The sequence below is a fragment of the Polyodon spathula genome, chromosome 14 (genome assembly GCF_017654505.1).
Source record: "Polyodon spathula isolate WHYD16114869_AA chromosome 14, ASM1765450v1, whole genome shotgun sequence".
Taxonomy (NCBI): Eukaryota; Metazoa; Chordata; class Actinopteri; order Acipenseriformes; family Polyodontidae; genus Polyodon; species Polyodon spathula.
In genome coordinates this window covers 18,785,560-18,997,154 of record NC_054547.1, presented here as the reverse complement: position 1 = coordinate 18,997,154, position 211,595 = coordinate 18,785,560, and the positions used below count along the sequence as shown (strand labels likewise).

The window sequence follows — 211,595 nt, the reverse complement described above, 5'->3', positions numbered from 1 at the left end:
TATAGAAAGATAGATAATGCAGAACTTTAGGAAGTAAGTCATTACAGCAAATAACTATATGGAAGGCATGTTAACCATAAAGTTAAGACAATTAATTGCACAGAAATATCATTCAGGAGGTTTAATCCCAAGGTGCAAGATTTAAAAAAAACACTTTTTAAAAAACTAAAAAACAAGAAACTAGGTGAGCTTTGGGCTTTTTTGCTGTATACAAACTGGATGAAATGGTAAGCATGTATTAATGCATTTGGTGTGCACTGAGCTATTTTCCCACACAAATTGATTTACGAAATGATTTAGGCCTAATACCACTGTTAAGCTTTGCTTGTGAATGCGTATTGACACTTTGACCTCCAAAACTTTGAAACGCAATAAAAAAAGGGCTCCAAAAACAAGTTTCTGTGGGCCTATGTTTTATCTTTTCTTGCACTACTTTTTCTACCTGTGACTTACTATAACAGCATGATGAATACATTCAACAGAAGCACATTGCAGGTGTGCAAAACCAAAAGCATGGCCTTCACCCAGATGTATTACAGAAATCAGTCCTACCTTGTATTAAGCAAGGTAGAGATAAATGACAGCTAAAATAAAATATTTTGTAAAGCTGTAATGTCAAGTTGCTCTGCTTAAAAAAATACAATAGATCGAACTAATTCACACCATGAACAGTGTCTACTGAGATCTAGTATAGTATTTCAGTAAGTTTCTTTGGTTTGTTTTATTTTTTTGGATCACAATATAGATTTTAAAAGCAAGCTATGCTACTGCTTCTACTATATAATTCTAAATAATAATCATGTATTTCCACATTCTACAGCATTATAGGAATACAAATAATAAATGCAAGTTGCAGTCATGAGCCACATATAGTCAGTGTACTCACCATAAAATACTTAAAAAAAAAAAAAAAAAAAAAAAAAAAAAATGTATTCACCGTTATTAACTTTCAATGCCAATGCTAGTATACGACAACATGTACATATCGTAACGTAATAATCGTCCACAGCAACACACTCGTTATACATAAATACATCTGATATAATGCCGGGTTATCAACCAATTACAGTAAACTGCGATACTTACATATTTCTGTAGGTCCGTCCATTTGACAAACTAAACAGAGTTTCACTATTCAGATACGATTTCACGTTGTAAGGCCAAGGTTTGCAGAGTCAAATGACAACGAGCCCTGCTGTTAACCGTTAAATTGAAAGACAAAACATATCAGAAACGCTCGCGGAAAAAATAATTATGATGTGCTAACTTCTAGTGGTATGTTATCATATTTAAAAAAACAATGTCGGTATAATGAACATATAAACATTCTGTTGTTGAAGTGTTATAAAAATAAATAAAGAATATTTGGTATAGATAACATGTAAACATTAAACACACTGCTTAAAAAACATTACAGGCTGACATTTCTAGTTTATGGACGAACCAAAGTCCGACAATTATAAGATCCTGATTTAAAATTGTAGTTTAGTTGCAAGTTGTTGTACTGCATAGAATTCCTGTATATTTCATCAACCACATATTTTCCCAAGATAACCACAAAGAGCTCTTTGAAGCATTCCTGTGTTGTAAAACCCTTTATCCACCTGTGGTTTATCCAGGCCAGGTACATGTTAAGGCCACTGCACACTAGACCGACCCTGTAAAATCCAACAGGTACTGTCACGTTTGGTGTCAGTTTCAACCGCAGACAAAACCGCCATGACACCGACATGTCAAAAACTATCTTCAAATACACTATTTACATTGTTTTTTAAAATGGTATTACCTGACGTATGGCACAAATATACTATTTTACAGGAGACATGTGTACAGTACAAATCCAAGGTCATGATATTGTTGCATAATGCAATGGTGAGACCGCAATTGGAATACCGTTTCCAATTCTGGTCACAACACCAAAGGGACATTGTGGCCCTGGATAGAGTCCAGTAGATCAACCAGACTAATCCCAGGACAAATAAAGACTGAATGAACTGAATATATTTAGCCTGGAACAAAGAAGAATCAGGGGGGACATGATTGAAGTCTTCCATTCCATTACTTTAAGCACAGTATAGTACAGAAACAAGACCAAAGGATACAGTTGGAAATGAGATAGATGTAGGGCTGAGGGAAGGATACACTTCTTCACACACAGAGTGTATGAAATGGAACACCTAGTCATGTTGTTGAGGCAGAAACACTTGGGTCTTTTAAGACCCAACTTGACAAAGCTCTGAGATTAATCAGCTACTAGGAACTGGGTGAGCTTTGATGGGCTGAACGACCTCCTCACATTCATACATATTCTTCAGTCAGGGATTTAATTAGTATAACAATGTACAGTAATCAGCCATGTGAAGGGAAGCCCATTTACACAATAGTAGGCACTGCATATCCCGGTTTCAATTGTATTCTACAACCCCTGTAGACATTACAACTTGTACTATATTAGCAATATACTACTAGTGTGTTTAGGTCAAGAATATTCAGTGCCACATAGCTATATCTTGTTGGATCCAGATCAATGTCTCATGATTTTTCTCAATGCCTCCAGTTTACCATCACCGTAGTGTGATATAAACCATGTACATTACATTCTGGATACCCTTTAACAACCATTTTAACAATTAACACTTAGTAAGTCCTTGGTTTTCCATTTTATTATCCATTCAAGTTATTTGTTTTTAATACTGTCAACATAATTAGGCGCCCTTCTCATTTCAGGTACAGTACCCACTTCCTAGTATGTTGTTTTGAAGTCACCAGGTAAGTAGCCTCTTCACACTATGGGATGCTTAAATTCATGCATCAGCTTTTGCAACTAAATGTATTTTCAGAATGTCCTATTTTCGTATCTTCATCAGAACTCTATTGATTTAGTCCTGCACAGTTTAAGGAATCTATTAATTTAATAATTAGCTTTTAATCTTGGTTCAGTAAGGCAATATAAACACATTCAACAAAGAGCCTTTGTACATGGGAGTTTGTATAATATAATAGGTAATGATACCATTGTATGCCCAACGCGTGAGCCATATATAATATATATATATATATATATTACAGTCTATCCAGATAGGTATTTTTCAGGCCATTCGCAAATAAAGTCCTGACAGTATCAGAGTTGTAATATTTATAGTATATAAAAATGTACAATCAACAGGTTGCAAGACTAAAAAATTCAGTGCACTGCATTGAATAGTTACATAAATAATATATTTTATTTTTAAAAAAATGAAAGCCTTGTTATATTGTAATTTAATAATATAAGAATATGGAAACATATTTAAACTACAAATAATCAAGCAAAAGGCACAAGTAGCTTATATTCACACCAGCGCTGCCCAGGCCTGATTTATCAGTTTTATTTTTATAATACTACTTTACACCATTAAAAGACCTTACTCTCAATCTTTATAATAATCCTAACAGCCACACATCAGTGTTAACAGATTCATTTTCATTTGTTTTTGTACACCTTTTTGTCAAGTCATTGCTGATGACAAGTTAAAGAACGCATATTTCACTGTTTTAACATTAAAAGTGGAATAAATAGCCACAATTGTAAAACCACAAATTTTTATCTTTAGTTTTTACAAGCCTCATTAAACATGTATGAAAATATTGGAAAGGTGACAAATTCTTACTAATCAACACCTGTTCACAAATTAAATAGCGGTTCGTGTTTTTTGTGGGAAGTCACATGCAGTTCATGAGTGAGCCTGACATAAGGCTAAATGAATTCCCAGGGGCTGCTAGCTCTTTTGAGGCTGAAGGGAGACTGTTTGAAGTAAGAACAGGCTGCATGTATGGATGTGTGTTCTGTGAACTATCCATTTTCTCAGTGCTATCATCCCAGTTGATGTGAAACCTTGTAACTCGTGGATTTGAAGCCAGGATGTTTCTCTGGAGCTGAAATAAAGAAAAAGCGATTAAAAACAAAAAACAAGTTTCATATGTTCAGCAAATTCTACAAATCAGATCTGCAGTTTATAACTGTATTGTTTATGGTAACCATTGATGAAACAAGCTATACTTATAACTTATGAACTTCTCAACTACCATTACTAATAGTCATAGGCAATGTCAGGCTCCTTTAGGTAAAACCAGATAGTGCCACAGCCTTGACACAATATTTTAATTCATCCAGTCATTACTATTTCAGACAACTAGTGCAGAGAGGTAGGCACAGTACCGTGATGACGAATGCTTTGTTCGATTTTTAATCCCAAATATGCTCAACTGGCTGGTGATCTGGGATTGTAACGGCCATGGAAGATGCCCGAAATCTCTGTCAACCATACACACCCAATTCTGGCATGGTGGATGGGTGCATTATCAACTTGAAAGTTGTCATCGCCATCAGGGTACCACTGCATCACTGTTGAGTGAAATTAATCCTCAAACTATTCATTAGGCCATGCTGAATGTTTTACTGCATATACTTTTTTTGAGTTTGCTTGTGTTCATCCATGAATTGTACAATCAAAACAGAACAAAAGCTGTGGAAATTAAAATAAACATATTCACACTATTCTTTTTAAATGCAAGGCACATAGAAGAAAATAATATACGGTGAATCAAACACACAACCCACCAACGACAATGGAATATTGTACAAGGAATATGTAAACACAAATACCCTCGCAAAATCTGGCTTCACAGTGGGGTTTTCCCTGAGTTCTGGGTCCGTGTATTCATTGTTAACGTAATACCCTACTCGAATGAATTCCTGACCGCGGTACGTGCAGGTAATTAACACAACGGTCACACCCACGGCATCTGCATCTGGAATGAGCCCTGGTTGTGCTGAATCTGCCTGGAAGGATTACAAAATTAATATTAACAGGGTAGTCAGATTAATGTGCCAGAAGAAAAAAATAGAATAAACAAAATACTTTATATATATATATATATATATATATATATATATATATATATATATATATATATATATATATATAGACACACACACACACACACACACACACATATATATATCATTGCTAGCCTTTGAAAACATTTTATTAATACCTATCATATTAAACCGTCATCCACCTTTTTTCTTTGGGTTAATCTGAATTGTAGGCTGACGCAAAAAAATAAAACAAAACAAAACAAAAAAAAATCTCATTATTTAACTGTGCCAAATAAACCTATCTACCCAGGTTTCATACCCCCCCCCCCCCCCCCCAAAAAAAAACAATTTAAAACATAACATATAAATATAGTACATGTAGTACTAAGAAGTAGCAATTTAGACAAGCATTTCGACCAGAGGTCTATTAGAAATGTAGATTAAGATGGTTGTTGAATTAATGCTGCAAAAACTGCACTCTAACTGACCACTAGGGGCGTGGAACTGTAATTTCATCCCAGTTACAGAGAAGACTAAAATTACGCCCCCTGGGGGGTATTTTTCAAGCACAATAATAATTACTTATAATAATTCATTATAGCAGAATCAACCAAAGAGAATGACAGAGATAAGCGTTTAAAGGTTCTGAACATTTAAATAACTACAAAGTTTTCTCTTAAGAAAGGCGGTTAAATAGATAAAAGATGAATGCGGGAAGCAGAGTCAGAGAAACAGGATGCAGACTGCTAGGTAGGTAATGAAATTACACGTGGAATACAATGGGAAAACACAAGTTTAACCTGTTCACTTCTAATCAAATTTATTGCATTTTCTATGCTGTAATCCAGGAGGTCATAGACAAAAACAAAACAAAAAGAAAACACCCAGACATTCTTATGAATTCTGTCATAGTTCTCTGCCTTTTACCACACTGGTTTGTTTTTAAAATTGCAGTATTAGGACAAAAACTACAACCGACCCTTTCAGTCCTGGCAGGACCCTCCTTATCTTAGTGCCGTATGTTATATGCCGTCGAAAATCACTTTGGAACCTCAAGGGTGAGGTAGTGTATAAATATATGTACATATATGTAATAAAAAATGTGTCCTGTTCTCATGTATGCTCAAGAAAGGAGTTTATTATTCCAACAAAAATAATTCAGGACTGAAATATATAGTTGTATTTAGGCAAGGGGATTGCACATGTATTTAAATGTGAGCACAGGGTTGCACCAGCTACGAAGAAATGGGGGGAGGTCAGGAGACCAGCTCCCCCAGCAGCACTTTTGTTGCTGGAACCCCAGAAGAGGGGGCTGTTGGCTATGAAGAAAGCAGCCGGTGCATGGTCAGTCTGGCCGTGGCTAGTGTTGGGTTGGGAGGAGGACCCACCATGGCCGCCACCCATGGACCAATTGCTGCCCCTTTTCCTGGTCCTGAACTGTGATCGGGACTTTGGGATTAAGGGGGGAGGTGGCCATTGAGGCCATGTGTGCTGCGCACAAAGGGGAAGTATGTGGCAGTGTGCCCCGCCCCTGTGTGTATTTTGTGTTATATGTTGCAAGTGGTGTGTTAATGTTGGTGTATAGTCATTGGTGCACGGGATACAAATGGGTCTGTGTAGCAACAGTGATTTAAAATATGTAGTTCTATTTAGGCACAGGGATTGCACTTCACTTCACGTGCATTTAAAGTATTTAATAGTATGTGAGCATGGGGTTGCACAAATTAGTTCACGTGCTGAGATTCAATTAGTAACTGAATCCCGGCACAACAGTATATATAGATGCACATTTTACTGGAGAACGGGCATGGAGTGGAGTGAAAACAAAGTAAGAGAAAAGAAATAATAAATAATTGCTACAACGTGCTGGAAGCACCAGCACTGGATTTGTTTGTCTGTTCGTCCACTGTTTGTTTACTTTATTTATTTTAGCGTCAAGTGCCATGTGCTGTTTTTGTTTAAATCTTTTATTTGTTTCATTAAAATACTAAGAGCAGCCATTGCATATCAGTTTCAAGCCCATTACTGCCTGCTTGTGTGACTCTTTTTGGCCTGACGTCACCCCTGCTGCCAGCCGGATCACATGACCAAAGTAAATAGACAAAAAAAAATAACAAGTATAACGAGTAGCAATTGTTATCTTTGCTTTTAATTCTCCTCTTTCTACTGAACACTCAACCCCGTTGCAACCAAAGCTGCAGGTCTTTATAGTGGTGACTGTAGGATTAACTAGCTATTAATTATCTTATTATCCATCTGTCACATTTTGCACAGGTTTATTAATTATACGTGACTGTCAGCTTAATAGTTAAATAATCAGTAGCTGAGTCATGCATTCTGACAAGGTATTTTAAAAACCAAAACAAATAATGGAGGATGCACCTCACTCCTACTGCCAAACAATAAGGGCTTTTCACCGTCATATATACAACACATAAATCATAATAATAATAATAATAATAATAATAAAATACAATATATGCACAGGGGCAGGGAGTACCCCATCACAGCATCTCATTATAAACGAATTCACAGCGGCGAAAGTCAAGATTAGAACTTCCTTCTGGCAAAGATAAATGACTAGTATTAGTGAACAGGAAGAAGTAGTAGGCAAATATAATAGAATTGAGCTATGGCTTCTGCAGACTCCAACGTTAATGCAACTATGGTAACGGACAAAAAGAAAAGGAAAATACATTTCCACGAAGACAACATGGAAAAAAAAAAATACCAAAATAAATTCACAGAGACCAGTGCCGGCGCTAGGATTTACTGTGAAGTAAATATGAAATAAATGTGTCGTGCTGCTGCGGCAAAACCTAAAGAAAACCTTTTGAAAATATACACATCAGCTGCAAAATCTGAACCTGTCAAAAACTTTTTTTTTCTTCAACAAAACATATTCTAACAAGATAGTAATCAATCAAATAACAGTATATTGAAACATTTTAATAAATCAATTATGTAGCATGATTAATTAATTTGATTAATAACTCGATTTTGTTAATATTGAAACATACTAAGATCTTCAAATTAGTTACAGAAACTTAATCATAGGTATCAACTGGATTTTTTAAAATAATGTTATCAAGTACAAAATTTGGTATGAAAAAAAAACCCACATGTGCATCTCAAAAACCTAGTCTGCAGTACATATGCATTCGTTACAACCCATAAACAAACATAAATCTATGAACACACTTAAATTAAAATTACAAAAGCATGTTAATTTAAGAATATTGCAGTAAACTTTTGCTTGAGTATGCATATTTTAGTTGTGTAAAGGAAAAAAGTACAGTACATACAGTAGGCTACGCCAGTGAGAGGCATGTGCAAATTAACAGGCACAACCGAAGTCGTAAATCAGGAAAAAATTGTAATACATCAAAGGTAAGCACGAAACTTCGATATTATAATGAGATTCGCACATTTACATACACAAGTAGTTTGAAATGAACAGTCATAACTAAACTACCGCAGCAGGGATGAAACTAAGTCACTGGGGCCAAAATGACTAATACATAGGTAGGTAGGTAGGGTAGGTATACGAGGTCACAAAAACCTACGAAAAGTCAAGATACGAAAGAACAATCAATGACACATTTTCCATTTATGCTTCAACCTCTTAAGCTGCATCTACACTGGACAGAGCGATGCGAGCGAACTTGCCGAATGTCAATCCACACCATGCATTCCTATTGGACACACTAGAGATGGACTGTCCCATTATAAAACAGGTCTTGTTTTGATAAAAGGAACTTGTAAAATCTTAGTAATAAACCTATTTTTATGCAACTTGCATTATCTGAAAGAAAATGTCTCGGAGCTGCTAAATGCACCCTACAAGCCACCCAGTGGCAGGCTGACTAATCTGCTGAACAGCAGCGACAAGAGCTATTTTTTTAACGTTTTGCCATTTCGGTTGTAAAAAAACTAGTAATTTTCTGAGGAGTCACAGATGTGTCATAATAAAGGGGTTAATAAAGCCAAAATCCTTTTTTGATGCCAACAATTTGTAGTTATAATTATAAACTCACTTCCAATCCAATGCTATTTTGTGTGCCTGTATTATTACCTCACCTGAAACACAAACATGTGCCTCCCTGCAGGCACAGGGCCAACTAAAACAGAGTCTAAAACCTGGTCGTACTCTTCACTTTCTGCAGAACCGACATAAATGATTTTCCACTCCAGATCTGTAAACACAATATGAAAACAGGCATTAGCAATGCAATCCCAATTCTACTGTGAATAAAACATGTTCAAACTATAATACAACAGTATTAATAACAGAAACAAAACATGAGACATTTAAAGAAGAGCCTATCCAGGTTAAACATGAAATAATCAATTACAAAAAAAAAAAAAAAAAAAAATCACATACACAATGAACTACTTGCAAGTCCAAGTTTTAAGACTCATTATTCTGAGGACTAAATGAGTAGCAGGCGTTGAACGACTATTTTGTAACAGATTTCACAGGCGCCCATTGAGCCTTACACTGGTAGCACTTATTTGGTTAAATCCCCGTATCCAAGTTATTATAAGTCTATCAACTTGGTCTTTGCAGCTTGTTGGCTAGAAGCTTTTTTCTGGTTGGTTAGAAGGTGGCTGCTCTAAATCACAACCATACATGTGGTGTGACAGTCTCTGGAGTTGTCACTTGTTCATTTTTTATATTGCAGATTCCCTTAGTCCTAAGGAGAAAAAACTCCTTTTCTTTTGAAGAATCTGGTGTTATTAAAATATCACTCAATCCCCACAGGAGGGAAAGTGTAGAATTATAGTATAACATGTACTGTTTTAACTAGCCTTGTATAGTCCATGACACTGTAATGTTTTTTATACATTCCTGTGTGTGTCTCAAGTAAAATTCTACCGAGACTAAATAATATAGTCACTGTAGGACACACTCACCATAACACTGTAAATTAAAAGGGATTCCAAGAGACTAAATCTTGACTGAGCTCCAACCTTAAGAGATGGTTTAATTCTTATAAAGCAGTATGATTCCTAGACACTGGTTTTGGTGAATTGTTTTGCCATTTCAGTTTGTTTAAAAAAGGTCCAGAGTTTCACAACTTGCCTCAAAAGATATAAAATCAATTTTATTACTCTCATTTGCTCAAGATCTTTTGGTTTTCTGCATATATTTTAACACAGTAGATGAAAAGACACACTTCTTCCTGGTATTTAATTCCTTCCTGTTTTGTAGTTCAAGCTTTCTCCAAACTCTTTCTAATCAGACCATGTGACCGACTGCAGGGACAGTACAGGGATGCAGCCATTTACTGTATCTACAGCGATCCATTTGAAGTATCTGGATATCCTAAATTTACCATGTTCATTTTAAAGCATGTGTTTGCACTCATTTGTACAAACAATTTACAAAGAAAAATAATGATTCTGCTGGCAACAAGAGTAACACTAAAATAGTTGACTAAAGCTTTGGTGTGTAACAATCATTTTAAATTGTGAACGAGTGGTTTGCAGTATGCAGGTGTACAGGTGATGCAAGTGCTCCAAACAACAACCGACACAAAGTTCACGGTTCAGTTCTTTTAATGCTGTTCACGGTTTAAAACCATTAAATAACAGTACTGGCTCTACACCACGATGTGTATCACCAGCATATAAACCACAGGGTTCAGTCCCGAAATAATACAACAACCACAACACACAACACAGACATGGTCACTTCTCCCGATAGTGAGTGCTTTTAGTGCAGGTGTGGTGCAAGGCAATAACAGTGAAACAGTGATGCAGTGCAGTCCGGGCTTGGTACTGGCTTGTAGCGACAGCTCCCAGTTCGTGACAGCCATCTAACGATGACAAACACAGACTGTTAGTATGATAACAAACAAAACACATACGTTTCAACACTCCATTTCCTTTACCAGTCCTTACGATAGCCATAACAAAGGAATAATAATACACTAAACAAAACACACAGAAACACAACACGGTCACAAGTCCAGAGTGAGTGCTCTTAGTGAAAGTGGTGATTTACAGGTTTATTTATGTACAATGGTGAAGTGTAGTCTGGGTTTAACTGCTGGCGGTTTAGCTACAGCTTCCGGAGGTTAGCCTTCTGTAATGACAAGCACAGACAATTAGCAACAAACAAAGCAATTAACACTCATGGTAATTAATTACTTTTATTTCCCAAACAGGTCCTTTCATAACCACATCAAAGGAATAAATTGCATCGTCACACCCCGTTTACCCCCTAGTCACACCCCCCCCAAATCATGTACCGCTTTAGGACGATGACTTCTGGCATTTTGACTCTGCTCCCTTCCTGGATGGCTGGCTTCCGACTGACCCCAGAATTAACTGCCAAACCATCCAGTACGGGGCACACTGTTCCTGTTATCACAGGTCGGGAGGGATATTGTTGATTAGAAAATTAATTCGCTCTCTGTCACAAACATGTACTGTACAATCACATCTTGGCAACGAAATGTGCAGGTGTTCTTCCAGATAAAATAGTCAAGTAGAAGCCAAGTCTGTTTTTCAATTGCTTCAAAACTAGGATCCCAAGTTTGGCAATCCACTAGTTTTTCATTAAACAAGGTGGTTTCATATTTGGGAAAGGTTTACACGATTTATATCTGTTGCCAGAATTCTGTTTGGCATAGATTATATTTTTTTGTAAAGAAGTTCAGGAAAAATAGGGCATATACTAATCACAATTTACAAGCTAGCAAATGACAACTACTTTAATTACTCCAGTTTCTAGACTTTTAAAGGTTTGGTTGATGTACTAAATCACTGCTTAGCTTGTAAACATTACAGGCACATGGACAAATTATTTAATACTGTTTTCACATCAAGGACATTCCTGCTCAAGTGGATAAAAGCATGGAAAAACTACAAAAATACCTTGCAAATTTACTCGAGTAAACTTTTATAAGGGATCATCAAAATGGGAATTTGCATCCCCTTCAGAGCCGTTCCCACCATGTGGGGAATTCTGCCACTTTTGCCTGCACTTGTCTCCTACCCTGGTACCCTTTTCTCCATCACATGCGATTTATGTACCATCAACCACAAGGGGCAGGAAATTCCTCCTCAGAATTTAATCCAAATGAGCTGGAATGACTGGAATAACCTTTTATTATTTAATAGTTCTAGTTTGCTAAAACAACTGACGGCGTAAAATTACTTAACCTTAACCTATAATTGGATATATATTGGATATATATTCTATATATAATATATATATATATATATAATATATATAAGTATTTCCAGGTAAGTCAATAAAATTTGAGTGCTGGGTTAATGGAGGTGGAAAAAACAGTCCACGACATATTGTGATCACAGTACGTCATGCTCATCAAACGTTGGGCAAGGAGTTTGGTAGCGTGCTTTCCCCTGGCAGGAAAGAAATGCTGCAACGTCCTTTCTTTACGACGTACAATACACCACTTCTTAGGTAATTCACCGCTAATTCCGTAACTGGAACGGAAGATTCCCTTACTCACGGTGGTACGGGAAAATTTACCTGAGCGTTGTAATGTCTTGGTGGGCCCTTCACTGTTGAAACCAAGCATTCAGGGCTGTAGAGTTCTTTAGGTTGGTGCCACACGTGCACTCGTCCATTTGTCGAGAACATGGTGAAAGATTATTCATCTGACCATATCACATTTCTCCACTGCCTGTGCTCTTTGCACCACTGGACTCGCAAAAACCAGGTGTGATTAGTGGTTTGTGCACTGCAACCCGACTATGGTATCCCACTCTGTGGAGTTATTGGCGGACCATTTTTGATGAAACTGGCTGCTCGCGCCCCAGGTTGAAATTTGCAGTCAATTTATCTGCAGTTGCTCGCCTATTTTGCCTTGCAATTCTAACTAATGCACGGACATCACGTTCCTGGAGTATGCGCTTCCGCCCACTGTTGCCCTTTGCTGATGGTGTCTTTCCCTCGGAGTTCCATGTTGACATCACCTTAGACACCGTTGCTTGTGATACATCAGCAAGTTGAGCTGTGTTGGTCACTGAAGCTCCTGCCAAACGCGCCCCAATAATCACCCCTCTTTCAAAGTCTCTGAGGTCTCCTCTTGCAGCCATGCTAGCCATAATTATAGGCAACCAGGCCTGTCCAGCATTTTTATACATGACCCTAATGCTAGGATGTTATTTGCTTAATTAACGCATGATCCACACCTACGTGGAAGCCCTTGCTTTCAATATACTTGGAGTCCCTCATTTACCCAGGTGTTTCTATTTTTTTGTCCATTACCTGTACATATACATGTACCTTGTGCTGACAGACAACTTTAAGATGGATCTTGGCTCGTAACACCTGCTTTCCATCAGTGCTATCTAGCACACAATTTAAGGTTTGCTTCATGGTTAGCACATTTTAGTAAATATCGTCTGCACTATGTAACACAATTTTTGTTCCTGGGTAGTAAGTGTTATTTCCTAATTGCTTATGCCTCAAAAGTATAGAAAATGGCTATTATTCCCCACAAACTTTGCTTTTGTGACCAGTACAGTGAAATTTTGAAATTTACCTATTTCCAATGAGAAAACGAGCAAATTTATGTCTTTTCGTTCACATAAAGTCAGAAAAAAACACATATGAATCCAAATTAACATGTATTTATACTAAAGTAATACAAAAATGACTACAAAAGATTTAGAAGTGAGTAGTTTTTCGAAATTTACGATTATACTGTAAATCACTTTCACGAATCAGCCCCCAAATGTAGTCTCCCATCATGTTCTCGTTATACTGTCCTTGGTAGCTGCGTCCAAAGTCCAGTATATCCTGGTGGAAGCGCTCGCCTTGCTCCTCCGAGTACGCTCCCATGTTCTCCTTGAATTTATCAAGATGAGCATCAAGGATATGGACTTTGAGGGACATCCTACAGCCCACTGTGCCGTAGTTCTTCAACATAGTTTTCGGCCTTGTGATTGCCCAGGAAGCCCCAAACCACTGCGACAAAGCTGTTCCAAGCCGCTTTCTCCTTACTAGTGAGCTTCTTGGGGAATTCATTGCACTCCAGGATCTTCTTTATCTGTGGTCCGACGAAGACACCGGCTTTGATCTTTGCCTCGGACAGCTTAGGGAAGAAGTCTTGAAGGTACTTGAAGGCTGCCGACTCCTTATCTAGAGCGCTGACAAATTGTTTCATAAGGCCCAATTTGATGTGCAGTGGTGGCATCAGCACCTTCCGGGGGTCGACCAGTGGCTCCCACTTGACGTTGTTCCTCCCCACAGAGAACTCGGTCTGCTGTGGCCAGTCCCGCCTGTGGTAGTGTGCCTTGGTGTCCCTGCTGTCCCAAAGTCAAAGATAGCAGGAAAACTTGGTAAAACCACCTTGGAGACCCATCAGGAATGCCACCATTGCAGCCTCTTGATGCCATCTCAGAAAAATGCAGATATGTATCCACTTAGGCAGCTGGAACTAAACTGAACTGGTGGGCTTAAGGCCCCTGTATTTATACTACTATTTATATTACTGGAAAGTTCTAGAAGTTACTCCAAGTTTACTCAGCACTGAATCTATCTGGAATGTTCTGGAAAATAGGTAAATTTCAAAATATCACTGTCCTGATCACAAAAGCAAAGTTTGTGGGGAATAGCAGCCAATTTCTATACTTTTGAGGCATAAGCAATTAGGAAATAACACTTACTACCCAGGAACCAAAAAAAAATAAAAAAATTTGTTACATGATATATATCATTAGCCTCATTAGTGCTTTCATGCCACTTCACTTGAATACATCACCATGCATTTTGTACATTCAGCAGATATTAATGTACCCATCCTGTTATTTATAAGGCATGCATGCTAACTCACTTCTTAAGCTTTAAGCCGCGCTTTATCATGGTTGATAAATAAGGGATTATCTATAACACACCTTATCCTTGGATAACATGCGTGTTATAATAGAAGAAACTTTAGTAAATGAGGCCCAAAGAAACTAAAGTCATTCACAGATGTATTCAAAAAATCTTTGAAGAAATCATTTCTTTGCAAAGTTTGTATTTTTTATTTTATTCGCTGTATAAAAATGTTACTGGGTTGAACTGTTAATTAAATTAATCTTTTTGGAAAGTTTACTTTTATTTTATTTTGCTGTACAACAATACTTACTAATTGAAACATCTAATTGCAAACATAAACTGCACCGTAGCCACCTGTAAATAAAACATGCAATATGCAACAATCACAGTACTGAGGAACAATGCTCTCAACGTAGTTTTCAATCCGTACTGGACTCTTGCATGTGTTTGAAATCACTGCCGCTAAAGCCATAGTGTTGGCTATTGATGCAAGAGCAGATTTTCTGCACAACCTTGCATAAATTCATCCAAAAACAACACTGGTGCTGTGATTTCCGCCATCTTGAAAGTTCACTCTTTGTAACACACTGTTCAATAAGAGCTAACTTATGTTACGTAGCGCCATGGCACAACGCTCTGCCTATTGAACTGAGCCCTGATGTTGAGGATGCCTTTCATGGCTTTAAAATGCCCTTGATCAGAATGGAACCTGCAGATTACAAGTGCAGTTCATTTGCAATGTATACTTTTTAAAAGTTCACTTCTAACAGTTTTGTTACTAAAATGCACAATACTTTTAAAATGTATAATACTTTGTTTTGTAACTGAAATTTGATTTCAGTGTTGCTGTAATGCCAATAAATAGGAATTTGGCTTAGAATTCTGATAATACGAATTACTGATAATTATAATTGTTTTGTGGTCCTTTGAAATTTGTATTAATGAGAATTTACTGTATATGTTTGAACTTTAAACTTTTCCAGTTTCATAAAGTAGCAAATATCCCACCCTAACATTTCAGTGGATCTACGGTGGACAAAACATGAAATTGAATTCTTACATGCACTGGTTAAACCTGATCAAGGATTGAAACCACAGTATGCTGGACTAGGGCAGCGTACTGTGGCTCGCCGTCTTGGCTGCTCACAGCCAGCAATTTCAAACCTGGCGAGACTGTATAACCAGACACACTCTGTCAATGACAGGCCATGAACTGGGAGAGCAAGAGTCACAACACCTGCCTGAGACCGACAGATCATTTTGCAGCACCTTCATGATGTCAGTTGTTATTCAGCACAAAAAAAAAAATCACTGCAACTGCTCTAAAACAGAGTTTGTCATTTTTTGATCACATCTAGTGAATTTTACCTAAATATAAGTGATTATAAGTGGTTAATTTTGCTGCTCAACTATAAGTGATACGTTTCTTTTGATGCTTAAATATAAGTGATACGTTTCTGTTGATTCTCAGTATATATAGGTAAAATAAGAAATACAATGTTAGTCACACACTTAAATAACATTACTATTTAACTGTAAAATAATGTTTTTACTGCAGATCACACAAAAATAGTTTGAAAACATATTGTTTAAATAGGGTTGCTACTGATAGATACAATGTACTTGCTTACCGGCAGGTATCCATCCCAGGCAGTTATTATAGCTTTGCCATAACACAGTACTGCAGCACTTCCTTCCTGTGCTAGTGGAAATCACGTCAGTATGAAGGATGACTACACACCACTTAATTATGCTAGTCACAGCACGACTGAATACGCTTACTGTATTAGGAACAGTAAGTTGCAAGGTTACCTATTTTTAAATATCTTACTATACGTGTATGTGCTTAGTTTAGAAAAAAAAAAAAAAAAAGCGTATTAGCTTGAGTGGGGTTTTTAGGCAAGCTTCACACCAGAGAGTGAGAGAGACCGCTGCTCCGTCACCCAAACTTGTGTCGTGTACTTGAACAAATACATTGTTGACAACATGGCTACCTACAGTGGGATATGTATTTATTACCTACTGTTTTCTAAAAATCTCATTCTTCCAAAATCAAACCACTGCTGTTAAAAAAAAAAAAAAAAAAGTTCCTTGTTTTCTCATCGTCTTGAGAAATATGATTTTACCATGTGTAACCTTATTAACTCGTTTAGAACTACTGACACTCTAAAGCCAAAGGTATAGGCAATTTTTAATTTAATTGTATTTGGCCTCGCAATTGTTACAGGACTATAATATCATCAACATGCATTTTCTACGTGAATTCAGTTTTAAACAATGTGCTCTTACCTTCTGGTAAATCTTCAATACACTCGAAAGTGATTTCAAACTGGAAAGGATTTAAAAAGGGAGATGGGTTATCCAACACTGTTACATTGTTCACCTGAACCTTTGCCATATTTTTGCTAACCAAGGCTAACAGTGTGGAGCCAGCGCAACAGAACACGGCGCTTCTGCCGCCTGGCAACTCGTTATTACGCACAATTATTTAAATTATAACCACTATTCTAATCTGGTTCTCTAACTACTTAATTTCAGTAACTGCGTGATGCTCATCTTCGCTGCCTACTCTCGGTTGCCATTGTCATGATTGGCTCCGACTGATGATTGATGCGAAGGCGGAGGAATCATACATAGGATTTGGATCTATTGTAAACTGGTAACCTTTGTAGGAGCGCCACCTCCTGTTTTTATTGTGTAGAGAAATACAAGAACTTGAATTGCAATGTAAATACAGTATAGATGTTTCTTTATTTCTTTTACTGTATTTATTGGTGGTACACCCAGATATTATTCCTCTCCCCATATGAGTTATATTTGATTGTATTTTAGAAATATAAGTAAATAAATACAATATATAAAACAATCTGCTGAAGTAGGCCCACTGAACTGTACATCTGTACAAATGTAAGCTAAATGCAGATACGATATTTTATGGATGTATCTAAGATATATTTGAATAATACTATTTGGTATGTATATGGCCACAAAAATACATTCCCATAAAATAGGACATTTCTGCAGTTTTTATACACTCTACTATTACATGAACATAATATGTGGGTAAACATCTTGTTTTTTTTGTATTTTTTTTTTATAAAAGAAGAATTAACAATAAACCACTTTAATGAAGTGGTAGTATCAACTGCTTTAACACAGATTTATCACCTTTATTACCCGACATTTACCCACAAAAAAAAAAAACATTTATTCTGCTCAGCAGTTAGTGAAAACTTCTTCGTGCGGCTGACACATCTGTGGATCACTAACTTACACAAAGGTAAAAACGCTTCATTATGTCCATTTTTTACTGTCATGATGGTTGTGCAGTGCGGCCGAAAAGCCATTATTTGTTATTGTTTTATTTTGTTGAAATTGGGTGACTGATCGGCGACATAATGGGTCAGTTGCAATGAACTGAAAGAATGAATGAATGACAACTATTACCGAATAGGAAGAGCCTGTCTGACCTGTCAATCACTGAGCATATATAAAAAAACCAAACTGCCCTATCAGGGCCCTGCTGTGAGGAGGAAGTCCCTCCCACATCCTGCTGAAGAGGGTCGTCCTCACAATAGCATATCGCCATTTTCGAAAACGAAGGTCAGCTGGGGACATGACCTTGAAAGGTAATGATTGTCATTCTTTTCAGGGAACCAGGGTAAGTAATAACCTAACGTTCCCTTTCAAGTGGAATGACAACCATTACTGAATGGGAAACTATACCAAAGCTGTCGTGGCTCCAGATTACTGACAGTAAAGCCTCACGGCGATAGCCTTAGAGCCCTCATGACGCTTAAGGGCATGCCGCCCTCAACACCTTAGAGCCCAGAGAGGGTCTCACTCGGTTTGCAACATCAAGGTGGTAAAAACATGCAAATGTCTGACAACCTGTCCATGTAGCAGAGAGCCCACAAAGTTGCTTGGCCCCTGGTAGATGGGCCGTAAAGTACACTGGCATGGGGTAGCCCGTCTGTTCATACGCCAAGCATATGTCAACTGACAGTCAGTGCGCTAGACGTTGCTTCGATAGGGCATGACCTCTAGAGTGACCCATAGCAGACAAACAGCTGGTTGGACTGTCTCCAGGACGCTGTCCTAGTCAGGTAACAGTGCAGAGCCCGGACCGGGCAAACCGTGTGCTGTCTATGGTCCTCCTCTGACTCGTGCGGGCAAGGTCTGAAAGCTTCCAAAACCACTGGTTGGTTAATATGGAATGATAAGACCACCTTTGGCAAAAAGGCTGGGTTTGTTCTTAATGTTACCCACAAGTCATTTCCAGTGAGACATAAATATGTCATCGATGGACAGCGCATGAAGCTCACTTACTCGTCTAGCAGACATAATGGCCAATAAAAACGCCACTTTGAGGGAAACAGGGCGCAGCTCTGCTGACGCCATGGGCTCACATGGGGGACCCGTAAGGACCCCCAGCTCCGGCTCCAAATCCCACTTAGTGACCATGATTTTCATCGTAAGACGGAGCCTCCGAGCCCCTTTAAGAAATTGCACTGCCAGGAAGTGTGCCCCAGGGGACACAGAGTCAATTTTATCGTGGCACACAGATATTGCTGCCAAGTAGACCTTCAGAGTGGCAAAATATTACAATTACTGTTGAAATGATTTATTACAAATATCATGAAATAATTAAGAATATATTTAAAGCAGTACAGTAATTGTGTATTACTCACATGGAACAGAATTGCAATATTTAACATATGAGTAATATATTTTATATATAGTTATATATTTTTTTTTTTTTTTTTTTTTTTTCTTTATATATATATTATATATATATATATTATATATATATATATATATATAATATATAGATACTATATATATATATATAGACTTGTGTCAAAGTATGCTTTTAGTAGTCATTGCGAGTATTAGTAGGCTGTAGCATGCATGGGGTAAGGGTCCGGACGGTAGGTGATGTTATACCGACAAGCTATGGCTACACTCGAAGGGTTAGTGGCTACTCTTGTATCGGATCGTGGCACGACCTGTAACACTGTGTTGGAGGTGCTGACACGTTTCAATCTCCTAGCCTGTGCAAAAGCATTTTCTTTTTTTTTAAAACTTTATTTTTTATATATATATATATATATATATTATCGATATATATATATATATTAGTATGCACACACACAGTGGCTTGCAAAAGTATTCAGACCCCTGACCAATTCACTCATATTACTGAATTACAAATGGTACATTGAAATTTCGTTCTGTTCGATATTTTAATTTAAAACACTGAAACTCAAAATCAATTATTGTAAGGTGACATTGGTTTTATGTTGGGAAATATTTTTAAGAAAAATAAAAAACTGAAATATCTTGCTTGCATAAGTATTCAACCCCCACACATTAATATTTGGTAGAGCCACCTTTCGCTGCAATAACAGCTTTAAGTCTTTTGGGGTAAGTATGTATCAGCTTTGCACACAGTGTCGGAGTGATTTTGGCCCATTCTTCTTGGCAGATTTGCTCTAGTTTGTTCAATTTGGTTGAATGATGCTTGTGGACCGCAATTTTCAAATAGTGCCCCAGATTCTCAATGGGGTTGAGATCAGGACTTTGACTGGGCCACTGTAGGGCATTTACCTTTTTGTTCTTGAGCCATTCCAATGTTGCTTTGGCCTTGTGCTTGGGATCATTGTCCTGCTGAAAGGTGAATTTACTCCCAAGCTTCAATTTTTAGCGGACTGAAGCAGATTCTCTTGCAGTATTTTCCTGTATTTTGCTCCATCCATTCTTCCTTCAATTGTAACAAGATGCCCAGTCCCTGCTGATGAGAAGCATCCACACAGCATGACGCTGCCACCACCATACTTCACTGTAGGGATGGTGTGTCTTGAGGCATGGGCAGTGTTAGGTTTGCACTGCACATAGCGCTTTGAGTTTTGGCCAAAAAGCTCTATCTTGGGCTCGTCTGACCACAAAACCTTTTCCCACATCGCAGCTGGGTCACTCTCATGCTTTCTGGCAAACTCCAGATGTGCTTTCAGATGGTACTTTTTGAGTAACGGCTTCTTTCTTGCCACCCTCCCATACAGGCCAGTGTTATGCAGAGCTCTTGATATGGTTGACTGGTGTACCATTACTCCACTCCCAGCCACTGAACTCTGTAGCTCCTTGTGGCAAAGTGGCTAGTGGAGGGGAACAGGTATAACGGTGATGCGATGCAGGAGTGACAGGCAGACAACAGTTTCCAGTGACAAGGTGCTTTTATTTATAATCCAGGTCTGGTGACCGTTAAATAATAGATCCCCGGCTATACACAACAATGTGTAAAGCACGGGGATAGCAATAACACAGGCACAGTCCCGAACAAAACGAACACACGGTCACCAGTCCTGGGTGAGTGCAGACGTGCTTGTGGTGGGTGAAGACACTGTATTTCGTGACGGTTCCGTGCAGTGGTGATCCGGATTGTGCTGACCCTGGTCGACAGCTCCGGACCGGTGAGTTAACTGTCTGGTGGTGCAAAACGCAGACAATTACAAACAAACACAACAAAACACAACACGTAATTCTCTTTACAACGAGAGCTCCTCTCTCGCTCCTTCTCTCTCCAAGCGTTAACCCAAACGAAGGAAAAGACCAGCGTTACCCTGGCCCCTATATGTAATCCCGCATGATATCAAGATAAACGGTTGCAGCTGCCTTATTACTTGCAGCTGCCTCTCGTTTATCTCTCAAATCAATACGGTCTTACAACAGAGTCGCGCTTCCCTCCAGGCTGACCCACTTCCCTGACCCGGAAACGAACTGTCAGGCCAGCCCTTCCAGATGCTTCTCCTCCCGTTCTTTAGCGCCCTCACAGGTTGGGAGGAAGATTTATCACCAGAACTCATCTTTCTGTCACATATCCCACCGCTCAGAGTGGAGCCGAAGGAACACTCGGCTAAATCTACCTTTCCCATTACTCCCCCCTCCCGGGAAAAATAATCCGCATTTTGGTGGTCTTTCCCCGCACGGTGTACCATGTGGTACATGAAGGGCTGCAATGCCAGATACCACCGAGTTATCCGGGCATTGCTGTCCTTCATTGTGCTTAACCACTTGAGTGGGGCGTGGTCTGTGACCAGATCGAATGAGTGTCCCAGCAGGTAGTATCGTAAAGAGTGAGTAGCCCATTTAATGGCCAAACACTCTTTTTCGACTACGGAGTAGTTGCGTTCCCGAGGTAACATTTTTTTACTGAGGTATAATATCGGGTGTTCTACTCCAGCTACTTTTTGGGACAAGACTGCACCCAAACCTACATCCGATGCGTCGGTGTGGAGGATGAATCTCTTGGTGAAATCTGGAGTAATAAGAGTGGGGGCCTGGCAAAGTGTACGCTTAATAGTATCAAACGCTCCCTGACACTCAGCTGACCATTTAATTAAATTTGGAGCACTCTTTTTGGTGAGGTCGACTAACGGGTTAACCACTGTGGCATACTCGGGGATGAAGCGGCGGTAATAACCGGCTAAGCCCAGTAGTGACCTCACCTGAGTCTTGGTTTTGGGGATCGCTGCATCAACCAAAGCCTGGATTTTGGTGACTACAGGTCTCACCCTTCCATTCCCCATTAAAAATCCCAAATATTGAGTCTCTGTTTTGGCAAACGCACATTTCCTCAAGTTAGCTGTCAGCCGGGCTGCCCTTAGAGACTGAAGAACGGCTGCAACCCTAGCCAAATGCTCTCGCCAGGTGGAGCTGTATATCACCACGTCATCAATATACGCTGCTGCATATTCATGATGTGGGCGTAAAACCTGATCCATCAGTCTCTGAAAGGCAGCGGGCGCACCATGTAGCCCAAACGGCATGGTTTTAAAGTGGAACAGCCCTTCTGGTGTTGAAAATGCGGTTTTCTCTCTGGAGCTGCGGGTTAAAGGGATTTGCCAATATCCCTTCGTCAGGTCCAGAGTGGAAATAAACCTCGCTTTTCCCAGTCTGTCTAAAAGTTCGTCGACCCGAGGCATGGGATATGCATCGAACTTAGCAATAGCGTTCACCTTTCTGAAATCCACACAGAAGCGGTTGGTGCCGTCTTTCTTAGCCACTATGACGATCGGACTGCACCACTCGCTCCTGGAAGGCTCAATCACCCCAAGCTCGAGCATATCCCATACCTCTTTGCGAACGCCACTTCGTCGACTTTCCGGGATCCGGTACGGTCTCTCTCGCACTGTGACACCTGGTGGAGAGATAATGTCATATTCAACTAAGTTTGTCCTGCCGGGCACGTCAGAAAAAACATCGCTGAACTCCTCAATAAGCTTACGCAGCTCTCTTTGCTGATCCGGAACCAATTGTTCCCCCATAGAAATCGCTCTTGTGCTCGGGGTCTCTGGACAGGGACCTAAATCATCCTCCATATTGCCTGGGGCTATAAATAAGACCTCCCTTGCCTGCCAGGGCTTTAACAAATTGACATGATAAATTTCACGTTCATTTCGGCGATCGGGCTGTCTAATTTCATAATTTACTTTCCCTATAGCCCGAATCACCTCATACGGCCCCTGCCATTTAGCACACAGTTTCGATTCAGATGAGGGAAGTAGCAGCATTACCTTGTCCCCTGGTCGAAAGGTTCGAATCCGTGCATTTTTGTTGTAATGCTGCTGTTGTCGGTGCTGAGCCGATCTGAGGTTGTCTTGGGCCAAACGACCGACCAAATCCAGCCGATCTCGTAGTAGGAGCACATACTTCACTACATTTTTAGACGAGCCTTTGTGCTCCTCCCACCCCTCTCTCAGCAGGTCGAGAATGCCGCGAGGCTGCCGGCCGTACAGGAGCTCAAAGGGGGAGAACCCCGTTGAACTCTGCGGCACTTCTCTCACCGCAAAAAGGAGGTAGGGAAGAAGCGATGCCCAATGTTTCTGCTCCTGTGTTACAAATCGCCTCAGCATCGACTTTAAGGTCTGATTAAAACGTTCAACCAAACCGTCCGATTGTGGATGATAAACGGACGTCCTGATGGGACGTATTTTTAATATTTTGTACACCTGCTGTAACGTATTGGACAAAAAATTGGTTCCGTGATCCGTCAAAATCTCCTTGGGGATCCCTACTCTAGCCATAATCTGCGCTAACTCGGTGGCTATTGCAGCTGCACTAGTGGACCTCAATGGAACTGCCTCTGGGTATCGCGTTGCATAATCCACCACTACTAATATATGCGTATACCCAGAGTCAGAAGGTAGCAACGGGCCCATTATGTCCATTGCAATGCGCTCGAACGGAGTGGAAATAATCGGCAGTGGGACCAAAGGAGCGGGGCGCACTCGACCTGGCGCTACTCGCTGGCAGTCTGGGCATGTGGCTACATATTTCGACACATCAGTATGAAGACCGAGCCAATAGAATCGAGCCAATATTCGCTCCCTCGTCTTCTCGGCTCCGAGGTGCCCCGCAAAAGGGATATCATGCGCCAGCCTCATGACCTCGGTCCGACAAGACGGGGGAACCAATAATTGTGTTACAGGCTGTCCTGTGCCCGCGGCTAGGTTTACCCTATATAGTAATTGCCCCTTTATACTGAAATGTGGATATACTAGCGGCCCAGCGCCATCAACATCCTTACCTTCAATGGACCGGACCTGCCCCCAAGCGTGCACCAGTGACGGGTCGTTCTTTTGGCCCCACACTAGGTCCGCGCTTGAGTACCACGGGTCCGGTATATTGAGAGGGGCTGGAATAACCTCTGCCCTAGTCGGCCCAGTAACCTCGCTCTCTCGGTCGCACTGCGTTCCCACTCCCTTCGACTGGCGTTTGTTACCATTACAGCACTCTCCCACCAGACCCCAGCCTTGTCTCAAAGACGCTCCCTCCCATTTCGCGGTCCGTCTCTCCTTATTTGTTTTTCTAGGACGGAACAGAGGGGAAAACATTTCAGGATGAAAAGGAAACACATCACCAATCCGTTCCTTTTTCCCTTTTTCTGCCACGTTTACGTGTGTGGCTGAGACTGCCATTATTTGCACCAATTCTTTGAATTTTGGCCAGTCTCGGCCCAGAATAACTGGGTGCGGCAACCTTTCCGCCACCCCGACTACAAGGTGACGTTTTATCGGTCCTACCGATAAATATACTTTTAGGGTGGGGTATGCCGCCGTGTCTCCATGGATACAGGAGATGGCCACCTGACCTTGTGGCCGCCACGACATACCGCCCAAGAGAGCTGTCCTGATCAAGGTCTGCTCACACCCTGTGTCCACTAACGCGTGGGTTTTCACATTCCCTAAAACCACGTCAATCAGACAGGGCCCCTCCCAACCGTTTTCCCCCTGCTTACCCGTTCCAGGTGTCCAGTTGCATGCAGCCACGTCACACTCCATAGCAGCGGGGCATGACCTGGCCCTATGTCCTGGCTGGTTACACCTAAAACAGAGTGGAGGGACAGAGGGGGCATAGGTTAAATATCTGTCCCGCTGCTGGTAGGGCAACGGGGCAGGGGCAACACCTCTACCCCAGCTGGGGGCCATCCTCGGTCTCCATGGGGGGGAGGCAAGGGGGCCCAACGGGGTCGGCGGTCTGGGAGGTCTGGGTGCCGGGACCGAGGGTGATGGTGGTGGTGTTGGAGGAGAGGGAGGGAGAGGTTGGTTCCTGAGCAGGGCAGGGGCTGACAGGATCCCGACCCGGGCTGACGTCAAAGAGTCCTCAAAATCTTCGGCCAATTTGACCGCCTCCTCCAGGGTGTCAGGGTTGTGGCGCCGTACCCACGCCTGAGTTTCGGCGCCGACCACATGGCAGAATTGTTCCACCACAATGGCTTCCCCCATTTGTTGAGCGGTCTTCTTCTCTGGGGTCAGCCAATGGACCATGTGGTCGCACAACCGCTGTGCCACCACCCTGGGGCGTGTCTCCGGGGCTCTCCGGTACTCGCGGAACCGCGTCCGGTGGGTCTCCGCGGTGATGTTGAGACGACGGAGGATAGCCTGCTTGACTAGGTCATAGTCAGTGGCGTACTGGTCGCTCAGGGCTTGGTAAGCTGCCTGCGCTTCCCCGATCAGGCAAGGTCCTAGCTGGCTTGCCCAGAACTCCCGAGGCCATCCCGCCGCGGTTGCCAGCCGCTCGAACGCCACCAAAAATGCCTCCGGATCATCCTCCGCCGTCATTTTCATGGCCCGTGCCTTCGGGGCCGACATCAATGATGTTCCGGTAGGGGTCGCTCCTGCAGCAACGATCAGCCCTACCCGTTCAATGAGCGCCGTATAGCGCTCCTCCCTCCGTCTCTCCTCTGCATCCCGTCTGGTCTCCAGTGCCTGCAGCAACTCCGCCAGCGCGTTGCGGTCCATAGTCCCGTGTTCTGACACCACGTGTGGCAAAGTGGCTAGTGGAGGGGAACAGGTATAACGGTGATGCGATGCAGGAGTGACAGGCAGACAACAGTTTCCAGTGACAAGGTGCTTTTATTTATAATCCAGGTCTGGTGACCGTTAAATAATAGATCCCCGGCTATACACAACAATGTGTAAAGCACGGGGATAGCAATAAACAGGGCACAGTCCCGAACAAAACGAACACACGGTCACCAGTCCTGGGTGAGTGCAGACGTGCTTGTGGTGGGTGAAGACACTGTATTTCGTGACGGTTCCGTGCAGTGGTGATCCGGATTGTGCTGACCCTGGTCGACAGCTCCGGACCGGTGAGTTAACTGTCTGGTGGTGCAAAACGCAGACAATTACAAACAAACACAACAAAACACAACACGTAATTCTCTTTACAACGAGAGCTCCTCTCTCGCTCCTTCTCTCTCCAAGCGTTAACCCAAACGAAGGAAAAGACCAGCGTTACCCTGGCCCCTATATGTAATCCCGCATGATATCAAGATAAACGGTTGCAGCTGCCTTATTACTTGCAGCTGCCTCTCGTTTATCTCTCAAATCAATACAGTCTTACAACAGAGTCGCGCTTCCCTCCAGGCTGACCCACTTCCCTGACCCGGAAACGAACTGTCAGGCCAGCCCTTCCAGATGCTTCTCCTCCCGTTCTTTAGCGCCCTCACAGGTTGGGAGGAAGATTCATCACCAGAACTCATCTTTCCGTCACACTCCTTCAAAGTGATTGTTGGCCTCTCTGTGGCTTCTCTCACAAGTCTCCTTCTTGTTTGAGTGCTGAGTTTTGAGGGACGGCCTTTTCTTGGCAGTGCCTGGGTGGTGTGATGCAGCTTCCACTTCTTGATTATTGATCCAACTGTGCTCACTGGGATATCCAAACACTTGGATATTATTTTGTACCCTTTCCCTAATCTATGCATTTGTATTACTGTATCTCTAACTTTTGTAGAATGCTCTTTGGTCTTTATTTTCCTTCAGATTCACAGCCTTACCAATAATCCTTCAACAGTGGGGTTTTTATCCAGAAAAGGTTCACAGGTGGAGGCCAATGGTAAGGTAATTGTGTCCTCGTTTGGGCAATTTCTTTCATCGGTGCAAACTGGGAGCTTCCACAGCACAGGGGTTAAATACTTATGCAAGCAAGATATTTCAGTTTTTTTATTTTTCTTAATATTTCCCAACATAAAACCAACGTCACCTTACAATAATTGATTCTGAGTTTCAGTGTTTAAAAATAAAATATCAAATAGAACGAAATTTCAATGTACCACTTATAATTCAGTAATATGAGAGAATTGGTCAGGGGTCTGAATACTTTTGCAAGCCGCTGTATGTATGTATATATATATATATAGTATTCAATATTTGGTCTACATACAACACCAAACAAGTGTGTGGGTGCTTGCGGGGGAGGGTGGGGGAGTGTCTCATTTTGATTAAAAAAAAAAAAATGCGCAAGGGGCAATTCAGTAGGCCTATTTGTTGTGCGTAAATATACCTGTGACAGGATTGAATGGAGTCCCTCTTGTAATTCGCCATCCCGACTGGGGGAAGGGGAAAGGCTGGTAGTGGCCATCTTAACTTGGGGCAGGACCTCACGGTCAAGCCCAATTATTGCAAACAGCTGTGCTGAGTTCGAGGATTGGCTGAGGTGGGGCAGTGCACTGATTGCAGGGGTGGAGCTCGGCACTATTTAAGCTGTAGGGTTCTGCCATTTGGTTTCCCTATCCTGGACTGAGATGGTCATGCTGCATGAGTTTGTTATTTGCTTGTTGTGCTTCTACCAAGACTAGGGATGCTCCGAATCTAGGATTCGGATTCGGCCCAGATACCTACTTTTTGAGCAGGGTTCGGATTCGCTGAATACTTGGGATTCGGTGAGCTGAATCTGAATCCTACATCCGTATATCCATTTGAATATATCACTTCAATGTGTGCGGTTCTTCTTTAAATAAATAAGACATCTGAATCCGGTGTTGGATGTAACTGTTGTGCAGTATTTAATAACAAGAACACGTTTTATGAACTATGTCACTGCTCTCAACTCCCTAAATTACTGGCAGCGCACGCACTAAACACACACAGCTGCTGAATGCAAACCCCTGTATGCAAAACCACCTTTTCATGGAGTGAAGTTATGCAGTAAACCTGTAATATATAGTAACAGCAAACTGTTGTAGACTTTTGTATTTTGTCGCTTTGTCTGTCAAACGTGTTCTATAGATTATACTGGGATAAAAAAAAAATATATATATTTTTTTAAATCGGTGCACAGAAACATTTTTTTTAAACTTTACAACTGTCAGGTGTGCAAGATGAAGTTGAACAATATGTTTTAGTAAATTAGACTTTAAGTTTTTGCAATGTGCCAATACAAGCTGAACCATTTGGGAACTTATGTGTTTTATTAAAATATTTTTAAACTATTTAATAGTTTATTTGAAATGTGTTACACACACTGTGCGCTTAAATCAACGTGGGTTTTATTCCGGTCGCTCATCACAGTAATGTTTTCCTCATAGCTCTGAGTCTCAGATCAGGTGACACAGGTTGAAATGTCATTAAAGAAAATAGTGGGTTATAGCCAGTGGTGTAGTCCTAAATCTTGAAGTACCGGAACGCCAATTAAAATATCGATGTTTTTAACAGAAATGATTGGAATTTTATTTTCTTTGTACATTCAATTTGAGGGAACATTTGTTTTGCGATGTTGAGGCTACTCCCCCGTGCTGAAAGTACTTTTATTGCGGCCTGTTTTGAAAGCATCAAGCGAGTTAATGTTGTCTTTGGTGGTTTGTTATTTTTTTTGGCTATTTTTCTCATGCATGTTTTGTTTTCTATTCTTTCCTGTTATGTCATCTCCAGCACAGAACTTCAATCAAGCTGTAGTATAGCCAGTCCTCCCCCCATTTTTTTTTCTTGAAAGCTGCATCCAATACAATTACAAATCATACTGACGCTCAGTATTTTTATTCGTCACCAATTTAAGAACTTTAAAGACTATTTGGCGACATTTTTGAACAATGTAACTGTACACTACATTCTGAATATTAGCTAATAAAAAATAAACATCAGTTCTGGTATTGTAAGTTGTGAGTAACTTTACCTGCCAGTGTTTTTTTTTTTTTATTTTAAATACATGTGCAGCACTTATTTATGGTTTTGTATATATATAATATATATATATATATATATATATATATATATATATATATATATATATATATAATATTGTAAACGATCCTCGCACTCACGGATTTCGTTGCCCCTTTTAAAGTAGACCCAGGACACAGAAATGGAATTGCTTTAGCGCTGACGTGCACTTTTAATAAACATAAAACAAAACAAACACCTAACTCCGTTTTGGAGCTCTCACTATACACCAGCCGATCCCTGACTCACACACAGGACGGCTAAGCCGTTTACCTGCCAAACACCAAAACACAAACGGGCTTCTCTCAACACTCTCTTCAATACGACTGGACACACACGCAGTCGGGCTCTTCACTCAGCACTTCACCTTCAATACGACTAGACACACACACAGTCGGGCTCTTCACTCAGCAGCCCCGATCAGTCTGGCTGCCTCCCCAATACCCTGCACCTGTCTCTAATTTATAATTACGACCAGGTGCCGAGGATTAACCAAATCATTAAAACAATTACACAATTAAACCCCATAACACCCAAATGTGCATTCTCACAAGGTTTTTAGCAGGGAAGGATTTTAACCCCCTCCCTGGTACCTTACACATCCTCCCCCTCAAGTGTGAAACACTGATCGGCCATACCAAGGCCACCCCCTCCCCTAAAACACAACCACCCACACTCAAGTCCCGAAATGTCCATTTCCGCCCTCTTCCACGGGCGGACTTGAGGGTGGGTCGAACCTTCCGGCACTTCCGAGAAGGGACCCTGAACCGGCGACAAGGGACCCCACCGGGATGACAGGGCCGACCGAAGTGACGACCGGGGAACTGGAGGATGCAGCAGTGGACGGAGATCTTCCACTGGGGACCGGCGCCGCGATGTCTGATCACCCAGGGGGAGCGAAGCAGCGAACAGGGGGAGCAACAGCGACGTCTGGCAGCAGCCCAGCGACGTCTGGGTGCTCGGGAAGAGCGGAGCAGGGAACCAGGGGAAAAGCTGTGGCCAATGTTGCAGACTCCTGGGCTCCAAGTCCAGCGCAGGAAGGTCTAGGAAGACCGGCAGGGTATCCAGGAGCAAGGGGCAAGGGACCACAACTGGCAGTGCCGGACTGGTTCGCTGGGGTGATGGAGGTGGGCACCTCACCACCTCCTCTTTGTTCATCGCTTCTCCCTCTCTGGGCTCTGGGAGCGGCGGCTTCCCCTTCTCTGGGCTCTGGGAGCGGCGGCTCCTCTTCTCTGGGCTCTGGGAGCGGCGGCTGGGCTTGTCTTGCCTGCTCCCATTTTTGGAGCAGCAGATCCAGCTCCGTCGGCTCTGGCTCTGGCAATCCAAGTTCCAATCTCCATCTCTTATTCTGCTCAATCTGAGCAGCCGTGTTTCTTTTGATCATAGCGATCAATTCCTTTAAGCTTTCCATTTTTACTGGGTCATAGGGCCGCCCACACACACTTCTGGTACCATATGTAAACGATCCTCGCACTCACGGAGTTCGTTGCCCCTTTTAAAGTAGACCCAGGACACAGAAACGGAATTGATCTTTTAGCGCTGACGCGCACTTTTAAAACATAAACAAAACACAAACAAACACCTAACTCCGTTTTGGAGCTCTCACTATACACCAGCCGATCCCTGACTCACACACAGGACGGCTAAGCCGTTTACCTGACAAACACCAAAACACAAACGGGCTTCTCTCAACACTCTCTTCAATACGACTGGACACACACGCAGTCGGGCTCTTCACTCAGCAGCCCCGATCAGTCTGGCTGCCTCCCCAATACCCTGCACCTGTCTCTAATTTATAATTACGACCAGGTGCCGAGGATTAACCAAATCATTAAAACAATTACACAATTAAACCCCATAACACCCAAATGTGCATTCTCACAAGGTTTTTAGCAGGGAAGGATTTTAACCCCCTCCCTGGTACCTTACATATTATATATATATATATATATATATATATATATATATATATATATATATATATATATATATATATATATATTATATCTTAAAATGCAAGGGCCCGTGTTCAACAATTGTGGAGTCAGGGACCGAGTCAAAATTCAGCTTTAAAACTACGTGTTTGTGGAAATTTGAGCACAATATTACGATGTCAGTATCGTACGTTAAGAAAAAACAGAACAGTCGGTCATAGCATTTTCTGCTGTCAGCGTTTTTTACAAAAAAAAAAAAAAAAGTGTTATCCTTCTTAAAGTAGTACTGTAGTTTGTAATAGAAGTACTAATGTTCCTTTCAGTGCATCACAAGGACGGCTGAATCATAATTGTGCGGGAGATTTGACTATACATATTTAAAATACGCGCTGTTCAGAGACAGAACGTACCATCAAAATAGGTATGTAGGGAATCGGACACTGATTTATTTGTTCCTAGTGCTTATTCAGTGGAAAGACAGAAAGTATATATCGTTTCATTGATGCCCAGCCACCGAAATTAGAGTGGTCTGGCTCTATATAAGCATTTTCATAAAACAAAATGGTAAATGTTCTTAGTTAATTCTTAATTCAAGATTCTGCCTATAGAAAAAAATTACCGGAACGTTTTTCTGGAGCGTTCCGGCTCGAGTACACCACTGGTTTTTGGCAATGGTGGTGCTCTCCTTTCCTGTAAAGGTAAAGTAAAAAGTTCTGTATTTTGACATTTCTATTGTGGGGGATTGTGTAAGTTTCAAACTGAAATCTTATTCGGGGATATATTTCCATTCGGTAATAAAAATACTATAAACCAAAAGGCTCAGAACTATAGATTGTGCACATCCCTTGTTAGTAGCCCGGACTGCCCCCTGTGATTCTTGGCATCTCCAGGACCTACTTATCCTGCTTGGGAGAGGGAGCCCAAGCCTCCTGCTGTGCGGATTATTAAGATACCACGTGGCAGTGTTTTCTGTTCTGTGTGGATTATTTGTTTTCATTTCAAGCCTCTGCTTACCATAGCTGGTAACAGAGGCAGTTTTCTTTGTTCGCTGCAATTATGTGGCAACCCACTGCTCGGGACTTTATACTTTTGGGTGTGCTGTAAATATAATCCAACCCCCAACTACGGGCTTCCTGTCTCCATCACTTCCAGGTCACATCACTTCCTCCCATAACCCACCACATGTGGTTTTTGAAGTGGGATCGAGAAATTGGACCCAAACATGGTGGCCGCCCTCCTGAAGGCCCAGGATCGGCGCAGGCATGGTGAGGAGTGGAGACGTGAGGAGCGGGACGCCCAGCGGGAGGCTGAGTGAAAATGCCCACATGGCTGCCATGATCCAGCAACTGAGAGCCATGTGTACCGTGGTCCGGGGGCTGGTCATGGCTCCGATGACGGTGGGAGTTGGGCCAACAGTACAGCCCACTCCGAAGATCAGGCTGCAGAAAGGAGCGAAGGACAAACAGCTTTCTCTCACAGCGTTGCCACCCTTGATCTGCTTCCGGTGCCACGAGGCTGGACATATTGCCAGGTACTGCCCAACTGCTATTGAGTGTGACGTTGTAGCACTAGCTCCATGAATGCAGCATAAGTAATTTGCTGCCTGCTGCTCTTAATTGAGTATCAGAATACCTGGCCAGGTTAATTTAATTCTCTGTTCAATTGCTAAATAAGTAATTTTGTTCTCATTTTTAAAGTGGGCCTTTCAGATTCCATAAGGTAAAATTAGGAGAAGCTATTTCAATTTACTGTTAAATTTTGGTAAGGGGTTTATCTCTGCACTGGACTTTCTCTCTGGTTTTAACTGAATGATCCTTTCCTTAATTTCCTCATGGACATTCTATTTAGATTCAGGTTTTTTTCCTTTATTGCCTTAGCAAAGGTCTTATTGGGCAATATTTATCATTAATTCTAAGTATCTTAATTGGTGGCTCTTTAAATAGGGCTATTACTTCCTGGTGGAGAGGTTGGTTCTTTTTTTGCTGGAGTGATTCTTTTTCGGTGTGGTTTTTTGTGGATGCAGAGTGTTTGAAGAGAGAGTTTGCTGGTCTGTAAAGGAGAAATCAAGAAGCAATAATCTTTTGGTTGTTAGAAACAGTATTTTCTCTAATCTGCCATTTTTCCAGTTTAAATTAACCAGTTATCTAATCTCCTGCCAAACTGAAACTAGCCACATCATTAAAATTGTTTATATGGATCTGAAGAACAACAACAGTAACTAATCCATTTATCATCATCACTTTTTGTCTTCTTACCTGGTTGGAAACTCCAAGCTCTACAGGACCAAGGAAGAACTGGGTGAGATCCCCTAATGGGGAGGAATCTTATTTTTTTTCTGCTGGATTATCTGGGCTGTTCCGACTATTTTGGAGTATTATAATTTTTGTTTGTTTATTAGGGATTAATTAGCACCCAGCACAGAAGTTTTATTTTTTGTTTTGTGTTTAAACTTTTCTGTTTCAGCTACATTCGCAATACGATTGGATAATATTTTGGGACTTTTAAAGTATTGGTGGTTGTTTCATGGACATTTTTTTTTTTCTTTTTATAAGGACTGCCTGATGGACTATGGTAAACATTTTGAAGTGTTCAAATGCTGTCTATTTAAAACTCATGTACACCAAATGTTTGATCCATCTGTCTCAAGTATAATATTCCACACATCCAATAACATATGCTATTTGAACTCTGTTGTTGTCTTCTGGTTTAATTGTCTTCCTATGTTCTATTTGTTGTAAACAATCCTGACTTATCCTGCAGTTTTTCTTGGTTCTGTCGTGCAATCCTACTGCTTTGGAGACTTATATTGTTCAGGGTAGTTTATTTGTATTTCCGTCAAAAAATACTAGTTATTGGACAAATACCAAACCACTGACCGGAAAAGGAGTGGTTGCGATGGGAGGCACAATTGGGCAGGTATTCCCGTGGCACACTACTTTGTTTCCCTCCAGATTCCGGCCCCTGAAAACGAAGCGAGAACATAGGGCCAAGAAGCTGGAGGGAACATTTAATGAGACATGTTTGGGACATGAGTCTGTGGTATCGGTCAAGCGCACACAGAAGGGGGTGGGTGTTCAGTGTGACCAGCCAGAGCGGGTTACTGAGGTACCTAGAGCTGAGGATTTGGAACCTCCACTCAGCATACCCAATTCTGGGACCGGGATGTGGAATTAGAGTGGGAGCAAGACAATGACCCTACTCTGGTGCATATCTGGAGGTGGGTTCGGTCTATCGAGGGGAAGGAAGTTGATGGCTGCAGGCCGCTCACATTTCCCCCACTTCATCATATCTGGGCACTTACTGTATAGGGTAACCCAAGCCCCAGGTACTGGACAGCTGGTAACACAATTATTAGTTCCAAAGACTCTCCTCCAGGAGGTCCTGCGGATAGCGGGTAACATCCCCTTTTCTGGCCACCTGGGGCGGGAAAAGACTTTGGAATGGATATTGGACCGGTTTTATTGGATGGGACTGCATGATGATTTGAAGAAATATGTAGCGGAGTGCCCTGACTGCGAACGAGTAGTGCCGGCACGAGTTCGCCTGGCCTCGCTGGTCCCACTGCCCCTGGTTTGTACCCCTTTCGAACATATGGCAATGGATATAGTGGGTCCAATGTTGCCTTGCGACTCCGGATATATGCAGATCCTAGTGATGGTGGACTATGCGACGCGATATCCGGAGGCGGTGCCTTTTGTGATCCACTAGTGCCGGCACCATAGCCAAAGAGTTAGTGCATGTTATTGTGAGAGTAGGGATTCCCAAGGAGATTCTGTCGGATTGGGGAACTAGTTTCATATCCGGCACTCCTGAAGGAGGTGTATAAAATCTTGAAAGTTTACTCTATTCGAACCTCTGTATACCTCCGCAGACAGACGGTTTGGTGGAGCGCTTCAATCAGAACCTGAAGCAGATGCTGAGACGCTTTGTCGATCAAGAGCAGAAACATTGGGCTAAACTCCTCCCTTTCCTCATGTTCGCAGTGAGAGAGGTGCCGCAGAGCTCGACGGGGTTTTCTCCGTTTGTACGGCAGACAATCCCGGGGCATTCTCGATCTGGTGCAAGAGGGTTGGGAGGGACAAAAGAATTCCAAAAATGTAGTCTAATATGTACTACTCCAGAGAGACCGCTTAGAATTAGTTGGTCGGTTGGCACAAGAGAACTTGCACAACGCCCAGCAGCTGCAACAGCAGCAGTACCATAAAAATGTACGAATTCGGTCTAGTGACGAAGTACTGTTGCTTCTTCCCTGCTCAGATTCTAAGTTGTTTGACAAGTGGCAGGGCCCCTACGAGGTGGTCTGGGTGGTAGGGAGGGTCAATTATGAAATCGGGCAGCCCAACCACTCCAAATTTATCATGTAAATTTGTTGAAGCCCTGGAGAGAAAGAGAGGCTCTGTTTGTCACTAGCGAGAGCCCCGAGGAGGATTTTGGTCCTGACGCAGGGTCATCTGAGCAAACAGAGATTTTGATGGGGGAACAGCTACTTCCCCGTCAGAAAAAGGAGCTGAGATGGCTAATTGAGGAGTGCGTGATGTTTTTTCGAAGGTGCCCGGTAGAACGAATATCATTGAACATGCTATTATTACTTCGCCAGATGTTCGATTGAAACAAAGGACCTACCCAATCCCAGAAAGTCGGCAGAGTGTGATGCGCTGGGAGCTAGAGGACATGCTCAAGAGTCGTTCAACCATCCCAGAGTAAGTGGAGCAGTCCAGTGGTAATGGTTCCTAAGAAGGATGGTACCACCCGCTTCTGTGTGGATTTCTGTCGGGTGAACGCCATCTCCAAGTTTGATGTGTATCTAATGCCCTGGGTGGACTGGCTCCTCAACAGTCTGGGTAAGGCGAGGTATTTGTCAACACCGTTCCTGACGAAGGGATATTGGCAGATCCTGTTGGAGTCCAGCTCTCATGAGAACTGCATTCACTACCCCGGATCATCTGTTTCATTTCCAGACCGTGCCTTTTGGTTTGCATGGAGCCCCAGCCACTTTCCAGAGATTGATGGACAGGGTATTATTCCCCCATCATCAGTATGCATCTGCATATATTGATGACGTGGTTATTTTCAGCTTCACCTGGGTGGAGCATCTTGTTAGACTAGCATCCGTCCTTCAATCTCAGAGAGGCGGGGCTAACAGGCAACCTGGGTAAGTGCATGTTTGGCCACCAAGAGACCCAATAACTTGGCTTTATTATGGGTAATGGACGTGTGACGCCGGTGGCACCAAGATCCAGGCCTTAGTGGATGCGCCGGTTCCACGAACCAAGGCTCAGGTGAGGTTACACTTGGGGATGGCAGGCTATTACCACCACTTTATCCCCGAGTTCGCCACCATTGTTGGCCCCTTGACTGACCTCACCAAGAAGAGTGCCCCAAATTTGGTAAAGTGAACAGGTCGGTGCAGGGGGCGTTTGACTTGATTAAACAGCTTCTTTCCCAGGTCCCGGCGTTGATATCACCGGATGTCAACAGGGAATTCATCCTTCAGACTGACTCTTCGGATGTTGGTCTGGGGGCTATCTTGTCTCAAGAGGTAGATGACGTGGAACACCCAGTGCTGTACCTTAGTAGGAAGTTGCTCCCTAGGGAGCGGAACTACGCCGTCATAGAGGAGTGCTTAGCCATTAAATGGGCTGTAGACTCTCTTCGTTATTACCTCCTGGGCCGGCCTTTCACTCTTGTCACGGACCATTCTCCTCTGAAGTGCTTGTACACGATGAGGAACACAAATGCGTGGATCATTCGGAGTCTGGTGCTGCAACCCTTCACCTTTGTTGTGAAACATCGTGCGGGTCATGAACATCTAAACTCTGATTTTTTTCAGTGAGGGAAGTTAAGGTTTGCCGAGTGTGCCTACGGCTCCACTCTTAGGGGGGGGATGTGTGACAGGAGTGAAAGGAGTCCCTCCTGTAATTAGCCCTCCCGACTACTGACAGCGCTGTGCAGGAAGGACTGAGACCGAGGAGAAAGACTGTGAGTCATGGTTGGGACAGAAGCCGCAGTGGTAGCGGCCATCTTAACTTAGGACAGGACCTCATGGTCGAGCCCCATTATTGCAATCGGCTGTGCTGTGCTTGACGATTGGCTGAGGTGGGACAGTGCACTGATTGCAGGGGTGGGGCTCGGCACTATTTAGGCTGTGGGGTTCTGTCATTCGGTCTCCCTATACTGGACTGAGACGGTTGTGCTGCGTGAGCGCTGAGTTTGTATATTTGTTTTTTGTGCTTATACCCAGACCTGAAGATTTCCAGGCCAGCTGTCTCCGAGCCCAGACTTCCCCCTGTGATACTTGGCATCTCCAGGACCTACTTATCCTGCTTGGGAGAGGGAGCCCAAGCCTCCTGCTATGCTGTGTGGATTATTGAGATACCACGTGGCAGTGTTTTCTGTTCTGTGTGGATTATTTGTTTTCATTTCAAGCCTCTGCTTACCATAGCTGGTAACAGAGGCAGTTTTCTTTGTTCGCTGCAATTGTGTGGAAACCCACTGCTCGGGACTTTGTACTTTTGGGTGTACTGTAAATAAAATCCAACCCCCAACTACATGCTTCCTGTCTCCATCACTTCCGGGTCACGTCACTTCCTCCCATAACCCACCTGAATACCCTTTCCAAAAAAACCACCTTTTCGAAAAATCACACTTTTAAAATATAATTTGTACCAATTGCTCAGATTTTGAGCCCCGGCCCTCTTCAGTTCCTGTTTGGAAGCACACCAAAACAAACCACAATCCTTAGTATCGTACTAAAGCTGGAGATCAGCTAGTCCCCAACTTTGTGCTGCTTCTTTTTTTGATGGTATTAAGTTAGTACACAGCTGGGGATGATCCTGAGAGAGTACAGTACTAGCTGGTGCGCAGCTCCATACTAACTCTGCAAGCTCGTTGCAATTGACCCAATATGATTAGCTGACAGTAACATGTCCTTAGTGAACCCATACAGAATGTGACTGAGGGGTTAACAAGATAATTAGCTAGTTAATCCCTTGGTTACCGCTATAAAAACCTGAAGCTTTGGCTGCAACAGGAGGAGAGAGAGACTTTTATCTTTTAAATGCTCTTTTATTGTTATTTTCACAATTTACAGTCTACAAAATAAGTAAATACAAAGAGTTATTTTGCTAGCTCCACAGATCAGCCTGAGCCTCCCCAGTGCATCAACACTAAAACTCAAAAACACACAATCATAGATTTAAAATACTTTTAAAAGAACAAAATCAGCTCATTTTCCTCATTCACTTCACACAGAGCACTGTCTACTCACCACAACACTTCAAACTTCTCCATATTGTTCATTATCTTATAAAAACTGTGTTCTAGTTTTATCCGAGTAACAAGCAACAAATTAAAAATACTGAGCAGATTTATATTCTCACTCCCTGCCACTCTCCTATTCGTACTCTTTAATATGGCCAATTTTGCCTGCCCAAGAATAAAATTTGCCACCTGACACCTAAAACTCCTATTCCTCCTATACCCCACCCCCATAATAAAAACCTCCTCATAAAACACAAAGAAAGTCTTTGGAATAAAAAGCTCGGTTGTCTAAAAAGAGGTTTCAAACAGTCACAATTTATGAAAGCATGGAACACAGTTGCCCTCTCACTGCAAAATGGACAACAGTCTGAAGTGTCGGGATTAATGAGAGAAATTAATGAGTTGACAGCAATGATGGTGTGTAAAATCCTCCAATGTAAATCTCCAGATCTCTTTGGGATTGAGGGTTTATACAGAGCTCTCCAGGCCAGTCACACCTTCTTCCCTATCCCCAAACACTCCCTCCAGGGTGTGTCTGGCACCCTCTGCAAGGCCGGGGTGAGCCTTACCCTCACACGCACTATAGAAACTTTTCTTCTCTACCATAGAGAAGGAAAAGTTGCTAAGCCTGGCAGGGTCCAGTGCTTATTTTCTGTGACATTGTTATCGAGAGGAACGGTTCCTCTATCTCACCCTCACTTGGCTCCTCCTCATCCAGCTTGTGCTCAGCCTGTGCTGGCAATGCTGACTGGAGCTGTTCCATGAACACCCCAGCCCATCTGACCAAATGCAGCCCCAGCCTCTCTAACACCACCCCCCCCTCCCCCTTCCCAGGGCAGATACAGTAACCCCCTGCCAGATCCAGTGCATCCCATCCCAAAAGAACGTCAGTAAATATCACTTTGAATTTCCTTTAACAGTGACTGTTAACGCCACCAGGTTGTTAATTATCAATACTCTCTCCTTGTAAGAAAGCTGATGGAGCAGCCAGCACCACTTTTGAAACCTTTTTTTAACTTTCTCCACCACCCCCCCCCCAGTTCTGCAAGCTAGCTACTCTGTCTATTCCTACCAAAACACCAAGGACCTTCACTGCACCTCACCTCCACTGCAACCCCCCCCCCGGCATGACAGGAGGCGTTACACATTTCCTAATTTATAAGAGCAGAAGATGCTCTCTGGAATGCCTTCAGACACTGGCACAACTCCTGCACATCACTCTGCCCTGTGACAAAGATGCTAATATCATCAGCATAAGCCGTTACTCTCACTGGTTCCATGGTGTGGTGAGGAACCACCACTCCAGTTAGTACGGTATGCAATCTGTGCACTAGAGGCTCTATGGCTAAAGAATATAGCATTCCTGATAGGGGACACCCCTGACGCACCCCTCTGCACACCTGAAATGGAGAGCTCAAAACCCCATTTACCTTCAGTATTCTAAAAATATTGCGCAATATAAGATTTAAAAACAAGACCAAATCCAAAAGCTTTTAGGGTTTCCAGGAGATGATATCTATGATCTGCTCAATCAAAGGCCTTCTCCTGATCCAGACATATCATCCCAGCATCAAACCCAAACAACTTGGAGGCCTTGGAGGAAAAAAACACTTTAACCAACATAATACTGTGGTCTGACAGTCCATTTGGTATTATTTTACAATTTTCAATAAAATTTATCTGATCTTTATATACATAGACCCGATCCAGCCTGGCACCCGATATTATGGTGTTGACCACTCTCACCCAGTAATCTGCCGATCTCAACCTATTCCTCCACACATCCACCAAATCAAAACTATTCAAGACAGCAGAAAGCTTCCGAGCAGACTGGGGGTGTGGCTCTGCATGATTCCGATCTAACACATCGTCTTCAGTACAATTAACCCCACCCCCTAGATATAGATAATCTTCAGGTTGACACTCAGATAAAGTATTTTTTAGAATCTTAGAAAACTTAATTATCTCTCATTGGGAGTGTTTGTTAATCCTTGCTTTAACTTTTACCATCCTCCCCACAATCACCTCCTGATACGAGAGAACTTCAACTGTACATTTCTCTGAGAACAGGACTGCCACACACCCTCTCCTTTCCACTCTTGTTTCCACTCACACTCTTATTTATGTCACTGTGCATTTCCTGGATAAACGACACATCTATTTTATTTTAAACTTTCAAACACACGCTCTTTTATGTGTACTCCTAGCCCCTTTAACATTAAAAGTATCTAATATTAATTTATCCAGAGATACAGCTCAACACGAGAAAAACAACCGTGTCAGAGATAAAAGCAATAAGTGTTCCATCCATTTTTTATTTCTTATTTATAAACTTTACATATTTTCGTTGCCATTTTTTTAAACAATAACGCTGTTGTCTATTCAGCTGACACACAGTCGTGTCATAAGCTATCTATTTCACTGTGCTTACAAATAGCTCCAAGTCTGGAAAGTAGTCCCCTACTCTCACTCCTCTTTGCCCCTTTCTGGCATCCAGGAGTTCCGCAATCTTAACTGGATCATATCCCTCCTGTCCTGACTGACTACCTCATCTTGAATATTGTGTTCAGTTCTGGTCACCTCGCTATAAAAAAGATATTGCTGCTCTAGAAAGACTGCAAAGAAGAGCGACCAGAATTATTCCAGGTTTAAAAGGCATGTCATGTGCAGACAGGCTAAAATAATTGAATCTGTTTAGTCTTGAACAAAGAAGACTACGTGGCGATCTAATTAAGATCTAAAGTTAGTTACTTATTCACACAGTTATATATTGAATATTAGTTCACATTCTAAGGGGGAATTCACATAGATAGTCAGGATGTGCCACCTCAAGCAGGGTATCATTTTAAAGATTGAGCATTTATCTTCAACATCAAGTAGATTGCAGAGTGGCACAAGTAGGCAATCACAGGATATGCTGTGAAATATACACACCCTTCTTTTCCTGCATATTAACTCACATTGTGAGGGCTTTGCCACCTGAAGCTGCATGTGATGTTAAAGGTTAAGCAGTTGTCTTGCGAATAGAGTATGGTGCGTAGTATCATATACAGCACTGTAAGTGTTACTTAGTATGAAAAAATTAGAGCATTTATTATGAATTAAAAGGCCTTGTTGATAACAGATATTTAATTAAAAAACCACATGTTGTTTTGGAATAAGCAACAAATACAGTATGTGAAATATACTCATTTATAATAAACATATAAAATCCAATTACTCTTTCTTCATATCATGGACTGTTGCTCCAAAAAGTGTGAAACCTAAAATAAACAAAACCTAAAATAAAACATATGGTTTGTGTGTGTGTGTGAAATACATTAAAAATATATTTTGTTGTAGACTTTAATCCACATTAATGGATAGTAGAAGAAATTAAACATTTGTGCAAAGATTAAAAAGAAAACTAGCAAAATACCAAAATCATAAAAAATAAAGTTCAGATAGCACAGTCTATTCATGAATCAATGTTTCAAGGATCTTAGATGTCAGTCTTTTTCTTAATATAATTTTGTTTCAAAGTATTACTGTTATTGTTCCTAGCACAGAAAAAATACATAAATAAAATTAAGGTTTACAAAACCATTTCTATGGATTTGGGGCTCCACCAATCCACTGTCAGACAGATAGTCTACAAATGGAGAAAGTTCAAGACCACGGTCACTCTACCTAGGAGCGGTCGTCCTACCAAAATCTCTCCAAGAAAAACCGAAAATCATCAAAGAAGTCACAAAGAACCCCAGAATAACATCCACGGATCTGCAGGCCACTCTCGACTTGGCTAATGTGAGTGTTCATGACTCAACTATCAGAAAAAGACTGAACAAGAATGGTGTTCATGGAAGGATAGCCAGGAGGAAACCACTGCTCTCTAAAAAGAACATTGCTGCCCACCTGAAGTTTGCCAAAGAGCACATAGATGATCCACAAGACTTCTGGAACAATGTTCTCTGGACAGATAAGTCAAATATAGAACTTTTTGGCCTCAATGAGAAACGTTATATTTGGCGAAAACCAAACACTGCATTCAAACAGAAGAACCGCATCCCAACCGTCAAGTATGGTGGTGGGAGTGTGATGGTTTTGGGCGCATTGCTGCCTCAAGACCTGGACGGCTTGCCATCATTGACACAACCATTAATTCTGCATTGTATCAGAAGATTCTAGAGGAGAATGTCAGGCCATCCATCCGTGAGCTGGAGCTGAACCGAAAGTGAGTCATGCAGCAAGACAATGATCCTAAACATACAAGAAGATCTACAAAAGAATGGCTGCAGAAGAAGAAAATCAGCATTTTAGCATGGCCTTGTCAAAGTCTGGACTTAAACCCCATCGAAATGTTGTGGCAGAATCTTTTATACCCCTCCCCTGACCTGTACCTTTCCACAACTTTATATCAGAGTTGTTTTGAAAGCTCTTTGGTCTTCATGGTAGTATCTTTGCTTTGAATTCACTACCCAACTTACAGAGACAGGTGTATTTAATCTGAAATCATGTGAACAACTTTTATTGCATACAGATGGACTCCATTTATGTTATTGTGTGAATTCTGAAGGTAATTGGTTGCACCTGAGCTTATTTAGGAGTGTCATAGCAAAGGGGTGAATACTTATCTAATGAAGACTTCAGGTTTTTATTTTTTCACACTTTGAAAGTTTTGAGTAGGTTGTAGAAATCAAGGGAAGAAAAATCCCATTTAAATGCATCAAGATTTCAGGTTGTAACACAACAAACTGTGAAAACGTACGGGGGGGGGGGGGGGGGGCGAATACTTCTTATAATCACTGTATATACAGTGGCTTGCATATACAAGTATTCACCCTCCTGCAAAGTTTTCACATTTTGTTGGCACCCAAGCATACTCCATGACACAAACTATTCCACATTTATCAAGTTAAAAAAGTATATAGAATATAAATAAGTAAGATTTACAGAGAAAAACAGACTCATCTGAGTTGCATAGGTATTCAGACCTTTTGCTGCTGCAGCCCTAAATCAGCTCAGGTGCAAATTATTTGTTTGCAAATTAATGAAAATTAATGAAATGGTTTCAGCCTGTGTTTACACAAAGTGGTTTAATTTGTAGATAATTTTCCTCATGTATATAAAGACTTTTAAGCTGCAACTCATATAGTGATCCAACAAAGCAACCCTGAAGACCAAGAAGCTTTTCGAAACAAGTCAGGGATAAAGTGGTAGAGAGGCACAGAGCAGGAGAAGGGTACAAGAAAATTTCAAAGGTGCTGATTATCCTTCTCAGCAAGCCGACCTTGACCTTAAGAGAGCTGCAAAGTTCTGTGTCTGAGATGTGGGTCAGTGTTCACACATTAACAATAAGCCGGTCCCTACACAAAACTGGTCTGTATGGTCGGGTGGCAAGAAAGAAGACTACTCAAAAAGCTTCATCTTAAAGCATGTATGGAGTTTGCAAAAAAAAACATGTAGGTGACACTGCAGACATGTGGACAAAGGTTTTGTGGTCAGATGAGACAAAAATGGAACTAAATTCCAAGCGTTACGTCTGACGCAGGCCCAACACTGCACATCACCCAGTCAACACCATCCCAGCTGTCAAACATGGTTACTGGGAAGCTAGTCAGGATATGGAGAATGGATGGTGCAAAGAACAGACGAATCCTTGAGTAAAACCTGTTTGAGTCAACCAAGACTCTGAAACTGGGGAGGAAATTGACATTTCAGCAGGACAGTGACCCGAAGCACAAAGCCAAAGCCACAGTGGTTGAACAAAAAGAGAATTCATATTCTTGAGTGGCTCAGTCAAGGTCCTGACTTGAATCCAACCTAAAATTTATGGCAAGACTTGAAGATTACAGTCCATCAACGATCCCCAACAAACTTAACAGAACTGGAGCAATTTTCCAGTGAAGAATGGGCAAAAACTTCACCAGCGTACTGTGCAAAGCTAGTAGAAACCCATCCAAAAAGACTCATAGCAGTAATTGCTGAAAAAGGTGCTTCTAGCAAGTACTGACTTAAGGGGCTGAATACTTATGCAACCAGTAACTTTAATTTTGTAGATTTATATGCAAGTTTTGCTGATATTTAACCTGCTCCTCATATAACAGTGTTCAGTTTAACCACTACAGCTTTGAATAAAATAAAAGTTTTTTTGAAAACCTGTGCACAAATTATTTGTAATTTAACAAAATGTGACATTATTGGTGGGGGGTGAATACTTCTGCAAACCACTGTGTGTGTGTGTGTGTGTGTGTGTGTGTGTATATATATATATATATATATATATATATATATATATATATATATATATATATATATATATATATAGTGTGTAGTGTGAACACTTAGAATCACCGACAAAAATAACCATTTCGTGATTTAAGCATTTACAAATGACCAAAGAATGAAATTAACAGTTATTTTGGTCTTTGAGTAAATTATATTGACGTTGGTGAGGAATGAAATGCTTTGGTGAAACAGAGAATGAAACAGAAAAGAGTCAGCTTCTTTGTTTTTGAGTAAAGCAATATAATCAAACTGCGAAATGCTTTGAGCAAATGCACTGTTCCCAAACAGATTTTGAAGATGCTGCTCAATCTGCGATTTTACATTTGTCTTTGTCTCTGCTGCCTCTTTACTGTTTTGTTGTTTGCTTGTTTGATATTTTCCATTTCGAAAATATGAGCAAAATAATTCATAATAAATACTCTAATTTTCATACTAAATAGCACTTCATAGTACTGTACATGCTACTACGCACCATACTCTATTCACAAGACAACTACTTAACCTTCAACATTACACCCAGCCTGAGGTGGCAAAGCCCTCACAATGTACACTAATATGCAGGAAAAGAAGGGTGTGTATATTTCACAGCATAGCCTATGAATGCCTACTTGTGCCACTCTGCAATCTGCTTTATGTTAAAGAGAAATGCTCAAGCTTTAAAATTGAGGTGGCATATCCAGACTATCTATGTGAATTCCCCCTTAGAATATGAACCAATATTTAATATGTAATTGTGCGAATAAGTAATTAACTTCAGCCTCAAAGCGGGAATAAGTAATTAATCAGCCTCGAAGCGGGAATAAGTAATTAACTTCAGACTGTTCCTTCTGTAAAGCTCAGAGCCCCACCCAGAACTTATCATCTGTTGAGTGTCAGTTTTGGGTTCCAACTAAAGTTAGCTGTGATTGGCTGAACATGTTGGCAGACAGCAAAAGCAAGCCCTGGTTTCCTCGATGGAAGTGGGCGAGGCTGAGGGGAATGATTGACACTTTGTGCTTGCACAGTTCAAATAAAATTTATTTAAATAAACTGTGGAGCAAAAGCACACAGCTCAAATAAAGATCTTGCGCCCCCTTGCGTAAATTGAATTTCCATTTAAGGTATGCTGTTTTTTGTCCTTGAGTAAATTGAATTTCGATTTAAAGTACGTTGTTTTGTTGTTAATAGATAAATGTTTGTTAATAGATGAGTTTGCATTAAATTATTTACTTTTTGTTACTTTCATTTCTCATAGACTTTAGCAGTGCAATGTGAAAATAGTGGTATGGAGTAATTATCATTGTTATGAAATAATAATTATTTTCTTTAGTGTGGTGGAGAAACTATCTCATATATTTAATACAAATATTGCTGCACATGATTTGAAAGGAAAAATCCATGTTGGTCTTCACCATAAATTACATAGTTGATAAATATTAGAAATAATTATCGTAACACATTTTGCCTTGCACCAATTTACCACATTGCCAGAATTTGCACAATTTTTTCTAAAATGGCAAGTGATCTGTGGGACAGTAGGGATTAACAATAACATAATAAAGTGCAGCTTCAGATTTAGTAAGCGAGTCAGAATCAGGATACTGATAGAGGTTTGCTTCAGGCTTTTCAAACACTGTGCCAATTTGTAAGGTATATGTTAAGTATAGTGATCAACGTTTTGTGTTGTTGTGATCCTAGTATTTTCTGCTATGTGGAATGTAATAAACCAAAATGGTGGTGTTTTTTCTTTGTACAAGGGCCCATTTTCTAAAATATTTTGAAGAGCTATTTAAGTTAAATGTGAGTTTTTTTTTTTTAAAAGGCAGAAGTAAACCACTATAATGATATTACTTTATGAAAATGTGTCTTTTGCCACTTTGTTTCTTGAGCAGAAACCACAATACCTGGAGTAAAATAAATTTACTGAGCACCTGCGAGGTCTAGAGAGTAAAGGGGGTGTGATGGACAGCGAGCTTGGGAGCATGTGAGCATTTATGTGAAAATGGTGTTAGACATAAAACAGACTGCACAGATCCCTGTACTCAAAGGATTGAGTCAGGTAACATCATCTGGTTGCTAAGTGATAAGGAGAATGAAAAAACAAGCATGAAGGACACTCTCAAGTCCAGGTCGGGTCAGCAGCATCCTCTGGCTGCTGGGCAACAAGGAGAATAAGAGATAAAAGACAAAAGGATAGATCCCGTCACTACTCAGGCAGCATCCTCAGGCAGCATCGGCTGGAAGCTGGGTGGCGTGGATAGTTAGGGAAAAGTGTTTTTTGTCCCTATAGACATGTGCGGGGCCTGACTTGGCGGGTGGGGACTCGACCTGCCTCAGAGGGGGCAAGAAACGTGCTCGGAGCTGGAAAAGAAACTAGGGAGAGTGATAGCAGGTTGTGGCCTTGTGACAGAAATATAATAATCTTTTCCTTCCTTTTGGTTACAAGATATAACCCTGAAGGACCCGTGCAGTAACCTGTAGAAATATTGTAAAAAGTGACTGTTTGTTTGTTTGTCTTGTCTTTAATTGTTGCTTGTGTTTTATAGACAGTTTACACGTTCCGGAGCTGTCGCTAATGGCCAGCATTAAACCCGGGACAGCACTACACCATTGTTACTCTATAAACTGTATCACCCACCACGAGCACTACAGTGCGCACCCAGGACTGGTGACCGTGCTTGTATATTGTGGGAGAGATACCCATGTTTATTGTTTAGGGCTGCAAACGGCTGTTACTGTCCTCTGTGTTTTACACATCGCTGCGTATAACCAGAGTTTATTATTTGGTCCCCAGAACTGGATTACAAAAATAAAATACCCTTGTCACTCAAGAATATATTTGACTTTCTGGGCAATAGATGGCTCCAGAGCAGGGCGGCAGCGATGATAGGGTACAATTCCAGGAGGAGAGAGGATTTCAGCTGGGGAGGAAGGGATCGAATTGCCTGGGGCCAGGTGCTGGAGAACCATTGGGATCCGAAGAAACTGCTGAAGCCTGCGTGGGAGGTGTCTGTAAACAGGCGCATGTCTGGGGCTTAAATGGCATTGTCGTATAACATTGAAAGACTGTTCCAGTGGATTAGTAGAGAGGACCATATTTCAGTGTCCATCCAGGCTTCGTCCAGGATGGTGATGGAGGTGTCGAGAGACTTGCTAATGTACATAGGGCGAAGCTGAGGGCTTCAGATAAAGCAGGCACATTGGCAGGAGAAGAGAGATCAGGGTAGATTGTTATTTAGTGCGTTTCAGCAGGCAGATGAATTTTGCGTGGGCGTCACTGCAGAAGGAACAAGAGTGAAGAAATCGGCACGTGGAGTTGTTGCAGACCGAGTCATTGAAATTGTTACAAATCTGGCGACCCCCAGAGATTTTGATATGGCGGTGTGACAAGATGGCTTTGGTGGTGACATCAGACCAGGAAGGAACACACAGACAGGCAGTACAAGCAGGTGAAACTGGCGCTCAGTGTTTTATTTAACAAACAAAAGATACAAAACAAAAGGGCACATTGGCCATACAAAACAAACAAACAAACAAACAAACAATTATACTAACAAATATTGTACTGGCGGTTCCAGCACAATAGCAGTTGTTTTAGTTTTTACCTTTTTATTTTTAACTGCTGTTCATTATGTGAAGGAAATTCATGGTTAAATTCATTTTAATATAAGCATTTTCCAGATATTTAATTCAGACTCTTGTCTGTATGTCATGCTGTGGGGATTGGGTTAACACCAATTTCAGAACATTCTTAACCAGATCTACTTCAAAGTTTGTTGATAAGGCACAGGCCACAAACTATGTTAACTCTTTGAAGCTCACCTTCCAAAATGCTATCTGATTGTCTGGCCGTCTAAGGTGTCATAAAACTTACCAAGGGAAGCTATAATGACTGTGCAGTTGTACCATTATTGTGTTAAAAGTTAGTTAAAATGCTTTAAGAATAATTTTTAATTACATAACTTGTAGACACAAGTTTAATAGACATTTTTTCCCAATAAACCTGAAGGGTTTATTGTGTTTTAAAAGAATATTATAAACTAATAACTATTTTTGAATATTATCCTTTAATTGTATTGTGATGTGTTTTGTATGCTTGTAATCATAATTTTGCATAGAGAATTAAATTCATATGCTTCTCTAATGAATGTAACTAAAGTTATATTGAATAGGAGGTTTAAATGATATATATACAATCCTTTGATAACAAAATGAGTAGATACATTGCATTTCTAACACACCCTTTTTGTGTGACACACAACTGTCCATCAAATACTGTGAACCAATAGAAGGACCGACAAGGATTTGTTTACAGTACAACGGAATGCCCATACATCATGTTATTTAAACTCAAAACAAGGATTTTCTTTCTCGGGGCTCTCTCTGGATTTGCTCTTTCTTGCTGGATTTGTTCTTTCCTGCTGGATTGCTCTTTCTTCAAAACATCTCATCGCTCTCAACTCATCAAACTCCGAAGTTCTTCAATGAAGACGCGATGATGTAATCTTCAAAGCTGTCCCAGAGTAGATAGGCTCCCTCCGGAATGAAGAAAGCTTTTGCCTACTGTCTTCATGGAGATACTGCGCTGTGCTGCTGCACAACTAACTTTCACAGAGAGGACGATCGTGTTAAGAATACTTTGTTTTAAACACCAACAGAATAAGTATCAAACTTATATTGTGTGTTTACAAGTAACTGAACTGAAGCCATGCTATCAAAATCGTCACAATACGTAATGTGCGTCTATTAAACAAGATGCTGAACATTGTACATGCGTACTTAGTCACTTGGAAGCTGGCGCATGTATATGTAATGCGTGTCTCAACCAAACAATGCATGATGAACTACTAAAAGACTGCTTCACTAATGCAAAACTCTATGACCAGAGAGTACATCAATGATTTATTATGAACATTTAACAATGCATTTCTTTTCCTTGAATATTTTATTTTTTTTCTTCTTTACACATATGCTTTTAACTATGAAGCCTAACTTTTATTCTTCTTTCTTTGAGAATATGAATAAATGTAATAATAATTTGGGTTGTTAGGTTTCTTTTTGTCTTATAACAAATAAACATTTATGATTGATTTGAAGCACCTAAACATACATAATATGAATTATTAATTTCGTTTCATCATGAATCTAGGGACAATGAAGCCAGACTCACTAGTTCTTATTGATGGATTGTGCTTATTATGGTTAATAATTACATTATGAGCTATAATGGGTATTTTCTTTAATGGTAATTGGCGAGGACAGAGTTGTGACATAAATCCTAGATATACAACGTAAATATCCACGACAATTACTCCCTGAACACTCTGTTCCCCGTGCAGCCAATCTGCAGGTCTTTTGTATTCTGGCTGAGGGGTTAACTAGCTAGTTATTATGTTATTACCCCTTGGCCAGATTCTGCACAAGTTTAATAATCATGTGCAACTGTCAGCTAATTGAATACTCAGTAGCTGATCGGTAACGCATCTTCACAAGGTTCTACAAACACACAAAACAATAACACATAAGAACATAAGAACATAAGAAAGTTTACAAACGAGAGGAAGCCATTCAGCCCATCTTGCTCGTTTTGTTGTTAGTAGCTTATTGATCCCAAAATCTCATCAAGCAGCTTCTTGAAGGATCCCAGGGTGTCAGCTTCAACAACATTACTGGGGAGTTGATTCCAGACCCTCACAATTCTCTGTGTAAAAAAGTGCCTCCTATTTTCTGTTCTGAATGCCTCCCTGTCTAATCTTCATTTATGACCCCTGGTCCTTGTTTCTTTTTTCAGGCTGAAAAAGTCCCTTGGGTTGACACTGTCAATACCGTTTAGAATTTTGAATGCTTGAATTAGGTCGCCACGTAGTCTTCTTTGTTCAAGACTGAACAGATTCAATTCTTTTAGCCTGTCTGCATATGACACGCCTTTTAAGCCCGGAATAATTCTGGTCGCTCTTCTTTGCACTCTTTCTAGAGCAGCAATATCTTTTTTATAGCGAGGTGACCAGAACTGCACACAATATTCAAGATGAGGTCTTACTAGTGCATTGTACAGTTTTAACATTACTTCCCTTGATTTAAATTCAACACTTTTCACAATGTATTCGAGCATCTTGTTAGCCTTTTTTATAGCTTCCCCACATTGTCTAGATGAAGACATTTGTGAGTCAACAAAATTTTTGTTATAGTCCACGGACAGAGATACAGCTCTTTAAAGAGAGCAATTGGAATAAAGAACTTAATCATTTGTTATTAGATAACTTTCACACTTCCAAGCAATGTGTATAAATACATCTGAGCTCCAGTGCAGAAGAAATTTTCAATTCAATCCATTTTTGATTAAGCTTTATATTACTCATCCATAACTTACAAAAAAAAGTATTCCCCCCCCCCCCCCCCCCCCCCAAAGCAAAAAGTCTATTGGAGGGTTCTCTGCCAAACTGTAATATGTATTTGTAATGGGGGCTTGGCTTTGGCAAAATGTGTTATGTTGTGATTGCCTCTGTGTATTTCAGTGACAAATATTATTTAAATCCATGAGATTCTCCACATTCCTCAACCATCTTTATTACAAATGTCACCCTGCCCTTGTTGTTTTGATTTTGCGTGTGCTAAACCCAGTTTAATTGTTGTCAGCTAAGGATTTTACCTGCAGGATTAGTTACTGAGTCTGTTTGTATACATACATACACACATATATACATATATATATACATATATATATATATATATATATATATATATATAGATATATATAGATATATATAGTAACGAATTTGCTGCAGTCTTCCTGGATAACCACCTTGTGTGGTGTAATATATAAGAATAATTCCAAGCAAAACAGTACTTGGAATGAAACATGCCAGGGCTATTATTTGAAAACAAAACAACGGCACTGATGGTGCAAACAAAACAAAAGCCTAAACCCTTTTTGGGTCTAACTAAACAGTAAAGGTGTCCCTCTCTAAACGGGGACAGGCTGCTCCTGTTTACCCCGAATTACACACACAGGTAACTTCTTTTTTTCTTACTTTCATTTCTTTGTAAACAACCAACTCCACTCAGGCTCTCAGCAAGTCCTCCTCACATTTCCCTTCCTTCTACCTTCTCAACCTTACCACTTTTAACAACCAGACAATTACACAATTAAACAATTAAGCTATATTGGAGATAATGCTCAAGTCCGTATCTTCCCCAGGTTTCATAATGCCTCCACATACCCTTTCTGATACAATACCTTTTTATCCAACCAAACTAAACATTGATTCTTTTAAACCCAAGTTTGTAGTGTAACCTCTTAAATCAATCTGTGATAACTACTTTACATTCTGAAAAAGGGAGGTTACTCTGTGTGCTTCCTGCAGGAAACCCACTCGACACCGCAGGCCGAGGCCAACTGGCTGCTAGAGTGGGGGGGGAGAGTGTCGTTTAGCCACCTCACCGAGTCATCTTATGGGGTGGCGACGCTCTTCTCCGGGTCCTTCGTTCCGACGGTACTCGATGTGGTCAACGTCGTGCCGGGCCGTCTCTTACACCAGCGGATCCGGGACGGGGACGCTACCGTTCACCTCTTGAACGTGTACGCTCCGTCCACGGGTCCGGCGAGGGTTCACTTCTTCCGCCAGATGTCCGCCCACCTGAACACCATCGGCGCCGACAAGCTCGTGGTCCTCGGGGGGGACTTCAACTGCACCCTCGAGGCCGCGGACCGGGTGGGGCGGGAACCCTACCCGCTCTCGTCGGCGGCCCTGAGAGAGCTGATCGCTCGGCTCTCTCTGGTGGACATCTGGCGGTGGCAACACCCGGACGCCTCGGCCTTCACCTACACCCAGGTGAGGGAGGGGCGGGTGTCCCAGTCCCGGATCGACAGGTTCTACGTCTCGCGGAACCACGCTCACTGCGTTCGCTCCTCCGACATCAGGCCGGCGCCGTTCACGGACCACAACCTGGTGGTCGTGACGGTGGCCGTGGCGCCAGCTAGGCACGCCGCTGCCTACTGGCACTTCAACAACAGCCTGTTGGAGGACGAGTGCTTTGAGCGGTCTTTCCAGGACTTTTGGACGGTCTGGCACGGCAGGCGATCTCGCTTCCCCACGTGGCGTCAGTGGTGGGACGTGGGGAAAGCGCAGATCAAGATCCTCTGTCAGGAGTACACGAGGGGCGCGAGCAGGCGGAGGGACTCGCGGATCGAGCGGCTGGAAAGGGAGCTGCTCGATCTGGAGAGCCGCCTGGCTCGCGGGGACCAACTCGAGCAGAGCGCGTACGAGGAGAAGAAGAGCACCCTGCGGGACCTGCAGCTCCAGCGGTCCCGGGGGGCGTTTGTGCGCTCGCGGGTCCAGTTCCTTCGGGAGATGGACCGCAGCACACACTTCTTCTACGCGTTGGAGAAAAAGAAGGGAGACCGTAAAAACATCACCTGCCTCCTGGCGGAGGACGGCTCCCTTCTGACGGATCCGGAGAGCGTGAACGAGAGGGCCAGGGCCTTCTACTCTGCCCTCTTCTCTCCGGATCCCGTCGACTCCGACGCGTGCAGGGTTCTGTGGGACGGGCTTCCCACGGTCAGCGGGGGCGTGCGGGACGAGTTCGAGGGCCACCTGACCCTGGCCGAGCTCACCGACGCCCTCAGTCAGATGCCCTACAACAAATCGCCGGGCATCGACGGGCTGACCGTGGAGTTCTACAAGAAGTTTTGGGACTTGCTGGGGCCCGCCTTTGCGCGGGTCCTGGCGGAAGCCTACGAGACCGGGGAGATGCCCCTTTCGATGAGGCGGGCTGTTATCACGCTCCTGCCCAAGAAAGGGGATCTGCGCAGCCTCAAGAACTGGCGCCCGGTCTCGCTGCTATGCACGGACTACAAAATCGTGGCCAAGGCCGCCTCCCTGAGGCTCAAGTCCGTGCTGGCAGACGTGATCCACCCCGACCAGTCCTACACGGTCCCGAACCGGACGATTTTCGACAACATCTTCCTGGTTCGGGACCTCCTGCACTACTGCAGGAGGACCGGTCGGTCGGTCGCCTTCCTCTCCCTGGATCAGGAGAAGGCGTTCGACCGGGTGGATCACGAATATCTCTTCGGAACCCTACGAGCATTCGGATTCGGGCCCCGCTTCGTGGGCCTGTTCCGGATGCTGTACACCTCTGCCGAGTGCTTGATCAAAGTCAACTGGTCCCTGACCGCGCCCCTCGCTTTCAGGAGAGGAGTACGTCAGGGCTGCCCTCTGTCCGGACAACTGTACGCGCTGTGCATCGAGCCCTTCCTCTGCCTCCTTCGCGGGAGGCTCACGGGGTTGGCGCTCGGCGCGCCGGACACGAGGGTGGTCCTGTCGGCTTACGCCGACGACGTGCTCCTGGTGGCCTCGGATCCGGCTGATCTGGAGAGGATGCGGAGCTGCCAGAGCGTCTACTCTGCCGCGTCCTCTGCCAGGATCAACTGGACCAAATGCTCCGGGTTACTGGTGGGTCCCTGGCGGGCGGACTCCCTCCCTGCCGCGCTCCAGCAGTTCCAGTGGAGCGCGGACAGCTTCAAATACCTGGGAGTCCACCTGAGCCCCGCGGAGGCCTCGGTCGCCGCCAACTGGACGGAGTTGGAGGACAAGGTGGCTGCGCGACTGAGGTCGTGGTCGGGTCTGCTCAAACTGCTTTCCTTCAGGGGAAGGGCTCTGGTCATTAACCAACTGGTGGCGTCGATGCTTTGGCATCGACTCACCATCCTGAGCCCGCCCCCTGAGTTTGTGGCCAGGGTCCAGAGGAAGCTGACGGACTTCTTCTGGGCCGGAAAGCACTGGGTCTCTGCGGCGGTTCTGAGCCTCCCTCTCGCCGAGGGGGGGCAAGGGTTGGTGTGCATCAGGAGCCAGGTGCACACCTTCCGCCTCCAGACCCTGCAGAGATACCTGTACGCAGACCCGGCCCCGCAGTGGTGCACGCTGGCGTCCCTCCTTTTGCGCCAGCTGCACGACCTGGGCTACGACCGGCAGCTCTTCTGGATCGACCTGCGGGGAATCCGTCTCCCCGAGCTGCCGGTCTTCTACCAGGACCTGCTCAGGACCCGGAGCATGTTTTCCGTCGGCCGAGACGCCGTGCCGACCGAGGGCCAAGGACTCCTGCTGGAGCCCCTGCTGCACAACCCCCACCTAGGTGCGCAGGCGTTGGAGTCCCCCTCGGTGCGGCGCGCGCTGATCTCGGCCAAGGTGACCAGAGTCTGGGATCTCCTGGATCGCGAACGCTCGGCGTGGCTGGCGCCCGAGGCGCTCGTCGCCAGGGCGGCTCGGGTGTCCGTCCGGACGGCCGGCCGAGCGATCCGGGAGTGCAAAGCAGCGTTGCACCCAGACTCTGTCAGGTATCTCGAGGGAGTTCTCAGGACCGGCGAGCCATCTACCCCCACCCCCCCGACCCCCGGCTCTCCGGTCCTGCTGATCGAACCCAAGGCCCGAGCCCCCCCTCGGCCCCCCCTCGAGAACAACCTGAGCAGGATCTCGCAGTTCTCCTCGACCCCCTTGCCATCGGCGTCGAGGAGGACCCTGTACGCGATGACGCTCCACACCCTCCATTTCCCCGCCCTCGTCTCCCGCCGAGACACCGCTTGGCGGGAGACCCTCCGACCGCCGGAGGGCGTCGGTCCCCAGTGGGAGGCCCTGTACTCCCCGCTGGTCTCCAGGGGAGCTGGGGACCTGGGCTGGAGGGTCCTGCACGGAGCGCTCGCGTCAGGAGAGATCCTGCGTCACTTTACCGACTCGGACGCCGCATGCCCTTTCTGCGGTCAGTCCGAGTCGGTGGCTCATATTTATTTTTTATGCGCCAGGCTGCAGCCGTTCTTCCTGCTGCTGAAGAACCTCTTGCTGCAGTTCTGGCTGCACTTTTCACCCACCCTCCTCATCTTCGGGCACCCTGTTCGTGGCTCCAGCAAAAAGAGAGACCTCCTCGTCAATCTGCTCCTGGCTCTTGCTAAACTGGCCATTTACAAGACCAGGAAGCGGAAGATGAGCGGGGAAGGTCTCTTTGACTGCGGGGCCATGTTCAGGGCCCTCCTCCGTTCCCGGATTAATTTAGAGCACGCCCACGCGGAGTCTGCTGGCGACATGGCATCATTTGTCGACCAGTGGACCCTAGGGGGCGTGCTCTGTACCACCTCCCCTTTTACAATTCTTATTTAATTTACAGTCCTTTTTCTGGTTTTTCTTTTAAAATTAGTTAAATGCCTATTTATTTAGCATCCTCTTTTACGAGGATGCTAATTGGAATTTTTTTCTCCAGCCGTCACAAATGACGGCTGGAGGTGACGTTTGCCTTTTAGGCATTTAAATAGACCTACTTTTGTGTCGTCTGCAAATTTAACAAGTTTGCTTACTATACCAGAATCTAAATCATTAATGTAGATTAGGAATAGCAGAGGACCTAATACTGATCCCTGTGGTACACCACTGGTTACCACACTTCATTCTGAGGTTTTTCCTCTAATCAGTACTTTCTGTTTTCTACATGTTAACCACTCCCTAATCCATGTACATGTGTTTCCTTGAATCCCAACTGTGTTCAGTTTGAGAATTAATCTTTTGTGCGGGACTTTGTCAAAAGCTTTCTGGAAATCTAAATAAACCATGTCATATGCTTTGCAATTATCCATTATCGATGTTGCATCCTCAAAAAAAATCAAGCAAGTTAGTTAGACACGATCTCCCTTTCCTAAAACCATGTTGACTGTCTCCCAGGACCCTGTTACCATATAGGTAATTTTCCATTTTGGATCTTATTATAGTTTCCATAAGTTTGCATATAATAGAAGTCAGGCTTACTGGTCTGTAGTTACCTGGTTCAGTTTTGTTTCCCTTTTTGTGGATCGGTATTACGTTTGCAATTTTCCAGTCTGTCGGTACCACCCCTGTGTCAAGAGACTGCTGCATGATCTTGGTTAGCGGTTTGTAAATTACTTCTTTCATTTCTTTGAGTACTACTGGGAGGATCTCATCCGGCCCAGGGGATTTGTTTATTTTAAGAGCTCCTAGTCCCTTTAACACTTCTGCCTCAGTTATGCTAAAGTTATTTAAAACTGGATAGGAACTGGATGACATGTGGGGCATGTTGTCAGTATCTTCCTTTGTAAAAACTTGTGAAAAGTAATCATTTAATATATTTGCTATTTTTTTTTCTTCATCTACGATTTTGCCATTTGTATCTCTTAAACATTTAATCTCCTCTTTGAATGTTCTCTTGCTGTTGTAATATTGGAAAAACATTTTGGAATTGGTTTTAGCTCCCTTAGCAATGTTCATTTCTATTTCTCTCTTGGCCTTTCTAACTTCCTTTTTGACTTGCGTTTGCAGTTCTGTGTACTCTTTCTGCGTACTTTCTTTTTGGTCCTTTTTTAATGCTCTGTAAAGTGCCTTTTTTCGCTGAATATTTTTTTTAATTGATCTATTAAACCATTTTGGCAATTTAGTTTTACATTTAGATTTGTCTACTTTAGGGATATAATTGTTTTGCGCCTCTAGTACTACATTTTTGAAGAACAACCATCCTTCTTCTGTGGGTGTTTTCTCTATTTTACTCCAATCTACTTCTGTTAGTCTCTGTTTCATACCTTCATAGTTTGCTTTTCTAAAATTGTAAACCTTAGCTTTAGTCATTACTTTTGGGGATTTAAAAAACACTTCAAATGAGACCATGTTGTGGTCTGAGTTTGCCAGTGGTTCTCTGACCTCTGTTTTAGTTATTCTATCTTCGTTATTTGAAAAGACTAAATCAAGGCATGCCTCCCCTCTAGTCGGTGCCTTGACAAATTGTGTTAGGAAGCAGTCATTTGTCATTTCCACCATTTCTATTTCATCCTTCGCGCTACCCACCGGGTTTTCCCATTTTATTTGGGGGAAGTTGAAATCCCCCATTAGTATGGCTTCTCCTTTGCTACACGCATTTCTAATGTCATTGTATAACAGATTATTGTGCTCACCATCTGAATCTGGCGGTCTATAGCATGCTCCTATTATTATGCCCTTTGAATTTTTGTCCGTTATTCTGACCCATATTGATTCGGTTTTATTTTCTTTGTCCAGGTTTAACACCTGGGCTTCAAGACTGTTTCTTATGTATAGCGCTACCCCTCCTCCTCTTCTGTCCTGCCTGTCTTTCCTATACAGTGTATACCCACAAATATTATATTCGTCCCCATCACTCTCAGACAACCAAGTTTCTGTAACACCTATCACATCATAGTTACTTGTTAGTGCAGTAGCTTCAAGTTCTAGAATTTTGTTTCTGATACTTCTAGCATTTAGATAAATACATTTAATGGTTGTCTTACCTGAGTTGTTGTTCTTGTTTTGATGCGGTCTCCCTTCTGTTTTTTTGTTGATTTCTCCCCCCTTCCTTTCTAGTTTAAATGCTTCTGAACCTGCTCGAGGATCTTTTCTCCAAGTAGACTGGTTGCCTTGTTATTTAAGTGCAGTCCATCCCGTCTATACAGATAGTCCTCGTTGTAGAATGTGGTCCAATGATCAAGATAGGTGAAGCCTTCCTGTGTGCACCACATTTTCAGGCATGCGTTTTGATTAATTATTTCCAGCTGTCCATATGGTCCTTTGCAAGGTGCCGGTAGTATACCAGAAAATACCACAGTTTTGTTTTTCTCTTTTAATTTCCTTCTTAGCTCTCTGAATTTGTTTTGCAGGGATTTTGGTCTGTTCCAATGTTGTTTGTACCGATGTGGACGACTACTACCGGGTCGTCTCCTGTTCGTTCTAGGAGCCTGTCCACGTTCTCAGTGATGTGCTTGACCAAGGCTCCGGAAGGCAGCACACTGTTGTAGTAAGGGGGTCCAAACTGCGAATTGAACTTGCTGTGTTTCTCAATATGGAGTCCCCAACAATCATGACCTCCCTTCTTTTTGCTGTCTGGTCACCACTGTCAATAGGGTCCTGGATGTTGTTCCTTTCATTCTCTTGTTGTTGGTTCTGTTCATCAAAATTCTGAAGTGACTCAAATTTGTTGGTTGTTTTGACATAATGGTGACGGCTTTCGTACAATGATAATACTATAAATCATAATAATAATAATAATACAAAGGGGCGGGACACTCTGCCGCAGGTGGCCAAATCTGTCTACAGCTGAAGAGGTGTCAGGCCGGGCTGATGAGTGGATTGGGCGAATAGGAGCTGTGGCTCGGTAGCTGAAATTAGGAGAGGACTGTGGAAACTGGAAGGAGCTGGATGGTCTGGCAGGAGTTGTTTTCGGGCAGAGGTGGGTGAAGTGACTAGAAGAGCTGCAGACCCCATAGGCGTATGCTCTCAGGCCGCCGAAAATCGATGTCGTGTCTTGCCCAGCTGATGACGATGTTATCTGTTCCAAGGACTGCTGCTGCTGTAGCTGAGAAGCTTTTGTGATAATCGTAAAACATGGTGTTACACTGCTGTGCAAAAGTCTTAGACATGTTGCATTTTTCTTCTCTGATGCATCATGAGTATCAACAATTTACTCAAAGCCTCCACTAGTGTTTTCTACTATCATAACAACCTTGACTTGCATAAGAAGGAAAAACATTGAGTGAAATAGCTCTCATCACTCGATTTTCAAGGTATGGTGTCTGAAGCATAATCAACAAGTACAGAGAAACATCATCTGTGATTGACAAACCCAGATGTGGAAGACCAAAAAAGCTGTCTAACATGGTTGAGCAATACTTGAAGAGAATGTCCTTAAGGAATAGAAAGAAGACAAGCGTTGAATTGACAACAGAACTGACAGAAGGCACAGGTGTCGTTGTCCATCAAATCAAAAGTACGAATGTCACTCTTAAAATCAGGACTTAAAGGATGTGTTGCAGTAAGAATACATCTGTTAAGAAAGGGGAAGAAGACTAAAAGGCAAAATTATACATAAGAACACAGAAATTGGACTATGTAACAATGGTCAAAGGTGCTTTGGACTGTTGATGTATTTTTTTTTTTTCGTTTGAAGCAAGATTTATATTTATGGAATTTGCATTTACAGCATGTGAACTTTTACAAAAAGTTTATTGATTATATTAGTTTTCTTTGTCATTTTATGGGTTATTTATGTCCTGAATATTAAAAAAAAATACTTTTATATATATTTATTCAATTGATCAATTTGGATCATGATGAAGAAGTAGCATGATTTTTCATGATCTCACCATTTCAGTTTAGCTTTTAATGTCTTTGATTATTACAAAAAGATGACAGAAATTAAATTGGTATTTATATATGATGTGCTTGTTCTTTTTATAATCTTTAACAAAAACAAACAATATATTTTCATTAATTGCTTTAAAATGTGTGAATCTAGCCATCGTAAGACGGGAGCACACCTCAATCGTAATCTGAACACCAGTTAAAGATACTTCAGAGAAGTTTGCTATGCGTGCTTCTGAAGGTTCACATTAAAATGCATTGCTCAAACTCTGCAAGGGTGTGGCGAGCATGTCACACCTATGAGCGACTTATACTATGTCATAATATACATCATAATACCCTTGGATTCCTTCGAGTGCATAGGTTTGCTGTTGTTCAGGATCAATGCAGGGAACCAAAGTATTAAAGGTATAGTAGTAGGTTAAAAAACAATCACAAATAAATAAATAAATAAAATACCTTTTCCTTGAAAAGCTTAAGGAGGTAATTAATAGAGAGCAACATTCTCCTCCACTGTATAGTGAACTGCAGCTATTGAAGTCCACTGTGCTTTGTTGGAAAGTAAGACCAGTCTATTTGCTGTCATAATACCACTTAACACAAGTAGGGTCATGATACTTTACTTAAAATGTGAGGTGAAAGGGACACTGTCCAGCATGAATGGTGTTTGAGGACTCTATGTTGTACTCTACATTGATTTTATTGTACTTTCATATCTGCTCTTACCTCGTTATGGTATTCTGTAATGTGATATTTTATAATGTGATAACCTGTAATGTGATAGTTTATAATGCAACACTTTATACTCTGATAACTTCTAACAATTGTAAGTTGCCTTGGATAAGAGCATCTGCTAAAAAATAATAATAATAACTAGAACTGCCAGGCAGTTTTATGGACTCCAGGCTCAGTACCAATTGGAAATTTTGTCAAGCTGTAGCATTACAGCACAAGTTTCAGCAACAGATCAGTTTTATGGAGCAGTTTCAATTCAAATACTGCACTAGTTCATTTTCTCACGATGCTTTGTAACTTTAAACACCATAGTCTACACTCTATCTACACACTGGAAGGAGTTATAAGCTAATTTTACATTTAACCTTAAGCAGAGGTCAAAGATGGCCATCTTGGTTTAATTACAAACACCAGTTTTTGAAAAAGCCAGTTGTATTGACACAGGGATGATGCTTGTCATTTTTGGCATTAATCAACTAAACCATGTTTAACTGAAGAGGTTTTAAATTTAACAATGAAACGTACATCTGGCGTCCATTTTTAGAGAATGCCAAGAACACCATTTTGCCATATTTGAATTCCATTGTCCCCAGGATGATGCCAACCAAGTTAAGAGTTAGTTGGTTAAATTGTTTGCAAACAGAAGAAGTTTGATGTTTGGGGTGTGTTTTGACGAATTTGGTGGCAGCCATTTTGATAGTAAAAAATTTTTGCAGAAACTTCTGCTTTGCAAACTTGAAGCAGGTTTGGTTGCTGATGCATATGCAAAGTTTCAGATTCAGGTTCACCGGTTCCCAAGAAGATTTTGAAAGTTTTTTTTCCAAAAAATGCATCAGGCCACCATCTTGGTTGATGCAGGAGTGCAATTTTTTTGCATTTGAACTGTGATCTACACGGCATGATACCTGCTAAGTTTCATGTGGGTTGGTTATACCACGTGCGAATAGGAGCAGTTTGAAGTTGATGGAAGAATAATAATTAGTGTTGGGAGCAATTTTACGGCTTCCTAGTTTTTATCATGAAATTTACGCATATCGATTGGTCACCATCCATGTGACCAATCATTTTCATTCAATTGTGGGCATTACTTCACATAGGTTATCACCGCACGCAAAGTTCCATAGGTTGTGTGCAATGGTGTTATCTAAACTTCCTAAGTAGTTATAAGGTAGCTTTTCAGTTGACCAGCCCAGTTGACCAACCCCGATGGTTACTCGTATATTACTCAGGCACCGTAAAAGCTAAATACCTGGTTCATGGCTTGTTGGACTTTCCAATGACGTATTCAGTGTGTGTATGCAGTACGCCGTACTTACAAAGGTACCTGTCAGGACATCTGTGGAAGTCAGTGGGAGAGGATTATTAATTGTTTCATTACAATAATATGATAACCAATCAGAGTACAGTGTCCTGACAGGAACATTTGGTGGTACCTTTGTAAGGACAATATGCGGTAAGTTAAGCCTCTCGTCATGTGACAGAGTTCTCACAGCTTAGGTTTCGGTTTGAGTCGATTGCTCAGTCATTGTAGCAGCTAGACTGAAAGGGGCAGTATCGTTGGAAAGCTTAGGATCTCAGTAGATCGTAATAGCTCATTAAGAGATAGGGCACTAGGGAACTGCAGGTTTGCAGATAGACAAAGTGAGAGCGAGACAGAGAGTTTTATCCATTGTGTTTGTGCCAGACAGGAACTGCTTTACAAAGTGATACAGAAAGTAATGGGACAGAGCCTGAGCATGTAAAATTATATGTAAAATCTCTTCGGTGTTCCATATTCTGTTTTGTTCAAAACAAAGTTGTGATTATGCTTGGTTGCTTCAATTTGCTTCATTTCTTCTCCCTCATGTTCATGTCTGTAACAAGGAGAACTGTACATTTAGTTGTTTATTTTTAGAACGGGGTTTCTCCCTCCTCCCGTGTTATTTTATATTTGTGTATAAATGACGGCAAGCGCCGTGTGTTTTGTTTACGTATTATTTACTGTATGATGGCGAACCGCCGTTTCTTTGCTTTACTGTTTTTGTATTGCTTTGCAGCGTGGATGGGAAGCCCTATCCATATTAAAAACTCGTGCAGGATGGGAAGCCCTATCCATATTAAAAACTCGTGCAGAAGGTGGCCTTCTCACGAATTAATTAAGTGATCAATTTGTTGCAAATCGGGAGATGGTCACCTGCATAAATACCGGTAACACTCTCAGTTCCGGGTGGGTGTTCGGAGGAGGAACTGGAGAGCGAGAGGAGAAAGAAATAGTTAAAAACAGCAGATAAAGGATCCGTGAAGGCTACTGCCCAGCCAGACCTTAACTTATTATTTGTGTTTGTGATTATTTTTGTTTAATTATTTATTTTCTGTGCTCTGTGAGCAAGTGTTTATTTTTGTTTAAACATTTTTTTTTTTATTTAAAATAAAAATGACGCACTCCACGTCTTTGTGAAACTGCAGAAACCTTTGTTGTTGTTTGTCCTTCTTCTGGTTTGACATCACCGCAACGCCATTTCCTGCCACAATATCATATTAAAGTTCAATGGCGTAGTCTTCTGAGCCATTTATGATTAGAATATATATAGCAGTGACCAAACACGATTTTTTTTTTTTTTTGGAAAAGTGTTTATTTTTTTACATATATTCTCATCTCTACCACATATAGTATGGCTTATGCAACTTACATAATATGAAAGGAAGTTGTGTGGCCTTTCAGTTGTAGTAAGTTACATGCATGCAGCGCACACTCTCCAGTAGTTAAACATACATAAATGAAAACAGTGAAAAACAGGCGGAAATAGGGCTGAATGTAAAGTTAAGGAGAGGTCAGAGGCAATGGCATTTTTTTTTATAGAGCATATATGGTATATCCGTGCTGTGACCAATGAGCACCATGTAGTGGACAATTTTTGTAAGTGCATATATGGGTTGCTATATGTGTTGCATAGTAACCATGACCCTATCTTCACTCTACAAGGAGTTATGAGCCAGTTTTGTAAGTTGATGATGTCATCCAACGTGGCCACTATGATTTTTTGTAGCAATTTCCCTTGAACAAAGTTTAAAGACAACCACACTAAGATCATGAGTGCCAGTTTTTGGTTCAATCAGACTAGTGGTTTCAGAGACAAAGATTTTTGTAAGCCAGTTTTGTATGTTGATGATATCATCAAACATGGCTGCCATGTTTTTTTTTACCACAGCAACTTCCACTGAACAAATGTAAAAGCCAACCATACTTAGATCATGTATCGCAATTTACGTTTCAATTGAATAAGCACTTTCCGAAAAGGAGATGTTTGTTTTTTAATTATTCTTATAAATAACAATTAATGCTGGACTATCACATGTATAGCAAATTTCAGAACTCTGCAAAAAGTTTTAGATACGTAGAAGTTTTGACAATCTCTGCAAAATCCAATATTGCTGCCGAAACATGTGACCTGCGACATTTATTTTTGTTTCTGGTACGCCGTCCCATGGGCATCTATCAATTTTTGTGAGTTTTTAGCAACTTTGTTTAGGAAAATAAATAAATACATAAATAAATAAATAATAATAACAAAAACAATAGGCTTCCCCATCCTTCGCTAGGAAGCCTAATTATAAGAGAAATCCTAGCAATAACAATAGACTTTCCAATCCATCTTGGAAGCCGAATAATCCCAGCAATAACAATAAGCTTGGACTGGAAGCCTAAAAATATAAAGACAGCAATAACAATAGGCTTCCCAGCCCTATAGGCCTGGAGACCTAATAATAATAATATTTACAATAACAATAGGCTTCCCAAGCCAGCTTGGAAGCCTAATAATAATAATAATAATAATAATAATAATAATAATAATAATAATAATAATAATAATACATGTATACAAACCTGGAGGTGAGGGCTACCCTATAGAGTGACATTAAAAGCATACCAGGAATCAAAATTCAAGTAAACTAAAAAGATTAATAAAGGCAATTTAAACCTTCATTAAATTAATTTAAACCTCAATAAATTACTGGAAGAAGAAATTCAGCACTTTTATTAAATTAGATCTGTGAAAAATGGCCACTGTGTGACTGTTCAAGAAAAGTGTAGGACATTTTAGTTTTTATTATACAGGGGCATGGCGTCCCCCCAGCTAGGTCGATTCCTACATTTTTGAAGGAAAAAAAAAAAAAAAAAAAAAAAAAAAAAAAAATATATATTAATATATATATATATATATATATATATATATATATATATATATATATATATATATATATATATATATATATATTATATAAAGTGGCTTGCAAAAGTATTCAGACCCCTGACCAATTCTCTCATATTACCGAATTACAAATGGTACATTGAAATTTTGTTCTGTTTGATATTTTTTTTTTAAACACTGAAACTCAGAATCAATTATTGTAAGGTGACATTGGTTTTATATTGGGAAATATTTTTAAGAAAAATAAAAAAATGAAATATCTTGCTTGCATAAGTATTCAACCGCTGTGCTGTGCAAGCTCCCAGTTTGCACCGATGAAAGAAATTGCCCTAACAAGGACACAATTACCTTACCATTGGCCTCCACCTGTGAACCATTAAAGTTGCTGTCACATTTTCTGTATAAAAACCCCACTGTTGAAGGATCATTGGTAAGGCTGTGAATCTGAAGGAAAATGAAGACCAAAGAGCATTCTACAGAAGTTAGAGATAAAGTAATACAAATTCATAGATTAGGGAAAGGGTACAAAATAATATTCAAGTGTTTGGATATCCCAGTGAGCACAGTTGGATCAATAATCAGGAAGTGGCAGTTGCATTACACCACCCAGGCACTTCTAAGAAAAGGCCGTCCCTCAAAACTCAGCGCTTGTCAAAAGTTTGTCAAAAAGGGAATAGCCCTTTGGGGTTGCTAAATGCAGTGAATGAGTGCATGTTATTTATACAGTGCCAGGTTTCAGTTAGACAGAGAAGATCAAGATTGGCATTGGTTATAAGTTCGCGAGAAGTAGAGATTTGTTAGTCAAACAGCGACAATTTTAAAAGGAGATTTTCAATGGAAAAAGGATTTTCAACTTTCACCGGATAACGATATGTAGTTGTAGTTCTTTTCATGTATTGTATTTGATGCCATAGGCTAGAAGAATTGGAGGTAATTCTAATTATAAATTCACTCTTTGGCAGCATCAGTTTGAAAAAAAAAAAGTTATTTTCCTAATGTTTTCGTTAGGGGAAAAAAATCCAAGGAAGTACTGGTGATATAAAGAAAAAAAAAAAAAGTTTTCAGCATCTACAGCTTGTTCAGTGGTAGCACCCACTGCTGGATACTGAAGAAACTGCAGCTATGTTCCAACATGAATGTGACAGCGCTCCACGTTCAACCATGACCTCTGTACACCAGAAGCAGTTTCAAGTATATTTACTACATTTAAAGCAACATTGTCTGTGAAGATGATTGTATATGTGTATTGGTCTGTTTAACAAACAAACAAACAAAAAAAAATCTATAATTCTATATATTTGATCCTTTGATTGATTATATACCCCAAGGAAAACTGTACAACAAATATATTTTCCACAAGGATACTGGGTAATAACAGGTAACTCATTTTTTTGGAAACGGAGAGATGTATAACTGTGTATACAAATGTTGTGATTTTAAATGAACTCAACTTTTAAATTCATTCATCGCTTTGTTTTTTATGCTCATTTCTGTAGGATATGTGGAAATGGACCAATCATCTTCAATTCACGTTTATTTAAACGTTATTAAAATATTTTTTGTGAACTCTAATCACTAACAAGAAAGCATATATTTCAATGCAGTGCCTTTCCTTGTGACCCAAAATATAACAATTTTTCAAAAGAGCTTTTTTTTAAATTTATAGTATATATCTATATATATATATTATATATATATATATATATATATATATATATATATATATATATATAATGTGCCATATACATAATGTGCGTTGTCCAGTTATCCAGTTATCATAAATACTACATAGTGCGCCGCCTCTTTACGTTCTCCAGTAAGTTAAGTTTTAATTTCATGGTTACACAAATTACTGCATTTTCCAGTTTAAATACTGTGTTATAGCAACCATTTACAATATTATTACGAGATTGTCATTAAACTTCAATACAATTTACCAAAACAAATTCAAATTTGTAAGCAAGGCTAACTGGCTCTACTGTGTATGTCTTCACGGGGTGCCCCCATTAATTATAGTATAGTTACAAAACGAGGACCACTTGGTAAACCAGTGCTCGACTGATGGACACTTGAACTGTGATACACCTATTCATTGACATAGAGCAAAAGTGACAGAGAAAAACGTGATGTGCTCTTTTTAAATGTATTTCATCTTCCGTGGGTGAAATTATGAACACAATGAAAAATATAATTATAATCATTGCAGTATTTACTGTACGCTTTCGTTAGGCTCTGTAGGCCCTACTTTATAGATTTGTGTAATTCCTTCGGAAACGGCAATACTGTTTTCATTATTACTCAATGGATTACAAACAGATAGGACTTACCGTGGGGGTGGGAGTGCAGATAACGAGGAATAGACAAGTCATATAATAAAGGTTCAGACATGCTGTGTTTTCAGACTGCTTCCTTACATCCATACGCGTGTGTGTGTGTATTCACACCATAGCAAACAGCTCAACTAGCCTACTGTATTCAGTTTATCTTTGGATTGCTGCCAAGGTAAATGAAGTACAATGAAAAGAGACTGTACTGTAGCTATAGAAATGTGATTTAAGTGAAGCATCCCTTTCTTGTTTATTTGCAAAGACTGCATTGTACTGTAATTGTTTCTCAAAACTGGTTGTCTACAGGAAGAAAAATGAACATCTCTCTAGCAGTGGTGCTGAGATCCTTTTTTTAGCTTTAGATGACTGTCAGAAACATGACTATCAGTAATATTACAGTAATAAATTATTGTTCCAACCCTAGTATGGAGTTTGTGTAAACTATTGTAGTGATGGTCTGGTTCCTATATACAGTAATACGATAATAAAACTGTGGGCTTTTACTGCGCTCTTTCTTGGTGGCCCTCTTTGCAATGTAGATTGATATAGGAATTACAACAGTATACAGAAAAGCATGCATAATATAGTATTTTCCACATTTAAACACATTTTAAAAATCCTTGGATACCATTAGGAATAAAAACAAAAAAAAAAAAAACACAGTCTATACCCACTCTTCAAACTTGCCATTGAAACCAATATCATATTTTATTTTCCCCAGAGCCTCTGCAGAATGTTTTGTGTTCCATAGTTTATTGGTTCTAGTATAAAAGTATAATGAGCTACAGTATGACATTTTTAAGAGTTTTACAGCATCTTCTGGTAACTTTTCCAGAGGAAGCAAGCCGTTTATTTTACTCCTGTAACTCGTTCTCAGCTCATTCGGGTTAGTAATGTCTGTAAATGACCTTGTTGTCACATTTGAATGTTTCTGTGAAATGCTGACCCTTGTAAAAGGTGTTTTATACTTCCCTTTACTGATTTAATCTTAATGTTTGAATTCCAGCGATAAATAGGTTGAGGAATCCATCTTAAAACCACAAGGCCCCTGACAGCTATACACTATACAAAGAGGACACACACCTCACTTGAGCATCCTAAGCCAAAGCAAATAAAACATGAAAGCTATCAACAACTTGAGTGAGCTAGGACTACAGACTGATACGCAACTCGCACTCTAAGACCAGCATGACCTCCTTTGTGAATGCCATCATTTCCAAAGTTGTCTGCTGTCTTCTGTTTCATCACAAACAACCAGGAACGCCTGCACAGTACTGTATTATATATAGGGCTTCTGTTTTTCGGGGTTTATTAATTGTATTTTTCAGTGCTTATTTTTAGCTATTTTCGAGTTTTAAGTAAATTGTTTTTTTTTCAGGGCTTTCGTTTTTGATATACTGTATGAAATTAGTGTTTTCAATTACTTTCCAAAATGCTTGAGTGTGTTTTTTTTCTGTCAAAGTATGTATAATAGTAACTCCACAGTATTTGCACACTTAAGTTGTACCTTCTTTCCTTTGCTGTCTTCCACAATGAAATCCCTATTGTCACGGGCACATTCTTCTGGGGTTTTTGTGTGTAGGCATTTTTGTACCTTTTGCCACAATTCTGTTTTAAATCCTCCATATCTTAACTGTAATACAGCTTTAAATCCTGCTAACAAGCCTCCATTCCTGATTGTAATCTCATTTTAAATTTCTCAAGCAGAGTCTCCAATAGAAATGTAGGAATGTGCTGTCACTCAGTAGTTGGGGCGGGTTGAAAGTATTCAGAATGAATCAATGACAGATACAAGTCAGGAAGCAGCATTGGGAAATGTATTTGTTATTATTTTTGTAGTAGGTGTTATTTTTTAATGGGAAAAGGGTAAAGTCAACATGAATTGATTAACTATTTCCACAGTTTTTCCGGTGTTTTCCGATGTTTATTGGCTATCCACTGATTTCATTTTTTTTTGTATCATGTTTTATCGGTTAAAACCGAAAATCAATAGCCCTACCTATAACAAAACAGCTGCTATCAATTCAGACAATACAGGGTTCTCACCAGGAATTTTTTCACAGCATAGTAAATTAAAATTAACTTTTACAAATATTTAAATCTCATAATCATTTACAAGCGTACTGTAATCTAGAGCAAAGAGTTAGAATTTAGAGTCGTTAATAACGGATATGAATGAAAATTTATAAGTAGATTAATAATTATTAATACTGAGTTCACACTTAGATAGTGCGAAATGACACTCACACATGCCTGTGTGTGTTTGTGCAATGTAAGTACACTATGCCAGTATTTTGTAGGTAACTGATATAAAATAGTTATAGCAATTAGGCTGCTAACTGTGCTTGCATTTTTCTATCAATATAAAACGTCACCAGGTTCATAATCCTTTATATAAATACCCCTCACATTATTGTCACCACTGAGATAGTATTGAGCGACACAAGTCCCCACTTGCATAATACAGAACGATGCTGACACACTGCTATGTGTGTTTCTACTAAATAAATACAACAGAAGCACAATAGTGCTACTGTAGGTAAGAAAAGAAGATATTATAGTTAATTAGTAATGGACACAGACCAATTGCATGTTTTATTGGTATTCTTGTTTTGCTATTTTTAATAATTGATAACAATAATAATAGATTAAATAATGCTGCATAAATATAAAAAGCAATCCACTTTAAATGAATATGACTAAGTGAAAGATTCAGCATTAATTAGTCTTAATTAACTAGTCTTAACAATTTTATTGCTGGCATGACTGTTACTGAAACAACGTGATTGATTTTGCTTTGCTTAATGTGAGGATTAAAAAAAAAAAATAATTAAACAAATACTTACATCCTAGAATTTTACATTATTAATATTATAAATAAACTACTTTTGCTATGAAAAGAGTCTTCCTTAGTTTGTTCGACACTAAGGCACTCATTCCCAAATTTGTAAAGGGGAAAAACCAACAGCAAAAAGCCACATAATGTGTGTGTTCAGTGTTACAAGCTCAAGATGTGTTACAAGCTCGAAATGCATCACCAGGACAAATGACTAAAATATGGAATGTGCGGTGGCATCTTAATAAACAAATGAACCACTTCAGAGTTTGTAGTAGGTTGCTTATACATTATCTTGCATCATTGCTTGCATCATCCAGTTACTGTGTGTCACATATTAGTTCAACTTCTTATTTCGTATAGAATAATTCCAGGCATATAGATTTTTCAAACTTCAGAAAGAATAAGTTTTATTTATTTACATCTATGGCAGTCAAACGGGTGGATAATCCTTCCATTGTTGTACAACTATATGCTAATATATTATATGTTAATAACTCCATACAGCTGCATACAGTCTTCAGTGTAACTACGACTTATATCTTCAAGTCTTATACAGTTACAACTCTATTTCTTATGTTTGTCTTTATTTCTTACTCTATGTATGGTTTTAAAGCACATCTATGGTATATATGGTCAAAAAACTGTACTTGCTCTAGCTGCAAACTAACTGCATCATCTGTCCCTCTGTCCTTTTTTTTTTACTGTTTTATTTCCAACTCGAATTTAACAATACTGCCTGAACCAGTATTGTTAAATACCAGAATGTCATATTACAAAACATAAATTCTGTAGGCATTACTAAAGTAACGGTGGAGGATGAGCCCTCATTATATATGAGACTTTTTCTTTCATGCGCCTCGGAATATCGTTCCATCTTTTCTTAACCTCCTCCACCATTTTTTTAATAATGCCTACACTCCAAGAAGTAAAGGCTCTCGTTAGACCCTTGCTTTGTCACTGTGGGGAGACCTTTTTAGGTGCTTTTAACAACCTTCTTTTACATGGATTCTATATGCAAACTTTCTGTTTTGTCATGTAAGCTGTGAAACATGTATTGAAAACTGGAGTTTGCAAAACAATATGATACCCATATTATAAATTGTAATTTACAAATTGACTTGATCAGAAGTGTTAAAAAATTCGCTCTTTGCAAAATGTTATTAAATGTTTTTTTGTCCTTGAAAACTTGTCTCCTTGCTGCAGACAAGTCTTCCACATCACCTTGCCTTTTATATAGCCTACTGTGTGACTGCGGCAAATTAATGCCTGCTTCAGGGTTCCCACACGTCTTGGAAAACCTGGAACACCTTAAAATTAAGAGTCATTTTTAAGGCATGGAAAATGAGAAATATTAAATGTCCTGGAAAACATCTGGAAAATCAAATTGTGATATTGCACATACAGAATATAATGAGTTGTGTTTGTGATAGACTACATTTTTGATGACACACGTTGGTTGACAAAAACAACTAAAATGCAGTTAATTGTCGTGCGATCTCTGTAACTAACCACGGCACTGTAGCTGGCTATCCCAGTGCTTGAGCGACTGATGGCAGAAACCAGTGCATGCACGATTGAGTTCAAGGACTGTGTGAGCTGAGCACGCACAAACTCAGTTGCTTTGGTCTGATAACTACATCAAGGATATGAACTAGTAAAATTAATTTACTAACATAGATAATTGTCATTTTAATGTGGTCGATTGAACTTGACGTCTAGCTAGCTAGCTAGAGCTAACTAATTCAAGTGTTACTGTTACTGTATGTTAATGCTAGCTAGCTAACTCACTGTTAATCTTACCGTGATTTTAATAAAATAAGAATGCTCTATTATTTATAAGGCTACAGTATTTTATTATCCAAACCTCCTAAAGTAGCAAGCTACAACTTGCACCCCTCGTTCTCAGTCTCAAAATTAGCCAATGTTACCTGATGTTACCTGTTAACTGTAAGGTAGCAACGTTACACTTGTCCTACTTTTTTCAGTGCATACTCTTTTGTTTTTTCCTACATCTATTGCTACCAGACACATCAGGCAAACCTAAAAATGTTATTGTATACAGTCTAATATTATGACTAGTACTATGTTGTTGATGTCCAATGTAATGGGGATTCTGTTGTGTTTTGATAATTGATTGTGATTATACATCAGCTCACCTCACTACCAACTCTTCAGTTCATGCAGCTACTCACCTACCTATCAGGCCACACACCTCTCACATTGTAGGATGGTTGATAAGTGAGGGGATGGGTAATCCCAGCCATTTATCAAAACACTTCCATTACATTACATTGGACATCAACAACATAATACCAGGCATATATATAGTTTTGCCTGATGTGTCTGGTAGCAATAGAAGTAGGATTATCTATATCACTAAGATGGAGTATTTTGGTTTCAGAATTACCAGTAATTGAGGAGCAGAATGTCATGAAGGCAGTACAAGGTTAAGGCAGAGTGGAAGGAAGATCCTCAGTTCAAGGATTGGATAGGAGAAGTGAAAGGAAATGTGCACAGGGCATATTTATTGCAAGTTTTGTAGGAAGTCTTTTGATGTCAACACAACAACACAAACAACTTGACATTGGCTTTGCCACAAAGCAAGTACTGGTCAAAGCATCACTAAGTTTTCAGACAGGTGAACTCAGAGCAACATAGTTCAAGAAGGAATGCCTCACCTTTCTTGCTGCAACAAGCAAAAAGCTTCTTGACAGAAGCTCTCTCCTGTACCCTGCTGTAAGACACATGGTTGCCCTTAATCCAGTACTGATGGTGAACGAGGAAAGAACTGCAACATTCAAATTTGAAAATCTATTGCAGCAGCTTCTCAATGCAAAATTAGTCACTGCTGCACATTGTGACAAGCTGCTTGCAGAGTACAAACATTTCCTTGCACAGATGAGCCAAAACAGCAAAACTGAATTTGCAAATTTTAATCACAAAGCTGATGCTGTCAGAGTGGGTGAATTCCTTTGGATTCATGCAAATGGAAGACCTGAGAATGAGAACCTTTGGAATCTGTTCAAGTGCCTTTTCAAACCCTCACATACAGAAAAGGACAGAAAAGGAAAGAGATTGCCACCAAAATTGAAAATGTGAAGCGGAAGAAGCAAAAGGTCTATATATCTAAATAATGCAGAATGAAGCAGATGAGGTGGCAGAAAGAGCTGAAAAGCAGGACTTCACTCTCCTCAGCAAGTCCAATGCCTAAAAAGCATGACTGAAAGAAATACTGAGGTAATTGACCTTGACAAGACCCCTGCGAGTTGAATGAGAGAGTCAAAGGTTTCAAATAGAAAGATGGTGAGGTTTCAGATTTGAAACAGAACAGTTGTCTTATTTTTTTATTTTATTTATTTTTTGCAAGAGTTGGCATACAGTACATCAGAAAACAGGGACATTTTTAGGCACATTTCTGTTGACAAAATCAAAAATCAGCCTAAAAGATACCAGGATTGGAAAAATAAATAAAAAACAGAGAAGTAGTCTTGAGTGAAGTAGTCAGTGACTGTGAGAAAGACGTTGAACTGTATGTTGTCAATCTGTTCAATAAATAGTTAAAAGGAACTATTTTCATCTGTGTTGTCTTTACACTGTAACTTGCTTTCCAATGTGGTCAGAAAAATTTGCTACTAGCTATTCCATGTCTGATTTTTATAAATATACCGTATATACAGAAGGCTACATGAACAGAAAGTCAGGGCTTTGAGAAAACCTCTGTGTGTGTGCGGCGGGGTTCGGTTGGATGTATACTGTGATGACACTAAGATTATTATGAGTGTTGCAACCAGAGGTATGTAATTATATCAAATTAAGTAGTCTAATCGTTAAATAATTTGTGTTTGTACCCGCAAAACATCCTTTGAAAAGTCATGGAAAATTATTTCTTGAAAAGAGTTGGAACCCTGAATACCCTATGGTAGTTCCATTAAAGGTGAAACATATTTGTGTATACCTCCTAAAGACCCTTGTCCATTTACCAAACAGAAACAGGGTAAGACCAGTGATGGATAGATACTGGGAACTGTAGTGAAGGGAGTGGAAGTTTAGCTTGTTTGAATATGTTCTGGGAGGCAGCACACAAAGTACTAATCCTGTGTACCAAACAGTCTAAGAGTTTTGTGATTAAACCGATGATGCTTTTAAGGTCACCGCACACTTCAGCATAGGATGCTGTTTACTGAACTGGATCGACATTCTCCAGAACACAAGTGAATATTTAACAACAGTTACATCAAAGGTGAACTTTCCATTACATACTTTAGCATTGCACTTTTGTTTATTGGAGTTAACACCAGACTGCATACAACCACCACACCATTTTAAAACGGCTTTGATATGAAAATGAAAAACAAACAATCAGATACAACTTAGTATTTTTAATTATGAACGTCATTCATAACATTTTCAGAGTAGAAACTACGTATTTACATAAAAAAAAAATTCTTATTTTTTTTAAAAATGTGCATATATACATAAACATGAAAAACTGTAAGACTATGCAATGAACTTCTGTGTAAACAAGTGTAGAAAGCTGCATGCACATATAAAATTATAAAACATAAATAACAAGTTATAAAAATAGCATAAAACAAAAATATAACATAACTTACGCAACGTGAAAGGGCTTTGAGTGAAACAGTTCAAAGGCTCTGTCTGTCTGTTCAGAGTTCTATTACAGCTTTCTCAATTTACACAGAAAACACACTTTTCAACTGTACCAGTGCATTTGCCACAGACTGCCTTTTCACAACGGGCACAGACATCAAAAGTTCTGTTTTTATTGCATTTAGCAACCTGGCATTGTCTTTTATTCTGTGTGCCAGTGGGCGAGGCGCTGGCTGAAGGTTGAGGGGCATTTTGCCCGCCGGCATTCGTGTCTCTTATCAAAATGTTTCTGCTATAACTCCAGGGCTATCTGCAAAATGAAGTCCCTCCTAGTGATTGTGTTCCTGGTGCACTCCTTGTACAGAACAAAAGCCAGGTCCAAAACATTATAAAAACAGCCACAGGCCACCTGCGAGTACCACCTTTCACAGAATACAGCCGTACCATTTAATCTAGTATATCCTTGCGTTGTAAAATGCAACAGTCTCTAGCTTTTGTTTAGCATTAGTCCCGATGGTCACTGATTTGTGCAGAGTGCTCAGAATAAGTCTTTTATTTTATTTTTTTTTACACCTGTACGCACTCAGGGTGACACAGTCGTTCTGCCTCAGGAGTGTAGTGGAGTGCAGGGGGGCTCGCACGGCTTGAGTTGTTGGTGGTAACTCTATTCAGGGGACAGGCAGATGAGAAAAAAGTAGCATAGCTATATTGCGATTCAATATGTATATTTTGTGACAACTGCTAATAAAATAAATAAATAAATAAATATATAATACGACTATGACTACTACTACTAATAAATTATGTGTAGAATGACTTTCATTAGTGTTTCAGCACTCGACAGTACATTATTTCACAATCACTTTGATTTTATTACAAAGCCCAGACTAAATTGTCGGCTATATTTTATTGATTTCAATATGCGCATAAACTGTGGATCTGGTGGTTGCAGAAGCAAGTGATTATAACTTATTCATTTTTATGATTCTGCAGCTGAAACTCCGTATGGGTATTTGTGGCAAAGGGTTGACTACGTGCAGGTGAGTGCAGTACAGAGCGGATTAATGACACAGACGAATGATTTACAGGTGCAAGGGTGTTTATTAATGATTATAATGTCCAGAGCCTTACAGCAAAACCTGCAAACAACAATAGTGATGGAAGTGGTACAGCAGTGTGTATCACTTCTGATTATAATCCCACGAGTTTGACCCGTAACCCAAAGTCCGATTCTTTCACCCACACAAACACAGACACAGTTCTGACAGTGCGTGATTTTAGTGCTAGTGGTGCAAAAGACAGTTTCTGTGGTGGAAAGGTGAGTGGTGATGTCCGGGTGGTGATGATCTCCAGATCGTGCTTAGTATTCTTGGTGAGAAAACAACACAAGACAAACAGTGTTATTACACAGACGATGCAGAACACTCACGGTTTTGGTACAGACAACACGGGCTCCTTCTAGGTTGTTTTGAATTAACCATATGCAAAAGGAACAGATCACTGAACCTATGCCCCCCTATTTATACCCTCGCCCATGACCCCTAGGTTAACGAGCGCATCCTCTCCTCCAATCCTCAGATGCCACGCTGTCTACCGTCCGGGTCAGTGAGCTTGGGTGCCGTAGCTCCGCCCCTTTCCTAAATGTCCGACTTCCACCTACCCTACGGAATAAATTGTCTTGCCATTTGCTTAAGGTTACTCTGTTCCTTCTTTCTAGTGCCCTCACAGGTCGGGAAGGAGATCTAACACCAAGTGTCATTCGATCACTGTTACAGTATTTAATGGACATGCAGGAGATATTCGCATATGCAGAGATATTTAAATTTGAATTGCAAAAGCTGTTCAAAAAGCAGCTATGGCAGTGCTAGTGTTAAGCAGTGAGAATAGTACTGGATATTTTTCATTAACCTTAGCACTTGGATTACCTTATTGGCTTTAATGTTAACCTATAATGTGAGGTTCAGGAGGAGGAGCTAGGTCCCCTGCATCCTACCATCTCCTTTCATCAATTAAATCTACTCCATTTAACCATCCGTCACCCCTATGTAGTCTTGTATTTTTTTCATTCTGGTGTAAACCTAAGCAGATTGCAAAACTCTCAATGTTTGATCCACATATTAAAAAAAAAAAAAAAGCTAAAATCATTTAAATATGGAGTACTCACAGCACTTCTCTTTGGATTCATATGATGCTCAGGATTTTGTGTCTACAGTGCCTATAGAAAGTCTTCACCCCTTTTTATATATTTATTTATATACACATCCTACCCCATAACTTCCAAGTGAAAAAAAAATATTATAGAAATTTGTAGAAAATTAATTAAAAATAAAAACTGAAATAGCTTGGTTAGATAAGTGTCCACCCTCCTTGGAATAGCAATCCTAAATTAGCTCAGGTGTAACCAATTGCCTTTAAAATCACACACCAAGAGGCCTCCACCTGTGTTAAATTGTAATGATTCACATGATTTCAGGATAAATTCAGCAGTTCATGTAGGTTCCACATTTCAAAGCAAAGACTCAACCATGAGCACCAAGGAGCTTTCAAAAGAACTCCGGGACAAAATTGTTGAAAGGCACAGATCGGGGGGTGGGTATAAAAACATATCAGAGGCCTTGAATATCCCTTGGAGTATGGTCAAGACGATTATTACGACTTGGAAGGTGTATGGCACCACCAAGATCCTGCCTAGATCAGGCTGTCCCTCCAAACTGGATGACCGAGCAAGAAGGAGACTGATCAGAGAGGCTACCAATAGGCCAATGGCAACTTTGCAAGAGCTACAGGGTTTTATGGCAAAGATTGGTCAAAGTGTGTATGTGACAACAATATCACAAGCACTCCACAAATCTTGCCTGTATGGTACGGTGGCAAGAAGGAAGCCATTACTTAAGAAAGCCCACTTTGAATTCCGAAGTATGCAAAAAAACACTCAGGAGATTCTGTAGCCATGTAGCAAAAAGTTTTGTGGTCTGACGAAACTAAAATGGAACTTTTTGGCTTAAATGCAAAGCGTTATGTTTGGCGTAAACCCAACACAACACATCACCCAAAGAACACCATGCCTACTGTGAAGCATAGTGGTGGCAGCATCATGTTATGGGGATGTTTCTCATCGGCAGGGACTGGAGCACTTTTCAGGATAGAAGGGAAAATGGATGGAGCAAAGTATAGAGAAGTCCTTGAGAAAAACCTGCTGCCCTCTGCAAGAAAGTTGAAACTGGGATGGAAGTTCACCTTTCAACATGACAATGACCCAGAGCTACACTGGAGTGGCTAAGGAACAAAAAGGTAAATGTCCTTAAGTGGCCCAGTCAGAGAACCGACCTAAATCCAGTCGAAAATCTGTGGCATGACTTGAAGATTGCTGTCCATCAACGCTCCCCAAGGAACTTGACAGAGCTTGAACAGTTTTGTAAAGAAAGGTCAATTATTGCCAAATCTAGGTGTGCAAAGTTGGTAGAGACCTATCCCAGCAGACTCACTGCTGTAATTGCTGCCAAAGATGCTTCCACCAAGTATTAACTCAGGGGGTGGAGACTTATCCAATTATGATCTTTCGGTTTTGTATTTTTAATATATAATTTTTTCTCAATAAAAACTTTTTTCCCCTTAACAGTGTGGAGTATGGTGTGTAGATAAGTGGAAAAAAAATCCTCATTTAAATTCATGAAACTCTGAGGCACTTACACAACAAAATGGGAAAAAAGTTCAAGGGGGTGTAGACTTTCTATAGGCACTGTGTAGCAGACCATTCCCCCGCAGCTTCAAAACACGTCGCGATCAGCCCACCTTTCTTTTCTCCGTCATGCGGCTCTGTAATATCTGAACAGGTGCCTCCCGACCAAGATTCTGCTGCTGTATACCTGCCGCTCAAGAAGCTAATCTTCGCCAATCTAAGCAACTCCGGGTTTAGGAAGCAAGATTACATGGCTTTAGCGCTTGCCCCTTGTACCAGATCCTCATACTTTACAGGTTGAGCTTGTTATGTAACTTTCTGCTCCCAAAGCAGGATTAATGTACACAGTTTTCCTACTCTTGGTTTTTGCTACAGTCATCTCACGCATATTCTAGATTCCCATTTTATTCTCTTCCTATGCATTTCAAAAACAGATCAGCTTCGGCAAGGACAATGTATTCAGCTTTCAAACATGGACTCTCCTGTATGCCCATATGCTTCCATGCTGAAATATAACACAGAATGTAAACCCAAATCTCCCTCAACCTCCTGTTCATCAATGCATGCGGGCCTGTTGTCTCAAGGCATTGGTTTTCTCATCTCTCCACTTTGGTTTCCAGAGCAGGACTTCCCCCGCAATTCTACACTCCTCATTCCTTCAGAATCAGAGCAGCATCTAATAAAAAATATGCGACTCTGGACCTCATCAGCAGTCGAAGCTTACATACGTTCTTCCCCATGCGAAATGTCCTCTGCTCGCCTGTCCATTGCTAGTATGTCCGGAGTGGGGACGACCTTTCCGTCTGGGCCACCAAAGGTTTTCCCCCTAAAAAGAACGTTTTTTTTTCCTTTCAACTGTGCGGAGGGTCTTCACATTCTATATGCATTGGCGGTTCTCTTTTTTCTTCTCATGTGTCTTTAGTGAGGAGCCGGGGGTCCATTCTTTGGGGGGTTAGTGATTCCACTTTCTCCAACACTTTCTCCACTTTCTGTCTTTGTTAAACACAGCTTCATTTACCTCTTAGTGGAGGGATCTCCATGTGTCAAGAGGGGACCCCTGGCCAAGCCCCTCCTTTAGCATGCATGATTCTTTTCTCTTTCAGGTTTTGATGCCTATATTTATGTGAGAGCCCCCAAGCGGTGGAACCCCTATTCGTTTTTCTAGTCTCCTCAGAGACGATGACCCCTCTCCCATTTGTCGGGTCTCCTCAATGTAGAGGTCTTCACAGGTCTACCCGGATCCGAGGACCCAAGATCCGACCCTTACAGAACAGTTTTTCAGGTCGGGTCTGATTTTGTTTACTCAGTAATACCCAAGCTGTCGATTATTATTAAAGAGACTCTCTTTGGTACTAAAAATCATTGTTTATAATTCCTGTTGTGTGGATTGGCTTCCCGCAGTAGCACATGACATGGCTTGCAGAGCGCAGCAACATACACATGACCCATATCAAAGGGGTTTCTTTTAGATCATTCTTAAGTCAGAGTAATGGATTTGTTTATGAAGGACGTGAAAGAAAAACTTAAGAAAAACAAATTCAGTGAACAAAAGCTCACAGAAAAATGCTAGTCTGCAGTGTGGGAATCATTTGTTATTGTGGATAAAGAAGAAAAACTATTTTTGCAAAACACAAAATGTACATCTCAATTCCATTTGCTCTTGTTTTAAGTTTTTAATAAAATCATGCATTTACAAGATCGTACTTCAGTTCATTTGATTTTCAGATAATGTATTTATCTTAGTATCTTTTACACAAACATATTTAGTTTTAAAGTCCTCTGTGTAGGTTCCTAATGGAATAAACATTGTAGTTCAGCCAGGTTTACAGATTGACTAGAAAAAAACACTGCTTTAATACTGTAGTCAGTGCATATACTGAGCTAGGGAAAGGAAAAGCGTTCCACTGTTTTTTCGGGTCGGATCCGGGTCTAATAACAAGAATTCTACATCGGGTCAGGTCGGGTTGGGTGAATAATTGTAGATTCGTGGTCGGGTCGGGTTGATTAATTTGGACCTGTGAATTTGGACCTCAATGGTGTAACCCCCCCCCCCTCCCTTCTATGCGTTGGGCCTTTGAAGAGACAGAACAGAGCCTCTCTCTTTACATGCTGTATGTTACTTACTCCATGTCCTGAACACTATGTCAGGTGGCCTTGCTCAGCCCTGTGAACTGTAGAAATAGAGTCAATTTGTCAGTAGTGCTTCACTGAATGCTGATAATGAATTGTTCTTAAGTAAGCACTGGACTGTGGTGTGCCTTTTCACATTGAGCTCTGAGAGATCAATAAAGATATACCATTTTTAGCCCTAGCTGCATTGCAGTTTCATTAAACTGGCAGCACCTGAGTGAATTAAGACAGCACTTGGTGTATAGATCAGAATATTTATGAGCCCTTGTGTGTTGTTGTCCAGTCGTATATGGAAGGCAAGGTTATTCGTATGCCAATTTTCTACCACCTAGAGATCCAATAACAAGACAATACTAGAGCTAGTCAGTTCCCTAATGAATTCTATGAATCATGCAATATGATTTTCTACAAATGCTGTCAACATACAATTGGCTGGACCCAAAAAGATACATGCAATGATCATCTCATGTCAAAAATCCATCTGAAAAATCTGACCTATCTGATGAAAATCAACGAGGTTCCCACTCTCTACAGACAGCAATTGCACAGTATGAAATCTACAGTTGCCAGACGAGAGTTTGTTAAAGATTTTGTTGTGGTCTGGGATGAGGCCGATATCCCACAGGAAAAAATGAAGAAGCTGTGACCTTTTCTCTTGAAACATTGCAGGCAGGGGGAGCTTTGCCTGAAAATGAATAGGCACTAAGGCAGATACACCTACCAGTGTTTATCAGGAGCACATGGGGGCAGTGCTGGCCAAAATCTGTGGGAAAAATATTTCAGTGGTGACCGATATAATAACGAGACAACAGATATCCGAGACTGCAGTGTGCTAAATATTGTCATAGGTAAGTTTTTTTTTATTTTTATTTTATTTATTTTTTTACTATAATGACGGATGCTTAAGTAGTCACTTTTTTGTTATAATAGGTGTGCATGGTCTTTAGGAAAACTTTTGTTGTGCATAGAATATATTAACCACTTATACAATTTAAAGTGCATTTTAAATTATTTTGTAAATAAATAAAATGTTTAAGATGCTGTAACCCTTAAAATAGCCAAAACTAAAATAATAAAGCATCACGTTGGGATTTTGGAGCTATTTTATAAAATGCTTGTTAATCAAACATTTTTATTTAATATGTATTAGGAAATGTAATTATTTTGCCATGTACCTGTAATATTACACCTGTATAATAAACAAAACACCTGGAAGCATAAAATTATACTATAAGTTAGTGATTTATTTATTTTTTTTCCATTATTGAATTAAGATTGTTTAATGAAATCCTCCAGTAAAAAACTGAAGTAGAAAAATTATGACAAAATAAATTATTATAATCTCACAAGCTGTTTTGGAGTCAAAGAATAGGAACCAGCTCAGCCTAAATGATGTTTGGGCAGTTGTAACTGACAATGTAGGATACTGCATCAAAGCATACAATACTGAAATGTGTCATACCCAACAGTATGTCTATGTCACAATTTTTTATTTATTTTTTGTTCCTGGGTAGTAAGTATTATTTCCTAATTGCTTATGCCTCAAAAGTATAGAAAATGGCTGTTATTCCCCACAAACTTTGCTTTTGTGACCAGGACAGTGATATTTCAAAATATCACTATTTCCAATGGGAAACGGGCAAATGTGTGTCTTTTCGTTCAAATAAAGTCAGAAAAAAACAACATATGAATCCAAATTAACATGTGTTTATACTAAAGTAATACAAAAATGACTACAAAAGATTTAGAAGTAAGTAGTTTTTCGAGATTTACGATTATACTGTATTTACAGGCTGTGACAAACCTTCTGACATTACTTAGCAGTCAGGAGAAATCAGACTTTCTGAAATTTAAGACAGCTTTCATATCTGAAGCTTGCCCCAGACTGTCAACAACCCTGACCATCTTTGAGGGTACCCACCACCCTACAGCTGTCTCAGCTTTCAACATTATGGAAAACCTGGGGTCTTACTTGCTTTCTGGAAAACCAAAACCTGTGGGGTTGGTAAATAAACTGACAGACTCTTGGATGACCTTTCCATGAGAGAGAAGTATATCCTGGACAATCTGCATGAAGCCTATCAGCTTGCTTTTACCAAATTCTCCAAACACTAGGATGTCCATCTGGCAAAACAAGTGTATCGACTGATCCGAGTGTTTGATCCCAGGCAGACTCCAGCCATACAACAAAACATTGATCAGTACAGTAAGCTGACACCTCTTGCCCATCCCTCACCAGAGCTGTGTGGACAATGGCTGGTGTTTCTGTGCAGCACACAAAATGAGCCCAACCCAGATCCACTGGATCTTTGCTCTTACTGGAAGGTCATGAAGGGAAGAGTACCTAAAGTAGCATAGATTGTCCTACCTTACATCTTCTTCCCTGTTATCTCTGTAGACACAGAGCTGTTCTAAAATCATTGCAAACTTTACTGCATAGTGTCAAGGTATTAGAAGCCCATATACATTGACTCAGGCAGACAAAGTAAAGATGTCGGTTGTCTGTGAAAATGTAATTTGACATAAATCAAAACCCTTATTCCTTTTTTTTTTTGCTTTAATTTGTTGCTACGACATTTGGGACAAGGAAAGTATCTACAACATTTGTACAGTATAGATAGTGTGGTTATACCAATCACTTCATAAGAGGAGTCCGGAACCAATTAAATGTTTCTGATTGAACAGGTTTAATTCAACTAGGCGATGTTTTGAATTCAGAAGACACTTTGACGAGAAGACCAGATGCATAAAAGATGTAACACGAAAACAACTACTCAAAATGAATTATCGACCAGGGATATGTTAATAAAATATCATAATGTTGAAAAAGAATTACAAGAATTTACAAGAATACGTATAACAAAGCAGGAAGACATGGAAAGTTGTGTGCTGTGTTTTAAACCCTACAGCCTGTTCAGTAACACTTGCAGTATTTCGAGCATTGGTGAGGTTCAGGAGATGGAGCAATGATTCCTCCCAAATTAAACTAAATCCTAGGGTGTCTTAAAGTTACAGGGGTGAACCTCATATTGCTCTTAACGTGTGGTATTGTGCTAATAAGATTATAGATATTTATTGATTTGATTTTAATGTTGTGGTTATCCTGTGTTCACACTGTACTGTAAAGTAGCTTCAGTATGTTACCACATTGTAACACAGTATCAGTTATATAACCCTGCCTCTATCACCTCTCATAGAAAGAGTACTATTGCAGTACAATGTTCAGTTCAGCATTACTATGTAGATTCCCGGCATTAAATACTGTAAGTATAGCAGCAACATTTGATAAAGCAAAAGGGTTTTATCCCAGACTTACCGGTATAGTGGATGGCGCAGCAGCCATGGATGCAATTGATCTCAGGCCTCCTCATGGATTCTGAAGCTGCACTTATTGAGAACTCAACACTACTTATGCACTGTTGCTGCCAGCTGCCCATTAAAAACACAGCTCTAAACTGTTTTTCGTATGTAGTAAAGTGTAGATACTATGTTTCTGAACAACTGCTGTTTGTTACTGTATACTAAATGTTTCATCAACTCTAGTTCATTTTTGTATTTTAAAGGATTTTATTTTCAAACTGGTCATTTATTATTTTCCGGTTTAAGTTGCATAGTTTGTACAGTACATGTGTATGTACAGGTACAGTATTTGTGTCCAATAATATCATGAAGTGTAATGGCCAGCTTCAGCACCAACTCTGCCTTAATAAAAGCTTACAGTAGTTAAATTATGGTAGGGCCATGAGTACAATTTAATAAAAATAAAAATAAAGTTCGTGGGTCAGTTGCTGTTTTGGTCCAAAGCCTTGACTTCTCTCAGGACATACCATAGTGACATAAATAGTGATAAGAAAAAAATGTACTGTCACTGTAGCATTTGACCCTGAATTCAATTAGACAGACTTGACCTTTTACGTTCTGTTCAGGACACTAAAAAGCAAGAAGTATAGAAGAATGGTTTGATTTGCTAGTGTTTAATGTGTATAGATGTAAAAGGTAAAAGGCTGTGTGGGGGATTAATGAACTTGTATTTACCCTGCAATGGCACTGGAAGAAGACACATGAGCCTTGTGTTACTCCTGCTTATTGGCAGACAGTCTCAAATGACGAGTCCAAGGATTGGATGGGGCCTGATCTGCTCCCTATCACTGGCTTAGTTTCGTTGACTTTTTCTGACTGATTTCTGAATAAAGCATAATCTTTTCTAGTAACTATATACTGTATGTAAACATAAGCATATCCCAAATACTAGATTTTTAGTGACTGTGGTACATTAGATTAGCTCTACAAAACAGACATTAGTTTGCATTATCTTTCTGGTGGTCTTAATTGACCAAATTAAGCAGATGTATATCTTACAGGATGGCACAATGATTAAATGCACTTAGTTGTGACATGGAGGCTACATTGTTACATTTCAGTGTCTGTTATAAACATTCCTGAAATATACAGTACCAGTCCAAAGTTTGAGTATTCCTCAAAATAGCCACGTTTTGCCTTAATAACAGCCTCACAAACACGAGGCATTCGGTTAACAAGTTTCAGCAGGAAATCACCAGACATGTCCTCCCAGCTCTTCTGCAGCAATTCCCAGAGATGTAGGGCACTCATGGGTAGCTTTGTTTTGACTCTTCTGTCCAGTTCATACCATACCAATTCTATGGGATTGAGGTCTGGAGACTGGGCAGGCCAGATCACTAGATTGAGTTGTCCTTCACTTTCCTTCTTCACCAGATAGTTCTTGCACAACTTTGAGGTGTGTTATGGGTCATTATCTTGCTGAAGAATGAAGGACTGCCCAACTAGCCGTAATTCTGATGGAATGGCATGAAGTATGCTATGATAGCCATGCTGGTTGAGCTTGCCATGGACTTGGTAAAGATCACCAACTCTGTCACCAGCAAAGCAACCCCAGACCATGACACTGCCTCCTCCATGCTTGACAGTAGGAACCACACATGCAGAACTCATGCGCTCATCCTCTCTGCATCATACAATTACTCAGCGGTTGGACCCAAATATTTCAAATTTTGACTCAACGGTCCATAAGACCGACTTCCACTCCTCAGTCCAGTTTCTGTGTTTTTTGGCCCAGGCAAGTCTATTTCTCTTATTCTACACTCTTAACAATGGTTTCTTTGCAGCAATTCTTCCAGTTAGGCCAGCTTCACGCAATCTCCTCTGAACAGTTAATGTTGAAACATCTGTACTTCTAGTAGCATTTAGCTGAGCTTGTATTTCAGAGGCAGTTAATCACCGGTTTCGCAGACTTGTGACTCGAATGATCTTGTTCTCTGATTCTGAGGTCACCCTTGGCCTACCTGACCTTGTTCAGTCCTCATGAGTGCCAGTTTCTTCAAATTGTTTAATGGTCTTGGCCACAGCAGTTACAGACACTTAATTTCTTAAAGTAATTACAAACTGTCTTTTTTCTTTGCTTAACTGAGTGTATTTTGCCATTTTCTGCTCCCTAACATTCAGGAATGACAAACTTGTGCCTATGCTACCTATATTTATAGTAATCATGGACCCTCACCTGTTAACAATAATTGGTGACAAAAGGTAACAAATTAATCTTTTAACAAATTAGGTAACATGCTAGTTAATTCAGAGAACGTCTAACAAAGACACTTTTGTACTTAGGCCAGTGTTCTAACATGTTCTAAATGTTATACACATTTCAGACTTTTAACTGACTTTTGCTTCAGACTGAAATCCCCTTGCTTTGGGTGACCATTTCATTGAAATTGACAAGATTTACCTTTTCATTTCAAAATTAAATTACTGAATGCAATTCACTTATGATTATCAGCAGTACACGTATCATATAATGAAATATTAAGTGTTTATAGACATGTTTATACAGTTAAAAGCATAGATAATCATGAAAAACCTGGTTTCAAGCAGGTGTACTCAAACTTTTGACTGGTACTGTTTTTATGCAGTAAGGCCTGACAGGGTGTCCATATACTTCGAATATACAGATGTCTCGGGGTGTTGAGCAGTACAAGATGAAGTCGAGTGCCTCCAAACCCCAAGAAGTCTATATTTGTCGTATATGAACACCCTGAAGGGCCTTATTGCATTTATAATCCAGGTAAAAAAAAAATGTTTTTTATTAAATATTCTTCGCCAATAAAGTAGTCCCATTTATAACTTTGAACTACACACTAAGGTAAGCTGAGTAAATTTATTTAATTAAAACATGCAATAAAAGTTTTTTTTAATATTATGTACATTGCTTTTGAAAAGATACACCAGGGGTTATTTTATTTTTTCTTATCAGTGTGGGAGGAGTAAAAATAAATTCAACGACGTCTCTGATATCACTAACTTTTCATGGTCTGTGTCGGAGAGGGGTGGATAATGTGCAGAAGAGTCTTTGTATTTTTCTGTAGCGTTTACAAACTGCTAAAAATACATTATTTGAAGTGACAAAGTCAGTATCTACTTGCTACTTTTCTGCTAAATGGTTACTCAGTCTTATAGTTACAGCTGTACATCTTTAATGGTAAACAAGATGGCTACTGGTACTTTAAATTCTGTGAGGCAGTGCAGTGATTTTCGAATAAGTGACAAGGCTCCAAATGTCATTATCCATCAAATATACGGAGAGCTGGAACCTTGCTCGACCAATCACATTGCTTGTTTCACGTTCTACTGTCAGCCGTGGAATATAAAATTCATTATAGCACTTACTGTACCATGTAGATCTAGTAAATGTACAATACCACAATGGAAAATAATCTTTCCAAGCATTTGTAAAAAATGTAAATTGATTAAAAGCAGATCATTGGGGATACCAGATACTAATTCTGTGGCCTTTAGAAGCTGAATATTCTGTATTGGTTCTTAAAAAGATCTGAGGAGTGTTTTTTTTTTTTTTTTTTTTAACAGTACAATATAGTATTATTAGGGTAGACTTTTAATTTATTGGGCAGTGGAAATAAGTCATGATATATTGTAATTGTAACTCACACAGTAGTGAACTGTGTTTTTTTTATAACACAAATGCAATTATCAACTGGGGAACTGCTACCAAACTCATTTCATACCCCACTAATTCCATCTCTAGTTTACCATTGGAACGTCTGACACAAGGTTTATGAAATAGAAAATGTAAGGATTGGGTTATCAGTTATTTATAAAAGCAGCTTTACAGTTTCTCACAATCGTTAACGAGTTACCCTGCCGCCTCTTTTGCTAATCATAGCAGCTTCTATCTCTCAATGTGCTACTCTATTTATAGGCTACTGTATGCAATCAGTTTGAATTACTTGTGTACTATTCTTTACTGCACAAGACAATCCATGCTTCTGCTTCTACCAGCTTAAAAACAATTTTAGTGTCATAAAAAGGTAATTCATAATTCTCAATGCTCAAAGCCTTTCCTTATATGTTATCAGTGTTTAAAATGTTTGAGTTATGAATGAAGTGAAAATAACCTGTATGTGCTCGAGTTGCCCTCCCACATCGTTTCCATGTTTTTAAATTACTCAACTTGTCTCTCAATTCGGGTGAGAGCCCCAATTATCTGGTCCGATTTCACTTCTTGGGCTGGCCTGAATTCTAAAGTCTGAATTTGGGCTGGGAGGAGATTACGTCACTAAACGTCAATCAAAATGTTGTAGGGGGCAGGAACATACATTTTGGCTGGTATTAAAGTCAGCAGATTTGATACTTTGGTGGATTTTGACGGTTTTTGAATTGCCATTTTTCACTTAGCATGGCCACAAAGAAAAATGCAAAGCATTTGTCTGTTACTGAATTAAACTCTTAAAAAAAAAAAAAAAAAAAAAGAACACAAAAAATGCTTAACATAAAATAGAACAGTCCTGTTACAGTAACAGATGCAGTTTATACGGTGCCTCTGGGTTTCTAATTACATCAGATCAATTGCTGATTTTTTAAATGCTTTGATGGAAATGTCCAGTCTACTTTTAATCACTGCCATTCTCATAACTGACACATAATTTCACTTGTCCGGCGCTTCTTTCCCTGTTCTGCATACAAGTCTCCCAGAGGTATATGTACTGCATGAAACAAATGCGAAAGAATATCTAGATGGATTTATTTTTTAAATCATTGACAATTTGACTGCAGTACTGTCTGCAGCAAATGCACATCTTGACCTTTAACTCACAAGTATTTCCTGCCCAACTCACGTGATAACTCGAGTAACTTGGAAAACCATGGAAACGCCTCCTTTTTTACCAACTCGAGTTTTGGGAGAATTCAGACCAATTCAGACGCACTCCAGTCGACTTAAGTTGGCTGTCCATGGAAACAAGGTGTATTTGTCACATAACCCAGAGATGACCATTAAGTGACCCTACTTTACAGCTCCAATTTTGAAGAGAACACTGGTACATCTGGTCCCTTCTCTTGGATGAGAAATAAAGCTTAATAATAATACAATGTGTCTGTACTGTAAAATGGTATACATAATAAACATAAAGAATAATAGTACAAAATCAGACATCAAGACTGTTTAACTGTTAAAATGAATGAAATTCAAAGCATGGCATCTTTACGTCTTTCATAAGAGCCTTGTTTCTTGTTTTAAGAGGTCTTTGTACATGGATGGTTCTACTGTACAACACTGTGAATATAGGCATTTGTTCCCTTATACAATTCTTCCAGAGTAAAATCATAGCAAAGTTTCATGGTAAAGCAAAGGTAAGCATTGTCAAGCATAGGTAAGCATTGTCAAGCATATTAAAAGACATGGCAAACCATGGTAAAATATGATTCAGTAAGTGCAAGTGCAAAATGATTGTGGTAAATTTAGTAAGGGTTATGCGATAACTTACTGTCTATGTACAGACCTATTTTTTTCCCAATGTGCTCTTGTTGATTTTTTGGTATGGGGTGTATATTTCTGGCACACTATCTTGTTGGAAACTGGGTTTCAATTTTATTTTCTTCCATGGAAGAAAATAAACTGTGAGTAACTATTTTGTTGAGTTATTAGCACTAACAAAATATATTTGTATCTGCTCTGCAAGTTGAGGGATGGATGTGCATTTGTTTTGCGACAGTGTGGTATATATTCTGAGTAGCTTTAGACAGGTTTTTAATAATTCTATATATTTCACGTTGAAAGTGAGACATTTTGAGGCTGAAATATTGAACACACTTTGTGTTATATTAGAGTGCATTAAGATTGTCCATGAGGATAGCAGTCTGAAGATTGCATACTGCATGTTTTTCTGTTCAGCTTTAATTGCAAGACACATTTTATAACTGCTGGTTTTGATTTTATAAGGTACAGGCTTTTCGACTGCAGGAACATAAACAATAAGATTAAAAACAATTAGTGCTAAGACAAGTATCCGAATGTACAAAAATCAGATGTTCGTATTCGCTACAAAGCTACAAATGACAAAATCACCTTTCACTTATTTACCGTCTCACCAGAATTTGCATGACAGTTTCAAAAAATGGCAAATGAAAGAGCTCTGTGTGATATGTGAGATATATATATATATATATATATACATATATATATATATATATATATATATATATATATATATATATATATATATATATATATATATACACACATATATATATATATAATATACATATATAATATATTATATCTATATATATATATATATATATATAATATATATATATATCCTAGTTGTGTTGTCGACAACAACTCGGAGACAAATTTTCAAAATCTGTTTTTTTTCAAAAAGTGTTTGGTCTATTAATGCGTACGTGTTTTTACACAACACGACGAAATTTATCGCTCGGTCTTAGAGTACCATGTCACAGTACGTCATTCTGAAATGCTGAGCTTAAACAGTGCCCAACTTGCTGAAAATGTTGTGTAGTGATTTTGATATCACTACACAACGTGTAATAAAGGAGAACCAATTTTTCCCCTTCACTTTACAATGCCAATTTCCACGTTTTGTTTTTTTGAAGTGTTTAAAGTTAAATTTCAGTTTTCGTTTGCTTGTCCAGCTACAAAATGGCATAATTTAAAGTCATGTTATTACTTTCTGAAAACACGTCAAAGGCCACTGTTTACTGTGAAAAAATGGCAATGGCATGGAATGAAAAAAAGAAAAAAGGAAATGTGTTTAACTCTATGTACTATTTTTATTTCAGAAATAAACAAAACAACATTTAACTTGAACTATTATTTGGCATCCTTTGTTTTGTAGTTAATTCACTGGGATAAAGTAAGGCCTACACAATTTATTCTTTACTCCTAGGATATTTTTGTACTTTATCATGTTACAAATTATAAGGTCTTGCTGTAAAATAAAGGCACACAGGGGGGCCACAGCCACGCTTCTGCTATGTTGTCTCTGCCTAGGTTCAGAGCAATATAATGGCTTTTATTATTTTTTGAAAAACAAACGAATATTTAAATTATGAGCAAATATCCAAACATGAAAATCCCATGTTTGTCCCAACACTAAAAACAATAGGTACTAATTTCCTTGGAATCCTTCAATAACACATTGATTAGTTTTTTTGTACTGTAAAACAGTACATTTCTCAGTACATTTGTATTGTACTTTGTGCAGCTCTGTAGCTGTGTTCCCTTTTTAAATACTTTTTAAAGTCCACCTGTTTAAAAGACAGCATTCTTCTCTGGATTTAAAAGGCAAAGGTTGAATTACGTGCCAGAGTTAAATGAAGACATGGGCTTTGCTACCAGCAAAGCACTCTAATGTGTAAGTGGGTGCACTGCTGTGAAAGGGTCCACTCTGAGGTAAGGTGTAAAACTGCCTTGTGGATGCTAATAGATCCCACTGCATCATGCATGTCAAAGAAAAACAGTGACCCTTAACCTAAGTGCACCCCTCCATAATAACAATGCTCTGTACTGTAGAGCCTAAAGACCAGGCATGCACTGTTTATATTAGCAGGGCAGAGGACTTTAATACATTGAAAGGTTCATTAAAATGTGTATTCTCCAAAAATAACAAACACACATTGAGATTGTTTCAAATGCCACCTTGTGGACAAAATGAAGAAAAAACTAGCACTATTTTTTTTTTTTTTTTGCAGTTAATGGTACTTTGGACTATAGTACTCAGAATTTAGAATTGTATCCAGAAAATGTGAACACATGAATATTTGGCAACTGGGCATTTAAATAATGTATAGAGTGTTTAAAATAAATAACAAAAATAAATAATTTAAAACTTCTGTCTGAATAATATCTTAGCTAGACTAGTAGACACTTGCAGTGATGGTGTTTCACTAGCAGCAACTTTTGTTTTATAAATATTTTTTGTTGCAGTGTGCAGCAACTTTTCACACTGCAGCGTCACAAACTAGAGCTACCTGTGTGTGACAACACAAGCCAAATGAACAGAGGCCCTCTTGTGGTGAGCATTTTTTTTGCAGCATGTGTTATTGGAGGTGCCAGTATGTTCAGTGTAATTGTTGAGATAAACAGTCCAGTCTGTGGTATTGCCCATCATGATCCAGATGACTTGCATTTGGGCGATGAAGCTTTCACAACTACAGAATGCTGATTATCACAGATTATCTGCCAGAGATTTACTTTACTTGTGTTTCTAGATTGTCTAGCCCTCGTATACAGGGCAGTAGATTACTTATACAAACTCACCCTCTTCAACTGTGTTTAACTGCAAAATAAAATATAATTCCTAGGAACCTTAGGTGTCGTCAGCTCCAGCCCTGTCAGCTTCTCCTAGCATTGACACCACAAACTGGCTCATCTTTTATTCTAATTGTGACATTTAAACAATGGGTACAGATCACACAGCTCAGTCAGCAGGGGACTGCTTTTAATGTGTCAGTTTTACAAGGAAAGACCTAATTCACACTGTGGTAAGCTTAAATGTATATAGCTACTGTGTACACGATGGGATGAATTTCGTGAGCCTTGTTAAAATTGCCTGTTTTAATTTGCTTTTACTTAAATAACACCACTTGGGGTCTCATTTTAAAATTTGATGCGATGGATGTAAGATCTCTGGTCCTGCAGCTGGGGGAATTCTGATTGTAATTGTTGCATCTAGTACCGCTTTTCACTGAACACATCTGCAAGGGCCACTTAACACGGTGGTGGAGTGTGAAGAGTTTAGTTAACGTCAATGAATATTAAGTGGAACTAACTTTTCTCATGCTGAAATGGTGCTGAAATGTGTTACCACATCCAAGATGTCTATCTATGATAACCGAACTACTGTAATTGTTTATTGGAGGTGAAAGTAAGCAGAAGATACAGTATCAAGAATTGACAGCTGCTGAAAGATTAAAGCACAGTGCTGTAGTTCAAAACTACAAGGCCTAATGCTTAAGCAAGGCAGATAGCCTTCAATACAATTCTAATATTGTATTTTGAGTTATATTTTAGAAGCAAAAAGTCTATTGTACATCGTTTAAGAATGCTTTTTCCTTTCAAGCACATTCAAAAATCTATATTTCTCTAATTAGGGCAGATACCTGTTTTAGTTTTTCTTAGAAAGTACAATATGAATAAAGTGTAATTGAATGTAAAATTAAACATGACTGCGAGACACTATGCTACTACTCTAAATATACTAGTACAAAAAAATGGCAGGGAAGTGGGAAAATGGCAGTATCCATTAGTAAAACAGAAATGGATAATCTTTTTAGGCAGTGGAAGAAAATAACCTTTACAAACCTTTTGAGGATTCGTAACCCACTCGGTGTGATTATTTGTCTATGACTAGCAAACCATCTTGTCAGTAATGCAATCTTATAAAATACATCTTTAAATAAATTTTACCTATACCAAAAAAAAAAAAAAACTGTAAAAGTAAAGCAAAGGTAGGAAATCCTAGCACAGTCAAACACATGGTAAATGCTGGGAAACCATACTAAATTGACAGTAGATAAGATTACAAGGTGTAAAAACTGTGAAATAGGTAAGAAGTCTACTGTTTAGGTAAATTGATTAAAAAAACTGCACAGTAGCAAATCCTTTTGTGAATGATGGAACATGTAGTGGAATGAGATACCGAGGTGCTGAAACACTGTGGAGGTAATGGTGAGGTAGATTGAAGTGATAACCCTGCACAAGACTGCACTATGGATACAGTGCTGAGGTTAATACTATTGCTCCATTGTACATGTGTTCATACTTTACAGCTCTGCAGTCAGAAAAAATGACTGGCCATTAACAAAAATGCATTTCTGTGAAACAGCGCACATCAGATTGGTTTGCAATCTCTTGGGAGCACAGATCGAATATTCATCCCGAATGAACAGATTGCTTTAGGTAGTCTGAAGCAGTCTTTTAACTCTGCAGTGTGGAATGAACTTTAATAAGGACCGGCGATGCTTGGATATACTGTTACCCTACTGTGTATATGTATTTTATTTCCCATGTAAACAACAACGTTATTCTTCCTTCTAGAGCCTGGAGATTCTACCTGCTGTAATGGTGTGTAAAATAAATTAAGATAAAAAGATCTGTATGTGCCTGCCCAGAATCCAGAGAGCCTGGCAGAAAATTCAGACTGTGTCATCAAATCTTCAAAGTGCAATGCCCTCTTTTCCTAATGATGGAGGTAAGTGCTGAAGCAGACATTTTGAATTAGCATGGAAGTGGTTTGTAGCTTTTCAGTAGATCATACACCATATACATATCTCTATCTATCTATCTATCTATCTATCTATCTAAAGAAAAAAGGTAATGTAGGTACACCAAAATGTGAATAATTGATTACATCAATATGTTTCAGACTACAAGTCCTCCTTCAGCTGGATGTTAAAAGCAGTGCTGTAAACAAGCTGCTGTTATAAACAAGTTGTCTTTCAAAAAAAAAAGTTCTGGAGGATAATGACATGACTGCAATGTTAATTCCAACAGGCTCCAAAATGCCTAATTTGAAAATGTATTTGCGTTCTTTTTGTTGACTACAAAAGATTTAGAAGTGAGTAGTTTTTCGAGATTTACGATTATACTGTATACTGTAAATACAGTATAATCGTAAATCTCGAAAAACTACTCACTTCTAAATCTTTTGTAGTCATTTTTGTATTACTTTAGTATAAATACATGTTAATTTGGATTCATATGTTATTTTTTTCTGACTTTATGTGAACGAAAAGACACACATTTGCCCGTTTTCCCATTGGAAATAGTGATATTTTGAAATATCACTGTCCTGGTCACAAAAGCAAAGTTTGTGGGGAATAATAGCCATTTTCAATACTTTTGAGGCATAAGCAATTAGGAAATAACACTTACTACCCAGGAACAAAAATTGTGTTACATAGTGTTATTCATAAATTATCTGTCATTACATTGGCGCTTTTTATGCAATTACATACGATTGCTACGTAACATCCTACTAGCTACTGTACTGCAGCCTAACGGTAGACTTATTCAGAAACACTGTACAAAAAAGAAATGTAACAGTAACAATTTTAAACTGTAGCCGGGTACTGTTACTACAGTAGTACTTTCCCTAGCAAAAGATCCAAGTTGAACACCAAAACTACAGTACTGTACAAAGAGCATTTTCCCCATATAGTTGAAGCCGAATACAGTTTTGCTCTTAAAATAATAAAATAAAATCTACAACAGAAAAGGTGCCTGCATACTGAACCGAAACGTTTCTTGCAGTCGCTCTGTTAACATTACAGAAGCTAGCGAGCTACTTCAGCAGCATAAAGTAATCTAACGTTACTTGGATGGTACCTTCACGTTTTGATATCACAGTCTGTGAGCATCTTCCCCATGGAAAGCGATAGGAGACGACAAAATAATAAGAAAAGAAAAGTAGAAGCGCTTTTTCTTTTCTTAGGAGATTCCATGTTATTTTTCTACAGCATGGCAAATCTACTGTGCACTATAGGCGCCATTATTTTTTTTAAAGGGACAGTGCACATCTGACTGTAACAACTTATTTAATAAAATTGGCTTCAGAGGGTCCCGATTTGATCCAAAACATGTAAAAAATGTATGTTAGGGAATTTTTATGAACGTTGATTGCTGTATATTATTATTTTCCCCCAAAATACATGCACACCTTTTTACGAAAATTTTCAGAAAGGGGGAGGTGGGGGGTTTGGGGGGCCACACCAAACGTCCTTGTGGCCTGTAGGCTGCACTTTGGGAACGCCTGCTCTTTTTTTCATTTTTCTTATATATATATATATATATATATATATATATATATATATATATATATATATATATATATGCATCCTGAGCCATTCTAAAAAAAAAGGCATAATGCCACAGTAGTGACGTCAAAAAGTGATAATTTCTCTAGATACGCACTACTGTGTAAAAGTCTCAAACATGACTGGAAAATTGCAAACGTAATACCGATCCACAAAAAGGGAAATAAAACTGAACCAGGTAACTACAGACCAGTAAACCTGACTTCTATTATATGCAAACTTATGGAAACTATAATAAGATCCAAAATGGAAAATTACCTATATGGTAACAGGGTCCTGGGAGACAGTCAACATGGTTTTAGGAAAGGGAGATCGTGTCTAACTAACTTGCTTGATTTTTTTGAGGATGCAACATCGATAATGGATAATTGCAAAGTATATGACATGGTTTATTTAGATTTCAAGAAAGCTTTTGACAAAGTCCCGCACAAAAGATTAATTTTCAAACTGAACACAGTAGGGATTCAAGGAAACACATGTACATGGATTAGGGAGTGGTTAACTTGTAGAAAACAGAAAGTACTGTTTAGAGGAAAAACCTCAGAATGGAGTGTGGTAACCAGTAGAGTACCACAGGGATCAGTATTAGGTCCTCTGCTATTCCTAATCTACATTAATGATTTAGATTCTGGTATAGTAAGCAAACTTGTTAAATTTGCAGACGACACAAAAATAGGAGGAGTGGCAAACATTGTTGCAGTAGCAAAGGTCATTCAAAATGATCTAGACAAGATTCAGAACTGGGCAGACACATGGCAAATGACATTTAATAGAGAAAAGTGTAAGGTACTGCACTCAGGAAATAAAAATGTGCATTATAAATATCATATGGGAGATACTGAAATTGGAGAAGGAATCTATAAAAAAGACCTAGGAGTTTTTGTTGACTCAGAAATGTCTTCATCTAGACAATGTGGGGAAGCTATAAAAAAGGCCAACAAGATGCTCAGATACATTGTGAAAAGTGTTGAATTTAAATCAAGGGAAGTAATGTTAAAACTGTACAATGCATTAGTAAGACCTCATCTTGAATATTGTGTTCAGTTCTGGTCACAAAGAAGAGCGATCAGAATTATTCTGGGTTTAAAAGGCATGTCATATGCAGACAGGCTAAAAGAATTGAATCTGTTCAGTCTTGAACAAAGACGACTACGTGGCGACCTAATTCAAGCATTCAAAATACTAGAAGGTATTGACAATGTCAACCCAAAGGACTTTTTCGACCTGAAAAAAGAAACAAGGACCAGGGGTCACAAATGGAGATTAGACAGGGGGGCATTCAGAACAGAAAATAGGAGGCACTTTTTTACACAGAGAATTGTGAGGGTCTGGAATCAACTCCCCAGTAATGTTGTTGAAGCTGACACCCTGGGATCCTTCAAGAAGCTGCTTGATGAGATTCTGGGATCAATAAGCTACTAACAACCAAACGAGCAAGATGGGCTGAATGGCCTCCTCTCGTTTACAAGCTTTCTTATGTTCTTATGTTGCATTTTTCTACACTGATGCATTTACTTAAAGCTTCCACTAGTGTTTTCTACTATTATAACAACCTTGACTTGCATAAAGAAGGACAAACATTAAGTGAAATAGCTTGCATCACTTGATTTTTTTCTGAAGCATAATCAGTAAGTACAGAGAAACATTAACTGTAATTGACAAACCCAGGACTGGAAGACCCCAAAAGCTGTCCAACAGTATGAAGGTCACTCTTGAAATCAGGACTTACAGGATGTCTTGCAGTAAGAATACCTCTGTTAAGAAAGGGGCACAGACTAAAAGGCTAAAATATGCTGAAGAACACAGTAATTGGACTATGGAACCATGGTCAAAGGTGCTTTGGACTGTTGATTCAACGCTTGGTTTCTTTCTATTTCTTAAGGATGTTCTCTTCAAGTATTGCTCATCCTTGCTAGACAGCTTTTTGGGTCTTCCAGTCCTGGGTTTGTCAATTACAGATCAAGTGATCAAAAATCAAGTGATGTGAGCTGTTTCACTCAATGTTCTTTCCTTCATTATGGAAGTCATGGTTGTTATAATGCTCATAATGCCAATTATTTGGTCGAGCCTAGCTTTGCATTTCTACACCCTCCCATGCCAGCTGCCAAGTGCGTGTCGGGGCACCTGCCTTGCCTCCACTTCTGACAATAATGTACCGACTGTGTACTAGGTTTCCAGCAGGAGGGAGTTCAGAAAAGGCAGCACAACAGGGCTGGCTCTAATAGCTCTTTTTTTTTTAGCTCTCTCTCCCAAAAAGTTAAAGGGTTAAAAGCTACACACAAGAGAGAGAGAGAGAGAGAGAGAGAGAGAGAGAGAGAGAGAGAGAGAGAGAGAGAGAGAGAGAGAGAGAGATTGATTTATCATTTTGTAGTAGCTTCTCCACTCAGTCCCCTTGTAATGCCTTATTGGGTACTGACTAAATGAGTTACTCATAGTTTTACCCAACTGTGTGTGACGAGTTTGTCTGCGAGTATGGAGAAGAGAGACTTTTGGACTTAACTTTTTGGTAGAGAGAGAGCTAATAAAAAGAGTCATTTTAATCACTAGTAAAACCAGCCCTGGTGTCCTGCCTTTTCCACTGGAAACCCAGCACACCGTTGCTACATTGTTGTCGGAAGTGGAGGCGAGGCAGGTACCCTGGCACGCACTTGGAAGCTGGCAGGGGAGAGTGTAGAAATTCAAAACTAGACTTGCTCAAATAACTGGCATAGGCAAAACTAGGTCGCAACAAATACTATATTGTGATTTCATTTTTTTCAGAAGATCACAGAACACTCCCCCTGCAGTCTGAATCCCCATATCAAAGCAGCGGCAAAAGAAAAGTGAGACAGAAGAAGGAGAAGAAGAAAGGGACTACCACTGCAAATGTAGCTGGAACAAAATATGAAATAGGTAAGCAGTAATTCATGTTAACCAGTTGTTTAAGGTTGCTATTTTTGACTCTAAAGTAAAAGTACTTAACAAAATAGTTCCATAACATTCCTCTATGCATTTTATAGGTCTCAGATGTGCAGTTTTGAAAGAACCACATGTTATAACAAACATGTACAGGCGATCCTCGACTTACAACGCTTCGTACGGCGTACAGCACTTAGGACTCTTTTGCATTATTATTCTGCTTTGACTTTACGACATCGATACGGCATTTACGACACGACGAGACATGCGCCATGCGTCATGTGCGCATGCTCGGGGTACGAACCACAGTTCCTGCCGTGATCACACTGACTCTAGCATTTTTTATTAATGTATGTAACTGTTTTTTGTTAGAATTTATTTGCTCTTAACAATGTATGTTAAAAGCAATGGACTCACATGATGAGGGGCTTAACTTCAAGCGATCGTAGTTCCAGTTAGGAGTACCGCATACACACACTGATTACGTCGTTGGAAAGCCCTGAGTCTGTACTTTTAAAGCCATATATATGCCTGACTTACAACGCGACTTTCAGGAACCAATTGTGTCGTACGAGAATCTGTATTTTAATTTCAAAACATGGTATTTGGTACTACACTTGGCTAAAGAAACCTGTTTACCAGCCATGCATTTAGGCCGCCTCGTACTTACTACGTCATTTCTTCTGGAGAAGGAAATTGTCCTCTCCCCTTCACTGACTTCTTTCCTGTCAAAAACCAATAAAGTGCTTCCTCTATTGACTGACATGCTATCAGCCTGTAATGTGATTTGACCCACTGCTGAGGTGAAATGATCCAAATAAAGAGCGCAAGTGCAAACAGATAACCCAAGAATAAGGCATATAAACCCAGAGCTTCTGTTAATCTAAAGTAGTACCAGCTATCATATTTTAAATTAAAAAACATGTGTGCTATAGCATGTGTTTCTTTTTAAACTGGACATTTGAGACCTGCGTAGCTAATGGTAATGCAAAATGGCTCAGATTTATGGAATTATTTTGTTAGCAACAACTACTTTAAGCCCAAGTTTGCAATGACTTTGTAGTCATATATAACCAAAGTTTACAGCTTCAGTGGCAGTCACAGAAAGATTTCACCAACTGGAATCATAGTATAAGTTTATGCTGTTTTAAAATTGCAAAATAATGAGTGCAATTAATATAAAAATAAGGCACTGGTATATATTACTGAGTACAGAAACTAGGAACCAGTTAAAATCAAGTGAACCATCTACAAATATGAAGTGAATTTTGTTACTGCACTAACAAGAGGAGAATTTTGTATACAAAACACTAAAAGAGACGTTTTTAGTTCAACATAGGTTTTTTATTTGCTCTATTTCCTTTAAATGTTAGCAAGCGTAGTTCAGGGTGTGTGCAGGAGGGGGCTTTCAATTTCCTGTCAATTAGTACCTATTTTCTATTTAAGCCCTGATCACTTGCACCTTCGCTGTCTAGCGTTTTATTTTGAATCCTGACTGGTAGCGGTACGCGTTACTCTGCTTTAAAAAAAAAATAAAAAAATTCTACGAAGATCATCTTCAAATACATTCTTATATATTCGCAAGCTTACCTGCTTCCAAATGGAAAAGACTTCTGCCCACACTGTTTCTTCTGACTCGGACGACTTCCTGCCTCCGACTCCTCCACCGGTCCGTCTCTGTTCGACCTCCAGTCCCTTCTCTTCCCGGCTTCTGACCGCACCAACCTCGCCAGCCCACCTTACTTCCACCCAGCCTTTAGCCAGGAAAGTGTGCAGCTCCAAGCGCAATTCTGCCAGCCAACCACAGCCGCAGCTTCATTATAAAGATTGGACGACACCTAAGCTGCTGAAAGTTCTCTTCCAGAAGGCTATCCCTATCCCCGTCGGCGGAGACCGCATGTCCCTGTTTCTTGCTTATTGCGAAGCCTTATCAGCTGAGCCAATTCTTTCCTCCCCCCAGTCAAACAGCCGCGTGTTTTTTTCTGATAACAAACAAGCTGAAATTCCTTTGGACCCCCTTACTACAACAGTGTGCTGCCTTCCGGGAGCCTCGGTCAAGCACATCACTGAAAACGTGGACAGGCTCCTAGAACGAACAGGAGACGACCCGGTAGTAGTCGTCCACATCGGTACAAACAACATTGGAAGAGACAGACCAAAATCCCTGCAAAACAAATTCAGAGAGCTCATGTGGGAAATTGGAGGAAGGAAATTAAAAGAGAAAACCAAAACTGTGGTATTTTCTGGTATACTACCCGCACCTTGCAAAGGACCATATGGACAGCTGGAAATAATTAATCAAAACGCATGGCTGAAGACGTGGTGCACACGGGAAGGCTTCACCTATCTTGATCATTGGACCACATTCTACAATGAGGACTATCTGTATAGACGGGATGGACTGCACTTAAATAACAAGGGAACAAGTCTACTTGGAGAAAAGATCCTCGAGTAGGTTCAGAAGCATTTAAACTAGAAAGGAAGTGGGGAGAAATCAACAAAAAAACAGAAGGGAGACCGCATCAAAACAAGAACAACAACTCAGGTAAGACAACCATTAAATGTATTTATCTAAATGCTAGAAGTATCAGAAACAAAATTCTAGAACTTGAAGCTACTGCACTAACAGGTAACTATGATGTGATAGGTGTTACAGAAACGTGGTTATCTGAGAGTGATGGGGACGAATATAATATTTGTGGGTATACACTGTATAGGAAAGACAGGCAGGACAGAAGAGGAGGAGGGGTAGCGCTATACATAAGAAACAGTCTTGAAGCCCAGGTGTTAAACCTGGACAAAGAAAATAAAACCGAATCAATATGGGTCAGAATAACAGACAAAAATTCAAAAGGCATAATAATAGGAGCATGCTATAGACCGCCAGATTCAGACGGTGAGCAAAATAATCTGTTATACAATGACATTAGAAATGTGTGTAGCAAAGGAGAAGCCATACTAATGGGGGATTTCAACTTCCCCCAAATAAAATGGGAAAACCCGGTGGGTAGCACGAAGGATGAAATAGAAATGGTGGAAATGACAAATGACTGCTTCCTAACACAATTTGTCAAGGCACCCACTAGAGGGGAGGCATGCCTTGATTTAGTCTTTTCAAATAACGAAGATAGAATAACTAAAACAGAGGTCAGAGAACCACTGGCAAACTCAGACCACAACATGGTCTCATTTGAAGTGTTTTTTAAATCCCCAAAAGTAAAGACTAAAGCTAAGGTTTACAATTTTAGAAAAGCAAACTATGAAGGTATGAAACAGAGACTAACAGAAGTAGATTGGAGTAAAATAGAGAAAACACCCACAGAAGAAGGATGGTTGTTCTTCAAAAATGTAGTACTAGAGGTGCAAAACAATTATATCCCTAAAGTAGACAAATCTAAATGTAAAACTAAATTGCCAAAATGGTTTAATAGATCAATTAAAAAAATATTCAGCGAAAAAAGGCACTTTACAGAGCATTAAAAAAGGACCAAAAAGAAAGTACACAGAAAGAGTACACAGAACTGCAAACGCAAGTCAAAAAGGAAGTTAGAAAGGCCAAGAGAGAAATAGAAATGAACATTGCTAAGGGAGCTAAAACCAATTCCAAAATGTTTTTCCAATATTACAACAGCAAGAGAACATTCAAAGAGGAGATTAAATGTTTAAGAGATACAAATGGCAAAAACGTAGAGGAAGAAAAAAAAAATAGCAAATATATTAAATGATTACTTTTCACAAGTTTTTACAAAGGAAGATACGGACAACATGCCCCACATGTCATCCAGTTCCTATCCAGTTTTAAATAACTTTAGCATAACTGAGGCAGAAGTGTTAAAGGGACTAGGAGCTCTTAAAATAAACAAATCCCCTGGGCCGGATGAGATCCTCCCAGTAGTACTCAAAGAAATGAAAGAAGTAATTTACAAACCGCTAACCAAGATCATGCAGCAGTCTCTTGACACAGGGGTGGTACCGACAAACTGGAAAATTGCAAACGTAATACCGATCCACAAAAAGGGAAACAAAACTGAACCAGGTAACTACAGACCAGTAAGCCTGACTTCTATTATATGCAAACTTATGGAAACTATAATAAGATCCAAAATGGAAAATTACCTATATGGTAACAGGGTACTGGGAGACAGTCAACATGGTTTTAGGAAAGGGAGATCGTGCCTAACTAACTAACTTGCTTGATTTTTTTGAGGATGCAACATTGATAATGGATAATTGCAAAGCATATGACATGGTTTATTTCGATTTCCAGAAAGCTTTTGACAAAGTCCCGCACAAAAGATTAATTCTCAAACTGAACACAGTAGGGATTCAAGGAAACACATGTACATGGATTAGGGAGTGGTTAACATGTAGAAAACAGAAAGTACTGATTAGAGGAAAAACCTCAGAATGGAGTGTGGTAACCAGTGGTGTACCACAGGGATCAGTATTAGGTCCTCTGCTATTTCTAATCTACATTAATGATTTAGATTCTGGTATAGTAAGCAAACTTGTTAAATTTGCAGACGACACAAAAATAGGAGGAGTGGCAAACACTGTTGCAGCAGCAAAGGTCATTCAAAATGATCTAGACAAGATTCAGAACTGGGCAGACACATGGCAAATGACATTTAATAGAGAAAAGTGTAAGGTACTGCACGCAGGAAATAAAAATGTACATTATAAATATCATATGGGACATACTGAAATTGGAGAAGGAATCTATGAAAAAGACCTAGGAGTTTTTGTTGACTCAGAAATGTCTTCATCTAGACAATGTGGGGAAGCTATAAAAAAGGCTAACAAGATGCTCGGATACACTGTGAAAAGTGTTGAATTTAAATCAAGGGAAGTAATGTTAAAACTGTACAATGCACTAGTAAGACCTCATCTTGAATATTGTGTTCAGTTCTGGTCACCTCGCTATAAAAAAGATATTGCTGCTCTAGAAAGAGTGCAAAGAAGAGCGACCAGAATTATTCCGGGCTTAAAAGGCAAGTCATATGCAGACAGGCTAAAAGAATTGACTCTGTTCAGTCTTGAACAAAGAAGACTACGTGGCAACCTAATTCAAGCATTCAAAATTCTAAAAGGTATTGACAGTGTCGACCCAAGGGACTTTTTCAGCCTGAAAAAAGAAACAAGGACCAGGGGTCACAAATGGAGTTTAGAAAAAGGGGCATTCAGAACAGAAAATAGGAGGCACTTTTTTACACAGAGAATTGTGAGGGTCTGGAATCAACTCCCCAGTAATGTTGTTGAAGCTGACACCCTGGGATCCTTCAAGAAGCTGCTTGATGAGATTTTGGGATCAATAAGCTACTAACAACCAAACGAGCAAGATGGGCCGAATGGCCTCCTCTCGTTTGTAAACTTTCTTATGTTCTTATGTTCTGCAGCAGCAGTTACACACTTTGCCCATCCCCTCCACCAGCGATTCCCCTTATGTCATGCTTAATCAGCTGCAAACTTGGCTCCAGTCTCTCAGACTCTCAGCTATCCCTCAACGCTCGTCTCGACAAACTGGAGAACCCTTCTGCTCCCCCTGCCTTCAGTTCCAGTACTTCTGTTCCCTTTTCCAGTACATCCTCCTTAGTACCCCCTATTGCTCTTCCAGAGTTCAGCCTTGCCTCAGCCACTGCATCAAGCTCCTCTTCTCTTCGTGCTATTGCCAACCATTCTGTTTCCCCAAAAATTCGGAAGCAAATAATTGAAGGCAAGGTCGACTGCGGAGACGTTTCAGTCACCCTAAAGTCCCGCGACCCACGACTTCAAAAAAGCCTTTCCGTGGGAGAATTCGTCCTCGCCTTCTCCATTTATCGTGACATTCTCTGTTTCGTTTATCCACACAGATTGCAGGAGCTAAATCGGTATCTCTTTCTTGTAACTGAATTATCTGTGCGCTATGGGGGCACTCTATTCTATCAATACCACCGTGCATTCTCAGCCAAAGCTGCTGCCACCCTTTCAGCTGACAACCATATCACGGACTGGTCCCATTCCGACCCAGATCTCTTCACCCGTATCTTCAGCGGCATTCATGCCAGTGCCTACAGCGTGTGCACCTCCACAGTGCACTCCACCTATTTATGCCCTAAGACAGCAGCTAGCTCTCTTCAACCGAGTTCTCGTCCCTTGCCCTCTCGTCTCAGTTCAAGACAATTTACCCCCCCTTCATTGATTCCTCTCACTTCTATCATCACTCACCTTCACCCTCGCCTCCGCTCCGAGCAGACCTCCCTCCTCTCCTCCCTCGGGTCCAGAGCATGCCTCCCTCCTCTCCGCCCTCGCCTCCAGAGCAGGCCTCCCTCCTTGACTCCCCTCCCCCCCTTCCCGCCAGCCTGATCACGAATGTGGGGGAGCTGATCCTCCTCTGCAGTGGATTCCTACATTTATTCATCCTTCACTGATATAGTTGCTGCTCCTTCTAAAAAATGCTAGCATGCCCGGAGTGCGGGCTACCTGTCTGCCGGGGCCACTAGAGGTTTTCCCCTAATCACCCTCAAGGGTTTTTTTCCTCTCCACTGAGCAGCAGGTATACACATAGTCACATCCCGCTAAATTACTAACCATCTTCCTGTTTGCCCCGTTTGTCCTTCTGGTCTTTTGTTTGTTATGCGCTGGCATGTGCTGTCTTTTGTTTGTCTCACGGTGTGGGAGATTTGTTGAGGAGCAGGGGGTCCGTCCTTTGGGGGGGGGCAAGTGATCTCACTTCCCCGACCTCAGGGCAGGTTTCAGCCTCCCTTGACCTTCAGGGGGGTTCTCACTATGTGAGTCAGAGCGGACCCCCGGCCACACTCTGTTCTTTCGCAGCTCCTGCGCTTATCTTGCCTCAATCAAGGCTCTGTTCTATACTCTGTCTCAATGCGGGACGTGGCTACTCATGCTCGAGTCCCATACTAACCTCTATGCCTTGTTCTTATCTCAGGTCCCAGGCAGCGTGAAGTCTCGGCCAATTGGGGGTCTAACGAGTGCCCTTTTACAGAAGTCTCAGATGCTGGGTACCTCTCCCTCTCTATCTCCTTTCGTGTCCCAGTCTTTCGGGACCGTCTTCCTCCGAGGGGCGGCTCCCCGAGTCATAACCCTCATATGTGTTTTCGGTTGCTGGGTCCTTCGCCCCTGGGTCGTGTCTGCATTGCCGCCCTCAGTCAGTGACCACTTTCTGTATCCTGTCTTCGGTTGCTGGGTCCTTCGCCCCTGGGTTGTGTCGGCATCGCCTCCTTCAGTCAGTGACCACCTTCTATCTTAGCTTCCATGTCCAGTTACACTAGTCTGCTAGTAGTGGGCCTCGCCTGCTCTTCTATCCTAGGTCCGGTCCTTTCTAGCCAGCACTCTGTCCTACTTACCGTTCCCTTCTGCTTTTTCTGCCCTATCCTTACCCCCCAGCTCACGTCCCATGAAATATCAATAAAAAATTGTACTTGTTTAATTTTCTAATTGAAATACTTCCATGTCTAAATACTACTATATGGAGAAAACATTAGCTGTATATTATTGCCAGACTTGTAGTTGAGTCCTCAAACCTTGAGTTCGAGTCCATGTCCGAGTCCTTGACTTCGAGTTCAAGTCAGTGTCGGAGTCCTGAGTCTCGAGTTCAAGTCCGTGTTCAAGTCCTGAGTGTCGAGTTCGAGTCCTTGACTTCAAGTCTCGAGTCCTTGACTTCGAGTCTCGAGTCCGTGTCCAAGTCATGAGTCTCGAGTCCAAGTACATGTCCGAGTCATGAGTCTCGAGTTCAAGGACATGTCCGAGTCATGAGTCTTGAGTTCAATTACGTGTCCGAGTCCTGAGTCTCAAGTTCTAGTCTGTGTCCGAGTCCTGAGTGTCAAGTCCGAGTCCTTGACTTCGAGTCCATGTCCGAGTCCTGAGTGTCAAGTTCAAGTCTGAATCCGAGTCCTGAGTCTCGAGTTTGAGTCTGTGTCTGAGTCCTGAGTGTCGAGTTCAAGTCCTTGACTTTGAGCCTCTAGTCCGTGTCCAAGTCCTGAGTGTTGAGTCCGAGTCTTTGACTTCGAGTCTCGAGTATGTGTCCAAGTCCTGAATGTCGAATCCGAGTCCTTGACTTCGAGTCTCGAGTCCTTGTCCGAGTCCTAATTGTCGAGTTCAAGTCCGTGTCCGAGTCCTGAGTGTCTTTCTTGACAGACGAGCTGCTACCATCGCCTCTGCCAGACCACGCCCAAACCAAACAATAATACATTTAAATACAACACATGTTTAAATAAATCCCACACAATACAGTGAATATACAGGCAGGGCTCTTGCCCTGCCCCCTTTCCCCACTAATACAAATCCCCATTCTTAAATAATCCCTTTAAATACACCCCACAGCAATACATTTAAACAGCAACTAATTACGTGCAGGGCTCTCCTCTGCCCTGCTCCATTATACTGTGTGTAAAAATGCATTCATGGCTTAAAAACACATAAACCAAAAGTAATACTAAAAGAATCAAGTCAAGTAGGCATACATTTCGACTAGCAGCACTGTACTTTATGCACAGGTTCAACCTACGCATAGAAATAATGAAACCAAAATGGAAAGACTTTAAATGTCAGCCTTCGATCCAAAAGCAGCAAGTTATCCAAGAAAAACAATGTTTCCTACCTTTTTTTTCCCCCTCTAAATCTGCCACATACTGTAATACTGTACAGAACTGGCACTGTCACACTTAAGTTTGGCCCTATACATGTATGAACAGTAGTTTTCTTTCCTTCTTTTACCTGTTCTACTGACCGTCAGTGCATTTGAAGTTGCAAGTTCCGTAAAGCTTGTAAGTGTAAAACAAGGTAGCATATTTCACCTGTGCCCACACATATTCGTATGTGATTGTTACTACATGAAAAGGAAGGGACAGCCATGAAAATGGTTCTGCAGTCAGTTTGACCTAGTAATTAAAAAAATTAAACACACTCAGTGTCAGGGATTAGAAGCACACATTTGTTTTCTCTTTTGATTTACTTTTTCCTTTTCGCAGACTGTGTTGTGACACTATTGCTTCTGCCCTTGCTCGATTCAATATGGTGAATGGTCGGTCTTTTCTGGTTAAATTCTATTAGGATAGGACATGTGTCTAGAGTCGACCTTAGTTCTCAGAGTTTAATATGAACTGTTATCTAAAACAGTGTTGAGGACATTTTGTTTATGTTCAGGCAGGTGACAAATAGTCAAGGTGGTGACAGAAATGACACAACATTCGTTTAGTTAATTTTTCTTTTAAAGCTTGTATTATTTCCCAGTAAGGGGTGCTCTTAATTCCAAGGCCCTCATTGTGTTGCCAGGGAAATTAAATAGCTCTCCGTTTAACTGTAAGAAGTGTGTGTGTGTGTTTTTTCTGGTTGCAGTAATGGATAGTTTGAGTTCACTTCAGCTGGCAAATCACTTGTCAGCCACACTGTGTAAAACAAAAGGGAAAAACTGAAAATAATAGCTAGAGATTTTGCATTTTCTGTATATTACTTGCACATTTCAGCTCCCTCTAAGCTTTGTCCTTTGAGTTATTAATAACACGTGACTAGTGAATTAAGTGACTGTGCTGCAGAGTAGTCTGAACCCCCAAGCAAAGATTCTGTCTTGGGTAGATTGTGAAGCACCTCATGGTTTTATACTCTTTAGTGCAGCAGTCATTTATTTTTCTGTTCAGTCACCTATGTAAGTGTGTTTCTCTGGGTGATTTATGTGCATCCCAAAATAAATGAATATTATTGATGCCTACTTGGACAACTCATGACCAGGTCATTGTTCACTGAGGCCCTGTGGAGTGGCCTCCTCAAACACCGGACTTGATGCCGCATGGGGCGACCTGAGTATGCGAACAGCACACACGACATTCAGGACCTAGCTAACTGGCAGTAAAGAATTACCATCTGCCAGGTCATTAATCAAGTGGTGCATTCTTTCTCAATCACCCCTGTACATTTTGTTTATTTTGTGTGAGGAACATGCCTTCTGTGGGACACACATGCTGGGTTTATCCATGCTTTCCTCTGTAGGATTTGCTGTCAAACTGCCTTCCGCAATAGCCTAATTATAGACCTGTTTTGCTTAATTTTCTCAAAGAAATAAATAATTCCACAGCAATTCACTCATCTATCACAGTATAAAATTGCAATAGCTGTGATGCAGAACCAATTACGATACACCCACGATGCTGAAATTGATCTTTTTTTTTTATTTTTAATTAAAAATATGTGGTAAACTAAATGAGGGTTAAAAGGTCTTCTGTTCACCTTTTATTTTGAGCTCCTAATTTGCCCAACATTTGAATGTAAAGGGTACAAAAACATTTAATTTCCCTTAATAAAAACTTTTCAGCAGAGTAAGTCAAGCAATATTCATATCTTTTCTTGTAATACAGAGAATTAACCATTTTCTGGGAATGGGAGAAATCTGCCGTAAAGACTGCCTAGCAAGAAACATGGCCAAGTAAGTATTTTTTTTAAACTTAATACAAAATGTATGCTATAAACCTTCAGGGGGTTAAATTGTTATAGAACATATGTGAACATTCCTCAATTCCTCCAGGGTTGATATTCGCAGCAAAGTCTGTTCTCCAGAATGGCACTTACAGAGTCGTCGGAAAACTATTAGATTTATTATAAAAAAAGCAAGAAGACATCAGAGTCTAACATTTCCCATTACAAAACAAAGACATGTACAAAGAAAGCGTGTGTTTCAATCGATCAATAAATGTGTAATTGACGATCACAAAATAAAATCAGTGCTGATCAAAAATCCCCCAAAAAACCTGCTAAATACCAGTAATGCTTGTAATATTCGATACATAAGATAACAACTGATCATCTACTATCAACTCCAGTACTGTTGTCTTTCCATTGTGACTGAAACTGAAAAGTCAGTCATATAACCTATACATTACTTTCCTTCACACAGCTTTTTAAAATGAAAGTATGTAGTACATACCATAAATCATGCACTTACTGTATGTTGGGCAGAGTTTATGGGTTTTTATAATGAGTTTATGTGCCTATGCTTCAGTGCCCATTCTTATAATTTACTCATTATAAAGAGCCAGTCAAAAGAGTATGGCTTCATTCCCAAAACATGGATCTTTCCTGCCGAGTACACCCACTTCCAGAACTACATGAAGGAGCTGCGGAAAAAACGCAAGCTGAAGACATTTATTTTAAAGCCAGCCAACGGAGCAATGGGTCATGGGTAGGTCAGACAAAAACACTATTAAACATCTGCTCCTGGCTGTGTCACATGCAGTAAAACATTGCTAAATCTTAAACATGAAGGATGTATGACATTGCTCTTCGTGACACACAATATTGCCGACATGGTTTATTGAGTGGATGCAGTGGACTCAGTCAAAATACTCACTATTAGCTTTAACCCTAAAGAAATAACAACACATTACTAAATTATGGCTGTTGACAGAGTAGAAAAATAATATACCAAGATTAAAATATGACAGCCATAATGTTGATTTTAAAATGAAACTTACACTAAAAAGTATCTGTAATCATAATAACTATGAATGAACAGAGAATCCATTTGAGGTCAATATGTAATAAGTTCAGTATTGGGTTTCATGGGAGTGACATTTAAATATCTTCAGCTGGGATTTACAAATCCCGTGTGATAGTTACTGTATTATTACCTTCTAAAACAGTTGTCTTGAGCATATTTTAAATATTCAGTTCCAAGTATGAGGTTTCATGCTCATAAGTAATTTATGTTCAATTAGAAAAGCAGTTGAAGCTAACAAGTTATTGTAAGCTTCAACAGCTATTATTGGAGGCTAGTTAAGAAGTGTGGGGCATGGAGACAGCAACTCAGGCAGAGCTGGTTATTTGGTTACCCGATGATAGTACATTTGAAGTATAATTATGTCTCATCAATCATCTTTGGTAATTTACTGCTAGTTCAACCAGTTCTTTTAAAGGTACTGCTGCCTTACAACACCACACATTTTTTTCCTGCTTTAAATGTCGACGTAGTGAAAAAGTAAACCTAGTAAAATCTAAGACAAATGATTCAGCAATAAGTCTTTATCAATGTCAAAATGTGTTATTATTTTATTCCATTTTTACAGAATGGAACTAAACAGCCACTTTGATTCCATGTCATGACCGTCATTTGTCTAAATGTTGAGATTACATTAATTAAAGCTGTATTTTCACTGGCACACACAGCATGTCTTACTAGATGGCATATTTGAATTCAGTTAGGAGTGATCTTTCCTCTGCAGCACTTCACATAAACGTCTTATCATTGTGTATCAAGTGTAAGTTAGGCTTGAGGAATGTAACATGTATATGATTTCTTTTTCATACAGGATCTCATTAATAAGAAACTGCGAGAAGCTTCCAGTTCAGGACCATTTCATTGTCCAGGAATACTTCGATAAGCTGTTTCTTATGGAGGGATACAAGTTTGACTTGAGGATTTACATACTGGCCACATCATGTGACCTGTTACGCATCTTCTTATACAATGATGGGCTTGTGAGAATGGGCACTGAGAAGTACCATCCACCGAGCGATACCAACTTGGTAAGGAAAATCCAGGCCAGATGTCTCATTAAAAATGTACATTCTTCCCAAGGGCTGTCTGGTATGGTGTTAACTGTTCTCAAAGTAGATTCTTTTACACGCTTACTGACGCTTGATGGTGTTGAGAGGCTTAACACAAGATTAATGAACTATCAGTAATGCCCTGCATACAAAAGGAAAGAGCAGATGAGAAAAGTGTGAATTCAGTAATTGAGGGACCTACTGAATTAAACATCTGCTTCTGTTCCATATGGGTAAGAAGAGATATCATACTCTAGTGAGTGGTTTGTTTTATGTGTACAAGAGATATACATATAAAAGCCCAGTTATAAAGATACAAAGATACCCCATAAAAAGTCAACCTTACTATTAGTGGTATTAGTGGCACTTTTAATACTAAGGCATTCCAAGGCTGGATTAAAGATCCCTATTGAGTTTGTGGTAACATCTGTCCTAACTATTGTAGGTGTAGATGTTTTGTCATTTGCAAAAATACTAAAGATATAGAAAAAGCTGTCTTCATCCTAGATCCTAGAAAAAGCTTCTAATCTAGATTTGAAAATTAAATTGTACTGAATTTCACGATTTCTGAATACCATAGGTGGGGGGCGGGGTAGGGCATAGAAACTGGAAGTGCTTTCTCCATCAGATTCTATTTGGTATTTTGGAATCCCCAGTAGATCAGCGTTCTGTGATCTCGGAATGTGTAGGAAGATGGACAACCACCAAAGGCCTTTTAGTTAGAAAGCACTTGAATGCATTTCACAATCTCTTACTAAAAATCTCATTGGCTGACACAAGCGTAGAACATTGTTACTACTGGGAATGCTGTGGTTTATATAATACAAAACCAACTTTATATACTGTGGGCTCTATTTTAATGATCTAAATACTCAGTCTCTTTTAAACCTGATATCACAGAGCCTTTTCCATGGTATTTTTTTGTAATTAGTAAAAAAAAAAGATTTCCATTACATGAGGTAGATTTTAAACTTCATGCTGATTTGAACTCTGCTCTCACCAAGATAAGCACCAACTAAGACATAGCATTGCAGTAAACTATCAATCTGCATCTCCATCCATTCGCGTTGTTTTCCATCTGATGATGTAGATATCCTTCTGTCTGGTGTTGATTGCTGAAGTGTAATGCTGGCTCCAGGGATCAGCTCATTTTGCCTCCCCAGCGCATAAGCACACACAATGGCTGCGATGCTGTCTCCGGGGATCAACCCAGTGCAGTCTCCCCAGCGCATCAGCATGACAATCGTTTGGATTGAGCTAAGTAGGGTACATCTCTGGGGTCTTCAAATGGGCACCTTCCATCCTCTGTGTTTTGTCGTCTAGCCCACCACACCAGTGATTCTGGCGTCCCAGCATCACCCCCCTCCATCCCCCACTCAGCTCAGCTCAGCCCAGCTTACTTACCTGTACATCAGCGTTGCTTTCTTTCTATTGTGCTTAAGATCCCCATCCAGAATCTTTGTCTCAACCACAGCCAGTTCCTGCTCCTTTCTGCTGCTTCAGATAAATTCTTCACTGTACGATGCAACTCTTGGCCACTGAACCTGACTTCTCTGAGAAACCGGGTTGTAGAATGTGCCACAAATCCTCGACAACCCACCTCCACTGGGTAAACTCGGACTCTCCATCCTCGCTGTTCTGCTTCAGCAGCTAGTTGAGCATACCAAAGTTGCTTACTCTCATACGCCTCATCCACAGCATCTTCCCATGGCACTGTTAACTCTACCAGATGAACAAGGCGTGCTGATCCAGACCACAAGCCAATGTCTGGTCGAAGGTTAGTGGTGACAATCTCAGTTGAAAAAATAAGCCGTTGACCAATATCTGCCAGCATATTCCAGTCTCTAGCAGCTTACAGTTGTCCTGGGCGAGGCTTGATTTTAACACCTTTTCTTGGTGGTTGCTCTCCTGGATGGAGGAATATTGTCTTTTGTGTGTAATGCTTTGATGGAACTGGTGGCAACTTATTGGTCAGGTTACGCTCGTCTTCCAATGCTAAGGCCAAACATTGCAGCACCTGGTCATGGTGCCAAGTAAACCGTCCACACTCTCCCATCTCATCCATTCCTCCATTGAACTGGGGTTGCATTGTGCCATGTAGTAGGAGCTGAACTGAAACCAAACCTCCTTTTCCATGCTGAACTTGTCCCATAATATCTTCGATTCGAAGGGCAGCCTTAGCATCTTCCACAGCTTTCTTTGCCACTCATTTTCTTCCAGTTTTAAACACAGGTGCTGCCACCCTTACACATTTGTCACATGAATCTACTAAGGTCATTTCCAGTTGGACTTTGGCGCACTTAAACTCCTTGGTTAGAGCAGAGATTATTAGCTGCAGTATTCCTTTACCATAAGGTCGCACTCTGCTGAGGCAGCGTGGAACTCCCAACCATTTACTGACATATGAACTGATTAAAGCTTCCAGCTTCTCAATTGTTGTCAAGGAAACCTCGTACACAGTCAGTGGCCAAAGCAGTCTTGGCAGTAGACCAAACTGAAAGCACCAGAGTTTCAGTTTGCCTGGTAAAGTGATGCAGTGTGTACTATTCAACCCTTCCACTGCTTGTTGTCTAACTTCTCCCACACGAACTGTGTCCTTTAGATCCCTGTCGTACCATCTCCCTAGTCTTTTCACTGGCTTCTCGGACACTGTTTGTATTACTTCACCATTAATGTAGAACCTCTTATATACTACTTTATCTTTAATTATAGAGATGCTCCTTGATTTAGTGGGCTTGAATTGCATTTGTGCCCATTCAGTGTTATTGGTTAATTTGCCAAATAACCGATTAGTGCAAGCTACTGTTGTAGTCATTGTTGTCATGTCATCCATGTATGCTCGAATTGGTGGTAGTCACATTCCAGAAGCCAAGCGCTCTCCTCTCGCTACCCATTTTGATAATAATTATTTCCATTACCATGGTAAAAGCCAGTGGAGAAATGGTGCATCCTGCCATTATCCCAACTTCTAGGCATTGCCATGCAGTGCTGAATTCTGAAGTTGAAAAACTAAATTGCAAATCTCCAAAGTAGGCTTTCACTAAATTTGGTATTGTCATTGTGTGACAATGACACACACCTCCCCCCACGTACAAAGTATGGAGGCCGCAATCGGCCCCCAAGCCGCCTTTGGTTGAGGGGGCCCCAAATCTCCAAGGTAGTATGGTGACGGCGGCCCGGCTCCCTCTGGTGGAGAAGGCGGCGACGGCGGCCCGGCTCCCTCTGGTGGAGAAGGCGGCAGCGGACCCTCGGGAGGCCTAAAAAACAAAAAGGAGACCCCTCTCTGGCTCTCAGGAAGGCGGCTCACCCCTCTTTATTGGAGTGACCGGGGCATCTCCCATGTCTACCGCCAGGTAATTAACCACCATGAGGGCAACCTCTGGGAAGGACGCCAGGTGGTGTTGTTCCTCCCACTGTTCCCACCTCTCCCCATATTGACGCCACAGCGTGTTGATAACTATGGGGAGATCGTGGACGAGGTCTGCCTCAGGGTGCATCAACCAGTTTCAGATCTCCTGGGACGGTGGTGAAGGTGGTGGTGCTGGAGGTAGTGGGGTGGCCCCTGATGCCCGGGGTGAACACTGCACCTCTTCCTGGGCCTGGTTGTAGGGGCATCTTGCCCAGTTGTGGCAGTCCTCCTCACACCGGCCACACCAGTTTGCCAGTGGCACGTCTGGGCAGGACCGTTAACGATGGTCATTCTTCCCGCACCAGGGGAAGAGGCTGGCCGGGTCCTCCAGCGGTGGCTGCAGCAGCATACATTTCTTCAGCTGCTGCTGCTTTTCCTGCCTTCTCCTGCTGTCTGCTCTTCTTTCCCATAATCCAGAAATAAATGTGGCAGGCTGGCGAGTGGACAGAGGCCCAGAGACAGACTGCAGTTCAAAAATATATACTTTTATTATAAATTAACGCAAAATAAACGTGCACAAGGGCAAAACAAAGATGTTTAAACACAAATACCTAAACAAAGAAAACAAAACTTACAAAAATAAGGTTTCCAGGCTGGGCAATGCCTTCACTGGATTTATCAAAATTAAAAAATCACACACCAAAAAACCACCAACCTGCTTCCTCAGCTCCCTCCTCCCTACTGGGAGGCTGAGGCCTCATTTTATGCCAGGTGGCTAAATGATAATTGATTAATTACATTAGTTGATTGCTCCCACCTGGGGCAATCAACCGGGGAGGGAGGAGAATTTAACTCCATCCCTGCCAGTATTTCCAAGGGCAGAGTCCTGCTCTGCCACACATTGGTATGCTGAAAAAAATCAAATGCTGCCCAAAGAAGTTCATGTGGCACTGAACCATATGCATTAGCCAAATCCAGGAATGTCACATGGAGCTCCCTCCTCTCCTTTTTTGCTGATTAAATTTGTTGCCAGATTACGCTGATGTGTTCTAAGCATCCTGGGAAACGTGGAATGCCTGCTTTTTGTACACTTTCATCAGTTTCCACAGGATTCGTAGAATTCCAGAAGCACTCTTGTACACTTTATATGGAACTCCATTAGGCCCTGGAGATGATGATGCCCTTGCTTTTTTCATAGCTTGCTCTACTTCTTTCCACTGAGGTGCACAGTCCTCCATTTGGTATTCAGGTGGATTGATAGGTGGGATATCTGAAGGAACTGACATAGGCTCCTGCCTTTTTGAATCTGTCTGTGTTTCATCCAAATATCTATCCAGCTCAAACTTGATGATTTTAGTGTGCCATTTTTCTCACTGTTAATAAGGGGAACAATAGATCAACCCATGTGGGATTAAAGCCAACACGATTTATATCCACCACTGTTTAGAACATTTAAATAGATCCCAGTAGCTGCATGTGTAAAATAATGTAATAAAGGTCAGATTTACAGCTAAGCTTTGCTTCAAGAGATGTTTTGCACTGTGTAAGTTTGTAATAGTAAAGTAAAAGCCGGTTTATAAACTGCTTAGTTATTGTTTAACCCCTTTTTTCACTCAGAGCCAGCTGTACATGCATCTGACTAACTATTCTGTGAATAAACACAATGAGAACTTTGAGCGAGACGAAACAGCAGACAAAGACAGCAAACGCTCCATCAGCTGGTTCACACAATTTCTATGAACCAACAATTATGATGTGTCCAAATTCTGGGGGGATGTCTCTGTGAGTATGCCTCAAAGATGACAGGAAGTTGGTGTATTGGAAGTACTTGAAATGCAGGATCAGACACAGAATCAGAGCAGAGACTTGCGTAACACTTTTCAATGAATTTTTTTTTTTTGTAGTTTATTTTTTAATTCAATGTTTATTGCTTTGAAACAGGAGCTAGTGGTGAAGATGCTGACTGTAGCAGAGCCGCATGTTCTTCATGCATATCGTATGTGTCGACCTGGACAGCCTCCTGGAAGCGACAGTGTCTGTTTTGAGATCCTAGGTTTCAACATAATATTAGACCGGAAATTGAAACCTTGGCTGCTTGAGGTAAAGTTTTTTTTAAGTAAAAACAGGATAACATACTGTACTGATTATTTCACGTGCTGTACTACTTAGTTTTCTAGCTGCCTAACATTTCAGTGTCATTGCCTCATAAGTATGATAATTCATACAGAGTATTGCTCCCATGGCTTTTCACTATAAATAACTCCTTCCTCTCAGTTTCTAGCATCATTTAGAATCTTGGGAGGAATATAAACGGCAACAGAAGTGAATGCCGAGAACATAGGTCAGAAGTAGCAAGTACACCAGAACTACAGTTAAATCCAACTCCATTTCCTGGAAGTCTAGTTTGCTCAGGATGACAGATCCAGGAAGTTTTTTTTTTTGTTTTGTTTTGTTTTTTGTTTTTTTTTAACTTAACAGCTCCTGTTGCAGCCATTGAAAGTCCCCAGGTATCTTAGCCTGGATTCGGCTGACCCACAAAGAGGCTGCAGCACTGTGTGCAGAGTATTTCAGAGTTACATACTCTTCATTTGGGTTTTTGAAAAGATCCTGGTTAGGTAGAATGTTTATGTACATTTAATTGGATCATTGCATAATTCCTCACACATTCCTCATAGTCCTCAGATTATTCTGCCTGTTTCATTACTAGAATACAAAGGATATTTGACCTTGACTATGCCATGCAATAGTCAAGGATAAGCATTTCTGAGTCCTTTTTTATTTAGAACAGGGGTATTTGAGCCCAAGACAGCCCAAGATAGGTGGCTAGGGCTTTAAATACAAAGGAGTGGATGGGATTGGAAGTTTGTTTTTTTTTTTTTTGTGCAGTTCCTGCTCTCATCTTCCATATCACATCAGTTAAAATCAAAGGAATGAAATGTTACCATCAACCCTTTGGATAGATATTACAGTGAGGTAGAGGATGTTAGTTTCATACAGTACATGTTGGCAGCTAGCAGAGATTAGTGTCCCTCTAAACACATTCGAAAGATTTATTTAAAAACAAATTGCATACCAAATTTCAATATTGCCTGAAATTAAAATTAAAAAATTGAGTTTGACAGCCCTGATATAGAACAAGAAACAAAGCTAAAACTATTCAATTATATTGAATTCTGAAGGATTTTTTTTTTTTTTTTTTATGGACTCACTTTTTTGTTTTTATAACCATTCTCTAGGGTTAAACAGTGCTTTGAAAAATGGGAATAAACTAATAAACCCTGTCTAAAACAGCAGAAAAAGCTGCAAACAGGATTTTATTAATGGTTTAATAAAAAGTCTTCAACAAACAGTATTTTGTTAAGGGTGGGAATAGTCCTCACCAAATGTATTTAAAAAGACAACACTTCTTTCATACCATACATTTTAACATTGTTTCAATTCCTGTGAGTTCTTTGTGTTAGTTTAGTTGAGAATGACCCACAGCTGTTTGTATCTATTGGAGCTTTCACATTAGAAACGACTCCTTAATTGCATAGTCCTCTGGGCCTGTGTTGAAATGATTGGCACCTAATGAGAAGGGCTCAGACATGCTTAGGGACTGGTAAAACAGTCTGTGCAGAGATTGCTTCCAGCCATGCTCTGAGACCACAATTGTTTCAAGATTAATTTGTTTATTATTTCCTAACAGAAACACAAAGCAAACTATAAGCAAGTGGAAATGAGTCAAACCAGTAATTGTCTAAGTTGGGTGTGCAGTCTTTTTTTTTTTTTTTTTTTTTTTTTTCTATACTGTAGACTGTACTTTCAATATTACTCACTGGGGAAGCACATAACTAAACTAAACTAAGGATAGGAACATATTATCCAATTGTTATGGAACTTGGTTAGGACTTTCTTTAGCGCAAGTTATTAATAGGTCTGGAGTCTGGGTTTTTATGGACGAACCTGTCAATCCGTCCCACTTATATGTACATACAGTGTAAGTCATGGTTATCTACTTTTTCACTTTTTATTTACAGTATATACTTGTTTTTAATGCATTTGTTTAAGAAATTGTACATATTTTATATGCTTCTTTGCATTGTGCTACACATTGTGCTTGTGTCTGCTGGTAAGTATTAAAAGGACATACATATGTGAAAAACAGCGTCTGTTTAGCAACTGAAATGCTGCAGTTCTGTATTTTGCCTCAAGATGGCAGGACCTCCCTGGTTATCGTTTGGTTCATTCTTTCAGTGTGAAATATTAGCTTTCAACAGAGCTCTGTTTTACACAGGAACGAGGGCATTTCAAGAACAACTTGAAAACCGTAGTTGTGTTTTACACACATTTAAAAGGGCTTCATTCCAATAAATCAGGCAGATAACAGCATTTAATGTAACACAACTGTCAAAAACTATGTACATGGAAAGTTTATACAAAACACGGATTCATTTCAGTGGCAGATCTAAAGATGGTCACAGAAACGTTGTCTTTTTGGACTGAGCATACATTTATAGTTTAAAAACCCATATTTTGTGCAGGTATGGATTTGAAGTGGTACAGAACTGGAATCATCCTGCAACAAAAAAAAAAAATGTTGTACTGTTGTAGACTCACCAATATGGGGAGGCAATTAAAAAAGAGAACAGAATGCTAGCATTTATAGTAAAAGGTGTAAATGAACTATGTGATATGATAAGGTTGTATGGATAATGTGTTCAGTTTGGGTCTCAATATTACAGAGAGGAGCAGAGAACAGCTACTAGACTGTTGTGTGTCCAAACCCTTTGGGTGCTGCTGAATAATTCTTCAAGAGCTTTCTGGATACGGTCCTGTTAGCTCTCAGGGTCCAGATATCGTATGCTTTCTCAGTATACTGGAACGAGTTCGAGGGTTTTCTTATGTCGGGTTAACCTGTCAACTGACTCACTAAATGGCTGATTTCAACCCCCAGGATCGAAACCCGACGGCAGCCTTCACAGGATATTGAAAGAGAAGAGTATTGAATTCTCGCGTGGGAATTCGCCACAATGAATGTAACAAGACAAAAAAAAAAAAAAAAAAAAAAAAAAAAAAAATATTGATGACTGAAATTGGAACTTGTAGCTCTGTTGCACTCAGTCATGTGTTTTTGCCTGTAATTTTCTCAATGCTGATGACATGGTGTCATTTAAAAAAAAATGTAAATAAATAATTAACTAAACTGCATTGTAAATGCACTGCACTTCACACGAATTACCCTTATAAAAGTTGACCATAGTAGCAAAGTGTCATTTTGCATGGTAAAGAATAGGAAGGTATAGTAAGGCATATTAATAAATATGAGAAGCCAATGTAAACTATGGTAAATGCATCGTATAACCATGGGAAAAGCATAATAAAACTGAACTGCAAACATACCATGGTAATCTGTTACATTTCTATTCATTTGTTTATTAGAATATAAACTGTATTTGCAGCTGATAGGACTTCACATAGCAGAACTTATGACATACAAGATTGTACAGCATTAAGTTAATCCATCTCTTTATCCATTAACTAATCCATTGATGTATGACTGTAGTCCCCAAATTGAATTTTCTTGCCCTACCATCAAAGAGGTTAATAAACATAACTGCTATAGTATTTCCTTGCCTCTCCCCTCCCCCTTCATTTCCTTCCCTGAAATATATTATTTAATTTATAAACATGCTGGTTGTACTACTATGTTAAGAGAAATAATTGAGATTGTTAGGGCGCTGCGAAATACTTTAAAATAAATTGAAACCAAATGGTTAATACATTTGGCGGTCAGGATTGTATAAAAGGTGTCCTACTGCCTGCCAGGAACAAGCGGTTATTGAAAATATTGCAAGGTCATGCAGGTTTCCTTTAAACAACATATCTGTAATTAGAAACACAGTGACAGTAGGACCCTTGATAATCTTATAAAATGGTAATCAAAGTATTATCCAGGTATTTGCGTATTGTTGTTTTAGAACTGAGGATTTAGATATAATTTAAAACTAAACTTTCATCTTAAGTATTATTAAATACTTCTTGTAGGCAAACCCTTTAAGCCCCTGCCAGCGGCACGTAAGGAAATCACTACAGAGTTTTAAAGGCTTCTGGGGTTCATTAGTCTCAAAACTGGCTTCTCTTCCACAATGAGAAAATGTTTGGTATGCTGCCAGTTTAATTCCTTTCAGGTTGACAAATTGACAGTGCAACAAATCACAATGAAAAATGAGACAGACACTTAGGTATAACCAGGATTACACAGAGCAACAATATTAGTTACAGTCTAATGCACTTTTTGTTAATTATGTTTGAAGGGTCCTATTCCTTTTATAAACATTAATTCAGATTTCTTTTGTTATTCATTATATTTAACAAAAATAATTATTCTAGTTGTCAGTTGTCATACATGAGTATGTATGGGCATTCCTCAATCTTGGATCAATCAAATTGCCCATGTGTATGCTGGCTTTCTAAAAGTGCTGGTGAAATGTAACATACAGTAGTTATTGCAAATCTTCTGATAGCTGCTGCCACTTTTTTTTTTCATGAAATGTCGAAGGTTAGACATCATAAAGGAGAAGGGTCTAAGGAATAAGATGGCATTTTTCATTTTTAATGGAGCTACCATGTATATCAAATCCTATGTAGATCCAATTGTGCAATTTTGGCCGTAAGTTAATTTTTCATACTTTTGAATTGGAGTGTTTTAATATGAGCGCCATCTTTACAACAACTTCAGTCTTCAGTCTGTTCTTTAGCATCACATGACATGTAGGATTCGATGGACATTGGCTATGTCTACAACGACTTTTGGCACCCAGATTGGAACGTTCTCTTTCTAGATTTGTGATGTTGTCATACCGTCATTGCACTATAGTGTTCTGGATTTTGGAAATCTGCGTTCTAAACATGGAATGCCTGGAGTGGGTAGGCCAGTTTGGTACGAGTAACATCGTTCCATGGGTCAAAACGCATCAAATTCAAGGAATTTTCATCCAACTGAGACAAACTAAGGAATGCTTAAGGAATTCTTATCGTGCAACTTCAGAACAAACATCGCAAGGGCCAATGAAACTCGTATTAAAGGACTCATTGTTGGGTTGTGTAGTATACAATATATTGCGAAATTAGAAGCCATTCAAATTAGAAATGAAAAGGGCATCACAAAATGAATATTACACATATAAAAGGGGGTATTTGGCAGTCTGGCAGTTATTTTTGGTCCTGTTAAGTTAGTGGGGTTCAGCATAATGGGAGCCACAACAGTCTTAAAGCAGGTCAACATGCACCTTAACCTGTACAGAAAGAGATTATCTTTGTTCCGTAAACATAAACGCAATCCACATTTCAATATACTTATCCTGGTTCTTAAATAGCAATAAGTATAATTAAACATATGCATCCTTAAAGTCATAATGATAATAATGCTAAATTCTGGTAAATGAAGCAGATGAGGGAGTATGCCTTGTACAGAAAAGTTTCAATAGAAATTATGGTCATATACAGTGGCTTGCAAAAGTATTTAGACCCCTGACCAATTCTCTCATATTACTGAATTACAAATGGAACATTGAAATTTCATTCTGTTCGATATTTTATTTTAAAAAACTTAAACTCAAAATCAATTATTGTAAGGTGACACTGGTTTTAGGTTGGGAAATATTTTTAAGAAAAATAAAAAAAACTGAAATATATTGCTTGCATAAGTATTCAGCCCCCACACATTAATATTTGGTAGAGCCACCTTTCGCTGCAATAACAGCTTTAAGTCTTTTGGGGTAAGTATGTACTAGCTTTGCACACAGTGTCGGACTGATTTTGGGCCATTCTTCTTGACAGATTTGCTCCAGGTTGTTCAGGTTGGTTGGACTACGCTTGTGGACCGCAATTTTCAAATAGTGCCACAGATTCTCAAGATCAAGACTTTGACTGGGCCACTGTAGGACATTCACTTTTAATGTTCTTGAGCCACTCCAATGTTGCTTTGGCCTTGAGCTTGGGATCATTGTCCAAGCTTCAGTTTTTTTAGCGGACTGAAGCAGATTCTCTTGCAGTATTTTCCTGTATTTTGCTCCATCCATTCTTCCTTCAATTGTAACAAGATGCCCAGTCCCTGCTGATGAGAAGCATCCCCACAGCATGATGCTACCACCACCATACTTCACTCTAGGGATGGTGTATCTTGAGGCATGGGCAGTGTTAGGTTTGCGCCACACATAGCTCTTTGAGTTTTGGCCAAAAAGCTCTATCTTGGTCTCAACTGACCACAAAACCTTTTCCCACATCACAGCTGGGTCAGATGCATTCTGGCAAACTCCAGAAGTGCTTTCAGATGGTACTTTTTGAGTAATGGCTTCTTTCTTGCCACCCTCCCATACAGGCCAGTGTTATGCAGAGCTCTTGATATGGTTGACTGGTGCACCATTACTCCACTCCCAGCCACTGAACTCTGTAGCTCCTTCAAAGTGATTGTTGGCCTCTCTGTGGCTTCTCTCACAAGTCTCCTTCTTTGAGCGCTGAGTTTTGAGGGACGGTCTTTTCTTAGCAGTGCCTGGGTGTTGTGATGCAGCTGCCACTTCCTGATTATTGATCCAACTGTGCTCACTGGGATATCCAAACACCTGGATATTATTTTGTACCCTTTCCCTAATCTATGCATTTGTATTTCTTTATCTCTAACTTCTGTAGAATGCTCTTTGGTCTTCATTTTCCTTCAGATTCACAGCCTTACCAATGATCCTTCAACAATGGGGTTTTTATCTAGAAAATGTGACAGGAACTTTAATGGTTCACAGGTGGAGGCCAATGCTAAGGTAATTGTGTCCTCGTTAGGGCAATTTCTTTCATCTGTGCAAACTGGGAGCTTCCACAGCACAGGGGTTGAATACTTAAGCAAGCAAGATATTTCAGTTTTTTATTTTTATTAAAAATATTTCCCAACATAAAACCAATGTCAACCTACAATTATTGATTCTGAGTTTCAGTGTTTAAAAATAAAATTTCAAACAGAACGACATTTCAATGTACCATTTGTAATTCGGTAATATGAGAAAATTGGTTAGGGGTCTGAATACTTTTGCAAGCCCCTGTATATATGGTAAATTAATATATCTTTGTTAATGGCTGACCTTCATGTAAACACTTTATGGTACTTTGCAGCCTAATAAAGGTCAGCTAAGTTTTGTCCCTGTTCTGTACCAAATGCTTCATGTTTGACAGTTCCTTGTCAATCAGGAACAAAAAAAGATGAATTTGTCAATTTTGCTTTTATCTATTACCAGCCCAGTGGCATGCCTGTTCCTGACAAATGTTAGTTTCCATTCCACTCTAGCTAATGACAGATTGCACTCAGTCGATCTTTCCCTGGGCCTGTGATATAGATACAAATTGGAACTCTTGTCATTTTCTGTGCACGCTCATGCTGCTCACACGACCACTGTGTTACAAAGCCTGTGTGTTTCATACATCACTGATCATTTATGGCCATAATAGGTGACAAGGGATATTATCAGTGCTCTCTGTTGAAACAGGGCAGAGGTTTCTGTTCCAGTCACAGATGAAATTGCTGTGCTGTAATTGGTAGGAAGGTGGCAGCATCAGACTGCAGGATTCTCTGGAGCTTTTAACAGTTAATTTGGAGATCTGTTCACAGGGTCGACAATGAAGTGGCACCTTCTCATTATGGGTTAGGACTTGCAGGTGCCTGTAGGGTTATACGGAAACACAAAGCAGCCTTTCTAAGGTTAATTCAGTTTCTCCTGGAGTAGAGCAACTCAGTGCAAGGTTCAGCCCATCCCTAAATTCACATTAGATTCTTCTGTATCTATCAGTTTAATATTTAAACTTGAATGTTGGCACCAGGGTTCGATTTGATGGGGGTGGGGTGGGGAAGTTTTGTTTATCCCTGGGACTGCTCTTTCAGTTGTCGGCCCCGGGGTGGATAAATTTATCCCGCCTGATAAAAGATTTTGAATTTACCATGATTTATTGGGAACTTTTAAACATATTTTAAATTGTAAATGTTTGCTGCATCATTTTTATGCAAACTGACTTCAAAAGATCCTCAGTCTAAGCACTTCATACTGTGAGATGAGCAGCATATTGTATTAACATGGTAAAAAAAAGCGTAAGGTGTGGAGTTTGTTTCACTGGAGCCAGATCTTGAGGTACAGCTGTATAAAGTGGATCAGGCTCTGAGTCCACTCATCCGTCACTGTAGCAAGTCAAAGTAACAAATGAAAATAAACTACGTTGACATCATTCATGGGTTGTATTTCAAAGAAAAAAAGAAATTAAGACAGGACACTAGTAGCTTTTTTTAAACTGCCCCAGAGCCAAAGACTGGAACTTTTACCTGGCAAGTTATCCACCAAGTCACCTGCTGAGCAGAGTGGAAAAAAGGCCAAGATTAACAACAGTTAACTTCTGCAGATTAAGATGTTAAATAGTTATGTTGTACACTCACCCCTCGTTATATTGCCCCTCGCTATACTGCGGATTCATATATATCCCGGTCCTGGAGTTGGCTCCCCATTTTTATTGTCTAATTGCGCATGCCTTAGCTGAAATATACATAGGCACCTAGAATTTCTGTTTGTTTTATTTTGTACTGCTCATCACAAACAACAATATAGAAAACAATTAAAAACAAAGCATTAATATCATACTGTTATCATATATGCACGTATTGCACAATAAAACAAAGCAAATTAAATATCTACTTGCTGAAGCAGTTTTTATTTTAGCCAACGAGGTGTTCATGTGTGGCAGCAATGCACTAGCAAAAGCCACAAGGCAGTGACGTCAGCTCCCTAGCAACAAGCCACCTATGTTGGGAATGGATTCTTTCAATGCAGCGGTTTTGTGGATTTGAAAAAGGAGAGGAAGACTCATGAAATTAATTGGAGACTGAAGTTGATAAGAAGCAATTACCCTCTGCTGTACAAATTAAAATGGCGTGCTGCTTTTTATACAAAAAATGAGCAGGTTGCATAGAGGATTTATAGTGTACTGATGCCCCCGATAAAACGAGGGAGTGGTTGTACAGTATTTGTTAGCCTATTTGTTTTTCTGTAGGTCTCTCGCTATATCACGGCCCTCTATATATAGAAGTGTGATGAGTCAAAGGGTTTTCGGTCTGTGATTCAGCCTCCCGACAGTAGATGGCATCAAACCAACTCGGGACTTCCCTTACCAAGATCTCGTGACCATGGCAAAAGTCATCTTTTGAGGGGCGGCACCTTGGTGAGGGGCGGAAGTACGAGTATGTAAATTCCAGCCACTGGAGTCAAGTGAAGGAGAAGGACACGTGTCGGTTGGGGATTGGTGTTCCACTGACTACAGAGGCGGGACATTACATACTAAAGGGAACGTACTACTGTGTTCGGGGTTGGTCCGAAAGTAAAGTAGGAGGAGTAACGGGTAGAGGGAGAGTCTGGTTTTGTGCAGCGGGAATTTTTGAAACACTAACATTTCTTTTGTCTTTTTTTTGTTTATGTATGGTCACCACGAAGACAAATTAAAGACGAGTCATCACAGTTTGTTTTGGATTCCACCCCTGCACTCCTTTCCTCACACCATTTTGTTTTTCGTTTGTTATTTAATCCTTTTGTTGTGTATAGAAAATAAAAATAAATTATTTTATTTCTGTACACATAAATTACTGTCTGGACATTCCATTTAATACACTCTCGCCTCACAAGAAGATTTATATTGGACACCTGCGATATATCGAGTGGGCGGTGTTTTATGTTCCATTTACTGTTACACTCTGTAGTTATCAACAAGGTTATATACAACAATACAAATACTTGTCATGAGTGTGTTTTAACATTATTTTAGTTGCTGTAAACATAGGTAGTTTTTGTAATTACCTGTTGATACCGTATCCATAAAAATAATAATAACTGCATTTATCCAGCATGATGGCAGATCTGACAAATGTGTGATTTGTAAATATTTTTTAGTGTGTTAAATAAGTATCTTAGTGATTCTCTTAACTGTTTAAATTGTGTACTACAGATGTGTCAAGGCTTGCCATGATATTTTGTTGTTTGTCTATTTTATCCCCCCCAATGGAAATTTGACAAATCGCACCCTGGATGGGACAGATGAGCCCCCTGCACCCCCAGGATCAGTGTTGACACTTTAATGACAATATATTAATATACCACACATTGGTATGCTTTTTTTTTTTTTTAAACAGAATATGAAATGTGTTCTTTATTGTGGTAGATAACAGATGAAAGTATTCATTTTCATGATGTCGCTCAAAACTACAGCTCAGAAGTACCTCTTACTGGGAGTGGTGTTTTCGGAAAGTCACACTTCCAGTCAGTAATAGGTGTTGCCCCTTGTTGTTAAGGCAGGCTGAACCAGCTAGGTGTTACAAAAAATGGCTTGATTGGGGAGAGGCTGGGAGATCAACGCTTGCAATGGCAGTGCGTTGATTTGTTTAGCATTGTACTGCTGGAGCAAACAAAATGATAAGCTGCAGTAATGGTGCAGATACCAATTAAAATCTACTAGACGTCAATAACTTTCAGCTGTCCCTGCCTTCTTTTGGTCCGAATAAACAAATCGATCTGTCGTGCGTGACTGAAACCCAGAGAATCTACCTGCATTTGTTTACAATTATCACATGCCAAATCATATGTGCTAATCTGTTTTTGTTCAATAGAAACATTTGGTAATACACAACTATAAACACGTTATTCATTTTGAGATACAGTTATAAACTATGATTTGAAATAGTAAAAGTGAATGGAAATACATGTGTTTTTTTTTTGTTTTTTTTTGCAACATAGTATACAAGCATGTTATTTTATATTATTACATATATTGTATAACCACTTATAATGGAGCCCTAAACCTTACTGAGATTCTTGATGCATTAGACGTAGGTGAGAGGTAGATGTTTGTTCCTGTGGTACAAACATGCTATATAAAGTGCTTATTTGTATTACAGTACTACAATACCAGTCTTTCATATTAAGATAATTATAGTATACAGCACATATTTCTATTTTTATTTTATTCTAAATTAATTGTGCTCCAAGTTTTGGCACGGACCAGAAAATCGATTATGATGTGAAGAAGGGAGTTCTCCTCGATGCCCTGAGGCTGCTAAACATCAGGTACTTCTCAATGCCTCCTGGTCTCATTATGGTTTGGGCTTCTCATTATCAAAAGCATTCATTCAGCAAACATATTGTATAGTGTTGCCCAGTTGTGTGGATTGATAAGACAGATAAGAAAGTTTGTTTTTTTTAAAACTATAAACCCCTTTTGTAGTTGTATATTATCATTTACTGTACATGAGAGGAATATTTAAAAGTGTTTACTTCAGACATTTCACATCAGAAATGTGATGTCCTGTTCAACCCCTTCATTGTCTTACTTCCTGTTATTAACCAACCATCTGTTTCCTTTAAATGAAGGATATACTTGTTTATTGTGATTTTTATTGATCATTTTATGTACGGATTGTGAATACAGTATATGCACAACACTGTTACATGTCCGTCCTATTAACCATAAATAAATAAATAAAACATATATGTCTTTTTTTCTATGCACATTTTACTGTGTCAAATACATCTGAATTGTATTTTGTATCCACCCTCCCCTAATCCCCCTCCCCTTCCAGACTGTTTAATTTACATTTAACATTCACTACATATATTCCATTAACTAATTGTTAATCATGAGGAGAAATGGGCCACATATTTCCTCAAATTGTTCCATATATGAACCTCTAATAAGAAGCATTTTTGGCAAGGGCTTTGTCCCACTATATATATGTGGGAGGGTCTTCATACTTTGCAGACAGAGAGACTCTGTGACCCCACTGCTGAGGTGAAATGACACAGGAAGTACAAGCATAACATAAAGCTTAGGCTTGCAAACTGAGAGTCTGGGATGATACCAGATACAGATTTTTAAATTGAAATTGCGTGTGTGTTATAAGTTTAAACTTCACATGTGGGACCTGTTGTGATTGCTGCAACTTTTCATCAGTTGGAATCGCTTACAAACTGTAAACTGTTTGTGTTCTTGCTGTCTGTTTTAGAGCCAGTGATTAAAAAAGAAATATAGCCCAGCAGAAAGCTGAGGCACAGAAGAGGCTTTATGGATGTGGATCCATGAAGAGGCTGTCGCTGTGTTCCTCAGAGAGGGAGAAACAGCGCCACACACTGGAGCGAAGAAGAGAGGAACTGGTACGAGTTTCCTGAAGTATACAATAAGGCAGGCATAACTGAACCTTTTAGGGTGGCGTATAAAGTAGCTTTAGTTTGGCATTCCAGGGGCCTGTTACATAAACTGTAATGTCATCCTATGTTTTCTGCTTTGTGTACAGCCAGGAAGAGAGCCAATTGTAGGTATTTTATTCTTCAGTTCATTACAAAGGGATAATTCCCATGGACTTTTTTGTGCTCAACAAAACTGTAGCATATGTTCTTCAGTAAAATAGATGCTCATTACTGTGTTCAGTTCTTCTCGGATGCTGCTGGTACACAGGCATTCCTCCAAGACTTACACATGGAGAGCAGGCATGCAGAGCTACAGATACCAAAAATGGTAAAAATGTTTTGTGTCAAACCATTCCTGAATAGAAATCTCTTTGATCAATTTAGAATGTGTGATTGATTTCCATTACATGAGAGTAGATGTTGAACTTCATGCTGATTTGAACTCGGCTCTCGCCAAGATAAGCACCAACTTGCTTTGCAGTAAACTAGTGTGATCCATCTGCATCTCCATCCATTTGCATTGTTTTCCATCTGATGATATAGATATCCTTCTGTCTGGTGTTGATTGCTGAAGTGTAATGCTGGCTCCAGGGATCAGCTCATTTTGCCTCCCCAGCGCATCAGCACACACAACGGCTATAATGCTGTCTCCAGGGATCAACCCAGTGCGGTCTTCCCAGCGTATCAGCATGACAACCGTCTGGATTGAGCTAAGTAGGGTACATCTCTGGGGTCTTCAAGCGGGCATCTTCCATCCTCGGTGTTTTGTTGACTAGCCCACGACACCTCAAGAGAGCTCAACAGTGATTCTGGCATCCCATTATCACCCCCCTCCATCCCACACTCAGCTCAGCCCAGTCTACTTACCTGTACATCAGCATTGCTTTCTTTCTATTGTGCTTGAGATACCTATACAGAATCTTTCCGTCTCAACCACAGCCAGTTGCTGCTCCTTTCTGATGCTTCAAATAAGTTCTTCACTGTGTGATGCAACTCTTGGCCACTGAACCCGACGTCTCTGAGAAAGCGTGTTGTAGAGTGTGCCACAAATCCTTGACAACCTATCTCCACTGGGTAAACTCAAACTCTCCATCCTCGCTGTTCTGCTTCTAGTTGAGCATACCGAAGTTTCTTCCTCTCATACTCCTCATCCACAGCATCTTCCCATGGCACTGTTAACTCTACTAGATGAACAAGGCGTGATGATCCAGACCACAAGACAATGTCTGGTCGAAGGTTAGTGGTGGCAATCTCAGTTGGAAAAATAAGCCGTTGACCAATATCTGCCAGCATCTTCCAGTCTCTAGAAGCTTCCAATTGTCCTGAGCGAGGCTTGATTTTAACATCTTTTCTTGGTGGTTGCTCTCCTGGATGGAGGAATATTGTCTTTTGTGTGTAATGCTTTGATGGAACTGGTGGCAACTTATTGGTCAGGTTACGCTTGTCTTCAAATGCTAAGGCCAAACATCGCACCACTTGGTCACTGCGCCAAGTAAACAGTCCTTGGCTAAGACCCACCTTACATTCTGTCAAAATGTTCCTTACTGTTGCAGGTAATGAACACAAAGGACATGAGGGATCCTCACCCACCCAAAGGTTTATGTTCTGTGGTGATGAGAGAACATCATATGCTGATCTGATGAGGAAACTAATCCCGCTCTGTTCCATTGTCCATTGCCATTGCCAGCCGATCTTGCCTTATTCCACACTCTCCCATCTCATCCATTCTCCCTGCTTGGCCTGGGAAATGGCATTTACACACCTTAAAAAAGAAAAACACCTGATAATGTCATACAACTAACAAACAAAATACCAGTTTGAGTGTTTAAATTAAATTGCTGGGTTGTTTTGTATTACCTGGGTGTTTTGTCTTTGTGGATTTCCCTCATCCTTAGGCTGAGTAGCTGTGAAAAAATGTAATGGAAGAGTGATGTGTAAGCTGTCAACATTTTGTTCCTGTAGTTAACATGGGCATCTCTACCCAATCAATTAGCTGGTCAGATTTCTGTCAGATCCCAAACAGCTGAAACATCGGTTTAAGCCACTTTGGGTGATAACACAGTTTTTTGTGGTCTGTTCCTCACATATATTGTTTCTCTTTACACAAAAGTGATTTCCAATCAACTTTGTAAATAAACATGTACAGTGGAGCTGTGCCAGTAAAAGCTGCTGCACTCTGTGCCTAGTCACTGGCATGTCTAATAAAGATTTTAGTTGAGGGAACAGATCCATTTTGTATACTTTACAGTTGAAAAAACAGACCCCCCACTTCCATACCATGTTGAAAGCATCCCTTGACATTTGGATAAGTTTTCTATTTGAACTGGCCAGTTGAATACATGTCATTAATACATTGCTGACGCAGTTGCTATGCTGCGTGCAGTAGATGAGATGCTTATTCTTAACATTGATTGTAATCAAATAATCTTTTAATGGTTTAGTTAATGCAGTCTTCTTAACATTAATACGTAAAAAGCCCATGGTCAAAGAACAGCATTACTATTGATCCAGACTCCATCATGTCCCGAGACCCTCAATGAGGTTATTCCTGGTACTGGGGGATGATCTGCTTGGAAACAAGCAATTGATTGCAAACAGACACCAAATATGTAGCCTTCAAGCATGTACACTAACTCCATATGAATACAATAATCCCTACACTGAAAAGCTGGTACTTTTATATACTGAATAATACAGAAGTGGCTCACTCCACTCACATACTCAACAATAAATCCCTATTAGAGATCCCTGTGCGCTCTTTCATCGGGATTCAAATACATTTTTGGAAGCGTATCAGATGGTTATTAGAGTGGGGCAAATCAATTTTGACCTTGACAAGGTTTTATGTCTGGGTTAGTAGCAGTGACACAAGAGGAAACATCATTGATTCATAACATTTCTGCTAAGTAAAATCTGGCACCTGTGGGTTATTTAGTAGTTTCAGGTTTTTTGTTGCTGAGAAAAATAAGCATATGAATTCTAAATTTAAGTCTTTTTTCCTTCAAAAGAGGCATCTACCCTCCAGATGACAAGCAGCTCCTGGAAAAGTATGAAAGTCTCCTTTCTACTGCTTTTCAGACCTTCCTTGCCGGGAGAGCGGCTTCACTACAAAAGGAAATGAATAACCCACTGAAACGAATGAAGGCAGGTATCCAGATGACGACTCAATGAAAAACACATTGCTTCTGCTGGTATGGAAAAGGGTATTTTATTTTTGTAATCCAGGTCTGGCAACCAAATAATAAACTCCGGTTATATGCAGCTGTAACAGGACGAACAGCCCTGCACAGTGTTTATTGTAGAACGGGGTCTTCCCTTCCGCCCCTGTGTTATTTTGTATTTGTTTATTATTTTGTATGACGGCGCAGCCGTGCATTTTTGTGTTATTGTTTTAAAAATATATTTGTTTATAAATGATGGCGAACCGCCGTGCGTTTTGTTTTGCAGTGTGGATGGGAAGCCCCATCCACCTTATTAAAACCCGTACAGAAGGTGGCCATCTCCCGAATTAATTAAGTGATTAATCTTTTGCTAATTGGGAGATGGTCACCTGTATAAATACCTGCAGCTCTCTTGATGTTGGGGAGGGTGTTCAGAAGTGGAGAACGGGAGAGCGAGAGGTGAGAGAGATTTAAAAAGAATAAGGATCTGTGAAGGCTACTGCCCAGCTGGACCTTAGCATTTATTTTGTGTTCGTGATTTATTCTGTTTAATTGTTTTTTTTGTTAATTAATAAAACGGCGCATGCGCCACTGCACCGTACCTCTGTTCTGGTTGTGCTTCCTTCTGGTCTGGGTCACCGCAACGCCGTCTCTGTGACAGCAGCGATGAGTAAAACACGAAGGACAGTAACAGGGGTTAGCAGCCCAAAACAATAAACTTGGGTATCTGTCCCACAACATACAAGCAGGGTCACCAGTCCTGGGTGTGCGCTGTAGTGCTTGTCATGGGTAATACAGTTTATAGAGTGACAATGGTGAAGTGCTGTCCTGGGTTTAGTGCTGGCCATTAGCGACAGCTCTGGAACGTGTAAGCCATCTTTAAAACACAAATAAAATTATAGACAAGCCGAGCAAACAAACACTCACGATATTTTTACAGGTTACTGCACGTGTCCTTCCGGGTTATATCTCGTAACCAAAATGAAGGAAAAGATTAACGATTCTCCAGCCCCTATATGCTATCATGCATGACCCCTTGGTAAATGATTGCAGCTGCTTTTATTGCTTGCAGCTGCTACCTCGTTTACCTTCCAGGTCAATACGTTCCTGCAACGGAGTCTCGTCTTCTTCCAGGCTGACCAACTTCCCAACCCAGGAAATGAGCTGTCAGGCCAGCCCGTCCAAAGACTTTCTCTTTCACTACTTAGTACCCTCACAGGTCGGGAGGGAGATTTCCAACCAGTCACACTGCCGTCACACTGCTTAGAAAAGTCAGTTCTGTAAACTCAGCCACACATTTGTCATCACTATCCTTGTGCATACATTTTAAGACCCACGATTTACTGAATGCTGAGTATATAGTTTTATAACGTACCATGAAGAAAATATAGCATTACAGTGTGCATGTGTGTGGTTGTTTTGTTAAAAACAAAACATTGGGTTGTATGCAATAGCCAGCATATGCATGGATTTCAATAGGGTTTTTTTTTTTTATATGCTGTTGGACTGCTTAATGTACATTTTGCAGGGGTTTCTTCACAATGCCTTCATATAGGTGTCCTGCAACAAGATGGCTTTTACAATTGATGTCATGAAAGTATGATTCAACCATTCACAAGACATTCCCAGTAAATCCACTAATACTAGAGAGAGCTCAGCATACATAAAATAAAAATGTCAGTATTGAAACAGACAATTGCAAAAATTAAGGGTAAAATATAAATGTCCTTTAAGTTAACATAATGAGAAGAAAAATAGAAAGTAGTTGAAAAAATGCTACTGAATAATTTCCAATGTGTACTGAAACACGTCTTGTCATATTCACAATCACAGGAAGGAGATATTTCAGACTTCTGGAACAGTGCTTAATTGATGATGAAAAAATCATGGGAAAGTCAACCAGGCAAAAAGGGCTTAAGGTGTGTTGTTTGTTTGTCCATTCCACTTGTAGCCTGTCTAAAAATTATCTTCTAAAAGCTAAGGGATGTCTCTGTGAAATAATTAAATTTTTATATCCAACAAACGTTCAACTGGAAAACAAAAAAAAAAATTAACTCCAACAATAATGCTGTCTAGGCAGTTCTCAAACATATTAAACCTCTTAAAAGATAAGTACTTCCTCCATCGCGATTGCTTTACTCAGACTCATTTGCACTTGTCACTTTCAACTCTGTAATGTTTGAGCGGATTTCACTAACCTTGCTGGACTGAGTGTAAAGCTGTTATACTCACTTCCATGGGTGTATTATGAAGAGTGGAAATTGATACACTGAAGTGATTTAAACACAGTGGATTAGTGTTTTGTCAACACATCTTTTCGTGTCTGAAGGAGGGACTTGAAATACTTAAAACTATTTTTAAACCTATTATTTGAAGAAAATAGAGCTTTGTTTCACATTTCAGAAATGTGAGTCCACAATTGCTGTAGAATGATCATTTATTGATTTAAAGGAAACATTCCCATACAGATACACAATATGACAACTTTTGGCCCATGGCCTTGTCCATTGGAGCTCGTTAGCCGCCTCTATGCCATCAAAATATGTGATATCTAAAAAAAAAAAGATTTAAACTAACTAACGAATGCCGGATGAGCAAGAGAAGTGGCCTCGGTCCACCTTCCCCCCCCAAACAAGGCTGCTATGATGTGGAGGCAGGGGAGGAGGGGGCCAAACATAAAAAAAACACAAGAGAGAGACAAACAATGCTGAAGATTACGTTATTGATTAATGGGTGGATTCTCCTATTCAGAAATGAGTTTCCAAGTAGTGCATTAATGTTTTTTTGGACCAGTGAAGTGCAAGTATAATGAATAACAAAGTTATATTCTGTATTGCCATCAATGTGTTCCTGTTTGGAGGATTTATGGGTTCAATAAACAGGCGAATGTGGTGCAGTATTATCTGGGTTGAATGAATACCTCATCAGCGCTGTGATCATGAAATCAAAATATTGCTTCACAATCCTCTTGTTCATTCCATAACATATCATTCTGCCACCATTACTGATATATTGTGTCTTTAATTCCATTGTTTCAGCCATTGTCTATAATTCCTGAAAGCAGCCAGACGCCAAAGAAACAAAGAGTCAACAGCAACAACACCAGCTGGAACAGCTGCAGCACCTCGGCATCAGAAGAGGAAGATGAAAAGGAAGATATCTTGGAAACGAAAGAGAAGGTTTCATACGACCTGGAAGAAAACAAGTACAAGTCCCTTGAGCGTTCAAGTAAGACCAGAAGCTGCATTTCAAGTTACTATGTCCTTCCATCCGAATTTAATTTCAAATTCCTTCTTCAGATTGCAATATGAAATATTTAAACCAATTTATTTTGTATTCATGCAGTCCCACTTGGGTGGGTGGATTGAGTTATTATTCTTTCTATGGAAGACCTGATTTAATTGACCTCTTCAGTTGTGTAAACTGATATCTATTGCCAGGTGGAAACAGACCGAAGGAAAGCTCAAATTCTTGACTGGGGTAGGTTAGAGGCCATGCAATGCAAACCATTGTATTGAAAACAATTGACATAGACTGTGACAGGGTGGTGGCGAAACACAGACTCAGCCAGAAAAATGCAGTACAAGTTCTAATGTGCACTTTAATAAACAACAATAACACAAAAGTACAAACAAAAAGGCACAAGGGCAAAGAATAAAGTTTTAAACAAACATACAAAAAACAGTTCAGGCTGGGCAGAGCCTTCAGAGACAGAGTCAACAAACACCAATACATATACATGGGCAGAGCTCATGCTCTGCCACATAGACATATTTCCTAATTCTTTCACTGGGGTCAGCCCTCCCAAACTCACTATGTCTGACAGTAGGTCTTACAGTTCTTTCTCAACAGAATATACACTGCTTTATTGGAATGGCAGCTGACAGCCGAAAACTAAGAGACATCAGAAGGCATTTTCTCTGGTTGTTTGGCTATATAATCAGAAATCAGGATTGCATGGTGAATCATAGGTGATTGAACTTCTCAGGCTAGTTCTGTATGGGGTGGAAAAGATCCTAACAAGCTATAATTGTGCAGCCTAACTGGTCACTATTAGGGCTTTTATGGATGTGTCTGGGATTTATACGATAGTTAACATCTGGTTTTATCATTTTTTTCTTATGATATATTGGAAAAGGTGTTTGAGCATATGAAAGGAGACAGGAGATTGCCCCTCTTTGTGACAAGACTTGGTGTAGACAGGGTGAGCATATTGCTGGATTACAATCCTATCAAGTCACTGGGGTACAGGCTGTAACTCCAAATTTGCTATCAGAAAATGCCATCCATTATTTTCCAGAAACATGGTAAAATACTGGATGGGGGAAAACAGAAGCAAAAGGTTTTTTTTTTTTTTTTATAGCACTTCACTGGGGTTGCCACTGCAAATTAAAGTGACATGTGCGCTACTGTAATGCTCTTAACAGGTATGCTTTCAGGTGTCTATTTCGTACCACTTCAGCTTGACACTGTCTTTTCTTCTTGCAGGCAGGATCAATTCTAAATCTCCAATCAAGCCAACCAAAGCTGGCCCCTCAGCATCTCTGTCACTGTCTACCCCAGTCAGACGCTCTATATCATGTCCCCGCTCTGTACCCTCTGTAACTGCACAGTCGCCAACTAATGAGCAGAGGGCTGTGTCGTCAAAACCCTCCACTCCCGTGCTTCGAACCAGCTCTGTCACCCGCTCCCACTCTTTGAATCGCAGCAGCTCAGTCAACCGAGTGCCCCACAGCACCAGCCTGGGCATCATTCACTCTGCAGTGGCAAGTTTGAAAACAATCTTCTTTATTAAGTGCAATAGAATGCAGATTTTGTTCTGTATTGCATTCATATTTTTGCCAGACATCCTTGCTGCACAATTATATTTATTCCAGCTCAGCTTAAATGGCAAGAGAGAAAAAAAAGTATTTTAGAACCTCATGAATTTCATGAACTGACATGATAGTTGTTGTATGATACCTGAAATTAATAGAAAAAAAAATAAAAAATGAACCCTTTAAGGACTAGGTATATTACATTCTGTACTGAGCCTGACTTTAGCAAATTATACTTTTGAAGTTAAGGGGCTACTGTATCTTATCTCCAACCAGAATGAGTCTAAGCACATTTTATTTACTTGGCTCTTATTTTTATTTTGAATAAAGATGATATGAAACGGATTATAAATAAAATATGTGGTTGACCTATTTTATGCAGACATGGAGCTAATTTTTTTATCTTCAATTGTTTTTGTTTTTCAAGGGGGAATCTTTTCTCAACCTCAGAACAAAAGAACAGGAGGCAGCAATGACAGGGCAGACTCTGGCTGCTCTGAATTAAATGAGAATTCGCTTCCCAGGAAAAACAGAGGAGGAGGCCGAGCTGATGCTAGATGATGTGAGTGTTTGGATCTCACTTGGGATCTTGGGGCACCAATAGTTCTGTACTCTGATTTACTTCTGCAGTCTGATTTATTTTTTAACTAAAATGTTCTAAGCTTGTCTGTTGAATGTTTTATATAACTTTGAAAAGAGTGCAGATTAAAAATAAATATGTAGGGGTCCTCAAGTGGCTAGTAAAGGCATGGCTGTGTGCTATTCGAGGTGAGTCATATAGTCAGGGAGTGCAGGGGAGTGCCTGGTCTGTGTGAAGTTGATGCTCATCACTGGGGATTCCACCGGGTGTCACATTGTCTGTTTCTGACAGGTTATGGAGGCAAAAGCTGTTCTTTGTTCTCCAGAGGTTGATAGCTCACCAACATCTACTATTGAGCTCATGGGTCTAAAAGGCAATTGGGTTGGTTGCAGGATCAGGGAACACCACTGACCTTCATTTCTTCTGAGCTATGATGAATTGCTGTGATGAGGGAGCAAAACTGGGCGTAATTGGACAGTAAATTATTATTAAAAAGAAAAAAAAAAATTAAATATCCTGGTTGGTTCCCTCAATTTCATATACTGGCCAATAAGATTTATGAGGCAGTTATAGCAGTTAAAGTGGCGATCAGTAATTAAAAACCTCAGATTGTGGTTTTACAACATTCTTCTTTTTTTCAGATGCTTATCATTGATCTTTAGAAAATCTTAGAAGATGTTTTAAAACTAATGTTAATCAATCACACATAAATAGCACAGTGCTAGTTTGTGACCCTGCAGACTCATATTGCACGTGGCCTTCAACAAAGCTGAGTGTCTCTGCCCTAAGTTGGTATTAAATGTACAGCCAGAAGGGAAAACTAGCATTGTTTTACGAAATAGTTTAATGTTGTTTTAGCTTTCAATGGCTCATATTTCTTCTTTATGTAATTCTTTCTCTATTAGTGGCACCAAAGCAAGTGTACAGACAGTTTTTCTATATACTCAGACATGACATTTGCCTGTATGTGAAATCTGCTGTATCAATATGTTGTAGCTTAAAGAGCAAGTAGCTTCAAATGACAATAACAGTTTTTTCTATCCTCAGCTTTTAATGATATTTGAAATCGTTCTGAGAATTTCTAAGTGCCGTTGCTCATTAGTTTTTTTTCTGTGTGACCTTGGACAGTGCTTTAAACTGTTTTGAAATGTCTGTTGACGTGAGATATTGATGGAGCTTCCAATTTCCTGTGCATTTCCTCATTCAAACCTCTTTCTCAGACAAAAAAGTAATTACAAAAAATCAATAAAATCAATTAAATGCAACATCTGAACAACAGCACACAAACATTTTAGAACAATTGCAAATATCATGAAAAGGGTATGGAAAATTACAAAAAAAATCCAGAAGGTTCTTCAAACTTTAGTTTAATCCATCAAATCGATCTAAATGGGCACAATTTGGCATTCAAATTCCCACGTCTTTTAGCTAGAGAGAGAGAGAGATGCACCTGAACGGGCAAGTGCAGGTAGGTTGGTGACCCGAATGATAAGCCAATTTAAACTATGCCAGGGACTGTGCTTCTATCTGCTCTACAAAAGACAAGAAGAACTGCCAAACTGAGTAGAATTTATTAACTGACCCCCAAAGGGTGACATTTATTTTCTACATGACCCTAATCCAATGAACAAAAGAAGGTGGTGCAGCTTCCTTTCAACAAACAAGCAGAAACTCGGAGCAGCTGATTCAAATTCAGTGCCGTTCTGAGACACGGGCAAGGGAAGGAGCCAACAGCACAGCAGAACAACGCAGTTAAACGAGGCAGTCTTCCCAGCGACAGCGAGTGGAAGCGACAGCGAGTGGGAGAAGTACAGGCGTGGAAAAGTACAGAGCAGTTTAGAAGCAGTTGGAAAGCAGGCTGACAGCTGCAGAAGAAACTAAACTTAAAAAAAACCCCTCAACATGGTCTTCAAGCCAGTAATCTGTGACACCTGATTGATGTGGGAAATCCGAGAAAACCCAGCGGAGCTAAACCAAGTGTGCGTAAAGTGCCACGCGATCCAGGATTTGCATAAACTAGTAAGTATGCTAGAAATGGAGCTGGAAGAAGTGAGACAGCAACAGGATCTTGAGGAACTGGCACACCCACAATTCATGGAAGTCTGCATCAACCCTAACAGACTGAAAGCCACCAGGGAGATAGAAGGTCAGAACAGCTGGGTTCAGGTAGGCAGAAGCAGGGAAAAAAAGAAACTTCCTCAAACACAACCAACAGATTTGAGTCACTTCAGAATTTTGATGAGCAGAACCAATGACAAGAGAATGAAAGGAACAACATCCAGGATCCCATTGACAGTGGTGACCAGACAGCAAAAAGAAGGGAGGTCATGATTGTTGGGGACTCCATATTGAGAAACACAGCAAGTTCAATTCGCAGTTTGGACCCCCTTACTACAACAGTGTGCTGCCTTCCGGGAGCCTCGGTCAAGCACATCACTGAGAACGTGGACAGGCTCCTAGAACGAACAGGAGACGACCCGGTAGTAGTCGTCCACATCGGTACAAACAACATTGGAAGAGACAGACCAAAATCCCTGCAAAACAAATTCAGAGAGCTAGGAAGGAAATTAAAAGAGAAAACCAAAACTGTGGTATTTTCTGGTATACTACCGGCACCTTGCAAAGGACCATATGGACAGCTGGAAATAATTAATCAAAACGCATGGCTGAAGACGTGGTGCACACGGGAAGGCTTCACCTATCTTGATCATTGGACCACATTCTACAACGAGGACTATCTGTATAGACGGGATGGACTGCACTTAAATAACAAGGGAACCAGTCTACTTGGAGAAAAGATCCTCGAGCAGGTTCAGAAGCATTTAAACTAGAAAGGAAGGGGGGAGAAATCAACAAAAAAACAGAAGGGAGACCGCATCAAAACAAGAACAACAACTCAGGTAAGACAACCATTAAATGTATTTATCTAAATGCTAGAAGTATCAGAAACAAAATTCTAGAACTTGAAGCTACTGCACTAACAGGTAACTATGATGTGATAGGTGTTACAGAAACTTGGTTGTCTGAGAGTGATGGGGACGAATATAATATTTGTGGGTATACACTGTATAGGAAAGACAGGCAGGACAGAAGAGGAGGAGGGGTAGCGCTATACATAAGAAACAGTCTTGAAGCCCAGGTGTTAAACCTGGACAAAGAAAATAAAACCAAATCAATATGGGTCAGAATAACGGACAAAAATTCAAAGGGCATAATAATAGGAGCATGCTATAGACCGCCAGATTCAGATGGTGAGCACAATAATCTGTTATACAATGACATTAGAAATGCGTGTAGCAAAGGAGAAGCCATACTAATGGGGGATTTCAACTTCCCCCAAATAAAATGGGAAAACCCGGTGGGTAGCGCAAAGGATGAAATAGAAATGGTGGAAATGACAAATGACTGCTTCCTAACACAATTTGTCAAGGCACCGACTAGAGGGGAGGCATGCCTTGATTTAGTCTTTTCAAATAACGAAGATAGAATAACTAAAACAGAGGTCAGAGAACCACTGGCAAACTCAGACCACAACATGGTCTCATTTGAAGTGTTTTTTAAATCCCCAAAAGTAATCACTAAAGCTAAGGTTTACAATTTTAGAAAAGCAAACTATGAAGGTATGAAACAGAGACTAACAGAAGTAGATTGGAGTAAAATAGAGAAAACACCCACAGAAGAAGGATGGTTGTTCTTCAAAAATGTAGTACTAGAGGCGCAAAACAATTATATCCCTAAAGTAGACAAATCTAAATGTAAAACTAAATTGCCAAAATGGTTTAATAGATCAATTAAAAAAAATATTCAGCGAAAAAAGGCACTTTACAGAGCATTAAAAAAGGACCAAAAAGAAAGTACGCAGAAAGAGTACACAGAACTGCAAACGCAAGTCAAAAAGGAAGTTAGAAAGGCCAAGAGAGAAATAGAAATGAACATTGCTAAGGGAGCTAAAACCAATTCCAAAATGTTTTTCCAATATTACAACAGCAAGAGAACATTCAAAGAGGAGATTAAATGTTTAAGAGATACAAATGGCAAAATCGTAGATGAAGAAAAAAAAATAGCAAATATATTAAATGATTACTTTTCACAAGTTTTTACAAAGGAAGATACGGACAACATGCCCCACATGTCATCCAGTTCCTATCCAGTTTTAAATAACTTTAGCATAACTGAGGCAGAAGTGTTAAAGGGACTAGGAGCTCTTAAAATAAACAAATCCCCTGGGCCGGATGAGATCCTCCCAGTAGTACTCAAAGAAATGAAAGAAGTAATTTACAAACCACTAACCAAGATCATGCAGCAGTCTCTTGACACAGGGGTGGTACCGACAGACTGGAAAATTGCAAACGTAATACCGATCCACAAAAAGGGAAACAAAACTGAACCAGGTAACTACAGACCAGTAAGCCTGACTTCTATTATATGCAAACTTATGGAAACTATAATAAGATCCAAAATGGAAAATTACCTATATGGTAACAGGGTCCTGGGAGACAGTCAACATGGTTTTAGGAAAGGGAGATCGTGTCTAACTAACTTGCTTGATTTTTTTGAGGATGCAACATCGATAATGGATAATTGCAAAGCATATGACATGGTTTATTTAGATTTCCAGAAAGCTTTTGACAAAGTCCCGCACAAAAGATTAATTCTCAAACTGAACGCAGTTGGGATTCAAGGAAACACATGTACATGGATTAGGGAGTGGTTAACATGTAGAAAACAGAAAGTACTGATTAGAGGAAAAACCTCAGAATGGAGTGTGGTAACCAGTGGTGTACCACAGGGATCAGTATTAGGTCCTCTGCTATTCCTAATCTACATTAATGATTTAGATTCTGGTATAGTAAGCAAACTTGTTAAATTTGCAGACGACACAAAAGTAGGAGGAGTGGCAAACACTGTTGCAGCAGCAAAGGTCATTCAAAATGATCTGGACAAGATTCAGAACTGGGCAGACACATGGCAAATGACATTTAATAGAGACAAGTGTAAGGTACTGCACGCAGGAAATAAAAATGTACATTATAAATATCATATGGGAGATACTGAAATTGGAGAAGGAATCTATGAAAAAGACCTAGGAGTTTTTGTTGACTCAGAAATGTCTTCATCTAGACAATGTGGGGAAGCTATAAAAAAGGCTAACAAGATGCTCGGATACATTGTCAAAAGTGTTGAATTTAAATCAAGGGAAGTAATCTTAAAACTGTACAATGCACTAGTAAGACCTCATCTTGAATATTGTGTGCAGTTCTGGTCACCTCGCTATAAAAAAGATATTGCTGCTCTAGAAAGAGTGCAAAGAAGAGCACAGAATTATTCCGGGCTTCAAAGGCATGTTATATGCAGACAGGCTAAAATAATTGAATCTGTTCAGTCTTGAACAAAGAAGACTTCGTGGCGACCTAATTCAAGCATTCAAAATTCTAAAAGGTATTGACAGGGTCGACCCAAGGGACTTTTTCAGCCTGAAAAAAGAAACAAGGACCAGGGGTCACAAATGGAGATTAGACAAAGGGACATTCAGAACAGAAAATAGGAGGCACTTTTTTACATAGAGAATTGTGAGGGTCTGGAATCAACTCCCCAGTAATGTTGTTGAAGCTGACACCCTAGGATCCTTCGATAAGCTGCTTGATTAGATTTTGTGATCAATAAGCTACTAACAACCAAACGAGCAAGATGGGCCGAATGGCCTCCTCTCGTTTGTAAACTTTCTTATGTTCTTATGTTCTTAAGATCAACCATCTAGCCAAAAGAGGTAGCAAAAGCCAGAGAGTTGCAATGTGCAGTGTTCTGGGAGGAGTCATCAGAAAACACCCCAAATATTGCTGTCAGAGTTGACCACTCTAGGGATGCTGGAAGAGGAGGCGATGCAAAATTTTAAATTGAATTAGTCTGTGCCTAGCACATGCTGAGGAAGAGTGGACCCGCCTCAGGACAGTGCCCAAATCTGTGTCTGAGTAGACCGTGTCCAAGTCCTGTTCTCACAGGCCTTTGAAGACACTAGGGAATCAGAATGGAGAGCAGTGAGTTTTTAATATACAGTGCCAATATATATAGTATCCTTGCAGACTGGGCTTACTTCGAGAGTAGAGTCCATGGGTGATCTAGGTGGACATAAGAGGAACAGACATTTTGTCTCAAATTCCGAATTTGGAGATATCGAGGTATATTATATTTTTGTACAAGCTGATCAAATTAAGCAAAATTGTTATTGATATAAAGATCATTAAGGGAGGTGATACCCCTATTATGCCAAATGTTGAATGCTGGTCTTTCAAAGAATGGAACAAATGGTTGTTATTTATGGGAGTGAGTATTGAGAGAGCATCGAAGTTAAAGGCCTGTCTGAACTGTTTCCAAATTCGAAGTGACTGTGGGGCTGATTGTAAACTTGGAGATGGACATAGACAGAAGGAGGGGGGAGCATAGAAGGATGATGCATGGCAAGATGAAGCCTCCATGGGTAACTAAGCTCGGGCTTTGGATCCTGTGACAGAGATCGAATGACGCTTGGTGTTCTCCTTCCCAACCTGTGAGGGCACTAGAAAGAAGGAACATTGTAACCTTAAGCAAATGGCAAGGCAATTTATTCCGTAGGGTAGGTGGAAGTCGACCGTTTAGGAAGGGGGCGGAGCTACGGCACCCAAGCTCACTGACCCGGATGGTAGACGACGTGGCATCTGAGGATTGGAGAAGCGGATGCGTTCGTTAACCTTAGGGGTCATGGGCGGGGGTATAAATAGGGGGGCGTAGCTTCAGTGATCTGTTCCTTTGCATGTGGTTATACGAAATGACCTAGAAGGAGCCTGTATTATTGAGACCGAAAGCCGTGAGTGTTGTCAGTCTGTGTACTAACACTGTGTGTCTTGTGTTGTTTGTTTTCTCACTAAAGAGTACTAAACACGATCTGGAGCTGCAGCCGCAGGCCAGCGTAAACCTGTATATCACAAGTCACCTTTTCCACTACAGGAACTGTCTCTGCACCGCTAGCACTAAAATCACGCAATGTCGGAACTGTGTTTTGTGTTTGTGTTTTGTGTGGGTGAGAAAATACGGGACTTTTTGGTTGCGGGTCAAACCCATGGGAACAAACAGGAGTGATACACGCCGCTGTACCACTTCTATCATTGTTATTGTTTGCAGGTTTTGCCATAAGGCTCTGGACATTATAATCATTAATAAACACCCTTGCACCTGTAAATCATTCATCTGTGTGATTAATCCGCTCTGCACTACACTCACCTGCATGTATTCACCACTTTGCCACAGATCCCCACTGGGAAAGTCACCAGTAAGACATACTCCATATATTGGCTGTACAGTAAATGTATTGAAAATTGGGTAGGGCCATACCTCCTAGTACATGAGGTATAAAAATTTAGGCAGTACATTCATTTTGATAGCACTAATTTGACCAGCCAGTGAGAGGGGCAATGTAGACCAGCATACAAGGTCTTGCTTTGTAAGTTCTAAGAAAGGAGTGAAATTAAGTTTGAAAAGATCTTTAAAATCATGTGGGACTGAAATAGAAAGAGCACTTTGCTGCCACAGGGTTAATATGGAGAAGTTTACCTTTAAGAAGATTTAACTTGTAACCAGAAAATTTGCTAAAATCTTTGAGTAGATTCAAAACTAAAGGTAAGCAAGAGGCTGGGTTGGAAACGTACAAGTGCAGATCATCCACATAAAGAGAGACTTTATGTTCCTAACCCCCCCTAATGACTCCTGAATGCCCTGCCTACTACGCAGAGCAATAGCCAGGTGCTCAATAGCAAACAAAAGGGGAGAAAGGGGGCAACGCTGTCTAGTACCATGGTGGAGTACAAAAAATGTACAGATTATATTGTTAGTGTGGACAGCAGTGAAGGGGGAAGTGTACAGAACTTTAATCCATGAGATAAAGTTTGGACCAAAGTCAAGTTTCTGGAAGGTATAAAAAAGGTAATCCCACTCTGCATGCTCAAATGCCTTTTCCACATCCATCGAAACAAAAATTTCTGAGTGAGGGGATGAGGATGGGGTGTAAAAGATATTAAACAGGCACCTAAGATTAAAGAAGGAGTCTCTGCTTTTTATAAAACCTGTTTGATTTGTGGAGATAATTGAGGGAAGAGACAGTTAATAATTGATAATTGCAACAGTTTAGAGACTTGCACAAATATTTTTTACGTCAGAGTTAAGAAGTGAAATTGGCCAGTAAGAGCCACAGTCAAGGGGATCCTTGTCCTGATGTAAGGTAGAGGGAAGGGACAGAGAGGAGGAGCCAGCAAATATGGAGCTTAAAAGAGGGGATAGGAGGTCAGAATTTTTTTTTAAGGACTCACTGGAAAACCCATCTGGGCCAGGAGATTTACTGCTGTTAGGCTATCTCATCCAACGAGAAGGGCTCATCCAATTAACCTAGGTTAATGGTGGGAGTATCTAGATTTTGGAAGAAATCATCAATTAAGGAAGGGTTCGCTGGGGACTCATAAGTATAGAGGTGTGAGTAATAGTTATGAATAGGCTTGCTACTTTTCAATATTAATCGTTCAAGTTTGTTAAACGTCGAATTCCCCAAAAGAGTATTTGACTGAAATAAATGTATATACGATAAATGTTGGTAAAACCACTCACTATTTTCTAAAATAATCATTTAGAAATCATCTTGTTTGTGTAGTCTTTATACTTGCTGTCTGTCCCATCTCCATTCCACTCTGACTGTCTGGGTGTAGCTGTCAGTCATCTCAGTGGTCCGTTAGTGCTATAATTTCACCCTGTTCTGACAGATCTGTTTAACTGAAGCAGTGCTAGAATGCTCTCATTTGCCAGCTACAGCGCTTGTCATTCAAAGTGCCTACTTTGAAATTAGCGAGTTAAGGTGTAGGCAAGCTTTTGCTTGAGGTATATGTGACAGTTACTAGTTTGATTTGAAAATGGGGCGCAAGAGACGGCTGAATTCTTCATGGCAGGACGAAGCAGGCCCGTCTGCCTTACCTTCCAGTGACTCTGACTCCAACTACACTACCGGTCAAAAGTTTTAGAACACCTCCATTTTTCCAGTTTTTATTGAAATTTATGCAGTTTAATGTCTCAATGTACTCTGAAATTAAAGCATAGAACAAATAAACAATTGGAGATAAAAAAAAAGAAATCATGGAATCGTTTTGTTTAACAAAATTTAATCGAAATGTTTGACTCATCAAAGTAGCCACCTTTTGCAGATATAACAGCTGAGCACACTTGTGGCATTCTTTCTACAATGGAAATCAAATCTGGATCCAGCAAAAGAGCCCCAGACCATCACGCTTCCTTCTCCATGTTTGACAGTTGGTGTCACACACGAGGAACCATCCTTTCACCTACTCGACGTGTGCAAAAACCCTGCTTGATGAACCAAAGATTTCAAATTTTGATTCATCAGTCCATAAGATCTTCTTCCAGTCTTCAGTAGTCCACCTGCAGTGCTTCATGGCCCAGGCAAGCCTCTTTTTCTTATTTTGCCATCTTAGCAATGGTTTTCTTACTGCCACTCGACCTGTCAAACCTGCAGCTCGAAGTCTTCTCTTCACAGTTGAAACTGAGACTTGATTATTTCGACCAGCGTTAAGTTGTGCTTGAAGCTGTTGTCCTGTGAGCCGCCTATCACGCAAGCTATTGACTCTCAGAAACTTGTCTTCTGATTCTGTTGTGGCTTTGGGTCTGCCAGACCTCTTCCTGTCAGAGTTTCCTCCAGTTTCCAAGTGCCTTTTGATGGTGTAGGAAACTGTACTCACTGACAACTTGGCTTTCTTTGCAATTTCTCTAAAGGAAAGACCTACACTTTTAAGGGTTATAATGGTCTGTCTGTCTTCCTTTGTTAATTGCCTTTTTCTCGCCATTATGATAGCAATATACTACTTCCTGCAATACAGTGCTGTCCAAATAATGCTTAAGAGGGTGTAGTAATACAGTCTGTTCCAACACTTTTATACAGACAGAGGGTTTGTAAGTAATCAACAAAAGTTGGGACACCTGTAGGAATTGTTAGCATCAACTTTCAAGGCTTAATTTACTTCCATTGCTGCAGAACAGCTGTAAGTTGTTAACCCATTACTTGTTCCCTGAAAAAGGCCTTTTTGTATAACTCTGAAATGTACATTATTTTTCGGTTTTTGATAACCTAACTTTTTTTTTAACCTCTGGCAGTTTATCTCTTCCCGTTGTACCATTTCAGGTTATTCACTGGACTTGAACTGCTTAAATTTCAATAAAAACTGGAAAAATGGGGGTGTTCTAAAACTTTTGACCGGTAGCATATGCTGAAGCAGGAGAGGGGGAACTCAGACTCCAAATAATAAGTGCAAGTTGGTTCTGTTCAACTATCTAATGTTTTGTTCTGTGCATATTATTTTTACTCGTAAATGTCTGCTATAAAGGTCTGGGTAATACACTTTTATATGCTGCGTTTACTACGGTTTATTTGAGACAATTTTTAAATGTTTAGGTCAGCTGTGACCAAACGTTATTTCAATTAGAATGTTAGTAACCATGGTTTTATTGCATGTTGAATATGGTAAAGGGGTTTCACTAAATGAGATGTTTTTCAATGGCATAAAAAGTCTGTTTTTTTTTTTTAAAGCATAAAGGTCGATTTCACCCATTCTCTGCTTGAATTGAAAAATAAAGATCGAAAAAAACGGCAAATTCTTTCTAAAATAAACGTCGATATTAATTGTCGATTTGGCAAAAAAATTTAAATCAAATAGTAGCAAGCCTAGTTGTTACGAAACTGATTATTAATTTGACTATGGTCAATGGTAGTACACCACCACTCAAATGCAGATTTCACTTGAAAGAACCTTTCATGGACTGTCTTGGGAGAGAACTGATGTGCAAGACTTCTACTGGCCTTATTGCCATGTTTGTATATGCTGTATCAGGATTTAAGAGCTGTTCAGCTGTTTCGACAAGTCGACAAGAGATCAAAGACAGTCTGTAAGATTAGTTGTTTTTATTTTTTTTTCCATAAAGATGGGAGGTGGGGATAGATTACATAACCCCTATTTCTAATTCTAGAGATAAAGATAAGGATAAGGTCTGTCAACTCGCCAAAGCCGTTCTAAGTGACGGTTTCTATCCTGCGCACTGGACAAAATAATCTGGCCTCTAAATAAGCCTTCATGCTTCCTACAAGGTAGAAGAGGGCACCACAGATTTTGTCTAAAAAAATCTCATAAGATATAAAATGAAGTTTCATCAGTGAGTAAATTTTTCGCTTCGAAGCTAGCCCGTCTCAAACTGAGTTTCTCTCGGGAGAGTTTGGTCTCCAGAGTACCAGTCATTAATGATAAATTACTATTATCGTCCACACCTGCTCCCATCACTAAACAGACAGGTAGTTTTGTTGTTTTAGATAAACGAACAAAATATATGCGAGAGTGTGAACAGGATGGCTGCAGTGGTAACGTCAGACCAGAAAGGAACACACACAGACAGTACTGGGGGGTGAAACTGAGACGCTACGGCGCTCAGCTTTTATTAAATAATAAAACAAAAGATTTAAACAAAACAAAATACCAAACAAAAACTGCACAAGGTCTAAAAATACAAACAGCAACAAGTAGTATGCTGGAGTTCTAAGAGACAATAAAGGGTATAGTTTTGTGAATTAAAATTGTGGAATGTAGAATGGAATAGCTGTCCCGCCTACCCTACCCACAGCTGAAAATGATCCTGGAGAAAGGCAATATCAACAATAAGGTGTTTCAAAAGAGATAAGACCTTTTTACGCTTTACAGGGTGGTTAAGCCTCTTGACATTACTGCAGGATGGATGTTTGTACACAAGATTACACTATGTCAATCTTAATCTTGCATAGCTGCTTTGATTATAGAAAGCACATTTCATTACCAGCCTATATAAGAGAGGTAATAAAATACCAGCCAAAATAGTTCAGCTGGCCTATATATATTAGAAGCTTCATTCCACCCTCACATGTGCAAGGCATCTCTGCAAGGGGCCTCTTAGTTTTGAATGCCTAATCAAGTAACCTAAATGCAAATTGCATTTGTCTCAGATTTTCTGACAAATAGTGCTTCAGTGCCTATGGTCTTTTTTTTTTTGGTTTGTACTGTATTTGAACCTGTGGCCTTTCAGCCAGTAGCAAGTATCTACTGTGTCAAGACAACTCACTCCGGATATCATTCTGTAGAGGCTAAAATAATTCAACCATTAAACAATTATTTAAAACAATAGCCACACAAAAAAAAAAAAAAAAAAAAAAAAAAACAATTATATAACTATACTTTACATAACTGGAGTACGAGATACTGATATGAACAGATTTTTTGTAAATACATTCAAATCAAAATCAGTACAATACTAGGAATAAAAATGAAAATAAAGTATATTCAAAGAAAAATAAACAAAATAAATGTAAATAAAAGTATATATCAAATTACAATAATATAAAGTAATGTAAAGGAATACAGAAAAATGTGAATGCACAAAAATAATATTTGTCATAATGCAGTGTGTGTGTGTGGAGCAAGTGGCTTAATGGGGCGCCCCCTTAATAAGGTGCTCAGCTATATTATTAGCTGCAGCCGACCATGAAGTCAACGTGGCTGAGCTGGCCGTGGACCTTTCAAATACAATACAGTGCTCCTTCGCTATAACTCTCAGTTATAACATGCCTCGGACATAACACTCCTACAGCATGTCCCCCAATAATCTATACTAGTGATTCATGCAGTATTTCTACAGTAAATACAGTACCGGTGTTGTTCAAACGATAAACAACTTCTCGGTCTAACTTCTGTTTCTGTCTCCCTTTTGATACAGTATCTGAAGAAAAGCTGCACTGGCACTTTATAACACAGACTATTCAGCATTAATCTTATAACTAAACAAATATTAAGCTGTGGCAGGCTGGCAAGTGGATAGAGGCCCAGAGACAGTCTGCAGTTCAAAAAAAAAATTGTATTTTTTTTTTGTTATAAATAACACAAAATAAAAATGCACAATGGCAAAATAAAGGGATGTAAACACAAAAAAAAAACCCCAATACAAAAACAAAGTTACAAAAACAAGGTTTCCAGGATTGGCAATGCCTTCACTGGATTCAAATTAACCAAAACCGAAACCAAAACCAAAACCAAAACCAAAACCAACCTGCTTCCTCAGCCTCCTCCAGACAAATTTCTAACATGTCAGAAAACTTTAGTCCCCGGCAAAGCAATTTCTGAAGTGTGCGAGGGGCTACAGGCCGATTTCTTGATGAATGCTGTCAGCAGCCAATAGGACAAGCTAGCAACAATAGCGTCGAAGAGAAAGGTTGTGCCCATTTTTGACATAAGTCATATTTCCTATCATGATCGCTCATTGAAGGTAGCTGGTAAGTAAATAATTGTTATAACTTGTTAATGCCAAAGCAGATACTGTGTGTGGTAGAGTGTGCTCTCCTGCCAATCAATTTCTACAGTCACTCGTATTCGATACCCCTTTCAAACCCCTAATGTATGCTTGTATTGCTAATTTATTCAAAATACGAGGAGGAGGGGCACGCGTCTGTGTGTGTGAGAAATAGAGAATGTAGATTACGTTGTTACATATTTAATCCTATAACAAATTTGTAGTAGTCTACTATTAAAGTTATGTTCTAGTCTGTTCAAAAGCGCAGCACTCGCTTGACGGCCAATCTCCCACGCCAATCTTTCAATCTGATAAATATTTTGTACTACGAGCGAGTGTTGCGCATTTTGAACAGATTAGATTTTATTATTTTGGTTGCACCTCGAATCGAGTTGCATCATCAGTCCGTACTGTCCACTGTGCAAAACAATGCACAGACAACAATGGTCGCCTCCTCGCTAGAGTCCACGATTCTCCCGAATGATGTCTACGATTCTGCAATGAAAACAGGCGCAATCCTCGACAAGATATCTCGTGTAGTGTGTGTAGCTTGCAGTCCCCGATCTACACTGAGAAATCGTAGTTCGATCGGTAAAGCCGGGCTTACACAGCACGATTTTTGCAATTGGGAGATGCAGCACCACTCATACTTACCGATTGAACTAGCTTTCTCACTGTAGATCAGGGAATCGTAGACCCTCTCAACCTTATTGACCATTTTGTCCCCGACAACCTCAGTTTATCCCAGATTTTAAGAAATCAGCAAAAATCGTGCAGTGTAAGCCCACATTACCTGGATGGATGTGGCAGCAGTGAATTCCAACTCAGCTTCTTACTGCGCGAAGTTTACACAGGATGTAAAGGTCAATGAAAACCTGAATTGATTTGTTTGTCATTGCCAAACTGTGGCCTCAACTGATAAATTTATAGAGTATGCTTGTATAATCTCCCCCCTTTGTGGGCCCTAACGAAGAAAGTGCTAAACTAGAAAGCGATACATACATGGCAATGCCTTCCCCAGACAACCGCACATTGACTCCTCATGAATTCTACAAAATCCACAGCACCGACTTTCTAACTTTGAGCCGTGCTGCTTCTCGCACCCTCAGTGTTCCACCTGGCTTAGCTGATGTGGAGAGAGTGTTTTCAAAATTTGGCTACATCCAAGATTGCAAGAGAACGAGCCTTGGAAAGGACACTTTAAAAAAACTATTGCAAGCCAACGCTAGGCAGGAGTTCTGGAATTTCACTAAAGCCCCAGCAAAATCAAACGTCTGGCTGGTAAATGTGTCTAAAATGCAAAAAAAAGTTTTTATTGGGTGTGATGAGTCAAAGGGATTTCGGTCTGTGATTCAGCCTCCTGACAGTAGATGGCATCAAACCAACTCGGGACTTCCCTTACCAAGATCTCGTGACCATGGCAAAAGTCATCTTTTGAGGGGCGGCACCTTGGTGAGGGGCGGAAGTACGAGTATGTAAATTCCAGCCACTGGAGTCAAGTGAAGGATAAGGACACTTGTCAGTTGAGGATTGGTGTTCCACTGACTACAGAGGCGGGACATTACATATTAAAGGGAACGTACTACTGTGTTCGAGGTTGGTCCGAAAGTAAAATAGGAGGAGTAACGGGTAGAGGGAGAGACTGGTTTGGTGCAGCGGGATTTTTAAAAAAAAAAACACTAACATTTCTTTTGTCTTTTTTTATGTATGGTTTACCACGAAGACGATAAAAGACGAGTTATCACGACCTGTTTTGGATTTCACCCCTGCACTCCTTCCCTCACACCATTTTGTTTTCTTTTGTTATTTAATTATTTTGTTGTGTATAGATAATAAAAATAAATTATTTTATTTCTGTACACATAAATTACTGTCTGGACATTCCATTTAATACACTCTCGCCTCACATTGGGGGATTAGAGATATATTGTTTTTCTTAAAGTCAGAGGTGGAATAAAGTGTTTTGAGTTATTTTGCAGTTCTAGCAAACCACATAAGTTTCCGTTTGTCAAAGCATCTACTTTTTTTTTTGTCCTTCCGTTCGCCAAAATAAACCCTGATATTTACCCAGAAAAATCAGTCATTTTATTGCACCGACTTTCACCCATTTTGTTGTTGTTGTTGTAATAAACAATGATAAATTCCATGTAAAAACCTATTTCTTCTCTTTTAAACTTTGAAGGGGTTGAATATAAGGGGTGTATTATTCTATATCTATAATAGATTATATATTATATATATATATATATAATATACAGCTCTGGAAAAAATTAAGAGACCACTGCAAAATTATCAGTTTCTCTGGTTTTACTATTTATAGGTATGTGTTTGGGTAAAATGAACATTTTTGTTTTATTCTATAAACTACTGACAACATTTCTTCCAAATTCCAAATAAAAATATTGTCATTTAGAGCATTTATTTGCAGAAAATGACAACTGGTCAAAATAACAAAAAAGATGCAGTGTTGTCAGACCTCGAATAATGCAAAGAAAATAAGTTCAGATTCATTTTTAAACAACACAACAGAAATGTTTTAACTTAGGAAGAGTTCAGAAATCAATATTTGGTGGAATAACCCTGATTTTCAAGCACAGCTTTCATGTGTTTTGGCATGCTCTCCACAAGTCTTTCACATTGATGTTGGGTGACTTTATGCCACTCCTGGCACAAAAATTCAAGCAGCTCGGCTTTGTTTGATGGCTTGTGACCATCCATCTTCCTCTTGATCACATTCCAGAGGTTTTCAATGGGGTTCAGGTCTGGAGATTGGGCTGGCCATGACAGGGTCTTGATCTGGCTGTGTGGCATGGAGCATTGTCCTGCTGGAAAAACCAATCCTCAGAGTTGGGGAACATTGTCAGAGCAGAAGGAAGCAAGTTTTCTTCCAGGACAACCTTGTACTTGGCTTGATTCATGCGCCTTTCACAAAGACAAATCTGCCCTATTCCAGCCTTGCTGAAGCACCCCCAGATGAGTCCAATTTTCAGCTTTGCCCAACACCTGGTCGTCTAATGGTTAGACGGAGACCTGGAGAGGCCTACAAGCCACAGTGTCTCGCACCCACTGTGAAATGTGGTGGAGGATCGGTGATGATCTGGGGGTGCTTCAGCAAGGCTGGAATCGGGCAGCTTTGGCATGAATCAAGCAAAGTACAAGGTTGTCCTGGAAGAAAACTTGCTTCCTTCTGCTCTGACAATGTTCCCCAACTCTGAGGATTGGTTTTTCCAGCAGGACAATGCTCCATGCCACACAGCCAGGTCAATCAAGGTGTGGATGGAGGACCACCAGATCAAGACCCTGTCATGGCCAGCCCAATCTCCAGACCTGAACCCCATTGAAAACCTCTGGAATGTGATGAAGAGGAAGATGGATGGTCACAAGCCATCAAACAAAGCCGAGCTGCTTGAATTTTTGCGCCAGGAGTGGCATAAAGTCACCCAACATCAATGTGAAAGACTGGTGGAGAGCATGCCAAGACGCATGAAAGCTGTGCTTGAAAATCAGGGTTATTCCACCAAATATTGATTTCTGAACTCTTCCTAAGTTAAAACATTAGTATTGTGTTGTTTAAAAATGAATCTGAACTTATTTTCTTTGCATTATTTGAGGTCTGACAACACTGCATCTTTTTTGTTATTTTGACCAGTTGTCATTTTCTGCAAATAAATGCTCTAAATGACAATATTTTTATTTGGAATTTGGGAGAAATGTTGTCAGTAGTTTATAGAATAAAACAAAAATGTTAATTTTACCCAAACACATACCTATAAATAGTAAAACCAGAGAAACTGATAATTTTGCAGTGGTCTCTTAATTTTTTCCAGAGCTATATATATATATATATATATATATATATATATATATATATATATATATATATATATATATACACTGCATATGCATCGCATTGCAATACTCTTTGGAAACCATTGTGTGTGTGTGTGTGTATATATGGGACACCACTGAAAGTGAGTTCTGATGCTCAGTGAATTTGTTTTTTTTTGCCAGTTACCAAATTAAATATATACTGTACATGTACTTCATGTGGTGCCCAAAAGAAAACAAAAAAAAGCTCTGTTTCATTTCACCACATAGGAAATGTGTGATTGCATATACTGTAATCATTTTCTCAACACCTGTTTCTGAAACATATGGATTAGAAATTATGATGCAAAATATTACTGAATGGGGCAATGCATATTTTATATTCACAGTCCATGCATGTATTCATTTTCAAATGAATCCTTGTAATCCTTTTCATAGTTGTCTGTCTTCGTACTTTCAGATACTGGATAACTGGAAATATCATAAACCAAAAGTGGCCTTGTACTGGCTTGTGAAGTTAGATTCTGCCGAACAAAGGAAGGTAAGAGAGCAGACACTTTCATTGACAAATAAAACAATTGGCTTCAAGGGATTGTATTTACTGAGAATCAATTAAACACCTACATATTAAAAACAAAGGTGCACAAAGAAATGTTTATCTAATTAGTCTCAAGAAACTCCCTGACATTTTACTGTACCTTTTTAGATGCTGGGATTGTTATGAATATTTATGAATAAACATAACTAAATAATGAATTGCATTGTTATGAGCCTAAATTGCATATTCTCAAGTAATCAACACACATCTAATATCTGTAAATACATATTTTCAATCGAGCCACTTCAGTTCAAATGTTTATTCCATCAATACATTGCTAATATGACTGGTATACATGCCAGGATTTTGGTCTAGTTTTCTGTTTGGGCTACAGTGTGCATGTACAGTAGGATGTCCAGACGTCCTGATAAAATTGTGATTGTCCCGATATTAGGGGCTTTGTCCTGTGTCTCGATTGAGGTCAGGACACCATTTGTCCCGATTTTTTGAGTATTCGTTGAAAACCTAGGCATAAAATGTGAAAATTTGATTTTCACAAATTTCGTATATGTGGCTGCTGTACTGTTGTGGTGCAACAGCATACTTTACTGTTTAAGGGCATGTTGTTTGAATGAGTTGTTTGCATTGCATTTATGCGGCTATCCAATCACGTTAACCTGCAGTCATATGATGCGGTATGCATCAAGTGTTTTTCTTGGTGTGTCCAGTTTTACTGGCAAAGTGTCATGATGGTGTGGCAAAGTGCCCGCCCCTGTGTGTATTTTGTGTTATCTGTTGTGTGTTAATGTTGGTGTATAGTCATTGGTACATGGGATATAAACGGGTCTGTGTAACACGAGTGTTTAAAATGTATATTTGTATTTAGGCACGAGGTTTGCGCAGCACTTCACGTGCAAGTAAAAAGTAATAATATGTGAGCACGGGGAATTGCACTTTATTAATTCACGTGCAGTTGTACCGAGACTCCAATTGAATGATTGATTAGCAATCGAGTTTTGGTACTTCTGCATAAAAGCTGCATGTTTTCACCCACTTGGGGTTGTGTGTTCGATGAGTGGAGAACGGGATTGGAGATGGAGGTAATAGTAATAATTGTGATAAGTAATAGGTAAAATATCTGCTCACCGTCTTTTGTCTGTATAGTCAGTTTTGTTTGTCTATTTATTTTGGCTAATGTGCCATGTCTTGTTTTTGTATTATTACAACTGGTTATTTTCTGTCTGTTCTGTTTATTTATTAAATGCTGAGCGAGACTGTTCACTTATTTTTAAACTGTGCTTAAAACAAAACAAAAGGTTATTTTAACTGAGGTAGCTGTGCTTGATTGTATCTGTAGTGCTGATTTAACTTGGGTACAACCAACACAGGAATACTTTTTTGTCTGCGCTGACTTTCCAGTTTGTTTTCTGAAAGCTGCTGTTTGTTTTACGTTCTGTTCAGCAGACTCTGTAGTAGCCTTTTGTTTAATTTGTGATTCTGAAGTTATAGCGATCAATCATATTTTCTTTAAGTCGCATTACAAGACGTGCAAAACAATTAACTCCATCTGTATGTGCAATTTATTTGGGAAATGTCTTGAAACGATCCTCAGCCGAAATATTTGATATTCGTCCATTTTTTGGTATTTTACGTCTAATGCTGAAAACTAGATTTTAGCAACCTAAATCAAAACAATGCAGCACTGACTTTGTCCCACCTGCTACATACAGTACAGCAGATCACAGAAAAGCCAGTACAGACACACTGATAGGCTGATTAAAACATCATTGTCATCTGAACAGTAAACAAGAAAGTTAACCGCTTTGGAGTATTTTTTTGTTTTTGCCTAAGTGCAAAGCACACAGGAAGGCGAAGGAATAAAGCCTCTCACAAAAGGAAGATATGTAGCTTGCATCGCTTGCGCTGTGCAGTAGTGCACAAGGTTTCCTTCATCCTCTCACTAAGTGCCCTGATTTTTCACTCTTGATATCTGGTCACCCTAATGTACAGTAAACAATGGCAGCTGTTTGTTTATTAAACCATCATTGACTGCTTTACAAGCTATAGTAACAGTATTTAAAGGGGAGCTGAAATTGACATTGAGATGTGCATTAAAAGCAAACTTCTCAGGCACTGTGGCTCATAGTCTGATGGGTATTCCCGTTTCCTTTAAAAATCTAGGTGCCAGTCAAAGTGAACCTCCAGGCATCTGGTAGATTTGTACCATCCTTCACACTAAAGTGATTAATATATGATGCTGGGCTAGCTACTGTCTGACTCACTCTCACTCATGGAACATCATTAAATTTGTAATGTTTTTGTTGAACATACAATTTCAGACATTCCTAAAAGGTGTACATGCAAAGGGCTAAGGCCCCCAAGTAAATATGTTAAAAAAATATCTATTGTGCAAGAACTTTTCATATTGTTTGCATCAAACTGACATTTGCTGCAATGAATGTTCTTGTTGTGAGTATACTCCATTGTACCAATGTGAAGTGTACTCTATAATTACATCTCTTTCTCCTTTGTCATCTGTAATTTTCTCTGCCGAGTTAGCATAATTGTCACTAATTTGTCTACAACTGCATTCTGTGAAGGTGTGACCTTAACAATGTGTTTTACCAATGTATTCCCACATTGCATTTTAATGACTGTGGAGACATCTGTTCGTGGATGTTGATTTGTTGACAGACACCTGCAAGAAATTCTTAGTTTTGTTTTTGAATATTCTATTCCACTAGGCTTTGGACATAGTTAGAACAAATCTCTGCTTTGCTGTGCAGAGGATATGGAAGGAGCCTGACGTTGACAGTTTACATATATACCGCCTTTTTAGTCGTGTTTTCAATCACCTTCTGTGGAGCCATGGACAAGGGCTTTGGAACTGCTTCTCCAATTCGGGGTAGGTCTGATACAGGTTAAGAGATTTTAGTTTTTGGACAAAATCACAACAAACTGCAGAGTGTCCTTTGTGAGTCCTGTGTATAAAAAACTCAACCAACAAGTTTTTTTTTTTTTTTTTAACATAAACTTAGAAAGCATATCCCTTGATACAGGGCAGTTTATAAAGTATGTTTGTAACTTTGCAATGATGCTGTGTTGTGTGTCCCTTGGAAAATGAAAAAAAATAAGTACAGTAGTTTCAAATGTCATTTTAGTTGTTAAACTCTGCATCTGTTTTATGGTGCTTACATAGCAGTAATTTGTAGTTCTAGGTTATTGATTTATTATGCATTTTCTCTAAATCTGCTGTTACCTGGCTTTAAGGATGTCTGGAGAATCTCAAGTACAGGCAGATTTAGAAAAATAATTGTAAGAAGTAAATATTGATGCAACAGGACCATCCAGAATAATTGAAAACAATATAAAATAACAAGGGAAGTGTAATTACAACATTAAAACATTTGAAGATGCTTGCTCACTGAACAGTTAATGCAACAGAACCAGGCCTGTTTTACTGTCTGTGGTTAATACACACCCTATTTATTTATTTATTTATTTACTTATTAAATATTGACCACTTTTTTAAGCTTTTAAATTGCATTCCCTGGCTTCCCAAGTACCAGCATGGACCTCTCAGAACTACCATCCTCCTGAAATGTAGTTCTGAGAGGTCCATGCGGGTCCATGGGAAGCCATCATGAGACAGAAAATGCAATGTAAAAGTTTTAAAAAGTGGACAAAATGTGAAATAAAAAATAAAACAATACACACACCTTACCTAAACAGTTTTAGCAACACTTGGCAACTTATCACAATAAAATAAAAAGGTCCTTATGTACCTTGTATGTAGTACTAGAGGCGCAAAACAATTACATCCCTAAAGTAGACAAATCTAAATGTAAAACTAAATTGCCAAAATGATTTAATAGATCAATTAAAAAAAAAATTCAGCGAAAAAAGGCACTTTACAGAGTGTTAAAAAGGGACCAAAAAGAAAGTACACAGAAAGAGTACACCGAACTGCAAACGCAAGTCAAAAAAGAAGTTAGAAAGGCCAAGAGAGAAATAGAAATGAACATTGCTAAGGGGGCTAAAACCAATTCCAAAATGTTTTTCCAATATTACAACAGAAAGAGAACATTCAAGGAGGAGGTTAAATGTCTAAGAGATACAAATGGCAAAATCATAGATGAAGAAAAAAAAAAGCAAATATATTAAATGATTACTTTTCACAAGTTTTTACAAAGGAGGATACGGACAACATGCCCCACATGTCATCCAGTTCCTATCCAGTTTTAAATAACTTTTGCATAACCGAGGCATTAGTATTAAAGGGACTAAGAGCTCTTAAAATAAACAAATCCCCTGGGCCGGATGAGATCCTCCCAGTAGTACTCAAAGAAATGAAAGAAGTAATTTACAAACTGCTAACCAAGATCATGCAACAGTCTCTTGACAGAGGGGTTGTACCGACAGACTGGAAAATTGCAAACATAATACCGATCCACAGAAAGGGAAACACAACTGAACCAGGTAACTACAGACCAGTAAGCCTGACTTCTATTATATGCAAACTTATGGAAACTATAATAAGATCCAAAATGGAAAATTACCTATATGGTAACAGTATCCTGGGAGACAGTCAATGTGGTTTTAGGAAAGGGAGATCGTGTCTAACTAACCTGCTTGATTTTTTTTGAGGATGCAACATCGATAATGGATAATTGCAAAGCATATGACATGGTTTATTTACATTTCCAGAAGATTTTGAAAAGTCCAGCATAAAAGATTAATTCTCAAACTGAATGCAGTTGGGATTCAAGGAAACACATGTACATGGATTAGGGAGTGGTTAACATGTAGAAAACAGAAAGTACTGATTAGAGGAGAAACCTCAGAATGGAGTGAGGTAACCAGTGGAGTACCACAGGGATCAGTATTAGGTCCTCTATTGTTCCTAATCTACATTAATGTTTAGATTCTGGTATAGTAAGCAAACTTGTTAAATTTGCAGACGACACAAAAATAGGAGGAGTGGCAAACACTGTTGCAGCAGCAAAAGTCATTCAAAATGATCTAGACAAGATTCAGAACTGGGCAGACACATGGCAAATGACATTTAATAGAAAAGTGTAAGGTACTGCACGCAGGAAATAAAAATGCACATTAAAAATATATTGAAATTGGAGAAGGAATCTATGAAAAAGACCTAGGAGTTTTTGTTGACTCAAAAATGTCTTCATCTAGATAATGTGGGGAAGCTATAAAAAAGGCCAACAAAGATGCTCGGATATATTGTGAAAAGTGTTGAATTTAAATCAAGGGAAGTAATGTTAAAACTGTACAATGCATTAGTAAGACCTCATCTCGAGTATTGTGTTCAGTTCTGGCATACAGACAGGCTAAAAGAATTGAATCTGTTCAGTCTTGATCAAAGAAGATGCGGCAACCTAATTCCAGCATTCAAAATTGTAAAAGGTATTGACAATGTCGACCTAAGGGACTTTTTCGACCTGACAAAAGAAACAAGAAACAAGGGTCATAAATGGAGATTAGACAAAGGGGCATTCAGAACAGAAAATAGGAGGCACTTTTTTACACAGAGAATCGTGAGGGTCTGGAACCAACTCCCCAGTAATGTTGTTGAAGCTGACACCCTGGGATCCTTCAAGAAGCTGCTTGATGAGATTCTGGGATCAATAAGCTACTAACAACCAAACGAGCAAGATGGGCCGAATGGCCTCCTCTGGTTTGTAAACTTTCTTATGTTCTTACCCTTTAAACAAAAATGTTACTGGGTATTTCCATATATAATGCTCTTTGATTTGTAATAGCAGTGTCCATTAGCCGCTCACAGAAATACATCTAACTGTTTCTCTTCACTACAGTCATAACTTAATGAAACTGCAAGTGTCCTGCTATCTTTGGGTTTTTTGCTAAGCTGGGGATTGAGGGGATTTTTAAGCACAGCAACACGTCTCGAGTTTGAAATGTTCCAACTCCAGCTTTTAGTTTCTAGCACCTGTGCCACTGAACATAATTAACTGATGCTATCGTGAGCTTACACTGTTTCAACTGACGGTTTGTTTCACTTGGTCTGTATACAAGTGTCTGAGGATCATAAGCCATATGTTACTTATTTTAAGAGCTCCAAAAGAAAACAGTTCATTACAGCAGATCTGTTTTTTTTGTGTCTACTATTAAGAATGTCTTATGTATTTCTGTGTTTGTTTCTATCTGCCTTTGTGATTTTGAATTCACACTTTATACCCGTCTTTAGTTACATTACTGCAGTGAACAAATAAAAAACAATAGAAATTTCTGGTCACATTGGGGTAGGTTGTGCTGACTTTACAGACCACTAGAGATTACCTATCGAGATGTGACCATGGAAAGTATAACCCTAGTATTATAGCTATTCCAATGACATAGGTGTTTTAAAAATGCAGCTTTTAAAGCTGACGTTTCGTTGGTTCATTTCACAGTCGTAATTTCATAGTTCTAATAACAACCACAATCAATGATGTTGTTTTGTTTCTATGTCAATAGGTCCTCCTGGGAAATCATTTTCAACAAAAGCACAGAGGTGGTCACCCCTCAGGAACTCCAGTGCTACCAGAGGCTAGTACAGCTTTGCAGAGACTGTCTTTTAGTGGTTTATAAGTTTGTAGCAGATTCCAGAGGTTCGTTAACTGGGCTCAGTCTAGAATGGGACGACACAAGGTAAACCTCAATCACTGTTTTCTTTTTATTTCTTTTCATAACCGTGCACTTTAAAACCAGGCTTTTGTTTTAACACAACACTGATAAATTGTATATTTGTTGATTTAACAGAAGTGTATGAAGTAGATAACTGTATTTGCAATCTACAGTTAAATACAGTTATTATACCTCAACTTCTACTGTTGGAGTATCTGGTAAGAAATGTTTTCTGGAAGTGAAATGTGGAAATTAACTGCCACGACTGATCATCATTGTACAGCTATTTAACAGAATTGTGCACTTACATTCTCCAACAGTTGCATGTTTGTTTTTATAGGAACACAGTTGCTCCTATTAAAACAAAATCAAACATTTGACAGTACTGTTACAAACCAACCATGCTGTATTCTTTAGTACATAGGGCTGTGAGGATACAGAGGTTGTTGTGAGTGTGATCACTAATCTGGGTTCCTTTGTTAAGTCTGAAATGCAAACACTAGTATTTGGTTTGAGTGCCATTTGTATGGCATTAAGCTGTGGAGATTGACCCTAAAAGGAATTGCTATGAATTGATGAAAACAATTATTTTGATGAATTATGAATCTGTCAAGTTATATTAGATGAACCAACTCACCCCATTCATAATTAAGCATCACTTGAAAGGGGGTGCTTATATGTGTCAGTCATTCCACAGCTGGAATGTGACCAATTATTATTTTTTATTTATTTTTCCCCCCAATTTGGAATGTCCAAGTATATGTTTTTCTCCTCACCACACTGAGTCCCCACACAGAACAGACATTATGAGGGCGTGTGAGCGTCCTCCGATCTCACCAGCCTAAAGCCATAATCGGTTTTACACCGAGTAATCCAGAGCAGAGGTGAGCGGACTACAGATCCTGGAGGTCAGCCATGCTTTTTATCCATTGAATATGCTCGGTTTGTGGCCAGTAGGGTTCTCTGTTGCACGATGAGGAGAAGCAATCCCTGCCGGTTTCCCATCACCCACCCTGGGAGAAGCAGTTCCAATGTGATGCCCCCTTCGGTGTCCCCAGCAAAGTTCAGCCTCTTTGCACAGCCTAGACGCGAACTGGCACCGTCCAAGCTGTATGACTTAACCTGTGCTCCCAACGGCAGCACTTTAATTGGATGAGCCACTTGGGGACCCCAGACATAGGCTTCTGGGGCTTCTTCACATCTAATTTAAGACGACTGTCATTCCAAGTTCATGTGATTTGTTTGCTTGACTTATGATAGAAACGCTTTGGCTTCACAGTTCGTACACAGCTCTATTTGATGCTTCTCTCAGTCAAATTAATATATGGGCATGGAACAATCCAAATGAACCCTGCATCAGAAATGGTCCATCTAATATAACATACAGGGTTCATCATTCATACGACCTTACCACTGATCCCTTGCTGCCTTCAAATTCCACTTTATTAATAACTGTTAGCAATTTACTGTAATCAACTGTATGTCAAAATCCATACAAGTGCTTTGAATGGCAACTTTTGTTAAAAAACAAACAGATTTCATATTGCAACAAAAGCATATGGAACACGTATTTAACATTGTGTATCAGAGGATTTACGGTACATGTTCTTCTTATTTGCATCACCTCTCAAATCTACCGAATATGGTGAAGATCACAATCGGTTAAAGAATCAGTTCTTTCACAAGGGACTGCTGTGCGACCATTGACCCCCTCATTCTTTGAAGCAGGTTTATAACAATCTTGTCTTTTGAAATCCCCTCCCTGTCCACAGTTTCATAAGACAGAGTTCACACTGCACATCCTTTCACTACCTCTTTGTTTGTCTGTGATATGACATGCTGCAGGAGGCTACACTTGATTTAGCGTGCTGAAGATTATAGTTATCTCCCAATCTCCCATTCTGACTGTGGTTCCCTCATTTCTCTCGTTACCCTCAGTTTCAGTTTACTTGACAAATGCCATGCGATTCCTACAATAAATACAACTCTCTCCTTTGTAAGGTACTTCATGAATGCATTGCCAGAGATGACCCACTTTCTAAACGGAATAGAAGCCAAACTTTGTTATTTTTTCATTAACTGCGCATGCTTTTTCCTCACTGGAAGTCAAACATGATTATACCACTAAAATTGGTTTTGGGAGTACTGTCTCATATAGTCCTTCATGCTCACAACCCCTTTTCCAGTGATTCATTACTGCATTGGCATGTGCCTGAACTTCTGAACTGAAGTCCCTGATTGTTCATTCTCCCACACAAGCACACATCTTTTAAGTGTTTCTGGTATGCTGTTAAGAGATACAAACCTTTGTGATGGAGGGTTCAGCTACTTCCGTAAACAATTTAAAGTACCACACATTTAATTAGAGGGTTCTTACAAGAGTACAGCCCCGGAAATCATATTGTATTTGATTCAGATAATTATCACACATATGATACAAATGTGCTTACAAACCAGCCTCAAAATTGCTGACAGTTGTGTGTTTGGTGCAGTGGTGCCTAGTGTTAGCTATGATTGTAGTATCGATTGTGAAAAGTTTTCCACTACTTCTGACAATAAACCCCTTGGGTTTTAAACACATTCTTCAGATTGTCACTGCTTGGGATTTGCATTTTTATGTCCTGTAGCATTTTTTAACAAATAACACTATGAAACACAATTTTTGTTCCTGGGTAGTAAGTGTTATTTCCTAATTGCTTATGCCTCAAAAGTATAGAAAATGGCTATTATTCCCTACAAACTTTGCTTTTGTGACCAGGATAGTGATATTTCAAAATATCACTATTTCCAATGGGAAAACGGGCAAATGTGTGTCTTTTCGTTCACATAAAGTCAGAAAAAAACAACATATGAATCCAAATTAACATGTATTTATACTAAAGTAATACAAAAATGACTACAAAAGATTTAGAAGTGAGTAGTTTTTCAAGATTTACGATTATACTGTAAATACTGTAAATTATACTGTTTTTGAACCCACAGAAGTATTTAATATAATTTAAAAGTCGATCTTGAACAAATTTTAAGAAACAGACTATACCAAAAGCTCACCTTTTCCATGGGGTCAAATTTAGGTTACCTGAAACTAAAACTAAACTAAATATTAGAAGAGGCTACTAAGTTTAATTGGTACTGTAAGAAATATGTTTTTGCTTGCCAAAAATTACGGCAATGGTAAATAAGATTTCTGTTTATATATTCCAAAATTTACATATCTTCAATTAATCTACAGTCATGCATAGCATGTTCTCCAAGTAGAAAAAACAGCTTTTATGAAAAAACAGAAGCCTTTGTTCTTCAAAGGTTACTAACAAAGAGAGAGTTTATTTTCTGTAAACAAGGGGAATGTCAGTGCTTTACTCAACCAAAACGTGTTCATATAGTGTGATTTCAGAAGGGAAACAGTGAACTCAGATTGGCTGAACACTAATTTATGACTGGCATACAGTACAGTACAGCAGGGCATAGTGCACATAGTATATAGCTGGCTCTGAAGTTTGAATTGTATCTGCTCACAAGAGTTTGATAATTGGCCAAAATGTGTGGTATTTTAGCCAAATGGGGTTTTAACATTTGCTTTTGTGTTAATGTCATAACTCAACAACTAATAAAGTTTATTCAAAACACCATGTGACTTAACCTTGTATGTCAACTGGATAATACAGTGTCAACTACTGAGCAGTATTCCATGTCAGTCTTGAATATTAATAATAGACTTGAATAATAAGAAAAGTTTATGCGGGATGCCTAGCAGAGAATGTGCAGTTAAACTAAAAAAAAACAAAAAAAACAGACTTGAGAATTCTAGATGATCGTCTTCCATATTTTACCACCTGAAAGAAGATGGAATAAGAAAACCAGTATAGAAAAACATGTTCCTCTACATACTCGAGCTCGGGAATAGTCTGTGAGGAACTGGATCCAAAACAGTCAAGAAAACATACCTGTAGTTGAAGACAACACGAAGCAGCAGCGTTCTCGTCCTTGTACATTTGACCTTGAAGAACAAGAATTTCTCAGAGCATTCCTTACTAGTTTGCTAAATGTACCATCACACTACTGTCGTTGTTCAAGTTCAGAGTTATACATGAACATGTCTTTACTTCTTTGTTCCATTTACACAAAAAATACGCAGAATATTGTGAACAAAATAACAAAACAAAACAGTGAGGAGATTAGAAAGTTAAACCTGAGTCTTTACCATCCTAGAAAAGATCAGTGTGACACCTGCTGTGCCTTCAAGGCAGGTAATGTTTTGGAAGATACATGGCAAGTTCACTGACAGAGAAAAAAAGAAGCATATGAATCAAAAGAAGCAGACAAACAAAGTGGCATAGATGGCAAGCAAAAGGTTTTGATTCTTAGTATGGGCCTTCAAGCACCTCTTCTTTGTCCAATACTTAGAACCTCAGCGATTTACTACAAAACAAAGCTTTAAATTCACAATTTTACATTATACAACATGAGTAGCCATGATGTCACCTGCTACGTTTGGCATGAAGGAGAGGGAGGATTATCTTCAAATGAATTTGCGTTCTGCATCACTGACTATCTCAATGAGCACAGCGAATATGACGAATATATTCTGTGGAGTGATGACTGCGGATACCAAAACCACAACACTGTTCTTTTGAATGCCTTGCTTCACTGTGCCATAACTAATAAGACCATCACACAAAAATACCTTGAGCGTGGACACACACAAATGGAATGTGACTGTCCACAGCGAAGAAAACTGAAGGACAAAGGCATTAATTTGATGCAGAGGTCCTGTAGGAGGCCTGCACCTTAGACCATTAAGTATGTGGATCACACTTTCTTCAGTGACTTCAGCTCAGTTACATATTACTCAGCAATTTGTCCTGGTACAATATGGATGGCTCACTAGAGTTTAATCTATCACACAGATCTGTGGAGTGCAGTGCACAGATGTAAGAATAGAAGTGTCTCCAACAGCCTCTTACAGTTCCTCCATTGTATGCTTCCAGTCTGAAGATCAAAGATCAAAAATACAAACACCTGCAACAACTAAAGAGCATCATACCCCATGATTAGCTTAGTTTTTATGATGGACTGGTGCACTGAAATTTGGGATGTCAAAAGAAATGCTCTTTTGGTAGCTAGATTCGCATTAAAAATTTAAAGGATGTCCTATGAACTCAGTTATCTGAGAAAATATTAAACACTATCTCATGAAATCCATAAACATGAACTTTTCAACAATAACTACTAGACAAAAGACATTTCTCATTAAAGCTTTTTAATGAATTTCTAATGAACTTTGTTGTTGTTTTTGTATTATGGTTAAGATAATACTGTTAAATTTTATACAGAAGGGTTTTTTTTTTATCTTTAATGTGTTCAGAGATATTTAGTTTAACATCACATTTTAATGTGACTAAAAAATTAATTTAACAATTTCAAATGTTTCATTACATTTTATAATTAAAACTGTATGTCTTTAAATGTTTGTAAAAACCTTGTATCCATTTTCTACTTTGTTTTTTTAATTGTTGCAGAATTAATGTTTTCAATAAAGTGCTGAACTAATCTTTGCTGCTTTTTCTTAATTTCATAGTACTACTTCTCTAACTCATCAAATTAAACAGTTCTTTGCAGTTCCTGATAAATGTATAAAGTTTTTGTCATGACACAGACGCTATGTAGGCCATCTTGCACAATTTTTCCTGGTTTTTAAGGTCGTTTTTTCTACTTTGCCTCCAATTTTTGAATGTGAGCGCCATCTTTAAAGAACTTCTATATTATTTAGCATTATAATGTGATAAATATTAGAAGAACAGCAATAAAGTTCCCCCTGCAGTTTGAGGATGGCAGTGTTGTGGGGATTGCAGTCCCCACATTATGAGATAGAGTCTAATTTCTTATTCTTCCTTTCCAATGCTTTAGGTATCTGTTGCCAGTCACGTCCCAGTTCATCATGAAGTCACCGCCTTCAAGCTTCTACCGCACCCTTTCAGGAATGCCTCGATCCCACAGCCTGCAATCCACCAGGCTGGGCCAGTTCTAATCAAATGGAAAGATTGCCATGCTTTATAAATAATCCCAATCCATTTGACAAGAAATCTTTGAATCCGAGTCGAAATATATCTGCTGTATCATATTTGCTCGCTGTACAGTAAGTCATAGTACTGCAATGAAAAAAAAATTGCCTAATTTATTTTAAGATGTCAAAAATATTATATTCCACCTGTAAACACAAGAATGCTTCAGTGAAATTTAGACAGAATGAGATATCAAGTAATTGCTTACTAAAAGGCTTATTTTTGCTACTTGTGGCAAAGAAAGAGAAGTATTCATCATTGTTTTTTTAGTTTTTTTTTACTTCATACATTTTAGGGTTGGATTGAAAGATTTGAGATTTAGCATTGGAGGTTCTTGAACAGAGATCCTTTCCAAGCTCCAAGTGTTGTCCTTGTATGTACAGTAGGAACCCAAACAAGGTGTGCCTTTTAAGACGGGTTCTCTCAATATGAATAAATAAATGCACTCAGAGAAGTATCTGCAAGCAAAAGAAATATTTTATATACATTTACTTTCAATAGGAGTGAAAAACAAAAAGCCAAAATTGCATCAATGGTTACAGTATAACAGTGGGCTATACAGTACTTTGTGTACCAAGGTCTTCTGTTTATTTATTGTATTTGAAATATACAGTGATGACATCCTGCACCATCGTGTCTGCTTTATGTTACATTGGAAACAAAGCCAACAGAAAACAATGCACTGTCGTTGTTTTGTTTCAGTAAAAGTTAATTGCAAACTAGAGTGTGGAACACTTAAGAGCACATAAAAAAAATTCTTATTTAAGAAATATATATCACAGCCTTTGAAGCAGTTTCTTTATTGCAGCAAGCTGTATAATTCCCTTGATGTTTATTACAAGCTACACAGTTCTTTTCATGTACATCAAACCTGTCAGTCGGACAGAATTTTGCCTTCAGGGTAAGTGCTTGATTAAGTAAAAACTTTTTCACATTTAAGTAACTTGAAAGTTGTTTTTTTTTTTTTTTTTTTTTTTTTTTTTTTTTAAATCATGTATTTGTCATTTTAAGGTATTTTTTTTGTTTGTTTACAATTCCAATTTAGAGAGTGAAAGTAAAATATTAAACATAAATGTATTTTGTACCACAAAAACATGTCCTATTTTATCTGAAGTGCTTTGTTTTCTACACAGAGTAGGCTCTGTTGTAGGCTTTTGGAGCATGTTATGAAATAAAGTGCCAGTTTCAAACTGTGGTGAGTCAAAAAACAGAACAGTCAAAACCGGTTCTTCATTAACATTGTAGGGTTACTGAACACCTGTGCTGTATCCTGGCAATATATTTGTCAACATAATCCTGATTGTTTTGATCTTTTTATTCACATCATGCATTATGAAGCAGCTGGGGGAGTATAACCGAACACTTTCTCAGGAGAATGAGGATGTGTCTTGTGAACATCACAGTGTATCCAGATCGTGCTCCCCTCCTGCAACTCATTTTCAGTTACCACAATAGCCATTCATTTATATGAGAGCATAATTACAGGATGGAGCATGATCTGGATAGACTGTGATGCCAGTAAGAAAACTCCTCTTTCTCCTTGTACAAGTGACATGTTCCCAGCTTTATTCCCCAGATGAGCTATCACTCACGGTGTTTGAAAAACAATTGAGAAGATGCTGAAAAATATATAGCTGCAATAATGATAATACTACAAAAGGTAAAGTAACATGTTTCATATAAACACTGTAGAGTATTCTATAACTCTTGTAGTGTTCTATAACCTTTATAGACTGTAGAGTATTCTATAACCCTTATAGACTGCAGAGTTTTGTATAACCCTTTAGACTGCAGTGTTCTATAACCTTTATAGACTGCAGAGTGTTATGTAAACCTTATAGACTGCAGAATGTTCTATAACTTCATAGACTGCAGAGTATTTCATTCTTATTGCAAAATGCTACAATGATTCATTTATTGGTATTATTATTATTATTATTATTATATAAAAATAATATGGTAGCTTCATTTTATATTTAATATCAGTTGGATTTTTACATTTTTAGATGGTTAAAACATCTGACTATAACATAAAGCAGTTTTTAAAACATAGGTTATTCAGATGCATGGGTCTATTGTAATGGTCTAAGCCAGTGCTCCTCAAAATTTTTTGGGCCATGGGCACACATTTGCATTTCTCATAAGGTACAGGCCTCGATCATTGATTCTCTTGATATTTCACTAACTTCCTTTTCCAAAATGTCAATTAAAATAACATTAAATTATAGATGTATCAAATGGCACAAAGGCAGAGAGTGATTTGATGACTTGAATTCTAGATTTCCATTACATGAGAGTAGATGTTGAACTTCATGCTGATTTGAACTTGGCTCTTGCCAAGATAAGCACCAACTAAGACATAGTTTTGCAGTAAACTAATGTGATCCATCTGCATCTCCATCCATTTGCGTTGTTTTCCATCTGATGATGTAGATATCCTTCTGTCTGGTGTTGATTGCTGAAGTGTAATGCTGGCTCCAGGGATCAGCTCATTTTGCCTCCCCAGCGCATCAGCACACACAACGGTTGCGATGCTGGCTCCGGATCAACCCAGTGCGGTCTCCCCAGCGCATCAGCATGACAACCATCTGGATTGAGCTAAGTAGGGTACATCTCTGGGGTCTTCAAGTGGGCACCTTCCATCCTCTATGTTTCGTTGACTAGCCCACGACACCTCAAGAGGGCTCAACAGTGATTCTGGTATCCCAGCATCACCCCCCTCCATCCGCGAAGCAGCTCAGCCCAGCTTACTTACTTGTACATCAGCGTTGCTTTCTTTTTATTGTGCTTGAGATCCCCATCCAGAATCTTTCCATCTCAACCACAGTGTGTTGCTGCTCCTTTCTGCTGCTTCAGGTAAGTTCTTCACTCTGCCTCGCAACTCTTGGCCACTGAACCCGATGTCTCTGAAAAACCAGGTTGTAGAGTGTGCCACAAATCCTCAACCACCCACTTCCATTGGGTAAACTCGGACTCTTCATCCTCGCTGTTCTGCTTCAGGAGCTAGTTGAGCATACCGAAGTTTCTTCCTCTCATACGGCTCATCCACAGCATCTTCCCATGGAAATACATCAGTATTGCAGAGTATTAAAGATTACAGTTCAGACACATTGGTGCCCATGGGCATAGTTTAGAGGACCACTATCCTAAGCTGTACTAAATTATGACCTCCTTAAACTCCCAGCTGTCTTTACCATTAACTTCCATTGCATCGTTGTTGTATTTATTGATGTTAGTAAGGAGTCAAAGGGCAGCAGCATTTATGTTTTAAACAAAATAAACAGCTTTGTGCAATCGATCTCTTTATTTAGGGCCATAGTGGACCACCATCACAAAATGCTTTTGAGAGGTAGGCTGTGAACTGTGCATTATATGCAGAGTCACTTACAATAGGACATTGATTTAACATCTCATCCACAGGATGGAGCAGAAGGAGGTTAAGTGACTTGCTCAGGGTCACACAGTGAGTTAATCGGTGGCAGAGCTGGGACTTGAACCGGTGACCTTTTGGTTACAACCCTTGGACTTTTACCACTGGACCACACTGCCTCCTCATATCTTTAGTTAAGATATCGATTCGGTTTAAATAATATATATATATATATATATATATTATATAATATATATATATATATATATATATATATATATATATATATATATATATATATATATATATATATATATATATATATATATATATATATATGTATTTGGAACAATATCTTACCCATTCTGAAGTTTTCAGTTTACATTTTAATAAATGCTTAAACATACAACTGCATTTCTTTTGTTTTTCGCCAATGACAATTTTACATATTTGAAAATATTTTTGAAAGAGAAAATCATGTTGAAAACATGATTTTGTTGTTGGGTTGAAAACATTGAACTTTCTTATCTTTTCACATGTAGCCCCAAAATGGCAAGATAAAGAGCCCAAAAAATTTAGTTTTACACATTTTTATTATTTGTGGTTTCATGTTGTCATGTTAATTCATGTTTTTTTTTTAAATCCTACACTTTGAAAAGCATTTAGAATTGACCTAGTTTGATCATTTCCCTGTATCCACCATCCTGGTCACAGGTGAGCGAATGTGACTGTAAATGCATTGTGGCTCATTCTTTCACCCTTGCTGAACTGAGTGAAATGTTTTTTGCTACAGTGGTGCTTTTATTCCTTTAGTGAATTAGTTTCCTGTTTTATTTGACACCATTATAGCCACTGAAAAATGAACTTTATTCCCATTTCATTTTGACACTGCAGTCAAGACCATTCAGGTACTTTTCTGTGAACTCCAGAGACCCTCCTTCATCATAGATGGCAGAAATATTGTGACAATTGGTGAGATTTCAGTTCTGGGAAAGAGCAGTGTGCATTCCTCAGCACTGGTAAAATGATTAAAATGAATCACTTTTAGAACACCCAGTGGTAGGTTTTCATCTCACCTTTTCAGACCTTTTCCTAGTTCTGTGTTCCATTGCATGTCATTTATATTAACACTTCTATATGTGCTTGAGTTGTTTGCTCTTGTATGCCAGAGGTTGCTTTTAAAAATACAGGCTGCACAGACAGTTATTGGGGTCCATCAGTCTGAGGAATCTCTTCACTGCTAGCAATATTTCCCAGAGGAGGTCAAGGCACAAAGTAACAGGTGCCCACTAAAAATAATAACATGGGCTAGATACAAAATGCTATGCCCAAAGCGTTGACAATTGTAGCGTTAAATAACTTTTTCATATTCGACGCTAGAGAGAGTTTTTCTACCAGATCTCAATTTGGAATCTGTCTTGCATTCATTTCAAACTAATGACAGAATGCCTGGATGAATCACACTGTTCCAAATTGCACATTCTTTGGTACTCTTTGTGTGTTGTATTAATACCAAAGAGTCAGTGAAAGATCATAAGTCTAACCTGAAGGGGAAAGTGTCAGTGTTAAGCAAATGCCAGGCGTTTTCAATGTTTTCCTGAATTAACACAATGTATATTTTTCAGATTTTATTCTGGGCAACTTACTTTTGCATTTGTAAATGACACTACAAATCATAAATGCATCATTAAACTATAATTTGCATGGATACAAATACTGTTTTAAAGGTTTTCTTCTGGACCTATTTCAAAATGATTACCTTAAAGAAATTCTATAGATAATAAACACTTTTACATGTAAATGTAATCAATACTGTGCTATTGGTTCTGCTTTGGCTGCTTAAGCCTACATTTACTGACCTATTAACACTTCTTCAATTGTCTCAGATGCAAAAAAATATTAGAATCCACACTGCAACTAAAAACGTGAATCGGCTGATAGATTATACATATATTGTATACTTAGAACTCTAACACAGATTTCAGCCAGCAGGTGAAAACATGCCTTTATCCATTTTCTACAGCATGTGTGCAGATTTCCATGACCAGCAAATTGTTCAAGAAAATTACAGAAGACCTAATAACAGGTCTTATATGAAAACAGAAACCCATTTTGTTTTATAACTGTATTTTTCTGCTTCCTGCAGTTTAAGGATTAAGATTAGGTTGCAGGCTGGATTAGTTTTATGCTTTATTTAATTTGACTTCACCTCACAGACCTCTTATAAACCTGAACTGGTGAAAGTGAACAAAACTCATTTCTTATTTTATGAGACTATTTAGAGCAAATTGCAAGACCCATTCAGTTAATGGTGGCTAGTTCCTCTCTGGACACTCTGACTGCATTGTACTTATACAGTACAGTATGTTGGCCCAAAGCCATTTCACTAGATGTTTATAATGTATGCAGTTGTGGTTGTGTATCATACATATATTCCGTTATTTAATCCTAAGGAAGTGCAAAAGAGAAATGAGCCAGGGCCACTTTGACTTAAACCAAACAAATCGAAGAATCATTATCTTACTGAGACAGAAACACACTTCCTCTTCATGAAACAAAACGTACACATCCTAATGGAGTTAGCAATATTTGTACAAGCTTAGCGTCATCTACAGTATTGACAAATCTTTATGAGGGAATCCTAAGGGAAACACCAGTCTCAGGGAAAGAGGTACAGTAAAGCAAGGATGGCAAAATTGAAAAGCGCAGTTACGTATGTTGTAATTCATAAGGTAGGAAAACTGGAACAACTATATATTATCATTCTACATTTTACAAAGTTGTTCTGCCTCTGTTTTCCACGTCATATTCACGTGATCCTATTAAAACAAACAACAGAGATGATTAAGGCAATCAGTGAAAGCACATATCATCTCTAGTTATCGGTCAGCCCTGCATATGTAAAGGTATTAACATCCCCTGAGCAAGAACATGTTAACCACAGCCTGTCAAAAAATACAAAAATGCACGTTTTTCTTGTTTTAAAAAGTTTAACTTGCACTGATGCCACTGAATGTGCAATTTCTCAGTTTACTGTAATGTGGCAACACAGAGGACATTTTAAAAGAGTGCTCCTGAATGAGGACATATTAAAAGAGTGCTCCTAATATGCCCATTGTGCTTCCATGACTTTCTAACCATACAATACTCATGGGATTTAACCAGAGGCTAGCTGAGGAATCTGATGCAGTGCAACAAAAATGTAATAAATTCAAATGAGAAGGTGCAGGTGTTGATGGCTGGTTTCACAGACCCCAATTAGCACTTTTACCTTACCTAAGGTACAGTAAAATAGTGCAACACTGGAAAACAGGTTCTTTAAAACCAGCCCTGGGATTTGTGACCTGATTTTGTTCCCCAGTATCTGAATGGATCATTATGCCAACAATAGAACAATGCCCAGTCCAAGCATCTTCTGCATTTATTGGACTAATGTTTTTCTGTGGGGCATATGTTATAGGAGTGTGGGAATCCGCTGCAAATGAGAGAGAGCGAGACAAAGAGATTGCTGTTGACACTGGCACCGATATCCTGGTTTTATTCATTTCCAAGAAAAATAAATAAAACAGGTGCAATAACATGCACAACCACCGAGCTACCAGCAATGGTGCTACTCAACAGTGATGTGGTTTCTTTAAAACATTCACAGTAAAACACTACAAAAATGCTGCTTACAGGCAAAAGATATCTGACAGTAACTTGGCCAAGTGCTACTCTCACTACACGGGGAGGTCCCGCACCAAGAACCTATGCTCTCCAACTCAACTAAACTTAGGTTCCAGTTTGCAGTTAAACACATGAAAAACTAAACTGAACTAACGTTAATACTTTACCAGGTACAGAAGTATTTAAAATAAGTAACTGATGACTCTAAGGTTGATGGCCCTAAGTCTGACCCTGTGGACAATTGGAAACACTATATGACATTGTAACAGGGAGAGATCTGTGCTGACTCTGCTGGCGTGTTCACGGGCTGCAGGAAGAGGGCGACAGTCGTCCAACAACCGCCTGTGAGTCATGGCAGTGACACGGGGAGGTGGGAAAGTGGGTGTGTGGACTTTCCCCCTCTCTGAATGGCTGAGAGGCGAGTCTTGGCAGATTGCTAGCCCTATAAAAAATGCTCTGCTGTTTCCTCAGGTCTGCCCACTTAGACACAACGAGAGTGCGGAAGCTCTGATCCAGGACCAGGAACCAGGCGAAACAAAGAGTTTCATAGCGAGAGAGAGAGAGCGGGGAACCCTTGGGCAGACCCCGACGTATTGTGAAAGAACAGGCTAGTTAGCCTACAGAGTAGGACGGTGATCCGGGTCGTGCGGGTAGCGACGACCGGGATAACGCTGCCGAGTGTAGCACCTTTTATTTGTAGTTATATTACTGTTATATTTTCCATTGTTCTTTTCGCCTTCTGTTTTCATTATTATTTCTTTGAGCACCTGCGAGTGCCCTTGCTGTTCACGTACCAGCTGTGGTATTTCTGTGGTGCTGTCTGTCATCGTTGATAGGCAGCCCATGGTCAAAAGTGCCCTCTGCTGGAAAAAGCAAGAACTGTTTGTAAATAAAACTGGGCACCTGTGTGGTGTTTTCAAATACACCTGTCTGTCTCCTAGTCAGTGAATTACCCACACCCCTTCCACAGGCATTTACAAAAAAAAAAAGGTATGTATCTGAGATAGAACAAAACAAAGTTTTTTGTTTTTTTTTAAATTAAGCAGCCTTGTCAAAATGTATTTTATGCCACACAGTATGTTAACCAATACCCATATTTATAATGAGGGTGTTGTAAAATGCTACCTATAATGTTTTAATTTTAATACAAACTGTATGGTTGAACACTCCAGCAACAAAATGAAATGAAAAGGAAACAGAACCACAAATAGCAGAATACAACTGGCTCAAGATTTTTTTTCACTCTATTATCCTGATCACATATATGCAATTATTTGAAGTGCCATTGCAGAATGATGCCACTAGACAAGCAAGGGCATCTGGAATAATCTGTAGCAGTCTATAGCTTATTGGATTGGCTAGGCAAGGTCATGCACTCTCTTGCAAACTGCAACCTGTTCTAGTTGTTTTTGTTACATTACTTATTCCCCTCACTCGTCTGGATGTTATGAATTGGTTCTAACGGGAAACCCTCTTCATATTCAGCGGTCTTTTTCACTGTACCCTGTTTTATATACAAATGTCACTTAAGCTGACTCTCTGCTGTTCTTCATAAACAGTTGTCAGGACCAACCTACTCTAGCTTGTGAACACACTATGACATAAGATAAAGAAACAATATTTATGCCTCCAAATATACTGTAGAAGAAAATGCATTCTACCTCAATATCCTTTGCTCTGCTCTAAAAGGACACACTCTGTTTTTAATTGAACTCATCCTTTCTCAAAATAAACTCTTCCGGATGTCAGTGATTTTTCAGGGTAGGCTAATATTCAGCTGTAAACCACTAACATGCTCTTAGGTTCTATTGCCCCTAACCCTGGTTAATAAGGGAGGAATCTGTGTTTGATTAATCTAATGTATTTTTATTTTATTTAATTTATTTGTTACTAGTAATTGCTTTAAGCAAGCGTGAAAGCATTCTGTCAGAGCTGGACTATAGACGGCCATGAGGTGAAATGCACAGACGGTGTTACTGTGCTATAAATGAAAGAGATCTCAGTAGCAGCAATACTAGTCACCCATATGTTTGTTTGGGGTTTTTTGTACAAGTTGACAGTCTGTCACATAAATTAGACTCCAAGAAGAAATAAAATTGTGTGAAGTGAAATTGTCAGACAGACAGCTGAGTACTTCACAGGACAAAGAAACTTAATTCAGCCTCTGAAATCTAAAACCAATGTTATTATCAGGTTGTAGCATACTTCACAATGCAGTTGCTCAGTTCTGTTAGGGTCACAAATTTAGCCAATGTTTTTCTTTCATTTTCCTTTTTCTTCAGCTACAGTATTCAGTCATATCTTAATTCCAGCCATGTGCATTCAAAAAAGGCACAGAGAGATTTTTACTCTAGGGTTATATTATATTTAATAAATAAGAACATGTCAGCACAGATGTCTTTTGTCTCTGTCAATAAGGTAACAAGCAAAGAGGATGTATACTAATGAATAAAGTAATTAAAGTACTTGTCTTTGAATCAGAAAGTTACAATTTTTATTCTCAATTTCTTAGAAGGGGAGTTCTATGAAATTAATAGTGGAAAAAAATCTTAATTAAGGTGGTATTGTGAGATTATGATTGAGTGAAGTGTACTGTAACTTGTATAGCATCCTTAAGCTTCAAGTTCATGTTATTGTATTTATATATTTTTTTGTGTTGCTACATTCTTGAATTTAGGACTGTAAAGGATTGTATAGACCTTCAGAAATACTGATGGTGCAATGATCAAAATCGAGTTAAACAAAACACCAAAAACAATATTCCCCTTCAGGCTGACTTCTCTCCAAACTCACCCCACAAACAAAGCTTCCGTTCCCTTTATATAACATGTGGCAGGGGCTGAATTGACCATCAATTGTTCACTCAACAACCCTAACCCTATCCTTGCCAAACGTAAATTCAAAATAATGAAACATTATTTACAACAAAACAACAAACAGACTATTTACACAGGATGACAGGCACCAACAGTCTTACTTTAGGAATCAATAGCAACATGGCTCGTAACCTTTTTCACAGATGAAGCCCCGATTTTTAATATAGACAAGGAGAACTGTAGTAATTGCTAGGTATACGTATTAGAGCACTATTTTAGCTGTCACTTGTGACTTTCAAATGAGGTGCGGGCTGTTTTCCTGTCTTAATGCAAAAGTCGCAAAGTTTTCGAATAAATACAAAAATAAATACAAAAATACATGAATGGCGAGATTTCGGAGAACGCCCTCTTTATTTTTCTTTGACATCCATTCCAGTTAAATGATTCAGGTGGCACTTCTGGAAGTTCCTGTCTCTTTCCTTCACTGGTCTATTGTAATAAGAGACACTGGGAAACTGCGACTCTCCCCCTGAGTCAAATTCTCCTTTGCCTCACATTATCAACCCCCCTCACCAGGGCGTCCTGGGACTCAGTCCTACCTTCTGCTGAACATAGCGATGGCTTCAAACAGCTTCTTTCTGTTGTGTAACCAGAAAATGTACCTCTCTCTAATCCAGTTTTCAATATCAGACTGCAGGTTTAACTTTCTTCTGAGCACCAGAAGTTATATTTCACCAACTACATTTCATTGTAAAAATGGCTTCTTATTTCACTGTATTTTAAAGTCTAAAAATAGATATTTCAAGTTGTTTAATGATCACATTCAAAGTCGATAATTTTCTTTAGTTATTTCACATCAAATGCTCCTAAATTTAAAAGCTTACCTGAAGAACAGTACATGCTAAATTGTAGAATATTTAATTTCTTATGTCCACCTTTTAAAGACATTCTGTTTTCACCATCAGTGAATTATCAAAGAAAATGAAAACATAAATAAATATAAAAATAACAGACACATGAAATGTGCCCTTCTTGTCCTGGACAGAGCAATCTTTAGAGAAATATTTATTTTCGCTGAAGACATTTTAAAGAAAGCGTTCAGCTCTATGCAGTGTGTTAAATCATTTCAAGTGATAATCTGGCTTGGCATTCAATGTGGTGCTAGCACAGGTTATTACATTCAGTGCATTAACATGGGTTACACAGGTTTTCTGCAAAGGTGTATCGTTATTTGTTGATTAAAATACTGATACTGTTTCTTCACATCTAAATTATGACTAATTAGAAAGTATTTAAAGTTTTTTGACTATCATATCTAAGTATTTATATATATATATTATATATTATATTATATATATATTATATATATAGATATATATAATATCATATACATAGCTAATAAATCAACTTGCGTCATCAAGTAAAGCTATAATTTGAGAAATATTACTAACATGATTTTTGTAATAATGAAACCTCTATACAACCTTTGGACCTCCCTCCACCCCCAATCCGCATGACGACTTTGATATTTACTCAAACAAGTTCAGTGTTTTTGTGCTTAATTGGATTAATGGTGTGTTGAGGTTTAATAAACAGCAGGACTCCTAGCATAATGCAACTACCCTATTGCCTTTGTACAACAATCTCCACAGGGATTATTCAATGGGATCATTACTATTATTAACTTGTTATTTACCAATGGATGATCCTCTTTCATGGGGGTGGGGGGTTGTGGTGTCACAAAATATTTAAGGGAAAGAATCTGAACCTCTGACTTATTTAAAAACACAAATTATGACTATCTTCAAAACTTTAACTTCTATTAGAATGCAGCAATAAATGAGATCAGCTCTAATATACACATCTAATAATCCCCCAGTAGATGCACAGTTCAGATCACCCTGATAGATGGGTTGAAAAGCAGCTGTGCAATTTTTATGAGTCAGTGTTTACCGGCAGTTAACAACCAGCTTTTAACCAATTACATCAGTTATCTGAGTCAAATAGATTAATAAGGACTTGTAATATTCTCCAAGGACGCTATTATGCTACATATAAACAACATTTATTTTTTCAAGTGCGACCCCTAAGAGGTTGGGTTTAAATTATAAAAAGGACAGTTTCTACACAGCCCAAAGAAATCCAGACGGTCAGCAGGAGATGCTATAATCTTGTATGGCTAACTTCATTACTTGACTTAGGTAATAAAATACAGTAGAATTAGATTACCTGTGCCAAGTTTACAAACATAGCCTGGTATGCTTCCCCTTATTGCTTCCGTAGCATGCATGATGCCAGACAGAACCTGATTTGGCACAGCTATCCTGTTCCATGCAAGGTTAACCTTGTTTTACAGTCCAACAAAGACAAGTAGGCCAGTGTTATTGAATCTTCGAATACAGCTTGTAACCCGAGCACTGCAATAAGGAGTGAAATTTGGATGGTGAAACTTAAAAGGGAGTGCTTTAATCTTGTTTTGACTGACAACAAGAAAGTTTGCTAATCTAATGGAAAGCAGCAGAACTGTAAACTCAAACTCAGACTCAGGTATTTAAGTCGTTGCAAAGCTAGCACTTATGAAAGGGAAAAGACAAATTGGTTACAGAACTAACCAGCAACATGCTCTTTTTCCTGTTAGATTAGAATATTGTACCTAATGGCTTATTTATTTAAAAGATCAGGGGGCCCGATCTTCGATCTTCGCGCAATCCCCTCACTAAATTTGTGCTTTGGCACAAAATGAGAGATATTCCAAAACTGCACAAAGCAGTTGCGCGGCATTGGAGTACAACAGTTTTTTGAGCAATTCGCAAATCTGTTTGTGCCTCACAAAACCGTCTGCGCATTCACTACCAGTATAGCAACTGCACACAACAGCCAGCGAGAATGCAGAATGATGGACAGTAACCATTACTAATGTGACAAGCTGCTATCATTGGTGTTGCCACAGTATGTACCGATATGACAGCAGATGAGACCACACACTATATCGTGCACACATACATATGGACCATTCAAATACACAATTGGCTCCATAGCTAGGCGCCGCGCTTTCAATTGAATGTACTGATAATGCCACTGTTTTATTGAATACGGACAGTATTGTATCACAAGGAAATACTATATAGGTTTCTTTAAAGATCAGCTGATCCGACATAGCTGTATGTTTTTGAAGTATAATTTTTTAAAAAAGGCTTTGGATACTGTCTGTTTTTTTTAAATTTTTTTTAAAAATATAAGTCTTGTTACAAAGTCTACTGTCGTGGCGCACTCTCTGATTTGTAAATGTAACGAGTTCATTCAACTACAAAGTAAACATCAATCAAGCATGTTTATATACACAATACACAGAAATGTCTTATGTTATTCATTCTACTCACCCATTTGAACATCATGATTAAGCCCAGTTTGTAAGGTTTTGAGTGTCACCAGAATAGATTTTTTTCTATTCTAAATAGGCCCCTAAAATGTTAATTGTAGCCTACTATGATTTCTCAATAAATGAACAGTCTCTGTACAATTAGCAACGTCGACATTCAGCAGACTGGACAGCTGCATAAACAGAACCAGAAATTACAGTTAATATAACTGTTTGTCCCGCCTCAGCTAACTTATGAATGGACCTGCAGAGAAGATACAGGTCTTTGATTGGTTGATTGTATCACCAGTCTGGCTTTAGGAAAACGTTAGCATGCCTTTCACAGCAAGAGTGCCCTGTCGGTGATTGGATCTCCGAAGTGCAGCTGCTCACCTCTACACCCGTAATATACAGCAATCTATGGAATAACCAAATAAAGCAATGGGCCACAAGATGGGTGTATGATGCATTTATACAATTAATTTACAGATGTTTGACAACACACAGCAAAGATAACAGGCAGGACCCCCCTCCCCTCTTCATTCTTCTCTCAATCTTCATTTATGTATTTTGATGGCACACGTTGGATGCTAATTTGCCTGTGTAGTGAAGAACACATATAACTGTATATGTAAACACACTACCACTGTCCATCATATCAATACAGTGATAAAACACATAAAACACATAACTGATCCGCCCATCCGGGGTTCTGTACTATCATACGTTTGTACTATTCTAACTCCAGAGTGGACTGTTACTCCGACACTATTTGTGCGCAGTTATAGGAACTAGCGCAGCGCAATTATGGCGCAGATATTAGTATATTCAGATGAATTAGGGCTTTCCCCCAATTCAGATTTGATTGTGCTATATGTATATTGAATGTCCACCTAGAATACATTTGCATCGCATGTTTCTAATTACTGATGCATTATCATATGCTAATAGGACCATATTAAAGAAACAGAAGGAAGGCAGTGTGCTGGACAGAGGTGAGCGCATGTTTCCACACTCGTCTGTTGGGCATGGGAATACGGTATAAAAGTCACTATGATACAAACATGTTATATATGTTATGGAAACAAAAAAAAGAGGCTTATTGATTGTATGTTTTTGCTGCAAATTGACTATGGTGATGCAGTATATAGGTTTGCATTACCATCAACTTTAGGTAAACTGGACTCGCTATATCATGCAACATTGAGGTACAATACAAATACAAGATTTAATACTCATCATTGTATATTATGCGATTTGGTAGGCTGGACTTCTATGGCTTTACGCAGGTTGAAGCACTGGTATATTCTGGTATATAAGGCTATTCAATGTAGATTATATGAATATACTTATTTAAATGAATACCTTATAGTTTCCCATAGTAACCTTAGCTTCAGATCTCATTCTTTTTTGCATTTTAAAATCCCAAATGTGCATATTGAGGCTTGTAAAGGATCCTTTGCTTATTATGCCCCATGGTCCTGGAATGAGTTCCAGTTCAAACTAAAGCTGCAGACCCAGATATCTTTATTGCAATTTAAGAGTAAACTGCATGATTTCGTGACTGAGAGTTGCAATTGTTTTAAGTAGTTGACTTACGTAATTTTGTGTATTTTGATTATTGTTTTAAATATGATTTGCCTATGTCTTAATTGTATTTTATTGTGTACTTTTTCTTGTTGTCCGATTGACTTGCTGCTGCATGCTTGGCTAGGTCTCAATCATAAAAGACGTTTTAATCTCAATTTGACTACAAGGATAATAAATAATTATATATATATATATATATATATATATATATATATATATATATATATATATATATATATATATATATATCTCCTGGTATTGACTGTTCATCTACTAAAAAAAAAAAAAAAAAAGGAAAATATTGCACAGTCGGCAACCAGTTTGGGGTCATACACGTACTAATATATTTGTGCACAGTTTTTGCAAAGGCTTTGTTGGGCACAAAAGTTGTCGTCTTATATATTCTAGATTATAAAACGATGACTCGTGTGTCTAGAAAAAAAAAAGGTTTTCTGAATAAGGTGTCTAGATGGGCCTGTATTCCGATAATCCTAATACTAAGTGGGTATTCGGTATCACGTTTTCGGAATACTGGTATCCAGAATACGGATGTATTCATTCGGAACACCCTGTTTACATGGCATGGAATAGTTATTCAAATTTCCCACTATTCTGAATACAACTGGAATCCTGATAGAACAGGACAACTGGAACATGTACCCGGATAGCAATATGGGTGCAGTCAATTGTACCTACCACGCGCGGCAGGTGCGCAACCTCATAAAAACCCTGCATTATTTCCTCACCGTTTGCTCTGTACTGGGGAATTTAATATGTTCCTCAGCACGTCACAGCAACGTGGTTATGAAGCGGTGGAGGTGGCGGGACACAGCTGACCGGTAGCCAGGATACACACACACAGACAGACACTACCAATTGCTCAGACAAGGCATGACAGCGCAGGTTTGTTCTAGCCAGGTCATCATGCAGCATGTGGCATAGATGAGTCAAGACGATACCTGGACACGATTTGCTCATTGCTGAGCTCCTCATATGTATGCTGAGGCCGGTGCACCCTTTCAGGATATCTTTGCCTATGTCGGGGTTGCTGTTGCTGGGTGTGCCTTGCATCATTCACATCCACATGTCGACGGACACGCTGCATGCTACCCATGTTTCCCGTTGTCTGTTTGTAATCAGTGCTGGAATGGTAGTGTGTGCGGAGTTAACTCAGTCCTTTTACAATCCTTATTCTGCGCGTTTTGTGCTTGGCGCATACCTTCAACTATACCAGTATCACACATATTGTTGGCCACTCCCACCATATTGCGCGATGCATACATTTTATTTTTGCACAGCGCAGAATGGATTGTGACGCGCAAAAGGCTGTTTCGAATATGGCAACTTGGCACAATGGCCATTTGTGACGTGCATACCCCTCTGCACGGTGCGCATACCTTTCGAATATCGGGCCCAGGGCCTATTAGACTAGTTTTTTTCCTGTGCAAGTGAAATATTTAATATGGAAGTTGTTTCAGCTTTGATGCCATGTGGTATATTTGCAAAACAAAATTCTTATTTTTTCCATGTGCATCAAATCCTACGTACAGCAGGCCCACTTGTGTAGTTTTGCAAATTGAAGGTACATTTTGCTACATTGCATTTATTTTTTAATGTGAGTTCTGACATATGATCTTAATTAAAAGTGGTGCTCACATTAAAAAATGGAAGTAAAAAAATGTTATTCTTTGGTTGTCGCTTGTAGGCAAAAATTATCATTTTACAGATCCTCATCCTTTTACTAGATTAACATTTTTTTTCTGCTTGCACTGGAGAAATTGTAACAGTTAATCTAACCCACGATATATAAAACGGTCCTTACATATGGAAAATATAAGCCTACTTTATCTAAAAACATGATTAAGCTTAGATCCAAGTATTATTTGTTACTGCCGTTGTGGTCTACTAACTATTATACATTAACTTGATGACTTTTTCGAGCCCTGGTTTGCTTAATCAAATGTTCTTGTCTTGCTTCTTAGGGGACTGTCAATGGAAATGAGCCTACTGGCTAAATTGAAAATGTAATGCATCTTGTGTCATGTAAGTGACACATGTTATACTTGTTATACTCCCTGATAAATAAATACAATAAAAACATATTTAAAGTGACTGGTTTACCAGGTTATTGGGCATAGATGACATGCCAATTCCAGGCAGCACTACAAAGTTTGTGCAGTAATATACCTCTTAGGAAGCTCTGAATGTAAACTCTTCTTACTGTTCCCAGGGGACCTGGAAGATACAGGAAGCTGATAAACTGTCACAGCGAGGCGATGCATAGAGTGGCATGAGAACATGAGGCTCTGCGGTTGGTGAAATTGTTGAAAATAATCAAAGCCATGAAAAGAGCTGCAAATGGGTTTAGTATTGCAGCATTAAGCTGATACAATGTGATGAAAACTGTGAGGATGCCTTCCATGAAACCATGTATCTTAAATTTGGTTAATCCAAGCAATGACTGCTGTTTCCTATTGACAAATAGATTTATTCAACAGAATAGTCCATTTTTTTTGAAAAAAATAAAATAAAAATACAGCCATTGTTTAAATAAAATAAGACCCAACCTGGAATGCAGCTTTCTTTCAAAGACCCCAAAACAATTAGTGTACTCACACACACTGGTTTTCCTTCCTTTCATTGCTTTAAATGATGGCAGTGTTGAGATCAATATTGAATTCCATTTTGTTTTACAAGAAGGCAGTCATGACAGACAGGAAATAGTGCTGATGAAGACAGAATCCAGATAGGCCAAAGAATCCTCACACATTGTCCTGTGTGGTTGAAAAGTTTAGCAAAGGATTTTGTATCAGGCCGGTGCTGTATTTCTGTGATGTTTTGCGTGTGGTGTATTATTTCACCCTGGATATAGTTAATTGGATTTGACCAAGCTAATTTAATTCGACCTGAGAAGCGATGTAGGAAAATGCTTAGTATTTGACTGTACGGTAAAATGGGATCTAAATCTGTACCCTCTCTGTAAAACAAGGGGGTATATTGGTTAATGCTAATAATGAAATCAATTCCAAATTTAAATTGAATTGGCCCTTCTAATATCCCATATTCATTTCACCTTTAGAAATATAGTGCAAAAAATACCTATTGCAACTGAAAAAACAATTCTAAGTGTTTAATCATTATAAGCCTGACAGTCTGCATGACAATAGAGCAAAGAACACCAAAGGCAACCTTAAAACACCTTAAGACCTCTTAACTATAAGCTTTAGAGACAGGGCAAAGATCAACTAATCTTGTTGGCTATGCTCCTCCAGCTTTTTTTGGAACATGCATTCATTCTTATTTTGACAAACTTCACAAAAAAAAAAAAAAAAGACAGCCAAGACTGGCAGCAAGCCTATTTTTTAAGCCCATTCAAAATAATATTTGACAAGTATCCTTTTAAGAATTCAACTTGTTCAGCACACCAGAAATGTTACTAGCTACAATATAAAGGCCAGTATACAAAGTATTTTAATTTGCATAGTTTGTACATGTGCAGTGCCAGACAATAACCAGAAGGTGGTGCTCCAGTATCTCCTACATAAATCAACCTGTCTTGTTGCTCATTAAAGCAGGTGAGAATTATTCCCAAAGAAACTAAGAGCATGTGACAAAGGTAGGTCCCACTCAAGGTAGGTATATATTATATTATATATATATATATATATATGTATATATATCATATAGATATATATATATATTATATATGTACTCAATAAATCTTCGCAGCGTCTCCACGGGAACATACCTTGTATCGAAAAGGGTAAACATATTACCATAGTATTATTTTTTTTTTTTTAACCTTATAAATTTGATGACACACAAATGTAAATGGCCTAAGTTGAAGCCTTGATCATGCTGTCTTTTCACTAACTATTTTAGCTCTGTAATTACATTGCCTAATGCAATCTCATAAGATCGCTCTGCATTCTAATGCTTTCAGATGTGCTTCCTAAAATAACTGTTTTAATTTACTTTAAGCACTTTAAAAGACATGTGCATGCTGCATGCCTATTCTGAGCAACGACAGTTTCATACTAATATTGAAACACACGACTGCTGTGACAGTAGAACATTATTCGGGCATGCTATTAATTGAGCGGTTGTTGTTTGTTGGCATGCGTCAGTGATCAGGTTATACTGTAAATCTCACATCTGCTGTACATCAAAATACAATTAATAAAACGTATTGAATGCATCAAAAGTGAGTCATTTGTGATTTCCTTTGCAATATAAACTGGTGGACTTGTTCAGTTTTATTAGGCATTTGATAAGCAAACTGGCTTGTTATGGTTAGTATCTGCTTATTGGCTAAAATGTGAATACTCCAAAATAACAATCATCTTTACAACATAACACTTTAAACCACTGAATAACAACAGAGTAGGATATTGAAATAAAATATTGGTGTGATGTATAATTTAATGTTTAATTGCTGCCCAGTCTCATTGTACTTTGTTTTAAATAAATATATTAAAGTCCTCCATGGTTTTGAAAGTGAATCATTCATTGTGAAAGTGAGCTTTACCTTGGTGGCACTACTTACATAAGCTTGTGACTCAATTCAAAGTACCCCTATCAATACATCTACCTTCAGTATTTCATCACAATGGGGATTTTTCAGATGGGATTTCTTCTTTTTTTTTGCATGCGAATATGCTCTCCTGCAACAACCTAAATGGCCCTTTAACTCATTACAGATACGTTATTTAGAAGGGTGTTGACAGTATTCAGTATACTACAGTATAATAAAAACACATGTGGCTTTCAAGTTAGGGGCACATCTTCTTCACCAGCACGTTTGCATGTACAGTTATCAATCAAACATATATTTGTTTATGGTACCAGATATCAATCAGCCTGCCAGTATATCTCTCTGACAAAAATTGTATTCTTAATTTCTTGTTTTTTTTCTTCCTGTTAAATGATGAACTTTGGCAAGCACATCTTAAAGCAAGACAAAGGGCAGAGGTCATTTGGGTAAGAATGAACAGAATGGTTTGCAGTGTTAACTACATTGTTTTGACACATTAGGACAAACTGTCAAAGTCTTTTACTCAGACATACTGTAGCGGTCTCTAAGTGCCACAGTCTGAATTCATTCCTCATGAGTTTTATTAACAAGGTCAAAACGCTCATTCAGAATTCTAAAGTATAACTATGAAAGTCTAATGTTTTGGCTAGTGCCTTCTTCAGTGACGTTTATCGACTGGGCTTCTTTTCTCATGGCTGTGTCTCTCACAGTTTTTGGAAGTCTGGTTTTCTTTCCATACTAATACTGGTCTGCAGTAAAAAGCTTTGGCAATCCAGCCCATCGTGTAAGCTCAAGGCTTTGTATTGTGTCTTTCAGAAGCAAAAAAGTTGTGTTTTTTGTTACACTCATTATATGGAATGCAAACCATATGGGCCACAAATACATCTTCAAATTGATTAAAAAAATTGCTCTCATCAGTTGGCACACTATGTGAAAACCTGAAACACAAATGAAAAATTCTGCCCTGGAAGACAATCAGTATATTTGTTATATACACCGAATATATTATTTTTCTAACAAAACAAAAGGTCCAAAGTAAAATCTAATTCAATTCTATTGTCTTCTTGTTTCAAAATAATAATAATGAAATACCTGTACTGCCTTTAAAACTTTCTTCAATAATTAATAGCACACAATGCTCAGAAATAGAGTTCATTCTGAAATGGATCATTGCAATTTAATAAAGCAAAGTCAGTCATCCATGCAATGTTGTTATCCAGTGCAGCAGCAGAATGCTAAGAACAATTGATTTAAGCGCAAGTTATATTACCTGTAATATTTTTGGAAAGCAATACATTTTTTCCCCCAAAATCAGTTGTTTTATTAATCATTATTGACATCAACTAAAACTATTCAGATAAAAAAACAAAACAAAACAAAACAAAACAAAACAAAACAAAAAACACTTTGGAATTTTGACCCCTAGGGGTCACTACAGATTCAGAAAACATTATGATTAAACAACAAAGCAGAAAACTGTAGTTTAGGAACTAGGAAGTTAATTGTAAATAAAACCTGATAAATGATAACCTGACTATTATATGAATACTTATATATATATATATATATATATATATCGCTATATATTTATATTATATTTGGATATATATAATATATATATATATATAATTCAGTAGTTACAGGAAAATAATTTCAGCCCAGTGTTTCTGTGATGTCATAAATTCCTGTTGTTTTTTTTTTTTTTTTTAACCTATTCTCATTTTGTTGATAATGAACATTTTTGTGCTGTGGGTGTTGTCAAATGATTGAAAACGAGACCTGTTGTGTTTGAATTGAAAGTGATCTCGAGGAGTTGACTGGGTCAATGTTCAAGTATATTTTCCTCTAGATGAAATATAGCCTTCATCCATAAAATACAGTGTATATATATATATATATATATAGATATATATATATATATATATTATATAGATATATATATATATATATATATATCTAAAGTAAATGTATAATTTATCAAATCATAGATGTCAAAACACTAAAATACAAAAATAGTAACACATTTAATTTTTACAGTTATATTGTAAACATACAGGGTCACATTTTTGTAAGTGCAATTTTATTGAAAGGAGAAAATTCCATCTTAATGTTATCAAATTAGAAACAAAGAACTTAGTTCTAAAGATATCCTGAAATATAACACCATGTATGGTTCAGAATTTTTTTTTTTAATTTGTTGTATATCCTTTCAGAAACAGGTGTTAACACTGGAGTAAATGTTTGGAAGATATAACAACAACAACAACAACAACAACCCTAATAAGAATAATAATAATATGCTGATTGTACAAAAAGTGTCTTCAAGACTGTACATATCTTGGATTAATTAAATGTCAATATGACAATCTGACTATGCATCAAAGTCCTTGCCAGTATACAATAAACAGAACAGTTTAATTTCCACACCATTGTATCAGTTTATGTATTTCTACAAATGGTGGCAATAATTATACTGGCTTGGATGTATTTGAAACTTAGAAATTGGCATGAAATATATCAGATTTGGAAAACAAAGTAATTACATAAAATTGGCCCAGCCTGTATTTGTCCCACTTGTATATTCTTGATGAATATTTTTAGCATTTGTGACAAGCATGAAAACCGTGGAGTCAGCCTGACTGAGTCTTTAATCCACTTCCTTTGTTAAGACGCTGCAATGCTGAGGGCAATGAAGTGAGAGCTTGTGGAGATCTTAGTGGAATTGCTAAGCTCTACTAAAATGAGTGAGCCAGACAGTTCAGGGATTTAACTTTTAAAGCAGATCTCTTTCTCGCTGTTTGCTAGGTTTTTAAATATGCTGGTGGAAGTGTAAGATTTTATATTTAACACATGATTCTGTGTTTGCCTTGTTATTTTTATGTCAAAAGCAGAAACTATTTATTTTATACAGTAAATTATATTTCCTCATTGTGAAATATAGTTCTTGTTTGTCAAAAGTTTGCTTGATCGTTTGCTTGAAGGAACTAGAATAATTTGAAAATGTGACTACAATTTCAAGCAGGATCCGACTAGTTCTGCCATTTTCCCCTGAAATAAGTATTCTGATGCATCATTCAATCTGACCATTCTCTTAAACTACAACTCCTAGGTACCAAGAACTTTTAAGGAATAATTCCAAATTCCATACTACATGAACTAGACACAAGGGTTCAATAGTAAGCATTATAACCCCTTATAATACAGCAGGTTGATAAATGGCACTTAAAGATTGAATTTTTAAATATCTGGTATATTAATGAATAACACTATGTGGAGGGAAAATCATTTTTATTTCCATAAAGAGATTAATTTGAGAGCAAGATCATTCAAATGACCACTGGTCAGTCTGCTGTGTCATGACAAGTGTTTGATTTCTGGATATCAGTTAAAGTAAGAGGAATCTTTTTTTGTGAGGGGATAATGGTCAGATTCATCACAACTCTGTCCAAGGTTACCGGGACGCAATTTTAGGATGCAGGGGTAGATTTATCAGGAAGGCAACTGCCTTTCCTAACTAGTTCTGCTGCACAGAAAACTTGAACTACAACAGCAACAACTGTATTTGTTATTGTTACATTTTTTATTTTATTTTTTCAGGTATACTGTTTATGAAAATGTCTCCTAGTAACCTAAAAATAAAAAGCTTAATTTTGATCCTGATACATTTTCCTTGTGTTTGAATTCACAAACCTCCTTTTGTCCTGAATGCTGTTGACCTTACAATACTGCATCTATCTTCTGGCTTCTGACACAACTACACATTAGGGCTGACTATTGAAAACACAGGCGAATTAAAAGTCCTTGAACCTTCTTTGTGTTAGTAAGCATCCTGGTGATTTGTGTGTTAGTAAGCATCCTGGTGATTTTATTTTTCTTCAACAACATTGCAAGAATTTTTATAGATCCAAAATAAAGTAGTACACAATCTATATCTCCACCCCAGACAGACTGTCTGGCAGTATTGATTTGGAACACATAGTGCACATTCTGTATATCAAAAAGCAGTCTGATGGTCCTGGAAGAAAGACAGACGTATATTTAATTTTCGCCCTTTTAAACTATTGTGGCTTGTTTTTAATTTGATCTCATATTTGTAGATGGTAGCATCAATACTCTGGGATGTGCATATTGGAACAAGTCCCATGTAATGGATACGCTATGTGCATGTGCCAGACAAATGCATCTTAAAACATATTCAAGTGATGGATGCTTAACTTAAAAGCACAAATACATTGTATTATCCCTATTCATAGATGTTTGTTGTTCGCTTGAAACATTTATTTTTTGTAATTGTTTTTTTTTTTTTGGTAAACATATATGACATTTTAATGCACTGTACACATATAACAAATTATATGATGTTGTGTTTAATGGATTTCAGTCACATAATATACAAAAAATACATTCAATCTGAAGAATGTTTCAAATTGTAACTAATATTCTGGTACTCATTTTTTATCTGTTACATTGTTTTATAGGGATATGCCAGTTGCTGTACAAAAAATACTAGAAATGTAAAGATACATATACAATCTGTCCATTTTAGATTAAACTACATTTAGTTAAACAAATGACACTTAAAGTAATATATATATATATATATATATATATATTATATATATATATATATATATATATATATATATTATATATATATATTATATTGTCACTATAAGAAATTTATATTCAAAAATATATTTTAATCAGCAAATGTTCGAATTATTTAGGCTAAATGTTTTTATTTAAACATTAATGTAATGGCAGTTTTGGTCATGTTAGCATTACAATGTAGTCTGATTTGCCCAAATATAAATAAAATGGATCTACCCATAAAGTCTTTACAGACAAAAATTACCTTTTTCCCCTAACAAAGCTGTGGTCTTATAGAACGCTCATATCACATTTAAGGCCATATGTAAGGCCATAGAAAAGGCTTTCTCTAGGAACAGATCATTCCTAAATGCATTCAGTAATATATTTGTATAATTCAGGTCCTATCAGCCTGCAAGTGCTTGAAAATGGTATTGATGATAATATCCCTGAGAAAAAAACCTGCATCAAATAAGCCCATATACTGTACAAGGGCTGGACCAAGTATGTGAAACACCTACCACGACACCAATAAGATGTAGGACCAAAATCCAGGACAATGTGGAATTGAGTCTAAGAGACTTCTCATGAAAAAAGCCTTAGACGTGTGTAGTGTTCAATGCGGAAGACCCTGCCACCTGACCACCTCCTCTTAATCTTGCCCACTGTGACTGGCAAGATTCTACTTAATTTTTTTTTTTTTTACCACCCTCTATCTACCAGTACACGAATAACAGTGCAGTTCAGAAAAGCATTCAGCAGTTTTTTCTTTCCTAAGATATATTTGAAAGTGTTGACAATTAGAACATGTTCACAAAGAGAATTGAAGTTCAAAGATGTGTATCTGCCTATCTGCAGCACTGTTTACTTTTTTTCACCACTCGTGTTATTAACAGGGATCCAGCATTACGTATTGCTTTAATCCCCTTGATTAAGACCTGCTGACAGGGTCCATCAGTGTTGATTGTTTCACTGCTTCACGTCCTGGTTGTGTGCTTGATACCAAGCAAGCAGCAAGAATGCAGGCAGAAAAAGAACATGAAAGATCTGATCTAGGAGCTGCCCTGGCACTAATTCCACTATTTGTTCTGTGATGGATAAACAATGAATATGAGAAAATACCTTTATTGTGGAAACACATGCTACTTCAAAGACACGCTCTTTTACAAGACTTGTTTAGTCCATGTGTTTCTTTGAAAACATTATGTAACTTTTGTAGCAGTTATGTAACTTTTTTCCACAGAACAATGCTGCTGCTTGACAAAATGACTTCCATTTAGATGAAGCACTGTAGAATTGCACAATGTACGTTTAAAGAAACTTAAAAATACAATAGTATTATTATTATTATTATTATTATTAATAATAATAATAATAATAATAATAATAATCCCATTCATACTGTGGCAGGATTAGTAGTCGTGCAATATTTGATGCCTAGAATTACATAACAACAAGCAGGTTTCAAGGGACTAAAACTACACTTGGGGAATGTAAATAAACTGTAATGTACATTTCTGCTTGCTAATGAAGTTGAGTGCACCGAAGGGAAAAGTATTGCAAGATTTAGTAAACAGATACCAAATAATCATAGTTTCATATCAAATTAGACATGACTGTGGAATACAGGTTTAAATGATGTAATATCTGTTCTGTTGGAAGTTATTAGAGACGTTGCCTGGACTACAGACACAATAAGACATTGTATTATTATTATTATTATTATTATTATTATTATTATTATTATTAAAAGAAATACACGCTGCATTGACTGTCCCATTAGAGATACATTTATTTCTGAAATTATTCAGTTCATTGGTGTTGCTAAGTGTGGTTTCAATCAAAACAGCCCCACGCAGTTTAATAAATAAAAAAAAAAAATTCAATAAACCTTTTCAGAATAAGTGCACAAAGCCAGCAGATGCTTTTCTATTTAGTGCCATACACTATCCGAGGCATTCCTCAGTAGAATAGCAAGCACAATAGATTCTTTACAATGATACAAAAGTGCCTGGTGTGCAGATATTAATATCTATGCCCACAATCTCTTTTTTGTTGTTTTTAAAAACACCAATATATACACGTATTTAAACCAACAACAGAGACCATATCATGTTACATTATGTACAATTATGTATACTATATTATTGCATTTTATATGCTATACTGTCAGTCAGAATTATATTTTTGGTTTCAGAGAACTTTTAGGATACAGGAATATTGGCTTATTGAATGATTTTTGACAATTTGCCTAAAGATACATTTTCCATGTTTTTACACCAAGATAAAAATGTCAGTTGACCTAAACAGCCCTTGTTATTAGTTTTTTTTTCATGGCTACTTTGGACAATAAATTGCAAAAATCAAAACTCATTTTTTCTAAATATATTTAAAAATGACATGTCCTTGAAAAAGACATTCAGCCCAGTATGCTCAAAACAGAAGTAAGCCTTTATGTGTCACTGTACTTTAAGAAATAAAGTACAAACACTTTTCCTACTACAAAATGGTGTCCCATAAGTACAGAGTTTGTTCAGGTAGCTCATTTAACATGCCTCAATATACTGGAAATGGCATTGTTTCTTTTCTCCAGATCGTAACATTATATGTATGTATGCTGCTACATATTATTTTAAAACAGATTTTAATGAAAACCACAGGGCTCAATTTGCTTGAGGGGTTACAACATCCATTTCCAACGTCTGCCCAGTCTGCATGAGGTTTTTTTTTTTTTTTTTTTTTTTTTTTTTTTTTTTAAATAATCTCGTAAGAAACTAGAGGATGTGCTTTGAGCTTTTCCTGAAACTCTGCCATTCGTATTCAGTCATATATAAAAAGTTTCATTCATGTACATCAAGCCTGCCTCTAGAATGCTTAGGCTCCTAAAATTGAACATCATTTGAATCCAATAAATATCTAAAGATGACTAAAGAGCAGACAGTGTAGCCTAGTTATCACAGCTGAGGACTGGGAGTGAGGAGGAGTTTAAAAGTCTGAGCTAAGACAGTGCCAGGTGACCTTGGACAACTCAGATTACCATCTGTTGCCTCGGTCTCACAAAGTTTTAAAACTGTAAGATAAGGCATATTTTAGTTGAATTGTGAATGTAGCCTTATTAAAAAAGAAATAAAATACATGCTTTGTAGTAAAGAGCATTTTCGGAAAACTTTTTTTAAAAACCTGTTAAATTTTATTATCAGTGTTTTGTATAATTTTCGATTGCTGTTCTGATTAGATGACTCATGGCTTTGTTCAACCAGTGGAAAAACTTAAGTCAGTGTTTATGAGTGTTTTCAAAAGGCATTAGAAAGCCTAATGAAGTATGCAAGGTATATTTGTATTTGGACTAGTTTAAATTGTAATAATAAAATACCTTGTTTTGAATTCGAATCATGTAGAAACCAACTTTATCGAAATAATCAGACTAGACGATGCTTCTAGTGAATATAAAGGAACAATTTTATTAGAAATAAAACTAAATAAAGAGAAAATTAGAGGTGCAACAACTAAGCTAAAGTAATTCAGAAAAGAAGAATTAACTAAACTAAACAGTACAGAAAAGAAAGTTTAAACAACAACACCCCACTCCCGCGGGTTGATTAGCGATCCAAAGAATTAATAGGAGATTCCCTTAAAGTTACAACTGCATTCCTGACAACTATTTAAGACGAAGGTTAGTCTTAACAGGGGTATCGTTAGTAACACAAATATTTACTTTTGTTAATGTTTGATAATCAAAGCATTGTTATATCAGTCTCTTATATAGTTTTGGTTCAGATGGCAATTCTCACTCATGCGAGATAAAGACGTTCTTTGCGTCCAGACAACGTATTGAGAATTATCTATTATCAAGACAGTTAAATTTGGATTCTAGCCTTAAATGCAGAATGATAATTGCCTTGTAAAACCCACATCAATTTGTATAAATCACATACAAACAGTTACTACAGTGTTCGTTAACTTCAAAGCATGAATTGAAAGCAATAATACTTTTCTTACATTCTACCCAAAACAAAACATTAATTTTACTTTAAGGTCTGCTTATTCTCAACTTCATAAGAGGATTAAATATACTACTCATTGAATACTTAACGGACATTCACTGCCTGTTCCAGCTGATCCATGTCTTCAACAATACAGACGCTCGAAGGCTCTCCTGCTGGCAAGGACAGGTCCAGGTTCAGGGGTCTGCCTTCCTCTCGTTTCATCTCCACTTCAGGGTACAACAGAAATGTCTTTGCAAAGAACAAGAGTCATTAACTACTTCCACTAAAACAGCAATTCCTGAACCAATATGAGCACTCTTTGTCCGTTTATGTCTGCGATATTCCACTGCAAACTCTGGCACTGCTAGCTCAGTAAATTTAATATATTTCAATTTATATCGACTTCAGATGTTCATCCAACTCTTTCTCTGGTGATCAATTGGGGCTAAGTTAGAGATTTGATTACAAGTACTTTTAGGATCTTAGATGTCATATGCAGCGGACTCCCACACCAAGGCAAACCCTAGAATAGTCATCTCGTATTAGAGTGTCCGAAAACTGTATCTCTGTTCCAGCTGGTTGCAGGCTGGATCTCCTGATTGTCACACTTCAAAGACTGATTTGTGTATCAGAACCTTGGATTTCATGTCGGGAGCCCTGTTTGAGTGTCGCGCTCATACTTTTGTAATGTTCTCTTTACCCCTATGATTGGATAGTTTGGTTATTTTGGGCGGTACCTGAGTCCAATTGGATTATTTCTCATTGTTTGTTCTTGTTCTGATGGGGCCACTTGTTCTCAATTGGTCTGCTATTCCATCCTCTGTCGGCTGGATTTATGTGATGGACTCTTTCCTGTCCTAGGTGTCAAAGTACCCAGAACTGTCTGTCTTGCAGCGCCAAAAGAGTCCTTCAGTGATCGTGAAAATAAGCTATTTGTTCAGCAGTTAGTTTATGACTCTTTTTAAAAGCATTATTTGTCATTAGGGGGGTTTGTGACCAGAAACCAAGAAGACACATAGAATGGTTTAAGATTCCACTTCTGTATATTTCAATTCTGTTACTTCCACACACCTAATGATATTATGACCCACTCTGATGCTACACTAGTAAACAATGATCTTAGCAGAAGCACCAATTAAAAATTAAACAAAACACACATTATAGGTTTTTGAATAGGTAAGAAATGACATAATCAGAATATTCCTGAGTTAAAAATATCAGTTCTGTATGTAATTCTTGTTTGGTAAAGTGCTATCATTACAAACAATTATTTATGTTTGTTTTGCGTCTCTGATTTACTTGCAGGTCACCTTTTCCTGCACAAAGTTACAAGAAGACTTAAAGGAGGGAGCATGAAGCTTCATGTAAACACAGTGCAGATGTTACAGAATGTAAACAAAGTAGAAAATCAACAAGCCTGCTATACCAACAAGAAAGAGTGCTACACTATGGAGAGGAATGTACTACTGTGAACATTCACCTATGAAGCATATTTAACTATTCAACTGTAACCCTGCTACTGTCACTAACAAACTGCCCCCTCTTAGGGTAAATTAGGGTGTAAACTTCAATTTTAAAGTGCAGGTCAATAACATGGTCATCTTTGAGAGCAGCAGGAAAGTTTTTGAAAATAATGAAACACGTAACCTTGGAGGGAAGTACCTATTTGATAGGAAAACTAGCATGTTTCACTTTTTGTCTTACTTCAGCATGCTTAAAAATGAATCTCCCGTACCATTTGATTACCTCACAAGATGATGGGGCTTTAAAAGAGCTGCTAAATAATTAACTGTATTTGCATTAATGTTGTAATTTGTGTTTGACTTGTTTAATTAACCTGTAAACTACGTTATTTAAAATGATTTCTCAAGTATATATACATATCGTATATATTGTAACGACCCAGCCCGGAGATTGCGGCATGGGTGCTAGTGCTCCAGAGGGACATTGTTATTGCTGTTGCATCACTGTTATTGTTTGCTGTTATTGTAAGGTGCACAGGCTACAACATCTAGTGTGGAGGGTGTTAGTTAGCCATGGGGAGGCTCTGGGAGAGTTTACAGATGGGGGAGCCGTAGCGGTGGGTGGGTGTCTGTGGGTGCTTAGGTGTGGGAATGTGCGGGAGGTTGAGGTGCCTAGACTGGGGGGGTATAGACGGGTGCTCACCCCCCCCTTTTCCTGAGGGTCTGTAGGAGCACAGTGATTGGTGGGAGGGAGCTGGGGGGATGGGCACAGTGGTCTGGTTGGAGGAGGGAGTGTTTCGGGAGAAGGAGGGGGAGTGGGTAAAAAGAGATTGACATAGAAAGATCGATTGTGAGAGATAACAAGAAAAAGTTGGAGCTCTATCTGGTAACTGTGTGTTACTGCAAGCAGGAATACAGGAGTGAGGATACAAGGGAGACAGAGAAAGCTGCAGGATAGGATTGAGGGTTTTCAGTGGGTTTTCTTGTTTTGATGGTGTGGTCCTGGCCCAAACAGGGATCGTTAGTGTGTCACGGAGGGCGATAAAAAGCTTCATCGAGTGTTACACCTGCATTAGTTGCCTATCTATTCCTTTTAGGATTAAAAAAAAAGAAACCCAAGTTCAAATACAACCGTGATCATTACAATATTATAAATGTACTTATTTAATTTTAAAGATTGTACTTTTCAAATGATTTATATTATGTGACTAAATCATGCCATATCTCTTCTTACTTGTAAAGATCCTCATTTCTAGTTTTGTAGTATAATTCAGAAGATGAAACAGCTGCCAGTATATTCACTTACAGTGGTTCTCAAAAGTATTCACCCCCTTGGACTTTTCCACATTTTATTGTGTTACAACATGGAATCAAAACGGATTTAATTAGGAGTTTTTGCCACTGATCAACACAAATAATGTCCATAATGTCAAAGTGAAAAATAAAATCTACAAATTGTTCTAAATTAATTACAAATACAAAACAGAAAATAATTGATAACATAAGTATTCACCCCCTTGAATCAATATTTGGTAGAGGCACATTTGGCAACAATTACAGCCATGAGTCTATTTGGATAAGTCTCTGCCAGCTTTGCACATCTGGACGCTGCAATTTTTGACCATTCTTCTTTGCAAAATTGCTCAACCTCCGTCAGGTTGGATGGGGACCTTTGGCAATTTTCAACTCTTTCCACATATTCTCAATTGGATTGAGGTCCGGGCTTTGACTGGGCCATTAACCATTAACCTTTTTGTTTTTAAGCCACTCCAGTGTGACTTTGGCTGTATGTTTGGGGTCATTGTCCTGCTGGAAGATAAATCTTCTCCCAAGTCCCAGGTCTCTTGCAGACTTCAGCAGGTCTTCCTCCAGGATTTCTCTGTACTTTGCTGCATCCATTTTTCCCTCTATCTTCACGAGCTTTCCAGGCCCTAACACAGAGAAGCATCCCCATAGCAATGATGTTGCCACCACCATGCTTCATGGTAGGGATGGTGTTCTCAGGATGATGTGCGGTGTTAGGCTTCGCCAAACACAACGTTTAGCATTGAAGCCAAACAGCTCTAATTTGGTCTCATCACCACTCTCCCATAAAGGTCAGTTTTGTGAAGCACCCAGGCTATTGTTGCCGTATGTATAGTGTCTCCCAGCTCAGCCATGGAAGACTGTAACTCCTTTAGAGTTGCCATAGGCCTCTTGGTGGCCTCCCTGACTTGTGTCCTTCTCGCCGGGATACTCAGATTTTGAGGAGCTGTGCCATATTCTCTCCATCAACTGTGGGACCTCCCAGAGAAAGATATATTTAACCTGAAATCATGTAAAACACCTTACTTGCACACAGATGGACTCCATTCAGCTAATTATGTGACTTCTAAAGACAATTGGTTGCAACAGAGCTTATTTAGGTTTGTCATAGCAAAGGGGGTGAATTATTTTCTGTTTTGTATTTGTAATTAATTTAGAACAATTTGTAGATTTTATTTTTCACTTTGACATTATGGACATTATTTGTGTTGATCAGTGGCAAAAACTCCTAATTAAATCCGTTTTGATTCCATGTTGTAACACAATAAAATGTGGAAAAGTCCAAGGGGTGAATACTTTTGAGAGCCATTGTATGTTTTAGAGACACACAGTTTTTTGCTGTTTTTTTTTTTAAATAAAAAGACCTAATTTAAAAGTTGCCAATATCAGTATAATGGACTGTACACCATTGTTTACATACGACAGCTTCAACTGACATTGCTTGAATTTATTTACGGGACACCTGAACTAAAAGAGAATAATGATGTTCTCAAAATCTGTTAATTCAATCTGTTAATTCCTGACTGAGATCTAGCATTCCGATAAATATCAGAGAGCCGTGGGATCAAGGATTATCCTCCAAATGAGTCCACAGTGCAACAGCTGGAAGAGAGGAAGAAGAATAGGTTCTAAAAATGACACCACATAACAGGGACAACTGAGTTGAAAGGTTACAGTGTCACATGATTTCTCTTGAACCAGGAATCGTGGACACATGGCCCAGTAACATAGTATAAAGAAGTGCAACACGACTGAATCCCAGTATTGGAGCAAAATAACTGGGAATGATTGCAGATACAGCACAGCACATTTAGATGACAGGAAAGGTTGGTAATCATATGTTTGAATCAGCGACTGATATTAAACACCTTGAGAAAGACAGAGATGTCGAAACGTGGGTTCTATTCTAACACAAATACGAATTTTGGGGGCAATATAAAAATGCAGCTTGGTTTCTGTATTTAAAAACTCAGATTTTTTGTCTTCGAAGTTGTCACTGAAGCTAATACCATAATATCCACTGCACTTGCTATTTGATTTTTTGTATAGCGCAAACGTAGCTTTTCATTTTCAAGATATGCGCCTTTGAAAATAAGGTTTCCATCATCAGATATTGAGCAGAAAAACAGTGCAACCAATCAACAAATGTTATTAATGTACAGTAAAAATAGGCTCAAGTTCTATATACAGTGGAAGATTTAGGTGGCCAAATAACACTGCAGAATTACTGTCAGTACTATAGAATAACAATGTACAGTACGATGTGCAGTAAATGTTGGAACTTGATGAAATAAAAATGATTGTGAGGCAGCAGATGTCAGTGCGGGAGCTAATGATAATGTGAGAATATATTTTTAATGGCTTTATTAAAGACTGCTGTGGTTTACCAGGACATACAGTAAGGGCATTGGATAAGAAACTATAATAAGTATTAATGCAATGTCTGGGGCTAAAATACTGTACTGTAGAGGGAAATATTAGTAACTCACATTTTAAGTTAATCGTGCACTACAGCATCTTATTAAAAATGTTACTGAATCTTGCTTCAAACTTCTCCTTCAGAAGTCATGTAAGGTTTGAAAGCTGGTTAAAGTGGTATAAACATATAGTGATAGCCAGTGTACAATTTAACTGTAGCGTGACACACTGGCCAAATGGCCCTATTATAAGGAACACTGCTGTACAATATGTTTATCAACTAGACAGTGTCAGTGATTTTGGGGCAACAGTGTATATACTCTTGATTTAACTTTATTTTAAAATGCTATGTTTTTTTTTTGATTGGCTGATAGGGGTGTGATATCATATCATGGCTGTTTTGGGTTTCTTGGGAAGCCAGTTGTAGTATCAAATCTGTGGTCTCACAGCCCATGGGATCAGTCTTACTCTTTACACTAATGTAGCATATCGTATCCCTGATGATTTTATAATTGCTTCATCAGTGCATTCCACATGCATTATAGAACATGTTACATTCATAAGCAATTCTGTTCAGTTCAATTATAAAACCAAAACCAATTTGTGTCTCATGTGTTTTGCCTTTTGTTTTGGTTACTGTAAAGCCAATAGCAGGCAATGGCGTATCTACCAGAATATCCAGTAGCTCAGTTGTGAGATACCTGTATGGTTATTTATTAAGCTGCATGGAACATTAAGTGTACTAGGAGATATTTATGAAAAGAGACCAGGATTTCAAACTAGCATTCAATCAGATGTTGTATGATGGGAATCATTACACTCTAACCCTACTGGTTGCGTCTGGTTGTCCATGTCCCCTTCTAGTTATCGCTATTATATTTCCTTTAAGGTTTGTGGATTTTAATAAAATCTTCTTTTGTCATGCTTCATCCTTTCAGATGTTTGTTTATTGAAACTCTACTATACCCTGTCAGGGTAGGAGAACAGAACTTGAAATCCCAATGAAAACCAATGGCAGAGAGATTATTTTCTCTTAAATACGCGTTTCAGTAAATGAGTTATTTGCCATTAATAAACTATTTAAAAAGCATATCAGTAATTAAATGAATGAGAATGGGAATGAGAGAATTAAACCAAAGTGAAAAATTAAATTAAATTAAAAAGGAAAAATATAGTAAATAAAAAAATAAATCCGCTTCTAGGAACTGGACAAGCAGTGAAGGGCAAAATGACGTCCTCTTTTTAAGTTCTTTTGTACGTATAACTATATACAACTACTAATTCTACTATAATCTTGTTTGTGGTCTATAATAGTCATAATTGTTATTTTTTCAGTTAGAATCAGGTTTTCTGCACTAAAATGCTGTGTATTTTTCAACAATGGAGCTATATTCATGGGTGCTTATTATTCCCAATTCTTAATTGGTATCAACAGGACATCCAGGAAGCAGAACATAAAATATAATTAAATGGATGCCCAGTCTCCCCCTCCATCTATCTATCAGTACAGCATGATGTTTTGACTTTAATATGGTAATTATCTCAGACTGACTTCAGAGCAGGAAGCTGCCACCCACACAGCGGTGCTTAATTACTCCCGACTGGCATGCCAAGTGAAAAGTTGACTAGTTCGGTTCAATTTCCAGAATAGGAATGATTACATTGTCATTTAGCTCAGATATATTGTTGTATTATTATAAGGCTCAACCACTGAGGCACACATACAAAGGAAAATAAAACAGGAAATGATCAAAGTGCAGTAATGCAGATTAAAAACATGTGCAATCATGGTAATGCTCAAGTAAGCTAGGTAAATTACAAACACGCATAGCACAGCACTGTAAAGACCATGGTTAAATCTGATAAAGCATGGTACAACATCATAAACAAGATCACTGTGCAAATGTAATGCTGAAAACTACAGAGTAGCATCACTGCAAGAAGGTTACAAGGTTGGTGGTCCCAACAGTTAACTAGATTGTCAACAAGGTTTGCTTCCTGATTAAACCAAAGTCACAGAAAGACTAAGTGCTAAAGATTATTTTCAGTATAAAATTCATCAAATGTTGGGCACTGCAGCATTTTGTAAAAAAATAAAACCACACACACACACACACACACACACACACACACACACACACACACACACACACACACACATATATAACTATATCGATATATATAGTCATATATTTTATATATATATATATATATATATATATATATATATATGTTATATAATATATATATATATAATATGTCATGAAGACCATTCCTATCTGACAGTATTATTTCAAGCGGTATAATCCGACACTAATGTTGGTCACAGCTATAATTCACAGGCAGGTAAATAAAATGGTTGTTCTTTATTATGAAAAAAAAAAAAAAAGTTTTCACAAAGAAATCTCATAAACAATAAGTTTCCCAGAGATGCTGTAGTTTAATATCCAATAAGTATTCAGGACAGTAAACAGTCTAGTTCAGAAGGTAGATTAAATTATGTCCACAATACCATCATAGTATCACTTGACCTTCAATGGCCACAGAGTGTCTCGTTCATCAAAAGACAAAAAAGCAGTCTTCTCCAAAGTGGTCTTCACCATAATGCAGGCACTTTAATTTGTCTACGAAAGTCCAGTTGGCTCCTTGCCAAAACTTTGCATCCAGATCCCACTTCTACCTCCAGGGGGTTCTTCCTCCCTCCTAGATCTCCCATCTATCCTGCAGAAACAATAAAAACAGTCCATCCTTAATAATCTCTCTCTCCCCGTCTCACTCTGAGCGGGGCTAATTCACATACCCTGCATTTGTCCCCTCCTTGCAAGAGCATTAGTCTTTCAACCCGGCTACTGGTAATTAACTCTAGTAGGCAAGAGCCTCGCTTATCGGGGAAACTTCAGGTAACACAGCAGTCCATCTTCTCTGTACTCCTTCTTCTGAAATAGAGGGAGGCAAAAGGCAAGCCCTGGAGACAGAGAAAACCACAACGCGTCAGCACTGATAATACAATAAAGATTTCTTCCAGTCCAACACTATTCCACAACGCGTCAGCACTGATAATACAATAAAGATATCTTCCAGTCCAACACTATTCTACAACGCGTCAGCACTGATAATACAATAAAGATATCTTCCAGTCCAACACTATTCCACAACGCGTCAGCACTCGTAATACAATAAAGATATCTTCCAGTCCAACACTATTCCATAACTTTAACCTGGAGTTGTTTTGAAAGTTCCTTGTTCTTCATGGTAGTATCTTTGCTTTGAATACACTACCAAACTGTGGGACCTTACAGAGACAGGTATTTAATCTGAAATCATGTAAACCACTTTGATGGACTCCATTTAACTTATTGTGTGAATTCTGAAGGCAATTGGTTGCACCTGAGCTTATTTAGGAGTGTCATAGCAAAGGGGGTGAATACTTATCTAATGAAGACTTTTCAGGTTTCTGTTTTTAATTGATTTGTCTTTTTCATCCCTCCCAACCCATCCCCCTTTTTTCACACATTGAAAGTGTTGAGTAGGTTGTTTAAATCAAAAGGAGAAAAAAATCCCATTTAAATGCACCAAGATTTCACAGTGCGTGAATGCCACCTGATGAACCTTCAAAGGTTTAAAACCACAAACTTGATTTAATTGATCAAAATGCTGTTACAAAAGGTCCTTAGCAAACCGTCCTTAAAACAGTCCTTAAGTGTCACATTTCACACAAGAGATTTTACTCTATGTGGCCGACAGCCAATGTATCAATAACACTATGTAACAGAATTTTTGTTCCTGGGTAGTAAGTGTTATTTCCTAATTGCTTATGCCTCAAAACTATTGAACATTTCTATTATTCCCCACAAACTTTGCTTTTGTGACCAGGACAGTGATATTTTGAAATTTACCTATTTCCAATGAGAAAACGGGCGAATTTGTGTCTTCGTTCACATAAAGTCAGAAAAAAACAACATATGAATCCAAATTAACATGTATTTATACTAAAGTAATACAAAAATGACTACAAAAGATTTAGAAGTGAGTAGTTTTTTGAGATTTACAATTATACTGTAAATCACTTTCACGAATCAGCCCCCAAATGTAGTCTCCCATCGTGTTCTCGTTATACCGTCCTTGGTAGCGGCGTTCAAAGTCAAGTATATCCTGGTGGAAGCGCTCGCCTTGCTCCTCCGAGTACGCTCCCATGTTCTCCTTGAATTTATCAAGATGAGCATCAAGGATATGGACTTTGAGGGACATCCTACAGCCCATTGTGCCGTAGTTCTTCACCAGAGTCTCAACCAGCTCCACATAGTTTTCGGCCTTGTGATTGCCCAGGAAGCCCCAAACCACTGCGACAAAGCTGTTCCAAGCCGCTTTATCCTTACTAGTGAGCTTCTTGGGGAATTCATTGCACTCCAGGATCTTCTTTATCTGTGGTCCGACGAAGACACCGGCTTTGACCTTTGCCTCAGACAGCTTAGGGTAGAAGTCTTGAAGGTACTTGAAGGCTGCCGACTCCTTATCTAGAGCTCTGACAAATTGTTTCATAAAGCCCAATTTGATGTGCAGTGGTGGCATCAGCACCTTCTGGGGGTCCACCAGTGGCTCCCACTTGACGTTGTCCAGTCCGCTGTGGCCAGTCCCGCCTGTGGTAGTGCGCCTTGGTGTCCCTGCTGTCTCAAAGGCAAAGATAGCAGGGAAACTTGGTAAAACTGCCTTAGAGACCCATCAGGAATGCCACCATTTTGAAGTGTCCTATGACCTCCCAGCTGTACTCAACATACTTCAAGGCATCCAGCAAGGTCTTGATGCTGTTGTAATCCTCTTTGAGGTGCACCGAGTGAGCCAGGGGAAGAGACGGGTACTTGTTACCATTATGGAGCAGCACGGCTTTGAAGCTCCTGGATGAGCTGTCAATGAAGAGGCGCCACTCATTCTGGTTACAGGCGATTCCGATTGCCTCGAACAGACTGGTCACACTGTGGAAGAAGCAGAGCCCATCTTGACGGGTGAAGAAGCTGGAAAAAGGTTGGTGACGCTTCCTCTGATCTGCGACTTGCACACTTTCATCCAACAAGTTCCATTGCTTGAGCCTAGACGTCAAAAGCTTGGCATTGGACTTGGTGAGACCAAGATCTCTAATCAAGTCGTTGAGGTCTTTTTGGTGGAGGTAGTATGAGTTTCTCTCCTCAGCTCCACCTCTGAAACTGTCATCTGGATCTACAACGTCTTCCTCGCTCTCTGACGGAGAGCTCATGGCAGTGTGGCACCGGGGCGATGGATGAAGGAAGGTCCGGATACGTGATAGCAGGTGCATTCTTGCCAGTCCGACGTTTGGAAGGGTCCAGAAGTAGCAGTTGCTTGAGTGGTCAGTGGGTTCCCGCCAAATTCTTGGGATAGCGAACTTCATGGCTCTCTTTTCTCCTCTGTACCATCCTACAAAAATACATTTATTTCACCCATGACTAATGTGTAAGAGATTCTCGCAACATTTTTCATATATGATATATTTTTTCAATAACATTGAAAATTGTAAAACATTTTAAAATTAAAAACTTTTACAATTTTAAAAATTTTAACAAATTTTATAACATAAAATTCCAAGCAACAATTGTCCATCTTACCTTCCAGAGATTTTTTGCAGTACTCGCAGGTGAAATGAGGTGTCCAGGGTTTGTCTTGATCCCCGACAGGCATGCCGAAATATGCCTTGTAGGCCTCACACATCTTAGCAGATGCTTCCACGGAGTACTTTTTGCTCTTGTCTTGATAAATTGGCCGCAGACATAGCAAGATGCGTCTGCCGGATGCTTGCAGCCTCTTAATGCCATCTCAGAAAAATGCAGATATGTATCCACTTAGGCAGCTGGAACTAAACTGAACTGGTGGGCTTAAGGCCCCTGTATTTATACTACTATTTATATTACTGGAAAGTTCTAGAAAGTTCTAGAAGTTACTCCAAGTTTACTCAGCACTGAATCTATCTGGAATGTTCTGGATAATAGGTAAATTTCAAAATATCACTGTCCTGGTCACAAAAGCAAAGTTTGTGGGGAATAATAGCCATTTTCTATACTTTTGAGGCATAAGCAATTAGGAAATAACACTTACTACCCAGGAACCAAAAAAAAAAAAAAAAAAAAATTTGTTACACGGTGTAATCAACAGCTTTCTACCACGCATTTTCACGAGCTGCTAACAGTCGCCTCTGCCAGACCACAATTAACTGTACAATAATAAACAAAACGTATTTTAAATTAACACAAACCAATACAATTAAATCATAAAATACAACACACAAACCATTATTTAAAACACACACAAAACAATTACATTAAATCACCATTCTTAAACCTCAAAATAACAAATTTCTTACAGGGTTTAGCCCTGCCCCCTATTTACACACAGGGCTTTTCTGACCTGCGAGAATCCCATAATATTGTTTCAGTAAGTATTATATGCCTCTGAGCCACAGAAACCGAACAAATGAAACAAGTCGGAACCACATATCTACAAATGCAAGTTTCAAAGAGCTCATATACTGTACTTTATTCAAGCTGAGCAGAAGAAACCAATTCACACATGTTCCTGCTAGCTTACCAGAATAAAGATTAGAGACACGCTGGCTTTTTGGTATACTCAAATTGCCCAAAGCATAAGCCACATAATTAAAATTAAATGCATTCTTTCAGAGTACAGACATACTCTGTTCAGAGATTTCTGACAAAAAAGACCCCAATTTTATTCTCTTTTGGTCAAACAGACAGCTATGGAACTAATGGGGGGTAAAGTTACAAAACAGTAGAAATCTGCTGTATCTTAGGAGTGTCACAACAACACATACTGGACAAAGCTGATAGAAGATATGCTTGATGCCAAAGCAACGATGATTCTAAGGAAGTTTAAAAAGTTTCAGCATGCAAATCTCTGACTTGCAAGAACAATGAAAAAGAATGCCATGCTGCTTTAAATGTTCATATTTGTCATCTTAGCCACAGGAGTTTAATAAAAAAAAAAATTGTGTATCATTTGTTTATGGACAATTTACACGTGAAATGGCAATGCGCGTGCACGTTCTGGGGAATTATTCAAGTAAATCAGGTTTGTGGCCAGAAAAAGGAACAGCCAAAGAGAGGGACTGGGTAAATCTCATTTATTTGTGTAAATGACGAAACACACAGGAAAATCCATGCCCAGTTTCGCATGGAAACCATATTTCATGTGTAAATGTTAGTGAGCGTGTTTATCCGTAAGTTACATCACTATAAATATTGCAAGGGAGCAGGTGAGTTGTTACTGTGGATTCCAAGACGACAGAAAGTAATGGCTGATGGGAGGTTTTATGGTGTAATTCACCTTAATGATAATGCGGGTGGCTTTTTTTATTATTGCTATTTGCTGTGTCTGGACTGTGATGTTGTATAGCTCTTGTGGGTTTACAGTTCTGAATAAAACCAGTTACCATGAACTATGTTATGCCCCTTTTATAGTATTAAAGTAGTTGTTTGAGAATACCCTTGCTGTAAAAACTATGCTAAAGTTAAACACAAAGAGCAACTCAGAACTGACCAAATAAAATTTAAAATTAACGTATTGATTGTGTTTTATTTGTTTGCATCATTAATATTTAACACAACAGTAAATCCAACACAACCTAAAAGAAAGGAGAGAATCTCTGACAGCACGAGCCTCCTCAGATTGCTGCTGTCCAATTGAAACTGGTGGCTGAGGTAACCTTCACAGTTGCCGTCCGCGTATAATAACCGGGATTGGGCTTGTTTTTTGAGAGTTGCAGGTTGGAATTTGCATAAACGCCCATACTCTAACATGGGCGGTACTTGTTTTGGGCTTGTTTGGAAGAACAAGGTCGCTATTTTTCTGTCAGAAATCTGGCAACCCTGCATGAGACTTGGCAACACTGGTAACCTTCTTCATCTGTCTCACAGGCAGCCACTAATTCCTGAACACCTCAGTTTGTTGTTCACTAGAGTTTGTGCAGGATTCAGCAGACAGTGGCAATTTTGGGAACAAATTCATGCTGCACTTCAGTCTGTTTCATCAGTATCCGCCACTTCCCTTTCAAGTGTCAACTCCCTTTCAAGTGTGGACTACTATTTGCCCAAGAGTGGTGTTCAATGCTTCCTCAGCAGCTGTCAGCCATCCTGAACAGGTAGGGTTTCTAAGCCAGGGTAGTATACACAGTATCACCTGAGCCCCTATATGCTGAGCCCCTATGAATGAAAGGAAAATATATATAACGTCTCCGTCGGTTTCTGCTGGTTTTCAGCCACGGTGATCTGCAATACCTGTTTCATTTTATACCTCCGAGTTCATTTTTAATTAAGTTAATTAAGTTGGAAGATAAATTAATTTAAACAGTATTCACTAGTAATGACATGACACCCCACTAGATTCACTCATGTACCAGTTCTCTGTGCATGGAAACCACATTTTCACAAAATTTCACTAGTAATCTTCAAAATCAGCACAAGTACTTTATGTATAGCTAATTTACATATCAACCCCCACCGTTCCCATTCATTTGCATAACATCGGGTGAAAAGCCTGGTTTACTGGAGTGAATGGAAACCCAAAAAAACATTTTACACAAGATATTGGTCTTGAGCTAAAAACACGCATGGAAACTCCAGCATTGATACATAATTATGTAAAACATTATGTATCAAATTAGAAGGAATTTTGTTTGTATTTTAATTGTGGGCACTAGTGTTAGATCGTTAACAGTGTTAAATTTATTTCTAATAAAGAATAAAGGTTATAAGGAAATCATTTATAAGATATGTATTGGTTCCAAAAATAGTTTACACTTAATTAACTAAACCACCCACAGACACAGAAAGATCTATTTAATGTAGGTGATCTGCCAATAATAAAAACTGAGCTTTCTGGAAGTGAGTTGTGAATGACAACTTTAAACAATTTATTTGTTTATTTTAATATCAGTACCGTACTGTGACATGCATATTCCCCAGCTGGGCTTGTTTGCTAATGAGATAATTACCTCAGGGGATTCTCGTTACATTGTAAAATAAGCTTTGTAATGAATGCAGACCTCTTAAAATTGTCCTTGTACAGGAACTATGACCATTAGTCCAGTGATCAAGTACTTCCAAGTGGCAATCCTGTAAAGCAACATCTGTTACTTCCCACTCTAGCAGGGAATAACACATCAGAAAGAAATGTGTGAAGGAAGGGGGAAAAAAATTGGCAACCAACAGCAGTGGAAGGAAAGACATGTATGCATTGCAGTTAAAGGGTTAACACAGTGAAAATAATATAAATATATTTATGTGATGTTATTACAATCTGCTGCACAAAAATAGTGGTTACATTGTAAATTAAGCATACCACTACGACAGGAATTTTTGTAAATTATATTAAGCATTTTGTCAGTTATGTAGGTGCACAGACAATTCTATTTTGTTTATTCTAGGACTGACTGCAAACAAGTAAATGTATATTTATTTATTTTCTAAAATACTGACATGCTTTACACACAAAAAAAAAAAAAGATTGTAGCCTTGCTCCAACTTCTCATGTGGTGACTGAAATGGATCTCAATCCTAAACATCTGGATTTTGTCGTCCAAATGAGGAGTTGGCATTGTACATGACAAGTTCTGTAAATTTCACACTTGATTGCCTGCTAGAAAAAATATGGTCTATATTTAAATGTCCACTGGCTTTTCATCTTGGGCAAGCATCCCTGCCTGTCCTTTGAAACATCGAAACATCTTGAAGTAACCAGCTATGCACCATTAACAGCTTTCAAACAAACCAACATAACTTTTGATCAGACAATCTACAATCTACTTCAATGCATGATGATAAAAAGCATTTCTCAAGCTGGTGCTGTGTTTCTTAATAACGAAAGTGGTAATTGATGGTGCACTCTTTGCAAAGTATACACAGGTGGAAGTGGATCTCAGAGTTTGAAACTAACTGAAGTGCTTTCTTCAGTCTTTAATTAACTCTTATTTTTTTAAAGAAGTAAAGCACCTGTCAATTTTTTAAACCACAATCAAGCAACTCAGTTACATATTTTAAATTTTCTTAAGCACTCAAGGTGTTTAGTTTTTTTTTTTTTTAAATAGGAGGAAATGCTTTGAAAATATGGTTCACTGTATTTAAATAATGTTTTTAAAAGTCTTCTAATTCAGAAAATAAAAATAGTAATTAAAGTGAATTAAAATTAAATACTAGCTGTAGCCCTGTTGCAAAGTGGGTTATAGTGTACAGGTGTAGAGGTGATGCAGTGCTCCAAACAATGACAAACACGGTTCTGGTGATATGATGGTTGCTTTTTATTTATAATCCATTCTTATCAAGGCATTACACTACATTTAATTTCTTCAATATCTATTTAACTGTTTTACTTGAGGGTAGTATAAACAGCAAGATTTGTATGGAAGCTGTTCAGTTCTGCATGCGCAATAGAACAAGAAGCAGTTTTCATGTGAAGAAAATATTGATGTTACACTGGTACACTAACATCTACTGTTGGGAGGATCCATCCGGCCCAGGGATTTGTTTATTTTAAGAGCTCCTAGTCTTGTGGGGCATGTTGTCCGTATTTTTGTAAAAAAACTTGTGAAAAGTAATCATTTAAATATTTGCTATTTTTTTTTCTTCCTCTACGATTTTCTTTTGTTGTAAACATTTTGGAATTGGTTTTAGCTCCCTTAGCAATGTTCATTTCTATTTCTCTCTTGGCCTTTCAAACTTCCTTTTTGACTTGCATTTGCAGTTCTAGTGTACTCTTTCTGTGTACTTTGTTGTTGGTTCCTCATTAAAACGAAACAAAATTTTCCCATTTTATATGGGGGAAGTTGAAATCCCCCATTAGTATGGCTTCTCCTGTACACACATTTCTAATGTCATTGTTGATTACAATCTGGCTGGTATCTATCTGAAATTTACTTGAATTTTTGTCTGTTATTCTGACCCATATGGACGGTCAAAAAAAAATGTTACACTGGTACACTAACATCTACCCTCTTTTGTTGTAACCCCACAAAAAATCATTAAATCATCCATTCTAT

At 39.0% G+C, this 211,595-nt stretch overlaps 1 protein-coding gene and 1 pseudogene across 1 annotated transcript; one reads left to right on the top strand and one right to left on the bottom strand.

The window, feature by feature from the left end:
* Positions 1-3,221: 3,221 nt before the first annotated feature.
* Positions 3,222-17,244, bottom strand: LOC121326481 (histone chaperone ASF1-like). Its single transcript, XM_041269763.1, has 4 exons — positions 16,959-17,244; positions 8,942-9,057; positions 4,646-4,822; positions 3,222-3,915 (listed from the first exon to the last, which is right to left on the bottom strand). Exons 1-4 carry the CDS (start codon positions 17,065-17,067, stop codon positions 3,703-3,705), a joined length of 615 nt encoding a protein of 204 aa, XP_041125697.1. The 5' UTR covers positions 17,068-17,244; the 3' UTR covers positions 3,222-3,702.
* Positions 17,245-35,821: 18,577 nt separating this feature from the next.
* On the top strand, positions 35,822-167,412 carry LOC121327136 (annotated as a pseudogene).
* The last annotated feature ends 44,183 nt before the right edge of the window (positions 167,413-211,595 follow it).

Coding starts and splice junctions, on each gene's coding strand:
- LOC121326481 (XM_041269763.1), bottom strand. CDS start 17,067: ATGGCAAAGGTTCAGGTGAACAATGTAACAGTGTTGGATAACCCATCT. Junction 9,058..16,958: donor TATTGAAGATTTACCAGAAG/GTAAGAGCACAT, acceptor TTGTGTTTACAG/ATCTGGAGTGGAAAATCATT. Junction 4,823..8,941: donor GGCACATGTTTGTGTTTCAG/GTGAGGTAATAA, acceptor TAATCCTTCCAG/GCAGATTCAGCACAACCAGG.